Below are 280,241 nucleotides of genomic sequence, written 5' to 3'. Positions count from 1 at the left end.
AGCATTTTCTCAGGGCGAACCAGTGAAATCTCCAAATCCCACCACAGAGATTGAGGGAGGATAAGGGTTAGCAATGGCGTGTTCGAGCCTGGGTTTAGGTTCATGCCCAAAGGTGCTTGCTTTTTAAGACAATACTTTATTTGTATTTAATTTCATGAATTTCAGAGAAAATTGTTTTAATATTCTTCCATTGCAGACTCCAAAAATCCATGTTTATTGCAGAAAAAAGGAGAAAAACAGAGAGAATTTCCACCCTTATAAAGTAATCGAAATTACACCTCCCCCTAAACACCTTGGCGTCCGTTGCTTTCCTCCTGTAAGTCCCTCGCTTTTCCCCCCTTTTTCATATTTTATTTAAAGGCTTATTTTGCTGCCAATGTTCCCCATTTGTTGTTAAATATTTCCTTAAAAAAATTAAATAAAAAAGCTTCCTTCTTTTGTGTATTGGGATTTCTGCCTTTTTGTGATTGAAATGATGAAAATGAGTGCATATAATAAAATTGATGAAATGAGTAATGAGTGAGGCTATATCAGTGGATAATGGGTGGAGCTGTTTACAGCCTATTGTGTGGGACAACCAATGTACAAAAATAATGTGAGTTGTGACTATATAGCTTTTTAAGATCATGACATGCAAATGTAGATTGACTTCAAGTTAATAAAGTTTAGAACTTTATATAAATTTTTATAAGAATATGAATTGAAAAAGGAGAAATGAAAATGGGGTTGGTATCATAATCATACTCAATGATTTTGTTTTGCAAGCTCTTTGATTGGGTTTGATACTTCTCTCAGCTTTAAGGAAGATCATCTATGGTGAATGACTTCAAGATAATTTTTGACATGAATGGATTTCCTATTTTAGTAAATAAAAGATGCCATTGGCATAATTCAATTCACCCTAAACCTAAATCATGGAGAAGAGAAGATGATACTAGGACAAGTGTACATTTCAGATTGATGGCCGACCCTGAAAATATGAGCAAATCATTGTGACAATTCATGATTTTATCTTATATTTCCTTTATGATTATGTACTTTTTTATTTGATTGATTCAATACATGTGTGTGGATGTGGTGGCCTTGTATGAATACTTTGATTTTCCCTGCAAAAAGAATTATCATCCAGAGAAAAAAAAAAAATAAGTTAGTCCAAACACTTGATCATTTTCAATGATCTGTCAATGTTGTTAACATTATTCTGTTTGGTTCATTAATGGGGATTGGTAGGTCCAACTTAAGTTGTGAGTTTGGGAACATATAAACATGATATCTCTGCTAGGTTGTTTTTCATGTTTCATTGTATCTGATCTGTTGCTTTGTCTACAGAACTTGCAATGTGGGGAGAGTGTGACTATTGAAGGCCAAGCTTATACAATCTCAGCTGTAACTCACCGATACCAGCTCCGAAAAGGCAAGTATGAACCTAGTGAGAAGAGACTAGATGTTTTGTCTACAGGAAGATACATCTTAAATCTATATCTTGAAAATTTATTAGATCAATCTTGACATCTGCTTTTTACTATCAGCAACTTATGTTCTGATGCATATTTTTATCATATGCAATTCCATCATCTGTAGCATATATTTTATCTTTCTAATTAGTTACTATCTCCCATGTACAGAGGAAAATAAAACAGTAGTAAAATGCATATTGAGAAGTTTGTAATTTGAATAACTAAAGTTAGTGTACTAAAATATGGTTTGGTTTGGTGTAGTGTAGTGTACATGAAAGCATTTGTTTGTGTGGTAGTAGTGACCCCTTACCAAATAAATTGCTCCATTCATTCATGCATGTGATTGGGAACCTCACTCATTGTTTTGAGCATTTACATTTGCATCCCACCAAACCATCTAAACTTAACACCAATCCACTTGTTTGTAACCTCATCTTGGGCCAAAAAAGACACTTACCTTTAGAAAGGTACACACGTCTTTGGAGGAATTTCAAGTCCCAACAACAACTATAGGAAACCAACCCTTAATAATAATAATAATAATAATAATATAATATGCTTTTTTGGTATTAGAATATACCATTTAGTTAATAGCACATTATTACTTTCTTAACAGTTAACAGTCAGGGAATTAATCACATCTCCTATTGTGGTTGCCAAAGCTCCGAGTGAACCCGAAATAGGTCATGAACTTGGATCTACCAAATGATAAGAATGCCTTTGAGATTCAATTACCGATAAAATGTTAAAATAGCAAAGGTAATTACGTTACGCAAGGAGGGAGGATAATTAATCTTTTGGTTAGAAATTTTACCTAGTATTTAAAGAAAATTACTGGGTATAATTAACAATCATAGAGCAGGTTGGGGGATTGAATTGGATTGATTATGATTGTTATAAACATGTTTACTCTAAAGGGAACATTGCTCCCACTAGATGAGGAAGTAGGCCTGAATCCCATACAATCATTACACGTGTCAATAGCTTCATAAATATGCATTATTATGAACCTTCTCCTTCTCATGATACGGAGGACAGCGTAGTTTCCATGGGGAAGCATGTACGGGTTCACTATCTCTGTGGGCCCCCAATACAGCGAAAGATTTGGGCCTACTCGTAATTGAACTGGATAACTCAAAATTACGAATATGCCATCATTGGCCCATTGTCTTGAGATTATACCATTTATGATTTATTTAGTGAGAAAAAAACAAAAATGTTTTTAAGTAAATTTATTTTTAACTCAAGGAAGGCGTAAAATAGTATCATGCGCCGGGCATGACAGCCGGCCACGTGCTCCGAGCAATGTTCACGTGCGTGCATGTGAGCTCTCCTTGTGAAATGGAAGGAAGTTAATGAAATTGGTGCGGTTACTTTAGAATTTCCATGTGATTACTATTACTTATTATTAATATTTTATACAATTAGTAAATTAAATGAATAAATAATTTTAATAAAATATATTACACATGTCGTTTTCCCGAATTTTGGTTCCTAAAGAAAATAAAAACATGAGTAAATGAGTTGACAAGAGACTATTCAATTACCATGAACATGTTTGTAGGTGATCCAAGCTAAATTACATTACAATTATTTCCTCAATTTTCATAGATTCTTGAATCTAGTTTTGGTCTTCCTACTAAAGATATAATAAATATTCCCATTTTCAAACATATGTCTGTCAATTTTTAGAAATGGATAATTGAGTATAATATATTAAATAATTTAGTTTTTTTTGCCAAGCCATATTTTATTTAGACTTAATGTCATTATTTATACAAGTAAAATGACTCAACAACTTTATTTGCTTTAGTGTTTGTACCAAACAACTTAAACCATATTGGCAAAATAATAATAATTATTAATCAATATGAATTATGAAAAAGGACAATAATGAAATGTGTAATTTTTTTTATATTATAAAGTAGGGAAATAATAATAATAATCTTTAAAGTAGCTTTCTTTTTATTAATCTTAAGTAGATAGGGTAGCCCATGAATCATAAAGTAGGGGTGCCCTATAACATTCTCTTATTTTTCCACGTCCATCCACTAAAACAAACCTTTTAATTTCTATTGTTATTATTATCATTATTTTTTTTAAAACTCTATTATTAATTATTTTTATAATAAAAAACAAGAACAAGAAACCAGAATAAGGGGCTTTCTTAGAGGCAACCCTCCAAAGTTAAAGACGTTTTTTTTTTCCTTTGCTTTGCTTGTGAAGTTGGCCTTGGTTTCTCTTATAATCAATCTCATCTATATTTTTTCTAAGCCTACAAGAACACGAACGATAAAATATAACTGAAAACCATAAAAAAAAAAAAAAAAAAAAAAAAAAAGAAAAACCTTTTCTTTTTTTGTTTATTTTTTTAAAAAAAAAGATTGTTTTTTTTTTTTTAATTAATTTTCGTTTTTGTGGTTAAAGTCTTCTCATTTCTTTGCTTTCTTGTTGGGGATCGGATCTGAAACTCACCCAAGTGGAACCAAAAGACTCATTTACGTTCTTTCTTCCAAAGTCACTCCACTTTTTTTTTTCCTCTGTCAAACTTTCTGAGTTCTTTTATTTGTACCCATATCGTCAGCCATGAAAGTTTGCTGCTTTTTCTTCTTCTGCCACTAGAAGGTAACTATATATAAACCCTTTTACTTCTTTCTTTTATTTCTTTCAGCTTGGTTTGTAAAGAATCCAAAGTCGAATTTCGGGGTTTCAGGTTACTTGTATTGGGTTCTCTATGCGTGGAAGTTTTCAGTTTCTTGGGTTTTAAACAACAATTCATATATGAATAAATTCTTCTTCTTTTCTTCTTTTTGTTGTTGATGTTGTACATTTTCTCGGTGACCAATTGGGTTTCTGGGTTTTGAAGAAACTTATCTTTTGGCGGCTTTGAATTTGTAAAGCAATGCCATTTACTTAACGGGTATGATTTGATTAATGAAATAATTAAGACTTTTCTGACACATTAGATTGTTCTTAAAGGCTGGTATTGAATTACGTTTTCATCTAATTTATCCCATTTAATTTATGGGATTTGTTAGTTGTGTGAGTTCCTTCTTATGATTATTATTATTATTATCTGCATATGGGTCTCTGCCGATTCTGTAATCCATCTAATTAATGTCTTTTATTGCAACCAGACTAGTCGTTGAGCCAAGTTTCTAATACTTCTTACTGGCTTTTTAAACATTTTTAGGTAGGCATTAAAGTGGGAGATTATGTAAAAACCATGGTTTTGGCCATATTGTTAGAATCAACATCTGTATCTTTACAATCAATCACTTTGCCTAGTTGAAATTTGGTGTCAAGGTGGTGGTGCCTTCGCCTGAAAACTGTTCCATGGATTCAGTTCTTGTTGATGGGGTTCATTCATTATCACTAGGCAACAATCTGCCTACCACAAGTGGTACTCATCATCATCATCCTTCTCGGATTCCATCACCGAGCTTATCAAGTGATGGTGGAGCTTCATCAATATATTATTCACCAGCTCAAAGCTATGGCAAAAAACCGATGTACTATCCTAATGGTTCTGTGGTTATTCAAAGTGATTCATATAAAGCAATGCAGGACAATTTGAAGCATCAAGAGACACCCGTTATGGTAAAACACGGGGCTGCTGCGAATAAGGGGATTGATAAATCAGCAGGACCTTCTACTCAGAAGAATGTTTCTAAGGTGGAAGACAAATGCTGCACTAAGCATCTAACTGGTGAAGAAAATTGTGATTCAAGCTGTTTGGTGGAATCAGAAACTTTTGGTTTGATTCCATGTAAAGAAAGTGTTGGGCAAATGAACTGCCAATCAACACCCCAACCAACTGTTACTTCTTATGCAAGTCCCCAAAGTAGCTTGTACTCAGCCACTGTGTATTCAGAAGCCAAAGAAAGTTTCACCAATACTGAAGCCAGTGAATGTACAAGCAGTATTGAGAAAATTGGTGAGGGCTGTGAAATGAAGAATTCCTGTGAATTTAATGAAAGCAGGAAGACCAGCATCTGTAGAGGCAGCACAGGGAGTGATGTTAGTGATGAGAGCAGCACTAGTAGTTTGAGCACCTCTATGTTCAAACCCCATATGGCAAATGATACAAGATGGGATGCAATTCAAGCTATTCGATCTCGTCATGGGATGTTGGGTTTGAATCATTTCAAGTTGCATAGGAAACTTGGTTGCGGAGATATTGGCAGTGTTTATTTATCTGAGCTGAGTGGTACTAGAACGTTTTTCGCAATGAAAGTTATGGATAAAACTGATCTGGGAAGCCGGAAAAAGCTTCCAAGGGCTCAAACAGAAAGAGAGATATTGCAATCTTTGGATCATCCATTCCTCCCCACACTGTATACGCATTTCGAGACAGAAAAATTCTCTTGCTTGGTGATGGAGTTCTGCCCTGGTGGAGATCTACATAATCTCAGGCAAAGGCAACCTGGGAAATTCTTTTCTGAGCATGCTGCCAGGTTAGGAATTATCCTTTCCTTATTTTTCTACTTCTTTGTTATGCAAATTATAAATTGATCTACCATTATGTCATATAAGTCTCTGCAGCCCATAGTGAATAGATTAGGAAAACATGTATTGCATTCTTTGGTGGAGGCTTTAGTTGTAGAAACTTTTGTGATCTGGATGTGGGCATCTTTACTTCTCTCATTTTCATTTATCTGTATCATTTTTCCTCAGGTTTTATGTTGCAGAAGTTCTTCTTGCCTTAGAGTATTTGCATATGCTTGGAATCATTTACAGAGACCTTAAACCCGAAAATGTTTTAGTCAGAGAAGATGGACATATTATGCTTTCAGATTTTGACCTCTCTTTAAGGTGTGCTGTATCCCCTACTCTTGTAAAATCTTCAAACTCGACCATGGAGTCAAAGAGCTCGGGTTATTGTGCTCAGCCTTCATGTATCGAGCCAACTTGTGTTATGCAGCCTGATTGCATCCAACCCGCGTGTTTTGCTCCACGCTTCTTATCACGTAAGCCCAAGAAAGATAAGAAGACCAAACCAAAAACCGAAGTACATCACCAAGTGAGCCCTCTCCCTGAGCTCATCGCTGAACCAACAAGTGCTCGATCCATGTCCTTTGTTGGGACACACGAGTACTTAGCACCAGAGATCATCAAAGGCGAAGGCCATGGCAGTGCTGTAGATTGGTGGACATTTGGTATCTTTCTCTACGAGCTTTTGTTCGGGAAAACTCCATTTAAAGGAGCAGGGAACAGGGCTACATTGTTCAATGTTGTTGGCCAGCCCTTGAGATTTCCAGAGTCACCGAGTGTGAGCTTTGCTGCAAGGGACTTGATCAGAGGTTTACTAGTGAAAGAGCCACAGCATCGCCTCGCTTATAGGCGTGGTGCAACAGAAATCAAGCAACATCCTTTCTTTCAGAGTGTGAATTGGGCACTGATCCGCTGTACAAGTCCACCCGATGTCCCGAAACCATACACGATGGATGTTCCTAGAAATGAGGTCCCCAAAATTCCCACAAATGGGAAAGATCCGGGTGTTGATGTAAAGCCTTCTGGTAATTATTTTGAGATTGATTTCTTTTGATTCTTATCATTGATTTTCTTGTTTTCATTTAGTGCTTCAATGGTTCTTCCATTGCAAATGGATAAAAATCCGTATTCCCTTTTCTTCATTTGATAAAATATGTAAACTTGCTCCTTCAGACTGAGCTCCATAGCAGCACTGCGGGAATGCAAATGCATCTAAATGAGAAATTAATTTGTTTTATCTTTTTTTCTTTCTTTAATTTATTCCATTAATAACTCTAATAAGTAATAATTGCTTTGATTAAGTTGGCTTCTCTTTCTTTTTTGCAACAAAATGTCACACTCTTTCAACTTAATTTCATTTGGTTTCTTGGTGAGGTGAGTAATAACTTGGTAAGAAAAGTAATGAAGGTTTTGATTGTTTTGAAAACTATCAATTTTGTTTGTAATGTTCCTTTTATTATTACAGTGTTTCAATTGATTTAAAACCATTAACTTCATTTTTATAGGGGGTGTTTGGAAAAAGGAAAATTAAGAAGTTGGGTTGGCCTTCTTTTGAAGTTTTGATATCTTTTCTATAAGAGCATTGTTATTGGGTACTAGCGGTGTTCAATATTTTTTTATAGGTGACGTCCTACAATTAGTTAGTAATATTCTTTAAAAGTTATATTTTAAGTTATATAAAATATATTTAATTAGACTAAAAGTGATATCATTTAAGAGAATACTAGGCACCAATAATATTTTTTAGCAATTCTTTTTTTACAAGGTTGACATATATGATAGTTGATACTTGTCTTTTTGTCCACACTAGTATACCCTGATGGGAATGTTAAATTTATAATTTTCAAAAGAATACTATTTTACAAAATAGCATGAGCAAAATGTGTATTTTTGCCAATTATTCTTAGATCAATATTAAAAAAAAAAAAAACAATACATACATTTAATATAATAGTTTTGGAAAAATTTATATACACTCCTAGTATACATCTATGTATTTTGACATTTTTATAAGGTTTATTAGCTCAAATTTTGTAATGATAATGTATGTTATAGTTATTTAAAATTTTTTATTAATTTTTATAAAATTCTGAATAGTTTATATTACCGAAAATTAAAGTTTAAATATTTTATTGCATAAGTGACGTTTTATTTTATATATGTGGTAAGCCACTATTTGAGTAGTAATTTTAAATAATTAGGACCTATAATATTATGAAAAATAATTAGACTATTTAGGCTCTTCATATTGCCCAAACAAATAAAAATTTATTTCTTTTAAAATTTTAGGAATACTATAAAATTACCCAATAAAATATGAATATATATTCAATGTCTCTTTGAAAAATAACAATTTTCTTTTACTTTTTGTAAGCAAATGGAAATCATGGTAATTAGTCAACCTGAGTTGGCTTTGAACATTCCGCTTAGGATCCGATTCAATCCGCACTTTTTTGGTCAAACAACATCTGATCCGTACTAAATGTGGATTTTATTTTTTGGATCCAATCCAATCCGCACAATAGCTCAAATTCAATCCAATCCAATCCGCAAAACTGCGGATTTGGATCGGTTACTTTGATTGATTACTTTTTAATATTAAATTATTTAATATTTATAAAAGAAAATATTTTTTTTTCACATAACTAGCAACAAAATAAAGCAAATTATAGTTATTTTATGTTTCCAACAACACATTAAATAAATAAAATAATAAATAGCAAATTCAAAGGAAGAAAAAAAAAATTGTATATATAAAAAAATATTTAATTTTATTTTAAATTGTATGTAGAAAAAAAAAATAGATAAGAATAGAATATACACTTTATCTATAAAATTTTGCAATATAATTGTATTATATGTATTAGACTTTTAAATTATTATTTTCTTTACATTAAAATGTTATTTGTATATATAATTTTTTAATTTTGTTATAAATATGTGTGGATTGGATTGAATCGGTTACTTTTACATGTCAATCAACATCCAATCCGCACAAGTGCGGATTTTGAATTTTCCAATCTAATCCAATCTGCACAAGTGCAGATATCCGCACTTTGCAAATTGGATTAGATTGGATCGTGCGGATTGGATTGAATCGACTATGAACACCCTACTTACGACAGTGTTTTGAGAGATATGAGTTAGCCTAGATCTATGTTGGTATTTGTATTAGATCGAATGCTCAGGCCTACTAAAAAATCGGCTCAAGCCCGAAATCGAAGGCTAAATCCAAACACTTAAAGACTGGGCCAGGCCTAGTTAACCATTAAAATGGAATTTGGGCCAAGGCAAATCCGGTGTTACATCCAGCCCAATGCTAGTCATGGGCCTCATGGCCTGTTATGAAAACCTGGACCTGATGCTCATCGTGACCAGAACTAAGTAATCACACGAGGGCCTTTAATCATGCCATTTTTTGTTCACTTATTAAATCTATATCAAGATGTAACTTTTTTATCCACATGATCTGATCATGTTTTGTAGTTGACAAAAAAATGTGTTTTTAAAAATTGAAGACTACTAAAAAAACAAATAAAATGTATATTTTTAAAAGGGCATATGATTTGTCATTTTCAATTAAAAAATCTCATAAAATAATAATAAGGAAAAAAAAAAAAAGATAGTAAATAAATATCCAAAAAAATTCTTCATTCTTTCAAAAAAAAAAAAATAATAATAATCTTCTCCATTATTGGTCTTAAAAAATGGAAAGCATTAGTTCTTTCTTTCTTCTTTTAGCATATGAATATCAAATTATCAATCAATATGAACAAAACAATAATGTATAAATGATAAATACATATATGTAAGTACGTGGCTGTATATTTTTATGTCAATACATAATTGAATAAGAGATGAGAAAGACTGAACATTTATTTATATCTATACATCATTAATTCTCTTAAATAAGAGCATTGACAATTGTATTTTAAGAATCTGAAAAGAACTTGTAAAAAGAGTAAACTTAAGCTCATCTTTAAAAGTCTATTACCACCCTTATTTTAATTTTATTTTGGAATTATTAATTATAACCTTCTATTATAATTTTCTTTTCTCAACCTCCCTTCGTGTTTTTATTATATTTACAACATTATTTCAATAAATTTTTAATTTTTTTTAAATAATTCACAGTGTTCAAAATAAGTTTCAAATTTTTTGAATACGTATGGTAAATTAGAATATTAGAAATTCTGTTGATACTATAAATTATTTAAAATTTTTTGAAAATTTATAAATTTAATATTATAATTAAAATGAGATCACAGTGAACAAAAATAAAAAAAATATTCTAACATGTTTCTTAAATACAAAAATTAAAGAAGAGTTTGACGGTAGTATTTTTCTTTTATTTTTGTGATACGTTGTAATCATGATAAGGAGAAATATAAATCAAAGTTTGTAGTCTTTGCACTTGATTTATTTTATTTGGAAAATAATTTTCCTCACTAAAGAATCTATTGGAAATGTGTCATTCTCTATTTTATTTTTTTGGTTGGTGTAAATCCAAAATGTGGACATTTTATTTGGTCCAACAAATTAATTCTTTTTAAAATGATATATTATAAAATATTTTCAAAATTTAATTCAATTAAAGTCATAATTATCTAAGTAAAAAGAAAATGTAGAAATTTGAAAAAGGTGAATGCAGTTGTTGCATACTTATTTTTACGTGAAAAGTCTCAATCACAAAATAGCATAAGTAATAATAAGTACTCTAAAAAAGATGAAAGCGAAAATTTATTTAAAATTAGCATTCGCTATTAAAAGATTATGGGTACAACTAAAATTATTGACCATCAAATCACATTACTACTCGCCGATAAGGCAAATTTGGCCAACAAATGAACAACAACATTATAAGATCTCACATAATAGATAAAACTATCAATTTGAAACCTACTACAATTACTAATAATGTCATCCAACAGAAGCCCCCAAATAAGTAATAATAGATAGATTATATTGTTTTTAATTTTTCAAATAATTAGATTCAACGATAATGTTGTCATATCTAAAAAAGAAGGCATTAAACCAAAGCATTGTGAATAGCCAAACTTCCGCCACTTCAAGTTCAAAACGACTCTCCACCCTATAACTTGTCGAGGCACGAGCAACACTCAACTCGAATCACTATACTCAAGCCACTACAATTGCCTACCAAGTTAATAGCAGTATTAATCTTTAGACAACCTAGCAAAGAAAATATCCATTTATGCACCAACAGAATTGAGTGAGGCCTCAACGAAGGCCTAGAAGAAAGAGAAGCCACCGTCAGCCTTGAAGAAGATGGAACTTCTGTTATTTGTTTCTTGTTGTGAAAAGCTCTAAGGTAATCACAGGTCCAATGAACACTAAGAACTGGGCACAAATCAAAATTTTATCATAGTTTATGTTTGATGCATGAATAGAAAATAACACCATACCAAGATGAGTGGAGTAGCCCGCTAACTCTTTGATAGGTGTGGATTGAAAGCCCGCTAGGGATATGACTCTCATGCCATGTTGATAATAATGGGATTTTATTTCAAAACCAATTGGTGATGAGTGCAATAGCCCATGTTCTTATATATGGCTCAATACTTTTACATCTAATTCACGTGGGACAATATTGTCCAATACCCATTTAGGATAATAGTGTTTCCATTAATTGATTTATATATATGGTATGGATATGGTCATATACATACTTGATGCTTCATACCGGCAATAAGTTTGAAATTAGTCTTATACACCTTTAGCATCTTTCTTGCCAAATATATCAACCACCTTGTTGAGACAGAGTTGAAATTCTTTTCACATGCTTTTTTGAATATCCACTCCAAGAATTCTTTTACAATTCGTAAAATTTTCATGTCAAATTTAGATTTTTATTGGGCACTTCTTTATCTTCTTCAAACCCTTAAAACCTATGAGCATGTAATCCACGCAAGTGAGTAGATAAATAGTATTTTAGGTTAGCAAACTATGATGGGATCTTTCTTCATATATCATTTAAATTATGGCATATGTAGTTATGTACTACTATAATAACAATATTACATTAATATATTTACATTATGTATCACAAAAATAATGTAAGATAAAAAAATTATTTAGGAAAAAAAATTATTTAAGATTTTTTCAAAAGTATAAATAAAAAAGTGATATTTGTTGTTGTGTAAAATTTGTCTTATTCTATATTTGTCCTAAGCTATATTTTGTATTAAATTTGATACAATTTTTGGTATGTGTTAAATTTAGACCATGTAACACAATAACAAACACTAGCAACTAAGTGAACGCTCGCCCTTCTCACGCTCACTAACCCTAGACTAGTGTTCTAAATACAAGTTGGATTTCTTGACATGATACGAAACTGACACAAGCCCGAAAGGTATGAGCACGACTAAGCACGAAAAAAATTACAGGTTTGGACACAACACGATACGAACAATATATTCTTAAGCACGACACGACACGAGAAGCACGAAATGCACGACACGTAAGCATGAATAGACTAGCCCAAAAAATACGACACACGACAAGCCTGAAAAATACGACACGACATATTATAAAACTTTATAATTTATTATCATTAATAATAAGATATTAATTTATTAATTATAAATAAGTTAAAATAATAAAACTTAAATATAATACTAAATATTATAACTTTATAATTAAAATTAAAAAATATAAAAAATTAAAATTATAAATTAATTTATTTATAGGGTGTGATATAAAAATTTGAGTATTTATAATCAAATATTTAAATTCAATTTTTTTTTATACATGATTATAAAATTTATAATCATATTTGAGTATTTATAAATATTTATAATATTTAAATTTAAATTTTAATAATTTTTTGATATGATTATTTGTAAATTATTACTAAAAAATTATATAAATATAATTAAAATTTTAAAATATACAAATAATTTACTAATTGTAATATATATATGAAAAAATAAAATATGAATTTAAGTAAGATATGATAATAAATTTACATGTTTAAGAAATACGGACCGACACAAGCAAAATTTAACATGAAATTATTGGGCATAAACGTACTCTTTAAAGATATTTACACCATAAGAAACAACTATTTTTTTTTTTTAAAATACTAATAAATATAAATCGGGCCACCCACAAAGGGAAATTTGATTTTCTATACTTAGAAAATCAAAAAATTTGATTCCTAAACCAATAATTTAAACCCTAAAAAAACTATACCTTTTTTTTTCAAAACCCCAAAAATACCCCCAAACTCTCACAGCATCTCTCTTTCTCTCTCTATCTCGGCCGGTCCACGAATCCCACACCCCAGGTCCGATGGTCGGACCATGGGGTCCGATGGGGTCCGACCAATCGGACCCATCGGACCCCATGGTCCGACCATCGCACCCGATTTTTTTTTTTTTTTCATTCGATGATTTGAGAGAGACAAAAAAAAAGAAAAAAGACATATGGTCCGATGGTCGGACCACATGGTCCGATGGGTCCGATTGGTCGGACCCCATCGGACCATGTGGTCCGACCATCCGACCACATGCCTTTTTTTCATTTTTTTTTTGTTTCAGTCCGAGAGAGAGAGACGAAGAGAGTGAGTGGGGGCGGTTCGACTGGGGTTGCTCTTCGGGTGTGAGATAGAGGGAGAGAGAGATGATGCAGAGAGAGAGAGAGAGAATATTGTGAGGGCGGTTCGACTGGGGGGCGGTGGGTGTGGGGTTTCGGGTTGGGTCGGAGGGGTTGGGGTTCGGGTGTGAGATAGAGGGAGAGAGAGATGATGCAGAGAGAGAGAGAGAATATTGTGAGGGGGGTATTTTTGGGGTTTTGAAAAAAAAGGTATAGTTTTTTTAGGTTTTAAACTTTTGGTTTAGGGAAAAAATTTGTTGATTTTCTAAGTATAGAAAATCAAATTTCCCCCCACAAATTTACAAGACTACCCAAGACTCATGCTCCTCCTTTGGAGAGTAGCACGTTACGTCACACTTTAAGAAAATGAAATTAAAATGAAAAAAAATAAAAGAAAAAGTCCATAACCAAAAAAAAAAAAAAACAAACCTATGCGCATTGCGCACCTCTCTTCCTCTTCCTACCGTTCTTTCATATTATCAGTAAGAAGAACAACAACAAACTACCAATACCATTACCAATACGTTTCTTCTTCCATTTCAAACCTCTCTACCTCCAAACCCCTCCAACAACTACGACTACCACTCTCTCTCTCGTCTTTGCGATTGCAACGACGTGTCGTTTCTACCTCCATGGCATCAGATGACGTAACCACTTTACCTGCCGACGACGACAAGTACGGCTTCACTCGCTCCGAGATGTACCAGACAAACCTTGCTGGTACCGTTGACGCCTATGACCGCCACGTCTTTCTTTGTCATAAGAACCCCGAGGACTGGGCCTCTCGTGTCGAGGATTCTGCGTCCGATCCGCTTCCCAAGCTCCTATTCTCGGCTCTCAAAGCTAGGAAGAACGATATTGCTCTTAAGGTTGGTGTGGAGTGGAGCTCTGATTCGTGATTTTTTTTTTTTTTTGGATAGGATTGGGTTTGGTATGCGTTGAAATCTTACGTTTGGACTGTTTGTTCTTTTAATTTATAGACGAAGTTGACGATCTGTGAGGGACGCGATGGGACCGAGTTTTCAGATGGAGATGTGCTGATCTTTCCTGAAATGGTCAAATACAGGTATAGTTATGGATTGGTGGTGTTTTTTGATTACTATGTATCTCAGCTAATTTTGTTGCAGAGTATGGAAATGCTCCGGTTCTTTCTTTGAATCTAATAGCATCTTTGCTCTGATTGTACATGCTTGTATGTTAAGTTTTAGAATATTATTGTTAGGGTTTAGTGTATGTAACTACAGTAGTATCAGATTTTTCTAGTTGAGCTTATTAGTTAGAGCTGAGGTTTACCTTTATCAAAAAATTTCATGTTGACTATGGACCGATTTTCGTTGAAATGACTAGAATTAGGTATGAAGTAATTATGTACTTTTAATTTACACTGTTTATCATGACTCTGTTGATTTTCATTAAATGATAGGATACAACTGAAATTTCTGAAATTGTCTTTTATAGATTTCTGTAGTTGCAGTTAGTATAGTATTCGATATTCTTATATTATAACAATTTTGCCAATTTTTTTCTTTTCTTTCAAGAATAATCATTTGTATTTGGAAGATGTTAATGTACTGGTATTTAACATTTGGGCTAAATAAGAAAATTCATTGTTGAATCTAAAGTTGTTTCTGTTCCTTCATTTTAAAGGTCTTTGAAGGATTCAGATGTGGATAGCTTTGTGGAAGATGTCCTTGTTAATGGCCAGACGTGGACAACAGGAGTGCAGGAGGTCTTAAATGGATCATATGTGTTTGTTTGCGCTCATGGAAATCGAGATAAAAGATGTGGTGTATGTGGACCTGTTCTTATTGAAAAGTTCAAGGAGGAGGTTGAGTCGAGGGGGCTTACCGATCAGGTCATTGTTAGTGCATGCTCTCACATTGGAGGTCATAAATATGCTGGGAACTTGATCATCTACAGTCCAGGTGTTGATGCAAAGATAACTGGTCATTGGTAAGTTCCAATTTGCTAACATATTTTAGAACTACTTTGATCATAGTTGTTTTTGCTGTGTGATTGAAAACAGTTTTTGTTGTTGATGTAGGTATGGCTATGTCACTCCTGCGGATGTGCCTGAATTGCTTGATCAACATATTGCAAAAGGCGAGATTATAGAACGACTTTGGAGGTTTGTGAATTTGTGTTTTTTTTGATATTATGCTTTATTGGAAAGTTAAGTCGAATACATTGATCAATGCTGTTTAAGCCTAGTTGGGTTTTATAAGAAATGGCTTTGGGGATTTTTCTTACAGTATTTGTTCTTTTCTTTAAAATTACAGGGGTCAAATGGGGGTGTCTGCTGAGGAAGGTGAAAAAGCGAAAGACCAGAAGATTCCAAATGGAGTTGAAGTTGAGTCAGTTGACAAAATCAAGGAGAAAGAAAGTGAAACTCAAGACATAAGTACTTCAGGTTGTTGCCAGGGTGCTAATGGCGGGGTTACTTGTTGCAGAGATGTAAGTTTGGAACAGAGTGATAAAAGTGAAGAAAAGAAGGTAGGCGTTTGCAGCAAAGAGGGGTCTATCTGCAAACTGTCGGGCTGGTTTAGAAAATTGGATCAAGCGGACATGTATGCTGCCGCGGCTGTGGTCAGTGCAGTAGCAACAGTGGCGGTGGCCTATGTCTTTTACAAAAGATCGAACTGAAATATACTACTGTTATCCATGGCTTCCAGTGTGCTCGCAACACTGTATCCTGGTTTTTTTGTAGGGAGTTTGGTGGTTCGACATCAATAAAAGCATACTCTTTCATAACCTTATGTTAAAGGAGATAATTTTATAAGTTTCTTTGGTTAAAGGTGATTTTTTTTTTTTACTTTTAAAAAATGTATTCATTAGTCAGCTTGCTTAATAATGTGGCATTAGCAGTGACTTTTACTTTGTTATTATTGTCTCATAATGTGTAGATGCTACAAAATGACCCATATAAACTATAAAGTACTTTCTTTTAGTATGCGTGTGGCTCACATTTTTGTTTGGTGGATTGGTCCTTCTCTATTTTGCTAGGTTTGTTTTTGCTATTTCGGCTCACAATCTTCTGGGGACAATAGTTTGTTAGTTTAAATTTAAACCCAGTTATATTTACATTAAAAGAAAAATTACAGCTTCCAATACTTCAATGATTAACTCCCCATCAATATTCAGTCATACACTAAGCTTTGCTATCATCTCTTCTACGAGTCTCAGCGTAGTGGTCTCCAAAACCCTACCTTCTTCTGCATCAATTTCTTGCATGATCTGCTCTATAAGCTCACGCTTTGACTGTATATTCTTCGAATTGTAATTTGAGCAATCTCTCAAAAGCAACAATAACTCTCGAGCCAATTTTCTAGCCTTCCAAGTTCCATCAATGCTCAGCTGAAGAAGCCCCGGCATCACTCCTTCCTTCAAGATCAACCCTCTGTATTTCTCTCGGCAGCTCTTGCATACATACAGCAAGATGCTCACTGCGTGCTCTCGGCACTCAGGCGAGCCTTCTTCAATCGTCTCTACTAATGCTCGAATTGACCCCGACGTTCCTGCAGTTTCCTGCAGCGCATCATTTGACAAAGAAACAATGTCTTCAAGCAGCGCGATCCCTTTGAGGACAAACTCCGATGACTTTTCTGAGACGTGGATTAGTTGAAGCAAGGAAAAGACTAAACCGGAAGAAACAAACAATGGGATAATCTCATGACATGTTGAAAGGTTGTGGAGAGTGGCTATGGCATCAAGCTTGGTTTGAAGACTAATATAATCGTTTGATAAGTCTTCATTGAGAAATTCAACCAAAATTTGGATGACCCCAGATGAGGCAATTGGTAACTTATTTGATTTGCAAGATGATAGGATTAACATGAATGCTACAGTGAGCTCTATTAAAGACTTGTTTTGGCATTGAAAGAGGTTCAATAAAGCTGTTACAGCCCCAGATTTGACTATACGCCTCTTGGTCCTGTTACATTGGTTAAAAGATTAGATTTTACTCAAGTGACAGAATAAATCAATGGGGTGAAGTTTGGCCCCACCCTATTGATTGAACATCATTTTAAGAATATATTCCACAAACTAAATCCTAATAGAAAAACAAACAAAAATGAAAAGTTATTTCTGACCATGTTTTTCTGTTCTTCCTTGAATATTTGATAATTGGTATAAGGTTTCAAATCAATGTAGATTGATGACAGATAGTGTTTAAATATAAAAAGAAAAGACTAACCTTTCACTGCCATAGGCAAGACTAAGCAGAGCAAACAGAGCAGCTTCAATGGCTTCATAATTTTGGTAATGAAGCATAGAAATCAAAGGTGGGATTACACCTCTTTCTACTAATTTATGCCTTTGATTACTACCAAGATTAGCTATTTCATTAGCAGCCTCAGTTTGAGCCTCTATATCACCATTGAAAAGATTTTCCATAACAACTTGCTCCATTAAAATAACCAAAGTTGATATCTTTTTCTTCCTCTTGTTTCTTCAACTCACTCTTTTCTCTCTTATGAGTTTTGCTTCCTTTCTTTGAAACTGTTATTATTATTAGTAGTAGTGTGGATTGGTTGCTTGAAGAATTAGTCTTCTGCCCTTTTTAGGGTACCCAGCCAAATCCATTGTTTCAGTCAGAAGCAACTTACCATTCTTTTCATCTCTTTCTTTTGGTTTGTTTCTCTTTCTTTCTTTTTTTATTTTTTTCCGGAATATCTGATTTGGAAATACAATAACGATTCCAAAGATTGAATCTTTATTTTTCCTTTTATAGAAGCAAACATCTTCGGCTTTTGATAGGTTAGAATTGATTACATAAGGCACGATTTCATTGGTTTTTTTAAATTGGGTAACATAATCTTCATTATAAATATATATATATATGTATATATATATATATTTTTTATGTATCTAATATTAAGAAGTTACACATGTAAATAATTTGAGTGCTACTCATTATTAAGTTTCATTATTTAATATTGATTAAATATTATTTTTAGCTTAATTGTTTTTGTAAAAATTATCGATTTTATTTTTTATTTTATAAAATGATAAATTGGAATACGCATTTTTCTGTATAATTTTTTTTAATATAATTAACTTGAAAATAATTTTTAATACCAATAAAAAAAAATATATCTAATTTTATTATAACAACTTTAAATTGTGTTTTTATTAACTTTTAGAAAAAAAATAAATTAAAAAAAATTAAATAGTGTTGTCAATAGTGGTTAACTTTTTGTTTTGTCTTTCTTTTTTTAGTGTAGCGCAATGATATTTTACAATTAATTAATAACTGATTTTGAGTTCGAATCCATAACTTTTTTTTTTTTTTTTCATTTCTCAACTCTCTCTCACCACTAAACTAGCTTTAATTTAAAATAATATTTTTAACTTTAAATAGCCCCTATGATGAAATATATTTAGTTATGTCATTATTGATGCTCTTAGGAGTACCCTCTATTTGTATCATTTATATTGAAATTCCGTATTTTAATATTCCCAGTTTGATTATTTAATTAAATGATTAATTAAATGCGGAATAATAAAACTGGTACTGAAAACAGTTTTCTGTAGTTACAAAATGCAACTCTGTAACTCCAGAGAAACCCAGAAAAACAAACAGTGCATAAAAGTAAAAACACACAAGATTTTTGTACGTGGTTTCAACAATCCTTTCAGATTGTTACTAGTCCACGGGGCCACGCCCAGAGATAAGATTCATTAGATCGGTATCAAAAATACAAAGTAATTGACTTATGCATAAATAGACTCCCTCTTATTGTATGCCGCAAGCTTGATGTATTCCACCTACTAACCGAATCTTGATAAAACTCCAAGTGCTCGAACTCCCTTCGATCACCTTGAAGAGTGCTTGAATCCTCCCGATTCAAGGCTTAAAGGCTATCTCCCGAAAGCCTATACAACCATCTCCCGAAGGTTGTGTGCTTGTATCCTCCCGATGCAAGACTTCAAAAGCAATCTCCCGAAAGCTTGTAAATACCCTTCTCCCGAAGGTGCACTGATGTTCTTCTTCGTTGTAGACTTGAATACAGACTCAAGACAATACAAACAACAAATAAACAGAGTAAGAGTAGAACAACTCTTCTCTACAAATCAAAGACTCTCTTTTCTAAAGATATGAATGAAATTCAAAGATACAAGAGAGGTACCAAGAGAGGTACTAAACAAAGACACTCTTTCCTTAAGATATGAAAGCAATTCTAAGTGTATGAAAGAGATACAAAACCTAGCAGCTATAAGATGTATTTATAATGATTATACATCTCATAGACAGCTTACATTCGGTCTGAACAAGACCTCAACCCACTAGAAACTTCCCTAAAATAATTCTTCAATCAGTCCAGGAATTTCCGTTTCTGTACCTACAGAATCGTGGGTAGTTACTACAACTTTCCTTTTATAGAAAAGGAAAGTCTAGCTCCGGTTTTCTCTTCAAGAAACCTGATCTTAGAAAATGGGAAACTCAACACAAGATCAGAATAACAGCTGGTTAGATAAAAAATGAAATGGGTAACCAAACTTACCATTTTTACCTTTTTTCCAAAAATAGGAAAGCTAGACAACTTTCCTTTCAAGTTTGATTTACACAAATATGGAAACCAAATCAATATATGCCAGCCGAAATATACATTAAATAATAAAATATTTTTGTCAATTAAATATGCCAAAAATGGAATTAACAATCTCCCCCTTTGGCACTTTGATTGACAAAACATTTTATTATGAGAAAACCTGCATCAAGTGTTAGAAACCAAAGCAAATAGCTTTTTAAAGATACAAGAGTATAGAAAATACTCCCCCTGCATGAAAGCTCTCTAACACATAAAACAATTAACTTTTTTTGGACGGAAAAGCTTGCAAACCGAAGAACACAACTTTTTAAACGGAAAAGTGTTAAACCACAAACAAGACAACTCCCCCTAAAAACAAGGATCCAGAGTTGTAACACATAATCCACAAAAAATAAGTACTACTCCCCCTTTTTGTCTATCAAGGAGCCAAAGATAACAAAAACCATGAACAAGGACATAGTAGTTTAAGCATTCACAAATAAAAAGCAAGAGATAGAGAATTGAACCACTTATTCATCATCATTGGGTCGGAAGTATTTCATGATGTTGTCCATCTTCCTGAGAAGTAAGGCTTGACTTGTCTCCATTCTCCCCAAACACAAGTTGAATTCAGCCATTTCTGTAGAAGCAGAAGCAGCAGCAGGTTCAACAGTAAGACCAGGGGAAGCAGACCGAGCCTTTCTTTGAGCAGCTTTTCCTTGAGGAGGCTTCTCAGGAATTTTGAAAGTGGTTCCAACAGCAGGCATCTCAATTGATTCATTCTCAAGAATCAATTCCTCTTGATCAGATAAAATTTTATAGATTAAGTGAGGAAAAATGAGATTGAGCCTAGGTTTCTTACCCTTTCGAAGAGAGACAATTTGCTCCCAAATCATGTCAGCCAAATCAATTTTAGCACCAATTGAAACTTTATACAAAAAGAAAGCAAGTTCATTTGAAACATTTACCGGATTGGAGCAAGGAAACCAATTGGATAGGGCAAACCTCATGAGAGCAGCATGTTGATAGGTGAGTTGAGACATATGCATGGTGTCGGAGAGTTCAATTTCATTATCACCAGAGAGATAACCGAACACCTTTTGACGATCAAACTCCACATCAGTTGGCTCAATTCCCATAGGCAAATTGAGAGCCTCAGCAACATCCTTTACAGTGAAGGAATACCAGTGTCCTCTGACAAAAACTTTGCCAAACATGAAAGAGTCCTCATCGAGAAACTCATCAGTGATGTTAGCATAAAATTCCTTCACAATTCTATCCACATACCTATCAAAACCGATCAAGGTATCTACCCATTGTCTTTCTTTCAACATGTTATACACTCCAAAAGGCTTATGAGCAATAACATTAAAATTTTTCTCCACAGTAAAATTCCTATTCTCATAGAATTTCATATCTCTAGCATGATCATTATAACAAAAATAATGAGAGTGGGGCTTGAAGTTATCAAGAGAAATACCAGAGGGTCTCTTTCTTTTCTGTGGAAGAACAGGATTAGAGACAATGGGCCTTTTTCCTTTGTCCTTCTTTGGAACAGCAGGAGGGACTGGAGCGGTGCAGCGTAGTGATCGGTTCGGTTTACGGTTCTTCACTCTCGGATCCAGAATCATCAACAACAGGAAGATCTTTGGGCACAAATTCTTCACTTGAATCGGACAAGCCCTCTGAATCATGATCCTCCTCACTTTCTTCTGGTTCAGAATCCGAGGAAGAGACCGAAGGGAGATTCTCCTTGAGATTTTTGGCCTTTGAAGATGAAGAAACCACCTTTTTCCCTTTGGATGCAATTTTAGGTTTAACCACTTCAGGCTTAGAAGGAGTGGAAACCTTGGACCTTGTTCGAGAACTCACCGTGGGCAAAGTCACCAAAGCTTGGTCGACATTAGGAGCACCATTCGAAGAAGAGGACTTCGACAATGTGTGATCGGATGAATGGGATTCATCATGATCACCCAACCCAGGTGTTGGAGAAGCAATAGGAGAGGCACCAACAAGAGGAGATGAAAATTTTGCCACTGATTTTCGAGCTTGGGTCTTCGATTTCTTGGCAGACTTCGTCGGAGCAGAAGACGAACCAGAAGCTCCGGATTCTTTGGAGCAGGCGGCGCAGGCGGAGACACCGGTGAAGCAGAAGCAGATCCACGAGTGGGCTTCTTGGATGGTTGGGCATTCTTAGTTTTGGCCATTTTTTCTTTGAAACCCTAGAACACAAACCCTCATACACTTTGAACAATGTTAGTCCTTTGAGAGAAAAAAAATAAAAAGAGAAGAGAGAGTGGTGATCGTGGGATTATGGGAAGTTGAGAATATATAACTTTCAATTTTAAATGCCCAATTTAAAAAAAACTGAAAAAGGAAGGTAACTTCCTTACCTTTGACCCACGTGTGGAAAGAAAAAAGGAAACCAAAGAAAAGTTTTTCAAATGTGGTCAATGTTTCCTTAAATGAAAAAAGGAAACCATATCTTCCCACAAAATCCAAGAAATAATAACCCCACCAAATCCGAAAATGCCACCAACAAGGAAACCAAAAATAAAATTAATTATTTAAGAACAAGTTTCCTATATACACCAAAAAGACCAAATCTCCACAAATAAAGGAAACATTCTAAATAAATAAATACAATTAAAACATGTTTCCATAAAATAAAAAAAATAAAAGAAAAAATATATATAAGGATTCGAAAATGAATTCGAAAAAAAAACTATGCCCCCCTTTTTCTTTTATTTTTTCAACATATGCCCCCCAAAGAAAAAAAATGCAAATAATAAACAAGAGAACACACCAAGACACAAAAAACACTAATCACCACTTAAGAGCAAAAATTGTGTCTAAGAACATAATGAAACATAACAAAAGAAAATAACAAAAATTTTTAACAAAGCTCACTTGACAACTCGATCACGAACCTTTTTTTTTTTATTTTTTTATTTTTTTATTTTTTTATTTTTTGATTAAAAGACAGAAAAATAAAATAACCTTGATATTTTTGCAACTAGAATGCACAATGTCCATTTGTCTTTGTCCCTGATGAAAAAAATCAAACTCATAAGAATAATCAGAAATTATTTTATCAAACTAATGAAGTAATAGAATGAGGTCATACCGGTTCACAGGAAAATTGACTCCATCACAAAGAATATTAAAGCACATCAAACAGTATGTTATAGCTTTATAACACCATTTTCGAAAATAAACAAATTTTACCACAAACTGTGTCAAGCATTAGTGTGTGAAAGTGTAAGCAGGGAACATTGCCCAATTTGTCAAAAAGACTTTTTCTGATAAATTGTACCCATAGGAGACGCTGTCACACTACCTCAATGGTAGCCCTTTTCAATGGTAGCGTATCTTCTACATAACTCCTAATTACATAGTTCCAACTTACTCAGAGATGGCTTTCACACATTGAGATAGGTAGCTCTATTCATCCAATGGAGCTTGAACACACAGTTTTTGAACAACAACATTCGAAAATGGTAGCTTACATAACACTGTTTGATGAACCTGAATATTCCTGTGAGGAGTGGACAATTTTCCTGACAAACCTGTATGACATCATAATATTACAACATTAGCAATAAAATAATGACTGAAATTCTTATAAGGTTGAAATTTTTCTTCTAGGACAAGGACAAGACATTATGAACTCTAAGACAACTCAAATATCAAGGATTATGGAAAAAAATAAAAGCATTAAACAGTACAAACCCCTAAGGATTTCCTTAGAGAAATAAATCGGACCGAGTCAAGAGCTTTAGTAAAAATATCTGCAATTTGTTTGCTAGTTTCAACATATTCTAAGACAAGAATTTTATTTTCCACAAGCTCTCTAATAAAGTGATGACGAATGTCTATGTGCTTAGTGCGAGAGTGTTGAACAGGATTCTTAGAAATGTTTATAGCACTAGTGTTATCACAAAAAATGGTTAAAGTTTTCAAATCAAACCCATAATCTGCCATCATTTGTTTCATCCATAACAATTGGGTACAACAACTACCCGCAGCAATGTACTCAGCCTCTGCTGTGGACAGAGAGATTGAGTTTTGCTTCTTGCTATGCCATGAAACCAAATTGTTTCCAAGATAGAAACATCCACCACTAGTACTTTTTCTATCATCAGCATTACTCCTTGATCGGCATCACTAAAGCAAACAAGGTTAGAATTAGTGTCTTTTGAAAACCAAATCCCAAAATCAATAGTGCTATTTACATAGCGAATGATTCTTTTCACAGCAGAAAGATGGGATTCCATGGGATTAGCCTGATAACGTGCACAAACACCAACACTATAGCAAATATCAGGACGACTAGCAGTAAGATAAAGCAAACTTCCTATCATACTTCGATACAAAGTTTGATCTACCTTTACTCCTTTTTCATCTTTGCTTAATTTCAAAGTTGTGCTCATGGGAGTGTTGGTATGTTTGGCTTTTTCAAGGCCAAATTTTTTCACCAAATTCTTTGCATACTTGCTTTGAGTGACAAAAGTTCCCTCATCTGATTGCTTCACTTGAAGACCGAGAAAATAAGTGAGTTCACCTACCATACTCATTTCGAACTCCTTTTGCATTTGGGAAACAAAAACCTGCACTTCAGAGTTAGAAGTAGAGCCAAACACAATATCATCAACATATATTTGAGCAACAATCACATCAGAATTAATGTTTTTGATGAAAAGTGTTTTATCAACATTTCCTCTCTTGTAATCATGAGAAAGCAAGAATTCAGTTAGACGCTCATACCAAGCACGTGGTGCTTGTTTTAGACCATACAATGCCTTGTCTAACTTATAAACATGATCGGGAAAATGTGGATCCTCAAACCCTTTAGGTTGTTCCACATACACTTCTTCTTTTAACGACCCATTCAAAAAGCGGATTTGACATCCATTTGATACAATTTAATACCAAGAATGCAAGCTATGGAAAGAAGTAACCTGATCGATTCCAGTCTAGCTACTGGAGCAAATGTTTCATCAAAGTCAACACCCTCAACTTGAGTGTATCCTTGGGCAACCAACCTTGCCTTGTTTCGAATGATAGTGCCAAACTCATCACTCTTATTTTTGAAGATCCACTTGGTTCCAATGATGTTCACAAACGGTGGTCTTGGAATCATTTTCCAGACTTTGTTTCGAACAAACTGATGAAGCTCATCCTGCATAGCTAAAAACCAATCTTCATCCATTAAAGCTTCTTTTACAGATTTAGGTTCTAAAGAAGAAATAAAACATAAAAATTGAATTATATTGGCATATTTTCTTCTTGTAACCATGCTCTCATCCAAGTTTCCAAGGATGAGATCTGAAGGATGATTCTTTTTAACCCCGGAGGATGGTTCCCTCTCAGTATAGGATCGTTGATTGAATTTAAAGGATACTCGGATTCTTTTGTTGTTGGATTTTCCGTAGCAACAGCATTCTCGCACGGTAACCTCGACGACCGCACGAAGCTTCGTCGGGTTCCTTTTCCTCGGCGACGGAGTTTCTCAAGCAAATCTTCAATCTGTTCTTCGTGGAAAACTCGAAAAATCTTTTAGATCATCAACAACAACATTAGCGAGATTCCATAACGGTTTGGGTTCTCATGTTATACACACGATATGCCCTACTATTTGTGGAATATCCTAAGAAAACACCTTCATCACTTTTAGAATCAAATTTACCAATGTAATCACGATCTCGTAAAATATAACACTTACATCCGAACACATGAAAGTGACTTACATTTGGTTTCTTACCTTTCCAGATTTCATATGGTGTTTTGTGAGTACACGGGCGCAAGAATACTCTGTTGATGGTATAGCAAGCAGTGTTAATGGCTTCAGCCCAAAGACGCTTTGTGAGCTTCTTGCTATTCAACATTACTCTAGCCATTTCTGCTAGAGTACGATTCTTTCTTTCAACCACTCCATTTTGTGGAGGAGTTTTAGGAGCAGAAAATTCATGAGAAATACCGTTAGCTTTACAAAATTCATCATATACGGTATTTTCAAATTCCTTACCATGATCACTCCTAATCCTAACAATTTTGCCAATGTTACAATCTTTTTCAACTTGTAATTTCAAACACGTAGTTTGGAAAGCTTCAAAAGTATCGATTTTTCTCTCAAAAAATCCACCCATGAGAATCGAGAAAAATCATCAACACAAACAAAAATATATCTTTTACCATTTAAGCTTTCTACCCGGATTGGACCCATTAAGTCCATGTGCAAGAGTTCGAGAACTCGGAAGTATTCACATACGGGACACTCTTGTGAGAAATTTTCGGTTGCTTACCTAACCGGCATGGACCACATTTTCCCAATGACTCTTTACCTAATTTAGGTAATCCTCGAACAATCCCCGAAACAGATAATTTTTTCAGATTTTTAAAGTGAATGTGACCAAGTTTTTCATGCCATAGGTCAGTAACATTTTCAATGACAGAATGACAAGTGGCATGCGTAGTGAGAGTATAACAATTATCACTAGATCGCAGCCCTTGTAATACAATTTCATCAAGAATATTATATACATAGCAATGATTGCTATCAAAGCTCACAGTATAACCCTGATCACAGATCTGACTAATGCTAAGTAGATTAGCTTTTAGTCCTTCAACCAACATGACATTCTTTAGTTTAGGAAGCCCTTCGAACTTGAGAGTTCCCATTCCTATGACTTTACCAGTAAGACCGTTACCAAATGTAACTTCTCCACAAGGCATTGGTCTTATGTTCACAAGAAATTCTTTTTCACCTGTCATGTGTTTGGAACAACCACTATCAAAATACCACATGTTAGAAGCAACAGTTTTAAAACAAGTAGAACCTACCAAGCATTTGTTTTTGACAACCCATTTTTGTTTTTGTAAAACATGTTTATTTCCAATGTAATTAGATTTAAACATGTTATGCATGGTTATGCATTTAGGTCGAATGTGACCTTTTACTCCACAAAAATGGCAAATAGGAATGAAACGTCTTCCTTTCCCTTTGAAGTTGTCAAACTTACCGTGCTGCTTCTTTTCTGTAACAACAGAGTGCTTTCTTTGTCGAGACAGACTGCGAGGTAGAAACAGTTCTTCCGTAAACAAAACTATTAGTGGTATTAGACACGAGTTGATTTGGAACATAACCCTTGACCTAGATAATTGGTTTGGCCAGATTTTTGAATTTTTTCAAAGATGGTGGAACCTGGATTTAACATTTTAACATTCTTTTTAATGTTATCAATTTCCTTGGTTAAAGAAATAATTTTTGACTCTTTTAAAGACAATTCAGATTCACAACATTTGAGTTTATCTTCCAACTCATTAATGTTGTTACACAAAATTTTATTATCTTTAACCAGGGAGCGATTTTCAGCACTAGTTTCCAACCACTTACCAAACATTACCTTGTAGGATTCAATCATGGAATCCTCATCAATTTCTGACTCATCTGATTCGGATCTGGATTCTTCCTTGTTGTCATTGGTCAGGATATTGTTCAAGCAAATGCTTTTTCCTTTTCCCTGCAAATTTCTTGACAAAACACTTGTTAGGACAACTTTTTCTTTTTCATCCTCACTACTCTCAGAATCATCACTCCAAGTAACATTCAATCCCTTTTTATTTTTCTTTAAGGTATTAGCACATTCAGATTGAGTGTGACCAAAACCTTCACATTCTCTGCATTTAATACCTTTTTTATTGTTAGATGGAAAAGGTTTAGAGGGAATGTTACCAGAAATGTTACCTTTTGGGTTCTTTGAAAAGAACTTTTTATTTCCACCAGATTTCAAGAATTTTTGGAAATTTTTTGCCAATAGAGCCATTTCATCATCATTTTCATCATCAGAAACAATATTTTCAGAAGCATTAAAGGCAATACCTTTGCTTTTCTCATTCGAGAGATTTTGCTTACTCTTTTTCTTGATTTGTTGATTCAACTCAAAGGTTCTTAAAGATCCCATGAGTTCCTCAACCTTCATTTTGCCAAAATCTTTCGCCTCTTCCATTGCAAGCAATTTTGTATCAAACCTGTCAGGAAGAACTCGAACAATTTTTCGAACCAAGACAGATTCATCTAGTTTTTCTCCCAAGGCAAAAAACTCATTAGAGATGTCAGATAATCTTTCATAGAAATCATTTAAAGTTTCAGTATCTGACATTCTCAATTCATCAAATCTAGTTTGAAGCATGGTAAATCGTGATCTTTTTACATCAGCAGTACCTTTAAATTGAATTTGAAGGATTTCCCATGCTTCTTTTGCAGATTCACAAGATGATATTAATTTAATAAAACCTTCACCAACACCATTAAAAATAGCATGTAAAGCCTTATTATTATAACCAGACAGTTTTTCATCTTCAGTGGTCCAACTGAGTTCAGATTTTACCTGAGTATTACCTTTTTCATCATTTTCAGTAGGTTGAGACCAACCTGTAAGAATAGCTCTCCATGCTCTCTCATCTTGTGATTTGATGAAAGCTCTCATCCTGACCTTCCAATAAGGATAATTCGACTCATTCAATAGAGGAGGTCTAGAGATGGAACTTCCTTCTGCAAACAAAGACATCTCACACAAAACAAGTTAAACGGAATAACCTCAAGATCTCACTAAGAATTTAGTGACTTGCTCTGATACCAATTGAAATTCCGTATTTTAATATTCCCGGTTGATTATTTAATTAAATGATTAATTAAATGCGAATAATAAACCGGTATCGAAAACGCTTTGTAGTTACAAAATGCAACTCTGTAACTCCAGAGAAACCCAGAAAAACAAACAGTGCATAAAAGTAAAAACACACAAGATTTTTGTACGTGGTTTCAACAATCCTTTCAGATTGTTACTAGTCCACGGGGCCACGCCCAGAGATAAGATTCATTAGATCGGTATCAAAAATACAAAGTAATTGACTTATGCATAAATAGACTCCCTCTTATTGTATGCCGCAAGCTTGATGTATTCCACCTACTAACCGAATCTTGATAAAACTCCAAGTGCTCGAACTCCCTTCGATCACCTTGAAGAGTGCTTGAATCCTCCCGATTCAAGGCTTAAAGGCTATCTCCCGAAAGCCTATACAACCATCTCCCGAAGGTTGTGTGCTTGTATCCTCCCGATGCAAGACTTCAAAAGCAATCTCCCGAAAGCTTGTAAATACCCTTCTCCCGAAGGTGCACTGATGTTCTTCTTCGTTGTAGACTTGAATACAGACTCAAGACAATACAAACAACAAATAAACAGAGTAAGAGTAGAACAACTCTTCTCTACAAATCAAAGACTCTCTTTTCTAAAGATATGAATGAAATTCAAAGATACAAGAGAGGTACCAAGAGAGGTACTAAACAAAGACACTCTTTCCTTAAGATATGAAAGCAATTCTAAGTGTATGAAAGAGATACAAAACCTAGCAGCTATAAGATGTATTTATAATGATTATACATCTCATGACATACTTACATTCTATTCGAACAAGACCTCAACCCACTAGAAACTTCCCTAAAATAATTCTTCAATCGACAGAATTTCCGTTTCTGTACCTACAGAATCGTGGGTAGTTACTACAACTTTCCTTTTATAGAAAAGGAAAGTCTAGCTCCGGTTTTCTCTTCAAGAAACCTGATCTTAGAAAATGGGAAACTCAACACAAGATCAGAATAACAGCTGGTTAGATAAAAAATGAAATGGGTAACCAAACTTACCATTTTTACCTTTTTTCCAAAAATAGGAAAGCTAGACAACTTTCCTTTCAAGTTTGATTTACACAAATATGGAAACCAAATCAATATATGCCAGCCGAAATATACATTAAATAATAAAATATTTTTGTCAATTAAATATGCCAAAAATGGAATTAACATGTTTGTTATATTTTTTTTAATCAGATATGAAATTTGTTAATGTTGGCTAGTAGCCATTATTATGCTGCCACATCAGTTAAAAAATTTACTATAAGAAAAAGAATCCCACTTAATATAATTATTGTTGCACTCTATCCTACGCAAATAGTGATTGAATTTAAGAATAAAAAAGAGAGATGGATCAAAAACAATGTAAATTACTAAATCCAATTAGAAAAGTTCTTCTTAAAAAAGTAAATAAAATTTAAAGTTGAAGATGGAACAAAAACATAAATTTGTCAATAAAATATATAAATTATAATAGTGAAATTTAGGAAAAGCTTAGCCCTTATAACATGGTTTTTTTGCCGGGTAACATATATATGGCCGAGCCTTATTTTTCTCGGGAACCAACGTTGTTGACCAAACACACTAGTTCCCATCAAATAGATAGGAGAATATAAATTTTTATGAGTTATGTAAGGTATTTTATAAAATTTTAAAAAATTTAAAAATATTTAATACATTAATAATAAAAAATAAATTAAAAAATTCTCTTAAATGTCGAAATAAATAAAGATCATTAGTGTACCTTTCTTAAGAGGTGCATTGTTGTAGAATTTTTTATAATATTTATGTGATTCTTTTCTTTTTCCAAATTCCCACATTTTAATTATTAAAAATATATAGTGATATATGTTTATGTTAATCTATATATAAAAAAAAGTAAAAAGAGAAAAAGAGAAAGTGGTATGATAGATGTATATAAAGTAATAATTATATGATTTTCATTTTAACTTCTTTAAGGAATCACTGCTTTTACTTTAGTCGTTTTTCGGCGGCCATTTCTTTACGGCAATGTTTGTCGAATTTCATTGATGATCCTTAATTTCTTTCGAAGCTCTTTTTTTAAATAATTATTAATTTATTATTTTTCATTTAATAAAAATAGAGACAATTATATAAACCTTATTTTTATAAATTTTTTTACAGTTTTATGTTTAAAGTTTTTTTTTTTTAATTATTTTTATAGTATTCTATAAAAACACAACAAATTACTTGAAATAACAAAATAATAGTAAAATAATATCAAAAAAAAAAAATATAATAATATACGTACAACAAAAAATTAACAATAAAATATTTAGAGTACAATATAAAAATACATTAAAAGATCATATTTATTTAAATAAAATTTTAAAAATTGTAAAAATATTTAAATTTCCTTACAACCCTATTTTTGTAATTTTTTTTATTACTTTTGTGTTTCTTTTAAATAATAAGGAAATTGCACTGTATACCCATTATTTTATTTGTTTTGATTTTTACCTCCATTTTTATTTTCTTTAAAATATACTTATTTTTATAGATGATATTTCTATTAGACTCCTTAAGTTAATGTAAATTATATGCTAGACTTAAGTAGAAAGTGAGGGTATATTTGGCAACCTACTAAGTATATTTAAATAAAATATAATATAAAGGTATTTTTGATTAATGGATACAAAATTTTTCAACTTATCCCTTAAATAATCCCACAATACATTAGGGAAACTTACAAAAATACTGAAATTTGGGTTAACTTTTACAAAAATACTGTCACGCAGAATTTTTTTTAAAAATACTGTGTTTTTATAAAATACCAGTAAAACACAAAGCAATATAACTTAAAACAACAGTAGAACACTAGTAAAACACCAGTAGAACACTAGTGAAACTTAACACAGTATACTGCAGTATGAAACTTATAAAAAAAACACAGTAAAAAAGTAAAAAATACTGCCTGACAGTATTTTTGTAAAAAAATGACAAAAGTTAGTATACCATGTAAATTTCCCATACATTAAGCTGGGTTGGGTTGGGCTGGGCTTTAAAGTTATAGTATCAGGCTTAGGCCCACATAAGAACAGAATGAGGCCTAACCGAAAGCGAAGGATCTGAATCCACGTAATCACAGTAGAAAGGCAATGATCGACAAAGATTAGAGAGAGGTTCGGACCTTCGTCCTCCTCCATCCATCTTTCCCTTTTTCTGGTTTTTCAGACATGAAATCCAATCCAAAAAGCTTGTATCAAACCTCATATGAAATGGAACATTTTCGAAAATGTACGACTCCGCAGCCTCAACCTCAACCACCGTTGAAAATAATCCGAGACCGAAGCGAATTCGAATCCGGCGGAGGAAGCTCAACCATGGTCGCCACCAACACCAATCCCATTCTGATCATGAAATTCATTCGGAAGGAGAGAGTGATCACCCGTGGTCTGTTCCGAGAAGGAGATCGCCGATGCGAAGTGATCCGCACGTGCGGATCGCAATGTACGTGGCCATGGCGCATGCAGGGCTGGCGCTCTCCTTGGCTTTGCTCTACTTCGTTACGAAGCTTCTAGAAGGCTACTGGAGGCCAATTCAATGGGCGATTCTCTGTTCTATGCCTCTTCGGGAGCTCCGTACGGCTCTCGTCTCTTTCTGGTCTCGTTCCCTCAGAATCGGTCTTTTTGAGACCATAATCGCCGTCCCAGTCGCCGCCCTACGCGCTGCCACAGACTCCGTCGTCAATTCCCAAGCTGCGTTCTTTGGATTTCTTCGTCAGTCGGAGACTCGGAGTAGAGAAAAGGTTGGGTTTTTTAAGCTCGTTCAATGGCTAATCTCTTTTGCGTTATTCATAATTGTGTATGAGTATATAGGGCTGGTTTCGGTTCCAGTGTTCTGCATAGCTTGCTTGATTGTGTATTTAATGGGTTCTAGAACTATAACGAATGTTGGTGTAAGAACATCGCTTTCTGCACTCACGTCTTTTCGACGGGGTGGGAGAAAACTTCTCAAGAAAAGCTCTTTCGGTAGTAAGGTAGGTGGCTACATTACTTGCTGGATGCTCAATAGGTTAAAGACTATGGTTGGGATTGGTTTGATCATGTGTATGATTTTTGGTTCTATGTTTGGGCTTATTTTCTTTTCTTATAAGATTGCTATGGAAGGAAAAGATGCAGTGATATCTGTGAACACCCATTTGAAAGAAAGTAATTATGCAGAGAGGATTGGAGTTACACAGTGGGTGTATGATAATCATATTCCTGAATTGGTTGATAATTACACAATGAATTTTTACGAAGCTGTTTCACAGAACATTAATTCTTTGGCAGCACATTACAATGTGACAGAGATTGTTGATGGTCTTAGACATTACTTGAATAGTCCATCCCCTAGTCCAATAGTATCAAGTGCTAGTACTGTCTCTGCTCTGTCACTTACTGAAAAGTTGAACAAAATTATATCTAAGCTGCGTAATAGTGAGTGGAAAGTGATTTATAGAGACGTTGACAATGTGTTCAGGGATTTGGTATCTTTAATTAGTAGGGAGGAATTGATGGAGAAAATCAAATCACTTCTCCTCCAGAGTCTTGATAAGTCAAGGCGATTACTCGCCAGTGGTACAACGGTGTTGGCTGGAGGTGTGAATTTCTTGGTCTTTATGGCAGTGTCAATTGTCTCAGGAGCCGCAGGATTAATGAACTTCATTTCAGGGTTCATGGTGTTTTTGTGGCTACTCTATTATCTCATTACTACTGAGTCTGGTGGTGTCATGGACCATGTTCTTGAAATGCTGCCACTTTCTAGGTCCACTAGAGCTCGTTGTGCCCATGTTCTTGACCAAGCTGTTAGTAGTGTCTTATTGGCTGCTGCTAAGGTCACTTTCTTTCAAGGCTGTCTTACATATCTGTTGTTCAGATTCTATAAGATTCATTTCCTTTACATGTCTACCTTTTTGGCGCTTATGAGTGCTGTTTTCCCCATAACTCCTGCGTTTCTCTCATCAATTCCGGCTGCGGTGCAATTGGCCATGGAAGCAAGATATGTGGAGGCTGTTCTTTTGACAGTAGTTCATCAACTAATTTTGGAATATGGAACAATCGCCATACAGGATGAGATCCCAGGACAGAATGCCTATTTGACAGGGCTGAGCATGCTTGGTGGAATTGCACTATTTCCATCAATTTTGGAAGTAATATCTCTTTCATTTCAAACTAATTTGTTATTCTTATCATCAAGGTCATTTTATATGGTGTAAGAAATCTTCTATCTATAATAAATCTTTAATTGAACTGAAGGGAGCAATTATGGGTCCATTACTGATGACAGTGATGATCACATTAAAAAATCTGTATGCGGAATTCGTCCTCTCTTCTGCGGATGAAACTGATTTTGATCTAAGTTAAAGGTAAATTATTTTGTTCATTTTATATGTGTAATTCTTATTTATTTATTTTGGGTTAGATTTAATTCCATCCCTGAGATAGTGTTTTTGTCATTAAATGCAGTAAAAACTGGACCTACGTCGGAAGGTTCCCAAAACTACTTTGCATCAGATGGTACGTCTTCATGTTATATTGATTGGGAAAAGTCACATGTTTATGATGATCCTAACTGATAATATTTAGCGACAAACTATCTGTTTATCATAATAATTAGCTGGAGAGGAAGATGATTGTAGGACCTTTTATATCACTTTGTTCATTTTTGTTATTTATGATAACATAGGAAAGATAGAGCATTCAGCGATACCAATGGGAATTTTTTGTTATTATTCCTATTCCTTAATTTTGTGTTTGGTACAATAATGAACTGAATTTTCAGGCACATCTTCTCGAAACCCAAACTTTAAGACCATGTTTCATGTTAAGAGTGACAGTAATATTTGGAGAGACAGGATGCCCTTCCACCACTTGAAGTCTGAAATTGCTAAGGATGGTGGTTGCAAGTACTTTCATTTGGAGCAAAGCCATGTCTTTACCCAAACATGACCTAGGTCCAGCATTAAACACAGTGTATTTGTGAGATGGTACATACACAAATCCACCTTGCTCTGAAATCCATCTCTCGGGCTTGAACTCTAGACAGTCCGGACCCCATATTTTTTCCATCCTTCCCATAGCATAATACGACAGAAAAATTCTTGTCTTTCGTTCTGCCCGGTGACCACTAGGTAGAATGTCTGGTTCAGCAACAGTTTTGTGATTCAAGGGCACCGAGGGGTATAGTCTCAGTGTCTCATACAATACTGCCTGTAAATAAACCAACTTACTTAGCTCCTCTGCATCAAAAAACTGATACTTGTTATGGTTATTATCCTCATTAACGGTAGGAAGATTTTCCTTCATTTCTTCTAGAATTTTGGCTTCTATAGTTGGGTGAGTAGCTACAAGATAGAAAAACCAACTAAGACCCGCTGTTAAGGTATCCCTTGCCGCTGCTACAAAATTCAAAGCCACATCCTTTAAAAATTGGTCGGAGTAGGGTGTTTCTTTTTCTTCCATATAAAGTGTCATCAAGTCATTAGAGTTGGCAACTTGTTCTTTATTTTGGCTTTTACAACTTTGATATAACTCCTTCCGTTTTATTTGGATGCATTGATACATGAATTCATCGAAGACTCTTCTTGCTTTTGTTAGCTTTCTCTCATGCCCAACTTGAAGCCACCTCTCCAATTTCCACCAAACTTCTGGTAGAAAGTGTCGACGAAGTGTAGCCTCTTGAATGTCGTCGATTGCCTTTCTGTATTCCAATTTGGAGAATGTAAAGGAATAATTATCCGGATCAAGGCCGAAAATCAGCAAGATTGCACTTTCAAAGGTGACCATGGATTGGAATGCTTCTTGTAAGTCAATCTATTGATTGAAATAAATAAGTAAATCGTAAATAAAGAGAAATATATATATATATTTATATATTTGTAATGCAAGCTAAACATTGTTGTGTATATAACTAAAATTGTTATGTAAATAAATGACAACCTGAGTTCTTGTGTTGGAGACTTGATCAAGAAACGGGATCAGATCGTTTACCACCTTTTGTTGAATTGTTCTTGCAACAAAAGAGTCAAATTTTTTATGTTGTCTGCTCCACAACTGAAACATCTTTCTTTGAAGTCTCCATAAATCCGAGTCGACATTCAAAATCCCATCGCCTAGAGCTTCAAAAGCCTCCTTAAATTGTGGCCCCTTTGGATAATTGGCGAAGTTTGTGATTAGGATATGCTGAATATTTCGAGGATCACAAGTGATAATGAAATCTAAATTAGCAAACCAGGGGCCTTTGAACTCAATGGTGAGATCGCGTTGTCTTAGAAACTCAGTTGCAAAGTCATGTAGGCGGGGAATGTTTCGAAGAAGGTTTGGCCACATGCCGAAGACTGGCCGGCCAACCGCCCCGAGAAAGCAAATTATTAGTAGTAGCACCCCTCCAATGAGAATCTCTGGTAACCCTATTTCTAGATCCATGGAAGCTAGGTAGCTGTTTGTAGTTTAGGTTAAAGCATTAGGACGCTCATAATTAATTGTTGGTCTTTTATCTTATCATTACCATTACCATCATCATCATTATCTGTATGTAGTTGCCCCATCTATCCTTAATTGGTTTCATTTTATTAAGGAACATGCTAATTGCATGGTAACCGAGTAGTTGAGTTTTATTTTTGAACTAATTATGATCTATTGTAAATTATAAAAGAGTACAAAATTTATTTTAGCTTAACCTTCTACTTTTGTTTTGTTTATAGTTTTTTTTTTTGAAAGATTGTTTTGTTTATAGTTACAAGTATAAGATAATTATTATATAATTTTTTTTTCAATAAAAATCACTTTTTAAAGTGTTTGGATATCATTTTTTTTTTGAATAAAGGATAAACTTTATTAAACTAAATCATTCAAATCAAGGATGCAAAAACAAAAGGTAATGAGTCTCTACCAAAAGTACGGTCAGTCTCAAAAAGAGAAGATTGCGCCAAGGCATGCGCAACCTTATTAGCAGACCGCTTAGCAAAATTAAAAGAAACAACATCGAAATCAGCAGCCAAAGTCATACAATCATAAAGAATATAGCCATAAGGAGAAGCCATATGTTTGAACTTTTGCAAATCATTAATGACCCTTAAACAATCCGACTCAACAACAATCTGTGACCATCCATTCGCTTTACTCCAAGAGAGAGCTTCCTTGATACCAATGGCTTCGACAATATGTAAATTATTTTAATTTTAGAAATAACGGCTCATAAATCTTTTTGGGAGAAACTTTAGTATTTTTAAATTTAAAAAAGTTTTTATTTTTTATCCAAACACTTTTTAATTTTTTTTTTTAATCTAAAAGCTATAGAAGCTATCCGAAGGAGTTAAAATTAAATCTTACAAAGAATTTTTTAGGAATATTATCAAGGCTGATGTGATATTTGATTTTCCTGAGAGGGAGACATACCATTTAATGTATTTTACCTTGGGAGAGGTATGTATTTCTATTGATCCTATTGAGCCTATTGTATGATCCATGCCATAACTAATTATCAACTAATAGAAATTGCTGTTTACATATATATTTATAGGACTCTTTTATTATAGGAATTTTAAAAAATACTCTATAAAGTGGGGTTTATGGCCACTAAAATATAGTGTATTGTAGGAGATTGAAATTGACTTTTGACATAGGTCTCACTCATATAATGTTATGTTTGATTGATGAAAAAAACACTCATTTTTTTTTTTAAATTGCACTATTGGAGAATATTGTCCCACATGAATTAAATGTAAAAGTATTGAGCCATATATATGAACATGAGCTACTCTACTCATCACCAATTGGTTTTGAGATGGAATCCTATGATTCTTGTCATGGTATCAGAGCCATATATTTTTTTGGTTAGCTAGCCGCACGAGATCCAGATGGTGCAAAAACGCTTGAGATCTGAACAAAAATAAGTGAGTAAATGACATGGCTTGTGATAATGTGATTCAACATTGTCTCATATGGATTAAATGTAAAAGTATTGAGTCATATATAAGAACATGGACTACTCCACTCATCACCAATTGAGTTTGAGATGGAACCCCATGATTCTTGTCATACACAATAAATTAAAACACTCATTTTTTTTAAAAAAAAAAATTAAAAATTAATTAAAAAACTCTTTTGACAATGTCGTGAGTCTTAAATACTCGGTGTGTTTGAGTACACTTATTTTTTTTTTTAATATTAGCAATCATTAAATTCAATGAAGAGAAACCAAGATTTGGAACATTCCAACGAGTTAACCCATTGCCCTAAATCACTAATCATATTCAGATTAGAGTAAGAGCAGTTCAAGACCTAATTGAGATTTAAATTCTAACCCCAAATTTAACTTTTAACTTTTAGTGATACATACATCATGCTCCTAAAATATTGATTCAATATAATAAAAAATTAATTATATAAGGTCTTGATCAATTAATTTTAAAAATTTAGTTTGATTATCATTATTTTATATTGGGATATTTGCGGCAAAAGTCCCCAAAAAGTTCACGTTGATACAGATTAGTCCCCAAGGTCCAAAAATAGCGGCAATAGTCCTCAAGGTCACATTTTTTATTTGTCCGTCGATACCCAGTTTGACAGCCTCGTTAAGTACTGGCAAGAATGCCACGTGTTGAAGTATTATTGGTCCAAATTTTAATTTTAATTAAAAATAATTAAAAATAAAAAAAATAATTAAAAAATAAATAAATGAAAAAGTTTAATATTATTTTTATTTTCTTATTTAAAATTAATTTCTTTTTCTTTTTCTTTTTTCTTTTTTTTCTTTTTTTTTCTTTTTCTTTCTTTTCTTCTTCATCTTCTTCGTCTTCTTCTCCTTCTTCTCACTGCCATCACCATCAACCCCCAACCTTAATCTCAGCAAGCTTCAATCTCTCCAGTTTCTCCACATCGGGAATATACTCATCGTTCTGCAGTGTTCCGGCCGGTCCCAATGGGTCGAAGAATTTTCCACTGGGGTATCCTTGGTCTCCGGTGGCATTTGCGAAGTTCTCGGCAGTCCTCGACCATGGCGTCGCCCACTCCACCGATTGTGATTCAGGGTTGAAGAAGTCCACCCATCTCTTACTCTCTACCCAACGAGAATGGAGCTGAACGAGAATGGAGCTATGGCTGATGGGTCAGCTCCAGCCTCGAACCATGGCACAGCACTACATGCTTGACCGACGAAGATTCCAAGCACGGCAGGCATGGCCCACCTTCCGTGGATGAGCTCAGCTTCTTTGTACCACTTGAGAAAAGCTGGGTCCTTGCCTAATCCCAATGGGTCGAAACCATAGTCACCTGGAAGCCTGTAAGATTAAAAGAAAAGAGATAAAGCTAACAATTTATGGGTTTTGATTTGGGGTTTTTGATTGAGGGTTTGATTGAGGATTTGGGGTTTTGATTTGTTTTTTTGATTTAAATTATTTTTGGGGTTTTGGGATTTTTTATTTGTGCAGTAGAAATTTATTAATGCATTGGAAATTATTTGAAGGGGGTGGTGCAGCTGGTTTGGAGTTAAGGTTGGGGGTTGATGGTGATGGCAGTGAGAAGAAGGAGAAGAAGACGAAGAAGATGAAGAAGAAAAGAAAGAAAAAGAAAAAAAAAAAAGAAAAAGGAAAAAGAAAAAGAAAAAAAAAGAAAAAGAAAAAAGAAATTAATTTTAAATAAAAAAATAAAAATAATATTAAACTTTTTATTTATTTATTTTTTAATTATTTTTTTTATTTTTAATTATTTTTAATTAAAATTAAAATTTGGACCAATAATACTTCAACACGTGGCATTCTTGCCAGTACTTAACGAGGCTGTCAAACTGGGTATCGACGGACAAATAAAAAGTGTGACCTTGAGGACTATTGCCGCTATTTTTGAACCTTGGGGACTAATCTGCATCAACGTGAACTTTTTGGGGACTTTTGCCGCAAATTTCCCTTTTATATTCTTTAAAGTAAAAAAAACAAAAAATGTATAAATAATTTATTTATATATTATCCATATATATAACAATAATAATTATGGGCTCGTTTGAAACGTTGTATTATGTCGTATTGTATAAAATTAGATTATATATATATATATATCATATTTTTACAAAAAAATATTGCATAAAATAAAATTCAATATAATACTATACAATACAATACGGTGTAATACGACGTACCAAACGAATCCTAATAGTTTTAAGTCATATATTAAGTGACAAAATCGGCTTGCTTGTCCATTGTTAGGGTTGTTTCTTCCTTATTTTTGGGTATGAATAATAATTAATTAAGACATTAAAAATAGTTGACCAACAAAAACTTGTTTAAAGCCAAATTGATTGAGATTCAGATTCCAAACCAAAAAAAAAATTAAAATAAAAATTTAAGATCAATCAAATTCGAAAATTGAGATTTTTTGAATTTTGTAAACCCGCAAAAGAATCATATTCTTCTTCATCTAACTTTCAATTCAACACTTTGTCCTTATAATTTTCAGTTTATAAAGAGAAAAAAAAAAGAGCAACTACTAATAATTTTAGTATTTTTTTTTATGGGTTCAGCCTCATTTCGAAAAAAAAAATATATCTTCTTTTAAGTTTATGGAATTTGATTCTTATTTTAATATTCAATATCTGAATGTCTAATGTTAATTATATGATTAATTAATAAATTAGTATTGACAATTCACAACAGGTGAGGTTGAGAAGACAATGACTTATTCTTTGACTACATTTAATGATTGTTAATATTGAATTATTTTTTTGAATAACACGAGATTTTAATCAATCCTAATTTAAATATATTGCATACAAGATCACGGTATTACGATGCAATTGTCAAATTAGAACAAACTATTAAATGCCCTACAAATAAGGTATTTTTCAATTTCCTGGAGTTAGAAAATTTTTACATTTATAGATATATATAAAATATATAAGTAGTTTTTATTTTCCTTTTCAAAAATGTTGCTAAATATATAATACATGCAAGAGAATAATAAGTGGTACAAGCAACAAAAACATAGTGGATAATTATTTTTATTAATTATAAGTAGAGAACTTGATCTTAAATTCTAGTTAAATATTACATAGATTTGATTTCAAGAACATCTTTTCACAACCTTAGCCATGAGCCCACTTTTCATATTAAGAGAGATAGTTAAACTAAGAGATATAGGATCATGTCCTTCCACCACTTGAAAAGAATACTTAGAAAGTATAGAAATTGCAGCCACTTTCATTTGAATCAAAACCATGTCTTTACCAATACAAGTCCTTGGACCACCATTAAAAATTGGGTACTTATGAGATGGTACATACACAAAACCTTTTTCCTCTGTAATCCATCTTTCTGGTTTGAACTCTAAACAATCCTTACCCCATATCTCTTCCATCCTACCAGTGGAGTAAAATGACAACAATACCCTTTGTTTCTTCCTCACATGGTGACCACTTGGAAGAATGTCATCCTTATCTGCACTTCTGTGATTGAATGGTATAGGTGGATAGAGTCTGAATGTCTCATACAATACAGCTTGCAAATAGATAAACTTGTTCAGTTCCTCTGCACCAAGACAAGTAGTAGTGTTGATATTACAACGGTTAATTTCTTCAATGATTTTGGCCTCTACTAATGGATGAGTTGCAACAAGCCAAAAAAACCAAGTTAGACTTGAAGTCAAGGTGTCTCTTGCTGCAGACATAAAATTCAAGGCCATGTCCTTCAGAAACTTGGTTGAATAAGGCTTCTCTTTTTCCTCCAAATAAATTGACAACAGACCAAAATCAGCTTCATCATCATTATTCTCATTATTATTATTAGTGATCATGAGTTGTTGTTGTTGTTTTAGTGAGATGCATCTTAACATGAATTGGTCAAACATTTCTCGACCTTGAGCTAGCTTTCTCTCTGCTCCGATTTTGAGCCACCTTTGTAACTTCCAAAGAGTTTGGGGAAGTATGTGTCTTTGAAACACAGCCTTATGTATGTCTTCAAAAGCTTTCTGATACTCAAGTTGAGGTAGTTGAAACAAGTGTGAGTGTGAAGCTGGATTCAACCCCAAACTCAATAAAATTGCATTGTCAAAGGTGATCATCCTTTGAAATGATTCTTGCAAGTCAACCTATAATTTAAACAAAAAAATATGTTAGTGAAAAAAAAAAAAAAAAATAGGAAACAACCCTAAACAGTAAAAATAGTTTTCGAAAACAAATACCTATTTTAATTTGGTAAGCTTTCTTCGTATACAAGTTTACTTGTAGTTGTTTGATAAAAAAAAAAAAAAGTTTACTTTGTAGTTACGTAAAATGTAATTTTTGTTTTTAAAAGTTACTAAAAAAAAATATTGTTCGTGCAACTCAAAAATAAATATTGCATGGATATACTACATCTTCATTTTCTATACGATGGTCTACGTTTAATTTATTTAAGATTTTAGAATAAATTAGAATATAGAAAACAGAATTTAAAAAATTTATTTTATATGCATGTAAATAAAATTAAAAAGATATATGTGCAATAAATTATTTAATAAATATAATTTTTAATTAGTGGTTTAATTAAATTATTTTGAGTTTTTAAAAAATTCAGAGAATATCTTAATAATAATAATTATAATATACACTCTCACATAACAAAAATTAAAAAATTAAGATTAATTGAAAACACAAAAAAGTGCATCGGTTCATTATTTTTGGGGGTGCACCATTTGTTGAGAACAAACACAAACTTATTAATTAATTTATTTTTATTTAACTCTATATATATATAAAATTATACAACTAACAACTTGTAAGTAAATGATTATTGCACCCTATTAAATAATTTTATATATAATTATATAAGTGACCTGAAGTCGTGTTTGAGAGAGATGATGAAGAAATGGGATGAAGTGATCGACCATCTTATGGTGCATAGTGTTAGCAATAAATGACACAAAATTTTTGTGTCGTGTGCTCCACAGTTGAAACATTTTCCTTTGAAGTCTCCACAAGTCCGAATCAACATTCAAAATCCCATCTCCAAGAACATCAAACACTTGTCTAAACTCTTCTCCTTTTGGATAATTAGAGAAGTTGGAGTTTAAGATGTGTTGTAAATTAGATGGATCACAAGTTATAATGAAATCCAAATCAGTTGTAAACCAAGAAGGACCTTTGAACACAAAAGTGCCCCCACTTTTCCTCAAAATTTCAGTTGCGAAATCATGCACGTTCGAGGCATTTAGTAGAAGTTTGGGTAGCATTCCCACCACCGGCCAGGCCATCAGCACCGCGTTTCTGTCGCGCCACCAGTGGTGAATCGTCGCCAGAAAGTATACCATAACTGCCCCACCTAGGGCACCCTCCAAGTATCCAATATTCTCTAGAGCCATCATCATCATATTCCAATATTTTGTAAATTAAACAAAGCTATAGCTATATATATAGTATTGTAAACCGTAATAATTTTTGTCTTTTTGAATTATTATCTGTTTTTTCATATTTGAATTATTGTAATCTCAATTTTTTGTATAATATATTATGTAGCTATTTAAGATATTATGTAAAATTTTGAGAAATTTAAAATAATCTACATTATTAAAAACATAATTTAAATAATTTATTTTACACATGTATAAAATAAAAATAACACCTATAAAACAAACTGTTTGAACAATTATTTTCAACACGTTAAATTTTGTTAATTTTTTTTTTAAAAATTTACAAATATTTTAAATAATTATATTAAATATTACTATATATATACAAATAGATAAAATTATGATTATCTCGAAAACATAACTGTTTGGTTGACCCCTTTTAGAGGTGTAGAAGATTTTTCATATATATTATAAATGCTTAATTCATTAATTTTTTTTTTTTTGGCTGAATTGAATTACTCATGAAGTACGTACTCCATATTGTTTTATAGTAGGCTAATTAGCAATTTTTCCCCTCGAACTTTGACATATACTAAATTATACCCCCTGAATTTTTTTGGCCGTTAAAAATTTCCCCTGAATTATTGAGATTGTTAAATTTAAAAATTTGTCTAATTTCATTCAATTTTACTGTTTCAGATACTATTGACAAATCTATTAAATTTTTATTGCATTTTTCCAATTAAATTGGGTTATAATAATTAATTTCTGGAAACGTCCTGCACATATATTTGACACATAATCATCACAGTATTTCTGACAATATATATAACAACTCAAAAATAAAAATTGGGTAGTTGTAATTTTTTAATTCAAACACAATTTATACCATTTTGTCAAAAAAAAAAAAAACATTTATACTATGCATATCATATATATGTACTTAAAGAGAGATGGAGACAGCTCTATATGTTAGGTACTCAAAATTTATGTATTGGTGGCCACACTTAATTAAGATCAACTCTATGACAAGAAATATTAATTATATCTTTATATATTAAAAGTGCCTATTTAACGGCATTTTTTGGTTTAACAGAATATACCTTACAAATAAAAGAATATTCTGTTAAATTTAACGTAGGTTTGATCCTCCCGTTAACTTTCAAAAATATATAAATAAATAAACCCAATAATTAAACCCAAAAAATTAAACAATCTTTTTTTAAATAAAAAAAAAATCATCTTAGCCACATATCTCTCTAACAAACCGTATATTCCTAATTTTTGAAATTTTTTTGTTATTTTTTTAAAATTTACACGATTTATTTTATGGGTACAGGAACAAGTGAAAGAATTCCTCGTGTGAGCTGCTTGACTAATCCTCTGAAGACATGCGAGGTATGAATGCTCATCATTTAGGCCTATGTACTTTTTCTGCTCTTTCTGCAAGTTCAAACTGATTCCTTATATTTCTTACAAAATAAAACTTTGATGATTCAGACAATGTCATGATTTTTAATTTTACAGGTTTGCTCAAAAGCTGCAGAACCAGGTAATAAAAATAGGAGACTTAACACAAGCATCCTCATTCGATATGCCACAACATCTGGGAAAAGCAACATCCTTATAGATGCAGGAAAGTAAGTATCTATATTGGTTTTGTTTAGTCTGCATTGTTATGGGTCATGACAGTGTTTCACCAATTAGTTTCTGTAATGCAGATTCTTCTACCACAGTGCTCTTCGATGGTTTCTAGCCTATGGGTTAGTTATTATCTTGTTTAGTGATTATTTATTATTTCATTTTAATTTAGTAGTGTAATTTTCTGTTGGTCACATTGGCTATCTGAGGGTCACAATATATGTATATGTAGTGGTTACATTTATGAAATGTCAAATTCGCATTGTGCAAATAGCAAAACTATCATTGACTGTCCTTTTCATTTTTAGAGACCTCTGATCTCTTTGTGTTGTTACACCGTACAATTTCCCAGCACTTCTCCTGCAGACTCATTATTATGTTTTTAAAACATGTATATATAGTTTTTCTAGTATGTTATTTAACTTTTTATTCTGGTATTTGAAGTTTTATTACTTAATAATTAATTAGATAAAATTTATCTGTTATATGAAACTTTTTTATGAATCAATGTATATATATTTCAAATTATTAGTACATGCCATAGAGTAACTAATTAGACAATTAGTTACTGAATTCTTAAACAAAAATCACTAGTATATACATATAGTATATACATATATATATATATATATTGTAACGTAACTGATATATAGGTTAGATAAAAAAAAAATAAGAAAATGCGAAATGAAAAAACTTCTTCCATCCAAATAAAATTATTGTCTATTTTAAAAGTAGGCTATAAATTAATTTATGGCCATAATATTAATGTTACAATTACATAAAAAAAGAAATGCTTTTAGATAGTTAGACAATAAAATTTGAATATCAAAAAAGAAATCTATAAAAAGTGTTTTTATTCCCCAACATATCTAAAAAAAAAAAAGTAAAGTGAAAAATTTAAGAAAGAAAATTGTAATAAAATTTGTAATAATGGTGATTTTGAACCCTAAAAAACCCTTCATTGTTTATTTTGTCACACATTACTCATGTGTGATAGTGTTTTTGAGATTTATATTATTTATAACTATTAAGTTTACGATCGAATTTTGATAAATATTGGATATATATTAAAGGTGCATGTGACTGAAATCTGACAAAAATAAATAAAGTGTGGGATGAAAGAATTAATTGCGTGGGTGTACGTCGGTCGGTTTAGTCGGGTTATAGCATATTTTTATTAACCCAATATAAATATCGGGTTGCAAAATTTAATCGTAACCCGCCCAATGAAAATTTAGAAAAAGTTCAACCCGCCCAATGATTTTGTCGGTTTGGTCGGGTTAACCCGTCCAAACCGTTCTTCATTTTTTTTTTTATAATTATTATTGTTCGTTTCTAGAATTCAAGTAACAAAAAAGTTAAAAAAATAAAAATATATTATTTATATTTCAAGTTAAATAATGCTATAGTTTAAATTAATTTTAAGAACTTTAATATAAGATAAATATAATTGAGTAAACATAAAATAATTGAATAAAATAATAAAAAAAGTGATAATATAGTGCAGATTTTAAACTTTAACTTCAATATCCAAATACATTAAAAATTATTAACTATAAAATCTAAGTTTTAAGTTAAAAATTAAAATGTCCAAACTTTAAATACAAAATAATTTAACTAATAAATGTAATTTATATAATATAAGATATACACTTTTATTAAAAAAATATATAAATCGGTTTAATTCGGTTTATTCGGGTTAATTGGGCGGTTTAGAATAATTTGTAAACCACCCAATATATTCATTGGGCGGGTTGGATTTTCATTATATTATTTCGGGTTGTATTTTTTGTCGGTTTATTCGGTTTGGTTTGGACGGTTTATTCGGGTTGAGCGGTTTGTAAATTTTATTGAACACCCCTACTTTATTTGTTAATTAATGTTCCAGTTGGCAATCATCAATCACGATCTGTCTAATATTATTGTCAATAATATAATATGAATGCATATGTTCATGACTATATGATGCTTTTTGTTTTTTTTTATTCTTTTGAAAAAAGTATAGCGTTGTTTGTTGTTATACGAAAGGTGGAGATTTCTTATTCTAACAACACATATACTCGGGACCGCTCTTAAAGTATATGGGGCCTAAGGCGAAATTAAATTTTGAAGCCACTTTATATAGTTTAACTATTATAAAAATGATAGTTCTAGTATTTAGTGTAATGGTAAAAAAATTAAAAAGTAGAGATTGGGAATTGATCACATGTCCTTTTACTTAAAAGTAAGTCCATTTACTACCACGCTAAACAATTTTTGTTATATTTTCTTCTTATTTAATACTTTATTGTGACAGTCAGTAGTCCCGTGATCCGTAAGGGGAAATATCGGGTAAGCTGTGCAATACCACATCACCTGGGGAAGGTCAAGTGGGATGATTTTGAGACTGTGTAGGTATGGGACTGCACAGTTGAAGAGAGCTTAAATGGATTGATTGGTACTACCTATGTCAACAAGGTGCATCTTGTTTTTCGGTAGCCCATCTCGAAAGAACTCCACAGTTAAGCGTGCTTGGCCTGGAGCAATTTCAGGATGGGTGACCTCCTGTGAAGTTTTCCCAAGAAGCGTGCGAGTGAGGACAAAGCACGCTGGAAACACTCGTGTTGGTCTGTAGGGTCAGTCATCAATCCAGGAAGCAGCCAGAGTGGCGTACCCGTGTATAAGAGCCATTATTCCGAGGGGGGAAGGACCCAATGGAGGCTTGAAGCGGAAACATTGCATTTATCTATATATTAATATTTTTTTTCACAATTTCGGGACCTTGAGCGTTCAGGGGCCCGAAGCGTGCGCCTAGCCCGCCTACCCTCAGAGCCGGATATACTTAGTCAATTTCAACTACAAAAAGTAGCATATGCCATGAGAAAGAGATACCTCAAAAAATTTGACAAAAACTTTGGCCTCAAAGGGTCCATTAGATGTGTAGTGTTGATGATAATTATTAGAATAGTTATAAGTAAAGTTGTGGGCTTTTATGTAAGAGAAAGATATAGTACTACTATTACTGTTTTGTGATTGCGTGACAAAATATATATGTTTAAGAAATGATAGGATCAAATGAATTGTTGAATAAATTTCACTTATAACCAGTCCAGTATACTTACAAATATCCACATCAGCAAACACAAACAGAAACAGATAAATAGACTCGATCCTAGGTTACTTTGCATTTAGTGGATCAAGACTTAGTAGTTAGTTACAACTGAAATTGTAACTAACTCCTAAGCCTTGATCAACCGACTCTACTACACTATATAAACAGAAAACAAAAGCAAATAACCTAAGATCTAAGCCAGAAAAACAGATCAGAGAAAGAAAGAGAGAGAGAGAGAGAGAGAAGAAGTAAACCCTAGTTTTAGTCTTCTGCTCCAAGATCCAAACATGAGAAATCAGTTCTCATGGTGAGAAGCTCGAAAAAGGGGAAGTACATGGACAAGAAAATAAAGAAGGAGTTAGATCGAGAACAGATCAAGTGAAAAACAACAAAACATAAAGTGTAAAGAGAGAAATAGAGTTTACCTGGTCGATTTCTGTGACAGGAAGCTCCAAATCTTGTAAATCAACATTTTGATAGTGGATATCAAGCTTCTATCTCTGAGAAGAGCTTGACAGAGACGTAGCCCAAAATTTGGGTGAACTCTGAAACAAATCTATGGTGTTTTCTCTCCTTATTTTTCATTTTCACTCTTTTAAACTAATCTATGCTTGTGTGTGGATGTGAATCTGGGTTTTCTAGCTTGGATTCGAGCAAGTTCTTGAGCAGAACTTGCTCTGCTAGGGTTTCGAGTTTGGGAGGCTGAGTGTTGTGTTTGTGTGTCTAGGGTTTCTAGACTCTTCGATCAGAGTCTTTAAACCTAAAGTTCAATACGACATCAAGATTGGTGTCGTGGGGATTTAAACGGTGCCGTATTAGTCTAAGGTTAAATTAGACTAGGAAAGGTCAACTTTGACCTTTGATACTGATATTAATATTCTTGTTGGTGTAGGGCAAATTGGTAAAATCCTACATGAATAAATTCTTTTCTGCTAAAAAAAACAAATGAATAAATTCTTTTAATTATATGGTAAATGAATTCAGAAAATCATAATGTTACTATAAAAAATTTTAGTTTTAGTCATAATAAAATTTGTAACAAAAAATAAAAACGTTGTGATTAATTTTAAATATTCATTATTATGTGATGACTAAAAAATTCGTATAACTTTAAGTACTAATTATAAAAATTATAATTTTTTTGTGACTAAATATATGATTAGTTAATACTTGTTGTTGTGAATAAAAATAAATGAGTGACCACCTAAGCTAAGCTAAACATAACATTATATTCTTATCAAAAGCCAAAATTACACACAACAATAAAATAAATTCTCTTTAATTGATTGATTTGTTTAAGATATATCAAGATCTTTTGGAAACCCTAATTTTGAGTCCATATTTCATGCTAATGGTGGCTGAAATCCTAGGGCACACATGATGTCCTTCCACAACATGAAAACGATAATTTTTAAGAAGAGTTAGGGCCATGACTTTCATCTGAACCAAAGCCATGTCTTTACCTAAACAAGTCCTTGGTCCAACATGAAAGGCTGGAAACTTATGAGATGGCACAAACACAAACTCACCTTTCTCCGAAATCCATCTCTCTGGCTTAAACTCTAAACAATCTTTTCCCCAAACCTCTTCCATTCTCCCCGTTGCGTAAGCACAAGTCAACACCATTTGATTCGCCTTCACTCGTTGACCACTCGGAAAAACATCTTCTTTAGTTGAAGTTCTATGGTTGAAAGGCACCGATGGATAAAGTCTAAAGGTTTCATATATTGTTGCTTGTAAATACACCAACTTACTCATCACCTCTTCACTTTTATAATAATCATAATCTAAATTATTATAGTTAGTTCCCAACTTTTCTTTCATTTCATTGATAATTTTGGTCTCTATATTAGGATGAGTGGCCACAAACCAAAAGAACCAACACAACCCAACATTCAATGTGTCCCTAGCAGCTGCCAAGAAACTAAATGCAACATCTCTAAGAAACTTATCTGAATATGGCTTTTCTTTTTCTTTCATGTAAATTGATAACAAACCCAAATCATGGTTTTTGCTTTGGCTCATTATTTGTTCTCGTTTTAGTGAGATGCATTGGTATATGAATTCATCAAAGATTTGATTTGCAATTGAAACCCTTCTCTCGATTCCTATGTTTAACCATCTTTGTAATTTCCAAAGACATTTTGGTACTATGTGTCGGTGAATTGCTGCCTCTTGCATATCATTAAATGCCTTTTGATATTCGTGTTTGGGAGATTTAAATGAATAAGCAGTAAGATCTAACCCGAAAATGAATAGAATTGCATTATCGAATGTGATCATTCTTTGTAATGTGTCTTGTATATCAACCTGTTACACAATCATACAACTACAGTTAAAATAATGTGATATGGGAGAAAACTAATCATGATATATGTATACGGGCAAATTATACGTACATGCATGCACACAAAACTTTATACACATTTATGTGGTAAATATTTTAACTAATCTTTATTTAAGATATGTCTCACTTGCATGTTAAGAGTAATTAATTTGTAATATAAGTATGTGTTAATTGTGAAGACAAATCATCACTCCTACAATTGAATATTACACTACGGAAAAATAAAAATATAGATAAAAAAACACTATTTTTTTTTTTGGTAAATTAGGTAATTAAGTGGTAAATAAGGTAAATGTGAAAAATACTACTACATTAGAAGATATATATTAATTTTTTTTTTCAATACGATTTGGTTTGCTCATTTCATGAGTTGTGATGTGAATTTTGATAGCGATTTAAGTTGCTTCGTTGATTGTAATGTGGGTTACTAGCTAGCTATGTGAATTTTTGTAAAAATACAAAAATTAAAAAAAATTGTTTTAAAGTGTAAAAATAAAAAAATTCTTAAAAAATTGCAAAAATTTATCTCAATATAATTTTGTGTACAAAACTAATTTTTAGCCGAGAATCTTGAATTCATGATACTCTCCAAATTAACAAAATAAAACATGTCAAATACTAGTATTCTAATTAATTAAAATTTAATGAACTTATAGTTCCTTCAAAAAAAAAAAAAATTAATTAAAATTTCAAATTTTTATTTAAAATCTTACATTACAAATTTGAATGAAAAAAATTATTATATTAAACATATGTAGAAAAACATTAACAATATTAATTAATAACATACCTCAATTTTGGTATCACTAGCATGATTGAGAAATGGGATTAAGTAATCAACGACCTTTCGATGAAGAGTTGTTGCAACAAATGAATCAAAATTAGCATGTGTTCTTGTCCAAAGCTGAAACATTTTCCTTTGAAGTCTCCACAACTCAGAATCAACATTCAAAATTCCATCACCAATAAGATCAAGAACCTCTCTGAATTCTTCCCCTTTGGGATAGTTGGAGAATTTAGTTGTGTACATGTGTTGAAGATTCGAAGGATGAGATGTTAGGATGAAATCCATGCCACTAAACAATGGGCCTTTGAACTCAAATGCTCCCCCACTTTTGGTCATTAGCTCAGTCATAAACTCATGTAGCCTTGGAGTATTATACATCAGCCCAGGTAACATCCCCAACATTGGCCAATTTGTAAGTATTGCATTTCTATTTCTCCACCAATGGTGGAAAATTACAACAGTAACAAATACAAGGAGGAGTATTACCATAGCCATATTATTGCATATATGTATTTATTAATCCCAACTATATTATATTTATATATATATGTACTACACTACTGTGCTAGCTACAATATGTAAATATATGAACATGAATATGTGATCATGATAAGATGGATGCCAATATATTTATTGGAGGGAGCCCAGCAATTATTATTAGTCATTGTCCACATTTTTATCATTATTATTATTACTGGATACGTGGACTGAGATCGTTCGTTGAGTACATATGATTTATAAATATATATATATATATTTATATATATATATTGCAGGAGGGTATAGCAGGGTGTGTTTGGAGATGTTTAACTATATATATAGTGCCATGGATGAGGTGATAAGGATGACCAAATGTGTGGAGAGGGAGCATTGTACGTAGTAATAATGCAATATTTTGTACTTTATATATATCCACAATAATATTTTATATATTATAATTTATGTAGGAAATGAAGTGAGAAAAGGATTCTCTATATTGAATGAATCGAAATGTAAAGAAGCCACTAAGACTAGTTTAGCGGTAATGATGGGAAAAGGGAGAGGTCATTATTGTTCAGAATTATGAAGTTACATCTCAAAATTAATTAGTGATGAGTATAGTAGCTCATATTCTTATTCTTATATATGACTTAATATTTTTACATTTGATTCATGTGGGATAATATTAACTAATATTCAGTTCCATTTTGCTCGCTGCAGTTGACTTACTCTTTGATAGGTGTGGATCGAAAGTCCGATAGAGATATAGCTTTAATACCATGTTGAGACATGAGGTTCTATCTCAAAACCAATTGGTGATGAGTGGAGTAATCCATGTTCTTATATATGATTCAATATTTTTACATTTGATCGTGGGACAATATTGTCCAATAATCATGGATTCAAATCTAAGACTTCTAAAATATTAGTAAATTGTATTACCATTACGCTATACTTAAAAAATAAATAAATAAAATAATTGAAATGAAATGAAATGTAAAGGAAAGTTATTTATACAACTATATATGTCCATAACAGAGTAACAATTGGTTACAATATTGTAACTAAATTATAATAGACACTAACATCTGAATTAGCTCCCTCTAACCAACTCTAATTAACTAGTCTTTAATTACTAAAACACTTTATTCATCGGTGGTCGAAAGTGGCCCGTATGTGTCGGAAAGAAGATACAAAGGAAGAGAGAGAGAGGGCCTGGGGTTTTTAGGGTAGGCAATTCTCATGGTGGCCTCTGTTTTGTTTGTCATGGACTGGGTTCCTAGAGTTTTGGGGCGCGTTGGGAAGCCTATATATGGTGGTACTGGTTTCGATATTCGACAATTGGAGGGGGCTAGATTGGGTAATGAGCCACACAAGAAGGAAGAGAAAAATCGGGTGGGAAGGAGAAAATACCAAGAAATGTTTAAAACTAGGGTTTCAAATTATTTTGTTTATCATTAGTACCCTTTTTTCAAAATAATAATAATAATAAAAACTGCAACACTAATTAAAAATACAACTAGTTTCACCACTAACTGTCATTATCATTATCATGATAAGATGAATGCTCATTTATTGAAAGGGAGCCCAACAATTTAATTATTGTCCATACTTTATATATGAATATTTATATTAATTTATAGAACACTTGCAGGAAGGTAAAAGGTGGTCATGTCCTCCCCCAAATAAAAAAACAAAAATGAACTCATTTTTCATAGTACGTATATAGTTTTTTCTTATTTGTTAAAAATTTGTACTTTGGCCTCCTAATTTAATTTTTCTCTTTAAAGTTTAAGTCTAGCTCTTCCTCCATGTTTGGAGGTGTTTAATTAATAATCGTGCCATAGAGGAGGTAGCTATAGGTGATAAGGATGATCAAATGTGTGGAGAGAGAGCCTTGTACGTACGTAGTACAATAATGTAATTTGAACTATATATATAGTCATAATAATAATGTAAGGATGATGAAATGTGTGGAGAGAGACAGCCTTGTACGTAGTAAAATAATGCAATAATTTGTACTATATATAATAATGTTGATTGATTGATATCTACCTATGTGTACGTACTGTGGGTTCTTGTCACTTTGCTAACCAGAAAGTTAAATTAAGTTGGTAAAAATTATTTTGCTGATCCTCTATACTACGTAGATATAATAGGGTAAATATATAATATTAAATTCCTAAGTGGTATAAATTTAATAGTTTTTTTCAATGGAAGTATGCACGTTAGTATACGTGTAATTTTTTTTTCTACTTTTTTTTTTCAGTATAGACTCTATATTATAAATTATTAAGTCTGAACTAGAAATATATATAGTATGAGTTAGGTTAAACACTTCTTTCAAAATTTTTAAATTAAATCATTAAATTTATATATACCAATTACAAATATAAAATTTTAAGTATTTATATCATTATTTATCTTATATAATAATATTTATATGTATGCATTTATAGAAATTATGGTGCATGTGAACATATGCGAACAAATTTTGTCTCTCTACAAGTTAGATATGGATAACCATGAATTGCGAGTCTTTTATTAAAATAACTTTTATTAAAATTAATTTTATTAATTTTATTAATATGATATAAAAAAAATCGTACATGTAAATATAATAAAAACTCTATCTAAGTATATACTTGTAAGTAAATTATACTAGAGAAAATTACGAATTTTTATATTAGGCCAGTTTAATTCTACACACACTGATTTTTATTCTTATCAATAGAAATAATATCTTGCAATCCGTTAACAATCTTATACATTATGTTAATACATTAAATTATATAAAACTCGCACAATACATATAATTATATAAATATAATAAGAATAAAAAATATTGAACACCAATAGTAACTTTTATAATATGGTTTCTCTTTATCCAATGATGGATTAAAAATAGTTTATAAATTATCAAAATATTTTCAAATATAATTTTATAAAGATTAATAATAAAAAGATTCACATATCTTCATGTGCCTGTTATGAAAAATTGAAATTACGTATTTTAAAATAAAATAAATAATAATAATAAAAATGGTACTATTTCTTGGAAAATTTGATAGCCCTCCTAAAAACTAGGTACCAATAATAATTCAGCAAGCCTTTAATGCTATTGGTAAGTGTATTAAATTCATATTGAAAATTTCGTATGATGGGACTTTGCACATTTGGATTGAGTAGCTAGAATTGAATCAATTAATTGTGCTTGGATCAACACTAGCTAGAATCACTACATTTCTGATAACTAATAATAAAAACCAAACTTTTGGTAGTTGTGAGATGACATTTAAGAGCATCCCTTTCAGTTAATCTTTTATTTTTGATGCAATAATTCTAGCTAATATAATTTTTTTTTATAATTATTAATAAAAATTTAAAATTGTAAAATAATTTGATGAAATAAAATATTTATTTAATTAATTAAATATTTTTAAAAAGAAATTATTGAAAGATTTAAATTCAATATTGATTCTAATATATGCTACTATTTCAAAATGAGAAAATAATGATTATACAAAAAAGAGTTTACCAACAATATATCAAGTATCTAAAAAATATCAATTCTCAAAATACTTCAAGTCTTGCCAATATTTTGATATTCTTCAAGGTTAAGATCCTCGTGTAATCAATTTGATTATTAAATTACTATTGTTGGATTTAAATCCTTAATATGGACTCATATTGGTGTATTGCTATTTGAAGTTTAACATAAATAAAGTGATTATTTTAGTAATTGGGAATAAATTGAAAAATACATCTTTTTTGTATCCATTAATAAAAAATACCTTCATATTATATTTTTATTAAAATATACCCACTTTTTTTGACTGGATTGCCTAATATGCACTCACTCTCTACTTAAGTCTAGCATATAATTTACATAACCTAAGAGGTCTAATTGAGACATCATCCATAAAAGTGAGAATATCTAAAAAAAAATATGAAAAATGGAGGTAAAAATTAAAACAAGTAAAGTAAAGTGGGTATACAATGTAATTTCCTCCAGTAATTGTACATGGGTCATTGTGTCTGAAATGTCGTGGGCTAAATGTGTAGGTACCTCAAGGAATATTTCTAATTTATTGAGGGACAAATTAGAAATACGTAATATTAACCTAGCTATGAGGTTAAATATTAGTAGCGGTTCCCAAGAAATAAGAGCCAATCTAATCTCTTCTTCCCCATCAAGTAAGAAAATTAGAAAACCCTAATAAGTCTTACAACCTTAGAAGATCATCACCCAAAATTACTACAAAGATGATCTCTATAAAGTGAATTAAGATCATCACTATTTATGAATTAAGATACACTTTCGCTATTCATGTTATTCTTGTTTTTGAATCATCAAGAATTTTCTTTAGATATAAAAAACTCTTTGTTTATACACTTGTATTAACATGTGTGTTTATAGGTATGAATATTAGTGTTGAAGAATACTAACAAGTGGTACTAAAACCATCTTTTATTGATTTTTTAAGAATTTAAGATTTATGTTCAAAAAATAAATTAAGAAATTTAAAAATTAGGGTGACGATGTTTTATAATTGGCAACTTTAGTTCTTTCCTCTCTTCTCCTTGATGTATTGATAAAATTAATTGACCGCTAACATATAAATTTATCCATTTGTTATGGCCATTAAGGATTGAATATATGGTTTGGAATGAGTACTTATAGTAATAGTATAAATATGTCCTTTGTCTTCTAATGGCATTATGATACATAAATATTTTTTCTTTTAAATAGTATTTTGGATATTGTGTTGTGTTAGCTTTATAAAAATTATAGATTTGACATTTTGTTTTGTTAAATAATAAAATAGACCCTGTATTTTTTAAAATGATAAAAATAGGACCCTAAGCTTAATTTTCGACAACTTTTTTTTAGGGTAAATATTATTTTGGACCCTGTATTTTGCGAAAGTTATAGATTAGACTCTCTATTTTGTTAAATGATAAAATAGACCCTGTATTTTCCAAAATAGCAAAAATGAGACCATGGGCTTAATTTTCGACAACTTTTTTTAATATAACCAACTTGAAGACAAGTCCTAACACGAACAAATACAGAACATGTAAACAGTTTTGTCATAACACATTTAGATCAGATTATTATTAAATTTTATTTTGATAAAAAATCAGTTCAATGTTCTATTTGTATTATTTTAGAAAATACAGGGTCCATTTTATCATTTAACAAAACAGAGGGTCCAATTGATAACTTTTGCAAAACACAGAATCCAAAATAGTATTTACCTTTTTTTTAATATAACCAACTTTAAGACAATTCCTAATACGAACAAATACAGAAAATGTAAACAGTTTTGTCATAAACACATTAATTTAGATCGGATTATTATAAAATTTTATTTTGACAAAATGTTAGTTCATGGTCCTACATTTGTACTATTTTGAAAAATACAAGGTATATTTTATTATTTAACAAAATAAAGAATTCAATTGATAATTTTTGCAGAACACAAAGTCTAAAAAGACTAAAATGGTATTCATTTTTTTTAAGATATTCGTGATTATGGAATCGCTCCTTAGACTTTAGTTGATATGTATTTGGAATTAAGAAAGAATTGTCTTTTAGTAACACATATATGTTTAAAAGTTGATTATGAATACTATAAAAATATGTAAATACTTACAATGTTACTTACCTATTAAAGAAACCTTTATGTATAGTTAAAGTTATGTATGGATTTCTTTTGTTTTTCTGGTATAGATGATAAATCTTTTAAATTCCTTTTTTTGGTATATAATTAGCATTTCACCATATATGAAAGTTCAAGCAATTTATAATTTATATGATTAAATTTTAATTTTTAAGGTTGTGTTTTTCATAAAATTTTATCATCAACACTTTAATATCATATCTTCCCATTAAGTTACAAATTTGGATACATACACAATTTTTTTTTTTAATTTTTATTAAAAAAAGGTAAGCCCAATATATGATTTTATTTTGTTTAAATTTAACATGCTAAAATAATAAAGTTCTCATTCTAAATGGGTTGACTTAAACATGATGTTGTCAAAATAACTTCTCATGTGTAAATTGATCATAAAGAATGTTAGATATTTGTGTGAATGTTTCATGTAAATATTGATCGCGGGCCAAAAGAAAGTTATATTTATTTCGAGCGTACACATGTCTCTGGTGATATATGTGTAACAATTATAAAATTTCCATGTGAACAATATGTACAGTTCAAAGATTGACAAATTATTTAACAAGATTTATTGTCAATGTTTGACAATTATAAAATTTCTATGTGAACAATAATTATTTTTATTTTAAATGTAATATTTATTTTTATTAAATTTCCTTACCATACATTAAATTTGTGTAATTCAAAGTTTTTTTTGGTATTGACTAGCGAGTCTAGTTGTGTGAGTTAAAAGGGGTAAGTTGAAAAATACTTCTTTTATTAATTAATTAGCCAAATTTATCTTTAATTTTTTTTTAATTGAAACATATCTCTTTTTATATGTATTGTACTCAAAATGCTCTGACATAAGGGAGTCACATGGAAAGTATCTTGAAGTGACATAGGTAAAATTGGTAAAATATTTAAAAAAAAGAGGTAAAAATAATAAACTTTAAAAAAGAAGATAAAAATAAAAGAGGACAATATAAAAAAATATAGAGTCTAATTTTCTCGAAAATGAGGTGGCCCACTATATTAAATGAATCTGCCCCCACTAACCCCATTAAATGAAATGGGATGATTATCTTTATCAAAATGACCAAGCCAACCATTTATTTCTCCAAGTGAAAATTACACCCCATACGGATTTCTAAACAATGTTAAGAAAATACGACATATTTTTGTTTGTCTATTTTTTTTATTGTTTTTTGTATAGTATTGAGTTTGTCATATTTTTTTTATAATATTTTTTTATATATATATATTATTTATTTATATTTATATTCATATATATGAAATTTAATTAAAAAATTTCTACAAATTAATTTTAACAAAAAAAATTATTATTTATAATTTACTTTTTTAGATTTATACTGTTTGCAAAAAATATGATAACCATTATTAATTAAATTGGTCAAATCTCTCTAACAAAAAAGTTAAAAAAAAATATTTATGTCTATATATTTATATTTATATTTATGTATCATGAAATAAATTTATAATACTTATATAAAAAGTGATTATTTAACTTATTGTTTAATTTATTTTATGTGTAAAGTAAATTTATATTAAAAAAGATAGTAACAAGAATAATGACTCAATATATAATTATTATAAATGAAGTACAACAGTTAAAATATAAATTTTATTTTTATTTTTCATGAAAGAACAAATATATATATATATATATAATATATGTGCATATTACATTATTTTTTAAAATAATGATTTGATGATTAGTGTATAATTTATGATGTTAAAATTTTAATTTTTTTTAGTTTTAATAATTTTTTTATTGTTAAAATTTTATATAGATTAATTTTTAAATTTTTATTATACAATATTTGATAATGATAATAGTGTAAATCGCTACAACACTACACTAATTTTGATGACTATGCAGGTGGAGTTTGTTTATGGTTGTCCTGTTGAGTCCGATTGTTAGAGGGTGGTTCAAGTTTTACAGAGTAAAACTTTAATATATTTGCATTTGGCTTAATATTGCAATCTTTTTCTTTTGTTTCTCTTTCAGTTTCTTTTGTTAAACAATTTATAAATTAGGCGATTAATTAACTGATTTATTTTTCTGATTATTTTAGTTGATTGTTCTTAGTGAGTTATTAAAAAAAAAAATCATTACCCGTTCAATAAGTTACTAATTAATTAACAAATAAATAATTAATTACACGACATTAAATTATTTTGTTCAATTAATTCAGTAAATCTTATAATAAACTTTTGGATTAAGATCTAATAATAGTTTACATATGAAAAAAAAAAAAAAAGTGATCATTACATATAAATTTATTATGATCTTATTAAAAGATAAATACACATGGTAGCAAACCAATACAAATACAATAACAAGTAAGAGTCTTGATAAATCATTTGGATCAAAAACATCTTTTAGAAACCCTAATTTTGAGTCCATATTTCATGCTAAAAGTGAAAGTCAAATTAGGGCATACCGAATGTCCTTCCACAACATGAAAACAATAATTTTTAAGAACATTAACTGCCAAAACTTTCATTTGAATCAAAGCAATATCTTTACCCAAACAAGTCCTTGGACCAATGTAAAAAGATGGAAACTTGTGAGATGGTACAAAAACAAACTTATTATTACCTTGCTCACAATTAATCCATCTCTCTGGCTTGAACTCCAAGCAATCTTTTCCCCAAACTTGTTCCATTCTCCCCGATGAGTAAAAAGACATGAACACCATTTGATTTGGTTTTACATGGTGACCACTTGGAAGAACATCTTCTTTAATTGATGTTCTATGATTAAAAGGTACTGGTGGATATAGTCTAAATGTTTCGTATATTGTTGCTTGTAAATACACCAACTTACTCAACTCCTCAATTTTGTAATAACCATTGTTATTATTATTATTATTACATCCTAACTTTTCTTTCATTTCTCCAAGAATTTTGGCTTCGATATTAGGATGAGTTGCTACGATCCAAAAAAACCAACTCAGTCCAGTTGTTAAGGTATCCTTAGCCGCTGCTAATAAATTGATTGCAACATCTTTGAGAAACTCGTTAGAAAATGACTTTTCTTTCATATAAATTGCTAACAACCCCAAATTATTATTATTACCTTCTTCATCATTTTCATCATCATCTGTGAGACTCATTTGTTCTCGTTTTAGTGAGATGCATTGGAATAAGAATTCGTCGAATTTTCGACGTGCTATTCTTAGCCTTTTTTCAGTTCCAATTTGTAACAATTTTTGCAGCTTCCAATAGAGTTTTGGTAAAATATGTCGATGAATTGCAACCTCTTCCATCTCATTAAATGCATTTAGGTATTCAGCTTTAGAGTACTTAAATTTGTAAGAAGAAAGATCTAGCCCAAAAATTAATAGAATTGCATTATCGAATGTGACCATTTGTTGTAATGCTTCTTGTAGATCAACCTGAGTTATAAGAACAATTACATTATTACACAATAAAATATATATATATATATATATATAGATATATAAGTTTGGAAAGGCAAAGAAAAGTCTACACAACTTAATTAATTAGTAACATTTATACAATTTAGATAGTACTAATAGTACATACATGAATTGGAGAGAGTACTACTATTATGCATGTCGTGTAATAAAATAATTTGAGAAAAAAATATTATTGTATTTGACCCTATATATTTATAAGCAAATTACTTCAAAAATTAAATAATATATGGTCATGCATTTCTTACTTTTTTGGTATTTTGAAAAAAGTTTAGTTTTATTTTTTAAGTACCTTATGGTTATTTAAGAGATATTGTGAAATTTTAAAAAATTCAAAATAATTTAATTTCTTTTTAAGTTTTTTAAATTTATAACATACATGATTTTCATGAAAAAATAAAATAAATAATTTTTTTTAAATGCCGAAAAAATAAGAAATACAACGTTCATGTAATATAAAATTTTCCAATAATATATATGTATCATGAATACATTTCAAATTATGTTAGAATTTAGGATAAAATGAATAGGTTTTTATCTCAAAACTAATTGATAATGGAAAAAATAACTCATTTATCTTATATATTATAATTTACTAACTTTAATAAATTATATAAATTTAGTGTTAGGGACTAGCTAGTGCATGTATTATAAAATAAAAGAATTAAAAGTCTACAATAATCCTTACCAAAAAAAAAAAAAGACTAAAATTAATTATTAAGTAAAGTAATTAACACCATAATAGTAAAGTAATTAACACCATAATATTTATAGATACCTGAATTTGGGTTTGAGTGGCATGATGAAGAAATGGAAGAAAGTGATTGAGGAGATGTTGATGGAGAGATTTTGCAACAAAAGAGTGAAAATTAAAAGTATGTTGTCGAGTGGAGAGCTGAAACATTCTCCTTTGAAACTTCCAAAGATCAAAATCAGAATTGATAATTCCATCTCCAAGAACATCATGAAAGATATCCCTAGAGGCTTGTCCTTTTGGATAATTGGTGAAGTGAGTGGTTGTGATGTGTTGAAAATTCAAAGGATCAGATGTGGCAATGATATCCATGCCACTAAACAAAGGCCCTTTGAACTCAAATGTTCCTCCACTTTGGCCCAAAACATGGGTTGCATACTCATGAAGGCATGGGAATTTACACACCAGCCTCGGCAGCATCCCCAATATCGGCCACTTAGGAACTATTGCCTTTCTATTTCCCCACCAATATTCATGAATAATCACTATAACAATAATCATAAAAACACCAACTACAACCAAACCCATTATTAATTATTGGATGTATATTAAGATATATAGATGGTTTCTCTTGTGTTTCTAATTCCTTCTATATATAGTTGCATATGCATGTGTACGTACATGCAATATATGTAATTTAGTCACAATAAAATTTGTGATTAAAAGTGAAAATATCGTGACTAATTATAAATCATTATTTTGTGGTTAAAGGTATTAGTCACAAAAATCACAATTTATCGTGATTAAATGTGTTTGTAGTCGTAATTTATGACTAAAATAAAATTAGTGACAACTTGTGTCTAAATATTATGTTTTAGTCATAGGTAATTTTTTATTATGACAACATTTAGTCACAAAAAAAAAATTATGTTATGGCTAAAATATTGTCACAAAAAATAGACTTTTTTTTTTTTTTTTTTTTTGTAGTGAAGGAAAGCCCGAAAGTGGCCATGACCCTATTTTTTTTTTTAAAAAAAAAAAAGAATTATATACATATATTAATTATAATTTTTAAAAAATAATTTATTATTGAATTTATTTTTCGAATAAAAAAATATTAAATTGAAGTTATAATAAAAAGAATTATAATCTATTAGATATTTCAAAAAAATATGGACTGTCATGGCATATGTTATTTTGTCTATTAAAATGAGCCAAAACTTATTCGTTTTCTGTCTAAGCCTATTTGTCATCTCACTAATACTATTACACTAACTCACTTGACTAAACAAATAATCTCTTTTAGGCTTTTCTTTTTTTCTCCATTTCTAGATCGAGTCAAGGCTGTGAAAATAAAGAAAAGCAATTATGTATCATCTTAATGATAGGTACTCTTCTTGTGTCAATGAGAACTACAAAATGTGGATTCTCAATCATGAAAATTATAAAAGCTTAGAAACAAGATGGAAATCAACTTTCTGAATAATTGCTTAACTGTTTGTATTAAGAAAGATGTTGCTACAAAATTTAGTATTGATTCCATTATAGATGAGTTTGCATTTATGAAGGAACGTTAGGAAAAATTTACTTAAGGTGCATTTGGATGCAACTGTATAATTATTAATTAAAAATACAATGTGTGTTTACATGTCACTTATTTCATGTTTGGTAAATTAGTAAGTGATTGCATAATTTAATAATATTTATAATTATCTAAAAAAGGTAATATTGTGTATTTACACACTTTAATTATACTAAATTTTCATGGAAGTCAAAAGAATTAGAGTATAATTAATACTCTTTAATTATCTCTAATTACATAATTGCAGTATAATTATTTAAATAAATAAATCAAATCTCATAATTACTCTAAATTAAATTCAATTCTAGTGGGAAATTTGATTTTCTATGCTTAAAAAATCCTAAAATTATATCCCTAAACCTAAATGTTATACCATAGGCAATATATGACTACTTTTGCTTTATCCCCATAATACCCCTCACATTTGAACCACTTGAGTTTTTTTTTTTTTTTTTTTTTTTTTTTTTTTTTTTTTTTTTTCGGTTTGAGAGAGACGAAGAAAGAGGAGTTGGGTCCGATGGTCGGACCATGGGTCCGATTGGTCGGACCCCATGGTCCGACCATCGGACCACTAGAAATTTTTTTTTTTTTTTTTCAGTTTGACAGAGACAAAGAGAGAGAGGGGTTGGGTCCGAGGGTCGGACCATGGGGTCCGACCGGAGTTTTTCTTTTTTTTTTTTTTTTTTCAATTTGACAGAGACAAAGAGAGAGAGGGGCTGGTGCACGGAGAGAGGGGGGCTATGGGGGCCGGTGCGCCGTGCACCGTCACCGTCGGTTGAGGCTTCGGGGTTGAGGCTTCGCGACGGAGAGAGGGGGCTGGGTGGGTTAAGCCTTCGGGTCCGAGAGAGACGAAGAGAGAGAGGGGGCTGGGTGGGTTAAGGCTTCGGGTCCGACAGAGGGGGCTGGGTGGTCCTCGTCGTCGTCGTTGGAGGTGGTGCAGGAGGTGGTGGAGGTGTTTTGGCCGAGAGAGAGACAATTGCTTTGGTTCAAATGTGAGGGGTATTATAGGGATAAAGCAAAAGTAGTCATATATTGCCTATGTTATAACATTTAGGTTTAAGAATATAATTTTAGGATTTTTTAAGCATAGAAAATCAAATTTCCCATTCTAATTACATAATGTCTTTTCAATGTGCTCTTAAAAAATAAATTATTTTTTTAAGTTACATATGAATTTCATATTATTATTAATCACATGTTTTGTTAATACTATTATTATTATTATTTTAATGTATATTATATTTATTTACATAGTACTTACCTTCTTATTAATAAATATTATCAAATATAGTTTTATATATAATAATATATGAATTATAACAAAATTGCCCAAAAAAGTTAATATTAGGATAATTTCATAAATATTAAAAAATTAATCATAAATTATATATAAAAAAAAAGAGTACAAATTTATATTTTCAATAAAGTTATAATTTCCATATATAATTTTATTTTATATTGTATAAAGAATTTGATATTAGGATCTCCTTTTTGTGAGAAAAAAAATGTGGAACAGCTATACTATCTATGACTATGACCATCAATTGAAGGCCATACTCTAAAGCCAAATTTGCTTATATATAATAATTTATTGAATATTAGTAGTGTCCACACTTTTTATAAGTGGTGTCTACAATTAATTAGCGATATTGTTTAAAAGTTATTTTTTTTTTATAAATTATATAAGACTTGATATTTAATTATACTAACAGCAATATAACACCAAAAAAATATTAAGCACTAATAATACTTTTTAGCAATATAATAAACATGACCAGTAAACATAACTATCTAATACCAGTTCAAAGTTTCGTGTCAGACAATACAAGTATTATTGCAACTAGGCATTGGTGGAAAATCAAAATACGTGGTGGATTTTGAGTCTATATGTTTTCAATTAAATAATAATAATAATAATAATAATAATAAAACATGCCTATGTTATGTTTGATTTTGAGAGAATTAAGTATTAATTAAGAGAGAAAAATTCAATTTGTATTGACTAAGACCAATAGAGTATTAAATTTGTTGAGATTTTACATTAAATTTATTTCAAGCACCCTAATTCTATATATAATATTGTTTATAGCATTAATATTACTGTGACACACTGACACTACTATTTCAAATATTTTTGTGTTTTTTATAATTTTTAAAAAATAATATAATAATAAAATATAATAATTTTAGTATATTTAATGTTGTAATTTATTTTTTTTTTTTTTTGAAAAAAAACTTGTAACTTCTCATAAATATAAGCAATCCGGTACAAATTTACAAATAGAAACTTAGGTTAAGAAAACATTTTTTCTAACCCATTCCTTATCTAGGCTTAATGATTCTCTACCTACCTAGAATGTGAGTTATTACATTTCTATCTCTAGGAACATGAAAAAGAGATATATTAAGATAATAAAATTAGGAATTTACAATCTTTGAGATTAAATCTCATAAAGTCGAGCGATCTTTCCACTCATATTTAATTTTCAAAATAAGCTGAAGACAATCAATCTCAATAATGAAAAGAAGTAATTTTACTGCAAGGCACCAAATCAAGACCTCATTCAGGGCTTGAGCTTCAGCATACAATTAAGACGCTCCAACTCTTGGTACAAAAAAAAATAACAATATTGTTGTTACAATTCCTAACATACCGCCCCGATATACTAAACTTTATCCTCTTGTTGTTCACAAGAGCATCAACATTGATTTTATAACATCCTAGTAGTAGTATAGTGTATTGTGAATGGTCTTTGTCCCCATAGCTTGATGAATGATTAATTCATTGCATTTCCAGTACCATTAAGATTGTTACTTGTGCACTTATGCTGAGCTTTAGAATAATCCTGTAATGAGGTTTGCAACATAGGTTTCTATTCTACATTCAAATTAAAAGGTTTTTTCATTATTATTAAATATACATTCCAAATTAACCAAATAATTCCAACAAATAGACTAAAAGTTCTCTTTCAACAGGTTATTAAAACCCCTAATTAGGAGAAACTCCTTAATATCGCAATTTTTGTTAAGAAGATGAAACTGTATAAAAGAGGTCTCCTTTCACACAAGCTTTGCCCTACAACATTAATTCTAATAAGGCATGCATAATGGTCTCATCCTTCCTTGAACAGATGAAACAAATTGGAGTGCAAAGGATTTTCTTCTTATAGAGGTTAAGTCCACAAGGTAAAACATGACTAAAGGCCCTCTACACAAAATACTTTATTTTAGGACGGATTACTGTTTTACTTTTTGACTCTAAGTATGGCACAAAAATATCTGGTCTACAGGCTGTAACGAACCTATTCTTTAAAGATATTGGCACAACACAACACATCCTATATTTTTTTGTGGCACGACATGACACAACCAATTTTTCGAAAAACACGAATAAATATAAACCTGACCACCACAAACTTACAACACTAATAGTACTACTCTCTATATACGTATATCTTACCACAATTTTTTTTTTTTTTGAGTACATATCTTACCACATAATTAAACTAATCATGTTATTTTACAAAATTTAGTTTTGTCTAATACTGATATTGTGTTTTTTTTCCCTTAAAAACTTGAATTGCTCCATAATTAGTATCAGTTGCTCATTTCAGTACCTGTACTTGAGACTGGTTAGAACATGTGGTAAGTAATAGCTAAAACTTTTTTCCTCTTACAACTTCCTTTTTGGTTGCAATGAAACTAAGATATAATGCAACTTTTTCTTCTCTTTTGATTTTACATCAATATCCTCTTTTAGTAAAAGTTTCTACTATATTATGTAACTTGGTTACCTCTTGCTTCAAGATAAATTTACAATAATGTCACTTTTTTTTTTATTTGGCTATATATCACTTTCTAAAATACATACATCTACAAAAATTTCGGGTACACTAGTGTTAAATATTCTAAATATATAACACTAGTGTATATATTTGGAGTCAAATTTCAAATCAATATTACACATGATTATTCCTCAAACACTTAAGATTGAACAAAAGTTGGGCATTTGACATGTACCATCTCTGTTCTTGAACTTGTATGAAAACACATTCTCCAAGCCAAACATTTTTCTTTTTAGTGTTATTACAATTTACTAATAACTTACCAATATTAAGTTCGAACCATGCCCTCTTTCTTTTTCACATCCCTCTTTCACTCTGACTTAAATTTTTGGGAACATGAGTAGGACTAATCCAGTTTCTGGTTTCAGAAAGGAAAATAAAACAAATAATAATCATAATAGTTAGTTACATGTCCAAGCCTAAATTTTCTAACAAAATCCAATCATATGTGACAACAATGATCAGCACAAAATATTTTTGTACTGAATAATCCAAACACCAATTCTAAAAGCCCAGCCTTAGGTCTATCTGCTGAAGATTCAACATTTCTTTATATCTCGATAGACTAGATGAACATTCAACATTTCACCTCTGTTCTCTCTTACTCTCTTTTCTTCACTCTTTTCTTCACTGCATCATAATATATAATGAAATCGATGACAGTCGACAGATAGGAGGAACAACAGTTCTTAAATATTTTAAATATAACTTCAGGAATTACCGATTAGATGCACCTGGGCAGAAGCGGTGGACAACACACCGGCCACAATTTGGCGTAGAATGGACAACAACATTAGCTTGCCTGTACAGAGATTAACAGATACAGTGCCCCACATCGATTGGAAGAGAAGAAATTGCAAATTTTAGAGGGATAAAAATGAAAAGATTGTCCTATTAATTACTGTTATTTTCCATTCAACACCCCCTACTAAGAATCAGATACAACTCACATGTGTATCGGTGACGGTTTAAGCACAAATATTAATAGCTGCAAGTATCTATAATTTACTGAGTTTGACAATTTATTTGCAAAAATATTGAGAATAAAAATTAGAGCGAAAAATAATAAGCTTGCCACCAGTGATATCATCTACACAACTGGTTAGCATTAGCAGAGTGGCTAATAAGATCTCATTCATAAATAAAATAATCAAACAAAAACTCGACTAACTGTGAACTTCTACACAAAATCTAGCAGCAAAATTATGAAAACTTCTCTCACAAAGTTAAGAAAAAATGCAAAATCTTTTGAGTACACTATATCATATTTGGTACCCGATTTTAAATAAGAACCAAATGGAATGAACATCCGTATTCCAGTAAATTCATTTCCTATTTTCACTTCACTCATGATCATTGATCAACAAGAAACATATAAGTTATTTCACGAAAGCTATCACACCTGATTGTTGTCCTCGTTATTTTTGGGTTCATCGACACCATTTAGAGGATGCACCTTCTTGCCTTCTTCAGCTGAATCAACATTGGAGCAATGGTTCTTCAGAACCATTGAAATATCTGTCTCTGAAGCTCCAGCAAGTTTAAACCGCTCAACTGCAGCATCCAGGTTCTTCTTCCAACCACCCATTCCTAGTTTACACTCTACTTGGGATCGTTCAAAAAGCATATTTCCCCAGAATAAATGAATTTGTGATCTCATCACCGCTGCTTGTTCCGCTGCTTCCTCAGCTGAAATCTCAACCTGACCAACTACTCCAGAGGACTCACTTTCATTTCCACCTTGTTTTTTCCTTCTTTTCAGGAATTCTTCCCTCTTGACTGCATTTGGATCCTTGAGTTCTTTTTCTCTCTGCTCCTCCAACTTCTCCCACATCTCAGTGGCAACTTTCATCTTCTCTTCTGCACTGTCAAACAGTTTCAATGTTTCTGAAGAATCCCAACTTGCAAGATCTATTTTCTTAGCAACTGCAAAAGACCAATGAAGTTTAGCCATTTCAAAATGTTGTTGTCCCAGTGCCAATAATCCCTCGTAAAAGTCCGGCTTAATGGAGAGTGCTTCTTCATATTTCTCCCTGGCTAAAGAATATTTTTCCTTAACCCAGTCATAAGCTGTTTGAAGTTGGGTGGTCACTACTTCTTTTCCAGCAGCTTCATCTAAAGGAATTCGTTTCCTAGCTGCACACATATGAACATTTCCCCAATTGAAAAAAGCCAACGCAGCCACCTCCTGGAACTTTGAGGCTGCCTTATCAAAAAGACTTTGAGCCTCTTCACTAGTTACTGTCTCCTCAAGTGCCTCTGAACACAGCTCCATTCCAAGCTCATGCAAGTCAATATGAGCATCAGGGTCAATACCAACATGGGTGCGGAAAAGTTGAGCAAACTCAAACAGCCAATCATCCATTTCAAGTTCCTTTCCCTCGGGAATTTCTGAAGGTGCTGGTTTCTCTTTTGGAACTTCTTTATCTGTCTTATCAGCTACAGAATCAACAGCTTCCAACAAAGATTCACCAAGCGAGGAATGAGATCCACTTTCATCACCCTTAACCTCATTTTCGGAAGGTTTCTCCTCTTCTTCTTCCAGAAGAGGTGGCTCTTGTTCAGGACTTACCTCCACAATATGCAGCCTCAACATCCCAACTGAATCAATTTTGTCAGTTCCAGAATCTTTTAGAACATGGTTATCAGCACAAGACTCGGCCAACCTAAGTTCATCTGTAGAGGTTATAGTCACCAAGTCCCCATCACTATCCTTGTACTTGATCAAGACTGACTTTGACGAAGGAAAGCGTTTGGTCACTACTTCCCTCAATACTCTGAAACCACAATTAACAGGCATTTGGGCAAGCCTTATGTCATGATCATAAACAAGCTTCAATGGTCTACATTGGACTGCTGCATCCAAAAACTGCCCATGAGATGAAAATGACACAGAGGAAGAAGATGATGGTTCCTTTTGATTACCTAAACTGTGAGGTTTTGTTGAATTGCTTGACGGCTTCAATTGAAGTTTTGGTAACTGTGTTTTGGACTCAGCACCATTCTCAGCTGAAAGAATTGTCTGAGACTTGTCAGCTTTGTTGTTTGTAGAAGCAGCAGATAGCCCTGTCAAAGTAGTTGTCTTCTTTTGCACTGGTCGGGTTGGTAGACACGGTCCTAACCCAGCAATTGGAGCACCACGGACAGCAGATGCTCCAAGCGCGGCAGGGGAAGGGCGACTCTGAAGGTCTTGCTGTGCCTCTTGACGAGGCCCTAGTGCTGTCCGCAGCCGCTGAGCAATATCCAAGGCATCTCGATGATTCGGTTCAACCCCCAACAACAACTGCACATCCTGCATAGCCATTTCATGCTTCCCAATAGCCTCAAATGCCCTAGCCCTCCTAAGAAGGGCCCTGACATACCTTGGCTGAACCTGAAGCGCCATAGAACATTCAGCAATCACAATTTCATAATCTATAGGCTTCATTTGCATAAGACAAGCCGCTCTATTGCCATGAAAGACTGCCCTATCTGGGTGATTTTTCGGTGTGAGCTTAAGGGCATTATCATACTGCTCAAGAGCACCCACATAATCCTTATTCTGAAACCTCTTGTTCCCTTCCTCTTTAAGCTCATGGGCCCTCTTCAAAAATATGGAAGAATCCAAATCCACAGCACCATTAGCAATAGGGGTTGAAACGTTATCCCCAGAAACTTGGTTCGAACCACCCTTTTTCTTCCTTCCCCCAGATTTCCCCATATAAAAATAACACTCTCCCTCTTCTTACACAGGCAGCTAGGGTTTAATCACACTTGCACTTTGATAGTTCAACTGCACCGCACGGTTTGAGACGGCAACACCGAACAGGGAAAACCAATTTACTTTCTGTTTTGAACGATTTCCACACGTAATTGGAAATTTATCTAGTAAAAAAATAAAAAATAAAAAGTGTTACCATACATACATATATATATATTGTAAAGACTCATTTCTAGCCTTGAAACCTTCCAAATTTCTTCTAGTTGACCATTTTTAGATTTGTTTTCGTCTAAATGAGTAGAATGATTATGGTAAACATGATCTTATAATACCACAGTACACATTTAGAATTTCAGCTACGATATCTGGGTAATAAAATTCAAAAATTTCAAAGAAATTACCTGGGATACGACGGAGCCGGCGTAAGAGGTAGTTACCGTGCTATAGATAATCGGTGTGAGGGGAGAGAGTTGCCGAGCTACCCTGAGAGAGAGAGAGAGAGAGAGAGAGAGAGAGAGAGAGAGAGAGAGCTGTGAGAGAGGTGAGAAGGTTGTTGGGACTTGGGAGAGAGACAGTAGACAGAGAGAACGGAGAGAGAGAGAGAGAGGGGGGGTTAGGGTTTGACTATTGGGCTGTCTATAGTTTGGGCCTGGCCCAAAATGCAGCTGACATTATTAAAAATATTGAAATATACCAGCTTGGTTTAACAAAGACACTTTTATACAATGTATCATTTCTAGACCAATTTTTATATTTATAAGGTCAAAATCAAAAAATTTATAAAAAATTAAAAATATTACACGGTTAATTAGTTTTTTTGAACAATGAATAAACTTTCATTGAGAAAAAATAGTATTTAGTACATAGTAAAAATAAGGTGGAAAAACTTTCATCTAAACTAATTTACCATGCACAATTAATTTATGAGCAACCTTACCCAACCGAAAAACATGAATCAAAATTAACAGTAAACTATAAATATCATCTAAAAGAATCCAATACAGTCTAAAAGAAATTACCACATATAGTTTTACATAAAAATATTGCATAAAATATAATTTAATATAATATTATACAATACAGTATAATACAGCGTACCAAACGAATCTTATAATGTAGCTACCTTAGACCGAAGGGAAACATCCATTCGGTCCTGATCAAAGTTCAAATAATGAAAAAGGTAAATTAGACACATAGCTTTAATCCCATAAAAATTAGAAAACGTAATTAAATTTTCCACATTACTGTATATAATTGTCTTCAATTACTCACATGGCTTTCGAAACAAGCCTTAAAGGGCTCGTTTGGAACGCCGTATTAGGTCGTATTGTATTGTATTATATTGAATTGGATTATATATCATATTTTTATATAATACTATGTTAAAATTTAATTTATAATAAAATATTATATACTTAGGTGTCCATAAAAGTTAATACCACATATAGTTTTACATAAAAATATTGCATAAAATACAATTCAATATAATACAATACAATACAATACGACCTAATACGGCGTTCCAAACGAGCCCAAATATTTTGATACACTAAGCTCCCCTTGAATTAATACCTTATCATATTGTCCGTTTTAAGACCGAACCCGCACAATTTTATTTTTGAACACCTATCTATGTAGAACACTTATATTCAAGAATTCTTTTAATGTAAAACTTGAATTGATACCGAAACATAAATAAATAAAAATAATACCATTTTAACTAAATACTTTCACCACAAACATCTCTATGATTTGGTCACAAAATATTCATTTAATTGGATACTTTTTACCTTATACGTAAAAAAAATAAAAGACTTAAACAGTTTGAACAATAAGCTGGCACTAAAACACAAATGGAATGCACTTCACTCTAAAAATAACAAAAGTGCTTAAATACTAAGAACTTATATACCTCTGTCACAAATATCCCTACCGATAATGATAGTTGATAAAATAATCTTGAAGACTTAATAATGAAGTTTACAAACCAGTAACCCTACAGTTACAGAGATAACTTAATAATACGAATGTAAAAACCAACTCAGATATACAACCTATGTTACAGAGTTATAACTTAATATTGTGGATGTAAAAACCAACATGGGGTTCCTCCCTTCCTTTTTTTGGTTCATTTATAACCATAACCTAACATGTAGGTTCGTTTCCCACACTCTTTCGTCCCAAGGTAAGATGGCTAGTTATTAAAACGTACATATAAAATAAATTGACTCATTCGGCATTTGAATCCTCAACGGATTTCTTGTATTCTGGCTTAAGCTCATAAGTTCCTTGGTTAGTTCCCCTTTTATTGTACACACACAGCTCATTTAGTATCTCTTTCAAAAATTGCTGTACAAAACAAAAGGAAAACAATTGATTAGACTAACTTTTATTGGGTTGCATTAACAGCAAGTCCTGAACCCCTTTTGGATCAAAACTAAACTTTAATACTGCATTTGACATGATGAAGAAATAACCCCAAAATATTAAATACGCAAATCATTATCAACAAACATACCGCAGGTTGATCAGTCTCTTGAACAAGCTGCTTCAAAGCCCAGTTTGGTTGTCTTTCAAATAACTTGAACATTATATCCTCCAGTTCCCCACGATCTCTTCTAGTTCTTTTCATTTCTGATTGTTTCACTGGAGCTGTTCTCTTTTTATCCTGTAATACATGTTAAGTGAATTGAAAATATCATGCCCCTGTTCCTTGAAAGCGTGGGATATATTAAGCAATATAATTATCATCTTATATCTACGCCACACCAGCTCGTATAACCCTGAAACTAATAGAGCTGATTGGTTGGCCAATCTCAGCAAGGGTTGCCCAAGGAAACATTGAAAGGTTTATTCTATATCCAATACTAACTACAATGACAAATTAAGCAAATGCAGCATAGATGGAAAGCAACATTATCAGTTTGGGACATACCTTGGAATTAGATGTAATAAAGCCAATCATCCCAGGCATGGGTCTCATATGCACTCCACGATCATTGTCAATCACCTTTGTTGAAATAGAAGAAAACATAATTGTCACAAGCCATAGTGAAATATTAGTAGCAGCAAAACAAATTGAAAGTTAAGCGAAGTTACCTGTATTTGTCTATTTCTAATCATGGACTTATTCGTCCTCTCACGACATAATTTGCCATACTCTTCAAGGTTTTCGCCGTGAGGCTTCATGTCAAACTTGTGTTCCACTTTTCCAGCTACTGCAACCTTACCACCTAAAATTGAATATAAAAGTAGGTGACGGTTTAAAGAGGCACAAGAAAATGGTGGAATGGAGCAATAAAACTTTTAAATATAAACACAGCCTCAAAATGTTGTATCTAAGTTATATTAATATGCAGTGAAAAAGAGGATATGTTAGTTGCTGTAGATTGACTAAGGCATCAGATACAGTAGTATATAGCCACTAAAGTGGCATGTAATTCTACTCTCACACAAGAGAGAAAACGATCAAGAACTTGGTCATAATTACTCTTAGTAGAAACTAATTGCTTCTAACACCATTCTTTTCAGCGAATTACACACCTAATCAAAAATTCTAAACTTCCCTCCTTACCAAACCATCATCATCAACATCACACTAGAGAAAACAACTAATATCAATTGACGGTTCATCAAAAACAAATAAAAACTAGCGAAATACCTTGACTTGTCTCGGAGAAAACACACATAGGAACAAAGTCCTTAAACATATTCAAAGAATAACTTTTGGGCTTATTTCCAGACTCAGCACCAGCCATTTCCATTGTAAACTGAAAACAAATTACAAGCCTAAATTTTTAAAGTTTCGTTTTTTATTTACTATGTTTACTTAAAAAAGAAACTTTTAATAAGGGAGCATCAAAGCCCTAATTTTCTACCTGGAGAGAAGAAGGATCATCGGATTGAAGAGGATCGAGAGAGAGTACGACTTTGGCAAGAGGGTGAGGATCGGAGGGAGGGTGAGACTGCCATGTTTTGGCCACCACCACCGGACACTTCATCAGCCAAACCGCCCTCTCTGACTTGTTAGTGTCCAAGTTACTGCTACTTCCGCTGCTACCATCGTCTTCCATCTCTCTCTGTTGATACTTTCTTTTTTGAGCGAATTCCACGCGTAATTGGAAATTTATCTACAAAATTGAAAGAGAAAACATTACAACGAATCAGAGACCTTATGTTCCGGAACCAAACCTCATTAGAAGCGCCCCAAACTCATACCTTTGACTTTAAGTAAATTGACGATTGTTTATCCAACCAATGTTCACCGAGCCCGAAACAGAACGGAATTGCTCTTCTCCGATTAGGGTTGAGAATTAGAATCTAGGTTAGGGGTCAGATATTATTGTGTGATGAAACCCTAAAGTATTGGATAGAGAAGAGAAGAAAAGAGAAGTCAAAGAGAGACAGAGACTACTTGAGTAACGAAAACAGTGGTTGTTTGTTCGTAAAGGAACATATGAAACACTCACAAAATAGGTTTGGGCTTATCATTATGGGCTACCCGTGTTGGGCTTAAGCACAACGCAAATTTACAAAAAATTACTATTTGGTAGGGGTGTTCATCAAACCGCTCAAACCGCTCGCACCGCACCACACCGCAAAAAAATGCGGTTTGAAATTCTTTGCGGTGCGGTCGCGGTTTGAATTTTTCCTAAACCGTGCAGTACGGTGCGGTTTGCGGTTTTGAATTGTTAATATGCGGTTCAAACCGTACCGCACTGCATATTATAAAAATACCAATTTTTATATTTATTTAGTTCCAATATGTGAATATTCAACTTAAAGTCTACTATTCTTTCAAAAAAAAAACTTAAAGTCTACTAATTATTGTATTGTTGACACTTAATTTTTTTTTTTCATATTTATTTTCAAGTCTTATGGTATTTTGACAAGTTTTGCTCAAAGTTTGTTGTATTTGTGATAATTTAATTATTTAGTGATAGTCCAAACCGCATAAACTACAAAAATCGCACCGCACCGCACCGCACTATTTTTTGCAGTGCGGTTTTTGCGGGTTTTTAATTTCGCGGTGCGGGTGCAGTTTGGGAAATTTGAAAAACCGCATGTGCGGGTTGGTTTGAAAAAAATAGTCAAAAACCGCACCATCTGCAACGCGAACACCCCTACTATTTGGGATAAGTTCAAAAATACTTTTTTTATCCATCAATTAAAAATACCCTCTTATTATATTTCATTAAAATGTACTCACTTTTATTAGTGGGTTGCCCAATTTACCTTCACTCTCCACTTAAGTCTAGTACATAATTTTTATTAACTTAAAGGGTATAATGGAGATATCATCTATAAAAATGGGTATATCTCAAATATAGAAATAAAAGTAAAAATTAAAATATGTAAAGTAAAGTGGGTATACAATGTAACTTCTCCTTACTATTTTGGTAAAATTTTGTGGTTTTTACACCACATGCTGAAATTTTTAATTTTTTTACCTTTTTACTGTGGAGCGGAATGTTTTTTAAAAATATTGTATAAGTTTTATACTGTGTATTGTGTTAAGTTTTCAATATTGTTCCACGATTATTTTTTAGTTGTTTCATTGTTGTTTTAATTATTATGTTTTGTTTTTTACGGTTATTTTATAAAAAAGATAGTATTTTTGTAAAAAATTATGTATGATAGTAAAATTGTAAACTTTTATCTAAAATTCAGCATTTTTGTAAAATTTCCTGAAATTTTTAGAGTTTAAAGATTTTATTTTTTACATTCATAGGGTATTCATAAAAATAATACCCAGACAAAAAAAAATTCACATAAAAATAATAAGAAAACAACATTCAAATAATATCAAAATAACATAAAAATAATATACAAATAACAAAGAATTAATAATTAAATAACAAAAGTACAACATAAAAAAATATCAAAAAAAATATATTTTACGTAAATAAAATTTTAAAAATCGTAAAAATATTTAAATTTCTGTACAATCGTAATTTTGTATTTTTTTTTGTTGTTTTTAATTTTTAAATAATCCCAACAAAGAATCATGTAACTCAATAACACAAAATTAATGGGCAATTTACATGATATTTTTATACTTTATACGCTTATATTTATATTTATACTGTCTATTTTATATATTGTATACTGTATACAGTATGAAATTATTTATATTCCCTTTTTTGCTATTTGTCACCTTAAGAAGTTTTTGTTTTATTATAAAAAAATAATAATAAAATTTGATTTTAATTGGGCTTGTCATATGAGAAAAAACAAGACAAGATACAGAGTAATTTGCTCTGTTTTAGAGAGGAAAAATGTATATTAAACTGAAAATAAATGTTTATTACATTTGAGGCCTTATATATAGGCAATCTATTACCGTAGTCTCAGCTCAAGAGAGCAACCAATATAACAAACTTATAACAGAATTCCTAACAGACTAACCGACTAAACAACTAACTCTCTAAGGTCTAATAGCCCCCCTCAAGATGGAGTGTAAATGTTAAGGACACCCATCTTGGATACCAATGTAGAAAACTGATTTGGGAGTAGAGGTTTGGTGAGAATGTCGGCTAGATTCTGTTGAGAAGGAACATGGAGAAGCTTGAGAGAACCTTGCTGAACCTTTTCTCTAATGAAGTGACAATCTATTTCCACATGTTTTGTCCGTTCATGGTAGACCGGATTTTCACTAATGTGGATTGCAGCGGTGTTGTCGCAGTACATGTTGGCTGGTGTGGTATGAGAGACACCAAACTCTTTGAGTAAAGCAAGGAGCCATGTGAGTTCGGAGGTTGCATTTGCCATAGCGCGATATTCGGCTTCAGCGGAGGAGCGGGAGACTACCTGTTGTTTTTTTGATTTCCATGAAACAAGAGAGTTTCCAAGGAAAATACAGTATCCGGAGATGGATCGTCGGGTATCTTGGCAGCTGCCCCAATCGGCATCAGCAAAGAATGAAACTTGAACATTTGATGGGGACAAGCTTGTTTCAGCATAAGCAGTGAGTTGGGGAGCTGCATTAGAAGGGAAAAATAGGCCCTGCCCAGGGGTCTTTTTGAGATATTGCAAGATTCGATGAGTGGCATGTAGATGAGGAAGCCGAGGACAAGCCAAAAATTGGCTGAGATGATTTACGGCATAAGAAATGTCGGGTCTAGTAATGGTAAGGTAAATGAGCTTACCAATTAGACTACGGTAGACAGTGGGATCAGGTAAGGGAGTCCCTTTGTCTTTGCTAAGTTTTAAATTGACCTCCATGGGGGTAGAGGCGGGTTTGATGCCAGTGTACCCTGTGTCTTGTAATAATTGCAAGGTGAAATGTCTTTGAGAAACAAAGATTCCCTCTTTGGTGCGACCAACTTCAAGGCCAAGGAAAAAACGAAGTTTTCCAAGATCTTTTAACTTGAATTGTATGTCAAGGTTGTGTTTGAAGTTAGAGATTGCCGTGGCATTGTTGCTGGCAATTATCATGTCATCAACATAGACAAGAACAGCCATAAAAAAGGAAGAGGTGCGTTTGATAAAGAGGGAATTATCAGATTGAGATTGGTGAAAGCCATCCTTGATTAAAGTAGTACTAAGTTTGGCGTACCACTGTCGGGAGGCTTGTTTGAGGCCATAAATGCTCTTATTGAGCTTGCAGACAGTGTTGGGGGGAGCATTGTATCCAGGAGGTATCTTCATGTAAACTTCTTCATGAAGATCTCCATGGAGAAACGCATTGTTGATATCTAATTGGTGAATGGTCCAATTGTTGATGGCAGCCAAGGCTAAAAAAACTTTTAGAGTGTTGAACTTGGCAACGGGGGCATATGTTTGTGAGAAATCAATACCTTCTCTTTGGTTAAAGCCTTTGGCAACTAACCGGGCTTTAAATCTCACTACTTCACCCGCTTCATTGTATTTCACTTTGTAAACCCATTTGCATCCAATGGCTTTGTGGCCAGGTGGGAGCTTAGTGATGATCCAAGTTTTATTTCTCTCAAGGGCTTGGGTTTCACAATCCATGGCTTGAAGCCAATGTTTGAATTGAGAAGCCTCGGCATAGTTTTTGGGTTCACTGTGTGTGTAGGCTGCTAGGACAGCAGCACGGAAGTGAGGGTTTAATTTTATGTAGGATAAAAAAGGTTCAAGTGGATGTGCCGTAGAAGACACATGACACACATAGTCTTTTAAATGAGATGGCTGAGTGATGGTTCGGCCTTTTGAAGAGGTTTTATGATTGGTAATTGGAGTGGTGCTAACAGGATTGTTAGGAACAACTTGATGGGAGATATTGATGTTGGTTATAGCCATATTAGTGGCTTTTGGTGAGGCTGTAGCAGGAACCGTGGGGTTGTCTGCAGCTGGTTCATGGTTCAAACCAGTAGCCGTGGTGTTTGTGATTGTGTCCTCCTTTGGAGTGACACTTTTATTAATGATGTTGTTGAATGCAACATGTTGTGAATGTTGAGTGGTGGAGATATCAACATGTGTGATGGGTGCATCTGGTTTATGAGCCAAACCAGTAGCCGTGGGAGGAATATCAGGGGGTGTGATAGGTGCAGCAGTAGGCTGATTGTTAGTGATGGAAATCTGGTTTGGTAACACAGATTGGGAGAAAAAAGAATCAATTTCCTGAGATGATGTAGAGTTGAAGAAAGGGAAATTTTTTTCATAAAATACAACATCACGAGAAATGTATATTTGCTTGGATTCAATGTCCAAGAGAGTGTACGCTTTCATTCCCATAGGGTAGCCAATAAAGATGGATGCCCGACTTCTAGGTGAGAATTTATGGCGCTTTGAATCTAAAGTGGATCCATATGCCAAGCAACCAAATGATCGAAGATGATCATGTTGAGGAGGCTTATTATAGAGCCTTTCAAAGGATGTAAGGCCTTTGAAAAGTTTAGATGGAGTACGGTTAAGAAGGTAAGTGGCCGTGGAGACCAAATAAGGCCAATAGGCTAAAGGTAAATGGGATTGAAAACTTAATGCCCGAGCAATGTTTAATATGTGTTGATGTTTTCTTTCAACCACAGAGTTTTGTTGTGGTTTTTCCACACAAGAATGATAGTGAATGATGCCTTTAGAGGCATAAAAAGAGGTGAGATTTAACTCCTTGGCATTGTCGGATCTGACAGCCTTTATAGATTTGGAAAATTGAGTGCACACCATGGTAAAAAAATCTGGTATGACAGTTTTAACATCTGATTTTGCCTTTAACATATAAGTCCAAGTGAAACGAGAATGATCATCGACAATGGTTAAAAAATATCGATAACCCTCTATGCTTATTGTTTGAAATGGTCCCCATATATCCATATGGATTAAATCAAAGGTTGCCATTGCAAAGTTGTTGTTGGAAATGAAAGGAAGTCTCTTTTGTTTAGCTAAGTGACATATATGACAATGATTATTAGAATTGGGAATGAAAGAATTGTCAATCTTTTTATTGAACAAATTCGAAATATACATTGAAGGATGACCAAGGCGATTGTGCCATTGGTTTACATTGGATGTGTACAAATCGAAATGGGATTGACTAGTAGCTGCAGCAATGGGCTGATCTTGAGGTAAGAGATATAGTTTGTCATATTTCTTAGCTATCCCAATCACCACCTTCCGAGAAGGATCCTGTATAAGACAAGAATTAGTCTTAAAAAGAACATTGTAGGGTGTGGTGGAGACTAAGTCATTGATGGATAAAAGATTGATTTTAAAATGAGGCACATATAAAACATTATGCAGAAATAAAGAATCATTTATATGAACTGTACCAATGTTTTTAACTTGAACTAAACTACCAGTAGGCAAGATGACATGTTTAGGGAATGATGTATTAGTGAAAGATTTAAAGCATGAAATGTTTGAGCACATATGGTGGGTGGCACCACTATCAAGAATCCAATCAAATGAGGGTTGAGGAATGATATTACCAGCCATGTTTGAGGCGGCAGGGGTGTTTTCAGCAGTAGGAGTGGCTTGAGATAGCTGCTGACTAAGGAGGGAAATCAAATGTTGACATTGTGATGAGAGATCTGCAGAAATGGGTGCTGTAGTGTGTTCGGCAGAAGTGTTAGAAACAATGTGATTTGCTTGAGCCTTGCCTTTATCCACCTTCTTTTTGTCTCCATAACCAGGAGGGAAACCGTGTAAAAAGAAGCATTTGTCCACGAGATGGCCTGGTTTGCCGCAGTGAGAACAAGAAGGACGAGGTTTCTTTGTTCTTGGAGGATTGGTGGGAGGAGGACGAACGGAGGAGGCAAGAGGTGGGTTGTCCGATGATCCAAGGGTGCGTTGACGTTCTTCTTGAACGATCATAGCAAAAACCCGAGATAGATTCGGTATAGGTTCGTTTAACAAAATTTGAGCTCGAACTGAGGCATATGACTCGTTCAAACCAGTGAGGAATTGCAGAACTTGATTCTGATTGTAGTAATCAAGAAAGATCTTCATTGCACCACAAGAACATGTGGTGTTAGGTTGAAATTCTTTCAACTCATCCCAAAGGGATTTGAGTTTTGTGAAATAAGAGGTGACGGAATTGTCACCTTGTTGGAGGCGATTTAACTGATTTTGAAGCTGGAAAATACGAGTTCCATTACCTTCATTAAACCTTTCAGCCAAATCTTGCCACATATCAGTGGCTTGATCAAAGTACATGATACTATGAGCTATGTCGGGGGAAACCGAATTGACCAACCAGGACATCACCATACTATTGCAACGTAACCAAGATGGGAGAAGAGAATTACCAGAAACGGGCCGTGGAATTGAACCATCAATGAAGGAGACTTTGTTCTTCGCAGCAAGAGCCATAGTAATCCCACGCTTCCAAGATTGATAGTTAGGTCCGGTGAGAACGGTGGACACAAGAACTAATCCAGGGTGATCACCGGAGCTGAGGTAGAATGGGCTTGAAACATCATCGTTGATGGTGCGATCATGAGGCCGGCGATTGAGGACTGGTATCGACTCGTTTCTGGGAGATTGATCTTCAAGATTGTTGTCGGTGGTGTGATGAGATCTGGATCTAGGATTGGTCCTTCGAGTATCTGCAACAGGATCAGGTGCAGGTGCGGAAGTAATATCAGGAGTTTCTGATATCGGAGGGTCTGTTGTAGGTGGTGGAACACCATTCTGTGATCTTGTTGAAGGTCTGGCCATGGAGATAGGCAGATTCACGTCTGATACCATATGAGAAAAAACAAGACAAGATACAGAGTAATTTGCTCTGTTTTAGAGAGGAAAAATGTATATTAAACTGAAAATAAATGTTTATTACATTTGAGGCCTTATATATAGGCAATCTATTACCGTAGTCTCAGCTCAAGAGAGCAACCAATATAACAAACTTATAACAGAATTCCTAACAGACTAACCGACTAAACAACTAACTCTCTAAGGTCTAATATGTCATGTTTATGGCGGTTTCTTTAATTTTTTTTAATAACAAACAAACAAAAAAAGAAAGAGTGATAAATTACTCTCTTTACCGCCATTGTTCTTCCCTTCTTCTTCTTCATTTTATTTTCATTTTTATTTCTTTAGATTTTAAAAATTTCAGCCACGTTTATATGTAGATTGCAGTTGTAAGTTGGTTTTAGTTAGTTATTGATTTATTTTTATTTTTTTTTCAAAAATGATTTTCCCTCTAATGACCCTCCCCCCTCCCCAAGTATTGTTGCTTTATAAATATTCTTCTTATTTCATTTTTATAGTTGTAACCCATTCTAATTCTTCCTCCCCAGTAGTTAAATAAACTTAGAAAAAACCCCAAACAATCTTACCTCAATCATCAATTGGAAAAAAGAATTTTAAAGAGAATTTCATAGTCATACGTCTCCAGTTGCTCTTAAACGGAAGTCAGTTGTTGAATCTTCTTCCAAGAAGAAGTCTAAATGACCTCAACCTATTTTGGAAAATTCTAATTTTAATTTCGAGCTTGAAGATGACTTTTTCGAAATACCCAATATTTTCAAGGTAAGTCGTTTATAATTGTTATATTTTAGAGGAAATTTTTAACAAGTCCTAAATTTTAGGGGTAAAATCAAGTAGTGTTAAAATTTAAGGGAGTAAAAATGCTAATTATTCAAAAAAAAAAATATGTAGCGCTTATCTTATCTCTTGCTTACCAATTAGGTCGAGTCTTTCTATATTTATATAATATGATATTTGAAGAAAGTTTTTCAAGAGAAGTTCAAACTTCAAACACTAAAGTACTTTTCTGAATTTATATTTTAGGAAAATTTTATAATGCAAATTAAAAAAGGAGTGCATTGCACCTCGTACTCTTATTTGCTTTAGCATTCATGAGAATTTTTTAATTTATTTTTTTTATGGACGTGATGTTATAATTATGTAAGATAATTTGTAAAATTTTGAAAAATTTAAAAAAAATTAACACTCCAAAAATAAAGTTAAGATAATTTGTTGCAGGTGTGAGAAATAATTTGCTTAGAGTCTGTTTTTTATATTATAAACTATTTTGAATTTTTCAAAATTTACAAAATATTTTAATTAAATAATTATATATAATATAGAGACAATTATTAATAAAAATACACTAAATTTCTTTATAAATATCGAAACAAGTAATAGTGCATAAGTGCATTTTTGGTATTGTGCTACTTCCATACATAAGTATTAGAGTTAGTGAGTTAGTTAGGCTGTTATTTTTCCGTTATTTCTGTTATTTCTACAGTTAGTCAAAGTCGGTTGTATTGCTATATAAATAGCCTCCTGTTGTATTGATTTCATTCAACCAATTCATGTATTTTTACAGAAATAAAGAAACACTTTGTTCTTTTCTATTTTGCTCTGTTCTTCACTAATATGGTATCAGAAGATTTAATCCAAGAACTCTAGTCATCATCACCTTCCTCTGCATTCAACAATGGTGCGTACGAGAGCAAATTCCTCTGCTACTTCCACTGACAATCCAATGGACGATGCGATTCAGAATCCTGCCCCTCCAGCATCCCAGAACTCTGCAGATCTTCCCCCCCAAATTCCTGTTCCAGCTCCATCAAACCACCATAGCCATGGAGATCGACCGGCATATGAGGATATCCGTAGTCCTTACTACCTCAGTACCGCAGATCATCCAGGAATTGCACTTGTAACTCCGATTCTAACAGACAGGAATTTTCAACCATGGACTCGGGACTTCAAACTTTCAATCGGTGCTCGAAACAAAACACCTTTCATTGATGGTACGCTCCATAAACCCCCTCCTAATGATGCTTTATACAGTTCTTGGATTCGTTGTAATCAAATGGTCCAATCTTGGATCCTTCACTCGGTTTCACCCGAGATCAAAAGCAGTATCATGTATCTTGATACTGCTGCAGACATGTGGACTGAACTAAATAATAGGTTCAATCAAAGCAATGGTCCACGGATTTTCGAACTCAATGAAAACCTCACCTTCCTTCAACAAGGTGACGATTCTGTCAGTACATATTTCACCAAACTGACTGCTATTTGGGACGAAATCGCTCAACTTCGCCCAAAAATCCCATGTACCTGTGTAGCTGCTACACAAAATCAAGATTATCACAATCATGATCAAGTCCTACAATTTCTTAAAGGACTCAATGACTCCTATCATGCTGTACGAGATCAAGTTCTCCTTCTTGATCCTTGTCCTCCTTTAAACAAGGTTTTTTCAATGATCGTTCATCAAGAACGCCAAAGAACCATTGGCCATAGAAATACCAATCCCATTACTGCTGCTACTATCACAAACAACCCAAATCCCACCACTGATTCCAGCCCTGCAGCAAATTTTACCTCCAAAAACAAGAAAATGCGTCCCACTTGTTCCAATTGCCAAAAACCTGGCCACCTTCGAGATAAATGCTACTTTCTCATAGGTTTTCCCCCTGGTTATGGCAATCGAAGAACTACTGATAACAATACCAAAGGCAAAGCCAAATCTGATGCATCAAACACTACTCGCCACACTCCTCACACCATGCAAACATCTACCATGCCTACTGATTCAAACCCCCCTCAATTAACCCCTGAGCAGTGCCAACAGATCATCTCTATGCTTACTCAACAGTTGCAGCCATCAACATCTGCTCCACCAGAAACCAATGCTGCAATTACAAATTTCTCTGGTAATGTTAGCCCCTTTCCATTCAATTTTTGGATTATTGATAGTGGGGCAACCCACCATGTATGCTGTGATGTTAGATGTTTTTCTTTCTTTGTTAATAAACCTCATGCTGCAGCAGTCACCCTACCTAATGGTCAATCTGTAAAAATCGAAAAAATTGGTACTGTGATCATCAACTCCAAAGTTATATTGACCAATGTGTTATTTGTACCCCAATTTCATTTCAATTTGTTCTCAGTTAGTTCCTTTCTCACTGATAATACTCATCTCATGCAATTTACTTCTAACAATTGTATTATTCAGGAACTTTCTCAGACCTTGAAGATTGGGATAGCTAATAAACATGGCAATCTCTATTACATTCAGCAAGAAATCAGCAATAATCCCAGCTGCAATGCTGCAACTTTTACCAAACAGAGGCATCATAATCACTGGCACTCTCGTTTAGGCCACCCCTCTGTCATCATCACCAACAAAATCAATAAACTGTTACATTGTAACAATGATTTGTCTCATCCTTCTCATTGTAAAATTTGTCATTTTGCAAAACAAAAGAAGCTACCATTTAATTCTAATACCAGCTTTGCTAATGATACTTTTGATCTCATACACATGGATATTTGGGGCCCCTATCCCCTTGAATCAATAGAAGGATATCGATATTTTCTAACTATTGTTGATGATCATTCTCGCTATACTTGGATATATCTCCTTAAATCAAAAGCTGATGCTATACTACACATTCAAAATTTTTTTACTTATGTCACTGTCCATTACAATAAATCAATTAAATCTGTAAGGACTGATAATGCTAAGGAACTCACCTTAACATCCTTTTACAATAGTAAAGGAGTTTTACACAATACCTCTTGTGTCAATAGACCTCAACAAAATGCAATTGTTGAGAGAAAACACCAGCACATTCTTAATGTTGCTCGTGCTCTTACATTTCAATCCAATGTTCCACTCATCTATTGGAGCTATATAGTTCGAACTACAGTTAGTCAAAGTCGGTTGTATTGCTATATAAATAGCCTCCTGTTGTATTGATTTCATTCAACCAATTCATGTATTTTTACAGAAATAAAGAAACACTTTGTTCTTTTCTATTTTGCTCTGTTCTTCACTAATATGGTATCAGAAGATTTAATCCAAGAACTCTAGTCATCATCACCTTCCTCTGCATTCAACAATGGTGCGTACGAGAGCAAATTCCTCTGCTACTTCCACTGACAATCCAATGGACGATGCGATTCAGAATCCTGCCCCTCCAGCATCCCAGAACTCTGCAGATCTTCCCCCCCAAATTCCTGTTCCAGCTCCATCAAACCACCATAGCCATGGAGATCGACCGGCATATGAGGATATCCGTAGTCCTTACTACCTCAGTACCGCAGATCATCCAGGAATTGCACTTGTAACTCCGATTCTAACAGACAGGAATTTTCAACCATGGACTCGGGACTTCAAACTTTCAATCGGTGCTCGAAACAAAACACCTTTCATTGATGGTACGCTCCCTAAACCCCCTCCTAATGATGCTTTATACAGTTCTTGGATTCGTTGTAATCAAATGGTCCAATCTTGGATCCTTCACTCGGTTTCACCCGAGATCAAAAGCAGTATCATGTATCTTGATATCGTCGCACATGTGGACTGAACTAAATAATAGGTTCAATCAAAGCAATGGTCCACGGATTTTCGAACTCAATGAAAACCTCACCTTCCTTCAACAAGGTGACGATTCTGTCAGTACATATTTCACCAAACTGACTGCTATTTGGGACGAAATCGCTCAACTTCGCCCAAAAATCCCATGTACCTGTGTAGCTGCTACACAAAATCAAGATTATCACAATCATGATCAAGTCCTACAATTTCTTAAAGGACTCAATGACTCCTATCATGCTGTACGAGATCAAGTTCTCCTTCTTGATCCTTGTCCTCCTTTAAACAAGGTTTTTTCAATGATCGTTCATCAAGAACGCCAAAGAACCATTGGCCATAGAAATACCAATCCCATTACTGCTGCTACTATCACAAACAACCCAAATCCCACCACTGATTCCAAATTTCGCAAAGAAATTTTACCTCCAAAAACAAGAAAATGCGTCCCACTTGTTCCAATTGCCAAAAACCTGGCCACCTTCGAGATAAATGCTACTTTCTCATAGGTTTTCCCCCTGGTTATGGCAATCGAAGAACTACTGATAACAATACCAAAGGCAAAGCCAAATCTGATGCATCAAACACTACTCGCCACACTCCTCACACCATGCAAACATCTACCATGCCTACTGATTCAAACCCCCCTCAATTAACCCCTGAGCAGTGCCAACAGATCATCTCTATGCTTACTCAACAGTTGCAGCCATCAACATCTGCTCCACCAGAAACCAATGCTGCAATTACAAATTTCTCTGGTAATGTTAGCCCCTTTCCATTCAATTTTTGGATTATTGATAGTGGGGCAACCCACCATGTATGCTGTGATGTTAGATGTTTTTCTTTCTTTGTTAATAAACCTCATGCTGCAGCAGTCACCCTACCTAATGGTCAATCTGTAAAAATCGAAAAAATTGGTACTGTGATCATCAACTCCAAAGTTATATTGACCAATGTGTTATTTGTACCCCAATTTCATTTCAATTTGTTCTCAGTTAGTTCCTTTCTCACTGATAATACTCATCTCATGCAATTTACTTCTAACAATTGTATTATTCAGGAACTTTCTCAGACCTTGAAGATTGGGATAGCTAATAAACATGGCAATCTCTATTACATTCAGCAAGAAATCAGCAATAATCCCAGCTGCAATGCTGCAACTTTTACCAAACAGAGGCATCATAATCACTGGCACTCTCGTTTAGGCCACCCCTCTGTCATCATCACCAACAAAATCAATAAACTGTTACATTGTAACAATGATTTGTCTCATCCTTCTCATTGTAAAATTTGTCATTTTGCAAAACAAAAGAAGCTACCATTTAATTCTAATACCAGCTTTGCTAATGATACTTTTGATCTCATACACATGGATATTTGGGGCCCCTATCCCCTTGAATCAATAGAAGGATATCGATATTTTCTAACTATTGTTGATGATCATTCTCGCTATACTTGGATATATCTCCTTAAATCAAAAGCTGATGCTATACTACACATTCAAAATTTTTTTACTTATGTCACTGTCCATTACAATAAATCAATTAAATCTGTAAGGACTGATAATGCTAAGGAACTCACCTTAACATCCTTTTACAATAGTAAAGGAGTTTTACACAATACCTCTTGTGTCAATAGACCTCAACAAAATGCAATTGTTGAGAGAAAACACCAGCACATTCTTAATGTTGCTCGTGCTCTTACATTTCAATCCAATGTTCCACTCATCTATTGGAGCTATATAGTTCGAACTGCCATATATTTACTCAATCGAACACCATCCATCTTACTTAAAGATAAAACTTCATATGAAATTTTAAATAAAAAAATTCCATCATATGATCACTTACGAAACTATGGATGTTTAGCTTATGCATCCCCTCATCACACCAGCCATAAACTCTCTCCCCGAGCTAAAGCTTGCATTCTACTTGGCTATCCATCTCACATGAAAGCATACACTCTTTTAGATATCCAAACAAATCATATATTCAACTCAAGGGATGTCATTTTTTATGAGGATATATTTCCACTCATCACAGACCACCCAAATCCTCACATTGAATCTTTTTTTCCTCTTCCAATTTCATCTGAAAATTCGAATGATACTCCACCAAATCCCTCTTCACCTTCCCCAATTCTCTCCCCACAAAACCTCCCAGATACCATCAATAATCCCACTACTACTCCCCACATCACTAAATCTGGGAGAAATATCACCAAACCCCTTTACCTACAAGATTATCTCTGCAACAAAGTTGCAGCCTCTACAAATTATCCCATTGCCAATTTCATTTCCTATCATCGATTTTCCAATGCTTTCCAAACAGCCATACTAGCTGCTCAAGCTCTGTCCGAGCCTAAATCATACAAAGAAGCATCCAAATATGCTGCTTGGCTTAAAGCAATGGATCATGAAACCGATGCTCTAGAAAGAAACCATACTTGGATTGTCACTTCCTTACCCCATGACCAACACATCATTGGAAACAAATGGGTGTATCGAATAAAGTACAACCCAGATGGCTCGGTTAACAGATTAAAAGCACGCCTTGTAGCCAAAGGCTACACACAAAAACCAGGTATCGATTTCTTTGATACCTATGCTCCCGTAGCAAAATTTACCACATTAAAACTCCTTTTCTCCCTTGCTGCCATTCATAACTGGCACCTACACCACATGGACATTGACAATGCCTTTCTCCATGGTGACCTCCATGAGGATGTCTATATGAAATTACCTCAAGGATACAAACCCAAAGGAATCCTCCCTCCTAATGCCGTTTGTAAACTACAAAAGAGTTTATACGGCCTAAAGCAAGCATCCAGAAACTGGTATGCCAAACTAAGTTCAACTCTCATTTCACAAGGATTTACTCAATCCAAAAATGATCACTCATTATTCATCAAAACCTCCCAAGGTTTCTTCCTAGCCTTACTTATATATGTCGACGACATAATTGCAGCAACTAATAACACAGCTGCCCTCAATGAATTCATTGCCACACTTGACTCAAAATTCAAATTAAAGGACCTTGGTAGCTTGCATTTTTTTCTCGGTCTTGAAATAGCTCGCTGCAACAAAGGTATTTCCGTTTCTCAGCGACCTTTTACAATGCAACTTCTCCAGGATTCTGGCCATCTTGGTTCCAAACCATCTTCAACACCAATGGAACCCAACAACAAACTTAGTAATGAATCTGGAGACCTTCTCACAGATCCCAAACAATACCGGTCTCTCATTGGCAAGTTGATTTATCTCACAATTACCCGTCCTGACATCAGCTATGCTGTCAATAAATTGAGTCAATACCTTCAGGCACCTCGACAACCACACTTACAGGCTGCATACAGAGTTCTCGACTATCTCAAAAGTTCACCAGGTCAGGGGCTGTTCTATCACTCCACTACACCAGAACCTCTACAACTTCATGCGTTTGCTGATGCGGATTGGGCAGCTTGTCCTGATTCAAGGCGCTCCATATCTGGATATTGTGTCTTCCTAGGACATTCACTCCTCTCATGGAAGTCGAAGAAACAGCAGACCATTTCTCGCTCTTCTGCAGAAGCCGAGTACAGATCAATGGCTCATGCGACATGTGAACTCACATGGCTAACTTCAATACTCAAAGACTTCAACATTTCCATTAAACTTCCTTCCATTCTCTACTGTGACAATAGCGCTGCCATCCACATTGCTGAAAATCCAGTTTATCACGAACGCACAAAACACGTTGAGATAGACTGCCACACTGTCCGTGAAAAGATTGCCAATGGAACTCTTCAAACAAACCATGTCAAGTCTCAAAACAACCTGGCCGACATACTAACCAAACCACTCTTCCCAACTCATTTCAAAGATCTTGTATCCAAGTTGGGTGTAAAAGACTTTTACACTCCACCTTGAAGGGGACTATTAGAGTTAGTGAGTTAGTTAGGCTGTTATTTTTCCGTTATTTCTGTTATTTCTACAGTTAGTCAAAGTCGGTTGTATTGCTATATAAATAGCCTCCTGTTGTATTGATTTCATTCAACCAATTCATGTATTTTTACAGAAATAAAGAAACACTTTGTTCTTTTCTATTTTGCTCTGTTCTTCACTAATAATAAGAGTTCCTATCATGTGGATGCATCATGCATGCCCCATAAATACATTGATCTACATAATTATTATAATTTGTTGGATACACTCTTATATATATATATATATGTATTTATTTATTTTAAGTGGGGGTGGGGTCATAGTTTTGATTGAGTGGTTAAGAACTTGCATATACGTGTACGTTATAAGATCACCCAATTTATAAATATATGTCCTGGGCAAAATTTTTATAGATAAGTTTTATAATTATTGTACGTATTTTTTTAACTTTTAAAGAAATAATTCAATAATTTCCCTTGGTAATTTTAATTTATACGCATGAAAACACTAATAGGATGTGTACATTATGAAACTCTTTAGATACGCATTCTGGGTTTGGTCTAGTGATTGAAGAAGGTTTTGTTGAGGTCGACGCATAATGTTTCTTTACACTTTGTTAAATGATCTGTTAATCGTTCAATCTTTCAGTGCACTTGACAGTTCAAGTACTTAAGATGTCTTCTGAACTTGATGTTATCTTTTTTAAGTGATTTGCTCTTTTGATTAATGAGATTGAACGTTTCTTCTTTTTATTGAAAATAAGCATAATCATTCCATTAATTAAACATAGTTAGACCTTACGGTCATTACATAAAAGGTTCTCTGGAATCGAAGAAACTGAAATAATACCATACAACTTGTTAACAAATGCCCAATTAGTTACATTATGGGCAACAAAATTACAAGTTTTATGAGCATACACAAAATTACAGCAAATAAAAAAAAGGAGAGAACTTAGCACAAAAGGAAATATAGTTCTCAATTGCCCAATGAGAACTATATCCAACCATAGAATTTTTTATAAAAAATATGGCAACATTTATAATAATTGAGCAATGGCCATGCTGTGTAATAAATAAGCATATCATTTATAGTTTCTTCTAGCTATTTCTTTTTGTTATATGTTACCTATATACTATATAATAATCTCATATGATTTATATATATATAGAGAGAGAGGGAGGGACGAGATCTAAACAGAGATTAGGATAGAATATAAATATACATTCCAATAACAATAATAATAATATGGTGATAATTGGTGTGGTAGTATTATTTGGTGTAATTATTATTATTCATCATTGGTGGCGTAATAAAAATGCAATACTCACTAATTGGCCAATATTGGGGATGTTGCCGACCCTGGTATACAATTTGCCAAGGCTACATGAGTTTATAACTGAGGTAATGACCAAAAGTGGGGGAACATTTGAGTTCAAAGGCCCATTGTTTAGTGGCATGGATTTCATTCTAACATGTCATCCTTTGAATCTTCAACACATCTACACTACTAAATTCTCCAATTATCCCAAAGGGGAAGAATTTAGAGAGGTGCTTGATCCTCTTGGAGATGGAATTATTAATGTTGATTCTGATTTATGGAGGCTTCAAAGGAAAATGTTTCAACTTTGGACACGAACACATCATAACTTTGATTCATTTGTTGCAACCACTCTCCATAAGAAACTACTAAATGACTTGATTCCATTTCTTGATCAGGCTGCTGAAACCAGAATTCAGGTATGTTTATCAAACCATATATAGTGTGTATTACACTTTAAAGTCTTTATCTGAAGCATTGTTGGTTTAACTGTTAGCTTAATAGCATTATCAGTAATATATTTTTATTTTTTTTGTGAATAAGAAGAATAATTTATTGCACCATCAAAATATTACTCAGCTGCAAAAAAACCCAGCAGCTATTAGCTTATACCATATATTGCAATCCAAAAATAAATTATAATTTTTATTTGTGACTAATATTTTTATTCGTCAAGTTTTAAATAATATAGAAATGATGATTTATTTTTAGTTATAACTTTTTTACTTTTGATTACAAAATTTCATTGTGACTAAAAGTATAATTTTTTGTAATAACTAGTAAGTTCAATAACAATAATAGAATAATATTAAATGTCTCACTGATAAGATTTTTTCTAAATAACTCCATACTATATTTTTTCTATATATGTGTGTGTGTTTAGTAGGCAATATTAATATATAATATCTTATACACTATTTTTGTAATGTTCTCGCTTCAAGTTTTTATTGGGCCCTTATACCCACGGAATGATGGCTCTTATACACGAGTATGTCACTTTGGTTGCTTTATGGAGTAACGACTGACCCTATAAATCAACACGGGTGTTTTCAGTATACTTTGTCCTCACTCGCACACTTTTCCCAAGAGGTCACCCATCCTGAAATTACTTCAGGTGAAGCACGCTTAATCGTGGAGTTCTTTTGTGATGGGCTACCGAAAAATAAAATGCACCTTGACCTGAGGTAGTCTCATACCTACACAGTCTCAAAAACTCCACGGTTAAACGTACTTGACCTGAGGTAATTTCAAGATGGGAGACCTCTTGGGAAGTATTCACAGGAAGTGTGCGAGTGAGGACAAAGCACGCTGGAAACACTCGTGTTGTTTGTAGGGTCAGTCGTCATTCCATGAAGCAGCCAGAGTGACGTACTTGTGTATAAGAACCATATCATTCCGTGAGTGTAAGGGTCCAATAGAAGCTTGAAACAGGGACGTTACAATTTTACTTTAAAGTAAATTGTATATCATAACAAATAAGGCCAACCTTAAGATTGGATAGGTCTTAAGAAAAAAAAAATTAGTGAGCCTTTATTTAAAAAATATGTGGTATTTTCAAAAACTACTAAAATATATGTATAATTTTAAACAGATTTTTTTTTTTTAGCCCCTAAATTAAATGGGCTCTAAGTGTGAGTCTAACCTACCTTACCACACATCCCTAACAAATTAATACATGTTGAGCTATATATTAGTATATGAAAATATAAAAACTACACTAAATATATATTATTAATTAAGTCAAATATTGAATCAATTAATAAAAAGGATAGACAAAGTGTTTAACAAAAATATTCTAATTCTAGCATGTTAACAAATAGTCATTAACATTTGTGTAGAATTCTCTTCTATTATTGTTTGATATTTATTGTAATCTTAAATAATTATTTTATATGATCAGGTTGATCTACAAGAAACATTACAACGGTTAATCACATTCGACAATGCTATTCTATTCATTTTTGGGTTAGATTTGACTTCTTATTCATTTAAATCCTCGAAACTTGAATATCAAAAGGCATTTAATGAGATGCAACAGATAGTTTTTCACCGACATATTTTACCAAAAAGTTATTGGAAATTACAAAGATGGTTACAAATCGGAAATGAGAGAAACCTAAAATTAGCCAGAGAAAAATTCGATGAATTCATATACCAATGCATCTCACTAAAACGAGAACAAATGAGCCACACAATTAATAATAGTGATGAAGAAGCTAATTTAGGTATGTTAACAATTTATATGAAAGAAAAAGAGAAGCCATATTCAGATGAGTTTCTTAGAGATGTTGCATTTAGTTTCTTGGCAGCTGCTAGGGACACATTGAATGTTGGGTTGTGTTGGTTCTTTTGGTTATTGGCTACTCACCCTAATATAGAGACCAAAATTCTTGAAGAAATGAAAGATAAATTGGGAACTAATTATAACAATTTAGATTATTTTTACACAAGTACTGAGGAGTTGAGTAAGTTGGTGTATTTACAAGCAACAATATATGAAACATTTCGACTATATCCATCAATACCTTTTAACCATAGAACTCCAACTAAAGAAGATGTTTTTCCAAGTGGTGATCGAGTGAAGGCGAAGCAAATGGTGTTGACTTGTGCTTACACAACGGGGAGAATGGAAGAGGTTTGGGGAAAAGATTGTTTAGAGTTTAAGCCAGAGAGATGGATTTCGGAGCAAGGTGAGTTTGTGTTTGTGCCATCTCATAAGTTTCCAGCCTTTCATGTTGGACCAAGGACTTGTTTAGGTAAAGACATGGCTTTGGTTCAAATGAAAGTCATGGCCCTCACTATGCTTAAAAATTACCAATTTCATGTTGTGGAAGGACATCTAGTATGCCCTGTTGTGGGCATTGTCATCAACATGAAATATGGACTCAAGATTATGATTTCCAAAAGATCATGATCATGCATGAAAAATGATATTTTCTTAGAGAATTACTTGAATTATTTGTTGACTTTTGATGTAATATATATTTTTAAGGAATATAATGTTTGTTTGGTTGATTAAATAAAGTAGCACAAGTCTTATAAATATTTGGACACAACATTATTTAATATAGTGTGGGAATATTAGACCATCTTGCGTAAAATTATGTTAAATTTTGTTCAAAAAATGAACAAATATTATATTTAGTTTAAATTTTAAAATTATTTTTTATGAAAAAATACAAAACAGTCAACAAAAGTATTAATTTTTTATTAAAAATATATAAAAACCCTATCAAATATTATAAATAAATAAAATATAAAAATCTATTAATTACATTAATGACAAAAGATTAAATAAAAAAATAATATTATGGTCTAAAATTTAGCTCATTATTATAGTGTAAAATAATATATCCAATCCAATATTTAATAATAACAAATAATATATCTTATACATGTATATTGTTAAAAAAAAAACAAACCAAATAAACTTATAAAAAAAGTAATAATAAATATAATTAATTATCAACAATATAAATAAGATAAAAAAAAAAAAAAAAAACTAACAAAAATTAAACTTACAAAATTATATATAATACCGAAAAATAAAATTTATATATTTTGTTGCACGCACGATTATTTTTCTTACACGTGTGGTAAGTAACTGTTTAAATCTTATTATTTCTGACATTGTAACTATTTAGAGTTTTCTGAAAAATTTACAAATAATCTTAAATAACTATACATAACATATGTGATCATAAAAAAATAGATTAAAAAATTTTCTTAAATGCTAAAATAAATAAAAAAAAATCTAGCGAGACTTTAAAAGCCTAAATATCCTATAATATATGATCTACCATTCTTAAAAATTAGGGGTAAGTTGAAAAATATCACTCTTATTAATCAATTACTCAAATTTACCTCTAATTTTATATTTAATTGAAACATACCTCTTTTTATATGTATTGTACCCAAAATACCCTGACATAAGAGAGTCATATGGAGAGTATCTTAAAGTGACAGGGGCAAAATTGGTACAATGTTTAAAAAAAGAGATAAAAATGATAGACTTTAAAAAAGAAGAATGTAAAAATAAAAGAGAATAATATAAAAAGAGTATAGAGTAATTTCTTGAAAAAAAAAATTATCATCATCATATTGTAGAAGGACATGTATTATCAACATGAAATATGGACTCAAAATTAGGATTTCTCACATGGGCTATTTCTTAATTAAGAAGGTCCAAACCCAATTGATATTATCTACTCAGTTTTTATGAAAGAGTTTTCAAAAATACCACTTTTATTGTAGTGTGATATAATAATGGTTGATGGGAATCATGGTTTTGTTTTGACACTAATGAATGTTCCCAAAGAAGTAGTTATTAAATAATCCCCAGCAAAAGAGAGTAAGGTAAAAACCTAAAACACTACATTAATGGTTAGAACTTAGAAGATCTAGCTCAATCAAGGCTGATTTGATTATTTGATTCTCAATTACATCTTAATTATGCAATTGCATGAGATTCGAAGGGAAACTATACGTTCATATATGAGTTGTAAATTTCATACTACTAAATACTACTTAACATTTGAATTATATTTGTTAATTTAATTACAGTTACGGCAGAACATTAGAAAAGAAAGTATAATTATCAGGTTTTAGATTAGACCCTGAGAGTAAAATTGTCAAATTCGGAGATTTTTAAAAATATTTTTTCTTATGTTTTATTTACAATTTTACAATTTTTAAAAATTACAAAAATACACCTTGTCTAGCAAAAAGTAAGAAAACAACAAAAAATTAACTTCACCACTATAAATTAATTATAAAATAACTATAAATAAATTATTAAAAAACAGTATATTATTTTTACTAAGAATACATTTTTATAAATAAAAAACTTTAAAGAATAAAAATAAAAGAAAATCGTATTGCCATGTTTTTGTATTTTTTTTCTTCAAATTTAGTCTATTATATAAATTTTTCATATCTTAAAATGTTTAAAATTCGTGAAACTATTCCAAATGCATTGAAAATATATTAAAATTATTAAAGTTAGTTTTGCCTTTATATCTCAAGTCTAATAGCACTCCTGTTTAGTTTCATATCTTTCTATCTTCCAAAATACTACATTACACTATAATTCTTTTTCTTCTTTATATTGTTTAGATATTTTACTTTAACATTTTAAATTAGATAAAAAAGAGAAAAGATGAAAAGTATTATTATCTTCACAACATACCCGTTTTAGGTTTCACCCATTTAATCATCACAGGACAAGTTTATATTGGCAGACATGTAACTTTTGATAAAAAAGATATTATTCAACACATGAATCATTCTCCATCTTCAAATACTTTATAATTTTTTTCAACTTATTTAAATAAAGAGGTATATTTAAAAAAATCCAAAGGACGTATTTAGTAATATTTTTTTAATTAATTTTTTGTTTTCAAAATTAAAAAAAATTTCAAAATTATATTCTATAAATTTACTTTTTATTTTTTAATTTTTTCATTAAGAAACAATATTCTAAAATTTAAAAAAAAAAAAAAAAAGTCACTTTTGTACACCGTTTTCTTATTAATATTTTAGACTCTCACTCTAACTTAGACCTTGGAACCCGTACAAAGACTCCGACTCAAACACTAATCTAAACCCAGACTCGAACCTGGCCCTGACCCTAGAGACCCAACTTAAATAAAATCATAAAAATAAAAATAAAATTTACAAAGCATACTTTCATTTTTTATTTTTAAAATTGAAAAATAAAAGTGGTTATAGAATACATTTTTAATTTTTAAATAAAAATTTTACTTTTATTTTTGTGATTAAAAAATTTAAAAACAAAAATATTACCAAACGTCACACATATATATAAGAATCTTTTGAATTTCCATGAAGAAGCAATTGAACACGAAAAATGTATGAAAAACTAAATTTAATTAATTTTGTGGTCATTTTGATTTTGTATTTTTTCAAACATTATATGATGATTCAATATGTAGTAGGAGACTATATGATAGCCATGAAAATAAGGTCAATTTATGAAAACTCACCTCATCACCGCCCATTTCTTATCAATTCCAATAGTAATTAATAAAAAGTTTCATCATTCTTTTTATTCGAATCATTTTTCTTTAACAAGTTTTTTTTAAGAGACCAAACTTATTAGAAGGTAGGCCAAATAGATCACTCTATTATTATTTTCTTGGTATTATATATAATATATATAACGTACCAATGGATTTAATGGGCGTCAAAATAAAGCTATTTTTCTTTAGGCTTTAGTTACCTAATATATTATCTTTATTGCAATTCAAGAAATATATATATATATTTATATATTTATATATATACAAGTGTCTAACATTGGTGTAAGGCTTCTAACATTATATTGCTTTTGAGGGCTCATTTGTAGCTGGCAATGGCATATCGTTGACCACACTATTCTAACTCATCACCTACAAAATCCAACCAAAACATTACAACAACAAACAATCATCTATAATCTATAAAAAAAAAAACTATATTTTGTTATGTTTGGAATCCAAGAAAGTAAAAATATAATAAATTAATATATTTTTTAATTATCAAATTCGTGTGTATATGTTGATAGGGATCTCTGGTTTAGTAGATGTAAGACACTTTTGTCGTTATGGTTATATAGTATTTTGCAAAGAGAATGATGGCTGGCAGCATAGCAATAATCGTATTAAAAAGAAAAAAAGATTTCATTATAATTAAATCATTTTTATCATATAATTATATTTGTATATTTGTGATGTATATAATTAGTGTGAGGAAGTTTTTTTTATGACAAGTGGTGAATTATCGTTCATATATATAGGAAGTTTTTTATAGGTAGGTGTATTTTTTTTTTTTAGGGAATACAATGTTATTATAAATTAAAATATAAGTGATTTACAATAACAAAGTAAAAAGAAGGGGGTAAATACTCCAACCAAGAATAGGCGTCATCCAATTCTAGAGCATAATGAGCTAAATATTGTGCAGCCATGTTGGCCGATCGTTTGACATTTATAATGGTAACTTTAGGAAAAAAGAATAGAAAACTTAAAATATCTATAATTAAATCATGAAATGAGGATATAACTGGAGTAAGTATAATAAAGAGCATTTGCAACCATTAGAGCATCTGTTTTCAATTGTGAAAGTGAAAGTTGCAGTAGGTCCAATTAAGATTGTGAAAAATAATTTTTGCTTCCATTTCATGTGATGCCAAATTACCTACTAAAGGTTTAGATAATGCAGCAATAACACTTCCTGTTGCATCTCTAACGATGGCACCCACGCGCGCCTATTATATTTCTATTTTTATCACAAGCTGCATCAACATTTAACTTGAGCATACCGGCAGTAAGGGGTCTATGAAACACATGATTGCAATCGTTGTTGGAGAGTAGAAGTTGATCGAGGATTCCTGACATACTTACCCATGGATGTGCGAAAATTCTGCAAATAACTAGAGGCAAAGGAAGCTAAAACAATTGTTGGTTTGGCAGTTCCTCCATGTACTACCTTATTTCTTTCAAACCATATAGACCACGTAGTGCACAAAATTAGTTCCATATTTGTTTTTGAGTGGGAAGTCGACAGGTGCACTAGATGATCTCCATTTTTTGTAGTCTCGGCCTGTTTCTAATCAAAAGTGAATCCTGTAGTACACCAGATAGCATGGGCATATTTGCATCCAAACCATGCCCAATTATCTCCCACGCTCGTTTGCAGATGGAGCAAGTGGAATAAGTAATTACTTTTTGCTCCTCTAAAGAAACAGCTATCGGCAAAAAATTATTTTTGTTTTTTTTTTGGTAAAAGATTATATTCTATTTTTTTTATTTAACATTATATATTATAGTTGAAATAAATATTTTTTTCGAAAATTTTTGAATATTTTATGGTATCTAAAATAAAATTCAAAATAATTAATTATAAACACGTAAAATATAACAAATATAAAAAATATATATATATATATATTCAAAATCTCTTGAAAATAGATAAAATAGCTAGTATAACTATAATATACACAAAGTTAGTTTATAATTTCTCTATAAAATTCCCAACATTGGAGAAGAAAAAAATGATGCTCTCTAATTTTTTTTCCTATATTATATTTATGTCTTAATCAACTCCTATTCAATCTAAGTTTACCTTTCAAAAGATTAATAATCATGAATGAGGCCAAAGCCTCTCTATTTATAAGTTTTATAGTACACAAAGGAAGCTCTTTCACAAATAATAAATCTCAAATTGAGTGTTGTTAATTATTATGACCAATTAAAATCTCATATTTAGTGTTGTTAATTGACCCAACAAAAGGTAGTGGTCACCGTTCTTCTTCACTGATTTTGATAAAAGTGTCTGATTCCATAACACTTTTTTTCTTCCTTCATAATATATGTGGCCAGCAATTAAAAAAGAGTACACCATGGCACCAAGCTAACTAAATTCAAACATAGTATAATATTTTTCTCAAAAGAAATATAATATGATATAATGAAACTATAGATTAAAAAATATATAACATGTTAAGTGTTACAATGTGGTATGTTTTCATGCTTTCGGTTATGAATATGATCAATCAGTTTGAAAAGTATCGTTATGTTAGGTGTTAAATACTAAAAGAGATGTTATATTATTCTTATAGGTATATTTTAATATCGGGTTTTATATAAATTAATTTAATAATTATAAAAGGTTAATTAAAAAAAAAAAATTCCTGAACTTTGACATGTACTAAATTATGCCCCTTGAATTTAATTTTCTGGTCGTTAAAATTTTTCTCTAAACTATTGAAATTGTTAGATTTAAGACTTTTATCTCATTTTATTTTAATCAATTCAGTGATTGTTCATGTACTAAATCATAATTCCAAGACTTTAATATTTACTAAATTATGCCTCTCGAACTTTAACATGTGTTAAATCATACTTCCGAACTTTCATTCATGTTAGACTTTTCTTACTAAAATTAGACAAAAGTCTTTAAATTCAATCATCTCAACAGTTTAGGAAAAATTTTTAACACTCTTCAAAATTCAGAAGATATGATTAAGTATATGTCAAAGTTCTAGAGATAAAAATATTAATTAGTATAGTGTTAAACACCTTAACAATGTTGCTTTATTATATTATGATATTAATTAGATCTTTATAGTTGACACAGATCTTGATAATATAATAATGTTAATGGAAAAAGTATATAATCGACATAGTTTATGAATTTAGAATAATTAAATATAATATTTTATAAAATAGACCTTGTTTTTAAAGGGTATAACCATGCATGATTAGTTTTAAATTCTAATCACCAGACAAAATTTTCATTATTCAATATAAATTTAGTGGATGATAATCTATTGTGGAAGAAAAAAAAGCAAGTCAAATTGCACAAGAAAACTATAATTAAAAATAATGAAATAATAATAAAAAGCAATGTGTATGCAAAATATTAGGAGTCATACGTGGATTGAGAGAGATGTTACGTTAATATGTCGTATAATGTACAAGATAATATAATATTTGTTAAGCAAATCACAATTAATACCCTACCAAAAATATCAAAATTATTTAAAAAAAACTAGATTTTTTCTTTTCTCAATAGAATAGTAGTTAAAAACAAAATAATAATAATAATAAATAAATAAAGAGTTCATTAAATTAGGACCGCTGATATAAAAAGTGTGTCCCTTAAAAAATTGCATAAAAATTTGCAACATATTATGCGTCACCTTACAAAGTGATAATTATTATCACATACGGTAACGACCATTATCAAAACCATTAAACACTCCACAAATAGATTGCCACGTCATCAACTTTGTAAACGAACAAAAAATTAGAGCTTTAACCAATTCTGACATTTTCTAAAACAAAAACACTTTATTCCTTTCTCTTCTTAAAATAGTGTCGTTGTTAAAAATAAAATAAAATAAAAAGATTAAATAGTAGTATAAATATAATAATTTTTTATAGTAGTATAAGTATAAATATAAATATAATAATTTTTTATAAGTACTTAATATTTTAAAATTCTAATTTTTTTCAGTTCGGTCAGTAGAAGCTTTATTATTATCTTAAATAGACTCAAATTTTAAATTATTTGGTCTGAACGAAAATATATAAATAGTATTAGACACTATTAGTTACCTTTAAATATTCTTAATAAATTTAAAATAGAATCTATACTGATAAAATTAGAAATTTATAATTTTAAAAACATTAAATACTTATACCGCTAAAAAAAATTATTATATTTATGCACCTTCCAAACTTAAAATTTTAATACTTATACTACAATTTATTTAAATAAAAATAAAAAAAAAATACTATTATTATTAGATTGAGGAATCTCAGCCTTGGTCCAGAAAGCTGACGTGGCGAGATGATATTGGATAAGGTGCAGGTAATAGTATGTGGTGGAGAGTAGAGGATTATAGAAGTTAACTGAAAGGGACAACGACCAGAGCATCCGAGGACAAAAAGAAAGTATAGTTGGTTCTTTTTCCATGGATATCCATTCTTATTTTTCACTCACTCTTTCTCTCTCTCCTTATATATATACATATATATATATATGGTTGTATAAACATGGACTTTTCACGAAACCCAGAGTTGGTTTTTGTTTGGTGGCTATTGTAGCCTAGCTTCTTCTTCTTAATTATTATTATTAATATTAATTTTTCCTTACTCGAAACCGATAACATTTTTTAATAATATACAAAAACAATAAAAACAAACACCAACGTAAGCTTTATACGACCCATTTTTTCCTTTCGATCATAAAATTATGTTCTGTTTCTTTTCTTTTCTCTTTTGGTTAGGAGAGAAACGGGTTTTCATAAAAAACCAATCTTGATCATGATGAATATGTGTTTGTTTATTTATTATGTATGTGTGTGAGTGAGTCAAGTTTTGTGTTTTTGTTTGGTTGATGAGAAAATTTTTCTGGTGTTGTAGCTGGAGAAGAGAAAAGGGAAAGTGAACCCAATTGTGAGTAGTATTAAAGAGACTTTCCGTCTCAAAACGATTATGCCGTTAAATATAGTAAACGAAGCTGAAGGGTTTCCCAGAATCATATTAACAGAGCCAAGCGGGTCTTCTGCCGAGGTTAGTACTTTTGTGTTCCATTAATGGTTTTTTTTTGGTTTTGATTTTTCTCTTTTCTGTTTTAGTAAGAAATGGATATAAATTTGGGGGAATAATAATTGCCAATTTATATAGGGACAACACAGTCCTTTGTTGGGATTATGATATAATTGATTGTTGTAGGTTATTCAAAGCTAAGCTTTTCAAAAGGGTCAAGAATTATATGGTGGGGTATGAATAAAGTTTTGAACTTTGTTGAAAATTCTCCATAAGAATGTGGATTATAGTGGGACATGCAGAGCTATTATCATCACAATCACCTCTCATAATGAATTTTAGATAAATTTGTTTATATGGGTATTTTGTGTTTAATAGTGTAATGATTATTTTGACTTGCTTTGTAAATTTATATAAATGGGTTTTTTTTTAATTTGTGATTGTAATTAACCATTTAAACATTCTATGATTTAAGGTTCTTCTACATGGAGGGCAGGTTGTTTCTTGGAAGAATGATAGAAGAGAAGAACTTCTATTTATGAGCAGCAAGGTAAAAAATAACCAAAACCACGATTTGTGGCCAAACTTTCATTGTTGAGTATGAAATTTCTTTCCTTTAACTAAACACAAATTTTGTTCCATAGGCAATTCGGAAAACATCAAAAGCTATAAGGGGAGGTATACCAGTTTGCTTTCCACAGGTTCGTTTACAAGAAGCTTGTTCTGTTTTTGATCTTGTTGAGATGTGATTATTAGGCCTTAACTTCTGCTAAATTTTGCAGTTTGGGACTATGGGTTCGCTAGAGCAGCATGGATTTGCAAGGAACAGGTTATGGTCATTGGATAATGATCCCTCTCCTTTGGCTGCAGTTAACACTCAGTCATCAGTGGATTTGATCCTCAGACCCTCAGAAGAGGATTCTAAGACCTGGCCGCGCAGGTATTCTATGATATGCTATGCTATGCTCGAGAAGAATGTGATAACTAAAATCATTTTGCAGTATATGTGAAAGGACAGCTTTTACTTAACGTTTCAATGGTGCTTCTGAAGATTTGAACTGCGGCTTAGAGTCACTCTCGGTTCTGGAAAGCTCACACTCATACCCCGAGTGAGAAACTTGGATAACAAGCCGTTCTCTTTTACATTTGCTCTGCGTAACTACTTGTCTGTATCTGATATCAGGTAAGGTAGTTGACATAAATGTTATAATTTACCTCTGCTTTTAGGCTTCAATAGAATTTGCATGTGCCTCGAAATTGTGTAACTAAGCTAGAAAGTAGGCTGTAGGTAGCATGATGCTGTTTAATTTGCAGTGAAGTGCGTATAGAGGGCTTGGAAACGCTTGATTACTTCGATAATCTGATTCGCAAAGAAAGGTTTACAGAACAAGCTGATGCAATTACATTCGATGGAGAGGTAACAAAATGATCTTTCTGCTTTTTATGACTTTGAATGGTAATTTCTGAGGCCAATGTGTTATTATTTCTTATCAGATTGATAGAGTTTATTTGAGCTCTCCAACAAAGATTGCCATTATAGATCATGAGAAGAAAAGAACCTTTGTACTCAGGAAGGTTGGCATGCCAGATGCAGGTTCTTATAATGATGAAAACTATTATGGCAAAAAAAAATATATATTTGATGATTTTATTGTAATACTGAATTCTGTGACTAATGAAGCTTGAATTTCATGTGGTGGTTTTAGCTGTATGGAATCCTTGGGACAAAAGGGCCAAGGCTATTTCTGATTTGGGTGACGAAGACTACAAAACCATGTTGTGTGTGGATTCTGCAGCTGTGGAAAACTCGATTGTCTTGAAACCTTTTGAAGAATGGAAAGGCCATCAAGAGATTTCTACTGTTTCATCAAGCTACTGCAGTGGCCAGCTTGATCCTAGCAAGGTTCTTCGTGGCTTTCGCTGATTTGTAACAACAGCCTTAAAGATGGTGTCATACTATGCCAGGCCGGGGTTTTCAATAGATGAGGTTAGGATGAAAGAGCCTTGCTTTCACTAATATTTGAAATGAAAGGTTCATAGCCAGAAGTTTTACAACAGCATTTATATGAGTTGTTTTATTTAAATTATGTGCATACACTTTCTTGTTCATCATCATGTACTTGGGATTTTCTTGAAGTGAGGATAAATTAGATGCAAGGCTAGTTATATGTGATAGTGTTCTTTGCCAAAATCCAATCCACTGTAGAGGTTGAGCTACTGAAACATTTTTGCATGCTGCAACATTTGTAATGGTGTGGAACACCAGTCTTGTATCAAAATATTGTATAAAATAAATGACCTTCATAATTTTTATATATATTATTGCTCTTTTTGAGTATATAAACAAGAGAAATGTGGTTTTAGAAAAAACAGCCACAATGACATAAAGAATAAAAACTCATTCTGATTGAAACCATTTCTTCATTCACTTAGAACAGAGAAAGCATGGACTGCCCGAAAATCTCTTTCGCGACGAAATAGGCTCTGCAAAGAAGTTCACTCTCAATCCTGCTCAATTCACCCCATCTAATTACTTTGTTGTTTTTACAGTCTAAAACTCTATAAGAAAATCACAAAAGCACACAAGTTACTACTTTGATAGTCAGCCCAAAATCACCATTGATTGGTTTGCCAACTTCTGACAAGTATAAAATCCTGCAAGTCCAAACAATGGATCATGTAAAGTATTGGTGAAATTTCAGTCATGCTCTATATGATGATGATGATGATGATGGTATGTATTATGTGATTTAACATATAGAAGTTTTTGGAAGCCAACAAACTACTGTAACTGTCATTATAATTCTTTTTGTATACATATCTTTGTTGAATAATGCCAAAATTATTTGGCCTATAACCATTTTGAAAAGACTTTTTCATTTCATTACATCTTTAATTAAAAAAGAAAAAACGTATCACAATGTGTTTTCTTATTTGTATAAACATCTTAGTCACTAAAGTAAATACAAAATATTGATTATCATCAATCACTCTATAACATTATTCATCATGAACAGAGCTCCACAGATTTTTTAATTTTTTTAATTAATTGTAAATTTTATTTGACTAAATTTGTAGTTAAAAAAATACATGTTTAGTATTCATAAAAAATTTGTTATGTTTTATTAAATTAAAATTATTCCTTAGATCCTCTCTAGCACTCACAACAGTTTTTTTCTCTATCTTTTAAAATACATCATCAAAATTTTACTTTATCTATTTCACAAGAAACTTTTACACAACACCATCTATAAGCTTCTCTATTCCTTTCTTTATGTTTTAATTTTTAATATATCTTATTCATTTTAAATATATAATATTAACATACACATATAACATAATATTTATTTACAAACTTAAAAATTTAAGTACTTATTTCACTATTTACTCAACTAAAAAAATTAATAAAATAAATTTAAAGTAATAAATATTGTTGCTCCACATGTAGAGAAATACTATTCATTGCTCTAAAATTTATGTAAAATAGAGTATTTGTTGTATGCCATATTTTTAATAAATTTATATCTTTTCTTGCCTATTTTAAAGAAATACCAAGTTTAGAGTGCTCTTACATATCTGGTTTCCATTTGTTATTGTCAACAAAGTAATTAATATTTTTATACAAAGAGTGTAAAAATGTCAACTTGCATTTTGTATTTTGAGTAATGTATTACTAACAATGGTTATATTTTGTATGACAATTCATGTCTGTTTTATATGAATGTGTGAAGCATAAAACACACTTGGCATAGAATTTAATAAGAAAAACATTCTCATTGTTGTCTCCATTTTTATTGAACAAGTACTAAAATAACTTAATTAGTTCCAAAGTAATGTAGACTTTGTTGAACATCCTTATTGAATTGAAACCAGTTCTTTCATCTCATCACTCTCTTAGAAGAGAGAAAGCATGGATTGACCGAACATCTCTCTCGATTCCTTCTCACACTCCAATGTGTCTTCTCCGAGATAGTTTCGAAAATAGGCTCTGCAAAGAAGTTCACTCTCCACTCTGCTCACAAGCTCTCCATTCACTGCACCCATCAAAACTTGTAACATTAGTAAATTTTATGTTACATATACAATACAACCATAAAAAAATGGTAAAAATTTATTTAGTATCTTATATTTTATCGAAATATAAATTTGATATTATACTTTAAAATCATACATATTGTTTTTTGTAGTCTAACCTTTTGTTTCAAGAACATATCCTGGTAGTTTAGATACAATCATTTCTGAACCAAGTCTTAACTTAATTTTATCAGAAGTAGTACCGAAAACTCTACAAGAAAAATCACAAAAACACAACAAGTTTTTTATATATATAAGAATGTTTAAGTTAAATAATGTTTGGTTGTAGAAAGTAAAAAAGAATTTTTATTTTGTTTACTTGTTTGAAAGTTCCTCATTTTTTTGGCCAGTGAGTTTCTTCATAGATTCTCTCATAGCTTCAGTAAAACCCTTTTTGGCCATGCTCAATTTCACACCAGAAAAGGATACTACCATTTTGATAGTCATCCCAAAATCACCATCAATTGCTAACTGATACATCTCTTCTGTTGGTTTTGATGGGGCTTTTTCTATTTTTGACTTCAAAACATCTTTCAATTTATCACTATCTACATACAACCCTGCAATCAAAACTAGAAATTTAGTTGAGTGAGGGCTTGAATAAATATTAAGTCAAAACTAATAAAAATAATGATAAATGTATCTTTCAAATTTTCATCTTCAACAAAATAAAATAATACTATTGACAAAAATAAAATAAAATATTGTCAATGGTATTAATTTATTTTTTAATAAAGTATTATTTTTTTTATTATTTGTATTGGACTACTTTTAAAATGGGCTTGATTAGAATAAGAGTAGACTCATGAATCATGATTAAGATATTAAGTGAGGGCTTTTGTGAATTGGACTTTAATAAATTGAGCAAAGTGAATTAATATATGTATATATCTACATATAAAAAATTTGATGTTTATATTTGAGTGAGGGCTTTAGCCCACATATGGGCTAAAGTCCCTCCGTCCCTGCCTGCAATTCCAACAATATTGGATTATATGAGGTTATATGCAATTTAGTTAGTTACGACATATATTTATAATAAAAAATAATATTTATAGACATAATATTAATTTTAGTGTAATGGTTAAATTAAATTACATATAAGGTATGGGTAAATGATTCTATTCCCAGCTTAGTCACTGAGTTTCATGGGCTTAAGTCCCCAGCTTCAATGTTTAATTTCTTTCAACTTTAAAAAAGTATGTCCATCATAGTAAATTCTAAGTCTGTTTCTCATACTTATTATGTTGTTCAAATCTATGTTTCAACTAAACAATATTAACAATAAATAAGAAGGAATAAGGAAAAAGAATATATATACCAAAGCCATAAGCCTTAATGCTAAGCCCAAGCAAAGATTTCTTATTATAGCCAACACAATACAAGATTTTGCCATCATCCAATTTCATCGGAAAAGAAATGCCGGTCTTCGGCTCAACTTGAACCGCCTCTTCTTTGGTGGCCGCGTTGGAGCTTCCATCTGAAGTTGCCATTGTTTGAGAGTTTGTGTTAATAAGATGAAATGAAAGAGAAAGGGAGTTAGTTAGTATTTGTGAGTGGTGAATACAATATACATTGTGACTATGTATTTATATTGGTATGAAAATAATGTTTTTTTATGTAAATAGCTTCAATAGGTTCTTGATCATGGAAAATTATTGTTCATTCTAGTTGCTACATAGGTAGGAAAGAAAATGTTATGTTATAGAAGCGTTCCCATGGAAAAAATGATCATTTTTATTTATAGGTTTTTTTTTAATTAAAAAGAATTATGAAATATTTAAATTACAACAAACATTTCACTATATTTTCCATTAAACCATTAACAGGTAAGATTATCTTCAATGCAATATCTAAAATTTGTATTAAATTTGACATAAAAAATAAGTTTGTGATATATTTAGCCCACTATTTATCCAACATCTTATTTTTTGAAGAAGCCTGATACGCAAGGCGTTTTGGGATGGTCTTTTGAGTTCACTCGAAATTTTTGAGGTGCGAACGAGAAAGCCCCTCTGCTTTCTGGTTTTAGGGCCAGCAAAACGGGTCAGACACAATAACATGACTCGAAACTCATACGAGAGTTAGCAGATTTGGGTTTGCCTTAAATGGGTTTGGGTCGTGCTCGGGTTGACTTGTCTAACCCGTTTAATAAACGGGTCGCGTTTGGGTTGACACAGCTAACACAAAACTGACCCGTTAATGACCTATTTAAAGTTATTTTAGTACTTTAACATGTCATAAATGGGTTATAAACGTGTTGAATACTTCATAAACGTGTTATTGGTTGACATGTTTAAACAAAATATGCATATAAACTGGTTACACAGGTCGTGTCGTGTCAACCCGTTTATAAACAGGTCGTGTTCAGATTTCATTTTCTGACACGATTATTAAACGGGTCGTATTCAGGTCGAGCATATACCTGTTATACATGTGTCTTGACACAACACAAACACGACCCATGAACACGAATTGCCACCCCTAGCTGGTTTACCAGTCTCGGCGGGTGTTCCTACGGCTGCTGATCCGTGAGTGTCGCCTGCTAGGGACTGGAAAGTTGTTTGGCATTTGTTGCTACTCTGGTGTTGAATACGTTACATGTGCATGTTGCTCAAGCTATAGCGATTCTACAGGGATTGTTGCTTTGTTCCTGTCTTGGTTTTCAGAATGTGAAACTGATTGTCAACGTGTTACAAACATCCTGCAAAAAAATAAAAAAAAAAGAATTGTTGTTGGCTAACTTTAGTTCGATTCTCCAAGACATTTATGCTATTTGTGATCATGTCAAAGTGCTTAATTTTTTTTTATTATAATCCTTTTATAAATTCTATTGCTCATAATATTACTAAATTTGTTTTATCTTTTGATAAGGCGAGAGTGTGGTAATCGAGTTTACTAGATCTTTTGTGAGTCCTTGTGGCTTGGTTTTTTGGTCATCGCCTTATGAGAAATTCATTCTATTCGGAAATAAAAAACAAAAAAACTTATTTTTTGTAAAAATTCAATTTCTTCTATCATTTAGTCTACTAAAAAATTGTTAAAATCTAATAATTTGCATACTTAAAGCTTGTGAAATATTAGGTTTATGGTAGGCTATGGCTGGGTTAGGTTTACCGGACAAAAATCTTGATTGAGAAAACTAAAATTTTAACATTACATATACAAAGCAAATGTATATAATTATAGCACTATCCAAGTTATTATATTGTTAAAATTTTAACATTACACATACAAAGCAAATGTATTATAGTACTATAAACTCATTATATTGTTATTGGTGTATTTAAAATATTAAATTAATATAATTAAATAATTATTTTAAATATTACTAACAATGTACTACACTAATTGATTGAAGTATGATACGATAGGGTAGGTATTGGTCCTTAAATTAATTAGGCAAAACCTCTAGCTAATTATGGATGTAGAGAAGGTACATAAGTGTGAAAACTATTCATTTTAAGTGAAGTGTTTGCAATGGCATTAGTTATGGAGAAATTTGGCATGAACTTAATAAATGGTCTAAAATTTTGCACTTAAAACTTATCTAAGGTGTGGCTGGCTTAACTTTTAGAATGGAAAATTACATCACATTACATAATAATATAGAAATTAATTACTCATTTGTTGTTTAATATTCTTAAATTTTAGTAATAAATAACATATATTTTTTTTAGAGAAAATTAAAAATTTTCATTAATAAACAAATCAGCCGCCAATAATTAATTACATAATAATATATCGCTAGTAGAATCAACAAAATAGATAAACTATATCGTTTACAAATATAGGAAAGAAAATCCTAATAAAACAATCAACTAAAAAACTAATAAGCCGCCAATAGTGAAACATCAAAAAAGCGCGAAGTTTTCTTCTTCTACCTAATGTGATAACGGATTATAAAAAAAATATATTTTGATTAAGACATAAAGAATCTAATTCTAAACTATATGGCAATATCTTACATCTCTGTAGTATAATACACATATAATCAACAATATGCAATAATCCAAATACTACATGAGCCACACAAACACTTTTGTTTTGTATGGAAACTATGACTAATCAATTATAGCATAACTAGTATTCACTTTTAAAAATTATATATTGGAATCATAAATTATAAAAAAAAAAATGACTAATCACTTATATGCAATAAGCACAAATAAAATTAGTTCACACATTTAATTGAAGAAGAAAAATTAAAATTGCATTAATCATTGAAAGCGTCATATACTCTCCATTACAAACCCTAAATATGGGTTTAGCTCATAATCATCATTCTAAATAGTTGCATTAAACTAATTGAAAGCATAAAATCAAAGATGGAAGAAAAATAACTCTTTGAAAATCAATAGATGTAGTCTCCGAATCTCGTTTTCTCTCCAAATTCGTGCATCCAAAATTGTTTAATGAAAGTCCCTCTTCTAATTAGGTTAATTAAACCTAATCAGGCTAAATTTTTGTAAGCGGGTCACGGCATGGTAAAACCAATTTCATGGCTCCTGTCTTCTTCTTTTTTTTTATTTTTGAAAAAAAAAAGCTCATGGTACGTTTTGAGGAGGCGGGCCACGGCATGGTAAAACCAATGTCGATGCGCGCCTAAAATTTTTGGGACAAAAATTATGTCATGCCACAGGTTGCCTCTCAACCTTTAATTGCATGGCTCTCTACTATTTCTTTCTATTTTAGCGTCGTGATATTGAATTTTTATGTTATGACGCTAATCCAATCTTTTCAAATTCTTTATTTTTAGAGACTCAAGATTTGCCAAAACTTTACAAAACTTCCAAAGACTCTACTTTTGGTGAGCCAACAACTTAAATATATTTTTTTTTTCTTTAATTTGCAGCAATTTTCTCAAATCACTCATTTTTTTCCTTATTCACCAAAACATGAAAAATACAAACAAACTAAAGTGTGAAATAGAACTAAGTAAAATAAAACTATTTAAAAACACTAAAAAACATCACCAGAATATGACGTAAAATAATACCTAACAATAATAGTTATTTTTTTTTTTTAAATGAACAATAATAGTTATTAATCTATGTTAAAATGACTTTTTGTTGGTTCACAAAAAAAAAATGATTTTTTGTAACAGGATTATATGGTATTAAATATTGGGTTTCTCTTAAATATTTTTTGGATCTTAAATATTTAATTAATCAATGTTTGAACATAAATGAGATAGAGTTATATTTTGTATTTTAGTAGAATTTATTTGATTAATTAACTTATGTCATTAGTATCATGTTATCATATTTTGAATTGGATGTAATTTTTTTTTTTTTTTTGGTATATTATAAAATCTCATAATTTAGCTAAACAAATTATCAATATATTATTTTCTATCAAATAATATATTAATTGATATTATATTATTTTCAAATAAGTTTATATAATTTCATTTTTTGTGAAGCATTAGTTAAATTAACTTGAATATGATGATTATAATTTTTTTTATTATATTTATTAACTAAATCAATAATTACACTTATATCCACATGTCTCTATATATATATAGTTTCTACACCTATAAAAATGATAATAAAATATAATAGTGAGGCTCTAATATTAATATAATGTTGTTATATATTAATTTATATAAAAATTATATTAATAAAAGACATGAGGTAAAAACTAAATAGCACCATATACCTATCCACCTATAGTATATTTACATATTTAAATAATAACAACTATGGTTAACATTTTACAAAATTTCATAATTTCATCTAACTTCTTATTTTTGATCAAAATTCAATTTCTTCTCTAATTTAGTCTACTAAAAAAGGCTTGTGAAATGTTAGGTTTATGCTAAGCTATATGTGGGGGTTAGGTTTATCAGGACAAAAATATTGAGTTAGAAAACCAAAATTTTTAAATTACATATACAAAGCAAATATGTTATAGGTATTGATTGAATTGAACTATGGTATGATGGCATAGTAGAGTGGGTATTTACCATTCAAATTAAGGGGGAATTTTCATTTTTATAGTTTTTAAAGTATAAATTTATAAAAATATAATATTTTTTCAAAAAAGTTATTTTATGAACTTTTTTAGAACAAAGATAAAAAAATATAGAAAAAAAAAAAACAGAATGGTACCTGGTTACCTCCTTATGTTAAATGATTACCTTTTTGGTTACCATAAAAGTACTTGGTTACCCTTCTTTGACTTTCCCATATTTTTTAATTTTTCCATAAAATAATTTTTTTGAAAAAAAAATAATCAAATTTGTAAATTTTCCAAATTAATTAGGATCGATTTTGGACAGACTGACCAATCTTGTGCCTAAGACCGTATAGACCCCCCAAAAAAAATCTTTTGCAGAAATATGCATATTTTATGGTATTTTTCAAAATTGGCCTACTTTCTTTGAATAAATCTTTTTTTTTTCCTTGAGGGTCCAAACAATGTGAGGCCAACCTTGAAAATACAATATAGAGATGATAAGTAAGAATAGGAAACAACTCATTTTAGGTGGTGTGACTGCAATTGCATTAATTATAGGGAAATTTAGGATGAAAATTAATTAATATTGTGTGGTCTAAAAATATGCATTTAAAGTTATTTAGGGTGTACCCCAAAACAAAGGGTGTGGTTGGCGTATTTTGGTGTTGGTTGTTATTTTTATATAATTTTTATAAAATATATAATAAATAAAAATATTTGAATGTGTGAAAATTTTACTAAAAATAATAATTTGTCTAAATTCACTAAATTTCATTGGGGATTGATTTAGATTAGATGTGCCTCACTTTAGAAAGTAAGTGTATTTGTGAAGTTAGTGTGGGCTTAAGCTCGTATCAAAGTCAGCTCATGTAAATTTGATTTTTTTTTTTTTTTTTTTGAAGAAAAGCGTACTTATATTAGATTAGAAACGGTTAGACCTCGCGGTCATTACAAAATATAATATCAGGCATAGAGGAAATTGGCACAGAGCCAAACATCTGATGGGAAAATGCCCAATTAGCCACATTATGGGCCATAAAATTACACTGTCTACGAACAAATTGAAAAGTACAACCAATAAAAGAGGTGGAGGTATTTTTACAAAAAGAGACATAGTTATCAAGCTCCCAACAGGACTCCTTCCCATTGAGAGCGTTGATCACCACCCACGAATCACTCTCCACAATAAGGAACTCAATACCACGAGCTTTAGCCTCCTCTATAGCCAAACAGCAAGTCGCCGCTTCCCCACAGAGAGCATTAGAAAAATCCAGTCTTTTTGTAGAAACCCAGATCACCTTGCCGACGTGATCCCTTGCAACCACTGCAGCGCACATGCTATCCATCCCCACTCTAACGTCGCAGTTGAGCTTCAACCAATCTTGTGGGGGTGGACACCAAGATTCCGTCAAGCACCGGGTTGGACAAGGGAGCAAGTAAGCATGATGATCTGCAAAAGAAAAACGAACAGAGTCTATACATTTAAAGATATCCACCGGACTATTATTATGTACCTTTTCATTCCGAGTCCGCCAGATTGTGTCAATGATGATCGAAGCATATAAAAAGGTCTCCTGCTCATTAATTCCTTTGTTTTTGAGATCCCATAAGAACTTAACCCAATCCCACATTCTTATACCAGCGTCACATATAGGGAAAATACCCCAAGGAGATGACTGCCATAGGTGAAAGGCAACATTACAAGAGAGAAATAAATGCTCCATAGTTTCACTTTCTGTTCCGCACAGGGGGCAACTCTCATCCTCAATAGGAAACCTTCTACCTAGCACGGATCGAACTGGGAGAGCCTTGGACAGAATACACCACCAAAGGACCTTGAGTCTCTCTGGAATTTTACTATTCCAAAGCTTGTTAGCTCATGTAAATTTGATGATTACACTATATATCTCTTTTAATTTAATGTTTTTAATTTTTACTTTTTTTTTAAAATCTATTATATTTACTTTTTTTTAATCATTCTACTAATTTTACCTATATTACTTCATGATAATTTTCATTTTTCTCTAATTAAAATTTTACCAAAACTTTCCCACAAACCTACACATCCATTTACAAAGAATACAAATATATTATGTTTGAAATTATGTATTAGTTATATAAATGTGTAAGGATAATTTGGATACAATACTCATAAAAAAAATGAGGAAATTACATAGTTTTTTTGATTAATGAATACAAAAAAATATTATTTTTCAACTTATACCCATCTTATGTATATTTGAATTCAATTTTATTTAAAAGTAAATTTAGTTAATATGTATAAAAAAGAGGTATTCTTCAACTTCTCCTAAATTTGCTAATTGGGCCTGAAGCTTGTCCAATGGCCGGGCCCATTGTAACCATAGAATACTGAACAAAGCCCTAGACTTTGAATATACCATCTGAAACTTGTATGTCGGAGGAAGAAGATGAAGAGAGAGTCAGTAATGGAGGACAGAGAAGGAAGTAGAAAGCGGAAGAGGGCGGGGCGTTGCAGACGTAAAACTGATAATAACCCTTCTCATCTAAATAAACAAATTTCTGAAGCTCACCCAGCCAATGTTCCTCAACCAAAACAGGATTCTTCTAAACTCAAAACATCACACAAAGCCTCTAAAACCTTGAGTTTTCTCGACAAAGTCTGTACTTTTCTTCATTGAACACAATATTACTTAATTAAATTGATTTTTTAATTATTATTTTGATATTAATTATTTTTGTTATTACTACTTTTTCAATGACTTACAGATGAAAGCGCGATTGGCAGGTGGTCATTTCAGAATGCTTAACGAAAAGCTCTATACTTGCACGTAATTAATTACTTACTCACTCTTTCATATCTAATTTCTATGCCTTTTGAATTATACAAAAAAAAAAATATTGGCCTTTTGTGCTGAGATTGGGTTAGCTTCAAAATTTTGCTTGGATGAACCTAATAGTTGCTGAATTATCATATCCTTGTTGGCAACAAACTGACTATGATTAAAATATATATATATATATTTTATATATATATATATATATATATATACTTTTTTGTTACAATAGTGGAAAGGAGGCACTTGAATACTTCAAAGAAGAACCAGAATTGTTTGATATGGTAAGACTAAAATGATTCAAGAAAAAAAATAAGAGCTTTATCTTTTTTGTATGCTAATTCATGTTTGTTTGTATGAAGCACTAAGCTAAGGATTTTAAACTGTAAAACTATGTGGGAAGTTAACACTAGTGTTTATAAAGTAATTATTGAGCTTTTTTCTCTTACCCCAACATGTGCTTTATTCCTTTGTTTTGTATAATTTCTCTTCAGTATCACTATATTATTGTTTGATTCTTTTAGGAAAATTTCCATAAACAACAACTGGGGTGATAAAGTTTTTGTTTGATGATTGACATATCTTACTTACTTACCTGTCCAGTATCATGCAGGATACCAAGAGCAAATGTCACATTGGCCTGAGCTACCTGTTAATATAATTATAAAGTGGTTAAAAGATCACGGTTCTTCTCTGGTTGTCGCCGATTTTGGGTGTGGTGAGTAACTTTATTTTTCATTTCATTTTCATTGCACAGCACTACTTTTGAATATTATATTAGCTTTCTGGTTTGCTCCTTTGATTAGTTTTGGTGATAAGTTTTTCCACATTACCATAATCTTAGGGGATGCTCGCCTTGCGAAAAATGTGAAAAACAAAGTCTTCTCCTTTGATCTTGTCTCTAATGATCCATCAGTCGTTGCCTGTGATATGTCAAATGTATGTACTTTTGTCAGTTATTGCTTATATAGCTTGTGAATGTAGTAGGTTCCATTCTGTGATTGAAACCTTTAAATTGTTAGATAATTTCCATTAAATTGCTTGTATCTACTCGCAGACATCACTTGATTCTGAATCCATAGATGTTGCTGTCTTCTGTCTTTCGCTTATGGGAACCAACTTCTCAAGTTACCTACAGGAGGCATACAGAGTTCTGAAGCCAGGGTGTGCACCTTATACCTTCGAAAAACTTTCGATGATCTTTTATGTTCAATTTTCATGTTCTGTAACTTACAAATGTTGGTTATCCACAGCGGGTGGCTTTTAATAGCAGAAGTAAAAAGTCGGTTTGATCCAACTAGCGGAGGAGCTGATCCCAACAACTTTACCAAAGCCATTTGCGAGCTGGGATTTTCATTGGTTTCAAAGGTATTTTCATTTTACTACCATAATCATGTTTTGCACAAATTGATAATACTAGCCTCGATATGCTGACAGATTCTTATCTCATTCAGGACTTTGCTAACAAGATGTTCATTTTATTCTACTTCAAGAAAAAAGTGAGCTTTTTCGAAGGCTGTTCACTCGATTCATACATTGATTTTGTTTGCCGTTGATAAGGGCATTGTTAGTAATTACTCACATGTTTTCTGCAGGAAGAGCAAAATTCAATGACAAAGAAGAAGAAGAAGAAGAAAGATATTGAATGGCCTGAGCTAAAACCTTGTTTGTACAAGCGCCGGTAAGACAACATTAAAAGGGTTTAAATGTTCTTACTCTTTGGTTGTTACTTTGATAGTTATGTAACATAAATACTCAACTCAAGTGCTGAGATTTTTTCTATAACAATATAGTTTGGTATGAAAATTCATTATCTTTTATGATTCTTTTATTTATAGCTGTGAAAATTCAAGATACCTTTACTCTAGTAAAGTTATTATCTCTAGATTTCATTCTATGTACTTGTGTGGATTGTTTTGTCGCAAACTATTTATAGATGGAAGACAAACTAAGTATTAAAGTAATAATTTAATGAATTCTCCAACTTATTTTTACTTGAATGTTTAAAAGTTAATTAATGACAAAGGATTATGAAACTAGTGTTGATAGGTATCAAAGTGTTTTTTCTTTTTTTTTAAAAAAAAAAGAAAAAGAAATATAAAGAGGTTCATTGGGCACATGATTTATATACATGTATACACTAGTTGATGTAATGGCTTGTGCTAGATCATACTAATAACAAAGAAAAATCCCATTTATAATTATGATTAAATCAATCATTTTTTTGGGGGGGGTTTATTATACTAGTTGTAGTTGGTCTAATGGCTTGTGTTTTGCATAATTTTCTGTTTGAATTATGTGTTAAACCTTGTGTTTGGTAAAGAAAAATAAAACATTAATCTTGGGACTTATTTTCTCTCAAAACATTTGAGCATAGTATGACTAGAATATTTAGTCAGATTTGGAACTCCTCAAGTTTTTCTTTGAGAGGCAAAATTATCAACGAATCGTGCCTAAAAGTTTTTCTTTATTTATTTTTAAAAACAAAAAAGAAAACACTAACAAGTCCTTTTGAATTTCCCTTATGTAAAAAAAAAAAAAAGAAGGAAAAAAAATAGAGAGTATTTATATCATTGCTTGATACTGTGTCTGTAAGGGTTTGGAACAAAAATTAGAAGGAATTTAAGGGTGTTTTTTGTGTATAGTATTTAATAAACAAGATTTTGATCAAGGGTTGGTTCTATGGTGTAGTGGTTAGCACTCTGGACTTTGAATCCAGCGACCTGGGTTCGACTCCCGGTAGGACCTTCTTTCATTTTTTTTTTGTTTTGATCAGAACACTTGAGAATTAAAAAGAAAGAAGTAGAGAAAGGTGTGTAAGGAGAGGTATAAATTATAATGTAATATGTACAGTCAATCATAGTCATATCAATATACTTATATGTATGTGTATAAATGTAATGTAACGTCCCCGCTTTAAGCTTCCATTGGGCCCTTACACCCACGGAATGAATGGCTCTTATACACGAGTACGTCACTCTGGCTGCTTCCTGGATCGATGACTGACCCTACAGACCAACACGAGTGTTTCCAGCGTGCTTTGTCCTCACTCGCACGCTTCCTGGGAAAACTTCCCAGGAGGTCACCCATCCTGAAATTGCTCCCAGGTCAAGCACGCTTAACTGTGGAGTTCTTTCGTGATGGGCTACCGAAAAACAAGATGCACCTTGTTGACATAGGTAGTACCAATCAATCCATTTAAGCCCTCTTCAACTGTGTAGTCCCATACCTACACAGTCTCAGAATCATCCCACTTGACCTTCCCCAGGCGGTGTGGGATTGCACAGCTTACCCGGTATTTCCCCTTACGGATCACGGGACTACTGACTGTCACATGTAATTTGGTTTAGAATACTTAAAAGATAAAAGTATGGTATTTTAATATATCACTCAACTAAAAATATAATATTTATATTTTTAACATCTTTTTCTTCTAAAAATATTATTATATTTTAAAAAATTCTCTCGCTCTAACTCTCTCACTTTAATTAGGTCTTGTTGTTTTTATTCCGAAGCCCTAAAATTTATGAGCTCAACCATCCCGAAACTATTGAAATCCCTACATATTGTTGGAGTTCTCAAATCACTCATTTTTTGCATTTTGGTTTTTAACAAACATCACTAAATATCTCTAATTCACAACATCACTAAACACATCGTTAAATGTCACGAAATCGTACTCAAATTTTCACAATGATTAGCGATGTTTAACAATATGATGTGCATTTTTTAGTCTCAGATTTAGTTGAAGGTAAAACAATAATAATAGTAACAGTAATAATAATAATGAAAATTTATTAGAAAATTTATAATAACATTTATAATTTATTAGATTTTGTTAAATCATTTGCCTTATGTTTCATTATGTTTTGTTAAATGATTTGCTAATAAAGCCCCTTATTATATTGGGGAGTGTGAGGTTTTTATTTTTCTTCATATCATACTATCTCAGAAAATCTTTTTTCTCTTAAGTTAGTTATCATTCTTATTTCTTATGGCTATAATTTTAAGTTTGATGAAAGTTGATTGTTTTTATTTAAAAAAAGGTATTTTGGTACCTCTAATCTACTTTGGCATCAAAATGAGTCTTTATTTTTTTTTTTTATTGTTCATGATTTATATGGCATTAAAAATTTTATATCACTTAAAAATATAATATTTTATTTTTATCTTAGATTATTTTCGACACTTTTTGTTCTAAAATATTCTAATAATAAGCAATTCTAAAAATTGTTAAAATTATATTATATTATACTTTTATGATATAATAATAATAAAAAAAATGCAAGAATGTTATTTTTAAGCATTATTACTTGTCATTCTATCTACATGTCATCAAGTATTTTTAAAATACTCATTAGAGATGTTTTAAGGCATAATAAATCTTGTTCATCGTCTTACTTTTTATTATAATTTGAGTATGAATAAAAAGAATATTAAGAAAAAATAAATTATTTTTCTTTAAAACATATTTTTTTTTAAAAAAAAAAACAATATTTTCTGAATACATTACTTTCTTCTTTAAATGATTTTTTTTTAGAAATTCAATATTGTCTAATATTCTATGATGTATTGTAGTTTTTAGTTAAGAATGATAGGTATTGAAGTGTCATCCAAAATATTTAAAGATGAGTTGTTTTATTACAATATATGCCCTAATTATAATAATAATAAAAATAATATTAATAAACAACATGAAGCATGTGAGAATCAATAGAAGAAGGGTACAAGATGTTATGGCTCTTTTTACTTTCCTTATCTTCTTCTTAATTTTTTATATTTGATATATTTATAATTTAATTATAGTTTGTCTTTTTTCTCCATTATCATTTATTTCATTATTTATAATAATTTAAAATTAGGACCCTCTTCTCCTTGTCTAGTCTACTACTAAACAAACAAACAATTGTATTGTGTTATATTTTTCTTCTTAACTTACCACCAATTATTGAATATAAGACAAAGTCAATAATTTGATTGGACTTTTTTTTTTTGCTCTGACATTTCCCCAAAAAAAGAAATAAAATAAAATGAAATCTTTTATTCTTTTTTTATAATATGATTTGTTTACAGCCGTTGGATCACGTGGGGGTGTAGTGTATAGATAGTCAAAACTTGAAGCCAACCCACCGACTCAGCTCATTTCGCAAATTCCAAATTCCATAATGCCAATTTTCCATTTTTCACTTTTCTCAACAAACTCAATCTTATTTACTCTTCCCAAACAAAAATATAAAGAGAAATTTACAAAAGTATTTAAAATTGTATATTTTTTTTTTACAGATTTTTACTTATATATTTTATAAAAAATAGGGTTATTTCCATATTGATTTTATGTAATAATAATGTTTAAATAATATTATTTTAAAAACAACTGAAAAAATAAATTTTCTATATTTTTACAAAAAAAAAAAAAAATCTTTAAAGATTAGAAAAAAAAAAAAGGAATCACTCCTATACCTTTTTTTATTATTTTTTTTTTAATTTTTATGGTTTGAATTGCTTTAATGATTGTTGTGTGGGTTGAAATTGAAGAGCTCGAAAACTAGAAAGAAGCAATTTTAAGTGAAAATAAGTCAAAATGGCTTCAGGCCATGGATGAGGAGATAGATTCACTTTGGAAGAACAAGACTTGGGTAGTTGTATCGAAGTCGAAGAACAAAAAGATTGTGGAGTGCAAGTGGATTGTCAAGGTGAAAGAGGGAATCAATGAGAATAAACTAGTACGGTTCAAAGCCAGGTTACTGGCGAAGGGTTTTACTCAGGTGGAAGGAATTGACTACACTGAAAATCTTCTCACCTGTGGTAAAGTACAAGACGATAAGATTGATGTTGTCTTTGGCAGCTCAAATGGAGTTTGAAGTTGAACAACTTGATGTTAAAATTGTCTTTCTAAATGGATTCTTAGATGAAGAGATCTACATGAAGTAACCACCTGGGTTTAAGGTGGAAGACAAAGGAGTTGAATTAGTATGCAAGCTCATTAGGTCCTTACATGGTTTGAAACAGTCCCCAAGACAATAGAATAAAAGATTTGATACTTATATGCAACAAATTGGGTTCAAATGATACGCATATGATCACTGTTTGTATTTCAAGAATCTAGAGCAATCTACAACTATGTTTTTATTTCTCTATGTGGACGATATGCTCATAATGAGCAAAGACAAATCCGCGATCAAATGTATCAAAGCCAAGCTAAAGAGAGAATTTGAGATGAAGGAGCTTGAACCAATTCAAAAGATAGTTGGTATTGAAGTTTCAAGGAATATAAAGGAAGGGACAATCAACTTAAAGCAGTCTGGGTTCATCAAGAAAGTTATTCAGAAGTTCAACATGGAACATGCAAAGAGTACATTTATTCCGTTAGGCAGAAAATTTTTGTTGTCGAAGGAGCAGTGTCCGAATAATGCGAAAGAGAAAGATGAAATGAAAGATGTACCCTACGCAATGGTTTTACGATGTTTAATGTATGTGATGATGAGCACCAGACAGGACATAGCTCATGCTCTAAGCATCCTAAGCCAATTCATGTCTAATTCGAGCATTGAACATTGGAAGGTCCTCAAAGGGTTATTAAGGTATTTAAAGGCCATTTGAGATTATGGTATGACCTATGAGAAAGCAAAAGGAAAACTGGAGTTTAAAGGGTTCATGAACGTTAATTATGCTTCGAATAGAGATACGAGAAAATTAACCACTTCTTATATTTTCATGACAAACTGGAACTGTATATGCTGGGAGGTCCAATTACAATTTGTGGTTGCCATTTCCACCATAGAAGCAAAATTTATGGCTACTACGAAAATATTCAAGGAAGCATTATGGCTTCAGGGAATTCTAGTTGAATTGAAACAAATAAAAGGTAGAGTGGTGTGTACTCGGATAGCCAGTCATCCATCAATCTTTACAATCATGATGAAAAGAGCAAACATATAGACACAAAACTCTACTGGATTAGAAAGAAGATAGAGGAAGGTTTGGTTGAATTAGAGAAGGTCAGATCAGGAAATAATATTGTTGATGTTAGGACCAAGGTCTTAAAAGCAAACAAGTTCAAGCATTGGTTAGACCTTATCAATCTCTGAAGTTAGTATACTGAGATATCTGAAACACCAACCATGACGACTGCATTCTTCTTCATCAACGTCATATTTTAATTTAAAAAAATTAGGTAGAATTGTGGTATAATTCCTCTAAATGTAAGGGTTTCTAAAAGTTATTTTTTTTCAAGAAAGCTAGTCTTCCTCCAGAAGGGAGTTTTGGATGGCTGTTTGTTCCTCCAGGAAGGGAGTCTCGGATAATCGACTTCAGCTGTCGCTATTCCTATCCAGGAAGACCCGTCAGCGTACGCTTTGATTTTTCTTCTAAGAATCGTACATCTCATCTGAAAGCACTTCAATTTAAGCTGACATGGAGATACTATCATGAAAAGTTTGTTAAATTTATTAAGTCGTAACTAACTTAACAAGTTAGCATTTGCAGCCATTGACTTTGGAATCCATATTCCTTATCTATAAATACCACCAATACTTATCTTTTAGAGAGAGTCACTGACGAGTTTTCGAGAGGGTGATTTTGAAGAAAGAGATTGAGAGGTAGAGAGAGATACAGAGAAAAGAGAGAGATTGGATTTTAGTTTTGTATGAAGAATTTTCTGTAGATAAAGAAAATCTTTGGGTAAGTGTATGAAAGATAAATACTTTGAGAGAATCGATCTCGATTGTATTGTACAATGTTCTTGCTCAGTCAATAAATAAAATTTGGTAGTGTTTTAGAATTAGAGTATAACCATAAATCATATGAATCTATAGGACTTGAACCAATATATATCATGGTGTTGATTTTATTGCTTATATCTTTAATCATTTTTGGTTTGAGTACTCTTTTCATCCTTTTTTTTATCTTCGTTTATATTATTGTGAATTGTTAATGTTATTATTGTTAGTTGTTTATTAATTAAGTTTTAATTAATTTGATTATAATTTTCCTCCAATATATATAAAATAAAAAAATATATACGTAATAAATTATTTAAAATTTATTTTCAACATTATAATATTTAAAATTTATAAAAGAAAATAATAACGTCAAGATATACACTGTTATATACAAAAGTTAAAATTATAAGTATCTCAAAGTGGAAAAATATATAGAAAAAAGTGCATGGATCTACTACCATTTTGAGAATATATTCTAAAAATTTTCAATATTATATTCTCTGTTCTCGTAATATTTTACCTAATATAGTAAAATGATATTTTACTGTCTAAATTGAAAAAAACTTCAACATTTTTTTTTTAAGATTTAACTATAAAAAACATAAATGGGTATTTATGTGAGAAGAATTCAAATATAGCTAATTATTTTTTCTTGCGCGTGGAATTAGAGTTCAAAAATAAAATCTGTACTTAATTCATATTTATTTTTATTTAGACAGTACAAGACTAAGGGTCAAATCTTTGATGAATGAATATTTTTTTTTTCAATATAAAAAATTTTTAATTGAAAAAAAATATAATGAAACTTTTTATATACATATATTCACATTGTATATTCTTTTACACCTACCAATTAGGTCCCCATTAAAACAAAAAGTATACAATTAGGTAATAAAGAGTACTTACCTTGTAAAAAGAGTGGTGGTCTAATCTAATCTAATGTCAAAAAATTATTTTGCTTATCTTGAAAATATTTGACACAATTTTTTTATTATATAGGTATTTTGAAAATTATTATCATTAGTGGTACTATAATTATACTCATTGTAGTGAAATGGAAATTTAAAAATATATAATAATGGATAATTTTATAGTACACATTTTAAAAGAATTGTTGGTTTAGTATACTTCACATTTAGAGACGTATTTTAATCTATTTTTTTTTTTAATTATAATCTTGTACGATGTAATTATTTAAGATTATTCGTAAATTTTTTTAAAAAATCAAATAATTTACAGTAAAAAAATAAATTTATTCAAATATTAGTTGCACGAGTGGAATTTAAAAATTTACAAATAATCAAAAGAATACTATACATGCCATTATATATATTAGGTGATTGTTACGTGCCAAGCCACGTAGTGTTAGTTTTATTTAATATTTTAGTTTTTTATTTTAATTAATAATTAAAATAGTATAATTATTTGAACGATTTGTTTTATAAAAATAAAATATGTGTCAGTATATTTAGTAAGTAAAACATAATTGTGTTATAATAATGTATGTTATTAATAGTAAAATGTACATTAATCTTCTAATTGAAAAAAGTTCTATTATCTCATTTCATATCTAATAATAGCTACACAACTATATATTTATAGACTTTCACATTCTTTGCAAATTACTAATAAGCACCAATAATATTTTCATATTCTAATATATTTCAACCTTCTCCTCTTGGTGGTAAAATTAAAAATAAAACTAAAAATAAGCACAAACATATAAGGTAAATACTAATTACAGCCCATTTCATTTTTTTTATTATTATTTTTTTAAGCCCAAGCCCAAAAATCTCTAACCCAACACAATCAATCTTCTTTTATATTATCTTTTCTAGATATTTTATCTATATTTTTCTTTTTTAAAAAATAAATAAAAAAATTATTAATATTCTCCCAAGATAGGTTTGTTAGAAGATAGGTTTGTTAGAGTGATATGTGGCTAACATGATTTTTTTTAATTTAAAAAGAGATTATTAATATTTAAAAGATTGTTTATTTAAAAGATTGTTTAGTTTTTTGGGTTTAATTATTGGGTTTATTTTTTAACGGGAGATCAAACCTAATCGTTAAATTTAACAGAATATTCTTTTATTTTTAAGTATATTCTGTTAAACCAAGAATGTTAAACCAAGAAATGCCGTTAGATATGCACTTTTAATATATAAAGATATATATAAAAAAAATATGTCTTAGTGAAAATCAAAACAAATAGAAGGTGTACATTGTACTCTATAATCTTTTCTTACAATAATAATGATGATAATAATAATAGAGGGTAGAAAAAGAAGGGTGAAAGAGAAATCAACTTAAAATTCTTTGGGACATGAAACTTAAAAAAGAAAAAAGTGTAGCATTGAAATTTGAAGGGCACTTGTTGTTGTATGCATATATTTATTTGACTAGTAGGACTCACTGTAACTTACGATGGGGATGGGGAATGGGGTCCATTCAAATTTCATATTACTTTACACCGACACAATATTATATTGACTATATAATATTGAATTGTTGGCTCAATTAAAAATTATATAAAAAAGGAGAGAGAATATATTGTTAATTTCATTCTACGTCTCCTTAAACATTCATGCTCATCAACACAATAGTAGTATAGTACTACATTTAGTACTTAGCTAATTCTCATTGGTTGATGAATTGATGACTCTATTTGGAAATGAGAATAATATATACATATATATAATGTAATTTAGATATAGTGTCAATTATTTACAAGATACTATGATACAATGATAAAGATTGTACACTATATACTATAATCTTCACTATTCATTATTCACTATAATAATTAAGTGTGTAATTTAGATAAATGGTCAAAATTGTATTCTAGTGTAAAATATCTTCTTATTAATTTTAGGTGTAAAGTTCACTTATGAGAATGTCTCAATACTAATTTATTATTATTTGAAATGGACCATGGGTTTATTTTTTTTTTTGAAAAAGGGAAATTTTTATTAATCAACTTGAAAAACTATCATCCCTTACAATCGAAAGTAAATCAGAAGGAGCAGAAAGCTCATCATAAATACAATCTGACATAAAACAAGACCGCCTCGCAATACAGTGGGCCGCCCTATTTGCAGATCGTTTGACAAAAAAAACAAAAACATTATTTAATTCTGAGATCAAGCTTTGACAATCTTGTATAAGAAGGCCAAACTGAGATGGCATTTGAACTGAGCCATTAATAGCCTGAACAACTACTAAAGAATCAGTTTCAATTTCCACGTCAGATAAGTCCTTTTGCTTTATCCAGCTCAAAGCCTCCTTCACACCAATCACCTCAGCAACCTCAGGAGAGACCTTCCCTATTTTGCTTTTCGAAAAAGCTTCAACCATTTTGGCTTCTCCATCTCGGATTATAACACCAATTCCAAATCGATTTTCAGCATCAAAAAGAGCCCCGTCAACATTGATCTTAATTTGGTTGTGATTGTGTTTCAACAACTACTTAATTTTTTTAAAATATAAATTATAATTATATTTTGTTGTCCGAGGTTTTTGGTAACCGATTAAATAATATGTAGAAAAAGCTATAAGAAGTTTAATGAATGAGATTTTTACGTGGTTGGGGTATTAATGAGTCTTAGTCCACGAGTCTTTGTTATTAATGAGAGTATTTATTACAGAGAATGTTCTTAGTGAACTTTTTTCCTATTTTCTCCCTTTGATTTTTCTTAGTGTGTTTGTAGGGTATTTATAGTGTGGTTCGGGGGTGATCCCTAGGAATGAATCACTTGTCTTTCTGTGCAGGCTTCATAGCGGCACATATTCCCAGCATATACAAAATAGGAAATACATGACCTATACCGTAGATATTTTAGGGGTTAGGTGGATATAATATTTTATCCCTTCTGGATTGATGTGATTTCTCATAAAGTAGCCATCACTAGCCTCATTAATCATAGCATAATAGCTGAGAAAGGGGGGTTACGCCATCTGTCATATCGTTTATGGTAGTTTCAATACGTCTTCCCCCATGCGACATTAAATGCGAGGTGATTGTTCAATAGAGTCCAGTACCTCCCGGAACTGCCTTAATATGTCCTTGGCCTCCGGGAGCGTGAAAGTCCTTCTCATGCCTCCTCCGGGAGACACCTTCCCAGAGGTCCTCCTCTGTTGTCTAAGACTTAGATAATTTCTTTAAAAGTTGGTCCTCTCAGTTCCACGTGTCGTCTTTATCCAGACCCACGTATTTTAGGCAAAATGAAAGGGCAATATATTTAAAAAGAGTAATTTTATGTAGTTGAAATGTTAATAGTTCACGAGTCACTTAATTTATATTGAACAAAGTTACAATTACAATTATATATTTTTCCTTATGCAGAGATTGTTTGGGGGAGTTTTTCTCTCTTAATCCTCAAATTGGATACAATCAAATTCCCTTTTACAATGAACTTATCCCTTTATTTATAGGGAAAAAGGATGTGCTTTTTAGAAAAGAGCTAAACTCATTCCTCCATTCAACTGTAATTTATACAATTACTTTCCCTAAATAAGGGATGTCTTTCTTTCATGGCTTGTCGGCTAGGCCCCAAGTAAGTATTATGTGAGGCAAGATCCAACATGTTTGCAATGGATGAGACTAGTAGTTGACCCAAAATTTAAAGTGAAGGGGGTGTAATTTTTTTTTTAAATTTTGTAAAGCACGAGGCAAAAATAGATTTAAAAAGAAAATATAAAGTGTTATTAGTGAGATTTAAACCTTTGACATCTAACATATATGTAATCTACCTTAACCATTACACCAAGCTTACTATTATATTTATAAATATCATCTTTTAATACAAATATATGCTGTAATTAACTAAAATACATATATATTTTTTTCTCAATTTTTTTCTCGCTACAATGTGGGTTTGCCCTTGGATGGGACTGTAAAGGGCGCGAGCCAGAAAGGGTGGGAAAATCCCAAAGATTATATATTGGTAAAAATTGGTAGCAATATATTGTAGTATATATTAGTAAACAAATTAAAGAGATCATTTTGGGGATTTTATTATATATAATATTAGCAATCTATTTAAATTTGGAAAATTACTCTATATATTGTTTTTTTAATTTTTTTTTAAATTTATGATTTGGGTTTCTAAAATGGTTACAGCGCTAGTTGCAATAGGAGTTTATATACGATTTTTTATTGCAATTTAGGTTGCAGCATTAGTTGCAATAAGGGTTTCTATGTAGAATTCCGTAAAAATGAAAAAAAAAAACTGTTATGAAGTGTAAAAATAAAAAAATTGTTATGAAGTGTAAAAATAAAAAAATTCTTTTAAATTTATATATAACTTAAATACTATTAATTTACTTTTTTAATAAATAATTATTTCTTTGCCTATCTATATGAAACTTAGGGCCGGTTGCTTGCAATTTGTCTTGTGGGGAAAAGCAATGTCGTATCTTGTGAGAAAAAACATTTATGAAGCATGGAAAAAAAAAGCTGAGCTGAGTGTTTGGTAAATTATAATTTTTAAAGTGCTGTGAGTTGTTAAGATTCTATTACAATAATAATAATATTTTAATCTAGTTCATTATAATTACAAATATATATAAAAAAATATGTTATATAATTTTTTTATTTTTTTATATATTTTTAATTATTTTTTTCTATAGTATAAATTTATATGCATTTGATAAAAATAATTTTTAATATTTTTAAATTATATTTTTATCACTTGCAAAAGATAAAATTGTAGTTTATAAGAAACATAAATTGATATTATTTGTTAATAATAAAAATATAAATATAAAATATTTTTTAAAATAAAATAAAAAATTAGAAATTTAAATATTATTTATTTTTTAAATATTTTTTCATTTAAAAAATATTTTAATTTTTTATAATATATAATAAATAATTAAATAAATTTTTAGTAAAAATAATTTATTATAAAGTCTTTTAATCAAAACAGCTTTTTCTAAAAGTTGGGTTGTACCAGCTTTAGCTTTTAGCTGTAGCTTTTCCATAATTTCTTCAATAAGCTATTTTTTAACTGCTTACCAAACACCTTTTTGTCACAGCTTTTTTGAAAAGCAGCTTTTAGCTTTTCCAAAAGCTGTGCCAAACGGGCCCTTAAACGTGTTCAAAATATTTGAAACATTAATTTTTTAAAGTTTTTTTTATAGCAATAATTTTTTTTAAAGTTAATATATTAATTATGTTTTGTTTGAATATTTTTTTTTATAAAATATAATTTAATATGCATTCAGATTTAGAATTCTAAAATTAATATCCTCAAAATATTATAAAATTAGGTAAAAATACTACTTTTGAAACAAAATCAATATAAGTTAAAATATATTGTCATATTCTGCAAATATAATTTTAATAAATTATCACTTCAATAAAAGGTTGTCTACTTTATTTATTTATTTTCTTAATTAATCAATCCAACCCGCCAAAAAAACTGTAATAAACTGTCATTCAAAAGGAGCGCAAACCGTTTACTTATCAGGCAGTTATTGCCATTGTATTCCAAACCCGCCAAATAAAAAAACGGCACAAACCGCTCAAAACCCGCGCAAATCCACTCGCCATGCGCTCCTACTTCACTATAGCTTCCAAGTAAGTTTCTATTTTTGTAATTAGACAATTAGAAAACATATTAGTCATGTTTCCAAAACTAAAGTGTAAATTTGGTTTTGTAGTGAAAAACGTAAATTTGGTTTTGTAGTGAAAACCCAATAATTGTGAGAAACTATTTTAACCAAGTTTGCATGTATTTGGCTCTATAAAATTTGACACTTTTTGGGATTATTAAAGGTTCACATGATACTTTTTCATTTCATTCATAGAAAGTTCCTTAACTAAAATAAATTATTTCTTTTGGCACCAATTTGGTTGGAGCAGGTAGCTTTCAGGTCAAAAGATAATCTCAAATATTTTAATTAACAACTTGTTTATAATTTGGAAGGAGTAGAAGAAGCAACATATAACTTTTTTTTTTTCTTTCTTTTTTCCAAATTAATTGAACCCTTAAATTCAACCAAGATGATCAATGAGGAAAGAAACTCAACACAAATATTTGATTCCTTTTCTTAGACATACAAATCCAAGGATCATCATCATCATCATCATCACCCTACATACTAATGAGTAATGACTTTGTTGATTAAAGAAGTGTTTCTTTTTATGTAATGAGACAAAATAGACCATTTAAGAAAAAGACTACTCACTTTAGACAAAATCAACCATAAATGCTTGAGAAACCTCCTATGACTCTAAGCTCTCCTAACCCATAGCTAATTCATTGAATTGAATCCATTAAACATGAATGTCTTTTTTTTTTTTTTTTTATATATATATATATTCAATAATAATAATAATAGTAATGAAAATGTGGTGTTTATATCAATGGTTATGTTTCCCAATTTGTTTTAATCAAAATATTAGTTAGTCTTAATTTGATATCTAACAAACTAAAATAAATCACACAGTTAATACTACCAAAGAGATGTTTTAATGCAAATACACTTACTAATATCCCATTTTTTTAAACTCCACCTTTTCTAATCTAATCAAAAAGATTTATTAGAGGCTTAGTCAATTATCAGTGCTTTCTGATTTGATTAGTATACCTTTATGCAAACCAAAAAAAAAAGACATTTATTTGTTACTCTATCACTCATATTGATAAGACATCAATAACTCATTCTTAAAAGATTATTAAAATTAATTTTTGTTATTAAGTTTTTTTTCTTCTTCTTTTAAAGACAAGAATGATAGAATAACAAGTTAGTCATTTTGATTCAATTGGTAATCCATAATCATGTGGTGCTAAGTCCTATTACATTTTAGTTCACATAATATTGTTTAAGTAATTAAATTAAATTAATCACAACACAAGTACACACAAAATAAATAAACCACTCAATTATCCAATTATATGATAAGCACCAAAAGCTCTCTCTCTCTCTCTCTCACAAGATTTTCTTCAACTCACATTCTGTCTCTCTAGGCTCTAATACCTATTTTATTATTATTTTTTATATATATAAATAATAAAATTAAATAATTATTAAAAATTTGTAAGAGAGCACACTGTTTCTGACAAGGACAATTCCCTCACCGCGGCTTTATCTACAGATCGAGAACAGAGCAGTTCATTCCTTCCAACGCGTGAAAAATAAACCAAAAAGATCATTTTTTTTTTCATTTTCAACACAAACCCACCTCTCATTACACCACCATCTTCTCAAATCTTCATCTGGGTCATCGAGTTTCGGCCACCATTGATTGATTTTCAGAGCTTCTTCCCCCTCTGGTTTTTGTTTTTTTTCTTTTCTTCCCCCATAAATTAGCTTCACTACTCTGCTCTTTCTGACAGAGCTTTATTTTTTGTTTGAGTTGGTTTTGATTTTGGTTTTTTTAATAAATTTTCTGGCTTTTGTTGGTGGGTGGCCTCCGAGTGATGTTCTCTGCCTCCGAATGAAGGCACATGGCAGATATTTTATAGCTTTTTTTATAGCGTGATTTTGGGGATGGGTCTGTGTTGTAAGTCTTGCCATGTGTACAAACCTCACAACATATATATTTTCTTTCTCTACATCTAGCTCAAATCTCTCTCTCTCTCTCTCTCTCTCTCTCTCTCTCTCTCTCTTCTGTCCTAAAACATAGTAGTGTTTGTTTTATTTTTTGAATAAAAATTGGAACTTGGGTAAGAATTTGAGTTTACTTGAAAAAGGGTATGGTTTGTTAAGTACTGGTTGGCTTGGTTTGGTTTGGGTTTAGCACAGAGAAAAGTATGGGATCTGGTAATGGGGTTTACTCGGTTGACGAGTTTAGTTTAGATGCCAAGTGGTTGATCGATCCAAAACATCTTTTTGTTGGACCGAGGATTGGGGAAGGTGCACACGCCAAAGTGTACGAAGGAAAGTAAGTCAACAAGCCAAACTTCACTTCTCTCTGTTTTTTCTGTCCTTTGTTTTGGATCTTTGAACAAATCTCAAACCTTTTTACACATTTACTTTGTACTTGAGGATTTTCTCCTCTCTGTCTGGCCTACTACTGTGGGATTTTCCAGATTTGTTCTCACTCACCTCTGATCTTTCATTTAATTAGATTTTGTTTTTCCATAGTTAACACTACTGCCCCCACACAGTCTCTCCTCTCCCAGTCCCAGCTTCTAAAGGGCCCATCTTTCTTAATCTCACTGACCCAATTAGTTTCAGAACTCCTTTATGTTATAAAGCCTTGCTTTTTGTTTTCTTGGTCAATTGGGGTTTTCCAATAGAAATGACAATCACAAATTTTGCATATGATCTCTTTCTGGGTTTTGATTATAACATTGATTTTTTTAAGTATCTTCTTCTCTTTCCAGATATAAGAATCAGACTGTTGCTGTTAAAATTGTTCATAGAGGAGATACACCAGAAGAAATTGCCAAGAGAGAAGGGAGGTTTGCAAGAGAGGTTGCAATGTTGTCTAAAGTTCAGCACAAAAATTTAGTGAAGGTTTGTTTTATCAACAAACTTACTGTGTGATTATGTTTAAATGATAGTTATAATGTTGGATATGTGTAATGTGTAAGAGGGTTTTTGATTTGTGTTTTGCCTGTTATCAATCAGTTTATTGGAGCTTGCAAGGAACCTGTCATGGTCATAGTGACAGAGCTTCTGTTAGGTGGGACATTGCGGAAATACTTGTTTAATATGCGGCCAAGATGCTTGGATACGCGTGTGGCAGTCGGGTTTGCGCTTGATATTGCTCGTGCAATGGAATGCTTGCACTCTCATGGGATCATTCACCGTGACCTCAAACCCGGTGTGTTCTTATTTCCTTTTCGGTTGAATGATGACATTATTTAAAAGCTTTTTACAAACTGTGTGTTGTCTCAGTTTATGAGTCACTTTGCATTTGATTTCTAAGGCCTTGTCTTTTGAGTATTTTAGCTTAATCCATGAGATGGATTGTATAAAAGTCACCAGAATTGATTGTTATAGGTTCTTCTAGTAAGTGGATAGACAATGTGCCTCTTTTGGCTCTTGGCATTTCTAGTAAGGATCAGTGATTGAGTTTACTTTAGAATCTCATAATTTTGCACCCCTTTTCATTGAATTCTACTAAAATTCTAATGATTTTGTTTTCTTTTTCCTATCCAGAGAACTTGATTTTGACTGCAGACCATAAAACGGTTAAACTCGCCGACTTTGGCTTAGCTAGAGAAGAGACACTCACAGAGATGATGACTGCTGAAACTGGGACTTATCGGTGGATGGCACCAGAGGTAAAAATGAAATTCGATTCAACCTTTGTGATTCTCTCACTCTCTCTGTCTTAATCTGTCATCTGAAGGCTGTTTACATATGATCCGATGGCAGCTTTACAGCACGGTCACATTAAGGCATGGCGAGAAGAAGCATTACAATCACAAGGTGGATGCATACAGCTTTGCCATTGTTTTATGGGAGCTCGTCCATAATAAGTTGCCTTTTGAAGGCATGTCGAATCTACAAGCTGCATATGCTGCAGCCTTCAAGGTAATGAGCTGTTCCTGAAAATTTAACTGTATTGGAATGACTAGACCTTGCATATTCATTCATGGTAGCACCATAGTTAAATACTAGCAAGTGAATTTACTTGAGGAAACATGAACAGCCAAACATGAATCAAATCGCTATTGAAGTAGGAATGCAGAAACAAAAAACCATTAGGACAATTTTGAAACTGTTCATCTGGTGTTACTAATTTGCTTTTTGCCAAAGGCTACAGTATAAAATGACAAACTCTACGGATTACTTGACATTGTACTTCTTCTGGTGTTGTTTCAGAATGTGAGGCCAAGTGCTGAGAACCTCCCTGAGGATTTAGCATTGATTGTAACTTCATGTTGGAAAGAAGATCCAAATGACAGACCCAACTTCAGCCAAATTATACAAATGCTCCTGCACTATCTCTCGACGATATCACCTGCAGAGCCGGTAATTCCATTGCGGATTTTCAGATCAGAGAATGCTGTACTGCCACCAGAGTCACCGGGTACCAGTTCGTTAATGGCGGTTAGAGAAGAAGCAGGAGACACACCGAAAACCAACACAGAAGAAGAAAAGCCTAAAGGCCTCTTCTTCTGCTTTAACCAGTGTTACTAAATCCTCAAAAAGGGCCACAATTACAACCTCCTGAGACATTTAAAAAAGAAAAGCAAAAAAGGAAAAAAAAAAACTATTAGGAAAACATAATAAACAAACAATACCCTCTGTAAAAATTGAACAAGATGTTACTTTGAATTAGTCATTTGAGAAACCACAAGAAGAAAAAAGCTGCCTTTTGTCTGATTTTACTGTCAAAATTTATGTAGCTCTCTCACTCTCTCATTCTCTTTTAATCACATTAGCCTATAGTTTTAAAAGTCATGGAGTTGGGTTTGCTGTGATGTAATTAAATTGTAAAATAAAGGTTCATCCAAAAGCCTTTACTCTATTAACAACTTACAACTTCTTTACTTGAATGAAAGAAAAAAAAAGGAAAAACATTTGGGGTTTGGTTTAATCATTCAAATGGCATTTGCTTTACTATTAGACATCTAATCAAAACTCTAAAAAGCTTACTTTTGATGTAATACAGTGACCAATCACAAATAAACAAAAAGTTCATTAATTGTCTTTAAAGATTTTCACTTTTTTTTTTTTTTGTGTCTTTGAGTAGATGTGTTTGAAATATTGGAAAAGAGGGGTTTAATTTTTCATTATTGTAGTTGAACAAGAACTGAGAGAAGCCATGGAAGAAAAGAAAATGGCTTCTCTAATTTCTTAAATTGAGTCAGGTCATTTATTAAAGCTTCAGCTTTATGATGATTCTCTGCCATTATTGATAATTGTACTCTTCAAAGTACCAGGAGAAATAGACCAAATTATATTTGAAGCATTTAAAAAGAGATAATGTTACCCAGTTTTGATGATTCTGTCATGATTGTACGTACGTACTCCTTCAAGTTGCAGGAGAAATCTACCCAAAATTTGTCTGAAAAAATAAAAATGGAAACGCCGTTGCCGGGGATCGAACCCGGGTCACCCGCGTGACAGGCGGGAATACTTACCACTATACTACAACGACTTGTTGATTTTGTTATCAAGTTTAGGAATATAAACCAAGTTAAGAAGTGTTGAAGATAAACAACACACCTATTTTTATATAGTCGGTCAATATTGTTATCATAGGAAGCTTGTATGAAGCCTTGGCCTTATACGATATGGCCACTAATCAAACCCAAATTCCAAACACCAATCATCCCACAAAGCCTTTAATATACTCTCATTCAAATTCGAAACTCCATCAAACTTACACCAAACCAACTACATTGCCTACAAAACACAAATTCAAGCCTCTCTCTTAGGCTAGGCTATGTTATATCATGAATACGGCTACTTAAAACAAATCAAACATCATCTCTTTGGTATCTCCAATAGTTATTCTTTGCCTGAGTAATGCCCTCATAACCAATAGTTAGTTCTCTTTTGTAATTGTTTTTAATTGGTTTGTTTATTTGTTAGTTAGTTTTATCAACTTGTATTTTTTTGTTTTAAAACTGATACTTCAGCTTCTTTTCTCTTTGTATCAAACTCTCTATAAATATAAATTTCTCTCAAGACTTAATTAACTTTTACAAAATCTTTAAGAGTTTTTTTTTTCTTTTTTTAAATTTGTCTTGTTAAGATTTTGTATAGATAAGTTCTAATTTTTTTTGTTTTATAAATTGATTTATGTATTGGTTACATTCATATATTTCTTAATGCTTTATAAAAATAGATTATTTCAAGTTTTTCAATGGAAAATTATATTTAATATATAATAAATAGTTAATTTAGGTTAATGTGTGAATGAAAAAATTGATACCTTAAATGTGGTCTATTGATAGTTGTTAATAAATGCAGATTTGATTAATAATTTAATTACTGTAATAGTAGTGAATATTGTGATTGATATCAAAATTATAGTAAAGATTGTGATAGATCAATATCACTAATTTAGTAAGATTTTTTATATTAATTTTATTGTGTTCACACTTAGGTGGCGTTTGTTTTGAGGTAATGAAATGGAATGGAATGAAAATGAAACAATTTTCATTCCATTCCTTTGTTTGGTTGCATTTTAAAGTATTGGAATGACATTCCAATGGAATGCTCTTTCCACTATTTTGGTGGAATGGTTATTTCATTTTAAAAAGAAAGGAATGACCATTCCAATGTAACAAGAAAAAAATTAATTATTTTTTTATCAATTTTTTTTATGCATTTTAAATTTTATTCCATTTCATTCCTATTCCTATATTTTCATTCCTCCCAACTAAACGACTCCAAGTATTCTACTCCATACAAAATCCTATAAAAGTAGGTTTCAAAATACACCAACAAATAAAGACTCATTAAAAAGCTCTCTTATCTTCTTATTCTTTGTCTTTTTGGTAAGTCTTAAGGTGATAGAATAAAAGTATTGATTCAAAATTACTATAGTAATAAAAGTAATATATTTATTTACTCGATAATCATTATATCCTGAGAAGAAGTAGTTGCTAACTAATCTTCAAACATCTTTTAAGTAGAGGGAAATCTCATTTTACATCTAATAATTTGTATTTATATTTTTATTCTTCAATTAATTAATAATATATTGTTATATTCTTTATTATTTTTTCTTAAAATTTGATTAATGTACCCATAAAGGGGCAATGGGCATATGAATTTTCTTGGACCATGGCATTTCGCTTTGGAATATGCCTCCATCAATATCATCCTATAGTAATTCATTTTAATAAATTTCTCTCAAACAAAAAATTAAATCAAAATCAAAACAAATTTGATATACAATGATGAACTGAATTCTTTATATTTGTGCTTAAAAAAGAAACTCTTTACCTAGTTCAATCTCTGAATTTGCTACAAAAAGGTCTTAAAAACAAAACTTCGCCGTTGCCGGGGATCGAACCCGGGTCACCCGCGTGACAGGCGGGAATACTTACCACTATACTACAACGACATTGTTGTCTTGAAACAAACATTTTAAGTAAATAAAACAAACGAAAAAGAACACGTAAACGACAATTTGATTAACTAAATGTCACTTTAGAGCCGACAGAGATATCCACTGCCACGTCAGCTGTGCACGAACGTAATTAACAACATCAAACAAGGACAAAAATGGTAATTCAAGTAGTCTCCACAACAAGTTCCATATATAGCTTGGAGGGCAAGATTGAAGAGAGTGTAATGTCCCCACCATTAATTTACCATTATGCCACTCTGTTTCCGAAGTTTCTCTGAACAAAAATTTAAGGCTCGGAGTCAGGTTTGGTCAACGGTTTGGACTAATGTTTTCACTTGTTAATGTCCTCGTTTCTTTGAAGATTCTTTTATCCTAAGCTTAGGTTCGGTTTCCAAGCCTATCAAACGGCCTCCTAAGCCTAATTTTCCCGCTTACACACACACATATAGTACATACGTTGTCACTTCACTTGGGTTTAACTTAATCAAGAGGAGAAACGGAAACAGTGAGAGTAGAGAGTGTGCTCAACACAAATATATTCATAAATAAAACCAAAGCTGAGCTGAGCTAAAAGCCAGACAAATATTCTCTGTGTTTGACTTGGTGTTCTCGGGTTTTAAGATAAACATATCCTTTTGTCTTGTTGTTGTTGAAGAAAATGGAAAGGTAAGATTTTTGATGATGGGTAATGAAAATGATGATGATAGTTATCAATGGATTGGATTGGAAGACCAAAGTTTCTTTCTTTTTGTATGGTTTTGAATCTGGGTTTAGGTTTTCGATTGATTTTCATGGGGTTTTTCTTAAACCCTGGTTGGATTTTCTTTTGGGTGAAACCAACTTTTGGTGGGGTTTTTTTTTTCTTTTTTTTTTTTTGGATTGAGGTGGGATATTAACTGAGATTAAGCTTATTTAACTTATAAAAAAAGAATCTTGGGAAAAAAAAATTGGGAAATGCTGACATAGAGTGTTTGCTTACTGGGTTTTATTCAGTTCAGTCTTTATCCTTGGACTTGGACTGTGTATAATGATAAAAAAAGATTAAATGAGGGATTTTGGGTTTGGGGTTTTGGGTTTAGTTTGTTCATAGTGGGGACCTATTAAGTATTATGATGGAGGACCATTTAATACTCAACCCCCAAAAAGGGAACCTGAACTAAAAAAAGGGGGGAAATGGTTTATTGAGGTGATGCTTTTATTATCCAAAAATGGGTACTTTTTACTGACTTATAAGGTGCTTTTTTCGTTTTCAGTTTTATACCTCTTTTGATTGATTTCTGTAAGCATTGTGATAACTTTCTTCTTAGGTAAACAGTCAAGTATCAACTTTTTGTTCTGTTCTGGTTTATAGTGGACTCAAACTAGAAGATAGTTTGTAGGCTTTAACTATTAGTATCAGCAGATAATGTGATTTAGTCACTTTAGTTTCTTCTCCAAACTAGCACAAACCTAAGTTTCATTTGCAATATAGGATTTAACTAGTGAATTGCATTGAGCACATACTGCCATATATTATATCCTGTTGTTGTGTTCTGTCTATAAACTCATAATTTTGGCTTATATTCTATCATGGATACAGGAGCTGGCTCATGAACAGCAGAGGAATTGCAAAAAAAGTAAAGAGTGCTTCTCGTTCTTCTGCTTATCAAATAAAAGACTGTGGAGCAAATCGTGAATGCCCAAATTGCCATTATGATATTGACAACAGTGATGTAAGATTTCACTGTCTATTCAATTGTATTCTTTGTTCTTAATGAAACAATTAGTTAGCTATCCATTTGGTAAATTAGCCCAGCTGGGGTTTGTAATTCAAATCTCTTACACACCCAACCAATTGAGCTAAGTCTTAGGTAGCTTTGGTGTGTTTATGAACTGACCTGATCGTATGAATTTATTATCCAATCGTCGTTTATGTGGTGTTTACCGAACTGCTTTGTGTGTCTTTGTGGACATTTCTTTTGCAGGTTTCTTCAGAGTGGCCTGGGCTGCCAGCTGGTGTAAAATTTGAACCATCTGATGAAGATCTCATATATCATTTGTCTGGAAAATGTGGTGTTGGAAACATAATTCCTCATGTGTTTATTGATGAATTTATCCCCACACTTGAGGGAGAAGGAATTTACTGTGACCATCCTGAAAATCTTCCTGGTAAGTTGTTCTAATTCCAATCTAATACAACATAGCAAATTATTGAGTATTCAACACATTTTCTAAACTCAAATTAGACATAATTCTACCAATAATGATTAGTATTACAGATCTCACCGTATTTGGTTTTCTTTTTAGGTGCTAAGAAAGATGGAAGAAGCATTCATTTCTTTCATAAGATATGTAATGCATATTCCACTGGTCAAAGGAAGCGTCGCAAGGTCCAATGTCAGCAGGGTTCGACGGCTGAGCATGTGCGCTGGCACAAGACAGGTAAAACTAAACCTGTGATTGAAAATGGAGTTCAAAAGGGGTGGAAGAAGATTATGGTTCTTTATAAAAGCACTAAGAAGGGCTCTAAGCCAGATAGAACTAATTGGACTATGCACCAATACCATTTGGGAACTGGAGAAGAGGAAAATGAAGGAGACTATGTTGTCTCAAAGATCTTCTACAAGCAATCTGAAAACAGTGATAACATTACTCTGATTGAAGAATCTGATATGAAAGCAGCAGCAGCACATGAAGCCAGTCCCAAAACTCCGAATTCAAATCCACCAATCCCACCTCGACATGATATGACTGACACTACTACTCCATTACAGTCATCTGCCAAGGTAGTTACTTTAAAGGCTAATGTAATGTTACATGATATCATGAATGTTTGGTGAAGCTTTTTATTGTCTTTTTTCCCCTCAAGACTGGTTCTTTATTACAGGAGGAAGGAGATCATATTGAAATGTCACCTCTTATCCCTCAAACAGACGGTCAGGGTGAGAACAATATGGAGGAGTTCCCGTGGCTGGCGGGTGAATCACAGGCTGCCGAAACCTATGACTTATTGAACATTGATGATTCTTTGTTGTGCAAGGAAACTTTTGATTGCATACCTAACACTAACACTAACTTGACTGGAAAAAACATTCCACCTTGTGGTATTTCTGACCTTGAAAACCTTGACTTTGACTCTCCACCAGATTTCCAGCTTTCTGTAAGCTTTCATCATTACCTTCCCTACTATTTGTTCTGCTGAGAGATTCTACATACAGTGTTACTAATATAATTATCTTTTTGTGTTAATGTAGGATTTGCAGTTTTGTTCACAAGAAAGTAGTGTGCTTGATTGGTTAGATTGGTTAAGAGACAGCATATAGAGGCAACTACTTAAAGATGATAATCCTAAAGGGTGTTCTAAACTACCATCACCAGAGACATTTACTATGTTTTCTCAATTGAAATTGATGGAGAAAATGCAAGAAACAGCCTTGATATGGAGGGAATCTACCTAACTATGTTTAAAGCTAATTTGTATTATTGTGTATTTAAGGGTGTTGTTAAATGGTATGTAAGTTGTGTTGAGATTAAAGAAAGATGATAATGTAGTTTGAGAGGGATTCAGTCTTTGCTTCTAAGTGCTAAGATTGCTTAAAGATCTCATTTTTATGAATGAAAGCCAATGAAAGCAGTGGTTGAATCTTCAATTGCTTGCTTGTATCTTCTGCAATTAATATTATGTAGACAATGGAAGAATGTTTTATAATTTTAATTAAGAAATATGTGTGTTTCTTTCTCTCTTTTCCAAAGAAACGAACATACCAAAGTGAAATAACTAATGCAAACGACAGAAAAACACAGTAAACGACAAGAAAATTCTTTTTATATAAGAATGGTGTTGAATTTCGTAATATATTCTTAATTTATGTCAATTTTTTTTTTTAATATTAAGAGTTAGTCCTATATTGCTAATGCGTGGAAATAAATTGTGATGTATAAAATGAATGAGCTATTCTATTGCCAATTGAATTTAAAATGGAATTCGATTCATCTTATCTGTAAAAAAAAATTAGTATGATTATTTTGTTATGATAAAAAGGAGAGGAGGAGATACGAGTTGTGACTCCTCTCTTTGGGTGTAATTATGACAACTTTAATTTTGCTCACGAATGTTCGTCAAAACCTTTTAAAGTGTATTGTCTGCACCTACTACGATGAAGTGTGTCACGTGAATTTCAACAAAGCACCAACGGATGCCCTTAAAATATTATCTCATATTTAAGATTCTTAAAAGGAACCAAATTTGAATTCATGATCTCTATTTTAAAAAAAAAGGAAATCATTCCATTTACTATTATTATTTTTTTCTTTTTCATTTTTATATTTTAGATTGTTTTGGTAGTTGTTATATGAGTTATTATGTGAATTTGAATTGTAATTTAAATTGCTCTCTTAATTATTATTAGTTGTACATGCTAATTTATCTAAATAAAAGTTGATTCTTTTTCCTTTAATAAATTTATTCATTCCCATTAAAAAATATATATTATTGATATATAGAAAACGACAATAAAACTCAAAAACGACATACTGTTAATAAAATCTGTTTCCAGTCTTAACCCTGATCAGTCCCAAAATGTTTGGCCCCAAAAACCTAAAACTAAAACCCTGAAAATCTAAAACCCAACGACAACGAGGGAGGTCTTACTCTGTTGCAGAAGAGGCATTAATGGAAGATTAAGGAGAAACCACTAATTCACTGCCAATCCCTTTTCGCTTAACGATATCAATGTTGGCTGCCAGGAATCTCCATAGGCATACCTTCAAAAACCTTTGCCCTCTTCTCCATTCCGCTTCTTCAAAGTAAGTTCTCTCTCTTTTTTCCATTTTCCTCTCTTTGTCTGAGAACTTGAAGGAAATCGACTCTTTCTTTTCCAATTTTGCATTGTTTGGATTAACCCAACGAAAAATTGTACATTTAGAAATGGAATTTTAAACAAAGTATTGGGTTTTCATTTCAAAAGTAAAAAAAGTACACTTTTTTTTCCTTCACTTGTTTCCTACTTTTTCTCAGCATCCAAACAGGTTTGGGGAGCTTGTTTTTGAGCTGTAATAGCTTAACTTTATCAAATTTCAAATTTGGTTTTTCTTTCTTACTAATGAAATTTGTATATTATATGTTAGAAGTGATTTGCTGTGTAGAGAAGTTGCTACCAAATTAGTTTCAAGTAATTTCGTTCAACCAAGTAAAGCTAGAGAAGATGGGTTATTCTCTTCTCCTTGTACAATGCTGGATCCTTTCCACACATGGTGCCGGTCCATATCGACCCCTAGAGGAAGAAGCATGCGAAGCAAGGTGGAGCAGAGGATGAAAAAGGAGAGCGGTAAAACTTTGAGGGAGGTTAGAAGAGCCAAAAAAATTCAAAAGAAGCTCATGACTGAAAGTGAGAGGCACGTTTACAACCTTAAAAGGGTATGGTTTTTGGCCTTTAATTATTGCTGATACATGATTGTTTGGAGCTTTTTCTTACTCTAGTTGCAATGACAATACTGTGTTCTTTGCTAACTTACTTTTGTTTCTATTAAACTGGGTTGTTAAGATAGTAATTGCTGTATAATAATAATAATAATAATAATAATAATAATATCTGGAAGGATATCAAATCTCACCACAAGCTTGATCGTTTGAGCTACCTCTCTCTTGGTTGATTGACTTGATATTTTAGATCTGTTTTATGGTAATAGAATACTGCACCAGATGGTGCAATTTATTATGTTCAGAAGAAAAGGCAATGATTCAAAAGTTGGAGATCTTTGGCATATAGATGCTGTTTCATGCCAAAAACTATGCTTAGCTAATAATCTGAATTTTCTTATATAAAGTCAAAAGGAGATGTGAAAAAAATTATGATGGTTGGCATTTTTCTTTTCCATGTGCTTAAAATCCTACCACTTACCAAGGAGGTGGCCAGTTTGTTGAATATGTTTACTTTTCTGATCATAAACATATTTTATTCCTTGCTTATTGTTATTGTTGTTAAACTGTTTTTATATAGAAATTTACAACTTTTATTGGTCTTAATAAAGTGTGTTGATCCTGTTTTCTTGACTTCCAATCCAATCTCATTAACTTTTACAACGATCAAATACGCACTTATACTATTGAACTGATGCAGGCCAAGAGGAAAGTAGCATTGCTCTTACAAAAGTTAAAGAAATATGAGCTTCCAGACCTGCCACCCCCTCGACATGATCCTGAGCTATTTACACCTGAACAACTTCAGGCATTCAAAAAGATTGGGTTCAAAAATAAAAATTATGTTCCTGTTGGTGTTCGTGGAGTCTTTGGAGGAGTTGTTCAAAATATGCATTTACACTGGAAGTTTCATGAGACCGTACAAGTTTGTTGTGATAACTTTCCCAAAGAAAGAATCAAGGAAATGGCAACAATGCTTGCCCGACTAAGTGGTGGAATTGTGATAAACATACATAATGTCAAAACAATTATCATGTTCCGTGGTAGGAATTATCGTCAACCGAAGAATTTGATACCTATCAATACCCTCACAAAGAGAAAGGTTGGTGGAATAGGCATACATTTAATAGATTCTATAATTCATATTCAAATAATTTGCTGGTATAGTCTGATATTTATGTATTTTTACCATTGGGGAAAACTATTGAGAATATTTTTATGTCTGTGGCTTTCTGTTACCAAGATTAGGGATACAAACACCTGGAGTATGTTCTTCTAGTCCCCAGACTGAAATGTTCCCACAGTCCAATGTTGTATTTGACTGACACTCTTCCTTCCTCTTAAAAAATTAAAAACAGGATCTTAGGCTAGAAACTATTGGATTGGATTCTCTATATTGTAAGTTGAAGTTTAGTTGCTCCAGGATCTTAGGCTAGAAACTGTCAAAATAATTTATAATGTGCTATTTGGAAGAGTGATTAATATAATGATATGCAGGCAGTTAGGAAAGAACATTGAACTCTTTGGTATTTTATGCAGGCATTATTCAAGGCCAGATTTGAGCAGGCTCTTGAATCTCAGAAGCTAAACATAAAGAAGATTGAGCAACAACTTCGCCGGAGTGGTATAAATCCCGAGGATCCTGTTGCAACTGCCAGCATCCAGAGAGTAGCTTCTTCATTTTTTAATGCAATTGATAAGAAGGAAGGAACCCCATATGTTTTCCAAGAGGATAAATTATCACTAGAAGATAGTAATAATTTTGAATCGTCGGAACCTTCTGATGAAAAGGAACAGGAGGAGTTAGATAAATTCATAGCTGAGATAGAAGATGCAGCAGAACGAGAGTGGGCTGCTGAGGAAGCAGCAGAAAAAGAAGACTTTGGTAGACTTAAATATTGGAACAGAGAGGAATTTGGTGGGAGATTCAGAAGAGCTGAAACATTTAGAGGCGATAGCTCTTATGATGAGAACAGAGGGGATAGGAATTGGAAGGATACACGTGGCAAACACAGGACTTCTGAAAGTGATGATGAAGATGATGATGCTTCTGATGCTGATAATAAATGGCGATCTCGGAATTCTAGAGGTGCTAGTCCTACTCCTGTTGATAGTGACATTGACGAGTCCGATGAAAGTGAAGAGAGTTTCAAACCACATAGAGGTGACGGAAGAAGGCAGGAAAGGATTAGCAGGCCCAGAAATAATGAAGGGTACAAAAGAAATGCTCCCATGAACTTTAGAAAGAGTATGCCTGAAGAGGATTCAGATGAAGAGAACGTGCTTAGCGATCTTGAAACTGCAATGCAGCAATCAGATGCTGATGAAAAACATGGCTCGAGCACAGCAAGAGCAACGAATTATAATTATAGGAGTGACAGCGATGAAGAAGAGAACTCCTATAACCGAAAGGAAGAGAATGGTAGAAGAATGACTTACAGGAGAAGTAGTGATGATTCTGATGAATGTAATAGACTTGAGGCACCAAGAGTAGTAAAGGGTACTCGAAGAATGACTTACGAAAGCAGTGCTGATGATTCTGATGAATGTAATAGGCTTGAGGCACCGAAAGTAGCAAAGGGTAGAAGAAGAATGAATTATGAGAGCAGTGATGATGATTCTGATGAATGCAATAGACTTGAGGCACCCAAAGTAGTAAAGGGTAGACGAATAACTTATGAGAGCAGTGCCGACGAGTCTGATGAAAATGGTAGTAGGTTCAAGGTACCAAGAGCAGTGAAAGGTAGGCAAAACAGAGCTGGCAGCACTGGTAATAATGAAGATCCACTAACAAGTACCGCAGCAGCATCTAGTCATTCAGAAATTGCTTGGCTAGAAGAAGACGACACAGAAGCATTAGGGGGCGGAAAATTAAATTACTGGAGCAGTGGTGATGAAGAGGAGTACCAAGTCAAAAGTGATTACAAGGAAAAGACTGATACAAGGAAATCAAAATCAGCAAAAGAGATGGATGAAACTTGGGATAGTGATTAATTAAGTAGGCTATCATTATCATAAGATACTTGAGGTTGAGGAAGCCCTTCATAGGACTTTGCCTTTGGACGTTCATGAACATGTGATTATTACTAATAGTAAGATTCAGCACATTAACTTGGATGAAAAGTTGGTGGTACATTCATGGATGTGGAAGATTGAAGAGAGTTTATAAACTGAGCTGGTTTTCATATTTTTGAGAAGCTTATAAACTACATTTCTCTAATAGAATGAACACAAATTTTGTACTTTATCGATTTTTTTGGTGTATTGGAAAAATGAATGAAGATGAACAGATGTGATAACTATTGCCAATTATCAAATTTACGAGTATAATTTAATAATTATATGCTTTTAGTTTTAGCATATGAATGGCCACTGATTTTGTTGTGGATTAGTGTCATACTGAACTTTATATATTCTGTAATTTATTCTTGGAATTTAAAAAGACCAGTAATTAATTTAAATATTTTCTTAACTTATTTTATTTTCATAATTTTCTAAATAAAAATTATATTATTTCTGACATTCTTTTTTCACAGATAAATAGTATTTTTGTCTTAAAATTATTTATATAAACATCACGTGTTGAATTAGATTTAGTGGCCTTTCAAGAAAAAAAGAAAAAAGAAATAGATTTAGTGGGAGGCGGTTAGGAGAGTTAGGCCACTAAAACATTGTGAGAGCGAGTGGGACTGAAATGGCGCGTGGGTTGAAATTATATAAGTGTGATGTGGCAGTCAGAATCTATGCCGAATGGAAACAATAGAGTCCACATCATGATATAGAAAGGTGTGGGCCCCACAGACACACCACAACACAACGCGTATTTATTCATGAAAATTGAAACTCTTTTTTATTCTTATTCTTATTCTCCTTAAAAACCGTTGAATGAAAAAACGGTAAATAGAATTTAGAAAACTTATTTAATTTCCCATCAAATAAATGATGCACACCCAAATATATATGCACCTTATTACCAAGATATAGGATTTAGGAGTTAGGTATGTTAAATTTTTTTTTGAATTTTTCACAATTTTACATCATAACATATATAATTATACAAAAAAAAATTTACAACAAAATTCTCTTAGATATCAACAGTGTATAGAATTTTTATTTAATATATAAGTATGTGATAAATATGTGTAATTTGAATGTGTGTTATTCTTAAGAAAATAAGAATGTTTGCTAGATATTAGTAGTATTAAATATTACTACAAAATAATATTTTATGAATTATTAAATTAAAATATACATATCTACCTACTAATTACATCAATAAATTAAAATAACTTGAATTAAAACACGACTAATGATCTCCAGTGGTAGTGAATCAATTTGCCTACTTACTGTGCAGGCAATTTACAACAGTTTTTCTATGCTTTCTCCTTTTAATATTATTATTTACCACTATAAAAAACTATTGGTTTTTGTTTATTGTTCTATTAAAATAGGGTAACTCATAATATTGTTAAATTTTCTTATTATTTTTTAAAAAGTTGTTTCGAAGAATGATGTTCGCGCAGAATTTTTATTTATTATTGCTTAAGTCTTAATTTCTTTTGAATAAATATTATAATAGTATGATTGTATATATAAATTTTAAAAAAAAAATTGTGATGAATTGTAAATAAATAAATAATAATAATAATAATAATAATAATAATAAATAGAGGTTGCTAGAATAGGCAATTAGAAAGTCAGCTTTTAACGTGGAGGGAAGGAAGATGTCACAGGTCAACTCCTACTTCATCCTTACACGTTGTTGCATTTTACCAATCAATTATCAAAAATACCACTTTTTTATTTTCTTTTATTTTATTTCGTGTGTGAGATTATCACGCCAACAACTTAAGTTCAATTAAACTTTTGTTTTGTTGTTACTTTATAGTTGGAAATAAAATAAAACAACATCTGAATTCAATATTCTTTTTGAGACTTTTTTCTTACAATCCTAATTGATTATTACTTCCCCAAGTGAAGTTGAACAAGTAATTAAAAGCAAAAGAGTTTTATAGGTTTGATTTGAGTTAATAATAGCTTTAGAATCCCCACACAATGAGTTGAACAACCATCATGATGTGTTCACCTAAAAATGAGTTTATAGGTTTGAGTTATTGGTTAATTAGATTCATTAATGTGTTTAATTAGTCAAATAAAACACAATCCTATACATATATACACACACTACACTACACTACACTGGTTGGTTGTTGAATTAATAGAGTTAGCTTGGGTTAAGGGGTTTTATCTGAAATTAAATATTACTTATTGGCTTTTTCATTTATTAATAATTTCAAGTCAATAAGTAGATTGTGATTGGAGAGGATTTTTCTTCTTCTTCTTTTTTCAACGGTTATAAATATTGAGTAGTGTTTGACTTAGTCAATAACTATAAAATATGGAAAGAAATTAGTGTGAAAATTATGGATTGTCAATGTCACTTGGAGCAATACTTAATGAAATGTTTATTTACCATGATGTAATTCTTAACATGAGGATGAGGCTCATCAAATTACACACTGATATATAATTAGTCTTAGTTGTAAATATTTTTAAGTGAATCACTTCCTATATAATTGTATGATTGAAATTAAGCAAATTAATTCAAAAAATAGTATATAACTACTAAAAAATACACACGTATTTCTAATCTTATTAGTATACAATTAGGCTTAGTATTATTTTGTAAGAATAAATTTTCATGTTTACATATTTGAATCCAAAAATCTCAAACTTCTAATTATAGTTTGTAATTGGAAATGTTCTAAGAACATTACCAAAATATACCAAGTCAAATTCTTGACTTCATATCAATTATGAGAGTGAGCAATAAGTGGTAGACTCCAATCATAGAAGACTTCAATGACTCTTAGTCATGACACCCCCCATAACTTTCAACAATCCCAATTGAGTGTTCTTATTTTCTTGTTCTACAATGACCTAGTCCATTTTTTTCTTCTTTGATAGTCTAAAAACAAAGTAATGCAAGAATTTTACACTCTTGCCCAAAAAAGGTTCTCAACCATTTTTGTCTCAACAGTTGAATTGAGAACCCTAAATTGATTGAGCATGGGGCTACTTACACTAGACAACAATTTCAAGAATCATCATCAATTAACTTAAACCAAGTACAGCCTAACATGGTACTTGGTTGGGAAATTTCATAGAAAGATATAACACCCCAAAAGACAATTCAAAATTGATCCATGGATATTGATTGAGTAGACCAATAGACTATGAACTATGAAATTTCAAACCAGATAATGTACCAACTAATTTTATCAAATATTATTCACATAAACAATTGTGGAGAATCTTATCCCCTTTTTTTCAAAACAATGGGGATTAATTGGTGGAGGGTCTGACTAAATCCTAAAGTGCACATTGAGGCACTATCTAATTTAGACAAAAAAAAAATAAAAAATTACATGATCAACATGTTATTGCTTTCCATGCTTGAAAGCTACTCAAAATCAACATACAATTCTTAGAAATGGTTTATATAAGAATTGCATATTGACTAAGTCTACTTCCACTAAAAGAATACAAAAAATTAAGAGATCTCCAATTCTTATGAAATAGTCTTAGTGCATGACCATAATCAGTAATGATAATGATACAAAATATCTAAGGTAATTATAATGGTAATTTAATTTAATTTAGTACATAATCAACAACAAAGTTGTAAAAAGAATATATTAATAATAATACTTACTAACAAATAAGTCTGAAAAACAAAATTCCCATTATAGAAAATCTTGGGAAAGGTCATTCTAGTCATGCATATTGGGGATTTATGTCACATACCAACAAGAAGTGGGTACATTAGCTTGATAAAGCAGTGAAAAGCTAAGCTATCTTACTCACTCAAAAAAACACCACCACCCTCAAATATGAAGATTTTGATTATTGCCCCATCCGAGCTGGAAGAAAGAAATCTCAAGCCAAGGAAAAAGGAGTAATATATAATAAATCTTCCTAAAAATTCCAAGACCCCATCAAGTTCTTTTTCCAGCTTCTCACTATGCACTAAAGATGACCTAAGATTCTGTTGGAATGTAAGGTATATATTTGTACGGTTATACATCATCATCATCATCATTGTGAACCCTTCAAATATAGTCCTCTTCATTGTCAATCTACATTTTCCATTTAACAGCTTCAGCCAATCTACAAATGCAACTCAACTCAGCCACTCTCTCTTCTGCAGTTACCAGGCAAAAGGTATCTGTAACTATCAGCATTGTTCAACAAGAAAGCTGGAAGATGAACCCCAGAATAGGATCTAGGAATAGGCCCTAACTTGCCAATAATATCTTTAAATGTATATTCCTCAGGTAACATGTCAAACAAATCAGCACCTTTGCATATCACTTCTTGAATCCTTTTGGGGTCTAAGTAATGAGAGAATCTCACTCTATCATAATGGCTGTATGCTTTCATCTTAAATATGAATTCACTAATACGACGGAAGCAGAAACTACAATGCCAACCTGCATCAGACAAGAGAATATCTGTCTGTCGGTAGTGTGCATATTTGGTTTTGCTTTTATACCTGTGAACTGAAGCTCGCCAGCTCTTGTTATCCAAGAAAAACTCGAACGAATACAAGTAGTTTTTCAGCTGCAGATGAAGAACAGGCGGTATATCATCACACCACCTCAATAGGTTGATTGTGTGAGCACTAGGAATCTCATCAACATCAGACATTATAAGTAAATCATCCTCTTCTATGCCTGCTATTCTGAGAAGCTGATCCAATGCTACTCTCTGATATGCCTCCTCCACAAAAGGGTTTTCGCCTCTATGAAACCTTCCCCCCAACATACCATAAGTAAGCCGAGGCTCAATAAACTTAAATTTGTCCCTGTTTCCAGAGAAAATTAAAGGCTTTGGCAAACCAGTGAAAGTTGAGTTTGACTCAAGAAGCACAAACTGTGTCACATATGGATACAATTCATTCCATCTGATTGTAAGGATGTCCACTTCATTACTGAATAAAACCGCATCATAGACTCGCCTTGGAGATTCCCGAATTCCCCATCCATGAAGTCTGCAAAGAGACTCCATTGACATGTTTTCATGGTAGTAGTGTGGGATTTCATGGAAAGGCCTAGGAGGAGATTCCCATAGTGGTCTTAGAAAATAAGATATTTTCTGCCCATGTAAATATATACCAAAAACACATGTTGGGATAAGCACAAGTATGAAAATAGATGTCTTCAAATCAAATCCATTAAAAATGCACCGGAGTCTGGACATATTTAGTGCCGCTCGAGGTCCCTGCTGCACAGAAAACACCATAACTTAAATTAAATATCTGGTTATCTCAATATACAACTTTCTAATATTAAAAACTAAAAAGTTAATTTGATTTGGGGAAGGGAGAGAACAACAGCAATATAATTGAATACAACAAGAACTACACAAGGGAGTTTCAAAACCATATGACTCGTGGAAATGAGACACTCAATAATCATTTTCATGGTACAAAACAAATTAGGACAACGAGAACTAAGATGTGTGAATACCATAATGGTCAAATAAAAACCATAATATTCTAAAGAGCAGAATCCACTTTTCCGGATATTGTTTTTTTTTTAACCACAGCAGAAGAAAACTAAGAAAAAATACTTAGGATTGGAAAACAAAGATCCATACCTTAACTTAGTAATAACCAAATTCCCAGATTTTAATACCACCTTTTTAACACATTGTCCCTTCAAACAAAATTTAAGTAAGGATATGAAGAAAACCTTAATTTGTTTCTGAAAATGATAAGAATTTGAATCTGGGAAAAGTTGAGTAAAAATATACATAACCGTATATATCAAAACTTACAAAGCTAAAAACTTTGAGCATCAAAAACTTTAAGTATTGATGCGTTTTTTTTTTCAATTAAAATAAAAAGAGAATAATAATAATAAAAAAAAAAAGTATCGTAAACTCCATTAAAACTCAATTGAATAAAATCCCAAAACCATAACTGAAATGAAAAAACTTCCCATGACCCCAAAAATGATATCTATATCAACAATGAAAGTACCTGGCCACAAACATCCTCGCAAATATCGTCCGTCTTCTTCGAACTATAATAACCATCAGACATGATGAACACCAATCTCACTAATTCTAATATATGTGTATTTATTTATTGTAATGCCCAATTAATAAACCTTCGTTTCGAACTCTCTTTCTTCTTTGAAACTGGGTTAATGTTGAGATCATAGGAACCAGATCAACCGCTCAAAAAACCAACCAGAGCCCTAAAACTCCAGTAAGGCAAAAACCGAATAAACAGCGATCTTAAGGGGATTACACACAAACCCTTTCTGGGTTTTAGGTCTCAGTGTCTCGTTCTCCCTCTATCTCGCTCTCTCTCTCTCTGCGCAGAAACTCTGTAACGCCATTTATAGCCGTTTGGTGGTTTTTCGCTCTTTCATCAGATTTCTCTCTCTCCTCTCTCTTAACTATATGACAATACAGAGAGAATTATTTCTTTCTTTTTTTTTTAATAACAAAATTAATAAATAAACAAATAATCCTAAACCTCTAATTTCCTTTTTCTTTATTTTTTTTAATTATCCAAAAATAAATAACCCTAAAATCCAAAACATTGGGAAAAAAATTACTAATTCCACTCCCGTTGGATGAATAAGAAAATGTTTGAGTTTGATCCAACGGTCCAGTTTCAATAAGCATGGTAGGGGCAAATTGGTAAATTTGCATGAGATTATAAGTGTATGGGATTTATTAATGGTCTGTAAAAATCAATGGCTTTTGGAACAGAATTAGAATAAGCCATTGATTTGGTATATTCTTTCTATGAGATTGTCCCTTCCTTTTTGATTTTCCAATTATAGCCCTCAACTTATGTAACAGAGGTTTTTTAATTAAGGTTATAATAGTCATTTTGTCTAAGAATCTAACGTGGTTTTAACGGCGGAGCTTGTCCCCACGCGCCGATTGACCCGGTCAATACGTCCGTTAACTATATCTATATATATTTCCTTTGCTCCTGCCTTCACATAAACGGTGAGATAGATAAAGGGATTTTTTTAATTTATTTAATTAAAGTCTAAAGTAATTCAATTTTTATTAAAATAATTTAAGTAATTAAAAATTGGGGAGTATGTGCAAAAAAGCTGAATTCTCTTTTCTAAAAAAAATTGGAAGAACAAAAGCCACTTTTCAATTTGGTATTTGACCTCCTTCACTCATAAAAGGTCACTATGAAGTAGTAGGAATTGCAATGAATAGGAAGATGGTATTATTAGAGATTCATTAGATATTTTGACCACCAAACTGTACTAGTTGTGTTAGAATGAGAAAGTGTATGATTGAAGAAATAGAAATAAGTAAGTGTATGGTAAGATGTATGTGGTTCCATATTTTATACTCACTTTACTTTATTAGTGAGGGTATATTAGGCAATCTACTCAAAAAAGTGAGTACATTTTAATTAAAAAACAATATGATGGTATTTTTGATTAATTGATACAAAAAAGAGGTATTTTTTAACTTATCCCTAAAATTAGTTAGTAATGAGATGATTAGCACATATATCTTAGGTATGGTATTTAGTTTTAACATATTATCAATGTGGGACTCTCTAATATTCCTCTTAATGTGTGTGCCGACTCTACGTACTGTAGATGTCAGAGTAGTGGTCGTCAGACAAAAAGTATATTTCCTTTGGTGGTGTGCGCACTCTTGTAGACTGAAGCAAGGGACAAACCCCTGATATTGTGGGATTCGGTATCATAGGATCGCCACATCAACTTTGGCTTCCAGGACGTCTCTTAGAGTGCCCCATGGCAGTATCCCAATAACTCATCCAGAGGGTTTTGATTATGTCTTCTTTCTTGGCCGTGATGCCTTCCCAAAATTAGAGAGGTTTTGATTGGGATGTAAGCGATCTGTATTCCAGATGGACTTGCAATCCATCTCTTCGCGTGGATCCAGCTCGTTACCTCAATTTGGCTCGTATTTGGGCTTTAGTTGACTATCTTTGACTTGGATGTACCACATGTCCTCTTTTCGAAAACATGAATAATAATTTTATTTATAATTTTAGCATCCGGATAATTTTTATTTTAATTTTTTTATATGAAAATATTTATCATAGTTTTTTAAAATATATTACAAAAATTAAAAAAAAAATTGTCTAATATTTTATTTATCTAAATTAATTCACTTTAAACAATCTATTTCATATACGTATAAAATAAAACATATTGGCATATAAATAATTGTTTGAACTATATTTTTTATACTACAAATTATTTTGAGTTGAAAGAAGCTAAATAACTTTAAAGTTACAAAATTTTGCTTCATTGTAATTTGATTAATATATTAACATTGCTTAATTTAAGGTTATGGGAAAGATTAAGGTTAATGTCGATGGTGCAATCTTTGCAAGTGATGGTCGATTTGGAGCGGCAGGGGTGGCCCGGGATTCTCAGGGTCGATTCATTGAAGGCTTCACAGTTTTACGAGTGGGGTGTGTGGATTCGGCTATGGCTGAATTGGTAGGGGTTAAGGAGGCCTTGAGTTGGATAAAGAGGAAACATTGGGGACCGGTTGAGATTGAAACCGATTCTTTGGTTGTTGTCCAGGCAATCCAAAGCACGGTGGAGATACCTTCTCCTTTTGGCCTTCAAGTGGCGGTTTGTCGTTCTCTTTTGGCCGATTTGCCGTAGTCTCAATTAATTTTATTAAACGTTCTGTAAACAAAGCTGCACATTGTCTTGCTCGTAGCTCTTGTTTGTATCCAGATCGTATTTTTAGTGAGGATGATATTCCTGCTGATTTTCTTTCTATTGTAATGGTTGAATCTTCTTATTAATAAAGTTACCATTTTCTTTCATAAAAAAAAACATTGCTTAATTTAAATTTATTAAAATTTGTATCATATGCTACATGCCACATTACCTAAGAATTAATAGGCACTTTTATACTACTTTTTACTTCATTATTATTATTATTATCATTATTATTATTTTAAAGTCAGTGCATGACTTCATTGTAAGCATGCTTTCAGCTCTTGTTTGTATCCAGATCGTATTTTTAGTGAGGATGATATTCCTGCTGATTTTCTTTCTATTGTAATGGTTGAATCTTCTTATTAATAAAGTTACCATTTTCTTTCAAAAAAAAAAAAACATTGCTTAATTTAAATTTATTAAAATTTGTATCATATGCTACATGCCACATTACCTAAGAATTAATAGGCACTTTTATACTACTTTTTACTTCATTATTATTATTATTATCATTATTATTATTTTAAAGTCAGTGCATGACTTCATTGTAAGCATGCTTTCAGCTTTTGTGTTTTAAAACTTGGACTAATTTGATAAGTAAATTTGAACATAATTAAATTGAGAAAAATAAAATAAAAAAGAATAATTACATAAAATACTACATTTTTATAAAAAAATTACAGGCTTAAAGATTTTTTATATATATTTTTATAGTGTTTAATAAAAATAACATGAATATAACAAACAAATTACATAAAAATAACATCCAATAATCTCAAAACAACAACAAAAAAATGAAACAATATAAAAATAAAAAGATTATATTTTCTGTAAATAAAATCGTAAAAAATATTTAAAATTTTATATAATCGTATTTTTGTAATTTTTTATTATTTTTTGTTTATTTTTAAAATAATCTCAAAATAAAATAAGAATAAGACACAGAATCTTAGATGATATACATTCACTAAATTGTTATTAGATATAATTTAATTTTTAATAGTAAATCTTTTTTTTTTAATGGAGTAAATCCATTTTTATTTTCTTTTCAAATGATTGTAAATTGAGTATCTGTATGTAACTAAGTATTATATTTGTTTTAAATTGCATGCTAAACTTTTACACCAACCAAATAGATAAAAATTGTTTGTTTTTTTTAGTTTTTTTTAGTTTTTTTTTTTTTTTTTTTTTTTGAAATGATATCAAATAGCTTATATATATATATATATATATATACGGTATTACTAACATGTAATTATTAATTTAAATAATCAGAATAAAAATTAAATTTAATACAACTTAATTATATTTTTAATATATATAAAATTTAATCTAATTTCTAATTTATTTATAAGAAAATATATTTAACTAGCTTTATTATACAATAAAATAAGAAAAAAAGTATATATATTTTAAACAATATAACTATTAAATTTGTTATAAAATATGATTGATTAATTGAATTAACATTCAATTTACATTTAAATTAAGATTTATATAAAAAAAACTAATATATGATTTTGTTGATACTTTTAAATAATTATCTAAGTTATATTTAAATAAATAAATTATTAAATTTAAATACTTAAAAATGTTTTTTTTCATAAAAAATAATCAATTGATTGATTTAAAAGTGTTAAATATTTTAATGGAAAAAATGTTAAACTAACAATTTTCGTTAATTAGATAGTTATATTTAATATAAGAAAGATACATGTATGTATTGATTAGTATTGTGTTTACAAGAAAATGTATTGATTTGTTTTTTCTTTTTGGAATAAGTATAGATTAGTATTTGCCTATTTGGTATTGTGAAAAAAAAATAATTAATTAATGAGAATAAAAACATAATAATTTACTTTCTATTATTTATTTATTTATTATTATGTTTTTTTTTTAAAGATCAACATTCTATTTTTTAAAGAGGATAAAATTTCTATATTTTTATGGATAAACTTACAAAGATCTCAACCTACTTAATTAGGCTAGATTATGTCAAAGTGTGAACCAATACTAATTTAAATAAAAGTATACGATTTTCTCAATTAAGAGAAAAAAAGACAAAAAGATATTGACTTTGTAATTATAAATACAATGTGGATAAATGAATAATAAATAAATAAAAAGGTGATGAGAATATTATGTGGAACCTAATTATTTAAGGTTTTGGCAAATTAGAACAGACTGTCAATCACCAAGCAATCGATATATACTACACAATGCATGTGTGTAATACCCATTTGTAATGTGCCTATCATCTATATTTATATATAAATATTTATATTTATATTGTCAAATAATTTGGTATTATGGAATTATTCTAAAGATTCCTTTCAAAGAATCACAAGAGACCATAATATAATCATTTGTAAACTATTTTTTCCTAAAACAAAAAAGGTCCACATATGATATTGCCAAGTGTATTTTCTTTTTTAAAAAAAAACACTCTAACAATGTTTAATTATCTAGTAAATTACTAATAATATTGAATATTAACGATAATAATGATAATGGAGACCACTTATTATTATTTATTGGATTCTCCACTGAATTTTTGACCTCATATGTTTCCAACTAATTCCTAGTAAAATTTACATATACAATATACAAACTTTTGGATGTACTCTCACCAATAATAATAATAAAAGCTTGTTATTACCAATGCTAACAAGGAAACAAAAGATGACAACTATATAGTTAGTTTGCATGATTCAATGCATATAAATAATAATAATAACGATCACTTATGTGGCTTAAAAAATATTGCACACAATGGATGATGTTCTTTTAGAAGAATTTTATAATTTAAAAGTCATTTTTAGTTGAAGTTAGAATTCATAGTTTCTCCAAAAAGAATTGTTTAAAAATTATTTTCTAAATTCAATATTTATAATTTATTCATAAAATATCTTCTCTTAACTTATATCAAAATATTTTTAAAATAACTTTTTATTAGAAAAAAATCTTTAAATAATTGCTAAAGAAAAAAAAATAAGCTACAACTTATACTTATTTTATGCTTTTAGCTAGTTTATTAGCTAAATAGAGCTATTGACACGATTTTTCGTTAACTGATCTAAGAAGATCGTAAACGAGCAAGATGAACACAAGTATTCGTCAATCAAAGTAAACAGGTTTATTAAAAAAAATTTAACAAGGATGAACATGATGATTTTTAGTGGTTCACCACCTTTCATCGGTAATAAGCTAATCCACTTAGGTTGTTATTGGTTTCAATACTTAAGGAGAGTTCTCCAGTGTTATGTTCTTTAAGAATTCATTCCTCAAATATTTTTTTTTGAATGAAAGAGTGAAAGTCTGTGAGAATAAGTTGTAAGGATCAAAATTGGGATCTCTTTACAAGACACTTCACTCCTTTTATATAAGTTTTCATATAGGTCTCTCTTAGAGTTTAAAATCTCTTAACTCAAGATACACCTTCCCCTAACTATAGTCAAGTGAAGTTTAAAATACAAAATGAAATATTTCAAAATAAATATCTAAAAAAATGATAATTGCTGAAGATATCTTCAATCCACACGTGCTAGCTTATTTTCGTCACGAGGAGCATATGCATATTGATGAAGAGCACATGCTGAGATCATAATGCTAATGAGTCGTGAGAAGCATGTGTTGAGGTAAGGAGCATCTTGGCTACAACCAAGATGATGACTTTGTGTTGTGATTTTGGCTAAGGCCCGAGATGATGACTTGAAGTGGTGATCTCGGCTAGGACCGAGATGAGGTACTAATGGTGTGTATCTCGGCTAGGGCCGAGATGATAAGCTTTGTTACGAAGTGATGAACTTTGGTACGAGTTGATGAGCTTTGGTACGAGGTGATGAACTTTGGTACGAGGTGATGGTGTTTGAGCCAAGGAGGTGGTGTTTTCAACCTTGGTCGGATGTGATGATCTTGGCCTTTGTCTGAGGTGATGATCCCTGCCTTGGTCTGAGGTGATGATCTCGGCCTTGGTCCGAGATGATGATCTCGGTATCAACCCGAGGTGATGATCTCGGCCTTAGTCTGAGAAGATGATACTTTAGCCTTGAGCCAAAATGAAGAATTCGGTGTGCTGAGATGAACAAGGCTTGGAGCTAGCTAAGGTGATAAGCTTCTTTTGGAGCCGAAGTGAGGATGTTTGAGGATGTCGAGATGATGTCCTTATGAGGATGTGCATCTTGGCTACGACCGAGATGATGCCCTGATGAAGAGTACCTCGACCTTGAGGAAGGTGAGCTGACGTCGTGCCACCACCTAGGTGTAGGTTAAGGTGATGAGGCATGGTGGTTTCACCACCTAGGTACCTAAGTGAAATGTTATGATTGTGATTGCTATTTTTGTAAAATTAGGGTATAACAAGAGCCATACAACTTAGGGTAATGATGCTTAAAATCTTGTATTGTTTTTATTTAAATAAATATAGTAATCATTGCAAAATAGTATAATCACTCGAGACCTAATAATTTTGGTTTTTGGTGCAGGTTGTAACAACTAAAGATCCCTCCCAAAGTAAAAAACTTTCTTTGGGGCGAACTACTTCCGATTGTTTACTAACGTGTTTTCAGCTTGTGACAAAGCATGTGAAACTTTCTTCAAAATGACTTATTTATAATTCTCAAGCTTACATGCCCATTTGCACACTCATGTTGGATCACGTTGGGTTCAGGTATTGAATCGGCATCATTGTCAATATTTGAAAGTTGGTTGGATAAGCTATTTACTACTCTTTATGAAGAGCAAGTTTTTTGTGCTGCCATGTTATGTTGGGTATTATGAAAGGCCCAAAATGTCACTGTTTGGAAGAAGAAAAAATTCCTCAAAAAATGAGGTTCTCACATCGACTTTTGTAATTCTTGATCATTTGCGTAAGGTTCAAGATAACACATGTTTATTATTTATGTTTTTTGAAAATAAAGGAGATGGTGCTAAGCTTTGGGCTAAACTAGAAATTAACTACATTAAGATTAGTGGTCGATGCCGCCTTATTTGCACAAGAAAGCTATAATTTTGGGAATGTAGCTCGTGATAGTTCTGACAATCTTATAAAAGCTAAAAAGGTATTTATGATGCTGAGGTTATTGAAGCTATATGTATTAAAGAGGCTCTTGGTTTGGTAAAAAGCAAGCAATGGCAAAATGTAGAGATTGAAACTGATAACATGATCTCAGTTCAAGACATTCATAATAAACAACTGATGACTTCTATTTTCAATTTGAACATTCATGATTGTCAACTTTTGCTCTCATCTTTACAAAATGTTAGTTATGTTTTATTAGGCGATCAATAAATCGAGTTGCTCATGCTGTGGCAAGACATTCTTGATTTTTCTTTGATTGCAGCATTTTTGAACACGATGTTTGGGCTGATTTAAAAGCTCTTTTGTACTCTCAATGTTAATATTTCAATGAAATTTGTTATTTTATTTTCATTTTTTTTAATAAATATAGTATTTTCTTAAAAAAAAAAATAGTGTTTATATATAGAATCATATCACTTTAATTTGAATTATATGTAAAATTTATTATTTAATTACATTAATAAATTAATGATAGATAAAATTTTAGGGGAATTACTTCATATACTATTTTTTTTAATTTTTTTTTTTTTTCAAATTTACTGTTTGGGTTTCTAAAGTGGTTGCAGCGCTAATTGCAATAGGGGTTTTTGTACGATTTTTTGTTGCAATTTAGATTGCAACGCTAGCTACAATAGGGATTTCTATGCCTAATTCTATATAAATACAAAAAAAAAAAAAAAAAAAAAAAACACTGTTTTGAAGTGTAAAAATGAAAAAATCCCAAAATTTTATATGTAAATATTTATGGTAAAAGAGCAATGTTATTACGCACCAGTAGTGTCTAGCACATATGTCCTTTTGTGATTAGCTAGCGATACTTCCTAAAAATTATTATATTAGATTATATGGAACTCGATACTTAACTGGACTAATAATGATATATTAACATGTAAGAGAATACTAAACACCACTAGTATCTTTTAGCATTTGTCAAGCTAAAAATATACAGAAAATATTTGGTGCCGCTTAACGAACCAAAATATAAACAAGAGACTCTTTTATTGTCAAAAATATACATATATTTAAGTGCACAAATATATTAAATTAATTATTTTCCACATAATATTCCTATAATTATATATCCAAAATTTAGTTAATCGAGCATAATGATTCTACTTTATCAGTTGTTTTAATTTTATTAAATCAAGACAATAAATTTACAGCACAGATTATAATATACAGTTTTTTTTTTTTCGCATGGTGATTATAATATAAAGTTAAAGTAATATTTTAGACAATACACGTGTGTTATCATTATTTGCTAATACGTACAAATAAAATATCAAAAACATTTGATTTATGAAACTTATAAAAATTTACTTACTCAAATATGAATAATTATTTATAAACCTTTCTCTTTTAAAATAATAATAATAATTACACACTTAAATAAAATTATATTTTAATCTAGAAGTTAAAAAAAAAACTTAAAGAAGTTGTATATAGCTTGAATACTTAATAATTGCTACATTAATAATTTTAATATATATTTTTTTTGAAAGAGTGAAATAATTTTAATATTTTGATCACAAATATGTAATAAGAAATTAATATCTCAAAATTAAGAGGAAAAATGTAAAGGGAAGAAAGTAATACTAATAGAGTTAATTAATTAATAGTAAGTTTATGATGTTTTAGCTTCAGTTTCTACTACTTTTGATTATTGGCGAAAAGTTCACAATACTCTTGCTTTATCATTATCTCTTTATAATAGTGATGATGGGGCCGAGATTTGGACTAAACCAATTGCAAATCACATCAAAATTAATGTGGACACTGCATTTTTTCATCATGAAAATTCCTATGGTTTCGAAATTATTGCAAGAGATAATATGGACAAACTTATTGAAGCTAAGACATGCTACAAAGCAATTAAGTTCCTACTCACTACTCAGTTGAAGTCGTAGAAGCTCTGGGAATCAAGGAAGTTCTTAGTTGGATTAAGGGTACCAACTGGCATAATGTAGAGCTTGAGATTGATAGCCTTCTCACTGTCCAAGCAATCTGAAGTAGGCAGAGAATGTAATCTATTTTCGGCTTAATTATTCAGGATTGTTGTCATTTATTGTCTTCTCTATTTGATATCAAAATACGTTGTATTAAATTAATGATCAGCTAATCGAGTTGCTTATGCTGTTGCTAGACATGCTCGATTTTCCTCTAGTTATAGCATTTTCGAACATAATGTTTGAGTTAATTTAAAGGCCCTCTTGTATTAGAATGCTTTTAATTCAATAAAATTGATATTTCATTAAAAAAAATTAATAATAAATTTAATATTGGTTTGATCACGTGGTGTGGTATTAAACTTGGAGTTATATTGTCGTGGATCATGCAATTCGATGAGAATATATTTACTTTAATACTTTACCAAACAACTAATAATCATTAAATTATAAAAGCCTTTCTTAATTTTCTTTTTTCTCTTTCAAATTTTTATTCTCTCACTAAATGTAAATATTAAATACTATTACTTAATATATCACACGTACATTTATTATTAAATTCATTCATTCCTCTCTTTCTCTTCCCAAAATTACATGTGCAAAGACCTAATTCATAGAGTGTCCTTTATTAGTAAGTATGTTACTCTTACTGCCTAGATTAGGGATGAAAATTAGATTAAAAAAATAATAATCAGTGCCTAACATCTTCTAACATATTATATGTCTTTATATTGATATAATTAAATATAGAATTCTCATTTAATTTAATTTAATTTAATAATTTTTATGAAATATCCTTTTATTATAATATTCATTTATATATCCATATGCACGACTTAATTAATATAGAGTATAATAGTATATGATCATCATTAAATGTCTTCCATGAAATTATTTGGGAATATTGAGCTATTAATTTATAAATAATATATGGCTAAACAATAAATTTAGTGATGAGTATAATCACCAATACAATTTGTGTTGTGTGTACTATCTTAAATTAAATCTCTTTGTTTTAAAATTAAAAAATATTGTGAATGAGAATATATTTTATATATATTTTTTTCTTAAGGCTAGTAATCGTCCCGTGTAGTAGGTAGGTTTTCTCTTCTATGTGATTTTTTTGTGAATAATTTTTCACATAAATTTGTGTATTATTATTATTATTTATTTTTCTTGTTATTTTAATATGATGACTAGGCCATTTGAAAGAGTTTAGTAGCTCCTTAAAAATAAACTTAAGAACAATTTAGTTGAAAGTAATAAAAACAGAAATAAATTAAATGATGATAAAAATAATAAGAATGAAATAGAAATCGAAATCGATTTAAAGAAGAAAAATTATTCCACCACATGCTAAAAGAGAAAAAGAAAAGGTTTTGTTGCATTAAAAATCTTAAATATAACAAAATATTTTTTTTATATAATCATTATTTATAAAATTTCATTGTTTTTCTCAACCAAACACGGCATAACATAACATAATATATAATATATAGTAAATTTTAGTGGGACGAAAGGGACATGGAAAATTGGGGAACATTGGCAAAGACAAACGAATGAAATTCCTATTTTTAGACCAATTTGTAGATTATATGCATAAAACCAATATTAATTTTTGGGGTAATATATTGTAGGAGGTCTCGCTATAATTTCTACGAAACTTCTTACAAATTCTCTCACAAACTATTATTCTTTTTGGATTTTTTTAAATTTTTTTATAATGGGACAACTTGATACACATGAATGTAAAAAATAGAGTGACTAATATAAAATTTAATTAGTATAAATTTAATGTTTATTTTTAACGGTATAAGTAGTTTGTAAAATTGTAATTTTTTTTCTAATTACTTTGTTTTTTATTTTCTTAAACATGACAAAATTTTAGATTATTGAGTTTAAACAGAAACATGTAGTATCAATTATTTTCAAGTATTTTTTTAATGAATTCAAAACAGAATTTATACGGATGAAACTGGAACAAAACTATAAATTTATAAATATATATTGATTATTTATGTTGCTTACAAACTTAAAAATTTTGTTACTTATATGGTTATTTATCTTATAATTATAAAATAAATATTATATATAAAATATTTGTATGAGATATAAATAGTAATGATTTTAAATTAATTTCTCCTTTTTCTTTAAGGGAAGTCATTTATTAACCAAAGAGAAACTACAACGAAATTGGCAAGTCCAACAAAACAATTAGGATGAACAACTAGGGTTATCCCATTCCAACCAGCCAAAGCTTTCTTTGACAAAGCATAAGTATGCTTTTTTTTTTCTTCCATATATTATGTTACTATAAAAAGTATCATTTCAAATTATTGTGCACAAATTTCAAAAAAAGAAAAAATTATTGTGCACAAATTTCAAAAAAAGAAAAAATTATTGTGCACATTGTATTTTTACTATACATAGTTCATATACATATCATATGTGTATTTTAGAAGTTGGATTATACATACAAAACAAAACATAGTCATAAAATAACTAGCCGCTATTAATACTTTTGTGGCAAATAATTAATTTTTGAAATAATGCTATTTATATACACACTTTTGTATTTTTATACACATTAATTTTTTCAAAAACCTTCCCTAAACAAATAAAAAATAAATAAAGGAAATTATTATATATATATTATTTTTTTTTAACTTATTTTAATTTACAGTTTGAATTATTTCGATAGTTAGTTTGGTAGTTTTTATATAAATTGCTATATAAATTTTAGTTGTTCTATTAGTTACTATATAAATTACAATACACATTTTAGTAAAAGTAAAAAAAAACTAATTTAAAGTATAAATATAAAAAAACTCGAATAAATATTTCCAAAACAATTTGTTTACTTGTTTATACATTACACATTTATTAATAAATACAAAATAATTTGGATGATTACATTACACATTTACGAAATAAATTCATTTAATTGGTTCAATTATTGTGAATTATTATTTTTTATTTTTTAATAATATTTCGAATAAAACATTATTAAATTTAAGAACATGGATCAACAACATGAGAATATGAGACCAACTTTAACTTAATAAGAGTATACTTAAGATATATCGAAGATGCTCAACAAAAAAGTATATATGTGTTAGACTTTCTTGAATCTTGTGTGTATAGTTTTTTTTTTTTTTTGTCGTTGCATATTTGATTGTTATGAATTTGTCAAAATAATTAAGTTTAATTAGTAATTACTCAATCATTAAATAATTTTAAAATAAAAATGGATTAATTTTTTTTTTTATTTATTTAAAGGAAAAGGCTCAACAAACTGATTTAAGTTTGTTCATCAAAACTATATAGATAGGCACCCAACCAAGGACTTTTCCTATTGAGGATTTAATTTCCCAAATTAACCCTAACTTTTGTTGCTTTTCATGCCACGTAATTGCCTTTTAGCACCCACCAAATTGGAAGGGCTTATTTGTCCTTTTCACTTATTTCATACCTATTTATAGATAAATAAGAAAAGGTAAATATGATAACTTAAAATATTACGAAAAAAAAATTAGCATGCCCATCATGTACTTTTTATCATTGTGATCATTATATTAGAACCTACATAGTGATAAATTTCACAATGTTTTCACCCAAAAAAAATAAAATATAAATGGAATATTATTATACTAAAAAAATTGATAATGAAAATTTGTCAAAACAAATATCAACAAAATTTTAACTAAACAAATAGTTTAATTTCAAAAAAAAAAAAAAAAAAAAAATTAACTAAACAAATACCGTTCTTCATCGCATTTTACTCAGCATCAAAATTATAAAGTATATTATTGTAAGGTCATTATTATATTTACACCTCAAAAATCTATATAGGTAGCTCAATATGCAATCTACCTTAAAGTAATTTTTAAAATTTATACTTAATATATTTTTATATCAAATTTTTCTCATATTTCTTTTAAATAATGTACATTTATTGATATTTTTGGTACACTAATGAAATTAAATATATTTTAATTTTTTTATCTAAAATATTTAATATATCTATTTTTTGTAGAATGTGAGAAATAAGAAAAAGAAAAAGTAGATATAAAATAAATAATATATAGGTCATATAAAAAATAATAATAAGAGTATTACTTTTATATTTTATAATGGTATGGGATGCAAATGAAACTATCATTATTTATGCTTTTATATTTAGAAACTAAATAACAAACCACATTGTTACTAATACTAATAATTTTTGTTTTTTCAGATACATATATATGTAACATTATTTATTGATGGTTACTATAAATATTAATTTTGAAAATATTAAATCATTAAATTTTGTTTCAATAGCAAAAATAAAAAAAAAAAAGATTTAAAACAAATTCCTTCTATGCCATATTTTTTTTCTTTTCCAATTTCACAAAATATATATACATAATATATATGAGTATTTTTTTTTTCCAGTTTGACAAAATTTATTGAACAGGAAAAACTAATTTAAAAAGATCACTTTGCCGGCTATATTTGAGACAAAACTGTCCAAAGTTTATGATACCTAAGACAATCTATCCAATTTTTCTCTCTATAGAAAAACTACCATGTTTACTAATAAGTAATAAAAATTAATAGTAAATTAACTATTTTTTTTTTTACATTTATTTACTTACTTTATTAAAATTAAAATATAGAGAACTTGATTAAATAAAGAATTAAAAAAAAAAATACTTTTCCACCAATTTTTTAAGGAATGCCATATGTAATAACTTTTATTTATTTTTATTTTATTTTTTAATATTAAGTATATAATGAAAATTTTGTTCTTATAAAATTACTACCATATATTATAGTTTAACTCAAAAAGATAATTTTTAATCAATTTAAACGATTACGTTTCCTCATAAAGTAAATAAGATAAATCATTATTATTTTATTTCCAAACAATTTTAATAAACAACATATTACAAATATTGATTCTGATTATTCTTCACTTATTCCGTTACATTTCTCTTTTAGTTTATTCCAATTTTAAATATTGTGTAGTAAATAGATAAGAGAAATTTTGTTTACACTCCACAAAATGATAAGTACACCCTAATATCTAAAAAAAAGTAAACTTAAAATAATTTTAAAAATCACTTAATATATTTTCTTAATTTTTTTTCTCAGTATATTGTATTAATTTCAATACTTATTTTATTTTTATTTTCATAATTTTTTTCTAATAAAATTTTACATTATTTTTTTATTTGAATTATTTTGTTATAATATTCGAACTATAATTTACTTTTGTTTGATAGGTATATAGTTTAAGAATATGAATTGGAAAAAATAATTAAAAAAATTAAGGGAAATTATCCCATATACTATTTTTTAACTTTTTTTTAAAAAAAATTTACGGTTTAGGTTGATCCGGTGGTTTCTCCAATAGATTTCATGTGGGTTGCTATACGGATTTTGGTTGCTCCGTTAGTTGCTATAAGAATTTCTATGTGGAATTCTGTAAAAATATAAAAAAAATGATTTGAAGTGTAAAAATAAAAAAAAAATCCAAAAATTAATATAATTAATATATTTTATGTACAATAAAATTATTAAAATAAGATTCACTTATAAATTTTGAGAATTTTGAGAGCGCAAATAAAACTCCAAATTAAGAGGTTTGTAGTGGATGGATAACATCTAATCCAAATCCAAGCATGTGCATGGCCTCATCTTTTGGGCTTTGGCTCTTCGTTTGGTTCTTATGTATCACAAAAACACCAAAAATCGCCAACTTTTGAGGACAGCCATGCCCAACTCCCACAAAGAGTAAATTAGGTAAAAATCGATTTTATTTGCTTGTTTAATATTGACCAGATACATATATTTTTGTTATATTAAACAAAAAAAAAAATTGATTCATATGAACTTTGTCCATTTCCACAATACTTAAATTTATGATAATAATGAAAAGATTATCTTAAGATGTAGTCATTAAATAATTAACATTACATAAACCTTACCAAAAAAAAAAAAGTCTTTTACTACATTTTTTAGTTTTAATAAATAGGTAACATGCTAGTCTTTTTATGCTCTTTTCTTAGTCCCACATCTATTAGATGAGTTATTTTGAGTGTTCAACATGATATAAACCAAGCATGTTTTAATTTAGCTAAATATCTATAATATTTTGATAATAATACATAATTTCTTATAATAATGACTACTATTGATAGGTTTTTTTGTTAAGAAAGTTTATTGTAATGACTGTAAGGATGATAGTTGGAACTTTACAAGGAATCATGAGGATTTTACTTTGTATACCTATTTTAATTTTTACTTCTATTTATATTTTAATAAAATATAATATAAGGGTATTTTTTATTAATGGATATAATATAAGGGTATTTTTTCTCGAAGCCTAATTGGGTATCAATTCAAGGGATAACAAAGTAGCTATTTTTTGGACTAAAAATGGAAATTGGGATCTTCAGAAATTAGTCTATCTTTTTGACCAAGAAATAATTGTTGCTATCTTAAAAGGGGTAAACTCTCGGGCCAAGGTCGTGTCGTGACTATTGGGTCTGGACTAAGGAGCCCAATGGTCGATTTTCCAATAAGTCGACGTATTTAGTCCAAGCTCTTCAAAGAGTCCCTCCGTGTGATCTCCTTTTTTTTTGGAATAGGCTATGGGATAGTAGAATTCTTGAACGTCATAAGATGCTTTGGTGGAGTATCCTTTCTAATGCTTTCCTCGTTTGTTCAGTGTTGAGCAAGAGAATGTGTATCAATGACACTCACTGCCATGTTTGCAGTGGTGATGAAGAATTAATGGAACATCTCTTTCTACACTGCAATGTTAGAGTAGGGATGAAAGACATGTGTATAATGGTAGTTGCTAGAAACCATTTCGGTGTGGTAGTTTGGGCAACTTCTAAGAGATTGTGTTTTCCTAACCTACTTTGTGGCGAGACTACGACTTGTTTCTTGGCTCTAACACTCTAGTGCGGCCACCAACACTCTCAAAAGAGTGAGCTCTTGATGAGAAATTGATTATTACACTAGTCATTGTGAAAGACTTTCTTCCTCTTTTGTCAGTTGTTTGTTTTCTAATATTGCATGGACTATGAAATCTAATTTTAATTTTAATTTTAATTTATGAACACTTATTTAAAATTCTTATTTTAATTTCACATACACATACATAGAATTGTTTACGTGCCAATAATTACTTTAATCTACCTGTGGGGATCAGAACCACTTTTATGTCTCACATGTTTACTTAATTTATTCATAGGCCAAAAATAATAAAATTGAATCTAAAACATATTCGTATGGTTCACTCAAAGTTCCTATAAACATCATCAGACAATAGAGTACAGCATTGCTGAGTGTACCCAAAACTGGCAAGCATGCCCACTAAACTCAACCATTCGATACAAAGTTTTATTACATTTAAGGCAAAAAAGTTTCAGCAAAACAAAAAAGAAACACATATAGATTATGATAATGCTAAATGGTATCTCTATTCCAGAAACTGAACTTCATTCCTAAGAAGACTAATAACAAAAGACACTCTAGTATTGATTAGTAAAAAGTGCCCACACAACAACAACAACAACAACAAAAAAACCTTCGAAAAAGCCCTAGTCGGCTTTGGAAGCAGCGGCGGCAGCTTGTCCTCGGAGACGACCAGTCCTCCTGGCAGCAATGAGACCGACCTTTTGCCCAGGTGCAGCGTCTCTTGCAATTGTACTGGCATGACCAATGTGCTGGTGGTTACCACCACCATGAGGATGCTCCACAGGGTTCATAGCAACACCACGAACCTTAGGCCAGCTATTCCTCTTCACTCTGAACTTGTGGTATGCATTTCCGGCCTTCAACATTGGCTTCTCGGTCCTGCCTCCACCGGCAACCTGACCAATCATAGCTCTGCATCCACTTGGCAAAATCTTCTTAGCTCCGGATGGAAGCTTAACTCTGTACAAAATGAAAGCAATTTAAGGTCTAACCAGAAGCCACAGAATCAGAAAATCAGTAACGAAACCCAATTGGGAATTTAGATTGTCAATCCAAATGGCAATAATACCTTTCAAAACTATGGTTAAATGCAAATTCATATCAAGATAAGCATCAAAATAACACACATTAAGTATGTACAAACTGAAAACAATGTAAGGTCTAAACAGAAACCACAGACTCAGAAAATCAGTAACAAAACCCAATTGGGAATTTCGATTGTCAATCCAAATAGCGATTATACCTTTCAAAACTATGGTTAAATGCAAATTCATATCAAGATTATAACAATACATAACACACATTACTGACATAATTATACATCAAAATGGACTAAATTTTCTCCATTTCCTCATTTGAGCTTAAGCATCATATAAATAAGAGCAAGCTTTCTATTGATAATGGAATTGAACCAAACAGAAACATCCAATAACATTCATTTTTCTTCTTAAATACTTGAAATTAAACAATGATTATGTTGATAATAAACAAAACCCCAAAAAAAGAATATCATTAAAAATCAAATCTTGAGCCATACCTGCTAGTTCCATTATCCGGGTTGTGACTGATAACAACGGCGTAATCACCAGATGCCCTAGCGAGAACACCACGGTCACCAACGTGGTGCTCAACGTTGCAAATAACAGTACCTTCAGGAAGAGATCTAAGAGGAAGGACATTACCAACGACGAGATTAGCCTTCTTCCCACAGTAGATGAACTGACCGGAGTACAAGCCCTCTGCGGCGATGAAAAGCTCCTTCTGGTGCTTGTACCTGAATGGATGACGGAACGTGACTCGGGCAAGTGGGGCACCTCGCCCCGGGTCGTGGATGATATCGGTGACCACTCCTTTCAGGTAACCATTGCGCTCGCCGAAGTCCAGAGACCTGAACCGGGCCGGACCCTTACGGTGGTGGGTGTGGGACTTGAACACAGATCCGGCACCCTTACGCTGTGCCCTAATGACTCGTCCCATTGCTACGGTTAGGGTTAGGATTAGGGTTTTGACTGGCGACGGCGAAGAAGAAGAAATGCTTAAGAGTATTTACATAAGAGTCAAAATTTTGGTTATTTTTTAAATGCCCTTTATTTTTTCATTGAATTTGCAAACTAGTCCCTATAAAAAAATATTTGTTATTTGGGGGACAACAAATTCGGATTGACTATGTTAGTGAATACTATTAATTTTCACATCCAAAGCTCTAACATAAGAATTGTTCACAAGCCAACTTCAATTCCAACTTGAAATGTTGGTATAGAATAATAAGGATAAACATTTTAGCATACTAATAAGAAAATAAGAAAATAAATAGAAATCGGTGTCCAAACTCTAGAGTTTTTTATTCATTCAATTAAAACCAAAAAAAATCCAAAAGAGAACTAGAAATAAAAGTCTAAAATGAAACTAAACACTCCTAAACATAAACATCTAAACAAAAATACCCTAAAACAAAAAACTAAGAAACTAATATTGCTCAATCTAAATTAGTTCATTGACTGAGGTCGTCTCATACTCCATGCTTGAAGATTTTCCACAGTCACAACCTCACTTCCATTATTGAACACAAACAAATGTGCATTATTATCAATAGCCAAACTTGGATAAACTCTAGAAGTGATGCATGTTTTTCCTTTCTCTCCAAAACTTTCGATCACAGAATGATCAATCTACACACAATAATACAATAATTAAAGTGAGTAATTAAGTTAATTAAACAAAAAAATGATCTCACTAACTAAAAATATTAGTTTCAATTTAACATACCAAACTTCTTAGAGAAAGCTTATTATCTTTCAAATCCACATCAACAAATCCAGCAAATGATGGCTTATACAAGTTTGGTGATAATGAAGACCTAAGCAAAAATTAGATAGAAAACAAATTATTACAATATCATATTATATAGTATAATTTTTTAAAAAAAACATAAAAATAAATATAATAAACTTACTTTGAGGCATCAGAACACATGAGAACAACATTCTTTTCTGGACCATTAAATATTCTAAAGAATACAGGAGTATATTCTTCTAACTTTTCTGAAGCTAATGTCAATAGTCCAAATGGCCCAATACCACCTTCAACATGAGATCCCTTTTGACCACAAAGATTTTCTGCATTATCCCAACTTGGGTCAAATTTCTCAGCTTTCTCCAAACTTGGGAATGAGAAGACAACATCTACATCAGCCTGAAAAAGAAAAAAAAATCAATAAATAAAAAGCTCTATCAAAGTACTGATAAAAAAAATAGAAATAATGACAATGTTAGACATAATACTTGTGCAGCTGTAACTCCTTTAACTTCAGAAAAATCTCCCTTTTCAAGTTTCAAATTGCTCATTTCAACCTTTTCATCTCTTAAAGATTCAATTTCCTCAATAGGCCATTGTAATAATTGTTTTCCATTAGGATCAAGCCAAACAGTCCTTGGAATCAACTATAAAGAAAAGAAAACAAAAGTTAACAATGGTGTCATATAATAATAATAATAATAATAAACAAAATTTAAACATAACAAATATTTTATACATACCTGAACTCCAGACCATCCTTTAGCTACATCATCATCCTCAGTATCAGACTCATTAGCCCAACCCCACATGACCCTTCTCAGTTTAACAGGATCATAAAATGACTTTGAAGCATAAAAATTTCCATAATCATATCTTAATCCAGCCCATCCATCAATGGAGGTATTATCAGGTACATACTTATCTTTATGAGTAAGATAAGTACCAAGAGTATAGTACTCATACCTAGTAATATCAAGACTAACTTTATGAACATGTTTAACATTTTCACCAAGTGAAGAAGTGTCCAAACCATTTTTGGCACCAGAAGTTGAAACAGGGTAAAAATCAGGACATTCCCACATACCAGTATTTGGTACAGAATGCAAAGGGTGTTTTGCTTTAATCCAATTCTTGAAATCTTTACTCCTATACAAATGTGTCATACCTCTCATATTTCTTTTACCACCCACAACCATTCTCCAATGACCATCTCTGCCTTTCCAAGCAGTTGTTGGGTCTCGAAATGCACTAGCGTTTTCACTCTTGTCTGGTACTGCTATTGGGTTGTTCTTTGGTTTGATCCATTCTCTAAGATATGGATCAGAAAGATTTTTGGGTACGGCATAGTTTTGGAGTTGTCTTATGGTTTTGTCAATACCTGTGTACATGATTACAGGTTTATTAGTTGGAAGAACAGTAGCTGATCCAGACCAACAACCATTTATGTCGTAATCTTCAGATGGGAATATTGCTGGTTCGATAGATTCCCAGTTAACCATGTCTTTTGATACTGAATGTGCCCAAACTATGTTACCCCATACTGCTCCCCATGGATTGTATTGGTAAAATAAGTGATAAACTCCATTGAAATACATTGGGCCTGTTTGGAAAAAATAAAAAGAAAGTTAATTAATTGTGTGTTAAATCAATAATTAAATTAAATGTTCAAATAACAAAAAGAAAAATGTCCTTACCATTTGGGTCTGGATGATAATTTTTGTGGACAATTTTGGTGAAGATTGCAAACAAAAAATGAAACAGTTGTTAGATTTCATTATATAATAGCTATTCATATACAGAAAAGGCATCTTATAATAGAAGAACAAACATTTTTTAAAAAATAAAATAAATAAATAATACAATTATTTTCACTATTTAATCTGAGCTGTTTTATAATAATAGAACATTTCATAGTAATCAGATTTAAAATCAAAGGAAACAAATCTGTATTTTTTTTTAAAAAAAAGTTAATAATAATTAAACAATTAAACTCATAAATACAGTGAGACTTGGTAGATCGATATATACATTTTCATATGATATATTTTCTCTCTTTAATAAAAAAAAAATTAAACATTTCACCACTACATAAAGGCAGCACTATATATAAATATAAACCACATATTATAATTACATTGTTTCATCAACATTCACCAGGTAAAACAAAAATGCAGCATTTATATAATTGTGTATTGTACACAAATAAATATATAAATATACATATGTATACAACACTAATTTTATTAAACAAAAACTAAAAATAAAAATCAGACGTAAGATTATTATTATATAAATGTGCATCAATGCATGCACGGTATTAATTAAAAACAGGAACTGACCATTAATCCAATGTTTTTGAGGCTGAAAATGGTAAGCCGTTTTAAAAGTTGGATCCACATGTTCGATGTCGAGTGACTGATATTCTGGGAATATCTTATGTGAAGCATGGAGACCACCAATATTTATGAGCAATACATAAATGAAAATAGATAACATCTTGAACGAAGCCATCAGAGGAAATTAAACTGCAACTTAAAATGAGCAGGCTTTATTTATTTATAGATAAGAATAAAATTTAAAAATTATCATTATAGGTAAAGTTTGAGATATTCTTGCTTTAGTTATTAAATATCTCATTCAAATTTTAAATTTAGGTAGTTATTAGCATTTTTTTTAATTTTTATTGGGAAATAAGTTTTATAAATTTTGGTTGTAACCGATCAGTTAATTAAGATCATATTTTTTTTCTTATATTTTAACTAAATTAATGAAAAAAATCACAACCCCATACAAAGGGATAAAAGTTACTTAGTTTTAATATTTACAAAACTACTGTGCGTTTCTTTCAAAAAAAAAAAAAAACTAAATTAATGAAAAAAAAAAACAAATATCTACCTAAATTAAATTAACACCTATTCTACTATTAATATATTTTCTCTCTCTTTTTTATTAAATATTTTTAATAAAAAATAAAAAAAATCATTTAAACATTTCTTTATAATCCTAAATTATTTTTCTCTAATGTATAATTTATATATGTAATATCTTCTTTATATTTTCTTTATATAAAATGTGGTACAAATTTTTGGTTGAAGGATTATTTTTTAAAACGTTTTCTTTTTTTTTTTTTTTTTTAATAAAAATTAACGGGATCGGTTAACTTTCCTTTCCTCCATCTCTAAAATCCACCGTATATATATATATATATATATATATTATTTATAATTAAAAAAAAATCACAACCCCATACAAAGGGATAAAAGTTACGTTTTAATATTTACAAAACTACTGTGCGTTTCTTTCAAAAAAAAAAAAATTTACTGTGCGTTAATGAGGGTCAAAACATGGATTCTCTTTCTTCTCCCTCAATCTAGAATCTGGGGAAGTTATATTCACACCCCTTAAAATTATAACTACAGTTCAAAAATTTAATTATATGTTTGACTTATTATAAAATGTCCAAAATAAATATCTTTAATTTTTTTTCTTTGATTTATAAAAATTTATTCTTTAAATTTTTATTGGGAAATGAATTTTATAAATTTTTGGTTGTAACTAATCAGTTAAAAAAGATGTTCTTATATTTTAACTAAATTAATGAAAAAAAAAAAACAAATATCTACCTAAATTAAATTAATTAAAAAAAAACATAAAAAACCCTATACTGCGATTTATATATTTTCTCTCTCTTTTCTTAAATATTTTTAATAAAAAATAAAATAAAAAAAATCGGTTTAAACATTTCTCCATATATTATATATTATATATTGTGTTTCTCACTCTAATACTCTACATTTTTTAATCCTCTTATGCTTTCACTTTCACAATTATAGTCGAATAAATAGATGTAGAAAGTAATACAAGTAAAGATGATATTGGATCAATTTCACAATGTCAATACTCAGTTATTATAAGCTAATTTATATATTACATTATTAACTAATTTAAACATTAGCTAGGAGTATAGATCCGAGTAGTGTAAATTTTTAATGATATTTACTAACAAAATTAATTTATATATAACTAAATAATAGAACTTCCAAATATATACTTTTTTCATAAATGTAAGAAATTAAAATAAAAACAGACATCTCATCTTGGAGTAGTATTTTACACAATTCAAGATGTCAAATAGCTATGGATATAATTAAGTATCATGTTAATTTAATATAATATTTTTTTTATAAAATATATTCTTAAGATATCAATAGTGTTATGTACCACTAATGCTTAATAAAAAATGCCCCACAGATTTTGATCTCCCAAAGTTCATTCATTTATGAACTATTGTTCATTATTGCCCAGCCCAACTTGAGTTGTGATGAAATATATTTTCCTATAAACATAAATACAAGGATATTATATATATATATATATGTATAAATATAATTATAACTACCTTTACAAAATGAGATGAAAAAAGAATTTGAGAGTTTAGTTGTGACTCATTATACTTGTGAACTCAATCAAGCTCCATATCGATGTAGTAGTGAGTCAAAAGTCACAAAATAAGGTTGGATCCCTCAAACGAGAGACAAAATAATAATCTAATATTATTGGTGTTTGTATTGTATATCACTTTCTAACTAATAATATGAGACTATATATAATTATTTTTGTTGTTGCATGGGACTAAATTTGCAATATATTAAGATATGAGAAAGTGTCCTCGATAACTCCAAAGTATTTGAGTTGTCACTTACATGCATGACATGTTACATTTACTTACAATAATATATTATGTCATTATGTCCACAAGTTTGCTTGCATGCCTCTTTAAGAATTCTTGTTGTTTTATTTTAAATGGAGAGCAGTAAAGCCTTTCACTTTGGTTTGTTTTATGAAGTTTATTCATATAAAAAAAAAACAACAAAAATTGAATAAACTTCTATATAAGCCACTAAAGTTAACTTAGTGGCGAGGGAGGGATGAGAAAAAGGGAGACGTCATGGGTTCGAACCCAAGACTTTAAGCTATTAAGCTAATATATGATTGTAAAATACCATTTACATTTCTGTTCAAAAAAAAAAAAAAAAAAAAAAAAACTTTTATATGTTTCCTCATCATTAACCAAACTTTGTATTCGTAAATTTCCATATATAATATGATATTTTTTTTAGATAAAATACTCAGCTATCATAAATTAATTACAAGAATAGAAGAAAATTCTCAAACCAAAAGTAAGCTTCATCCAAATTTAAAGCATATTTAACCAACATATAAACAACCATATTAATTGTAAGCTTGACATCTTGACATGTACAACAACAACTCTAGCTAGGGAGAAAAGATAAAAGGCTATAAATATCTATTATTAAGTCTTTAAAAAAAAATTGTAGAATAATTATTATTTAAAGCATTCGAACCCATCGAAGCGTCAGTCTTTATTTGTGTGATTGGTAACTCCATTTGTAGAATCCAATTTAAGCTATGGAACATAGCCTTCACTTCCATCTCGTGTGAAGTAAAGTTACTAACAATTGGTTTCGAAAGAGCAGCTACAATACCACCATGGGCATCCCGGATAATGGCACCAACACCAATTTTATTTCTGGTTTCATTTAAGGCAGTGTCCACATTCAATTTTAACTCACCCGGAGCAAGGGTAGCCACGACACTGGTAAGGCGGGGAGCAGGGTAGCCACATTCAATAAAATTTTACATAACTTTTTATTTTAATATTTTTGTTATAAGTTTTTAAATATAATTTATTTTGTTTGAAAGGTATAGTTTTTAAGAATATGTATTGAAAGGAAAAATAATGAAAAAAACCAATATAATTAAATATATTTATTTTATGTAAAATAAAAATTATTAAAATAACTTATTTATAAATTTTTGAAGCGCAATGAATAAGTTTAATCCAAATCCAAGGCCTCATATTTTTGGGCTTTGGATCTTATGAGTCACAAAAACACCAAAAATTGACAAACTTTTGAGTACAGCCATGCCCAACTCCCACAATGATTAAATTAAGTAAAAATTCATACTTAAAAAAGATTACATTTTTATTTGCTTGTTTCATATTTGACAAGATAGAAATGATTTTATTATATTAAACAACAAAAATGATTTGATTCATATTAACTTTGTCTATTCGCACAATGCTTAAATTTATGATAATAATGAAAAGATTACTTTAAGGCGATACGGGTCCATTTAGTAATATTTTTTTAATTAGTTTTTTATTTTTAAAATTAATTATGTTCTTTTTACTTTTTTAATTTTTTAATTAAGAATCTAAATTTTAAAAACAAAAAAAAAAAAAATTACTTTCAAAATTTTTTAATTAATATTTTAGACTTCGATCTCAACTTAAACCTTAGAAACTGAACCGGACCTGACTCTAGACTTGAACCCACCCTCGGCCCTATCTCGAACTCGACTTTAGACTCGACTTACATAAAATTAACATATAAAAATAAAAATAAAATTTACAGATCATACTTTTATTTTTTTAAATTAAAAAATAAAATTAATTATAAAACACATTATTATTTTTATAATTAAAAAATTTAAAAATAAAAATATTACGGTAATTATTGAAAAATTAACATTACATAAACCTTACCCAAAAAAAAAAATCTTTTACTACATTTTTTTAGTCTTTTTATTCTGTTTTCCTTAGTCCAACTCCAAACGAAAGATTATGGTTCAACAATTCAGACCATGAAATCTATAACCTCTTCACCCATATCACTTCACTTCCAACCTTTCCCGCCAAACCCTCCTATAACGTCGTCGTTTCGGAGAGTTCCAGGCCAACAGCAGCAACAACCGCAGAAGCGCCAAAGGAAACCCAAAACGCCGCCGTTTTTCACTGAGAAGGACGCTTTTCCAGAGTCTTTACCACTTCACAACAAAAACCCAGTTTTCGTTTACAAGGACATTCAGAATTTCGCTAGGCAAAACAAGCTCACCCAGGCTATCACCATCTTGGACTATCTCAACCACGAAGGCATTCCCGTCAACCCCACCACATTCGCCGCCCTTATCACCGCTTGTGTCCGTACGAAGTCTCTCGACCACGGTAAACAAATCCATACGTTTATTCGGATCAATGGGCTCGAGAAAAACGAGTTCTTGCGTACGAAATTGATTAATATGTATACGGCCTGTGGTTCGGCCGAAGATGCTCACAAACTGTTCGACGAAAGTCCTAGCCGGAGCGTTTACCCTTGGAATGCGTTACTCCGAGGCGCTGTGGTCTCGGGTGGGAGGAGATATAGAGATGCTCTGCATACTTATTTTGAAATGCGGGAATTGGGGGTTGAGTTGAATGTTTATACTTTCTCTAATGCCATCAAGAGCTTTGCGGGTTCAAAGGCTCTATTGCAAGGTTTGAAAACTCATAGCCTTTTGATTAAGAACGGTTTTATTGGTAGTGAAATGCTGCGGACGAGTTTGATTGATATGTACTTTAAATGTGGCAAGATTAAGCTTGCAACCAAAGTGTTTGAAGAAATTATTGAAAGAGATATTGTTGTTTGGGGAACCATGATTTCTGGTTTTACACACAATAGGCTGCAATGGCAAGCGTTGTATTATTTGAGATGGATGGTGGAGGAAGGTTTATGGCCAAATTCAGTCATATTGACCATCATTCTTCCTGCAATAGGTGATATTTCAGCCTTGAAACTTGGCAGGGAAGCTCATGCTTATGTTCTGAAGACAAAGAGTTATTCAAAGCAGATATTCATTCAGTCTGCCTTGATTGATATGTACTGCAAGTGTGGGGACATGGAAAATGGTAGACGAGTTTTCTACCTCTCAAAGGAGAGGAATGCTATTTGTTGGACTGCTTTGATGTCGGGTTATGTCGCAAATGGGAGGCTCGAGCAGGCATTGAGATCAGTTATTTGGATGCAACAGGAAGGAAGCAAGCCTGATGTTGTAACGGTTTCCACTATAGTTCCGGTTTGCACAGAGTTGAGAGCTTTGAACCAAGGTAAAGAGATTCATGCTTATGCTGTCAAAAATTGTTTCATGCCTAATATATCTATAGTTTCATCGTTGATGATGATGTATTCGCGGTGTGGTGTCTTGGACTATTCTGCAAGATTGTTTGATGGTATGGAGCAGAGAAATGTGATCTTATGGACAGCTATGATCGATTCATATGTTGAAAACCATTGTCTAGATGAGGCACTTGGTGTGATTAGATCAATGCTGTTATCCAAGCACAGACCGGATTCAGTAGCAATACAAAGGATGCTAAGTATTTGTGGTGAACTGAAAAACTTGAAGCTTGGAAAGGAGATTCATGCCCAAGTTTTGAAGAAAAATTTCGAGTCAGTCCATTTTGTTTCTGCAGAAATTGTGAGAACATATGGGATTTGTGGATCAATACATTATGCTGATTTGGTTTTCGACACAATCCAGGTAAAGGGTTCAATGACTTGGACTGCAGTTATAGAGGCCTATAGATATAATGGTTTGTATAGAGAAGCTATTGGTCTGTTTGATTTGATGATAGCCAAAGGTTTTACTCCAAACCATTTTACTTTCCAAGTGGTTCTTTCTATATGTGAAGATGGTGGATTTGTTGATGATGCTTGCCGGATTTTCAACTTAATGACTCACAAGTATGAAGTCAAGGCTTCTGAAGAGCATTACTCTTTAATGATTGGACTTCTTACCCGTTTTGGTCGCACTGAAGAGGCTCAAAGATTCATTCAATTCACTTCTTCTTTATCTGCTTAGAAGCCATTGGAAGACCCTTCTTTCTTTACATGCATACTGATTTGGTGCTCATAATTTCTTTTCTCATAATTGTATTTATACAGTCTTACTAATTTTTTAACCTTCATTTGGCATGATAAATGAAATTTGCCTCAAAAAAAAAAAAATATAATTTAAATATCATGATCATAACTGAGGTTGAGATATTCTTCATTATTAGTTTTATTTCAGTTACTAGTATTAAATATCTTATTTTTTAAAAGAAAAAATTTGTTGGGAAATCAACGGAAAAAACTAATTAAGCATTAATTAACTGATCATATTTTTATAAATTTTGGTTGATAACTGATGATATAATTAGCATTAATTAACTTGATCATTTTTTTTTTCTTATATTTTACCTAAATTAATGAAGAAAAAAAACAAATATCTACTTATTAATGAAAAGAAAAACATCATTAAAAAAAACCTATTCCATATTCTAAAATTTCTCCAATAGGATTTATATATTTTCTCTTTTTTTTCTTAAACATTTTTAATAAAAAATAAAATAAAAAAATCATTTAAACATTTCTCTAATTATAAATTATTTTTCTCTAATGTATCATTTTTAATGAAGTTTATAATCTTCTTTTATAAATTTATATAAAGTGTGGTTATGTAACAAAATTATTAGTTTAAAGATTATTTTTTTTAACATTTTTTTTCTTTTAATAAAAACTAACGGAAGATTAATGTCTCCATTAACTTTCATCTACCTCTAAAATCCATCATATATATTATTAATAATTAAAAAAAATCACAACCCCATTAAAATAGTTTTGAAAAATAGTTAAACATGCTAGTCTTTATTCTCTTTTTCTAAATCCCTCATTGATTGGATGAGTAATTTTGAGTGTTCAACCTGCTATAAATTAAAGCATGTTTTATTTTGAGTAATTTTGAATGAGCAATTTTCCTACTTTATTTCTTTGGCCCATGTATATGATCAAATTGTGAAGAATTATTGCATCTATAAGGGCAATGCAATTGGCTATTGGCGAAGAGTAGGATTAAGAATTATTTCTTCCCCTATATTCTTTTATACCAACTTTTTAATTCTCTAAGAAACTGAGAATTAGTTTAAAATTATTACTATCTACAATTTTATTTGTTGAAAGCCATTTCGGTTAATTAGTTCAATACATGTCTTATTTAGATCATGGGCTTTCAACTTAAAAATCATTCGGCAATAAGTGGAAAATGGCAACAATTAGAGTGGAATAACTCATAGTCAATGAGTGGTCTTTTGACTCATTATCATTTTGAATCAACTTTTGAACCTATCTAATAATTCGATAAGAGCTTCTTATCTAATTATACATTTTTTATTCGATAAGAGCTTCTTATCTAATCAACTTTTAAAGACTTCTCATCCCAAATGTTAAAATAGCAAAATGTAGAAAATAAAAAATGTATAAGTCTTTAAAATATTATTTCTGGTTTGGTTTTCATTATTAGGAAGATTAGCTCCTACAATATTCTTAAGCTCAGCTTTTGTGACAGCAAATAATCTTGTGCCTTTAATTATTTGTTACTAAGTTTGATTATGGCAGTTACATGATACTTGTTTAGGAAAAAGCTACCGGTATTACAAGTGTTACTTTTTCATTTTTAAAGCTTAAAACTTTCTCTAAAATAATAGCTTATTTTATTTAGATATGATATTGCTTGCATTAATTATATATATGTCACTTTTATATATAATTTTTTCTCAAGTATTTTGATTCAACATAAATAATTATGTCATTTTGTTTTTACTATTTTCAAACATTTTCTCTTATTTCCTTATGGTGGTACTTAAGAAACAGTGATCATGTTACCTTAAAATGAATGTATCTTCAAGGACTAACTCATACATGTAGGAACATTTAATTTTACATTTAAAAAATTAGTTAAACTAATATAAAACTAATTATACGTGCATGCTGCAAGTAACAATAATCTAGTATAAAAATATATATCCAACTTTTAAATTAAATATCACTTAGAACATTTGAAAATAATAAATTTATAAATATATTAAAATTTTTGACAATTTCACCCCGAATAAGACTAATTTAATTGAAAAATATTTTTACATGAATTATTATTTGCTAAACATGTGTCTTCTTACGATGTGGATGTCTCTTTATTGTATCCAATTTGATTTGTTATAGGGCAGGTGAACCAATTTCGCACTGTTTAGTTGTCTGTGATTTTGCGCAGAATTATTAGCTAGTAGCAGGTTTAACTATGATTCCAATTAATTCAAAATCGTTTATGGACTGATTTCTTCATTTGTCCAACGACAGGGTGAAAAACAATGTTCTAGAGACTCATGATCTCCCAAAGTTCATTCATTTATGAACTAGTCCATTATTGCCCAACTTGTATTGATTAATAATTCCCTAAAATATAAACATGAATATAAGGACATTATGTATATACAACTACCTTCACAAAATGAGGTAATGAAGAAAAAAGAATTTGAGTTTTGTTGCAACTCATTACTTGTGAACTCAATCAAGCTCCATATCAATATAATAGTGGTCAAAAGTCACAAAATAAGGTTGGATCCCTCAAAAGAGATTACAACTTGAATAACTAAATTAGTAGCAACTGGAAGGACATCATGAACTACTCCCCAAGAAATTTTTTTTACTTTTTGTTGAAACTTTAAAGACCAGAAATATTTCCACCATGTAACTGATGAGGTGGAAGAAGAAGAGTTCCCAACATCTTCAAGTGAAGCAGCCAAATGATAACTAAATAGCAAAATGTGGTTTCTGTAGCCAATGTATATTTGAAAGATGGTGGTGTAAAAATAGAGACAAGATGTAACTAAATCAGCCATGAAGAGTAGCTAATACAGACGACACGATATGCAAAGATCCTGTAACCACAACAATGCCTGATCCATTACCCGTCCTACCTCTCAGAATATGATTTGCAATTTGCAATGAAGACAAACATGAAGGTTCGGATACCAAAACGATTTTAGTTTCCTGATCGCTTACACTGCCATAAAATTGATCTTTAAGTAGTTCTCTCGGTTCTTCCATTTCAACTTGAAGAGTAGCTAATCCCAACTCATTGGAAGCTTGGATCCAGCAATCTCTTAAGAAAGAAGTTGAAGTTGTCCGAGATTTCCCCCCAGCAATGCTAGCTTCAGTCAAAAGGACAGCCTCTATTTTTCCACCTGATAAGATGTGATTATCTAGCATGTTAGATCTTTCATTTTGGGCCAAAACACAGTAACACATTGCAATGACCACAATGCCATTCACAAGGTTTAATACATTTTTCTACAGATAAGTTGAAAAAACTAACTAGTGAGGCGAAGAGTAGAGTTCAAATTTTACCATAATTAACCACCATAAAAGTTTAAGAGATAAAGCCTATCTATAAATATCCAAATTGGATCATAAAATGTGTTGGTCTTTGTAACATCCCACCAGAAAACGCAAAGGATAGAATTACTAAGTAAAAGCCTGATTATTTCAACAAAAAAGAAAAAGTACAATACCTGATACTGAGAGGAGCTCTCGCGCAAAACCTACATGATCTTTATCACTGGCCATTGCAACTACAAGAGCCAAATGTGCACCAGGAAAAGTCCTTTGTATAGTATCCACCAATGCTTTAGCAGAGTCTTTAGTGTGGGCTGAAAACATTACATACCGAAACCATAAGAGACACAGCAATGCAATGACATCGATAAGAAAAGAAAAAAAGCAAAAAATTTAATACGGGAACTAAAGAAAGAAGTACCTCCATCCAACATTAGTATTGCATTCGACAGTCCCAATGCCTCAGCTTCCTCAGATGTTAGGAATTGACTCCTTCCGAGCAAGCATGTATTCTCTAAACCAGCTCTAATAGATTCATCAGAAATATTCCATCCTGAAATATCGAAAACATTATTATGTTATTCAGTAGATTTAGTCTTTGCAAGTGCAATGGTGTAATAAGCATGTTAGAGACTAGAATGTTTTCATAAACTTGGGAAGTCATTTGAAAATGTACTAGTCTAGTTTTCATAGAAACACTAGAATTGATACAAGCAATTATGTATGAATCAGCAGAAACAATATAAAGGGGAATTAGGTGTTTCAACCTTGGTCGCGCAGGCAGAGTGCTGTGCAAGTGGCAGTGACTGCATTTTGAAGCTGGTGACTTCCAAGCATGTACAACTTCACATCAAGTAACTCGAAGGGCTGCATGATCGGAGCTCTTTGTAAATAATCAATATTCAAAATACAGAAATATTGCATGAGTTACCACGAGCAAGTCAAACATATATATAAATACAAGGGCGTACCAGGCTTAAATCCCTGTCAGCTTGTATCACTATATCACAGGATTGGTAGGGTCTACCATCAATCAAGCTAATGTCGTTAATTTTACTGCAATTACCACTATCAGAAGCAGATGCTACAGGTGATGACATCAAAGAAGCTTTGTCTCGAAGAATTTTTTCAATATGCGGGAGAAACGGTCCACCCAAAACCACCTGAAAGTTTAAACCATTAAACATAATCAATACAATAAATAACCAACTTAAAAAATAATACAAATGCACATAAAAAAGAACCAAAAATCAGTGAACAATTGCACAATAAAACAAAAGAATGAAGCCTGCAAAAAACTAAACTATATTAAAATAATACTGTAAAAATCTAACCTCGAAAGGATACTTCTCTATTCTCATTTCTACCAAAAATTATACAAAAAATTCAATGGTAGAAAATCTTATAAGAAAATTAAAGTATATCAATTAAAATCTGTAACAATTTCAGAGATAGAATCAACTAACTGGGCAACCGTGCTTAATGATTCCAGACTTTGCAACTGCAATGCTTTCCAAAGAGCCCCCAAGTGCAGCCAAATGTTCCTCACCTATTGTAGTAATAACTGATACAGCAAGTCCAGTGCTACAGATAACATTGGTCGCATCTCGTGCACCCCCCAACCCAGCCTATTACATACGATTATAAACAAACTTAGCAACATCATTTTTCTTAGCAATTTCTTTCTGGTGACACAAAACCAAAAGTGAAGTTGATTCCAAAACTAAAACAATGCAAAGATAGAAATGACCGAGGGAGAACAAATAACCTCAATAACTGCAACATCAACATTCTCTTCTGCAAATAGTTTGAATGCCATAGCTGTCAGAACCTACAATGAACTAATAAACCGTCAGAACTAAAAGCAGCAAAACATCATACATTATTTAAACCATTATTAGATCATTTTAGAGCACATGCTTTTAAAAAACTCAGCTAAAAGAATTTAGTGGTTGCCAATTTTCTTAATTCAACATTTTGAATAAATCAAGTGGAACAGCCATGAGCCTTTTGTCCTTCTACTTATGGTAAAAATTGTGAATCAAAGTTGCTAAAGTCAAGTTAACAGGAAAAGCAACAACTTTAAATCTTGATCAACTTCAAGCTTCAGCCTGAACTTTCAGGACATAGGAACATCAAAGTTCAAACAATATGAATTTCAAAGCAATAACACTATATTACATCAAACAGAGGCAATGTTGTGCAAGTGATACCTCAAAATGACTTATATGCCCATTTTCAAGTTTCCTCGCCTGGTTAATAATCTCCTTCATCCGAAGAAAAAGAGAGTTTAAAGCTTTAGTTGACACAGGCTCACCAAACTTTCCTAACGATATTCGTTCTCTAATAGTGTGGATATGTGGGCTGCATTGGAAAAAGAAGCCTGTCTCAAATAATTATGGAGGAAAGACAATAGCAATTAGGGAAAGAGTTGAACATAAATGAAAATGTGAAGACGATAATGAAGCCAATAAACACTACCTTGTATAACTACCAACTGAATAGCCTTGTGCCCTCAAAATATTGGAGATAAAGGCTGCAGTAGAACCTTTTCCTTTGGTCCCGGCAATATGAATGGCCTAAAAGTGTTGTCATGCTCGTCAATAGCATATTGCTCAAGTTCCACAAATAATGAAGGATCATGACAAAAGAGCTATCTATAGCAGAATTTTCACACAAGAAAGAGTATAAAGTGAACCATATCATATTGTAGCTTACTTCGTCTCTAACAAGATACATTTTTGGCAATGATCTCTGTGAGGCTACAACAAACATAAATTATCGGCTTAGTTGGAAAATTGAAAAAAAAAAGAAGGATGTTAGCTTAATAATTCTAATAAATTCAGCTACATGCATACCCAAATTTCAAATATTTTCAAGCTGCCAAAGTCAAACAAGTAATTCCCAAATTATACTATAATACAAAATTTTTCAATTGCCAACTCTGTGTGTGCCTTTTTTAATTACTCAACCAAACAGAGCATAGATATTTAAGAATAATACAAAAATAAATAAAATTGATAAAAAAAAGTGGAAAATGTTGGAACCTTGAAGTCGGAGTGAGGATTATCAAGTAGCTTCATTAACGTTCTCATCCGACTCAAATCGAACCCATCTTCAGAATCAGTCCCTGCACCTTTGGGGACCCCTAATTTCTCATAGTTCTTAAGAGAATCCAGGTACTCCATGAAGTCCTTGAGCTGTAGCTCCTCTGTAGAATCCGTACACAAGCCCCGAAACGACACTCGCAATGATGAACCCCTCCAGTGTTTACTGCAACTGAGAATGGGGTATTGTCCTAGAAGCTTTAGACTAGCTTTCATAGCCATAGCCATAGCCATTCTCTATGTTCTTCCTCTCTGTAACTCCACTATACCTTTCACTTAATTTATTTCTTTCTACTTGTTCTTAAAATGCATCAAGTCCATCGAACAAGCAAAAAACACCTGCAGTCTTACAAATTGAGCTCAAAAGTTAGAACAACCCTCCTCTTTGTCTCTATCATTCTCACTTTTGTACGGAAAGAGAGGCAAAACCTAGAAAACACATAATAAGAGAGGGAATTGGCTTGTGATTAGTCCCAAGGAAAAAGCTTTCTTCACATAGTTATGTAAATCATGATTGATGTTGCAGAGAAGTATACACACATAATTACTCTAGAGCTATAGAATCTAAACACAAAGTTGGAACTCTTATGCCATTTCAACAAAGATTAAGTAGTAATGAGCAAAACACCAGAAGTTTCTCTCCTTGTATATTTGGCTACTTGAGGTCATTAATTTATGAGAGAAATTTTTTGGACAATCTAGAAAGAAAAACTCTTAATAATTAATAAAAAGTTCCCTCTGTGAACAAAGTATAATATTTTCTGTTAAAAGTGTGATCCGCGTGCCCAAGGAATAAAAAATAATTTCGTCCCCGCCCCGTTTTTTATTTAGATGGGAAATTTCCACTCCATTAGTAGCATGTCCATGTGGCTCTATCTCTATAGAAGAAATGTGCATTTCAGATTATTACCTTCAAAAATTAAATTTAAGTATGGGTGTATACACATTTGGTACTTTATATTTTATCTAAATACAAGTTTGGTATTTTGTATTTTCAATGATACTTATTTAGTATTTTGTGTTCTAAAATTATACATATTTAGTACTCAAACTAAAAATATTTTGATAAAATTTTATCAATACAATTAAAATACAATTAAACGGTCTTTAATTTTATAAATTTTAAATTTAAATTTAATTATTTAATTACATATAATTGTAAACTGTTTTGTCAAATTAATAAAATTATATTGATTATATTTTAGTTTAAAATACTAAATACAATTTTAAAATATAAAGTAACAAATAAATATTATTGAAAATATATGTATCAAATGTATTTTTCGAGATAACATAAGGTACTAAATAAATATATGCTTTTAAGTGTTATTTGCAACTAATAATTAAACTTATTTTTTTAGGCCGTAAATTATTGTTAATATATTTAATTAATTAGTGGGATCCACGTACGAATTTATTTAAAACAGATAGGTCGAAAACTATCAAAAAAGCCAAATACACCTAATAATTATTTATTTATTTTCTTCTAAAAAAATATTTATTTATTTATTGGAAAGGAAAGGAAATGGAAGAAAGAAGAAGAAGTTATTTTGCCTAAAATCTCAACAGAGGAAAATAAATAAAATTTCAGTTGTGAATTGTTGAAGAAAAAAGTCCACCATTGCTGAGCTTTCGAAACCTACTCTCAGATCGATTTCTTCCTATTCTGACACGTTCTTAAGTTTCGTGGAAAAACTAATTCGCTTTCCAGGTTAGGGCTTTCGATTGGGGTGATTCGATCATCTAGTGTTTCTCTTGCGATTGATTTCCAGAATTCTAGAGTTTCTTTCTGGAGTGTTGGTGATTCAATCCTGACATGGATTTGGTATCTGGATATAAGGTGATCGACATTTTAATATAAATTAATTAATTAATTAAATTCAGCAGCTGAATTTAGATTGGATAATGGTTAATCTTAAAGGGTCATTGTGCTGTTTTTAGCTACTTGGGGTTTTTTTATTAAGCTATTCATTTTCTTTCAGGGTGTTGTTGGTCTGGTTTTCGGTAATGAGAACTCTGGTTCAAGTGAAGATAGGTAAATCATTTGGTTTTGTTATATCTTTTTTATGTATATATATATGGGTGCACTACAAGGTTTTCACCATTTTGAGTTAATGGAGTTTATGGGGATCAGAAAGTGAAGACAGAGCGTGTTTATTATCTTAAACTGGAAAAAATAGTGTTTGTATGTCTTGAAAAAATGAAAACTTATACTTATGTATGTCAATATTGGACTTACATTTTTATGTTTGCATCAAAAGCTATGTTGAACGATTGCTTGATCGTATAAGCAATGGTAAGCTGGCAGAGGATAGGAGGAACGCTTTGATTGAGCTTCAGTCTGTTGTGGCAGAAAATCGTGCTGCACAATTGGCATTTGGTGCAATGGGTGAGTACTTGCTTTAATGGTTTTTTTTTAAAAAAAATCATTATGTGGGTGCTGTTTCTGATATTTTTAGCTCACTTTGCAGGCTTCCCTGTTCTGATGGGTGTGTTAAAGGAAGAACGTGATGATGTAGAAATGGTTGCTAATCCTTCTCTCTTTCTGTACTGTATGGTTTCTTTGATTTCTATCAGACATTTGAAACCGTTTTCCAGTCATCTTAATAGCAAATCACTAGGCTTTTGTTGTATATTATGATTTATGGAATCTTACTTTATTGCTGTTATATGCTTCATTCAACTATGATGTTTACCTCTCTTTGCTGAAGTCTTCTGATTTGAATGTGAATTTATCGCTTATGTTGTATCTTATGTGGGAAAGTTAGTTGTTCATCACTTTGATTCATGTAGATCCGAGGTGCTCTAGAAACTCTTGTAAGTGCCTTGACTCCTATTGGCCATGTGAAAGCACAAAAGAATGAGGTTCAACCTGAGTTAATGAATGCTGATTTGCTTTCTAGAGAGGCAGACGGCATTTCACTTCTTCTGAGTTTGTTGGTGAGCCTTCTTTGCTGGAATGTGAAACAACTAGTCCATTTTCACCTTACTTTGTATTTGATTTGGTCACACTTTTAACTTTCCTGCTGGTATTCCTTGGAGTTTTTGGCAGGCAGAGGATGATTTTTATATTCGATATTATACTCTTCAAATCTTGACAGCTCTTCTCACGAACTCTCCAAACAGGTATTAGACTTTAGAGCCAATCATAGAGTGTTCACCTTTCAAAAATTCTCTCTAAATTTCTGGAAAGACAATTTGCTGAGATCATCTTCAGATTGCAGGAAGCCATTCTCACAATTCCTCGTGGTATAACACGGTTGATGGATATGCTTATGGATCGTGAGGTAATATATGCTCAATGAATGAAATAAATCCTTTCTTATAGTTCTCTAATTTTATTTTCTTAGCTCTCATAATTTTAAATATGTATTGACTTAAAAAGTTTATACTGGATATGCTTCTCTAACTTTTACGAATTAGCCTTCACATGGTAATATTTTATGTACTACTTGCGACCTTTACATAAGAAAATTTAATAGTGTCTTAAAAAATTTACTCTTGGAACCCTGTGGCCTTACATTGAAAGAGCCTTCTATTTGTACTGTCAATCCATTGCTTTCTTTTAATACTACTTAATTTCTGTGATTTTCCTTCTAGGTTATACGAAATGAGGCTTTACTACTTCTTACTTACTTGACTCGGGAAGCTGAGGTAAGCTTTCCGTCTCATGTTCATTGTTATTTCTTTCTTTATCTGTTGGTTTTGGCTGTTCCACTGATTGAAGGATTTTATGCTAATTGGTGAACTTATTACATCTCCAGGAAATTCAAAAAATTGTTGTCTTTGAAGGTGCATTTGAGAAACTTTTTAGTATTATTAAAGAGGAAGGGGGTTCAGACGGGGGTGTTGTTGTGCAGGTAATTCATTGAGTTTCTTTTTACTATTGCTTTACTTAAATTAATCGTGATGTGTAGAACTATTGCTGATTTGTTTATTTTGATAAATCATACTACTACTTGCATGTTTGAAGTTTGATGATATAATTGGTACTCATGTGCTTTAGATTGGTAGATGGTTTAAGTTACAGTTCTTTTCTTTTATGTTTTTTGTTTCATATTATGAAATTGTGCTGAAGCACTGAACATACTTGTTCGTCATGGTAGAACATAGAGATAGAAGCATTTTTTGCTCTGGCCTTAGATTTGTCAAAGGGCATTTTCTATCCTATAATTTTTTTTTAGTGAAACTCATCTGTGGTTATGCTGTTATGCCTACAGTATAAGCAACTACTAATTCATAAGTTTTGTGCTAGAAAAATTGCCTGTCTAAATTTGTACTGATTAATGATTTTTTTGAGCAAAAATAGCTATGGATTTAACTTCTTATTCTTTGCACAGGATTGTCTTGAGTTATTAAACAATCTTCTTCGTAGCAATACATCCAATCAGGTTTGTAGCCTTCATCTGTTCCATTGATATGCATTGGATTTTTTTCTTTCGATTTTGTGATACATTACTATATATGTTCAGATTCTGTTGAGGGAGACATTGGGCTTTGATTCCTTATTGTCAATTTTGAAGCTACGAGGAATTAGTTACAGTTTCACCCAACAAAAGGTTAGGTTCTCAAGGATATGTAATTTTTGGTGATTGTACATCTGTTGCACAAATCTTACTGGAATTGTTTTGTTGTCATGAAACAAACACCATGCCAGTAGACAATTAATCTACTCAGCGTGTTAGAAACCATTAATTTATTAATTATGGGAGGTTCAGAGGCTGATCCCGGGAAAGAAGCGAACAGGTTGACAAATAAGACGACCCTTGTTCAGGTTTGTTATGAAGCTTTTATTTGTTATCATTAGTGCCACAAAAACTCTCAATATGATCATATTCAATGCTATAAATTGTTTGGTTGATGCAGAAAAAGGTGCTGGACTATCTTCTAATGTTGGGTGTTGAAAGCCAGTGGGCACCTGTTGCTGTTAGATGTTCGGTAAGATAATTATTTTGGTACTTATGCTGAAATGCCATGTATAACCTGCATCCACTGCCTGATTAAAGCTCAAAGTGTATAATATTTGTATCTATAATATTTAAAGCTGTATTCACTTTCAGGCATTAAAATGCATTGGTGATCTTATACGCGGACATCCCAAAAATCTTGATGCTCTTGCAAGCAAAACTCTTGGTGAAGGACTGCAAGAGCCTGCTATTAATTCGATTCTTCGGATAATCTTGAGGACTTCCAGTACACAAGAGTTTGTTGCAGCTGATTATGTTTTTAAAAGCTTTTGCGAGGTTGATAATGCATTTCATTTTGCTTTACAAGTGTTTGTTGCACTTGTCGCTAGTTGCATATCACTGAATATCTTTCTGAATTTGGTTGTGTTTACACTCAATTTATTTGAATCAGGAAAATACAGAAGGACAAGCAATGTTGGCATCCACATTAATCCCTCAACCATACCCCGTGGCTCATGCTCCTATTGAGGAGGATGTAAACATGTCATTTGGAAGGTTTTTTTTTTTAATGAAAGTAGTCTTATTGGGTCTCGCTTTATTAGTTTCAGGCATTGAAATTGTCAAGTTATTGCCCCTTCACAACATATATAAATATGTAAACAAGTTTTGATGTTGAATCTCATTTAAGTGTAAATTCCACTGCAGCATGCTATTACGGGGTTTTACTTTGAGCGAAAGTGATGGAGATCTTGAGGTAAACCAAATATTTTACTGGCATCACAGACTTTGTAAGACTGAAACGTCTGTGCATTTAACTCTGATATATTGAAGTACAGACTTGCTGCAGAGCTGCTAGTGTTCTTTCTCATGTACTCAAGGACAATATCCCATGCAAGGAAAGGGTACGTTATTGCATTCACCTCTGTACTAACATATTCTTCCAACTTTTTCTTCAACTGGGCTTATTTTCTTTTTCTTTTTTTGACAACTCATTTGGGCTTACTTGAATAGCCAGTAAAGTATCAAATAACTTAGCAATCTGGTATTCACCTTCCAGATTATTGTGAGCTTAAGAAATTCAAGACGAATGGAGTTTTAGCTTTACTTTAATTGGATTTAATATTAAACGCCTCTCCGAATTGTCTATTAAATTAGAGCTGATACATAACTAGCATTTGTTTGCGCTTTAAATATTACCTGTAATTTGATGCAAAGAACCCAAGAGAAATTCCTTTTTTCTTTTGCCCCAGTATTTGCTCTGAAAAATCTTATTTTATAAAAAGTTGCAAGAAGATGACGACCCCCCACATGTAATATTATATGATATTTTGAGATGTTTTCCAGGTTTTAAAAATTGAACTCGAGGCACCCATGCAGTCTCTAGGTTCTTCTGAGCCTCTAATGCACCGCATGGTAAAGTACTTGGCTCTTGCCTCTTCCATGAAAAACAGAGATGGAAAGTCTAATGTGGCCAGAAATGCATATGTTCAACCTATTATTTTGAAATTGCTAGTCATCTGGCTTGTTGATTGCCCTAGTGCAGTAAACTGTTTTCTAGATTCACGAGCCCACCTTACATATTTGCTTGAGTTGTTGGCAAATGAATCTGAACCCGTGTCCACAAGGGGGTTGGCTGCTGTTATTTTAGGAGAATGTGTGATTTACAATAAATCAATTGAGAGTGGTAAAGATGCTTTCTCACTAGTTGACACAGTAAGCCAGAAAGTTGGACTTACATCGTACTTTCTGAAGTTCGAAGAAATGCAAAAAAGCTACCATTTTGCTACCGCAAGCTCCACCCAGCCCCGTAGAACACTGAGTAGATCTACTGCTGCTAGTATGGCAGATATTGAAGATGCTGATGAGAGCTACTTGGCTGATGAGAAAAATGAAGCTCATCCCATTCTGTCATCAGTCTTTGATGACATTTTCGTAACCCTGGCAAAGAGGTTGGAGGCAGATATTAGGGAAGCAATTATAGATGTTTACAGTAATCCTAAGAGCAAGGTGGCTGTAGTGCCTGCTGAACTGGAACAGAAGAGTAGCGAAAGCGATGCTGAGTACATTAAACGGCTGAAAGCGTTTGTGGAGAAGCAATGCAGTGAGATACAGGTGTGTTTTTTTTGTAAGATTTTGGGCTTAATAATTCTCCTGAAATTAAGTCATGTATGACACTGTATTGATGTTGGTCTGTCTTTTCTTGCAGGATCTTCTTAGCCGGAATTCTGTTTTGGCGGAGGACCTGGCAAAGTCTGGAGGGGGAAGTCAATCCCAATCTGAGCCTAGAGCGAGTGGAGCCTTAGACAGGGCCCAAGTAGAGAAACTTAGACGGGATCTTCATGAAGCATCCCAAAGATTGGAGATGCTAAAATCGGAAAAAGCCAATACTGAATCAGAGGCATCAATGTACCAGAATTTAGCTGCCAAGATGGAATCTGATTTGAAGAGCCTATCGGATGCTTACAACAGTCTTGAGCAGGCCAATTTCCAATTGGAAAAAGAGGTGAAAGCACTAAGAAATGGAGGAGGAGGAGGAGGAGGGTCTTCAGCAATTCCAGATATCGAGGCAATAAAGGCCGAAGCAAAGGAAGAAGCTCAGAAAGAGAGTGAAGCAGAGCTCAGCGATTTACTGGTGTGCCTTGGACAAGAACAGAGCAGAGTGGAAAAACTAAGTGCAAGGCTATTGGAGTTGGGAGAGGACGTGGATCAACTGCTAGAAGGTATCGGCGATGATGCTGGTCTTGCAGAAGATGATGACGATGAAGATGAGGAAGAAGAATGATAATGGTTTCTCCATGAATTTTACTTCCATTGCATTGTTTTCCCTACCTGCTCTCGGTTTCACCCTTGTACATTTTCTGGATGAACTGTACAGTTTGTTTTACAAAATTTGCTATGCTTGAATTCTAGAACTAACTTTATTTATAATCCCTTTAAGTCATGACTTTAAATTATGATTAATTCAGTTCAGACCCTTGTCAGATTTTCTTGCAAACTCATCTCCAGTATCTGTTTTTCGAGTATTGCAACTTAGAGAAGATGACACAGTGTTGACAACATTGGAGAGATGTTTTAGCTTTGCACATGGTTATTATTTGATGTTTAATGCGCGTTGTTTATTTGGTTGTTGAAATAATTATTAGTTTTAATGACAAGATATTAAAATTCATAAATAATTAAAAAGGATAAGGTATCTAAAATATTTTACGGATTCCTTACCTAGTGTAGATCAGAATGGTTTTTATAATATATATTTGTCTTTTTTGAAAGAAGCTTGTTCAATGTTAAAGGCACTAAAGCCAAAGATATCTACGGGCCATTCAAATAAAACTCATCACTTCAAAGTGAGTGCGGTTTTTAACTATTTTTTTAAATTAATCTGTACATGTAATGTTTTTTAATTTTCTAAATCGCATCTGCACTCTGCACTGTAAAATTAAAAAATCACAGAAACGATACTGCAAAAATTAGTACGGTGTGGTTTTTGCAATTTTTGTGATTTAGACTATGATTAAATAATTAAACTATCATTAATACAATAAAACTTGAGCAATACTTATCAAATATACCACTTGAAATAAATATGAAAAAAAAAAATAAATTTCAATAATGTAATAATTAATGGGTTTTGGTTGGACATTCACATATTAGACCTAGATAAATATAAAAATTCAAATTACGACCGTACCATAATTTTTTTTTTTCTTTTATAATGCAGTATTGAACGGTTTGATAAATACCACACGGCCCATATTTTAAAAAACTCGAAAAGATACGGTCGGGTTGAAGTCAGGGACGGAGGGACTTTAGCCCATATGTGGGCTAAAGCCCTCACTCAAATATATACATCAAATTTTTTATATATAGATATATACATATTAATTCACTTTGCTCAATTTATTAAAGTCCAATTCACAAAAGCCCTCACTCAATATCTTAATCATGATTCATTAGCCTACTCTTATTCTAATCAAGCCCATTTTAAAAGTAGTCCAATACAAATAATAAAAAAAATAATACTTTATTAAAAAATAAAATAATACCATTGATAATATTTTATTTTATTTTTGTCAATAATATTATTTTATTTTGTTGAAGATGAAAATTTAAAAGATACATTTATCATTATTTTTATTAATTTTGACTTAATATTTATTTAAGCCCTCACTCAACTAAATTTCTTACTTCGTCACTGGTTGAAGTGCGACGGCCTCACCGACAGACTACTAGATTTAGATTAGCAAGCAAGTACCATCCAACAATGAAGTGTAATGGTCACGTGCTTATGCTGACGTGGCGATAACAATAAATATAGACCTGAAACGCATTACGTTGTCTTCTCTCTATTTTGTTTTTGATGATAAATTCTTTCTATCTATTTATAACCTCGACTCGGAAACTCCACGACTCACTGAGTTAATATCTCTCTTAACTCGGAAGAAACCAAACCAATAACAAAGCCATAAACTTACTCTTTACATTACAATATTCAATATTCAGTATAGATTTGAGCGGCAATTCAAAATGGGTTCTCAGTCAACGATCGAGCACAAGGCCTTCGCCAGAGTTGGTTTTCTGGGGAACCCCAGCGATGTCTACTACGGTAAAGCTATCTCTTTCTCTCTCGGAAATTTCTGGGCTTCGGTCAGATTGGAATCTTCTGATGAATTGATCATCTCACCTCACCCGATTCACGATCTCGTCAACTTTAGATCTCTCGACCACTTGGTATTATTATACTCTGTTTTGTGATGCTACGTAAGTGTTCGATCATATTCCTATGTTAAGCTTTTTGTTATATTATTTTATAGGTTGATCGGCTGGAGAATGAAGGTTACTATGGTGGTGTGAGACTTCTTATGGCGATTTGTAAAGTTTTTCGTAATTATTGTAAAGAAGAGAAAATTGATCTTCATGCCGAAAAATTCACTCTTTCATATGAAACTAATATCCCTCGACAGGTAATTAACACCCACTTCTTTCCTTAGAAGCTGCATTTTTTGATGAACTTGCCACTATGTATTGGAATCTTATATATATAGAGAGAGAAAAATTTATAATTTGCACATTTTCAGACAGGACTTTCAGGTTCAAGTGCTATTGTATGTGCTGCCTTAAGCTGTCTTCTTGATTTCTACAATGTTAGGCAGTTAATCAGAGTGGAAATTAGGCCTCAGCTTATTCTCAATGCTGAGAAAGAGCTTGGAATTGTTGCTGGTCTTCAAGATAGGGTTGCCCAGGTTTATGGAGGACTTGTTTACATGGTATATATTTATCTTATTAGAAATTTCAAAAAATTAAAATGATTTCTGAGTTTAATGACTTTGTATTCTACGTATAATTTTCCTTGGTTTTGTTTTTGTTAGGATTTTAGTAAGGAACATTTGGATAAGTTGGGTCATGGTATTTATACACCCATGGACACCAGTCTCCTCCCACCTCTATATCTCATCTATGCTGAAAATCCAAGTGATTCTGGCAAGGTTAGGAGATATTTTTTGTGGTTTTCATTTGGGCAAATTAGATTAAAAGTGAGTGTGGAACTGTAACTGTAGAATTAACATACATGTCAGGTACACAGCACAGTTCGGCAAAGGTGGCTTGATGGTGATGAGTTTATAATATCAACAATGAAAGAAGTTGCAAATGTAGCTGAGGAGGGAAGGACGGCATTGCTTAAAAAGGACTACACCAAACTTAAAACTCTGATGAACCGCAATTTTGATCTTAGAAGGTAAGGGATATCTGGTTTTGAATGACTTAGATGTACTTCTGCACGGCGCCTTAAGTTTCCCAACATCAAGTAGATGTCATGTTATGTGTGGTTTGAGATGTTTTTATAATAAGTGGAGCATTGTTATTGGGTACCTTTTATAAGTGGCGTCCTATAATTAGTTAACAATATTTCTTAAAAGTTATTTTTTAAAATTATATGAGACCCGATACTTAATTCTATCAATAGCGATATGATACCGAGAAAGGTACTAAACATGAATATACTTTTTAACATTTCTCTAGTAAGTGGGGTCTATTTTTAAATTCAACCAACAATGACATATTGATAAATGGTGTTCAACACTATTAATCGATACACCAACACCAATTAGTGTATTTTAATATGTTATCTCTAATTAAATTTTAAACTAAATTTTGTAGGACTCTTGGTCTTCCATAGCAATATTCCATATGTATCCAACTGTTATAAAACACTAGATTTAGGCACCTTATAGAAAGAAGCTATTAATGGATTATACTCTCTATTTAAGTTCAACCACATATGAAATGTCAGCTAGTGTCGTCTCAGGCATCTATAGAGGCTATTAATGGATTATACTCTACTTCAATTCAAGATTATCCAACTGTCATTTACAATAGGTACTAGGTAGGCATCTTACCAATATTTTTATCAGAAGTACATGCCCTGTAAACAAGTCAATAGGGATAAAGAACATTCTGTGAATCTTCAAATTAAAGTCCTTGTGCATTTTATTAACTTTATACTAAATCATGATAAATGGATTATGTACAGGAGCATGTTTGGCGATGATGTTCTTGGTGCTATGAACTTAGAAATGGTGCAAGTAGCCCGAGGGGTAGAAGCTGCATCGAAATTTACAGGTAGCGGTGGAGCTGTGGTTGTGTTTTGCCCTGATGGTCCTTTGCAAGTGAAGCAATTAGAGGATGCATGCCACAAAGCTGGTTTCAGAATTGTGCCAATTGAAGTAGTTCCTTCTCTACTAAATGAAGTTGATCTCACAACCCTTGGAAATTAGGAAATCGTACCAGAGAAAAATTGGAATCATTTGAGTAACCACCATTCGTATTCTTTTCAAGCTTACTTTGGATTCTTTTATTTTGCGACATTTTAGTTTTAAGTTGTGTTCTTAGATGGAAACCTTAGAAATCACAGTTATTTTTTTGGCTCTCGTCAAAGAATGGCATTCAGTAGAAACCAAACAAAAAAGAAAAGTTCTTTTATAATACAAATTAATTGCATATTTTATTAGTACACAAATACAAATTATAACATTGACTGATCACTCAAATTCGAGTATAGAAATAAGTAAGTTTCTTCTAAGTTAATAACCTTTCAAAACAGTTATAGAAGCCTAGGATTTCACTAGTTTTTCAATCATAATGAGATTATGTCAAGATATTGTTAGGCATAATAACCTGCCTTTGGAAAAGCATAGGATTGTACTATTCTCTGGCCTCAATCATTCACTTCTAAATAAGCCCGATAGCAATAATCGAAGTAATTTCTAATAAGCATAAGAAAATATAAGACAATCCAAACAACTACAACATTCAACACATGATGAGTAAATTTCATGACAAAATATACAGGCTATAGAGAACTTACAGCATGGTACAATGCTTACTCCTAAACAACACTCAGTTTTAAGTTGCACATATTTCTTATCCTCATTATAGGAAGATTACTTACAAACTTTCCACTAATAAAATGACTACAAAAGGTAAAAAAAGAAAAAGAAATTCTACACGACAAATTACAGTAAAATTTAAACAGTGAGATTACTTTTGAAGGTAGGGATCACCAATAGCAGTGGAAGACCCTCCTGTTTGTTTCCTTACTAATAAAAACCCAACCAAATAATCATCAACAAAAGAAGAAAAAGAAAATACTCACTAATCACAAAGTGATGCTAAAAGCTCTCGCGGTGAAGCTGGTACAGCCCATATCGGGAGATCGATTAAAGACTGATTTGTCTCTTCCTCATGAGCATTGCAAATTGCTTCTGCTATATCACAAAGATTTGAAGCATCTCTAATAATTGCTTCCTGAGTTTCCACCTGCATAATGAAAGACAGTAATTGGAGAGTGTGTTCAATACTATATACTAAATGAAAGGTTTTACTTTCACAACATGAAAAAAGTTATTCCTGTTTTCACTTCTCTCACTCATAATCAAAAAGTTAAGTGCAACCAAAACAAGGAGTTTGCACTTTGCATAGGAAGCTTACTTTTTATTTTTGGATGTAATGAACAGGTTGGATAAGTCAAAGTCAAAGTCAAACCACAGCTTAGTTAGTTTTTAGGTTCCTTTTTCTATCTTCAAGAAACCATATGCATAACCTAATAATACTATCTTTCAAGAATTTGATTCCATTTTCAAATACAAGTCTACTGATCAAAGTGAATTATTTGGTCATACCAACATACAAAATACTCTGTCTTATAATTGGTAAGAAATTCTTATTAACATGTCATGAAATTCTAGAGTTAACCTATTCATGTAATATAACCTTAAAAACATCTATTTCAAAACTTCACCCTAGAATAAAAGTTCAAAACTTTCCTCTTCCATTTTCTAAAACAAACAAAAATTAAGCTCAATTGAGTCCCAAATAGTTGAATTTGTCCAATTCAGCTAACATTTTACGTTCTAATAATACCCAAATAACGAATACCTAAATTCCCCAATTCCAATTTCATTATAGTAACAGACAAACCCCAAGAAGAAGGAAGTAGAAAAATCCCCAATTTACCTGCAACACAAGTTCTTGAACCAGTGACCCACAAACGGAAACCGTTCGCGGAACCACCGGTAACGGAGAAGAGTCCGAAACCACCGTTTGACGCCGTTGTTGTTGGAGCTGAAGCGTAGTTTCCTCCATTGCACACAAGGTATTCGATAAATACTCCCACTGGTCAATTTCCCTCTGGTACTGAGCTTTGAGCTTCAACAGCGTCTTCCTCTTCCGCTCTCTCCGAACCATCTCCTCCGCCTCGGGATCCGGACCGGAATCCGGCGGAGGTGGGACGGCATCGGTTAATGGGTCAAGTTGGGACTTCCTCCAGCGCTTATAGACAAAGCCATTGTCGTTGCAGAGATTCCATTCATCTTCTTCCCAAGATGGTGTGGTTGTGGACTCCATTGCCCACAAGAGAAAAAAAGCCCCAAATGGTAAAATCGTGAAAATAAATTGAAAGAGAAGAGAGTGGGGTTGGGGTGTGAAGTTCAAAATCTGGTTAGGGTGTTCAGTTGGGTAATCAAACGGGCAAAGTCTCAGATGAGAATGAGATTGTGTTCTTGGCTTCTTGGTTCGGTTGTGTGGAAGTGGAAGAGAGAAAACTTTTATAAGCTTAATTTATATTATTAAGAACAGTTCATGCAACAAAAGTTTTGGGAGTAGCTTTTATGAGAAGACATATATGTTTATTATTTTTGGCCCCAAATCAATAAATAAATATATTTATTATTTTTTTAAGAGAATATTTAATATTTATTTGAAAAGAAACTATAATTGGTTCTTTTTTGAAAAAAAAAATGGAATTTTATAAATAACATTTAGATAAGGGTGGCAATTTGGTTTAGACACGATAACACCACGTTTATTATATGTAAATTATATTTTTTAATTAAATAAGGTATAAACATGTTAAATTACTCGTAAAAAAAATTTAATATAAGATTGTAAATATGTTAAGCTTATTATAAACATGTTAATAAGTTGATAAGTTGATCAAAATTAAGAATAGTTCTTTATATAAATAGATTAAACGCGCCGGGTCAGGTTAATCCATTTATAAGCGGTTTAAGTTTGAGTTTTAGTTTTCGATAAGATTAATAAATGAGTCCATATTGAATTTGACATTTGCTTCTAATACCTAAGCCTCAACACAACACAAACACGACTCACAAACATGAATTGCTACACTTACATTTAGCTAAAATAATTGCTTGCAATCTAGAATTAGAAAAACAAACCAAATAATCAATCACCTAATTAACATCACAGTTAAGTTTAAGAACGCTTATATTTTATTACATCTATCACTTAAAAGACACAATAATTTACTTAACACTTAACAGCTATGTACTTACAGAAGTTTTAAAATTATTACCGTTAAAAATTAAACTTAAGTATTTATTTATAAATGGAAATGAAACTTAAATATTTATAATGCAAAATTGCTTTTTTGAAAATGAAAATTTTTTCAATAAATAATTGCTTAATCAATAATTGATTTTTTTTTTTTTTTAAAAAAAAGGTATAAATACTTATGCAACAAACGATATAAAACGCCCAAAGACCAGAAAAAAAATAAAAAACCAATCTTTTCATAAACACCAGAAACAACAAACGAGTTTACTGATAAAACCATGCTTAAACCCAGATTTTAGAGAGAGAGAGAGAGAGAGAGAGAGAGAGACCACCATTCACCATTCTCATTTCGGCAATGGCGAAATCAATCTTCCTTTCCAATTATCTATCTTTGGTCTTAGCTCGGCCAACAACATTCATGGCCACCTCTTCCTCCTCAACCCTCAAACTTGTAAATAGAACAACCACTTTTCTTCTCTCAATCTCAACTTCTTCTTCACTACCCTTTTCCACTTCTACGAAATACCCACTTCAATACGATTTGATCATTAACCGACCGACTCAGTCCTCACTCGACCAGACTCACAACCGCCGCCCACCCCTTCGATGCACCACACCCAATTCCGAGTACTCGCCGGAGGAGAAGGAGGTGGAGGAGAATTCAAAGCCCATTTCGGAATTGGGTTTTGAAGGGTGGGTCGATCAGAAACTAGCTTCGGAGAAGAAGAATAATGAAACGGAGGGACCCAGCTCTGAGATTATGGAGATGGATAAAGCTAAGAGAAAGTACTATAACAAGAGGAGGCAGAGGATGTACGGAACAGATTCTGATGAAGAAGATTGGAGGAGGAGAAATGAAGATGGGTTTGTAGAGTTGAAGCCTGATGTGGTTGAGTTTTCGAGATTGCATAAGCGAGAAGAAGAGTTGTACTTTTACGATACTTTTTGTTATCCATGGGAGAAAGATAAGCATTATAAGATGGTTTATAAGTTGGAGAAGAAGTATTTTCCTGATCAGTGTTTGGACAAGGCATTTCTTGAAGCTGGAGAGTCAAATTCGAATGTTGTTATTGCTGAGAATCGAAAGGGGAAAGTTGTGGCAAAAATGAGTAAGGTTGATGGTGAGAAAGTTGAGGGTGGTGATGGTGTTGATAGTAATAAGGGGCTTGTTTTCTTTGATGAAGGTGAGGAAGAAAAAAGGAGTAGAGAATTGGGGAAGGATGCCATTATTAGTAATGATGTTACTGAGAAGAAGGTGGAGGAGTTCTTTAAGTGTTTGAAGAAAGTTCCCAGTAAGGATGATGCTGTGGGAGTTGATAATGGGGAACCTTACCTTGTGACTAGGAGTACTGAGCTTCCTCCAAGATGGGATTCTCCCAATGGAACAGTGGTCTTAATCAACAAACCAAAAGGTAATTCATTGATGCCTTCTTGGTGTAGTAGAGTATGGGTGGCAATTCGTGTTTGCTTGTAGTTTTTGTGTGGTGTTGAGGTCTTACATTTACTGAAAAACTACCGACATGAACACAACCCGTGACACGAAAAAATTATAAAGTACGGACACTAACACTACTTGCATAAATTTTGTATTGTGGCGAACGTGCAAAATCTTGTTTCATGTTTTGTCAAACCCGCGTCCTGGCCCAAATTGCCACCCCTAAGTCGAGTAGTAGATATGATTCCAATTTTTAAGCCTTCTCTGTCATTGAACCATGTGGGCAAATGGATTAGAACATCCACAATGTATAAATATTGGTTTTGATCAAATTCAACTTATTATAGTGTTTGATCAGAATCAGCTTTAGCTGGCAAATGGACGTAGTTTAGTTGTTGTGACTTTCATGGTCAAATACTCTTCATTCCATGACATGGTTAAATGTCTTCATGATTTTACATGCTTGTTATTCACATTTCCTGGAAGTAAGAAGTACCCTAAATTATGAATTTGCAACACAGGATGGACTTCGTTTACAGTTTGTGGAAAGCTGCGTCGCCTTGTCAAAGTGAAAAAGGTTTCTTTTTTGCCTATTGCGCCCGATTTTATATAACTCCCACTATAGTCTCCTCTAACTTAATTGTTTGGTGGTGTTACAGGTAGGACACGCTGGGACTCTTGATCCTATGGCAACTGGTTTATTAATTGTTTGTGTTGGTAAAGCAACTAAGTTGGCAGATAGGTATATCTTGAATCTAGTCTTGTGTGTTAAGTGTAGCAAATTACATCTTATCTAGCAACTAGTTAAAATCTTTGTTGATATACATCAATTGTAATGTAACATTGAATACTTGTTGTGACTAGCTATTATGCTATGATTGAGGGTTTTATTTGATTTTTTTTTTACTACAGCTATCAAGCTATGGTTAAGGGTTACAGTGGGGTTTTCCGTTTAGGTGAAGCTACTTCTACTTGGGATGCTGATTCACCAGTATGTTTGCTTTTTCTATTTAAATAACAACAATTTGTACTCATGATTTTGCATGGTCTTAGATTTCACTCGAGCATTGTTTTCCTATATAGGTCATTCAGCGTGAACCTTGGGAGCACATCAAAGATGAGGACATAAAAAAAGCAGCAGCAACCTTTCGTGGCGAGATCTGGCAAGTACCTCCAATGTTTTCCGCCATCAAGGTAAAAGTGTCTGTGCTATTTATCTGTTCAGTAGCAGATGATATGCAACGGTGTTGATATATCGTTGGCCTTTCATTTTCATAGCATGGGACTTATAATTATTGGTTTTCTTTTATGTATTTACTTTTATAGCTGAATACCTATATTAGTGCATTTTGAGAGAGAACAAAAAAGGAGTTTGTGTTTGCCTCTTCACAGTGAGATAGTTTGCACAAATGGCCTCTTTTATTATAGGCATACTTATTTCCTTACCACTTTGCCTACTTTTTTGACAGGTTGGAGGTGAGAAATTGTATGAGAAAGCTAGAAGAGGAGAAAGCATTGAGCTTTCGCCACGACTCATTTCAATCTTCAAATTTGACATTGAACGTAGTTTAGATGACAGGTGCTTTCACACGAACACACAATGATTCCTTGATCTCAATTATACCTAATAATTTTAGCAAGATCTAATGTGGAACAACCCACCTTCATTTATGCTAAAAAATAGGTGATTTTGTTTATTAGTGCAACACTATATCATGCAAAATCACTTGATCAGTCATGTAGCTGAATGTGCTATTCAAATTTCCAATAATCAATGTCATTATATTCAACAATCTAATTATTATTTCCTGGTGTGCATCTCTGCAGACAAAATCTAATTTTTCGGGTTACATGCTCCAAAGGGACCTACATTAGGTCTCTATGTGCCGATTTTGGGAAGGCTCTTGGAAGGTATTTACTCATAATTAACTCGATTTTTGTAAAAGCTTTCTCTTTTTTTTGTTCCACCTTATGCACAGTTGTGTTTTTTTCTTTTTTTTTTGGAATGAAGAAACTCTACAACAAAGTTCATAGCTCTTTATCCATGTTTTATACAATTAATTAATTTTACTCTTCTTCACTTTCAGCTGTGCTCATTTAACTGCTCTTCGTAGAGATTCAATTGGTATGAACCCTTCTATCTTTATCTTTATCTTGCTTAATAAAAAATGCAACTTCTTCTTCTTCTGTTCTACATGACTAATTATAAATTTTGTTCATTTATTTCTTTCAAACTTTTACAGGAGAATATTCCGCCGATGATGCTTGGGAATTCAAAGATTTGAAAGAAGCAATTACCAAAAACTATTTCTAGTTGCTTATTGAAGTCATTATATGCAAGTCTCTGCAATTTTTCACCCTATATAACAAACCACAGAAAAGGTTCCACCTTTTTTTTCATCTTAAATTTTGTTATTATAATGTAAATTTATTTATTTTTATACCAGGTTAAATTATTCTTTCTGAAAATTCGTTAATTTTTCCAATGAATGACACTAAACTTCATGAACTACAAACAAAATTTTCGAGAAAGAGGTGTTTTTTTAGATGATAGGAATGGTGAGAGAGGATAGCATGATTGAGGAGATTGTGCAACAAAAATTGCTGAAAGTCCATTGAAACAAAACTTTCATCGAAAATGAAGATTCTGGTGATCGAGCTTTTGCTTCGACGGACATGACAGCGTTGAAGACCATTTGAGGATGTTTGATGCAAAATTTTGAATGTGTGCTTTTTACTTGTCATAAATTTAGGAATTTGTGAATAATTGTGTTATGAATTTAACACAATGCCCTAAAGAGCTTTTTGAGGTGTTTTGAAACAAAATTATTTCGTGATATTAGAGGTGGGAATTAGTAAAAAAAAGCCAATTTTTATACTTTCTATTATTGAGTAATTTACGATATAAATATTTTAGTTTAATTTGTTACTATAATAATACTTAAGTTATATTTTTGAAACTTCAATAGACACTTGACTGTTTAGTGTTAAGTCAGTGAGACCATATAACACTACTTGATTAGTCTATTTCATTAAATTTTTATTTTTTATTTAAAAATTAATTTAAATATATCATTAAAAAGATGATACATGAATAATATCTTAACACTTATCTTAACAAAAATTTCAAAAATATAACTTAACTATTATTACTATAAAAAATTAAATTTAAATATTTATCTGCAATCGTGAAATAAACTTAAATGTTTACGCTGTAAATTATTTTTTATTATTTAAAAATAAAAATTGTTAGATTCAGATAATTTGGTGCCATCCCTTCACCTCTAAAATGGCTTGAATAGCATATATGAACTTCCAATAATAGCATAACGACACAAGGAGGTGAGTGGTGAGTGTAGTTCTGATGAAGCATGTGAAAGAAATGGGCATTACTTTTCTTTTTTAGTTCTATGCCATTGTCAACAATATTAACCCAGCTAAACAATATAATGGAATTTCATCAAGAGAAAGAAAAAATTTAATAAAATAATACAGACTGGATTTTCTGGCGAAAAATAAAAATCCAGGAAGAGGAGCACAATGTTACAGCTAAAACATTTCTGGGTATACATGACTAGATTTAAGTACAATAGGCCTGGTAAGTATCAACTCTCTCTCTCTCTCTCTCTCTCTCTCTCTCTCTCTCTCTCTCTCTCTCTCTCTCTCTCTCTCTCTCTCTCTCTCTCTCTCTCTCTCTCTCTCATGATACAAATCCATCTCACCCCAACAAATCTAACGAACTGTTGAGTTTGGTGGATCAATTCCCACTGAATCAAAATATGCTTTCTCGGCGTTGGATATCCGATCTTGAAACATTCTCCATTCCTTTCTGCACCTCTCCCTCACCTGATACACAATACACAAGTTTATATAACTTTCTAACTTGTTCATTTTGTTACTTTCTTTTGAGCTCAAGTTTGTCTACTTCATATTTTCACAAACTAATCTAATGATACATAATCGATAAAATAGTTGTTACATACCCCTTCCCATGGTTGTTTCCCAGCTTCTGATTTCCCCTGCAGATGAAGGAGAGAGAGAGAGATTCATATTTTATTCGACATAAACCGAACAAATCAATAGTAAAATAAGCTAGGAATAAGACTCACTTGGGAACCAAGTGAAGGAACACTTTGATGAACAATCCACTGTGAATCTACAACTCCTATCTTCTCATGAGCAGGCTTGTTTATGCAAAAAAGGTATGAAGTTGAAAAAATAATCCGGTTTTATAATCACAAACAAGGAACAAATAATTTCAAGTTTTTGCCTACCTCGACACATTTTCGAAGGGCAAAGTCCAGACCCCATCCATGTACCAGATCATTCTGCAAGAAGAGGAACAAAGTATTTGACATGTTAGATTTAGGGGATAAGATGCAATCGGTTTCATCAGACTAGTACAAATTATAAACCTGAATCATATGCCAAACGCATCGCCATGCATCACGCGAGAACACAGTTGCCATAATCTCAACAAATCTGCACAATACATGTAACTTATTAGCAACTATTTTTACAGCTTTCACAAGGCCATGGAAGAAATAGAGTGCACTTCCTAAGTAACTAAATATGTAATCTAATATTTTTGCATACGCTGCACATGGTGGCAAATGTGGATCAGTACACCAACCAGGCTTCTCCTCTGTATCCCTGTACAAAGGATAGAAGAGAAATGATAAAAGAGCAACTCAAATGAAACTATCAAAATTGAATATGCATGGTCAAGCTAAATTGAGTGGAAAATGTTGTCACTCTTACTTGTGAACTTCACTATAACCTCTCCTTTTAGTCATCTGCCATGTTAATCCCTTATTTGGTTCCAATCCCGGCTGCGAAATCTCCAAACCATGTTTCTTCACTAATTTTATGTATCTGAATCAAAGCAGATTTTAAAGGCATATGATAACAGATAGTACACACAAGTGTTTTACTAAATGCAACACATTCAATAGATAAAACTCACTCCTCTGCATTAAAGTGCTCCACACCGAGATCCTCGTCCCACAAAAAGATGTAATCATAAGCTGCAACGATGTCAGGATGCAAAAAGCGTTTTGCATACCACCTAAAACCGAAATTCAGGAATTTTATATGAGCATAACTCTTACAGGACTTGACGAAAAATCTGTAACGGGCAACCATTTAAATGCTAACCATTTAGTTTGCTTCGGGACGCTCACATGGATTGCCCTTTTTGACCACTCAAACTCTTCCCATTCACTTGTTCGACCATCATAGTGAAACAACAGAATGGTGAAATTCTCTGAAAACTGTACATGTATGTCAGTTTGAGAAATGAAGAGAGAGAAAACAAACAGCAGTTGAACACTGACCTTTTTAACAGCAGCATCGATATTTTTTTTCTGGCTATAACCAACTGTAAAAGTGACAAGATATTTTGGTGTGACGGTTAAATCCTGCAAATTCCATCACCACAGTAAAAGTTTAGATAGTATACAACTGATCATCATTTCACTTATGTAAATCACTAAGTAATTACTAATCATAAAAGTCCTGCAATTTATTTCTAAATATAGAATACATATTAAATTTTATATTTTGCTAGGGCATTTAAAGCTTACTATTTTATAGTAAGTCTATTGGCAAATGAAAACCAGAAGCAATCAGATTCAATAAATGCTTTAAAAAGCTTTATTAGTAAGTTCTGCATTCATTCTTAATGATACTTGGCCATCTATTAATTTCTAATCTGGTAGAATTTACTACTAATAAAATCTTCTTCAGAACTCAATTTTTCTGTCTTCTCTATTTAGTTTTCAATAAGCAATCAATGAATCAATTTACATTTGATGAATATTTACTCATAGCTTCTTTAAATACTGTCATAAAGCACAATTCTTACAATTTTGCATGCATAATAGTTGCTGACATTATAAGGGAGCAAAACTTAATCAGAGGATGACAGATGCACACCTCACTGGGCAGACCCCACAATCGGCGAAGATAGAAATCTGATTCGGAAGCAATTATGCCAGGCGGTAGTCTTTCAGCCCCGCGAGGATTTGTTGGAACCCAGATCTGCAGTATAAGTAGAGGTTTATTAGCTATCCTAACACATTAGAGAAGAAGGATACTCCTGCAAATTTACAATTAAAGAATACAATACACTAGGAGCAGATCACTGTAAAATCTCATTCATGGGCACAATACAATACACTTATTATCTCACTGTACTCAGCCCATGCAACAAGGATTCTGTGCAACACTTAAACCGAAGGAGAATAACGACATAAACACAACAAAAGTGCATTTTAGCTCTCCCCACGTAAAAAGACGATGAAAATGTGAACTTTAAAAAGAAAAAACATCTATAATCACTATAATTAACCAGCAAGTAATTTCTGCTCACTCCTTTATTTGTTGAAACTGAGCTCCTCACCTAGTCCTACAATATTTGAGGAATAGAAAGCTATAACATTTGTTTTGTAAGATACTTAGGGAGACTTGAATCTCAAACTTTATGGGAGCACCGTTTTAGCTATCCTCTTGCCACCAAAAGTAGTCGTATGTTTAATTGAACCATCCACGTACCTTTGTATCGTTGAAAGAGTAAACTTGATTGAAATCGCCTCTGTTACCCCTCAAAGATGAGAAAGCTTTGAAAAAAGCTCGAGTTGACAGGCCCGAGTACTTGTCCTCAATATATGTAAGATCAATTGAAGGAAAGAGGCCGGAAGGGAGGTTCATCTGACAAATTCAAACATAGAAAAAAAAATCCAAATTTCAATTACTTCTATACAATAAGACTGGAGTGGAACCATCTGAATGAGAAAGAGAACCATACAAAGAAAGAATGGTCATCACACACCTTAGTTAATGAAAGTGTTGGAAATGATACTCCTAAAAAGAAACCAAATACAATTCCAATGAAAGTTGTCACAACTAGCCTCATTGTTTCATTTGGTTTTCTTATAACCCCCCTGCAACCAAAGGAAACTCCACCATTAAACAAACTCATTTCAACACTAAATAATTTCCACACTGAAACAAAAAGATAAACTTTTATCTCACAAGAGAAATTGGTCCATACCCTCGTAATGATGGATTTACCATATTGGTCAGTTTATTCCAACTCTACAATCACAAATGTATAGTTCAGATTGGCCCAGCAAGTAAAAGCTGCTCAAGCACTCAATACACTCATCAAAACTATATATCTTTCCAGTGTTTGGAAATTGAGCAAATGGCTTTCATCACAATTGACAAACCAACCCTGAAAATGTAATCATCAGATTTTTAGCTTAAAACCCATAACTAGATTCACTGTTGTCATAACAATAAATACCCACAAACGAAAATCGCTATAAAGGCACGTTAAAGCAAAATCAAACCAACCCAATGAAAGAGCATTCTGAATTTGGGTTCACAAGATTCGAAAAGCTATCTAGAATAAAGAAAAATTAGAAAGGAAATAAATTCGCAATCAAAGCTACTACGCTAAACCATTATAATTGGAGAAGAGATCAATGCAGTTACATATCAAATAAAACAAAATTAAAGTTGCCATTTTGAATCCAACATAAAAGGAATGAAATTAAACCCAGTGTTGGGTTTAAAGAAATTTGAAATTGGAAAGCAAAACTTACGTTAGTTGATGAGGATGTCAAAATAAAAACCAGTTTGAATCTGAGAATATTAATAAGAAGAAGAAGAAAAAAAGTGAAACCTAGCTGTGTTTAGATTTGAATATGTTGGAAATGATTAAGAGTTTGAAATGAAATGAAAGAAGAGTGTTGTTGTTGGTGGTGATGGTGATTTTGAGTTTGGGGAAAGCATTATCAGGTGTTTATGTTTCCACAGAAAACAACCAAATTGGGATGTGTTTCATCCAATCATATTCATATTCTCAAGCTCCATGGGAGGACCATGTGTGAACCCACCCACCCACTTTTTTATTTTATTTTATTTTTACAAAAGATTTTACCTTTTATTAATTTGGCAGTTTATTACTAAATGAGAATTGGTTAAGAGTTCATTTTTATTTGAACAAGGTTAACAGTTCAGTTAGTTTCAGTTTTTCTTAATTAAATTAAATTAAATATTTTTTAATTTTTTATTAGTCGTTTTTCTTAAAAGTAATTTTTTTTATTAATTGTTAATTGGAAAAGAATTTCTTAAAATTTAAACTAATTTTTTGTTTAAATTATACATGTTCATCTAAAATTTAATAAAATTCTTGTATATTGTGAATAATACAAGAGGAATAATTAATGAAAATTGCTAAAAATTATTGTCTAGCATTTTTCTTGATATAATATCGTTATTAGTGTAATTATGTAGAGAATACCATATAATTAAAGATTTTTTTAATAAATATCGCTAATAAGGTACTACTAATAGAAAGTGGCGAATACCAATAATTAATAATAATAGTCATATTTAGTAAATAAAAATAATTTAGGGATACTATTTGATAATGGTAAATAGTTCAAAATAGAAAAAAAAAATCCTAAATAATTTATTATTATTAATATTGAGAGAGTTTGTAAATTATATATGTTTTATAATATGTTTAAAAATTTCATTAAAAAAAAAAACCAAACCTTTTGAACAACAATAACAATTGAATTAGCGTATCACCATATCTTCCTCAATGATAACAAAAGTGTTGTGAGGACTTCTTTAAAAATGTGAAAGAGTGATTACTTTCTCTCTTTATAGATATTAGCAATGCTTTTACCAACAACAAGTTTATTTTTAAATTTAATGATTTAAATTACAATAAGACTTTTAAAATACTATACTCCTATCTCATTAAAATGAAGATTTAGTTTTTTTATTTTAATTTTTTTAATTCATTATTCATGTTTTATATTTTTAGAATATTATTTATTATTTTAAATGTTTTTTATTAATTGTTAAGATTTAATTTTTTAAACTAAACATTCCGAAGACAATATGAAAAAATATCCAACAAACATAAATTAAGTATACTCTTAGATATATAAATTACAAGCTTGTTATAACATCATAAAATGATCGAGATCATCAATAAAATAAAAGTCTCTTACTAAAAGCAATAACCACTTTTTTTTTCTTCGAAACCATGCAGACAACCACTTGAGTGTGTGTTATTCAACTTTTTTTCTTCTTCTTTTCATGTATTTAATTATTCATTATCCTAATTAAAACTTTTAATGGGGCATATAAAAACAAGAATTAAATTACAAAAAAAAAAGATAATTAAAATAAATATTAAATAAGATAAATGTGTTATTGGGCCAGGCCCAATAATAAATCAGGTGAATTTACAACCACGTTAGTTGTGGTTATTTTCTCTTTAATCAATTATTTATGGTCATGAAGTTCCAACCTTTCCAAAAAAAAAAATCAAATCGTGAAGTTCCACCAGATCTCCTTGATCGAATGTTTCTAAATCCAGACACATGAACTCAATTCCAGAAATTCAACAGGTTTGCTTTTTAACCTAACCCTAATTTTTGTTTATTTTATTCTATTTAAAATTCTGATCTTCCACCCTCATCGAATCTTGGGTTAATTTTCTTTCTCACAATGAATTTGGGGTTCAGTTTTCGGTTTTGTTCATAATTTTCTTTTTTAAAAAAAAACCTCTTAACGGAAAATTTTGGTTTGAATTTTGTTCCATTTAAATTGAAATTTAATTATTTTTTAGTCACTCAAAAATAAAAATAAATAAATAAATAAATACATGCATGTATAGTGTTCGAGTGTCTGTTAAGTAAGTGACAGTTAATTAATTAGCTTGAAAATAATTTTAAATTACTATTAAAATTGAAATTTAAAAAGAAAAAAAAAAGGATTACTTACTATTGGCACGTGCGAACTGTTCATCATCGTCGTTTCTCCACGTGGCATAATTTTCCATGTGATCTACGATCATAAATTTATAATGGATTACAAACCAAAAACGACGTCGTTTTTAGGGCACCTCCTCATATACATGTTTTTTGGTCTTTGAAAACTAATTGCGTTATTTGTTTCGGTCTAAGATAGAAATTTGTGATTATTACTATTATTAACAATAATAATTTGTGAGTAATTACAGTGAGATATTTTGACGAGGAATGATTAATCAAAGTAGAAGAACTGTAATCGTAGCTTGAATCGAATTTTGGGACAAGGATAACGATGGCTTCGCCGGACATTGCTGGAATATTGGACAACTCGAAGGAGCTTGATCGGTTAAGGAAGGAGCAGGAAGAGGTTCTCAGCGAGATCAATAAGATGCACAAGAAGCTTTTAACAAGTCAGTCTATCTATTCAATATTCTCTCTCTCTATATATATATTTATATATATGTATTATATGTACATGTCTATTTTTATACCTGATTATCCTTCCATTTATAAATTTTCTTTCCTTTATTGTTGTGTGGGTAATTTTATGATTTTTTATTTTTATATCAAAAAGGTATTTGGGTTAATTAGATGATTGGGTTTTTGTTAATTTGTTCGTTGGAATAGTAAATTGTTTGATTCTTGAATAATATACAGTTATGAATTTTTTTTTGTTTATATCTTTCTATGTGGATATATTTGGTGAGTTTTGTTAATTATTTTATTACATACGTATATATGTATATTTTTTAATCATGGATTTCTTTATGAAATAAGAGCTATGTTGTTTGATTTTGATGGAGAGTTAAAAATCATGATTTATTATTTCTGGTAATTATTAATCCGAGTGATACATCTCAGATGATTGGTGTAGAAATATAAATGAAATACCACCATAATTTGTAGTTTAATAATATGATTATTTACTTATTTTGAGTTGCGGGTTTATTTTTTGTTTTCCCCAATTTCTCATTATTCGTATCATTGCAGCTCCTGAGGTGGTTGAAAAGCCAGGAGATAATTCCTTAGCAAAACTGAAGCATCTATATACCCATGCTAAAGATCTTTCTGAAAGTGAAGTAAGGTATGTTAGTTTATAACTTCCTAATTTTAGGTGAAATCTTAAATGCATAATTTTTTCATGGGCATTGGAGTTAGCTTCTTGTAAGATTATGTTTATTGGTTTATCAGCATTTGTTGTCATTATTTTGCACCACTTAATTTCAATGTCATGTTTGGTTTCAGTGTTTCCAATATGTTGATGAATCAACTTGATGCCCTGCTTCCTTCTGGAACTCAAGGGCAGCAACGTCGAAGAGTTGGTATGCACTCTCAGCTTGGAGCCATTAGATTTCTCTTTCGAAAGATTACTATTTGCAAGTGCTTTAACTGTTTTCCATTTTTGGAAGAGACTAATAGGCATGAATTAATATTCTAAGCGTTCTCGTTGGTGTTATTTATGTACAGAGGATAGTAAAAAGATACCATTTTTCATATAAAAATTGCTCATCCTTGCTTGTATCTCATAAGCTAAAATGACTTGATAAACTTCTTTTTTAGTATTACATGTGAGCCATGACCCTTGAGAGCATTTCTCTGTAATATTTTGTATCTATTTGCGCATAGGAGTCAACTCACAAATAGTAAATCTTTTTGAGATTTAACAGCATATCACAATGTTTGTGTTTTCCTGTAACATTTTAAATGTCGTGGAAATTTAATGGAGTTGTAGTACTAGGTATGACGTCTACTTGTTCTGATTAACTGATATATATCTTATCGCGTTTCATAAAATGTAAAGTCTTGCATAGATATAGAGATGACAATTATGCATACTGGGTGAAGTGCATTTGTGGATTGATTCACAGGTTGTAAGAGTTACTACGAACTAACACAAACAAAACCTAACATGTTTGAATATTTTTAATCTAGTCAATGATAAAAAAAAACAAAAAATTCCCACTCACTACTGATACTTCCATATGTTGCAGAAGGCAGTGAACAGAAGAGGAAGAGAATGAAATCTGATTCCGATATTTCAAGACACTCTCCCTCCATGCGAACCCACATAGAAGCTTATGCTACTATAAAAGGCGAACAGGTATGCATGCAACTATTTTAGAGTTGTGTGAAACATGATTGTGTATTCTTCCATTTCGATGATATGTTCATGACATCCTGTATAATTTGTATTGTTTTTAGGTAGCAGCTAAGGTAAATGCAGGAGATGGTGACAAGGATGAGTGGTTTGTTGTAAAGGTGACACACTTTGATAAAGAAACGAAAGAGTAAGTTCAGTTTCATTAGATGCAATATATGGGTTTTCGTGTTTACCTATAAGTTTAGCCTCACGTTATGTTTGTATGCCAGATAGGAGTTCATAGTTGGACTCTACTGCGTCAATGTTAACATTCGGATCCCACTTTTTCCTTACTTGTTGAGATACTTTGTGTAGATTTGAAGTGCTAGATGAGGAGCCTGGGGACGATGAAGAGAGTACTGGTCAAAGGTAACTTTTATCAAGCAAATATATACTTATGAAACCTTGTGAATTTATGTGGATGGCTATATAATATATATTTGGTGGTGCGCCGTTGCCTGCTGTGAATTTTCTTATGTCTCGCTAATTTTAGATTTGACGAGTTATATTTTGTGTTAGTAATATTTCCCACTAAATCACAACGAATATATGTGTGTTTTAATCACTGATAAAGGATTTTGAAATTATGTTTATAAAATTATAACATTGAATTGATTCTAAGTTGCAACTTGCACTTTAATGATAAAGTGATATCTTATCATATTATATGTACCTTATTTCTATTCAAAGGATGTTTTGAAGCTAAGTTCACTCACCTAGCTCAGAGGCTTTAAATTCCATCCTGACAGTTGTATACATTATTCTATCATCTATGGCCAATTTAGTAACTTGATCAGCTCTAGAAAAGTACTTCATCTGAACAACCTTTGTCTGCTTCATTGTTCTCAGAAGGTACAAAGTGCCGCTATCAGCTATTATTCCTTTCCCCAAGAAAAATGATCCTTCTAGTGCCCCAGATTTTCCTCATGGAAGACATGTTTTAGCGGTTTATCCAGGAACTACTGCACTGTACAAGGCGACTGTGGTAAATGGCCCTCGTAAGGTGATAATTCCAACTATTTTACTTTCATTGTGTGATTAGCATTCTTCTGGATTCTGTTTCCCCTCCTCACCATGAAACTAACAATTTGTTATACTTTGCATGTTGCGGAACTCACCCTCCAACCATTCAATCGTTTTCAGAGAAAGATTGATGAGTAAGTCACATCTATATGCTTTGTGTACAGTCAAATAACATATGATCAATATGAAATGTTTCCTCAGAAAATTTCATTTATAAAAAGAATAATTTAAACGGTCTGAGGTTCGAGTCTGTTGGTACTTACACAATAACTTTTAGTATTAGTCAAAGAGTTTGGTTTACAAAACATGATATATTTCTCTGTTTTTCGGGTGCAGCTATGTACTCGAATTTGATGACGACGAAGAAGAAGATGGATCCTTACCGAAGAGGGAAGTGCCCTTCCATAAGGTGGTTGCCTTGCCAGAAGGACATCGACAGTGATTACTGTTGTGAATAATGAAAATGGCTTATGATTTTGTATAGCTTAAGCCTTATTGAAAACTATGTACTTGGGTAGCATTATGGGACAAGATGGCCTTTAGCTGTTTTACTTTCATATTTAATTTCAGCAATAATACTCTAAAGGCTAAAGGCTGGTAATTTATTTAGTTAGGGATAAAACTACACAATTTTTTAAGTACAAGAACTGTCTTCAATCTAAGTACATATATTTTTTATATTGTATAACTGGTATCTATCTATCTATCTACCTGCTTAATAACACAAATGTTAAGCAATAAGTTAATTTTGAATGAATTATAATAATTTAATTTGTTTATAATTATACATATAATGTGAATAATAATTTTTATTTTTATTTACATTAGAAACCCCAGATCATTCAGTCTCAGTTTGATAGTAGAAGATCAGTAAACCTACATATAAGATTAAGCAAATCCAATCTTAATTAGTCATTAATAATATATATGTATTTATACATACTAGCGAAAAAAAAGATAATAGGTAAATGTAATATTACTAAATTTTATTTCTATAAAAAAGAAAAGTTCTCTATACTAATTTTGTATCAGTAATTTAATAATGACTTTACAATTTTTTATTTTTTTTTTTTAAAAAAACAATTCAACGCTTTGTAAAAATAGAAGAGTACTAGATTCTCCTAATACCTTTTTCTCTCTTATATAAGGGTAATTCTAGGCAAATTATTTATTAAAGTTTTTTAAAATAAAATTTTAAAAGCAAGAGATGAATTAAGTATTATGTTCCTTGTGGCAAGATTTGCTCTCAGTGTAGCAACTATACTATTTGGTTGTCCGATTTTCTGAAATATATTTGTTCACTTGTTCATAAGAACTCTTTCAATAATATTTATTTGTCTTAGTTAAGATTTTTTTTTTTAAATAATATATATATACTAAGAGTAAAAATCAAATCAAACCGGCCACATCGCACAAATTAAATTGTATGTATGTTTTTTCTTTAAGTGACTCTAATATTTTCTAAATATGGTACTTTGATTGTTTTATACCTTTTTAGAGTATCTCCAATGGAGATATTATGAAGGATGGTTGATGACATGAATATATTTTTAGTATTTTTTAAATGATGCTTAATATTGGAATTAAAAAGAATGCCACAAAAGAATATCATACCATAACATCTTTTACATTTTTTTTTCTTATTTTTTTTTATCATTTTATTATAAAGTAAGAAATTTTTTTTATTTAATATAATATTATTTTAATAATTTTTAGAGATGCTTACTATTAGATCATTTTAGAACAAAAAATATTAAAAAATGGTACCATTGAAAATGCTCTTAGTTAAGTGTGTTTTTGTAGGGATTCGATCCCATGATCCCTTCACTCACACAAACATAAAAAAAAAAAACCTCTACATGTGATTTGAATCATGGCTAAAAACCCTATGTGCGATTTGATTAGGCATCTTCGCTTTGATTAATGGGTAAATGCTAAAGAAACAGGAAATATTCATCCGTCACATCCTTTGTGCAAAAGGGACGGGAATGTGCCATGGGCCGAACCAGAAGTTAAGTAAATGTCGATGCAACAACCTTTGTTGATGAAGGAAGATTTAGGACGAGGTTTGTAGTTTGAGATGTTAATGTTTTCATAAAGACGGCAGAAGTGACTGAGGCAATGAGAATTAAGAAAGTTTTAAGCTGGTTGAAGCTATATTATTATTTTCATGTCACGATTGAAATAGATAGTTTATTAATATTGGAAGCACTCCATAGTAAGCTAAGAATGTGTTTCGATTTTGGTCATTTGATTGATAATTGTATATATCTTTTGGCATTTTTTTAATAATGTTGATTTGTTATTTCTTAAGCAATATGTGCACTTTGGTGAGCAATTGCTCTATTGAATGAAGTTGCATTTTTTATTCAAAAAGAAAAAGAAAAAAAAAAGAAAACATTAAAACGATATCGTATTCAAAACGAAAAAAAAAACCTTAAAACGATGTCGTATTCAAAAAAAGCGCTTAGGTTTAGTTGAGAAAACGACTGGTTTATTATTCAAAAACAGTTGGATCCAAGAAATGGCCGTTTTCTGAAACGATCTTTGGTTCTGACCAGTGACCACCTTCCTCTCCCAAAAGTCTTTACTCTCTTTCCGCCATGGCTTCCATTCTTGGACCTCCTTCTTCCTCCTCTTCTTCCTTATTCCCATTCAAACACCTCCATATACAGCAATCTCAATCACCCCTTCTTCTCTCTCACCACCTAAAACCCTATTTCTCAACTACCTCTTCTTCCAACCCATTTCGCTACTCTCCCTTGTTCTCTCCGTCTACCGCTAATTCCATTTCCCCACGGAGATCGTTTTCCGTCAGGGCTGCCAGGGGGAAATTCGAGCGCAAGAAGCCGCACCTCAATATCGGAACGATCGGCCATGTCGACCATGGAAAGACCACTCTTACCGCTGCTTTAACCATGGCTTTAGCTTCCATGGGAAATAGCGCTCCCAAGAAGTACGACGAAATCGACGCCGCTCCGGAGGAGCGAGCTCGAGGGATCACGATCAATACCGCTACTGTTGAGTATGAGACTGAGAGTCGTCACTACGCTCACGTGGATTGCCCTGGTCATGCTGATTACGTCAAGAATATGATCACCGGCGCTGCACAAATGGATGGTGCGATTCTGGTGGTCTCCGGTGCCGATGGACCTATGCCTCAGACGAAAGAACACGTCTTGTTGGCTAAACAAGTTGGGGTTCCTAACATGGTTGTGTTCTTGAATAAACAGGATCAGGTTGATGACGAGGAGCTTCTTGAGTTGGTGGAATTAGAGGTTCGTGAGCTTCTTTCTGCTTATGAGTTTCCCGGTGATGATGTGCCAATCGTTTCAGGTTCGGCTTTATTAGCTTTGGAAGCTTTAATGGCAAACCCTAAGCTTAATAGAGGAGATAATGAATGGGTTGATAAGATTTACACGTTAATGGATGCTGTTGATAGTTACATTCCAATTCCCAAAAGACAGACAGAATTGCCATTCCTATTGGCTATTGAAGACGTTTTTACGATCACTGGTCGTGGAACTGTGGCTACCGGGCGTGTTGAGAGGGGAAAAGTCAAGGTTGGTGATAGTGTTGAAGTAGTTGGTCTTAGAGAGACTAGAGCCACAACAGTTACTGGTGTTGAAATGTTTCAGAAGACCCTTGATGAGGCTATTGCAGGTGACAATGTGGGGATTTTGCTTAGAGGGATTCAAAAGATTGATATTCAAAGAGGAATGGTTATTGCCAAGCCTGGTACCATTACACCTCATACCAAGTTTGAGGCCATTGTTTATGTGCTAAAGAAAGAAGAAGGTGGGCGGCATTCGCCCTTTTTTGCTGGATACAGACCCCAGTTTTACATGAGAACTACTGATGTTACTGGGAAAGTTACTGGTATTAAGAATGACAAAGATGAAGAGTCCAAGATGGTCATGCCGGGTGACCGGATTAAGATGGTTGTGGAACTCATAATGCCGGTTGCTTGTGAGCAAGGTATGAGATTTGCTATTAGAGAAGGTGGGAAGACTGTTGGGGCTGGTGTTATTCAGTCAATTATTGAGTGATAGGAACAAGTTTGTCATATTGTTTGTTTGTCTTGTCTGTTGGTTGAATCAGCTTTTGTGCACTTATAGTATGGTTTAGTTGAGTCAAGTTTTCACAGAATTAGATGCTACATTTTTGTTGATATGTTATCTCTTTTGGATGTTGTTACTGTAATAGTTTTGGCCTTGTAGTATTAGACATGTATTCCTTTTTCATTTCTGTATGTTGGTAATGAGGAAGCTTTTTTACCAAGTTGTAGGCTTTTTCTTTTTGCATGAACTTCAGCTACAAATATAAGTTCTTGTCTTACGAGTTTTTAGTTTTCTCAACTTTCGGTTACTCACTTGACATATACCAAATTGTATTTCTGATATTTTCTGTTAAAAATTCCTCGAAATTGTTGAATTCAAGAATTTTTGTTCAATTTTACTTATGGACATATAACGTGGAAATTGTTTATGTACCAAATCGTGCCCCTCAAACTTCTGTCCACGTTAGGCGTCGTTAGTTTAAGTGAACGGAAATCTTAAATTACATTCTCAATAGCTTAAGGGGACGATTTAGTACATGTCATGGTTTAGCGGCAAAATTCTAATTAGTCTTATTGAAATTACACAATGATTATCTTGCTAAGCACTTTCTTAGTACTGATATTTGAAAACATGATCATGAGACTGGTAGTTTCTCATAGCTAGTATTCCACACGGGAGTTCAGTTATTACCTTTTCCTCCATGTAACACAGGACATGACATGATGATGAGCCTCTGACCATGAGAATATATCATCTTTTGTTTAAATTTATAAACCAAACATGGTAATCCATATGGAAAGTAAGCAAAGAGTAATCTCAAAGAAATCAGGTCCCTACTCATGGTCTAAAATGTAGTAAGTAAACTGAATCAAAATTCTGGTTTCAATCTAGTTGAAATTTGCAGACTGCATTTTCTGATACAAATTATAGAACTAATCTATTATTTTGTTTCTCCTCTGAATCGATTACATAGGGCCGGTATTGCTAATTTTAATGTCTCTTACATGCTTGAGTAACTGGAATTGGTGGATCAGTTAACGAACCGTTGAGTATGCGGCTAGCAACCCACTGATTCGCAGCCTGAGAGTAGTGTACGCCGTCCCAACTGATAGCTGTAGAAGGGTTTTCACAAGCAGAACCGAACACTGCACTTCCATTCACCAGTGATTTCGTTCCACACCAGACATGGTCGTATTTGACATGATAACCACAGCACACCTTTAGTGGATCAGTAAATCCTGCAATAACATGTTTATGAAATAATTAAGTTTCTAATAATCAATTTTCCATTTTTGATTACACTAAAACTATTAGAACTAATGAAGTATTTATTTATTAACCTTGAGCTTTTGCATTGCCAATCATTCCAGTCTTAGCAGCATAGACATCTACATATGTTATGGCAGCCTCAGGTAGCTCTGTTCTTAGCTTGATTACTCTTTCCTTAAGCTTCTTGTTGAACTCAACAGCCATTTCGTTTTGGGTCTTGACACAGCCATATTGGTCAACAAAATCAGGAGGTGGATTAAGATTGTAGAAAAAGTTGACTGGTAAGCACCCAATTGGACCTGTGTTGTGAATCCAAAATGACCTTCCTCCTTGTTGATATATATTCTAACAGTAATCATTGACTCAGTCAGTGAATCACAGTCATCAAAAGATGTTCATTTTTCTTTAAACAACATTACAGTTCAAAACTACTCACTTGGACTGCTTTGGCTAACTGGTTGACGATATCCGGTAAGGCTGCCAGAAGTTGTTCCGAACTCAGTTTTCGAAACCCAACAGAAAGATCATTCTGCCCAATATCAAATGTGTAAAGTGCCTTAGAAAACTCATCTGGATTTGGTAATTTGCTTCTTTCAGAAGGTGTTTTGGCAGCTGTATATGTTCAAAGCAAATCTTAGCAAAACATACAAAAATGTTCTTTCCTTAATTTTCTTTTGCAATAGTTTACTACCTCGTTCATAGAGCTCCTTAGTTCGAGCTTTGAACTGATTAAACTGCACAATCTGCATATCAAGAGAAAATGGGCTAATCCCATACTCATAAATGGTTTCATTAGGCCTTCTAATGGTGGATCCTCCGGTGGCAAAGTTAGCTCCATGACGATAATTTGTTCCTAATGAGTTTAAGTAAGCACTCAAGTATGGTAATCCTATGCGCTCAGCTGCATAATTATACAACACCAACTCTGCTGTTAATACACAAAATCTTATATAGTTAGTTCTTATTCACTTAAATCTTACCTATAAAATCTACAATAAGACGGCCATCACAGTCTCTTCCGGATGGTTTATGAAAGAAGCCTTCCCCATACGGCGCAGGAATCGGTTCAAAAGCAGCTGAAATGCCACCGGTATCGGAGTTTGAGTCACCAAAGTTGTACAGCGCCGGAAAGGAGCAAGGTGGTGAGGCTGCTGCTGCTGCTGTTGGTGGTTCTTCTTCTACTTCTCCTCCCACTCCCAAAACGCATAAAACCAAAAACCCACCAAGGAATTTCCTCCAAAATCCCATTTTTAGAGTTGCCAATCGAGTTTGGCTCATGTGATCAGAAGCCCATTTTAAGGATAATGAGTATTGTACGAGTGAGAGAGTGAGAACAAGTTTGAAGACAAAGACAATGTTACTGTTACAGGTGGGGACAAAAGGGGGGTCATGTAAATAGGCATTAATAATGACTATTCCATGTGCTCATGTAATCTTTTACCACTGTTTTTCTACTCTACTTTTGACCCTTTTGCACCTATTAACATCACCATTGATGTGTGTGTAAAATATGCATATTCATAAAGCTAATTCCAATCCTTGAACTTTGATTTATATTAAATCATCTCTCTGAACTTTTAAGGTCGTTAAAAATATTCTCTTAATTATTGAGATTATTGGATTTAAAAACTTTTATCCAATTTTAATAAAAAAAAGTCTAACATGGATGAAAATTCAAGGGACATAATTTAGTACACGTCAAAGTTCGAGAAGCATGATTTGGTAGATATAAAAGTCTGGGAATCATGGTTTAGTACATAAACAATCACTGAAATAGTAAAATTGAATGAAATTAGATAAAAATCCTAAAATCTAACAATCTCAATAGTTTAAGGAAAATTTTTAACAACTAAAAAAGTTGGAGGGACATAATTTTGTAATTGTTAAAGTTTAGAGAAAAAAAATTCTAATTAGCCAATAATAATGTATATTTTGCACCCACCTATAATGAATAAATAAATTAATATTTAAATATTATTACAGACCACTGCACTGCACTGAGCAGTGGTATGATAGGCAAACAATTATCTGTTTGCAATCTTCTAAAATCTACCACTGCCCATAAAAATAAAGTGTTACACTTTCCAAGGTCCTCAAATTATGATGCTTCTCATGGTATATTTTATTAATTAGCTTCTTGTTCATATGGGATTGTTGTTTGCTATGGGGTGTAAAACTAAACTGAAATAAAATAAATGTGAGACCAACCACTAAATCATACTAAGATGATAGATATTATATGTGTGATATTTTATGGAATGAGGGACCATGAAATCATGAATTTAAATGAGAAGCAAATCCTTGTCAAAATGTAAAAATGGATATGGACTAAGAAACTAATTATGTTTGATTTTCATTGATTTATATATATATATATATATATCATATGATTGATTGTGATGGTTAGGTTAAAAGAAGTCGGTGATGTATATATAATTGCTTATTAATATTATTATTATGTCGTTTTCTGCTATAAATAATATGTGGACAAAACAAAGATGGGTGGGATTTGCTTTTGCCTTATCACCGGGCCAAATTTCACGTTATCTTTCTTTCATAATTCACAGCCCAAAACACAAGAAATAAGAATACTAGAATACCCCATTGACTCTCATAATATCCAACATTTCATTCATTGCAAAATGTTTTTTGATATTCACTAGTAACCATGAACAAATTCTGAGATTTTGAAACATCAAACATATGCCACTTGTTTAGTGCACTATTATTATTATGGTTAATACTAAGCAATATTGGCCAATTAACAACATTAGCCACTTTGAACTTTTGATCAAGTTAAAGGAACACATTAATCAATAAATGGATTATGTTTATAGTATAATCACATAGATTAGTTAGTGCCTAATACATGCTTGTGAGATGGGAAACTTTGGATCAGAGAAAGAACCCTTTATTATTTGGTTAGTAATCCATCGATTTGCAGCCTCAGTGTAGTGTATACCATCCCAACTGATATGCAAGGAAGGATCTTTACATGGATTAACAAAATACTGAGTACCATTCTTTAGAATATTATTCCCACAATATTTACGAACCCCATCTTTAAAGGAACCACAACAGATATTCAAGTTTTCATAAAATCCTGCATTTATTGAAACAGAAGTGTTAGATTCTTTCTTTAACTCTATAAATACATATTTTCTGATCACATTTGTATGTTATGATAATCAGTTTCAGACTTAATAGTTAGTATTGTTCCACCAAACTCACGAATCAATCAGATATGCTTTCTTTATCAGTTACTATAATGTTCTAAGTTATATGCAAAATACTGATTGAAGTTATTAAGAATTTCTAACAGCAATACCAATCACTAATCTTACCTTAATGGTATCAGAAGTTGAGAAATTTAGGCTCCAAAGTGAATCAAATGGGTGTTATTGTTAGTGGGGTGGCTACCATTATAACTATAAAGAATTCAAAATGCTTGGGATGTATGTATGTATGTATTAGTATTGTTACCTAGTTTCTTTGCATTGCTGATCAAACTGTACTTTGCAGCATACATATCTACATATGTTAATGCAGCAAAAGGAAGCTGTGCCTTTAGTTCACTAACTTTTCTCTTCAGCTGCCTATTGAACTCTTTTGCCATGTCGTTTTGAGACTTGATACAGCCGTTTCCATCGAGAAAACCAGGGACTGGATTTCGAACATCGAACAAGGTCGATGGCAGGCAACCAATGGGGCCTGTGTTGTGTATCCAAAATGTCCTTGCTCCTTGTTGATACAGAAACTGTAAGACATATTGTTAATCTCAATATAAACACTCATATTTATTAATGTGAACAGATTAAACTATATATCAATGCAGATACTAACTTGGATGCCTAAAGAGAACAAATTCATCATATCAGGGATTTCTGCAACAAGTTTTTCTTTAGTCATCATCATGTTCCGGAAACCTGCAGCAAGGTCGTTTTGGCCAATATCAACTATGAAAAGAGACTTTGAGAAGTCTTTTGGTCTTGGAAAGTTCTTTCTTATATCTGAGTTTCTCTTGGCTGCAGATCACAACATTGAAACATGAAAACATTGTGAACAGATTATGTCTAAATATCTAAACTTGGAATAGCAGTAATCGTCTCATCCAAACTTTGACATGTACCAAATCGTGCTCCTCAAAACTCCGTCAACATCAAGTGCCCGTTAGTAAAATTGAAAGGAGTTGAACATAAATCCTTGAATTCAACAATTTTCTCAATAATTGGGGTGAAATTTTTAACGGATTGAGAAGTTCAGGAGGTACGATTTGTCATATGTCAAAGTTAGAGTAGTAATCTATCTATATAACGAGGTCAAATTCAGAAGTCAACCTTGGGTGTAAAGCATAGTGGTCCTGTTCTTGAGGTTGGAATATTGCACAGTTTGGATATCAAATGGAAATGGGCTAATACCACTTATAAACAAAGAATCATTAGAACGCCTGATAGTGGCTCCACCAGTGGCAAAGTTGGCACCATGTCTGAATTTGGTACCAAATGAATCCAAATATGGACTCAAGTAAGGCAATCCAAAGTACTTAGCTACATAAATACATAACACAAATACCAATTACGGATTAAGTAAATCAATAAAACTCTTACAGAAAAATCAAAAACCAAAAAAAAAAAGCAAGTCTTTGAGACAAAACAACAAACAGGTGAAATTCACAAATGGGTTACCAATGAAATCAACGATTAAACGGCCATCACCAACTCTTCCAGCTGGGCTGTGAAAGAAAGTTACACCATTGGGAGCTGGTCTTGGAAAAAATGCAGCTGATATAGAGCCAGTATCTGAATTTGAGTCCCCAAAATTGAAAATTGCTGGATATTTACAATGAACTGAATCACCATTCACTTCTTCAACTCCAAGAACCCAAGTAGCTAAAAAGCTTACAAAAATGAATCTCACACTGTTAATAGTAATACCCATTTTTCTAAGCTCAAAATATGTATTGTACAGATCCATAAAACCTTACTATATACATTTATATACAAGAAAAATGCATGTATAGGAATCATCATATTGAAAAAGAAAAACCCACTTGCTTTTGATTTAATACTTGGGTTTCCTTGATTTGTTAAAGTTTATATTTTTCAATCAATTTGTAACTGAACAACAAGTTATCTAGCTGTTCAAGTATTTTTCTTTGCTGCTCATATTAAATTTTGTTCATTTCTTCATTCTCATTTATAGTTATATTTAATCTTGTTTGCATTGATGAAGATGATCAAAAAAACTTTACTTACTAAAATCCCATTTTCATCAAGATTATATAATAAATAGATAATCTACTACATTTCAAAAAGTCAACATTTTAAGTACCTGGAATTGAGTTGACCTTTAGCTTTGGATGTTATGTACTACATTTCTACGTGGCTTCAATTCCTGCTATATTTTAGGCTTACATTAAAAACTTTTTTCTTACACTTAGTAAGTGACTGTTTTAAGTAATGTCTTTTTGAGAAAAATAAATAAATACATAAATAAAAATTTTGATTAAGACTTTACTCTAAACTTGTTTTTTTTTTCACTAGAAAGAGTTGAGAAGCAATGGTATAAAAAGTGGTGCTTGTTTTGCTATTATTAAGAGTAAAGGAAGAGAAAAGGATAAGAAGTTTTGTTTAAAAAGGGATAAAGAATAAGAAGTGGTTTAAAATTTAATTGTAAAGATTATTATATTATATTGTATTTTTTTCGGGCACAAAAGATAAAATAATTTGACGAAATTGTAAAATTTTACTATTTTATAATAGGTAACAAATTACATAATATAGCTTATATAGGGACGGATGTAGTGTCGCTTCGATATCAGTGTACTATAGTAATATATAACATTATTAATATAATTTTATTTTTAAAATTATTTCATTTATACAAGAAAAAATACTTTAATTTTCTTTAAAAAAAAATAGAATGGTATTAGTATCAGAGTCCAAAATTAATAAATTAATTTTAAATATTGATTTTAAAATTAAAATAAAAAATTTGAGGGAAATAATTTTATTGAAATAAGTGCAAAATCTTGTATTTATACTAAGAGATAATTTGTGCTAGGCTATAACAAATTATCCATAAAAGAAGTTGAAAAAATATGTGGTGAGTATTAATATATTTTTCATATTTGTCTAAATTTTATAACTTTTTCACATATTTTTTAAATTATTTTGGATGTATATTTACTATTTAGTTGCTAAGGCCAATTTTGAGTTTATTATTACCATGTTTTAATGAATAGTTGGTTAATATCTAGATTTTTTTTTAGGAAAAGTAATGTATTTTTATAATTAAAAACTATTGAAACTTTTTTTTTTCTCTCAGAAAAATATATTTATGAAGAAAAAATTTAGTACGTATAATTTATTTTTAGAAAAATTATTTCATATATTATTTTTTTAATCATTTTTTTTCAATTTACGGTTTAGGTTGCTCCGTTAGTTACTATGAGAGTTTTTATGTGAAATTTCAGAAAAATACAAAAAAAAAAAACTATTTTAATGTGTAAAAATAAAAAAACCCCTTATTTTTATTACGTTAATCTCTTAATAATTAATTTCTTTCATTTTTTGACTTATTTTTTTATACTTACATCATTTAAGTACCGGCTTTTATAGGTTTATTTTGTTTATAATTTAATTGTTTAATGTTATATTATTAGAGAAATTTACATGGTATACTAAATTTTATCATTTTTTTACAAAAATACTGCCATGCGGTATTTTTTTTACTTTTTTACTGTATTTTGTTATAAGTTTCATACTGCAGTATACTGTGTTAAGTTTTCACTGGTGTTCTACTGGTGTTTTTTAGTTGTTCTACTAGTGTTTTGAGTTGTTCTATTTTGTGTTCTACTGATCTTTTATAAAAACACAGTATTTTTATAAACATTTCTGTGTGACAATATTTTTGTAAAAGTTACTCCAAATTACTATATTTTTGTAAGTTTCCCTAATCATAATAATGTTTAATTAAGTACATATTTTTGTATGATTGTGTTAAATTAAGGGCTTTTTTCATAAATGTACAACAAAAACAAAATAATTACAAAAAATGTGCAAAAAAAAATTATTTTAAAAATTTATACATTTTGAAAACTTATTACATGAAACCATACATTTTTAATATGTTTATTAAACCTCAAAATAAACAATTTCGTAAAATTAATTAAACAGTTTTATAAAAATAAACAAGTTAAATATTTTTTTATTAAAAGATAAATGTTTATTATCTATTTTAGTATGAATTATTATAATTTAATAAGATTTTTTTAATAAAATACAATATCAAAATTATAAACATTAATGTATATAAATATAAATCAATACTTAAAATTACTAAAAATAAACATGACACGTAGAGTGATATAATAAACATATGTGAATATTATTATTTTGTTTATTAAAGTAGTATGTTTAATAAATAGAAAACAAAATAAACATATGTATACAAAGTATTTTATATTATTAGTATATTTATTATAATTGTAAACATAAAAATAGACATAGTCAATTTATACTATACTAAAATAAGTATATTTTCTTTCTATTGTTTCTATATATTGATTATTTTCTAATGAGTTAGTGAACGAGTTTTTTATTGAAGTATAATTCTTACATTAAAAAATAAATAAACAAACATAACTTTATAAATACCAAAAATTATTTAATTAAAAAAAATAAACACGACACAATTAATAAACAAAAAAAAAATAAAGATAAACAATTTTTTTTTATATATATATTATTTATTTTCTAAAAAATTACTAAAAAAATAAACATAACACACGCAGAGTGATATAATAAACTTATGTGAATATTATTATTTTGTTTATTAAATTAGTATGTTTAATTAATAGAAAATAAAATAAATACATATATAAAATATTTTATATTATTAGTATGTTTATTATAATTCTAAACATAAAAATAAACATAACCAATATTACCATATATATACTAATCAATAATTATTACCATATATATATTATAATAAAATTGAAAAAAAGTTTTTAATTATATATAAAAGTGTATGAGAAAATGATAATAAGTTTTTTTGCACATATTTTGTAATTAATTAAAATAATGTATACAAAATTGTAAAATGCCCTTAAATTAAAGACGGCCCAAATCCTATTTCTCGGCCTATCGTGGCCATCTCTGGCTGTCCTAAATGGGCTTGAGACTTAGTATCGTCAGGCCCATTTCAGGCCCAAAAGTTGCAGATGTCGTTATTGTCAATATCCATCGTTTAACAACAAAAACGAAGTTAAGCGTTTAGAGTGCCTTGGCAAAGACGCAAAGTAAGTCAACATATTTTGCTTGTATAGACAGTAAATTGGTTTATAGATATAAAAAATAAGAGTAACATTTTACTGAGAAAGATTAATAGTGCACACTTTTTCCTTGTTTGAAAAACAATCATCAATTTACACCCACATAAATAGAGATGTGTAAAAAATTTACTTTATTGCTATTGGTTTTTGTATGTGAAAAAGAAAAAAGTGTCTTATAATAAAAATCATAAATTAAATAGATGATGATGTTGTTGACAAAGTCAAGAGTCAATATCATTTGTTGTAACAAGCATGTGTAATGGGAATGTTAGGATCAGAAAATGAACCATTTAAAATATGATTAGCAAGCCAATTATTTGCAGCCTCAGTATAATGCACACCATCCCAACTTATATACAAAGAAGGGTCTTCACATGAATCAGCATAAACTTCACTACCATTAAATTTTCCCTTATTTCCACACCACACATGATCATTATCTTTATGATATCCACAGCAAATTGAGGCCTTGTCTAAGAACCCTGCAAACAAAAACACTTATTAAGTGTTATGTAAAAACAATCAAAAAAATTAAGTTGGTAAAAAAATGATCATGACCTTTTTTCTTTTTTCAATTACCTAACTTGTTTGCATTAGCTATGAGTTGATACTTGGCTGCAAATAGATCAACATAAGTTAATGCAGCATCATAAAGTGTTTGCCTTAATTCAATGACTTTGTGCTTGAGTTTTGTGTTGAACTCTTTTGACATGTCATTTTGAGCCTTGTCACAACCAATGGGGTCATAAGTGTTTGGGTCTGGACTAGGACTGTAATTAAGGCTCACTGCCAAACAACCAAGAGGACCTGTGTTGTGTATCCAGAATGATCTGGCCCCTTGTTCGTATAGATTCTGCCAAGTTAATTTATTAACATACAATAATAAAATATGAATTTTACACCCTAAACTATAAGACCTATAGAATTTTGTTCATTGAATTATTATTATTTTTTTTTTTTTGTAAAAATTTCCCTAGAACTATGGAAATAATTGTAAATTTTTCCCGGTTGAATTTTACTTATATTTTGAGATAGTTTATTAATATAGTTATAGTAGCTACACAGTTTTCGTAGATTACAATTACTATCTATGTAATTATTTTTCATCTCAACTCTCGATAAATTAACTCTTGATTGGTTTACATCTGGAAAATATTTATAAAAATGAATGAGCAATAGAAGGCAGAACCCAATAAATGTCACAGGTAGGGAGTAAAGATCCTATATGTATTCAAATTCAATTATACAATCCAACCAAACATGGCCTGAGAAAATTACTAAAACAATCATGAGAACATTACTGAAAATGGGTTAAAAACAATATGTTACTTACTTTGACAGCTTCACCAAACTGGTTTATTATATCAGGAATTTGTAGTTTGAACTGTTCAACAGTCATTGACCTGAACCCAGCAGCAATATCATTTTGGCCAATATCAAATGTGTAAAGAGCCTTTGAGAACTCCTCTGGTCTTGGCAGATTTCTTCTATGTGAGCTTTTGTTGTCTATAAACACACATAAATATCAAAAGGGTATCATAAAAAAACAATCTTTTTCACTACCCTTCAATTTTTTTTTCCTTACCATTCTTGAAAAACCAACCAGTACGTGACTTGAACTGAGTGAACTGCACAACTTGAATATCAAGAGAAAAAGGGCTGACCCCATTAAGGAAAACTGACTCATTTAAACGCCTAATGGTTGATCCTCCAGTGGCAAAGTTAGCACCATGCTTGAAATTTGCACCAATTGAGTTTAAGTATGCACTCAAGTAAGGCAATCCAAGCTCTTTTGCTGCATAAAAATAACATCTTTTTTTCATTCCTGATTAGTTTTTTGTTACCTTATTAAACTTACATAAAAGTGGTAACTTTTGAAGAGGAGTTAGTAGTTGTAATGGTAGTGAGTTTTTTTACCAATAAAATCAATGATTAAACGACCATCACAGCCTCTTCCAGATGGTCTATGGAAGAAAGTTTCACCACATTGAGGAGCCATTTGGTAAAAAGCAGCTGCTATACCACCAGTATCTGAATTTGAATCACCAAAGTTGTAAATTGCAGGAAATTTACAGTACCCCATTGAATCATCTCCTTCAACACTCAAAAAATTAACCCATGTAAGTAAAAAGCTAGTGAACAACAACAACAATATACTTGCTCTAAACTCCATTCTCTTCATATATTAGTTTTGGCTTCTCATTTATTATATATTACATTAAATTAAAGACCATGTTTGCTCTTTTCAAAAACCAACAAAAAATCTCAACATTTAAAATAAAAATAAAAAATCCCATTTGACTATAATAATTAATTAATTGTTTGTTTAACTTACATTTGTCGGTGTACAACTTAGCTGTCTTTATTTGCTAAATACAACCTAGCTAGTTTGCAGTTACTTGGTTCTTTTCACTTATCTGTTTTTGTATTTGTAACCATCCACACTACCTACTAGATAAGGCAAATCATAATCTTCAAAATTAACAAGCTATTTAGTGCAGATTGAATCATTATACCTATAAATATAGTTCACTTTTTTTTTTTATGTATTGATTCCTGTGATGGTGCCTAACTTTATGGCTTAGAAAAAATTGGTCCTATATCTCATGGTTTTCTTAATAATATATCTCTTATGAGACAAACACTATTTAGTGGGAAATGCAATTAATAAAGCTAATTAAGCATTATTTAATTGAATCTATTTGACTTTAATGATCTCATTTTAGTCCCCTAAAAGATGGAGCCTTTTTTTCTAGTGATTGAGAAGAACATAATTATGTGTAATGTACACTAAAATGAGGATACAAGAACTTGAGTTGTCCACCATGTACATAAAAGTATATAAATGCCCATAGTTTTAGGAGAGATTCTTTTAATTATTGTTAAAAGGAAGAAAATTGTGGTATGGTTCCTCTAAATGAAAAGGTGTCCAAAAGTTATTTGTTTATAGAAAGTTAGATGTCATTCGGTAAAGCGTTTTCGGAAATCTAACTTGTCTATCCGGAAGGAGTCTCCGGAAAAAACTAATCTTTCTCTGAAAAGGAGTTCCAGATGGCTAAATGTTCTTTCCTAGAAGGAAGTCCCAAATAGTCGACTCTAACTATCGTTTTTCCCATCTAAGAAGTCCCTTCAGCATACGTTTCAGTGTATCTTTCAGGAAGCGTTTGTCTCATTCAAATGTACTTTATCTTAAGTTGTCATGGAGATCACATTATGAGGAGTATGTTAAGTTTGTTAAGTAGTAACTGACTTAACAAGTTAAATTATTGTAGCCATTGACCTTGGGATCTATATCTCATATCTATACAGGGTCAGCCCAAGCTTTGGGCAGCTTGGGCCGTTACACAAGGCCCCCCATTTTTAAAGACCCATTTTTTATAGAAAAAGTTTTTTTTAATTATTATTATAAATACATTAAAAAATTTATATTTAAAAATTTAGAAATATATATTTGAAAAAGAAAAGAAGTAAAAAACTAGCAATGAAGGTCTTGATGTACACAATTTTTTTTTATATAAAAAGTCCAATTTTAATCTTTTACTCAAGGCCCCTAAAATGTTTGGGTCGGCCCTGTATCTATAAATACCACTAACATTTATCAATTTGAATAGACGAGTTTTGAGAAGTAACTTTGAGGGTGAAGGTTGCGATCGAAGAGAAAGATTGAGAGGTAGAGAGAGAGAGAGAGAGAGGTACAGAGATTGGGTTTAGAATTTGTATGAAGAATCTTCTGTAGATGAAGAAGATTCTTGTGTAAGAGTGTGAGAGATAAACACTTTAAAAGAATCTAAACAGAGAATCGATATCGACTATAATTGTACCATGTTCTTGCTCAATCAATAAAGAAAGTTTCGGTACTGTTCCAAAATTGTAGTAGAGCCCTAGATCACATCGATCTAGAGGACTTGAACCAGTATATTTTTTAGTGTTGATTTTATTGTTTTATTGCTTGAATCGTTTCTAGTTTGATTGTGTTCATTTATGCTTTATCTTTGATTATTTTTTGTGAATTATTAATTTTGTTATTGCTAATTATTTGTTGATTAAATTTAAATTGATTTGATTTTACCCATTAATTGTAAATTTCCCAATGAAATTAGATAACATGTCCATTTCAAACAAAAAAAAAAATAGATAGATATATTGTGATAAGTGCTTTTATATTAAACAATATTAAGGTATAATGTAAACTTTTTTTTATTAGTCAATACATTGTAGTATGGAATCAAGAGAAAGGTTTTCTTGGTATAATAAAGTATATTGCATTTATAGAATCAACCAAAACCATAATATTGCTATAAATATATTATATTATTATTAGTGAATTATGTGATGATTCTTCTGTTCTTGTTTTAACTCATGTTAATTAATCTCGTGATTATCAGTGTCTGAATCACGTGTGTGAGAATTTTTTTCGGTCTTTAAAAAATAAATATATTTAGTAATTTAATGGAGTCTATTTTACAATTTTATTGGATGAAACTTTCATTTTTTTTTTTTTCTTTTTGTAAAAATATATAAATAAAATAGTGTTGGGCGTGACATTTAAAAGTTATAAAAAGTATTATTGGTACTTATTATTATTTTCGCTATTATATATATATTATTATTGTTATAATTAAATATCATATTTTATATAATTTAAGTAAATAATTTTTAAAAAAATATCACTAACTAATCATAAAGTACCACTTATAAAAAATGTTGAACACCACTAATATCAAATAATAATACTCTTTTTAAAAAGATAAATTAAGTAAAATTTCATTAATATTTTGAACTATTCAACAGATCAAATGATGATTAGATCTATAAAAAAGCTAAGGGTAATGGTATATAACTTGCAATCGGTTGAAATTTCTTTTTTATTTTTTTTTAAATGTTGAAATTTCTTTCAATTACACTATATATATATATTTTTTTTTTTTTTGCTAAATTTTATTGTACTATATTTACATTAAATTGATCTTGTTTTAAGCAAAGATATTTCTCTTTCCTATATACCTCATCTTTCTTTCTTTTTTTCTCCTTTTAACTTTCATTTGCCTTGGGGAGGAATTTTTTTTTGGCTAAATGTACTTTTGATTCTCCACTAATTTAATTTCAATTTTTTTCTTTAAGAAAATTATTTTCTTTTTTGTTAGAACCATCAATTTCCATCAAAAGCAAGGAAACTATATAAATACTATAATTTTCTTTTTAATTTCTTTTTATTTAACTAAACCATAAAAATTAATCAAAATTATTAAATAAAAAATAACAATGTTAATTTAGTACATATTTTATTTTTTACAGCTAAAATATTCAAACACATACTTTTGTTTGTATTAATTAGTATTAGGATTAATAAGTGTTGAAAAAAAAATCACACTAAAAATATCTAATATTAATTTTAAGTTTATGTTGATATGTAAAAAAAGTATTTAGTACTATTTTTTTCCTAATTTATAACATAATTACAAGTCACAATATCACTATCTTCCTATGTATTTTAAAAATAATAAATTATATTTTTAATTTTAATACTATTATTTTATTTATAATACACATATTAAAATATTATATTTTAAATTATATCACTTAATATATTTTTTTGACGTAGTGATTAGAATCATTCATGAATTTACGATGTAAACATCCGTAAACAGCACATGAACTACCTTGAACCTGGATAGCTCATCGTCTAACCGAAGGGCATGCTTTATTAAACTATAAACTGCTAAAGTCAACAAACAACATGAGACAAAACTGCTCCCAAAAATTTAGACAATAAAGCTATAACTGAAACAACCCACTCAAAGAGTTAGAGCTTTAGCTTATATCACTTCATACTACACGCCAACTTATTAACATATCAAGAATGATCCCAAAACATCTACAAAACAAAGTAAGAAAAAAAATGAATTAGTCCCCTAACAATAATATTAAAAACTAATAAAAGAAATTCTCAATAGTTAGAAAAAAAAAAAACACAACTCTCAAACAAATTGAATTTAAAATAAACTTATCGGCAAAATCTCTGTAGCAGTTGGTCCTCCTTAAAATTGACCTACAGATTAACAATAAATAAAACTCTATTATCATACAATTTAATGAAAAAAAAAATATAGTTAATGAGAATATGGTAAAACAATTCATATTATAATGTCAAGATTTAAAACACTAATTTGTCAAATCTAAAAAGTCGGTTGAAGAAGGCATGAGTACAACATGAAACATTTCTCATACCCATTGTCCATACTACAAATCTACCTTAAACAATTAGAGGCAAACTATAAAAAAAAAAAAAAAGTACAATAGCATAAAAGGCATGAAAACCATCAAAAATATAGTACAAAAATAAATCAGATAGTCATCAAATCTAAATCTTATATCACTTAATATTTGAAATGTGTAAAACCTCAAATAAAAGGTGAGGGATTGTATGTCCCCTTTAAAAAATTATATTATTATTATTATCTGAAAATATTATTAGTACTGAAAAAAAAAAAAAAAAAAAGGCAACATTTGTTGTTTGTTTGTTTGTTGGATGAATTTTGGGGAGAGAAATATTATTTGGAAGAAGATAGGAATAAATTAAGGGTTGGATAATGTTAGGACTCCCACTACTTATTTATTTTATATAATTTTAGCCCTATGTGAAAATTATGTCAGATCTCACAAGAGATGATGGCAGTATAATAATTTGGGCATAAATTATCTTATTATTATTATTAATTTATACCCAAATTATTTATAATTGTGGCTCTTTCTCCATACCCTGCTACTCCATAACAGATTTTAACCCTATATTTGGTTGATACTGAGGAAAATAGAATGAAAATATATATATTTCTTTCCATAATTTTTAGTATGTAATGTAGGAACTAGGAAGCAAATTCCTTAAAAAAAAAGGAACTAGGAAGCAAATAAAATTTTTATATTGCAAAATTACTATATTATTCTTAAAATTATAAATATTTTTTATAAATATAATTTAGTCTTTTTTTTTTGTGTGTGTGAAACTTCTCACTTCAATTTTCTTTCCAAAAAGAAAATTTGTTTCTTCTCTAGTAAAATTTTAGTGTAATTAATGAAAGTAGACTATTTTATATCTAAATTTTTAAAGGAGATTATTTAGATTTTTTTTTCTTCTAATTAATAATAGATAAATATTATTTTGGATTTTATATTTTGTAAAAATTTTTAGATGTCAACCTGAGCGCTAGAAAATCAACCTTGTTGACCATTTTATTGAAGGTTGTTTTTGGCTCAGCGTCCAGGTTGACATCCAGCGCCCAGGTCAACATATGATGTCAATCTAGACACTGGGTGAGTGGAAAAACGTCATGGAGATGTATTTTTTAATACCTAAGTGATATTTTGACATCACTTAATCTATTTTTGTGTTTTGGCAAAATTAGTCACCAATTCTCGGAGATGTTGTTGTTCTGCGAAATGGGAGACTCGAAACTACCCATTTCCGAGTAATTTTACCATGTTGGAAATGAGAAATGAGAAGTTGTGACTTCAACTTTTCTAACTTCATGGTTCTCAGTTATTGTTGAAAACTAGACGAACGGTTGAGACAAGAATCCGAATCGGATAAATAGAACCCAGCGCACCAGGCCTTATGTTAACCTGGGCGTTGGGGCTTGTTTCGGAGCTTCTGGGATGTCATTTTGATAATTCTAAGGTTCTAGAGCTTGAGGACGAGGTCTCTTACTCTATTTTTTACCATTCCAGAGATAATGCTCAAAGAAGAAATGGCATTTGAATGATCGAAGATAGCACACCAGGTTCATTGTGATCAACCTAGGTGCTAGGCCCAGCACCTGGTCAACCTGGGCGTTAGGCTCAAGTTTGATGCCCCTGTGGTTGTTGTTTTTCCCTGAGTTTGCTTGTATCTTCGTTATTTTTTATGACGAAAAAAATGCCCGAAACATTTTTTTGAGAAACTGATTAGAAATGGCTCAGGTTGACAATATGTCAACCTGGGCACTGGGCCCAGTGTCAGGTGTCAACTTCAGTGCTAGGTCCCAATTTTGCCCTCCCAAAAGTTTTGTTTGGTCCTCAAAAATAGTTAAATTTTATTCTTTGCTGAAAACAAAGAATATTCCTAAAAGAGTTCTCGGAAAACATCATCAGCAATGGCCCAGGTTGACAAAATATCAACCTGGGCGCTAAGACTGCCCCAAGTTTCAACCTGGGTGCTAGGCCTTGATTTTGGCACCGAGGAAGTGTTGCTTTTTTCGTGAAGGCGCTTGTTTCCTTATTTTTGATGAAGATGAATAAAATGCACGAGTTAGGTTGTTAATCTGATACTTGGAAGTCACCTAAATTGAAAAATTGTCAACCTGGGCGCTGGGTGCCCAGGCACCGGCAGCTTCGGGTCCTCAAAAATGAACTTTCTTTGAATTTGATTCTCATGCCTCAAATATGTTCGTGGTAGGTCTAGTTCATGTACCAATCCAAATTTTGACCTACTTTCACTAAGACGGTCCAAAAAATTGAAACCCTAGTTGAGGATGTGAACTTGAGCGCTCGGTGAAACCCTAGGTGCCCAGGTTAACTTCTGGGGTGCAGGTACATGTAATTTCAGCTCCCAAGACTTGGATTTGATTGCTCCATGTCTTCATGGTACAAAATACTTAAATATAGTGAGTTGGAAATGATTTATCGAAGTTCGAACTTCCATTCAGGAGTTCCCGAAGTCAACTTGGGCGTAGGACTAGGGACCTTTCCCATGCCAACTTGCTATGACTCAGGACTACTCAACTTTGAGATGTCATCTTTCTTGCTACATGTCAAACATTGTTGTCCACGTCATCAAGACTACTTTTGGTGTAAACAAATAGTATACCCCTTTTAAGTAAGGGTCTCTCATTTTTACCTGCTATTTTAAATTCTTTCATTTATACCCTCTTTTTGAGTTTCTACTCCCATTATACCCCTCCCATTTCACCATCTCTATTTGCCCTAATTTTCTCTAAAGCTTTGCAACCATCTCCACCTATTTGAGGCTCCATGAGCTTCAACTCTATCCTTCGTAGGCTTCGCATTCATTTCCCCACCAGTTAAAGTCGCTGTAAGCTTCATAGCTTTGCAGCCACGATATCTATACATTGATTTCCCTCATTCCGAAGCATATACACTCTATTGACGCCTAATAGTATCTCAAAATTGATAATATTAATATCCACATTTCATTGACGCATCATAATCCACTTCGACAAGGGTGCGACTGGTTTCCACCACTCACATGTCACAAGCCACTACTGCCATTAAAACAGCAATTGGAGTTGAGCTACCTTCTAAATCCTTGTAGAGAAATTTTGAAACTTCTTTTAATGTTGTGAGCATAGTACTTGGAGTTCATCATTTAGTGGTAATCATCTACCTTGTTCAATTTTTGTACAATTGAGAGGGATTTCATAAGCAAGCATGATTCAATTAATATATGTGTCCATTTTATCTCAATGTATTTTATTTTAGCAGAAAATTTAGCTTAATTACTAACCATGTACAGATGTACTTAACTCTCCTTTTATGAGTTTATAAAATTGAGAATAATATACGGAAGTAATTATAAGACTATATTTTAAAACGGGTCGTTGTGAACTTAGCCTTCGATTCAAGGCCCTAACCCATCTGCTCCTTTTGACAATTCAAGTAAAAACAGACATGGCTGAAGAGAAAGAAGGAACCAACCTACTGGGTTCTCTAACTTTCAAAGTTCTTGATAATGGCTGCTTCAAGTGTGTTGAGACATGTCATTAAGTTTTGGACAAAGATAAGAACTCCTACTCCTACTGTGTGCACAATCAGAAGACAAGTACGAATATTGGGAAAATTATGTACCTATGCCATACCTCAAATCATCCTAAGATAATTCTTTTAACATCGTCAATTTGAAAATGAAACTCTTGCTTGATCATCATGCAATTTTTAGATCTACAATATAAAGACTTAATTAGAGAACCATTGTTTCCAATGTGACGCAATTATATGAATAGTATAAGGTGTTAATATGCACATATTAAACAAATGATAAATCACAAAGAAAAGTAGAATAAATTATAAATTAAGCATTACAAGACAAAAAATTACAATACTAACCATTTCTTTATGCATATATTTCCCAATAAATTAAGCATTAAAAGACAAGAAATTACAAGATTAACCATAACTTTATGCATACATTTCCCAATAACTTGTGATTTATATTAGTTAAAAAATAATGCAACTAGTACATATACAAAACCACAAAAGAATCCCTACAAGTTATGCAATAGCTTATAGCTATAATTCACTTCTTGTTTTGATGTATACACAGCTGCATCTCTATTAAGTCTCACATACCATAAGCATTTCCATCTCTGAGCCTCTATAAGTTGTATATTCTCGTCTACCAGCTAAAAACATAACATGCCGAACCTAAGCGAAGACTCCTACCGGGGCACACCAGATACCTTAGAACACAAGTAACATCAGCAAACACCATCAACTACAGTAGAAAAAATCTCTAGGAAAAAAGGTGAAATTTTGATGTACCACATATTGATGGGGAATATGTTTTACCTTATCACATTAGCATCAGGTCCTCATCCCACAACTTTTTTCTAGCAATCAAAACTCTTTCTTCACTCGAGGACAGAGCATCAATCCTTGGTTCTACTTCGGATATCCAACCATCCCACCTTAGTGCAGTGACAAATTTCCGGATATAATTTATAATAGAAGGATTATCTCTTATGATTACAAACCCATTTGGTCGTAGAATCCGATCCATTTCTATCAATAAATCCTCCATACTACATCCACGCTCACTAATCTCTGAAAATACTGCCCACGCGTGTAGAAGATCGTATGTACGTGGGTATGTCGAAAATGATTCACACCTGTTATGAGTTGGAGCACAATCAACACTCAGAACCAGGAAATATATGAGAACATAATAAAAATGAACAAAACGTATTCCCATATAGAGTAGCACTTACATATATGACTAATTTCAACTTGGAAGAAAAATTGAAGCTGAAACTAACTTAACAGAAATTAGTGGATAGTTTATTGCCTAAGATCACTCTATTTTTTGCACATGGCTAACATTCTTTTTTGGGTACTGGTCTTCATAATGAATGTAACACTATCTATGAAAAAACCAAAGGGGTGTGACTATCTGAGTAACCCATCAAGTTTAGAATAAAAGAAAGGATGCACAAAGGAATAGCTATAGCAAGTTATTTTCGTAGTTCAAAGATGTGAATAGAACATAGCCTAAATGTGTTAGCAAGTTTAGACTTGATTCTTACATCACTTGGTGTAAATAAAATGCATACCAGTCATGTACAGTTCCAATTAATCCTCGGTCATATATAATCTTCAACCTTGTAGACGAATGGACAGGGGCAACATTCATCACCCAGACATCTCTATCACTTAAGCCAGCAGCAAACCCACCAAGGTTTGAGTTCATATCCATGACATTTCTGATGGAGTTCCTCTGCATCACTGATTTCATTTGCTTCCAGTACTCAACGACTCGAAAATGCCATATGCTCTGCACCAAAAAAGTTCTTAAGCAGTTAGAAACAAAAATATAAAGATTGTAACTTTACCATCATAGTTTGATAATTGTGCAGATTAAAAACCGTACAGTGTCTTCTGAGAATTCTTCAGGACTGACACCTAACTCTTCCAGGCGAGGAGGTGCTGCAGTAAGCCTTTGAGGCCAAGGAACTAATCCACTCCCTTTTACCTTGTGCATTTCTAATTTATAGTGAAAACAGCAGAAAAGTTTAGAACGACAGACCTAGCAGCATTAAATACTATAACAAACGAAGAGAGACCAGCAATACTAATTAGCCTTTCCCAAATATAATAAGGATAGCAACACGCTCATAACCTTGCTTTATAGTATCTCATCAAAAATTATAAATGCATACTTCAAAAGGAATAGCTTCAGAGCAATATTTCTCTTTTAAGGAATTAACAAAAAATTCTAAAAAAAAATGCATGATAAGTGAGAATAATACTTACTTGAGGAGTATCGAGAAATACAAGGCTTCATGCTCACATTCCAGGTTACATCTGGATCATCATCCGTACCACATAATGGGGGATATGTTCCAGGATCTCTCTTCGAATAACAACTATTTGAAAGTGGCTTAGCCCATATAACACTCTGCTCTTTCTTTGTAACAACTCTCCAACACATTTTCTTCAAAAGATCATACATTGCATTCCAAATCCTTCTATTTTCAGGATCCATTGCGTATGCTTCAGGAGAAGAATACACAAAATATCCTCCTGGTCTTAGTAACCTATCAAGTTCTAATAAAAGGATTCCCCCTCTTTGCAGCCAATCAATACGGCATCGGGAACAATGAGCCAGTTCAAATGACCTGCTTGGATACGGAAGCCTTTTTGTAGCCAAGATACCTAGAGTAGCAGGAATCCCCCTCTCTAGTGCAAACTGAATTTGATTCTCATGCACATCATTAGGCGCTAGGGACATAGCTATGATGTTGTGAGAAAGTAAATAGGCCCCAAAACTTGCAACTCCACAACCCACATCAAAAACATTTCTGATATTTCCGGCATTGTTGAGTTTATCATCAGGAAATTTTAGCATCTAAACCAATAAAAAAAATAACGATTTTAGAAATAATAAACTAGTAATGGCATGATATGATGAACTGTTTATCAGACAGGTGGGAATAAAAAAACAGTAGGGAAAGAAACATTTACACTGACAAATAAAAGGTCATATTCAACTGTTTACTCATATGATCATTATTAATCTTTTCCATTAAATTTTTCCAGAAAAGAAAAGTAGACAAGGAAATAAAGAGAATCGAGTAAACGCAACATACTCTAGCTAGAGAAACAATGTATTTATCAGCTCCATTGTGGAAATGAGTCCCCCCACCCGGAAAATTAATCTTGTCTCCATTGACAACCATCCAATTCTGATCTGACTTCTCCTGTGCAAGATGTGTGTGGGGGATGTTTGCCTTCCACACTTCATCTCTACTTGCTGGCCACCTTATAGGTATCTGAAGTTCTAGCATTAATTTTGTCAGAATCAAAACTAAATGAAAAGCGAAACTACACTAAACTTTCAGGTAAGCAGTAACTGCTACCAACCTTATAACCCAGTGGGGGTGGTATTAAGCAATTATAACGACGTTCCGGAGGCGGACAATGCCGTTCATAGTGCTCCATTAAAGCCAAATTGGGCTTCAATTTCAACTGGTATATAAGGTTTCTGTCTAAACAAGGTATCAATTCCGAAAACTTCATATCACATATCTGTAAATTACCAAAATCCAATGCCACCAGTTTAGTGAAAGAACATACGCAAACAAGCAAAATCTTCATAAACATACAATAATTAAATTTCAAAAGGCACCAAAAATCAAATTACTCATTTCATTAACATTAATAAGAACACGCATTCGTTAATCGTTTAGCTTAATTATACTTCAACCGAAATCAACGTATGAAATTAAATACATAATAGCTAAGGCAATGCGTCACCAACCGGTATACTTTTGGGAATTTCAGGATTATGCTCTTGATCTTCATGCAACTCATCGAAATCCCGATTCCGAGCGAATCCCCCATAAACCGGGTCAGTTCCATCGGAAGCGGAGGATTCTTCGTCGGACCTCCGAGATCCCGGAGCAAAAGACGAACCGTAGTATAAACACACCAATCCCAAGCACGCAATCAAAGCAATCAAGAAATACTTCACTTGCTTAGCCGAGGGATTGAGCTCGCTCCTGCGCTTCATCTCTCGCTACCGCTCCCTGAATCGGATACTGTAAGACCCGACCCGAATATATTTGAATACGGAGCATAAAACCCTAAAACCCTAATCGAAGCTGAGCCATGGTTGAACTTGAAGTAGTATTAGCATTTGCACGGACAGTCACGGCTATATTCTCTTGTCCTTACGCGGGAGGAAGAGAAAGAGAGAGCATGGGTTATCACGTGTGGCCCAGCGTAGATATTTATGCTGACTTTGACTGATTTCCTCCTATTATATTTTGCCACGTGTTATAAGGTGATTACCAGTATTGTTGGGATTTGGAGATAATTTAAAACTGAGAAGTGTAATAGTTGATTTAACGCGCATATGGGGGAAATGTGAAGCACGCGCCACTGGAATGATGACAAATGTTGTTGATGGCGCGTCACGCTAGCAGGTTTTGGTGTGCCTTTGTTCGAAAGTTGTCGATTCCAAAATTCGAGGGTGTACGTGTGGCGGTGGGAACTTTCTTATTTTGGATGATTTTGTTACGGGAATTGAACTGGGCTTGTGGCCCACGGGCCCGGCCCAGGTGACTGTGTCCTAACTTTTCTTTTTAAATGAGTATAAATGCTTCATATACTGAGATGGGAATTTAGTTCATACCTATATTTGATACATTTTTTATGTTTGTGTGATTGGACAAACATATTCCAAAATACAATTTAATCACTTTTGTTTTTTTCTAAAGAAATGAATAATTCAGTAGAGGAAACTATGTAAAGTTGAGCATTAAAGCTCATACAACTTTCTATCTTAAAAAAAAAAAAAAAAAAAAAAAAAAAAAATCATTTTTACACTTTAAAATAATTTTTTTTACATTTTTTTGAAATTTTATATAGAAACTTCTATTGCAATTAGCGCTGCAACCTAAATTGCAACAAAAAATTATATAGAATTCCTTATTGCAACTAACACTGCAACCACTTTAGAAACTCAAACCGTAAATTTAAAAAAAAAAATAATATATGAAGTAATTCTTCTAAAAAAACTCATACAACTTGAAAGTTGTATGAAAGACCTCACCACCACAGCATAGCACAATCTAAATGAACTAATTTATAAGAAAATCATGACCGATTATAATAATTGAAACCAAAAACAATAAACTATTACAAATAAATAAAATATGAATTAGAACAAACCCAAACTCAGCCAATAGAGTATGCTTAGAAGCCAAAGCAGTGCAAACTTTTTCTTTTTTTTTGAGAAAGATATATGTATTTATTATTGGGTAAATTAAATTAAATTCATTACTAATTAACAAAATTAAGTTAACCAAGCCCTCTACAAAAATAAAAAACCAAATACTAATAAGTCTTATGTTGAATACATGAGAAAATTTATGGGAAATCTTTAGAGTTTAATATATCAACTTTTGGGTTTAAAAAAATGTTAATTAGAATTTTTGTCTTTTGAATTGTGATATGTATTAAATTATGTTTTTTTAATTTTAGACTGTTGAAAATTTTCTTCAAATTACTGAGATTATTAGATTTAAGAGCTTTCGTCCAAATTTAATAACATGTGTCTAACGTTGATGAAAATTCAGGTAGCACGATTTTGTACATAATAAAGTTTGGGGACACAATTTAGTACGTATCAAAGTTTGTCAAACAAGATTTAGTACATGGACAATTATCATACTAGTTAAATTAAACAAAATTAGACAAAAATCTTTGAATCTAAAAATCTCAATATAGAACCACAACATATAGAATTGCAAAAATAAATCAGAAAACCCTGACATGCATTGAAAGAATTTGTATCAATGTTAAGCATTGTTCATATTGATAAACTCAATTATCATCATCATAATACACTATATTGATAAATTCAGTGTTATCATTTTCACTAATATACATTTTAAGATAACTTAAATCGTTAACTTTAATAGAGAGAAGAATTAAAAAAATGTTCAACCCAAAATTGTGATTAGATAGTTATTTTTATATAATATATTAACTTTGTGGGGTATATTCTTGTATTTTGTAGATGGAGCAATTAGAGCATCTTCAATGACGTAATATAAATGTGGTATATATCTATTTTTTAGTTTATATTTATAAAATTGAACTCCAATAATTATGTATAATGTAATTTAAATTTAGCACATATATAAAAGTTATGCCAAATTTTGAAAATAAGTATGAGTAAAATTTTACACCACAATAAATATTTTTTTTTTTATTTACTCTATTATCACTCGTTAATATAATTAATGAATTTTATATTTTCGGTTATATATTTAAGATGATTTATATATATTTTCAATAAAAATTTATGTTTTTGTTGACTTTTTTTTCACATTTTTATTAAAATAAAATCTACTTTACTCTTAATATGTTAGAGTATAAGTATAAAATTTGAAACAAATATAATATTCACTTATGTTTTTTTGAATCAATTTAACACAAAATTTACACATCATCAGTACAGATTAGTCATACCTTGAAATTAGGGATAAAATTGAGTAGAAATAAGCGGGTAATGCACCTCCCAATCCCATTCTCGTTTTCCATTTATGCCTCCTATCCTTTCTCCCATCCCACTTAATACCCGATAGGTTCGGGGTAAGAGAATATCCATTGGGTAAGGAGCTCACTGGGTACCCATTAAGATTAAAACAACAATAATAATAATAGTGCAAAAATAATGTAATATAATTCAAAATAAAAAAATATATATATTGATTTTAAAATAAATAAACATTCTACCTATTCAAAAGTCTTTACTACATAGTACTTAGGGAAGATTAATAGTCAATTTTTTAAATATAATTAATAACTTTAATATGTAATAATTTGAAAATTATATAAAAAATTTAAAAATTATATATCTAGATTGAATATAGGATGGATAGTATCACTCTCACTCCGAACCGGCTTCGGGTATATAAAATTGCATCCCATTTTTGCTTCATAATCCATTAAAGCGGGTATTTCGCGCCCCATTGGAAGTGGATACTTATGGGTTCCCGTCCCTGCAGGTGAAATTTCAATTTTCCACCATTACTTGAAATAAATAAATCATTTGACTATTTGTGCAATCTCACAATAATACAATAACAATTAATATTGGTCATGGTCACTCACGTGAAGTCATAATCATAAATATAAGGTATAAAAACTGACCCAACCACGTACGTACATGAGAAGCTCATATATATCACTATATATATATAATTAAAGATAATAATTGATGATAATATTTTGTTTTGTTACCATCAATTCAATACAATCAAAGTCTTTGACACATTCAAAATATATATATATGCAAGCACGTACATTTTATTCTTTTTTTGTCATTGTCAATTCTAGATTGTTAGAGAGAAATTATACTTACATATACTTAATATTTTATCCCTAAATTAATATATATCACCATTAAAAATATATGACCACTTTATTTAAAATTCAAAAATACTCCTCTCAAATTTTCCATACTGTTTTTTAGTGCAAAAACAAAAAAAAAAAAAAAAAATTGGTAGTCCGATGGTTCACCTGATGCTACTTTTTTTATGTACAAAAACATAAAAAAGAAAAAAATGATAGCAGATCTGGTCCGATGGTCACCTGATGCTATTTTTTTTTATATATATAAAAACATTAAAAAAAATTGGTAGCAGATATGGTCTGATGGAGTCCGATGGTGGTCCGATTGGTGATACCTAATGCTATTTTTTTTATGTATAAAAACATAAAAAAAAAAAAATTAGTAGCAGATATGGTCTGATGGGTCTGATGGGGGGTCCGATTGTGTCCAATGTGGGGTCTGATTGTGTAAATAGGAAGTATTTTAGGGATATCATAAAAGTTGTCATATCCTACAAATATTAGTTATTATTTGTTTAAGAAATTTTTTTTAACCAAATGTAAGCATAAAAAATCAAATTTCACCTGTTAAATCCACTATATCCCAATATATTAACCAAGTTATATATTGTAACAATAATTCGTGAACAGTAATTTTTGTTTCACAATATATCACAAATAATCTCACCAAATTTATCAATCAAGTAATAATAATCTAATTTATCTAAAATAATAATAATAATCACCTAAACATAATATATAAAAATATTATAAAAAATACAATTTAATAAAATATTATATAATACAATAAAATATTATATATAATATATTAATTAGTTGATTTATAAAGCAAGGTCGTTTATTTAATAATTGATAAAATCTCTTAATTACAGTAATCATTTAATTAGTTACTTAATTTTATTTTTCATTAATTGTTAAAATATTATGACAATTAATTGTATTTGACAATAGGAGGAGTAACTCATTCATCTTATGTATGGTAATTTATTTCTATACATTAGCAATATGTGACTAACTTTAATACATCCTCTTCAGAAAGTGTGGGTATAACAAACGATCTTTAAGAGACCATAAGGTCGAACGTGACATTTGAAAGAATCCCACAAGGTCAAATATCGAGAAATTTGTGGGTGTACATGTCGGGAAATTTGTGAATTTTGAAATAGGTCAAAGACCCCAACACTGTAAATTGGCACACATTAGCCAAAAAGGTCCCAATTAAATGTTAAAAGGGAGACAACAGAAGTATCTTTTTGGACTGGCAGCACTTTGGCTCACAACAGATCACAAACGACTTTTTGGATCGGTGGCAATTTGGGCCACAACGAATCATAAGTAGCTCTGATACCATGTTAGAATCTGGGATAAGATGAATGTGGTTCCATCTCAAAACTAATTAGCAATGGGAGGAGTAGCCCATTCATCTTATATATGGTAATTTGTTTCCACATATTAGCAATGTGGGAATAACTTTAATAGCATTGCTATTAAGCAGTGGTGTCCAATACCCTCTATAGATGGCGTCACACGATTAGTTAGCGATATTTCTTAAAAGTTATTTTATTAACTTATATGAGATCCAATATTTAATTATACCAATAACAATATGATACTGAGAAATATGTTAAGTACTAGTAGTTTGTGATCATAAAAAGATCATCCAAAAATGTTATAATGCTCCAAAGGGATCTAGTTATTTTTGGAGAATTAATAATTATGTTGGATTAAAAATCTTTTGTGGGCACATATGTATAATGTATATGCTATTATAAAGTGTGATACAAAATTAAGTGACCAATTATGTTATGGGTATCAAAAGGGTATTAAAGTGTCATGGAATTAATGAGTAGATACCATAAGTTAATTTATAATTTGTTGAGGGGCCAAATTATAAATACCCAAGAGTTATTCTAAGATGACTCTATAAATAGGTAGTGGTCCCCAAGAAACACTAGGGTTTCTGTATTCTCTCCTTCCCCATCAGAGAAAATACCTAAGAAAATAGTGTATTCTTGGAAGATCAAAACCTTCTCTGCAATCTCCAACAATGGCTTCAGGTTAGTGCTTCCGCTGATCTTTTATCATCATCTTCTTCTTTAATTTAGCAAAGGCTTTATAGATTTATATGACTTAGGGTTTTCTATATTAAAGCACTTTAGGAATATGTTTAGATCTGTGATTTATATATTTCTTTGAGTGTTTTATAAACCCTAACAAATTATACTCATAATTGTGTTAGACTTCTTAGTTTGGTTCGTGTTGTAATTTTTTATTTTATTTTCTTAACTAGGTTTTTGTTCAAAATATCTATGATTGAGATATTTTTAATACCAATAAACATTATTATTTGTAATGATTATAAAATCTAATTTTATCTGCAATGAATATAAATATAGGAGATTGGTCTCAAGCTTACTATTCATTTTCATTCAACCACAAACATTATCAAGGAGAATAAATGAGAGATTAATTTCTCTTTTTTATTTTACAAACTAAAATATATTAGTTGAAATTTGCATGCATCAATTGTATGTATACATACTTGATTCTCTCTTTTTCTGTATGTACTATTTATGTAGTTGTTTTATATTTATATAGAATTATTCATATGTCTATAAATTCGTTTCATCTAACAATGAAATATATTACAATGTACTAAAAGGATCTTTTAGCACCAAAAAAAAAAACACAAATGGAGTGGAGCCCTTTTCCAAAAATTTTACAAGAATGATTAACATTTGTGTTTGATCCAACCAAAACATGACTACACATTATTGTTATGAATTTAATTTGAATGAGAGAATTTGTTTGGCATGCTCCTCCTAAATTCTACTAACAAGTCGTTGCTTTGCGAAGAGATTGTTTATCGTGAAATTTATCAAACTAATAATGTGAAATCACTACTAGAAAAAATAGCTTTAGCAACACTTTTTTTTAACTAAAGAAAATTAAAAGGTAACACTTTTAAAAGTGTTGCCTCCTAGAGTGTTGCCAAAAGTATAACTATAAAGCAACACTTGTAAAAGTGTTACTAATGATTGTAAGTTAATGAAGAGAAATAGCAACCCTTCTACAAAAAACGTTGCTATACATTTATAATTATAAAAAATATTTAAAATTAAAAAAAAAATATTACCATTAATTAAATTTGAGTTACTACACAATTCTAATACTAAAAGTTGCAACAAAAACAAATTTATTCTTATTCTGTAAAAATACACAATATTCATTACAGTACTTGATAAAAGTTCTATAAAAAACCTTGTAATAACTATATACAAAGTTATGAGAGAAATAAGAAAAACTAAATACAAAGTTAATATCTATTCCTCTAAAATTTCATTAACTCTTTCAAATACTAGTAATCCAAGCAATTTGTCATCTCCTTCCAACGAAGATTAGTTACTACCCGATGCATCCATATAAGCATCTCGTATTGTTTATTTGGAGAAGAAACATGCACTACAAGTTAAACAAAAATAAAAATTACAATCATTAGAATATATCATTGTGAACACATTATTGTTATTACATAGATAAAAGTTATACTAATAATTACACATTAATAATATATGTATAAAATTAGCATTACTTTAAAAATTTAACCAGCCAATGAACGAATAATTTCCAAAAGAATTAACATAAATTTGCTATATACAAAATGAATAATTAATAAAGAAATAAATTTGGAATCATGATCCGTGATTTAATATTGTGAATCAAGTAATTCTATTATAATTATCTTATATTAATTTTGTGTTCATATATAAACACACATTTATGGAGAGATGATCGAGTATTGATCAAAGAAAAAAAATCAAATAACAATAAAAATAAGCAGCTCACTTAGCTATTTTGGCACAAAGAAAATTAAAGTTTACCTATAATAATAGACTCAAAAATATAATTTCTACATAAAATTGATGAATAATTTTGATACCTGAAAGTGTAAGTAACCTGAAAAACATCAAGAAAACATATTATTTAATGTAGAACTTCAATAATGGAATCGAAGAATTTTCAAACGCAAAAATTTGTACACTAATTAATGTTTTATATATCTATATTATATATATATAAGAAATTGTAGTGTTGAGCTTACTGCATAATTTCTTTGAAAGATTTTTTAATATCAATGGTGATTTAAAAAAAGAAAATGACAGTTTTGCTTTTTTATTATGGGTAGCTCATCTTTGAAAGTACACATGATAAAAAGGAGGTTACACTCCACTAATTAAAAATCAGTTTAAATTTATATTATGTGTGGCGACATTTATGTAGAAAGTGTTGCCTTTTATTTTTTTTCTTTATCAATCAACACACTTTTTTTAGAAGTGTTGCTATTAGTAATTATTATTTAGCTTAAAATATAAATTATTTAAAAATATATGTTTTTTAGCAACACTTTATATTTAAGTGTGTCTGATTAAAAAAAATAAAAATTCAGCCACACTTTTTTATTAAGTGTTGCTAAATAACTGTTGTTAAATAGCATTTTTGTAGTAGTGAATACTAAAATTTACAAAATAATATCACTTAATTTACTCTATATGACTATAATAGTTGCATAATGTAAATCAGTAATTGTTTATGGTTAATTCTGCGATCGCACAAAATTATTTTGCTAATAATTTTTTTTATAAAATTATTTTGCTAATAAAAATTTTCGTAAAGACTATTTTTATAAAACAATCATGCTTGGTTTAATGTGTTTATATCTTCGTGCTACCTTAGTGTTTTTCAACTTTTGTTTTTAGTTATAGGCCTTGTTGTTTGCTACGAACCTTTTTAATTTTATCCTAATTTGTTGTGTTCCAGTTGGAGACATCCCCTAAAAAAATAACATTCATAGTCAAGAACAATTTAGTAATAGGCTATTTAGGATTTTTACTCTAGAACTATGACCTGTGTATTATTGTGCTTCTCGAATTTTTCAGCTTGTTAAAAATAGTTTCCAAACTATTCACTGTATTGTAAATTAATTTCTGGTCAAGTTTTGTGATACGTTACAAACAGAATAATGATTGTTGACTCAAAAATCTGTACTAGACTCTTTTAAGCCGCACCCACTTGCTAGATTGCGAGAATAAAAAGATAGTTAATTAGTAATTATAAGTGAGACACAACAAATTTATAGTAGTTCACTCCATGTATTGCGATAGTAATTATAAGAGAGACACAACAAATTTATAGTAGTTCACTCCATGTATTGCGATAGTAATTGAGCTACGTCCACTTTGAGTTTTTATTTTTCAGGAGATAGCTATTACAAAAAAGACTAAGTATCATAAGCTCAAATTTCTACAAAGATAAGCTATGACCTTGTGGGGTAGTTTAGTGAAAGTGAAAAACGAGCTAAGGGAGCTCTCTTTCTATAGGTGAAAGAGGCCCATAAAAATAAGAAAAAAATACAAATTGAATGTTTTTCATTATTAATGATGATCTAACGGTGAAAATTAACTCTTAGTGGTAATAGCCATATTTTGGAGCTCGGAGGTCCCGCAGTGGGTAACCCGAAGCTTATTTTTGTAACTCCCTTAGGTGAATTTTACATTTACAATTACATCACTTATTTGCATGTCCATTGAAGATGTTCTCGTTGGCTTACAACTAGGTCCGACCATGAGAATATATGGGCTTAAGGTAAATTAGATTTTGGGACCTTCAAAACTATATACAAAAAAAATTAAAAGAAAAAGTGTTATGTGATTTGAATCATGACCTTGTATAATATATCATAAACCTCAACCAACTAAGCTATGAATATTTATTGTTTATAATACAATAAATTTTTTTATTTTTTTATTTTGAACTTCCAAAGAGTATAGACTTTAAATACGATCTTAACCTGCCTATACCTAAAGTCAGCCCTACTTACAACCCTCTACCATTAATATTAAACAGTTAAATCACGAGAGTCTTTAACATTTTTCAGAAAAAAAAAAAAAAAACACACACCCACAAAGCATATCACTTTATCTATCCAATGAGTAGATGTCACATAATGATATGTACATGTACATGTATACCATCCACCAAAATTGTTGAGCATATCCAAAGTGCTCACTCCACCAAGTAACAACGTCAACCCTACCCAATCAATCCTAATCATTTTCCTTCATTTTTTTTTTTTAAATTTATTCATCAAAACTTCTATTACTTTTTCAAATCTTAGTGGGTAAGTTGATAGAAATTTATACTAGGGGAATAGATAATTGTAGGAACTAGCTCTTAATAGTGTAGGGATTCCTTGATTTAATAGCTAATGGGATGGTAGTTAGAAACAATTTTAATACATGAAATACAAGAGCAGAAGTGGGAATATAAATATATATAATTTTATTTTATTTTTAATATATAGTATAATAAATATTTGTGAGAATATTAATTTTTTTTAATTATTTCAAATTATTATATATATATATCGGTTTGAATTCGCTGATTATTGGGGGGCGGAGATTGTATAACTGTACAGTCCAATTTCTTAGTAAGTTCCTTTTCAAAATTCAATTTAAGTTTTAAATAATAATAATAATAATATAATAATAATAAAAATAGAAACAGTGAAGAACATGTGATTCGTGAAGTGAAGCATGATTCTCATTTGGTCCCATGTGATGTGCCTGCCTCATCAACAACAAGAACAATAGCCATTTAAGTCAAGCCAAAACGTACACTCAAAGTCTTTGCTCTTTTAACACTAATTTATACCTTTTTTCCATAATCACAGATCCAAAAATCAAGAAACCAAAAAAAAAAAAAGTGAAGCTTGCCGGAGAAATGTTTCAGGTACTATCATCATCGTCGACGTTCAAAGGTCCGATCTTTTGCCTACCCAATTACGTTATCTTTTCAACAATAATAAAAAAAATATTAATTTCGTTTACTTTTGAATGAATGGCTTAGAGTCCTTATTTGACTTTTTCTCTGGTTAGAAAGTTCTATCCAATTAGTTTTTGTATTTGAAAGTTCGAGTCTTTGTTTCATTTTCTAGTAGGGCCTACAAGGTTTGATCTTTCTAGTTTTTGATTTTGTTTGCCGCCAAAATTATCCGTTGCAGGTGTAATCTGTTGTAATTTTTTAATTCTAGGGTTTTTGATTGAGTTCTGCATTTATCCCCTTTTTCTTATTTGTGAAGTTTTTGATAAAAAACAAGAATTGGGTTCTTCTTGTTTTTCTCACTTTTTCCAATTTTCACATCTTTGGTATATATGTTTGAAATAAATTTGGTAATTAGAGTCCGCTTTCTGTAGAAGAAAAGTACGTATTTTTATATGGGGAAGGTTAACCGAGCAAGTAAACTTTTGAGGCGGTTACGGAAAACAGTCGTGTTTGAAGCTATCTCTTTGGTCTTTGTTTGTATAGAAAGAAAATATTTTTGCTTTCATTCATGTAAATAACAGAGGAAAACACCTATATATCTTTACAGAAAGTAATCTCTTTTTTCTTCGTTACCGCCATTGAACAAAATATATTAAAGATTTATTTTCTGGGTTTATTGGCATTTTTGTTGTAGGTTTCGATTTGCATAGGTTTGGTTGATTTTTGTGAATTGCTAATTGTGATCAAGAGAGATTTGGTTTGATGGGTGGCAAGAGTTCAAAAGAAGATAGTAGTTATAGGACGAGGTCATTAGGTTCAAGGGCTAGTTCTTCTTCTTGGAATGAGTATCCTGAATCTACTTATGAACAAGGGATTCCAAACTATGCATCTCAACAATACTATGCACCTCAACACCAACCCCAACAATCTTATGCGCCGCCAGAATCCTTTGTGCAACCGGAGTATTATGCTTCCCCGCCGCCGCCCCCACCTCAGGCCGCCCCTTCTGGTGTAAGGAGATTGGACAGGAGGTATTCAAGAATTGCTGATAACTACAATTCTTTGGATGAAGTGAGTATAATAATATGCATTATGTATGCTCTTTTTTTTATATATAACAATTCTCTGGATGTGTGTTAAATATTTAAAAATTGCTGATAGTTTGCTTTAGTAGGTAACATTTTGATATCTTTTGTTTTGATAAGAAATAGAATTACCTTATTTTTAGTTTATTTTCAAGTGGTAATGGATTGGGTGGAGTAGGAAAGTATGAATTTTTTCTACTAAAAAAATGTAATGGGGTCTTAGTGATTGGTTGATAATATGCACATGGGCATATATGTAAGTATTTTCTAATGGGCTGAATGCTGATGCTTGCTCAATGATTTGACGCGAAAGCGAGTCTTCTTGTCTTGATGTAACAGTTGCTATAAACTGAAGTTTATTTCTTTTTTGCAGGTGACTGCGGCTCTTGCCAATGCTGGCCTCGAGTCTTCCAATCTTATTGTTGGTATTGATTTTACGAAGAGCAATGAGTGGACAGGTTAGTCTGGAACTTATTAAATACATTAAGTATGTTTTATGATGCCTTGTACTTGTTAGGGGACATGCTGAGTTTTGTTTTGTGGATAATAGGTGCGAAGTCGTTCAACAGAAAAAGCTTGCATCACATTGGAGATACTTTGAATCCCTATGAACAAGCAATATCCATTATTGGGAAAACCTTGGCTGCATTTGATGAAGATAACATGATTCCTTGTTTTGGGTTTGGAGATGGTAATTTTAAACCACTTCTTTGCTCTGTTGTGTCCTTTAAGACTTCTTTTTTTGAAATTTCTTTAGAGTTATAACCTTGTTTTGTTTGGCAGCATCTACGCATGATCGGGATGTGTTTAGCTTTTATCCTGATGAGAGGTTTTGCAACGGCTTTGAGGAAGTCTTGAGTCGATACAGAGAAGTTGTTCCCCATCTAAAACTTGCAGGTTCGATCATTACTCTTTTACTTCAGTATCAGGCTGTCATTTATTTAAATACCTTTAACATTTTACCAAACCTCTGTAACACGCTTTTCCTATCATTTTACGACAGGCCCTACTTCATTTGCACCAGTAGTTGAGATGGCCATGACCATTGTAGAGCAGAGTGGTGGCCAATACCATGTTCTAGTGATAATCGCAGATGGCCAGGTAATCTTTCTCCATGTGGATATGTTAGTTTGGTTGTACAAATATGACATTGACAAGACATGTTTAGAAAACAGTCTGATGCTAACAGTGTCTTTTAACATTGGTTTGTTAGGTGACTAGAAGTGTTAATACTGAGCACGGCCAGCTAAGTCCCCAGGAGCGGAAGACTGTTGAAGCCATTGTTGAAGCTAGGTGTGTATGGTTGATTTGATGTTGCATCATGATTATTGATTGCATCGGTTTTCTGATTGGCTTTCTCATTGCAGCAAATTCCCTCTTTCAATAATTTTAGTCGGTGTTGGAGATGGTCCATGGGACATGATGAAGGAATTCGATGATAATATCCCTGCTCGGGCCTTTGATAATTTTCAGGTGTGTGCTCTGAATTCTTCATTTTATGTTTGCAACTTCTGCATATAATCAAAAGGCGCATTATAACGACACTATTTCCTTTTTCTTTTATGTTTTTTCAGTTTGTGAATTTCACAGAAATAATGTCGAAGAAAGTTCCCCCATTACGAAAAGAGACTGAATTTGCTCTGTCAGCATTAATGGAAATTCCTGCTCAGTATAAAGCAACAATGGATCTCAACTTATTGGGGTAACTGTTTTCTCTCTGTTTTACTTCATATTCTTTCATCATACAATTTTAATAGATTTTGATTCATCACTATTTCGTCTTCCAGGAATCTACAGGGTAGATCACCCCAAAGGGTTCCTCTCCCTCCTCCTGTATATGGCGCGTCATCTTTTCCTAGCTCTAAACCCTCTTATGCTAGCTTCAGCAAGCCTACTGTGCCTAGCGTTCCATCTTATCCCGTAGAAAGCACCTCCTCCGTCAGCTCGGCTCCCCCTGCTCCCAGTACAACTTATGATAACCAGGTGCGTTGAATCTTGAAACTTTCTATAAGGATCATATGAACTCTTAATCTTAACAAGTAAACTATAAATAATATTCAAAGCCAAACCTTATGATGATTTGATATGTTTAAGCTGTTTTAATTCTGTTGAAAGAACCAACCTTTGGTTAGTCTTGAGTTTTCTTTACATGTTTTTCTCGAACAGGTTTGCCCCATCTGCTTAACTGATCCAAAGGACATGGCCTTCGGTTGTGGGCATCAGGTACACACACACTATGGTTTATTTTCATTTGTATAAACTCGAAAAAGATGAGTGAAAATACTAACTTTGTTATGTAAACATTCAGACGTGTTGTGAATGTGGAAAAGATCTTGAGACATGCCCAATATGTCGAAGCACGATCAGTACAAGAATAAAACTCTACTAAGCAGCTGCTGCTTCTGTCTGACCTGAGTCGAGCTTCTTTTCCTTGCCCAACTGGATTGGTGTTTTAGTCTATTTTCTAGTACCAACATTCTTTTAATTCTTTACTTAAATTTTGTTCAGAATGTTATGTTAGTATTAGGTAAGGTTGTCATTGTACAAAGGTGTTTGCTCTGTGTTCAATTGGTTTTTTCACACTACAAGTTTTTTATTGTTGATATGATATGTGACTTGATCATGGAAAGAAGAAGAAGAAGGGTACATACAAGCTAATGCTAAAATTCCATTTATGTTAAAACGAGTCTTGTTGATAATGTCACTTTTGAATTACTACAATTTAACATCTTCTTTATTCTAAGTATGAATGAATGAACTCACAAGTGACAACTTAGTCTAATGGTTGGTTGGGATACTCATACTTTACTTGCATATTTGCCAATGTGGAATGTGAATTAATAGATTTTTGACATGATTACATTACCAATGTAAAGGACACCATGTTGGGTACTGCAACTGCAAGATTGGCCTCTATTTGCTTCTGATCATGATCATGAAAAATTCAATGCCATTGAATTAAAAATGGGTGAATATTATCTTGAAGTTTTGCATAAGTTACTGATTAGATTTTTTGTCTTGATAAATGATAATTTAAATTTTATATTTTTTAAAATGGTATAAAATAATACTTTGTATTAAACTATTTATATATTTTTTTTGCAACTGTTCATGTTAAAAACTGTCTTTAAATTGTTTATATTAAAAAAAATGATTAAAATTGAACTCAAGGTATTATTTTTGAATTTTTTTAACAAAGGAGAGTTAACTTTAATAAAATATAAGATCTAAAACACATTAAAAATAGAATGGTAGTTAATAGTTATAATCAAGATTTACTCTTTGCTCAATTGCTCTTCTATTAATGTTACTGTACACAAGTATAAAACCATATGATTGATCATTCATATTGAGACTTTTATAGAGTAGGATAGGATTTTGGTACTAATCTTGTTTTGCTTATTCAGAATCAGAACAACTTTGATCAATCTATTTCTCATTTATGGTGTAGGTTTGGCCACTTATGGTTGGGTTGGGACTTTAATTAGGATTTATTAATAATAATCTCAGCTTCCTTTGTAGACTACAGACAAAATAAATAACCTTAATGCACTAAATCTTTTGGTATTATGAATAAATCTAAAAGAAAAATAGGTGTAACTGTAATTGTGGGCAGAAAGAGTTATTGTCTAATAGAGTTGGTTGTGTATATTTATGTATATAATCACACAAGGACAGTACGTACGTAGCTCTATTTATTTTGACTTGAGGTAGTTTTCTTACTAATTTAGAACATTATAATATAAACACCATTATTGGTCCTTTGAAGAGGCTAGACTAGATCAAATGAAAACTGGTTGGTAGTAGTACACTTGGGTTTATTTTTATATATAAATATAAGGGGGTCAAACACAAATCAATATATCATCTATTTTTTCACTTCACAAGCAAAAGTTTTTGAGAGAGACCCAACACAACACTATAATATTTTGATGGGTTTATTAGGGATATTTTATGGTAGTTCTAAAATTCTAAAATTCTAAAAGCACTTATGTTGTTGGTTGAGTAATCAATGAATTTTTATTTATAAGTTTAAAAAGTTCTTTTAAGAGAAGTTAGTTTTAGTAGTTTTCTAAGAAGTTATAAACAGAAAGTGGAAGTTCAGCCAAACAGGACCATTATTTTAAAATGTAGAAAATGAGACTTATATTGATTTACATGAATAATAATACAAGAACATTTATAATGGAGTACTATAAGAGGTAACTAGATACCTTACGTTATTCTTTTTCTTCATATTTCTTTTAACTATTTTTTAAATTTTTTTATAAAATAACATTTTTGAGAAGAAAACATATATTTTTTAAACTTAATACTTTAAAAATCATAAAAATATATAAAAAAAAAATCATTTATATTTGAGTAAATATAATATTATCTTATTTTTTAAATACTAAATTATACCAATACTTTCATTCCATATTTACCTCAAACAACTCAAATTTATCTCTTATCTTCACTTTTCTTTCCTTACATTTCTCTTCTCTACCACAATGCTAGCATCATTTAACAATATACTTTCGAAACCTACAAAAGAAGAGAGGTGAGAGCATTTAATAGGTATGGGTGGGTGTAGGAGTCGATGAGATATAGTAGTTAGTTGACACTTGGACATGGGTAATGAATGAGGCTTTTCAATGCCACACGCGTAGACAGTTATACTACTTTGTGTTCATTATATGGGTCACTCTTTCACACTTGACTCATTTTCACATCACTTTCTCCTTTACCAAACAACAACACTACTAATTAACTTATTTTATAAAATTCTCTCTATCTATATTATATACATGTTATTTTATGAGGTTCTAGATTTTGACCCATCACAATTCTTCAATTGGTAATTAGTAAAGATTTTTAGAGTACAAGTTTTTTTTTTTGGGCAAATCAATACATTGATAAGAAATTGTAATGTCAACAATAACAATTAACTCCTTGATGCAAAAGGCTTAGGTGGCAATTTTTTAAAACATGTGTACCATATTATATACATCAAATCTAAATATAAACTAATCAAAAATTAAATGGACATTCCTAACAAGAGTGTGTATTGATTCATTTTTATTTATTTTGGTTATTTATATTGTAGTTATTTAAGATATTTTATAAAAATTTTCAAAATTTTATTAACACATAGAAAATATGATTCAAACAGTCTACTTCACACATATATAAAATAAAAAAATAAACCACGTATGCAATAATCTATTTAGACCCTATTTTCGACATGTTAAATTTTTTTTAAGAACGCATCAATATAAACTTCTTTTTAATAAGTACATATTAGAAGCACACTAAACTAAACTAAATTACATTAAAAGAAAAATTAAATTACATAAAGGGTTTGTTCTCAAATATATAAATATAAAACTTGAGTACTAAATAACATTGATTGTTTATTATTATTATTACTTTGCTTTTTAGCAATGGCCATGACCCAACTTCACTTGTTTCATTTAATGCAGTTGACAGCTCTTTGAAACTGACTCTCATTCATTTTTCTTATAACAATAAAACCAACCACCTTTCTATCTATGAAATGAGACCATTCATCAATATCTCTTTAAATCTTTCATTATAATATATAAATAAATATCAATTCCATTTTTTTCTTTTTATTATTATTATTATTCAACAAGTTCACCATTGATTTGAAATGGCCTTTTCTTCAGCCAAGTTTTCCTACCAGAGACTTAAAAATGAAGGTCAAGGAGGTGATGATTATGATTCTGAAGATTATCAAATTCAACAAATAGTAAATAATAGTGAATATCAGATCAAGGGTTTGGGAAGACCAAGGAGTTGGTATAGAAGGTCCAAAAGGGTACCTATTAGAAGAAAATTCAAGCTCAAAATCCCAAGCTTGAGAAGGTTATTAAGAAGAAAATCTAAGTTGGTTTCTTCTGTTAGAGTTTCAATTTCAAATGTTGTAAAGAGATTGAAGGAAAGTCAATCTCATTTGAGTGATCTATTTGCTGGAAACTACATGTTCTTACAGGTCTCTCCTACTTCTTTGAAGTGTCTTAATAAGGCTAGTACCAACAATGTTTATAACCTTAATAATGGCTTTTCTTCAAGGTACCCTCCCAAAATTGCTAACTGAATAATGGGTTTACTTATTATGTTAATATGAGATTTAGTCTATAATAAAAATCTTTTCTTTCTTTATATCTATCTATATATATACTTGTTGTATTTACTGTGTTATTTTTCTTTCACAAAAATGTTGCAGGGTCTTAGATCTACAACTTGGTAGATATAAGCAAAACATATATATTGTATTAGATATAATGTTTCAAAATCATTTATGTAAATTTGATTTGGATTAAGATTTTAGTGATGTTGTATATTGAGTGAGCGTTTTGGATAAGCATAATCACCAATTTTGTTTGCTAAACCAATTATGTTCTTTTTAATTTTATGGCAAAACATTGGATCACTCAACAACGACGTCGTTTTATTTAGGGTAACTACTATTTTCATTTTATATTTTGTAAAAATTATAAAATGAATTCTCTGATTTGTTAAATAATAAAATAGATTTTATATTTTTTAAAATTATACAAATAAGAACTTGATCAACTAATTTTTTATCAAAATAAAATTTAATAATAATCCGACTTAGCGTTGTTATGATAAAATTGGTTAAATTATTTGCATTTGTTCGTGTTAAAATTATTTTCAAGTTGATTATATTAAAAAAAATTGTCAAAATTGAATTCAAGGTTTTATTTATACTATTTTAAAAAATACAGGGTGTACTTTGTTATTTAATAAAATACAATATCTAATCTACATATTCTACAAAACACATGTCCAAAATAGTATTTACACTTTTATTTAATAAATTTTAATTAAATTTGTCTTGTGATTTCTACTAATAATTATGAGGTTTACTAATAAATTCAAAGTAAATATTTATACAAATGAAAAAAGAAATAAAAAATTGTTGTGTAATGATTTTTTAAATCAATATTTTATAGTTTTTGGGGTTAAGTAAATCTTATTAGTCCTTTCCTGTGATCAATTGCTGAATGAAATTTATTAAAATCATACATCATTCTTGTTGAGTTGCTAATTCAACACAATTAATGATGAGCTCTTGATATAGGAACTTCTTATATCATCAATACAATAATAATTATATATAAAAAAACAAAATAAACATATTAATTCATTTTTATAAATATTATGTTATTGTTTTGTCTCGTTGTAATAAAGGTTAATACTATATTTTCTAAAATTTATTGATTGGATAATCTCTTTTGTAAAATAATAAATTAGATCTTGTATTTTTTAAAATAGTACAAAATAGTATTTTGAGTTTAATTTTTGATGATTTTCTTTCTAATATAACAAACTTAAAGACAATTTCTAACACGAACAGATATATAAAATGTACTCAATTTTGTCATAACAATTCTAGATTGAGTTATTATTAATTTTTATTTTGACAAAAAAATTAGTTTATGGTACTATTTTGTATGTTTAATTTGTCATTTAATAAAATAGATGATCCAATTAATAACTTTTACAAAACACAAGATTCAAAATGTATTTACCCTTGTAATAATAGAACATACAATGCCACAACTTATCAATAATATTTTTGATTATCGACCTCTTTGAGTGTATGGTGGTGGTGGTGTTTTCTGAAGCTATTTTAATTTCATAATTTTTATTCAAGAAAGATATAATAATACTTTAGCCAAAATTGTCTCTTGAATCTTACATTGAGCAGGAACACTAAAATTAGTCTTTGCTATTGATTCATCATCACGGGTGGGAGTTTAATCAGCCATTAAGCAGAGAGAATACCACTGGTGTATACGGTAGCTCTGATACTAAGTTTGAAAAGAAGAAAACTGAGAAAATAATAATAAAAAAGAGTAAAACTACAAAGAATAAAATGCTAACTTTGTATTTATAGAGTGTGAAATACAAAAAGAATATTCTAGATGTGTACAACACATACAAAATCGTTTACAATAGATAATATCAAGTATATTCGAACGATACAAAAAGAATTTGTTATGATTTAGGGACCATAAAATCACACAACAATCATTTGCTAACATGGCACTTAAACTTTTGGAGGAGATAAGGATTGGTGACTCAATTTTCGTTTTCTAACACATCCCCCTAAACCTATCTCCAATTGACATGAATGTCCTTAAAGCAGAACGACGACATTTGCAGGAGAAGAACAATCCATGAAAGAGGAGAAAGTAGATCCAAAGATCCATTTCCATTGTCCCACACCAAATCTCACCGAAGCTCGACCAACTTGCACCACTAGAGAAACACAATATGTCCATTGTCCCCACACGAAGACTCACTGAAGTATGACAACCCACTCCACCAACACACCTAAGAACACAACTCTCTATGCCAAGAAATGGTTGGCGACGCCTAGAGAAAGAGAAGAAACCCTAATGAGAATTGAGAGAATTCAATTAGGGTAAATTGTCTATATCTTTCTTTGTAATCAACCGGTTGTATAGGACATCATAAGTCTAAAATGCTACTTTTGAAGACCCATGATAATGAGAAATCAAAATTTCTAGATTAATATTTTTTTAATATTATTTTATTTTATTCTTAAAAATTATGTACTTTTTGATGATTGTGAATATATTTTTTGTAAGTAAGATTCATAAGATATTCTTGTAATTATGTTGTATTTTAAGTACGATGAGTGCTAATTATAATGAGGAAATTACATTATATATCTACTTTACTTCATTTATTTTAATTTTTACCTTTGTTTCTAGATTATTTAAGATATACCCACTTTATAGATGGTGCCCCTATTATATTCCTTAGGCTAATGTAAATTATGTATTAGACTTAAGTAGAAGATGAGAGTATATAGGGGAACTCACTCACAAAAGTGAGTACATTTTAATGAAATATAACACGAGAGTATTTTTATTAAAGGATACAAAAAAGAGGTATTCCTCAACTTATCCCAATTATAATCTCACATTACAATTTTTTCTTTCAACCTCTAGTAGGTCCGAAAATATATTTTGGAATATTATTTTTCAAAGTTCTTTAATAGATGTGTTCATTATGGTTAAAAGGGAATTTTGTTTGGGAAATTTACGAAGATACTGTAATTTTGGTTAACTTTTATAAAAATACTGTCACATGGAAATCTTTTCAAAAATACTGTGTTTTTATAAAACACCAGTAAAACACAAAGCAGAACAACTCAAAACAACAGTAGAATACCTACAAAACACCAGTAAAAACTTAACACAGTATACTGCAGTATGAAACTTATAAAAAATCACAGTAAAAAAGTTAGTATACCATGTAAATTTCCCTTTTGTTTTGGCATATTTGAAAACTATAGGGCTGCAATGAAAACCCAGTCTAAGCGGGTTCAGGCCCAATTAGGCCCAACAGGGAGACTGACTTGCAGAGAAGGGAGGAATAAGGGGTTTGGGAGAGGTTTTCTGGGTTTTGTACGAAGTTGTTCGTACAGATCAGAGAAACAGAGCAACGCCATTGCCATGAGCCTCCTCAAGCTCCTTACTGGTACTCTCTCTTCACCATTTTCAATCTTCTTCGACTCCTTCAATCTCCTAACAACCTGATAATGGTTACGTTTCTCTTTCAGGGCACCACAGGTCACTGGCCCAACACTTTGGCCGCCGATACTTCTCCTCCGCCGCCGCCGCCGCTTCCACGGAGGAATACGCAAAGAGGAATTACGCCAACAATGTTTCCGAGTACAATACCGTTATCGATTCCATCACTGCTCAGAGAAGGTTCTTCTTTTTCTTCTATTTGATCTTTGTTTGGTGAATCTGTGTTGGTTAGAATTAAGAGGAAAATAAGTGATTGGGTTCTTTTTTGGTTTAGGCACTTCTTGTTGAGGGATGTGTATGAGGATATGGTGCTGGACGGTGTACAGCCTACAAGGGACACGTTTCATTCGCTCATTGCTGGAACAATGAAAGGAGCTCGGTTGCAGGATGCTTTCTTCTTCACTGATGAAATGAAGTCTATGGGTTTGGTTCCTGATGTATGTTTACTCAATTCATAAACTCAATTATTCATTTAACAAATGTCAAAATCATTTTTGTTTAAAAGGGATTTTTTCTCCTAAGATTGGAGTTTTCGGTTTGTATATCTTTTTTAAACAAGGACCAGTATACATATCTATGGTTATTCCCCATTTTGGATTTTGTTATATTGTTAGTTCGTTCTGCTATTTTGATAGTAATTGTTATAAGTTTTTGGTTCCCAAATACTGTTGTAGTTTCAAAATATATTTACTTAATGAGCAAAATAAGATTTTTCTATTGAACTTATTGATATCCTGAAAAGGGCAAGAATTGATCATTTTAAATCATATTCTCCTAACTCACTTGCTTGGATGGGCTGCACCTGCACCTGCATATGATTTATATTTTCATGTAATATACGTAAGTTTGGGGATTATACTTCAGTTTTTTTATAGGCAAGGGTTTACACCATGTAATTGCATTCTCTTTACTAGGTGAATTTTTAGATTTCATTAACCAATTTGATGTACATGTATCCATTACTACGAACTCTCCCTGCCCTGGTTTCCATCATTTGTGTTCCTTTGGTTATTGGATTAGGATCAGTTGTAATATAATTTCTTTCGTGTAACAACTTTTGATTAGTGGTCCTTTACATTATAGGTTACATTGTACAACATTTTGATCTCACTTTGTGGAAAGTGCCATAACTCTGATCAGGCAATTCGGGTATGCATCACATATCTTTATTATTTCATTAGTAATTACAGTAATATATTTATGTATCCTCCCGAAACATTGTTTTAGTTGTACCTTTAAATTTACCACTGGCATATAGGTTTTGGAGGATATGAAGATATTCGAAGTTAAGCCAATGGTGCAGTCCTACGTCTGTCTGCTTAATGCATGTGCTGCTGCTGGCCGCTTAGATAGAGTGTATGTTACTTTTTTGCTGACCGAATTTGTAATTACCTGTTATGCTGGTTCATTCTTGCAATTTTAACATGGGAACTCCTGATAGAGGGGATATTTTTTATAATTCATAACTGTATGTTTTATATATGCTTTGTCTGCATTCTGCAACTATCCTTATTAAATGAAGTTCATCAGCCCTCACAGACATTTTCCATTTAAGAGTGAAATGTTTACTTTGATGTGACAGGTATGCCATTATTCGAGATATGACTGCTGCTGGCCTTGGGCTAAATAAGTATTGCTATGCAGGACTTATAACAGCATATAAAAACAAAACACCTGTACCAGAAGATTTTGCATCCAAAGTAAACATTCATCGTCAATTTTCCTTCTAGCTCCATCACTTTCCCCCCTATTTTTAAGAGGTTTTATCTAATATCCAATTCTTTTCCTTCGTTAAGATCATTGAGTTTGTCGAGCGATCAAAAGAGTGGACATCGGTTGAATCATCCAGTGTCTCTGCTGATAATATGATGATGGGTGTCTCTTTAGAGGAGTTATATAATATGCCTACGGCTGATTATGCTCATCGGAGAGGGGGATTTATTAGTAATCAACTGACTATATATCACGTTGCATTTCATGCTTGTGCAGACCTCAAAAATGTCAAGGTGATATTCCTGCTAAATTTAAGCAAAACCACCTATCTTGAGAGCGTCTGTCTCTCTAGTTATGCATAAATTTCTTGTATAAATATCTCTAAGTTTTTCTGATGCATTTTGGCATTATTTGAATGTATTGTCTTTCACAGTTGATGGAGACTCTTTCAGAGATGTTACAGAAGGATGGAAAAGTTCCTGATACATTTATTACGATGCAAATTATGAGGTGAGCGGTATTATTACTATTGGATATTAAACCCTTATGCATATCTTTTTCTCATATCACACAATGTGATTGCATCTGCTTGTTCTTACAGGTCAGTTTTAGTTATGTCAGTGTTATGTTCTGCGTGCCTATCATGCTGTTTCCTATTTATGTTTTATGACTTCTGTTAATTCATTTTGCTTGTTCACTTGTAAATCAACTGTGTTTGCTGCCACCATCTTTTTTACAGGTGCTATTTACACTCTGGGGACCTTGACAATGGTCTAAAAACTTTTGAAGATTACATGAATTCAGGGAGATCTGCTCCAGCTGCGGAGCTATTCGTAGTGAGTTTGACAACAAAATATATTTTTTTGTTATGTTAAAACTTAAGATTACTCTTGTTGTTAAGTTTTTTTTTTCTTAGATTCTACTTGTTTTTAATACATACCCGGGAATAGAACCCCTCGCCCCTCTCTCACACACACCCAACCATTTCAAACAACTGACAAGTAGGGGCGTTGATTCACTGTATGGAAACACTAATTTATTGTATTTTATGTGACTCTAGACTCTTGTGGAGGGAGCCATGCTCGGGTATACTCCCAAGGGAATGCAGATTGCACAAGACACATTGGTATGTTGACTAATTGCATCTTGCTAATCCAGCACAAAAAGAAAATTGCTTCCTTAATTATTACTTTTCTTTGTCAACGGACTTGGTTTGAACTTATTTGTATGGCTTCGTTCTTCAATGTAGGTAAATATGAATTCCAGGGGATTTTTCTTGAGCCCAAAGATGGGAAGTGATCTTCTTCTTCAAGCTGCTGGCGAAAAGGTGTGCCAATAGTAACAGTCTTTATTTCCTGTGTATATACTATATTCTAGTGTCCCTAAAAAAAGCTACACTGATGTAACAACCTCTCCTTTCTATTTTCGCAGACCGGTGGCTATACTATTGCCAACCTTATATGGGACATGATGCAGACCCGCAGAATGACTCCTACATTTCCAGCAGTGCAAGCATATTACAATGGCTTAAAAGTAAGTCTTTTCTGTTGATCAGATCAGTTTGGTTTTCGTTTCATCTTCTAGCAAAATGTTGTATGTAAATCTTATACCACTAGCTGGACTGAGAATTCTTCCACTGTCAATTAGGAAATTATTACCACTAATACCAAACAGGTTGTGGTAAATCTTGATGATTGAGTAGCCGAATTGATGTTGTTTTGAGTTGTGTCATCTAAATCCATGTGTTTCACTTGAACTACCAGACTAATTTGTAACTGTGAATTGCAGACACGTGAGATTCCTGCAGATGATCCTCGCCTTCTTCAGGTTACTCGAATTTATCAGAATCTTCGCGAAAGATTTGGACCCGGACGATCTTAGCTAAGTGATTTATGAAAAGGTGTTTTTTTTTTCTCTTCTTTTTTACTATGCATCTAGTTTGTTGCAGAGAAACATTATCTTTTCATCCTTTAGCAGCAAAGAGAGAAATTTCTTCCCAATTGTAACCTTTAAAAAGGGAAGGCAAAAAGTTGGAAGTTATGGGATAAATATATTTATTGAATTTCAGTTTTGTTGCATTCCATGTTCCAATTTTTGGTCTTTTAATTGGAAAAAGTTGAATAAAATAATTCTCAAGTATATCACTCAACTACTTGTTTGAATTTGTTTGACATTGTTTTTACTTTTATTTTAATCTTTTAACACTTTTCTTTTTAAGACTTATTTTATTTTTATAAAGTGGTAAAATCACCATTGGAAGTTATTTGTGAAAATATAAGAGATCGAAATAGGGATTTCTTTCTTTCACCACAGAAGCTCCTATCTTAAGGGTATGTTAAGTCACACCATAAACCATAGGCACCCAATTTAAATATATAATCTTATTTTTTTTATTGTTATTGTAAAATTAATTTAGTAAAAATTATATTAGTAATTATTAGCTATATAAAGTTCTCGACTAGATTTTTTTTTTTCTTTTTTGGGATCCATATTTTCTTTCTCCCCACCCACTTTACTTTTTCTCTTACCAAACATACATTTTCTTTTTTTTTTTATCTCCATACTTTTCTCTCAAAAAATTTCACTAAATGCAAGTATTTACATAATTTTATAATTATTATTTAAAAAAAAACAAAAAATAAGTTTAGTAATCTATATTGTCGACATCAGACAAACAAATTCCCTCTAAGTTAATTTATTAATTTGAAATTTTGCTTCCTAAACATTAACATGTACTAAATCATGACTTAATTATTGAATTTAAGAATTTTTGTTCAATTTCATTTCAATGATTGTTTATGTACTTAGTTATGCTTTCTAGATTTTAGAAGGAAAAATTTTAATGATTAAAATTAACCAAAAATTAATACAAAACAATATCTATAATAGTGAAATGAAGTTTAGTATGAATTTTGAAATTACAATATAGGAATTACTAATAAGTAACACGTACACCTTGGTATCTAAGAATCTCACCAATAAGCTCTCCTTTACCAGACCCAACATATCTCCCACAAATCTCACCATCTCTTATAAACAAAAAAGTAGGAACTTCAACCACATCCATATCCTTCAAAAAATCCATACAGCTTTCGTTTTCATCCCCATTCATTCTTGCAAAAACCACACTATCAGCCATTTGCTTAGACAGCTTAACAACCGTCGGATACACCTTAACGCACGGTCCACAATGCTTCAAACCCACATCAAGCACGATTAACTTGTGATCGATTTTATGACCGTCGATTAACTTCTCCACGTCATCACGGCAGTGCAGTTGCACCACAGCTGAGTGGTTATCACCGTAGTATAACACGTCTCCCATCAACATGTCTGGACCGATTGCTTCTTCTTCGTGAATCTTCTCCATGCTTTTGTAGAATGTAAAGTGAGGAACTTTATCGATCTTTTCTCTCTCGCAAAGCTCTTTCGTTTTATCTGATTCGTCTCCCATTACCAGTATGAAAACGACGTCGCTACAGCTCCTGCTTAGATCCACCATGAATGGGTAGATTTGGCTGCTTTGTGAGCTGTCTTTTTTCGCGAATTCCACCACCACTAATTTGTTCTTGGCTGCCTTTAGGGCATCGTCGAATTCCTCTGCGCTGTGGACTTTCTGTACCTTTTCGTCGTTTAAGGGCTTTTTCTTAGCTCCGGAAGCGGTTGTGGCTTTTGAAACGACGAAATTGGAACGGTGGGTTTGTTTTAGGGTTTGGGGTTTGGGTTTTGGGGAGGAAGAGGGTAGAATGGGAAATAACAAGGAGTTTGATGAAGTTGTTGTTTTGGGTTTGTGGAGTGTGGAAAGTGATGAAGGTGTTACTCTAGGTAACAAGTTTGTTATGGTTGCCATTGATGATGGAGTGAAGAAGGTTACTTAGTAATGGATATTTGGATTTTGGATTGAAAGAAGAAGTGAGATTTATTACAAACTGTTTCAAAAAGAAATCTAAGTGATGAAACACCACAACCACTCGTTCGGATTGTGGCTCATATTTTCCAACAAGATTGGATTTTTATAGTTAAGGTAAGATTTTTCATTTTTCAAGGAAAAAGACAATAAAATATCCAAATCCATTCCCCTTTCCCTTCTTTATTTATTTTAATTTTGTAAGGAAAAACATTAATTTTTATAAAAATGTATCTTTGGTAAGAGAAAAAATTATGTATTAAAAAATAAAATATCCAAATCCATTCCCCTTTCCCTTCTTTATTTATTTTTTTTTAACGATATTTTATAAAAAAAAAAATAATAAAATAACAAAAAAAAAAAACAACATCGACTTATTATAAAAAAATAATATACAAATAACAAAAAATTAGCATCAAAATAACGATATAAATGTATGTTTTTATTTTATATTAGTTTTTTTTTATCATTCTTATAGGGAAATTTGAATTATTATGCATTTTTTAATACATAATTGGTTTGGAGAATACTTAGTGTAGGTAATTTTTAAAATAAGACAAATTTTTAAAAACCTCCCAAAATAGCCTTGTCAAAATCCCAATCCCTTTCTCTCTCTTCCAGTCAAACTCTCTCTCGGTCCCTCTTCGCTCGATCCCAGCCGCCTCACACAACCACGCCCGACTCCGACTTCGCCCGATCCCAGCCACCTCACACAACCACCGTGCCGTCACCGCCTCACCACCGCCTACGACCCGACCACCGCGAAAGACAGAATTAAAAAAAAAAAAAAAAACACCTCTCGGGTCCGATGGGTCCGATTGGCCCAATATGGTAGCCATCGGACCCTATCGGTCCAATCGGACCTCAACGAATCGGACCATCGAACCCAACCCAACCCATCCCATCGGACCCTATGCATCGGGACCATCGGACCCATCGGACCCAACCCGTCGGACCCATCGGATCTCCTTCTTCCCCAATGGTTTCTCAGATCCGAATCCATGAAATTTTAAAAGAGAAATTTAAAAAATTACCTTAGACATATGCTGTTCTCGGGTCTCCTCCACCGTGCGGCGGTGATGACGGTCGGATAGTGGGTGGGTCTCGGTCGGAGTCGACTAGGCGTGGTGGTTGTGTGAGGTGGCTGGGATCGGGCGAAGTCGGAGTCGGGCGTGGTTGTGTGAGACGGCTGTGATCGGGCGAAGATGGACCGAGAGAGAGTTTGAGTGGAAGAGAGAGAAAGGGATTGGAATTTTGACAAGGCTATTTTGGGGGTTTTTAAAAATTAGTCCTATTTTAAAAATTACCTACACTAAGTGTTCTCCAAACCAATTATGTACTAAAAAAAGCATAATAATTTAAATTTCCCTTCTTATATTCCCAAAGAAACATATTTTTAAAATAAAAATAAAATATCTTTTAAATATCAAAAAGGAGAAAAAGTAGAAAAATTATTGTAAATTGCCTGTATAATAAGAAGGCAATCTTATTCGAGCACTACCAAAAGTCATGACCATGATTTGATCCGGTTTAACACTTCTCATATACAGGGCGGGTGCGGTGATTGCTCCCCCACTCTCATACCTGCTTTGTAAATTTACCCTCATATCCACTTTAATATCCGTTCAAATTAAAGCGGGAGCGGAACAGGAATTACTCGACGGGGGAAGGATTCCTATCAATTACCCATTATATATATATTTTTTTTTAAAAAAAATGATGTCTCAAAGAGAATTTTTTTTTTAAAAAAAATAATCATATAAACTCGGTAAAACAATAAACATAAGTGGAGTATGTATAGTAAATGAAGCTAGTAATACAAAATTGGTAATAAAAAATAATTGGTTAAGTGTCATTTTTTTAAAAGCAATTAAGTGTAATTATTAATATGCATCACCGTAGGTATTTTCATGAAAATTAAAATGTCTCATTACTATAATCAATAAAAAGTCTAAAACATGAAATTATTTTAATTGTAGTAATTATGATTTTAAAACTTAAATATATACATATATCATATTGGTGCAGGTATTTATTCTCCCGCTCTCACCCCGTTTCTGACTCGGGTATAAACATTTAAATTCATACCCGCCCAGCCCCCGAAAGTCGACCCCTGCCCCGCCCCATTAGGGGTGAGTACCCGAACCCACAGGTATAATTGCCATTAGCTTTAGCTACACCTGAATCAACCACTTCCTCAAACCTAAAACCCTACTAACAATAGGTAAAAGAATGTAGTTGTTATTGCTAACTTGAGCTTTCTTTCATTGAGTAAGATACAACAACGCATACGATACAATACAATTCTTTGTATCTATGTTCGAACTATTGTTGGTCATATTTCTCTTTATCACGAAATCGAAGAAGCTATACAAGGGTTTTGTCGGGTCTGCTCATACGGTACCTAATCATATGGTATCCAAGCTAAGTAGTTCTCTGAATTCAGTATGAATTCGAGATCCTCCGGTTCAACAAAGAACATAATTCCTGAATTTCTACTCTAATCAAGATCGAGAAAAAGAAGTTTTACGCGTGTATTTAATATTATTTTTGGTCATGTAAACTATTTAAAAATTCTAAAGTGACTTTTGATACCAACATGTACGATCATATATAACAATAAAAATTAAACTAAAAAATTATGTTACTTATAATATGTCAGTTGAAAAAAAAATTATGTGATCCATGTATCCTTAATATGTCACTTGACAAAAATTAAGAAAAGGATATATATATTTGATATTTTAATTAATTACAACATATATTAAAATAATAAATATAAACATAATACTAGTTTTAATAATTAAATTAGTTAAAATCCCATTAGTGTAATTATGATTGTAGCTAGTAATTAAAAGTTAAAATACTATAATAAAAAAAAGACTAATTCTTCAAAATAAAAAACTGAAAATCAAATTAAATAGAGTAATTTGTGGTATAAATGCTTAAGTTTAACTTTTAGTTGCAAATAAATATCTAAGTTTAATTTTTGGCGGTAATAAAATCTAAGCTAATTAAGATTCCCCTGAACTTTGACATGTACCAAATCATGCCCCCTGAACTTTTTTGGCCGTTAAAAACTCCTCTTGAACTATTGAGATTGTTAGATTTAAGTACTTTTGTCTAATTTCATTTAATTTTACTGTTTCAGTGATTGTTTAAGTTTTTACTGTTATTTAACTGTTGTTTTTAGTTGTTTTGTTTTGTGTTCTACTGTTGTTTTATAAAAACACAATATTTTTGAAAAAAATTCCGTGTACCAGTATTTTTTGTAAAAGTTAACTAAAATTCGAGTATTTTTTTTTTCATGTAAGTTTTCCTTAAATTAATGCAAATCCTATTAAAAAAAAGGTTAATTAAGATTTTTGCTCCCTGAATTTTAACATATACCAAATCATGCCCTTTGAACTTTTAAGGTCGTTAAAAATGCCCCTGAACTATTGAGATTGTTAGATTTAAAGACTTTTGTCTAATTTTAGTAAAACAATCTAACATGGATGAAAGTTTAGGGGCATGATTTAGTACATGTCAAAGTTCGAGGGACATAATTTGGTAGATATCAAAATCTGAGGAGCATAATTTTTTTTTTGAGAGATGAGGAGCATGATTTAATATATAACAATCACTAAAATAATAAAATTAAATGAAATTAGAGAAAAATGCTTAAATCCAACATTCTCAATAGTTCAGGAGCATTTCAACAACCTTTAAAATTCAGGATAGATGTCAAAGTTCAGTGCGAAAATCCTAAAAAAAAAATAAATAAACCAAAGCCCTAAAACCGAACTCTCATCGTTTTTATTCTTCTTCCTTGTTTTCTTCTCAGGTAACAGCGTCTTCTCAGGCGACGGGGTTGAGGTCTTCTCTTCACTGGTGCTCGGATCCAAAAGCCCTTAAAACGAAAATCAATTTCAGTTTAAATTCGTAATTTTCACTTTCTCCACCGTTCGCCGCCCTTCCTTCTCACCTCCGAATACCATCTCCGTTGACTCGCGCACCTCCTTCCCAGCTGCCCAGTCCACTCTTAACTCCGGATCTCCCTCTCCTCTTGTGTTCGTTGCCATATAAGGTATTACTCTACTGAGCTTTGGGTTTGAATCTGCTCTAGTCTGTTTGTTGAATATAAATCATTTCGATAGTAAACACTGAATTTGATTACATGAAGGACGTCAAGACATATCTTCTAGATATTTTTTTTTTTTTTGTAAGAAGGTAGTTAAGTTTTGATCTTGTGCTCAATGAAAATATTACAAATGCCTTTGAAAATATGCATTTGCATTGAAGAACACTTGTGCTGTCAAATGCACATTAATCTTGGTGATTAGCTTAGCTTAGAATTTTTGAGTGAACAACTCTATATTGTGGTGCATTGTAGACCACTACTAAGGAAAAGAAGAGGTTAAGAAAAAGGGATGCAAATCAGAGTATGGGAATTGTAAACATGTCTAATTGTGTATGGAGCATTGCTCTCTCTTTATTCTATGTTTGGTAAGGAGGAAAAATGAGAGGAAAGAAATCAGATGATGGGAAAGTGAAAAGAAAAGATAAGATGAGGTTGTTTGTTAAGAATGAAAAATGGAAGGAGAATTTTGGTGTGAAACCCACCAAAGTTTTTCTCCTAGAGAAAACTCTCCAACAATTTAGTATAAGCAAAGTGACAAAAATATTTTTACAAAGAAAATATTAATACTTTTTTTTTAAAAAAAAAAACAACAAGGAAAGAGATATGTTTTAATTTCTTTCTTTCTAATTTTCTATCCCTTGTAGATTTTCTTTCTTTCCTATTTTCTTTCATTGCTACCAAACATATGCTTAAAGTATGTTCCTTTGCTCTATTTGTTGCTTCAAAATTGCCTAAAGGAGTGAAATTGATATTACCAAATCCCTCCAGAAAGACAGTATTACCAAGATATGTACCACTGACTTGTTTTAGATGTATTCTGAAAAATCCTTGTCCTATATTGGATATTGGTGTATGATAGTGCTAAACATCATAAATTACTTGATATATTATCTGCAAATAATTTTACTTTCATGTCTTTTACAGCTGTGTTTTCAATTGAGAAGTGGTGTTATCTAGCTGTTAATGAATCAGTGAAAAAAGGAGCGAAAATGGTGGTAGTTCGATCTCAAAAATGGGGCTATGTTCGAATCATTGCGGGCACTATTTTTGGTGGCATTCTTGGCTTCTATGTCATGGACCGGCTAGAGAAGAACTACAAGGAGAAGATGAATGAGAGACTAAGAAAGTACGAGCAAGAAATGAAGAAGAAAGAGGAGAAGATGGAAGAGTCTCTGTAATTGTTTCTGGTAGTTGCTGAGCAATTGTCAGAAGAAAGACAACTCAATATTGAATTTTGTTTGTCTTTCATTTATAGACTATTGTTGAAGAAATGCCTAATAATCAAGTTTTCAAAATCTCCACAAATTCAGCACTGTCGAATCGATGGTTCATTATCGGGTAAAAGGGGCTCATTTGGTTTGTTTCTATGCTACAAGCTCGTCGTTTTAGAACCATTTGAGTTAAGAATTCTGAAGTCAAACTTATAACATGTAAAGTTATCAAAACGTCTGAATTTGATGCCAGAAACTTGGTCTCTATTTTTGGGGAAATTTTCTCATGAATTCCTCCAGAACTGCTGTGTTCGCCACTTTTGGCCTGATTCTGTTAGGAATTATGATGCTGCTTTGTTAAGTCGGTTTTTTGTGGCATTTTTGGCTCAGTTAAAGCTTCGATTCATCTATGTCATCTTGAAATATATTTTTCCTTGTTTTGTTTTTGGTTTATATTTTAGGCTAGAGTTACTTATTAATCTTGCCTTCTGTAATTACTTTGTCCCCAAATGATAAACCGGGTGGAGACGAAATCACACTCCCTGTTTTGACGGGATCCGTTTAGTATTTTATTTTATTTTTCTAGTAATATTTTATATTTTATAATTTATGTTTATATTTTTTTTTAGTATATTAGTATCATTTTTATGAAATTTAAATTGTGTTTTGAATAATAATTATGTTATTGAATAATAAATAATTTTTAATAATTAAATTTTTATATAGTTTAATATTTTTATATATTTAAATTTTTATTATAAATTTTATTTTTTTATTATGAGATTTCCCGTTCCGTCTAAGCTCCTATTAAGGGATTTCTCACCCTATCTCGATGGAAAATAAACGGATATGAGGATTAAAATTCTCAATGAGGATGGGGATTTCTCGCCCGTCTCCACTCCTATTAAGGGATTTCTTGCCTCATCATCTATTGGATAGAAACGATCAAATCCAATAGTTTATTGGATCGGTTCGGTTGAGCCTACGATATTGGATTGGATCGGTTGGAAAAATCTAATATCTAATGTGTAATTGGATTGAATCTGGATGGGTCTAAAAATATTGGATGTGATCTAATGAACAACCCTAGTTTGATTTATATTAAATTTAGGGATTATTTCACAAATATACAAAACAACAAAAAAATTACAAAAATACGGTTCACAGAATTTTAAATATTTTTACGATTTTTTTAATTTTGTTTACAGAAAATACAGTCTTTTTATGTTATAGTCTTATTAATTTATTGTTAATTTTTGCAATTTATAGTTATTTTTTGTTGTTATTTTGATATTATTTTCATATTACTTTTATGTAGTTTTCGTGTTATTTTTATTAAAAATTGTAAAATTGTAAAAAAAAAATCATAAAAATATAATTTTTTTTTTTAAAAAATGTTATCTCATATAATTATCCCAATTAATAATAGGAAATTTTGATGCCAAATGCCAATATCCCATAATTTACAAATATATATATATAATAAATAAATAAATTTCTTATATTTAAAAATAAAAACAAATTAAAGTGAAAAACCCTAACTAAACCCTTTCTCAATCTCACGTCTCTCCCTCGTCTCTCTCGGCTACGGCAAGCCACAACAGCACGCAGCGGCTGCGACAGGACCACCGGTTACATACGCCGACAATAGTGCAGCTTAGACCAAAAGGTCAGTTCTTACATTATGTTTCTAATGTAAACGAAACAGAACTGTCCGTACCCGAATATCTCTTAGTTGCAATAAGTTTTGATCTATTGTTTGGCATTTAGAGACTGGTTTTTATGAATGATAGTTTATGTATTGATTTCAAATTTGAAAATTGGTTTGCTTTCCTCAACTCGTAGTCATAACCGAGTGAAAAATCGTATTTTAAGGGATGATTGGATTAGAAGGGAAACAATGCAATTATACATGTTTAATTGAGATTTGAAGTTTGTAATGAACTGAAATTTACGTTGGCCAATTAGTTTCCCGTTATTAATGGAGGTCTTGGTGGCCTCGTCTTCTGTTGACGCCGGCATCAGCTGCTGGGACATTCAAACCGGCGCAGAGCAGCTCCGTTACAAGTCATGCGTGTCCCCATCTCATGGCCTTGTCTGTGTTGGTCGAAGCTTCCTAGCGTCCTCTCAGCTCCGCGAGGCCAAAACCGCATCTGGTTCTATTTTCTACTGGTCTTGGACAAAGGTTTCTTCCTCTTTTACTCGTTCTGTGTGGATAAGCTCTTTGATTAATTGTCTTTGAATTTTCACTCTAAAGTAGTATTGGGTGGCTGTTCCTTTTTTATTTTGCAGCCTCAAGTCGAAGTTAAGAGTTTTCCAGCAGAACAGATAGGGCCGCTTGCTGCTAACACCGAAGGGACTTATATTGTCGGGGGAGGTTTGTCTGGAGATATTTATTTGTGGGAGGTAAATGTTCTTGTTCTTTGTTTGAGTATGAATTCGTAACATGATTTTAACTGGGTTTTACATGTATATTGATGTATAATTAAAATGTATTATTTTCCAGGTTGCTAGTGGTAAACTGCTTAGGAAATGGAATGCTCATTATCTGGGTGTTAGTTGCTTGGTGTTTTCTGACGATGACTCACTACTTATATCCGGGTCTATGGATGGGAATATTAGAGTTTGGTCTCTTTTAATGTATGATGTTTTGTCTAGTGGCTCTAATTTTGTTTACGTTGTTTGGACTTAGACCCTGCTTAAAACAAAGTTCATGTCTCTTGACAAATTAATTAGGATTTTTGATGATTACCGAAGACAACAAGCACCTTTTGCATATGAATACAACTTTATGGAGCACTCATCTCGTGTAACAGATATCAAAGTGGGATATGGAGGCGCCAACGCAGATATGGTGTCCGCTTCAAAGGATAAAACATGTAAGGTACGACATGATCTTCAACAAATTGTAAATAGTGTGCTAATTTATTTCGTATGGTATGATCGATTTATGTTGTCAAATGGGTTTGTGTTGATGTTGGATATGGTACACATTTTTTATGCTGTCTTTTTTTCTATAAAGATGTGAATGCAAAACAAGTTAGTTGGTTGCTGAAATTAATTTGGGATGGGTGACTATAGTCTGTACTCTATGCTTTCTAAATTATTAAATATAATAGTGCTCAATTTTAAGCTCTAATGATAATTTGTAATTTATGCTGTGTACAGTATGTCCATTTGGCTAATCTTATTTTATGGTTTTGTCAATGGCATTTTCATACATTCGATTGTTCTCAACCTTTTAAGTTTGTGTTTATCTTTGGCTGTACATTTTATTAGGTCTGGAGCTTATCAAAAGGGAAATTACTAAGAAGTATTGTGTTTCCATCAGAGATTGAAGCAATTGTAATAGATCCTGCTGAACGTGTTTTTTATGCTGGCAGTAGCGATGGCAACATATATGTTGCTGCACTTCATACTGAGATCCCATCTAGCAAAAATCATGGGCTATATATCATAGGCTCATTTCCTAATCAAAGGTTTGTCTCAAAAAGATTAAATCTTTATGTTTACATACTTTTCTTTTCTTAAATAGTCATTTGTTTACGTACTTTTCTTTTCTTAAATAGTCATTTGTACTAGAGCCTATTATTTCATTCAGCTGACAACATTATGTTCTAAACATTCAAACAGCAAGGTGAATTGCTTGGAATACAGCACAAGTAGAAATATATTGATTTCTGGATCAGATGATGGCTGGGTTCGGCTTTGGAATGTTAGTTCTCGTAAAACCATTGGCAAGTTCAGACATGAAAAAGGTAGATTTGTTTTGTACTTTCTTTTTTTGAAGGTGTAACACGATATTTATTTATTTTTCCAGTGCTTACGTATCTTTGTGTATGGTTGTTTCATATTTTTGCAGTTTAAGCTTTAAGTTTCTTTTATTTGACTTGGAACAGGATGTTCATTGTGCTAAATGAATGCACCATTTAGATAACTGCCAATCATTATAGGCACGTAGGAGTTCATTCCACATGGTTTACAGAATATTTTATTAGAGCATGTTTACATTTTCTACTGTGAACTAAAATCTCTAACCTTTTCTACTGTGAAGTAGTATCTGAGCTTTTTCATGGACTTCTTCTCTGTTTAGAATTTGTTAATTAATCTCATAGTTATTGGTGTTTTACATCGAGTAATAATACTTTTTCCCCCTCTGTTATTAAATTGTTGGGATTACCTGTATTAGGCCTTAACCTGTATTGCATTTATTATGTTAATCTTTTTTAGATCTAGATGAAGATTATACAATTCTAAAGTTTCAATGTATGCTATGCTGCAGGTCCTGTTAATAATATTGTTATTGTTAGACAGCCATATACATGTTCACAAACATCCAATCGAAAGCGCGGATCATTATTACCGCCTTTGGAAAAATATGTAAATTCAACTGACGACGAAGATACAGATACTAAAACTGTCATTAATTTCCAGAAGACAATCGGGGATTCTATGGATGCCACATACCTCAGCTCTTTTGTGGTTAATAATCAAATCAAAGAACTTCAGGTTTTATTTCTTGGCTTAAACATTGATTTACTGATACTGATCAATAATGTTATTCTCCCGTGCCCTTTCAAACCGCTTCTCTTGACTTGTTCCTTTTGTTTAATCATCTTAGCAACAAGGTTCCGCCAGTTCTGAAATGGAGATGGAGAGACTAAAGCATGACAACAAAAAATCGGTGCAAACTATTCAGCAGTGGAAGAAAATGTATGGAAATTTGCATCAGTTTTGTGTAAATGAGCTCTTGGAGGAAGGTGCAGAACCTTGCAAACTTGTGGGTTGCTCGAACAAGGGCTGAGGTTTGAGACCTCGGTTTCCTAATCCCAAAATATTGTGGGGTTAGGCGGGAGCTGTGCATAAGTTGGAAAGTTCCCGGCTTAGGCGCAGCTCTTAAATTTTGCTTGAGTTATTTTTTAACAATGTTAGTTATAAGAAGTACATGGTTGTAGAATGAATGTTCCTTATTTATAATTGTTTTAAAACTTTAACAATGGCATGTTTTACCACCCAATTGAGAAGGGTCTTTTTTTGTATTTTTTCCACTTTGGCCTCGTTAATTATGGGAGACATTTTTATGATAATATAGTAATTTTTATTGTTTATAATAATATGTTTGCTAAATTTGAAGTTTTATTTGATGGTGGAGAAAGATTATTACTTTATTTGATTCAGCGTTTTAGTTTAGAGCATGAGCATTGTTCAATCTCATATATTAGCAAATTAAGCTTGACACTAACCAAATAACTTGTATGTATGAGATCCAAATTGAAGTGTAGTTACTGAACTTTGATATGTAATAGTTCTTGTCTCCCAAGAGCATTAACTATAGTGTAGCTTAAAATATTGCTAATCAAAAAGTAGGATTAATTAAAATTAAAAAAAAAAATATTAGTTTTAGTAAATTGACAAGATTTGTTACCTCATGTAAACACTGTATTTGTCTTATTTTTTTAATCCATTTATTTATTTTAATTGGTTGGAGTAGTTTATAAATTAATTTTAAAAAATAATAGAGTTTCAAGTAGAGTTGTGCAAAAATGATCTAATCTAATAATAAACCGACATCCAATAAACTCGACCGACCGATCCAATCCAATAACCATCTATTAACATTCAACATTAAAATTAAAA

At 31.5% G+C, this 280,241-nt stretch overlaps 42 protein-coding genes, 3 non-coding genes and 1 pseudogene across 69 annotated transcripts in view; 23 read left to right on the top strand and 23 right to left on the bottom strand.

Annotated features, from left to right (window-relative positions):
• The window catches only part of LOC115698897 (uncharacterized), a 1,798-nt gene extending 81 nt beyond the window's left edge, over positions 1-1,717 (top strand). Inside the window, exons 1-3 of the mRNA XM_030626099.2 lie at positions 1-112; positions 197-316; positions 1,330-1,717. The exon at positions 1-112 is cut by the window's left edge and continues 81 nt beyond it. Of these exons, the coding sequence (XP_030481959.1) occupies positions 74-112; positions 197-316; positions 1,330-1,509 (339 nt within the window). The 5' untranslated portion in view covers positions 1-73 and the 3' untranslated portion in view covers positions 1,510-1,717. The remainder of the gene's footprint in view (positions 113-196; positions 317-1,329) is intronic.
• A 1,915-nt stretch (positions 1,718-3,632) lies between these two features.
• Positions 3,633-7,188, top strand: LOC115699437 (protein kinase PVPK-1). 2 transcript variants are annotated; one of them, XM_030626850.2, is made up of 3 exons: positions 3,633-4,082; positions 4,651-5,914; positions 6,135-7,188. In XM_030626850.2, exons 2-3 carry the CDS (start codon positions 4,794-4,796, stop codon positions 7,003-7,005), a joined length of 1,992 nt encoding a protein of 663 aa, XP_030482710.2. In that variant the 5' UTR covers positions 3,633-4,082; positions 4,651-4,793; the 3' UTR covers positions 7,006-7,188. The 2 variants fall into 2 exon arrangements, with proteins under 2 accessions (XP_030482710.2, XP_030482709.2); XM_030626849.2 differs by lacking the exon at positions 3,633-4,082 and adding an exon at positions 4,138-4,377.
• A 6,722-nt stretch (positions 7,189-13,910) lies between these two features.
• On the top strand, positions 13,911-16,521 carry LOC115700333 (uncharacterized). Its single transcript, XM_061102132.1, has 5 exons — positions 13,911-14,440; positions 14,552-14,637; positions 15,219-15,524; positions 15,616-15,699; positions 15,851-16,521. The coding sequence occupies exons 1-5, from the start codon at positions 14,003-14,005 to the stop codon at positions 16,212-16,214; spliced, it is 1,278 nt and encodes a 425-aa protein (XP_060958115.1). The 5' UTR covers positions 13,911-14,002; the 3' UTR covers positions 16,215-16,521.
• On the bottom strand, positions 15,980-18,330 carry LOC133029997 (U-box domain-containing protein 7). The gene is made up of 2 exons (XM_061102133.1): positions 17,767-18,330; positions 15,980-17,502 (listed from the first exon to the last, which is right to left on the bottom strand). Exons 1-2 carry the CDS (start codon positions 17,979-17,981, stop codon positions 16,713-16,715), a joined length of 1,005 nt encoding a protein of 334 aa, XP_060958116.1. The 5' UTR covers positions 17,982-18,330; the 3' UTR covers positions 15,980-16,712.
• A 13,559-nt stretch (positions 18,331-31,889) lies between these two features.
• LOC133029993 (uncharacterized) lies at positions 31,890-35,755 on the top strand. 8 transcript variants are annotated; one of them, XR_009683917.1, is made up of 4 exons: positions 31,890-33,948; positions 34,055-34,164; positions 34,265-34,315; positions 35,396-35,755. XR_009683917.1 is itself a non-coding variant. In XM_061102128.1 (3 exons), the coding sequence occupies exons 1-2, from the start codon at positions 32,050-32,052 to the stop codon at positions 34,160-34,162; spliced, it is 2,007 nt and encodes a 668-aa protein (XP_060958111.1). In that variant the 5' UTR covers positions 31,890-32,049; the 3' UTR covers positions 34,163-34,164; positions 34,265-35,755. The 8 variants fall into 8 exon arrangements, 2 of the variants coding, with proteins under 2 accessions (XP_060958111.1, XP_060958112.1); XR_009683920.1 differs by having other exon boundaries at positions 35,376-35,755; XR_009683918.1 differs by having other exon boundaries at positions 34,581-35,755.
• Positions 34,504-36,321, bottom strand: LOC133029996 (alkane hydroxylase MAH1-like). Its single transcript, XM_061102131.1, has 2 exons — positions 35,738-36,321; positions 34,504-35,611 (listed from the first exon to the last, which is right to left on the bottom strand). Exons 1-2 carry the CDS (start codon positions 36,221-36,223, stop codon positions 34,577-34,579), a joined length of 1,521 nt encoding a protein of 506 aa, XP_060958114.1. The 5' UTR covers positions 36,224-36,321; the 3' UTR covers positions 34,504-34,576.
• A 1,812-nt stretch (positions 36,322-38,133) lies between these two features.
• Positions 38,134-39,664, bottom strand: LOC133030653 (chlorophyll a-b binding protein CP24 10A, chloroplastic-like; annotated as a pseudogene).
• Positions 39,665-40,768: 1,104 nt separating this feature from the next.
• Positions 40,769-43,234, bottom strand: LOC133029995 (alkane hydroxylase MAH1-like). Its single transcript, XM_061102130.1, has 2 exons — positions 42,602-43,234; positions 40,769-41,875 (listed from the first exon to the last, which is right to left on the bottom strand). The coding sequence occupies exons 1-2, from the start codon at positions 43,133-43,135 to the stop codon at positions 40,853-40,855; spliced, it is 1,557 nt and encodes a 518-aa protein (XP_060958113.1). The 5' UTR covers positions 43,136-43,234; the 3' UTR covers positions 40,769-40,852.
• Positions 43,235-44,420: 1,186 nt separating this feature from the next.
• LOC115694906 (putative hydrolase C777.06c) lies at positions 44,421-45,054 on the top strand. The gene is made up of 3 exons (XM_061102127.1): positions 44,421-44,512; positions 44,642-44,754; positions 44,836-45,054. The coding sequence occupies exons 1-3, from the start codon at positions 44,444-44,446 to the stop codon at positions 44,933-44,935; spliced, it is 282 nt and encodes a 93-aa protein (XP_060958110.1). The 5' UTR covers positions 44,421-44,443; the 3' UTR covers positions 44,936-45,054.
• A 3,997-nt stretch (positions 45,055-49,051) lies between these two features.
• Positions 49,052-51,712, bottom strand: LOC133029992 (alkane hydroxylase MAH1-like). Its single transcript, XM_061102126.1, has 2 exons — positions 50,984-51,712; positions 49,052-50,156 (listed from the first exon to the last, which is right to left on the bottom strand). Exons 1-2 carry the CDS (start codon positions 51,473-51,475, stop codon positions 49,152-49,154), a joined length of 1,497 nt encoding a protein of 498 aa, XP_060958109.1. The 5' UTR covers positions 51,476-51,712; the 3' UTR covers positions 49,052-49,151.
• Positions 51,713-59,409: 7,697 nt separating this feature from the next.
• Positions 59,410-61,922, bottom strand: LOC115700837 (alkane hydroxylase MAH1). Its single transcript, XM_061102125.1, has 2 exons — positions 61,369-61,922; positions 59,410-60,548 (listed from the first exon to the last, which is right to left on the bottom strand). Exons 1-2 carry the CDS (start codon positions 61,870-61,872, stop codon positions 59,517-59,519), a joined length of 1,536 nt encoding a protein of 511 aa, XP_060958108.1. The 5' UTR covers positions 61,873-61,922; the 3' UTR covers positions 59,410-59,516.
• Positions 61,923-67,083: 5,161 nt separating this feature from the next.
• Positions 67,084-70,988, bottom strand: LOC133029991 (protein CLMP1). 3 transcript variants are annotated; one of them, XR_009683915.1, is made up of 4 exons: positions 70,813-70,988; positions 68,114-70,575; positions 67,433-67,513; positions 67,084-67,329 (listed from the first exon to the last, which is right to left on the bottom strand). XR_009683915.1 is itself a non-coding variant. In XM_061102123.1 (3 exons), the coding sequence occupies exons 2-3, from the start codon at positions 70,409-70,411 to the stop codon at positions 67,505-67,507; spliced, it is 2,307 nt and encodes a 768-aa protein (XP_060958106.1). In that variant the 5' UTR covers positions 70,412-70,575; positions 70,813-70,987; the 3' UTR covers positions 67,084-67,504. The 3 variants fall into 3 exon arrangements, 1 of the variants encoding a protein (XP_060958106.1); XR_009683916.1 differs by having other exon boundaries at positions 67,084-67,341; positions 70,813-70,987; XM_061102123.1 differs by having other exon boundaries at positions 67,084-67,513; positions 70,813-70,987.
• Positions 70,989-72,282: 1,294 nt separating this feature from the next.
• LOC115700343 (transcription initiation factor IIF subunit beta) lies at positions 72,283-74,864 on the bottom strand. Its single transcript, XM_061102124.1, has 7 exons — positions 74,630-74,864; positions 74,290-74,541; positions 74,073-74,181; positions 73,511-73,644; positions 73,347-73,421; positions 72,930-73,079; positions 72,283-72,760 (listed from the first exon to the last, which is right to left on the bottom strand). Exons 2-7 carry the CDS (start codon positions 74,482-74,484, stop codon positions 72,641-72,643), a joined length of 783 nt encoding a protein of 260 aa, XP_060958107.1. The 5' UTR covers positions 74,485-74,541; positions 74,630-74,864; the 3' UTR covers positions 72,283-72,640.
• A 16,196-nt stretch (positions 74,865-91,060) lies between these two features.
• Positions 91,061-94,439, top strand: LOC133029990 (alkane hydroxylase MAH1-like). Its single transcript, XM_061102122.1, has 2 exons — positions 91,061-91,815; positions 93,297-94,439. The coding sequence occupies exons 1-2, from the start codon at positions 91,324-91,326 to the stop codon at positions 94,308-94,310; spliced, it is 1,506 nt and encodes a 501-aa protein (XP_060958105.1). The 5' UTR covers positions 91,061-91,323; the 3' UTR covers positions 94,311-94,439.
• Positions 94,440-101,829: 7,390 nt separating this feature from the next.
• Positions 101,830-104,770, top strand: LOC115700902 (putative glucose-6-phosphate 1-epimerase). Of its 2 annotated transcripts, XM_030628570.2 has the most exons (9): positions 102,110-102,114; positions 102,328-102,477; positions 102,929-103,003; positions 103,098-103,154; positions 103,236-103,393; positions 103,505-103,636; positions 103,768-103,870; positions 103,948-104,047; positions 104,160-104,770. In XM_030628570.2, exons 2-9 carry the CDS (start codon positions 102,400-102,402, stop codon positions 104,375-104,377), a joined length of 921 nt encoding a protein of 306 aa, XP_030484430.1. In that variant the 5' UTR covers positions 102,110-102,114; positions 102,328-102,399; the 3' UTR covers positions 104,378-104,770. The 2 variants fall into 2 exon arrangements, with proteins under 2 accessions (XP_030484429.1, XP_030484430.1); XM_030628569.2 differs by having other exon boundaries at positions 101,830-102,477.
• Positions 104,771-106,202: 1,432 nt separating this feature from the next.
• On the bottom strand, positions 106,203-108,243 carry LOC115700917 (chalcone isomerase-like protein 1). Its single transcript, XM_030628591.2, has 4 exons — positions 107,849-108,243; positions 106,847-107,087; positions 106,647-106,738; positions 106,203-106,487 (listed from the first exon to the last, which is right to left on the bottom strand). Exons 1-4 carry the CDS (start codon positions 108,018-108,020, stop codon positions 106,348-106,350), a joined length of 645 nt encoding a protein of 214 aa, XP_030484451.2. The 5' UTR covers positions 108,021-108,243; the 3' UTR covers positions 106,203-106,347.
• A 5,133-nt stretch (positions 108,244-113,376) lies between these two features.
• Positions 113,377-117,130, top strand: LOC115701540 (ribosomal RNA-processing protein 8). Its single transcript, XM_030629357.2, has 9 exons — positions 113,377-115,130; positions 115,240-115,301; positions 115,540-115,591; positions 115,911-116,025; positions 116,152-116,246; positions 116,365-116,471; positions 116,561-116,675; positions 116,762-116,806; positions 116,903-117,130. Exons 1-9 carry the CDS (start codon positions 114,921-114,923, stop codon positions 116,990-116,992), a joined length of 891 nt encoding a protein of 296 aa, XP_030485217.2. The 5' UTR covers positions 113,377-114,920; the 3' UTR covers positions 116,993-117,130.
• LOC133030652 (uncharacterized) lies at positions 113,424-114,215 on the bottom strand. The gene has a single exon (XM_061103463.1). The coding sequence runs from the start codon at positions 114,213-114,215 to the stop codon at positions 113,424-113,426; it is 792 nt and encodes a 263-aa protein (XP_060959446.1).
• Positions 117,131-117,983: 853 nt separating the features above from the next.
• On the top strand, positions 117,984-118,055 carry TRNAQ-UUG (transfer RNA glutamine (anticodon UUG)). The gene has a single exon. It is a non-coding gene; the product is annotated as a tRNA-Gln (tRNA).
• A 12,867-nt stretch (positions 118,056-130,922) lies between these two features.
• Positions 130,923-134,537, top strand: LOC115699359 (serine/threonine-protein kinase STY13). Its single transcript, XM_030626716.2, has 6 exons — positions 130,923-131,921; positions 132,367-132,499; positions 132,614-132,809; positions 133,148-133,272; positions 133,367-133,525; positions 133,817-134,537. The coding sequence occupies exons 1-6, from the start codon at positions 131,791-131,793 to the stop codon at positions 134,132-134,134; spliced, it is 1,062 nt and encodes a 353-aa protein (XP_030482576.1). The 5' UTR covers positions 130,923-131,790; the 3' UTR covers positions 134,135-134,537.
• A 489-nt stretch (positions 134,538-135,026) lies between these two features.
• On the bottom strand, positions 135,027-135,098 carry TRNAD-GUC (transfer RNA aspartic acid (anticodon GUC)). Its single transcript has one exon. It is a non-coding gene; the product is annotated as a tRNA-Asp (tRNA).
• A 1,848-nt stretch (positions 135,099-136,946) lies between these two features.
• TRNAD-GUC (transfer RNA aspartic acid (anticodon GUC)) lies at positions 136,947-137,018 on the bottom strand. Its single transcript has one exon. It is a non-coding gene; the product is annotated as a tRNA-Asp (tRNA).
• A 99-nt stretch (positions 137,019-137,117) lies between these two features.
• Positions 137,118-140,726, top strand: LOC115698866 (SUPPRESSOR OF GAMMA RESPONSE 1). The gene is made up of 6 exons (XM_030626073.2): positions 137,118-137,690; positions 138,604-138,736; positions 138,989-139,172; positions 139,311-139,789; positions 139,891-140,163; positions 140,258-140,726. The coding sequence occupies exons 1-6, from the start codon at positions 137,683-137,685 to the stop codon at positions 140,324-140,326; spliced, it is 1,146 nt and encodes a 381-aa protein (XP_030481933.2). The 5' UTR covers positions 137,118-137,682; the 3' UTR covers positions 140,327-140,726.
• Positions 140,727-141,587: 861 nt separating this feature from the next.
• Positions 141,588-145,715, top strand: LOC115700501 (CRM-domain containing factor CFM9, mitochondrial). 3 transcript variants are annotated; one of them, XM_061102121.1, is made up of 4 exons: positions 141,588-141,809; positions 142,149-142,419; positions 143,123-143,524; positions 143,962-145,715. In XM_061102121.1, exons 1-4 carry the CDS (start codon positions 141,736-141,738, stop codon positions 145,414-145,416), a joined length of 2,202 nt encoding a protein of 733 aa, XP_060958104.1. In that variant the 5' UTR covers positions 141,588-141,735; the 3' UTR covers positions 145,417-145,715. The 3 variants fall into 3 exon arrangements, with proteins under 3 accessions (XP_060958104.1, XP_030483905.2, XP_030483904.2); XM_030628045.2 differs by having other exon boundaries at positions 142,134-142,419; XM_030628044.2 differs by having other exon boundaries at positions 142,131-142,419.
• A 3,389-nt stretch (positions 145,716-149,104) lies between these two features.
• On the bottom strand, positions 149,105-151,940 carry LOC115701115 (uncharacterized). 2 transcript variants are annotated; one of them, XM_030628811.2, is made up of 2 exons: positions 151,469-151,940; positions 149,105-150,705 (listed from the first exon to the last, which is right to left on the bottom strand). In XM_030628811.2, the coding sequence occupies exons 1-2, from the start codon at positions 151,529-151,531 to the stop codon at positions 149,611-149,613; spliced, it is 1,158 nt and encodes a 385-aa protein (XP_030484671.1). In that variant the 5' UTR covers positions 151,532-151,940; the 3' UTR covers positions 149,105-149,610. The 2 variants fall into 2 exon arrangements, with proteins under 2 accessions (XP_030484671.1, XP_030484670.1); XM_030628810.2 differs by having other exon boundaries at positions 149,105-150,708; positions 151,469-151,922.
• A 16,617-nt stretch (positions 151,941-168,557) lies between these two features.
• Positions 168,558-170,477, bottom strand: LOC115699487 (large ribosomal subunit protein uL2z). Its single transcript, XM_030626928.2, has 2 exons — positions 169,726-170,477; positions 168,558-169,148 (listed from the first exon to the last, which is right to left on the bottom strand). Exons 1-2 carry the CDS (start codon positions 170,163-170,165, stop codon positions 168,812-168,814), a joined length of 777 nt encoding a protein of 258 aa, XP_030482788.1. The 5' UTR covers positions 170,166-170,477; the 3' UTR covers positions 168,558-168,811.
• Positions 170,478-170,507: 30 nt separating this feature from the next.
• LOC115699486 (beta-fructofuranosidase, insoluble isoenzyme 1) lies at positions 170,508-175,565 on the bottom strand. Of its 2 annotated transcripts, XM_061102120.1 has the most exons (8): positions 175,384-175,565; positions 173,324-173,509; positions 172,679-172,687; positions 171,725-172,584; positions 171,470-171,628; positions 171,142-171,380; positions 170,955-171,045; positions 170,508-170,857 (listed from the first exon to the last, which is right to left on the bottom strand). In XM_061102120.1, the coding sequence occupies exons 2-8, from the start codon at positions 173,493-173,495 to the stop codon at positions 170,675-170,677; spliced, it is 1,713 nt and encodes a 570-aa protein (XP_060958103.1). In that variant the 5' UTR covers positions 173,496-173,509; positions 175,384-175,565; the 3' UTR covers positions 170,508-170,674. The 2 variants fall into 2 exon arrangements, with proteins under 2 accessions (XP_060958103.1, XP_060958102.1); XM_061102119.1 differs by lacking the exons at positions 173,324-173,509; positions 175,384-175,565 and having other exon boundaries at positions 172,679-172,746.
• Positions 175,566-177,579: 2,014 nt separating this feature from the next.
• Positions 177,580-179,911, top strand: LOC115698570 (pentatricopeptide repeat-containing protein At1g71460, chloroplastic). The gene has a single exon (XM_030625666.2). The coding sequence runs from the start codon at positions 177,654-177,656 to the stop codon at positions 179,685-179,687; it is 2,034 nt and encodes a 677-aa protein (XP_030481526.1). The 5' UTR covers positions 177,580-177,653; the 3' UTR covers positions 179,688-179,911.
• Positions 179,912-182,161: 2,250 nt separating this feature from the next.
• LOC115701019 (dihydrofolate synthetase) lies at positions 182,162-186,879 on the bottom strand. 2 transcript variants are annotated; one of them, XM_030628705.2, is made up of 11 exons: positions 186,085-186,208; positions 185,756-185,799; positions 185,519-185,616; positions 185,251-185,401; positions 184,806-184,868; positions 184,504-184,665; positions 184,009-184,200; positions 183,805-183,904; positions 183,459-183,590; positions 183,214-183,351; positions 182,162-182,886 (listed from the first exon to the last, which is right to left on the bottom strand). In XM_030628705.2, exons 2-11 carry the CDS (start codon positions 185,774-185,776, stop codon positions 182,534-182,536), a joined length of 1,410 nt encoding a protein of 469 aa, XP_030484565.2. In that variant the 5' UTR covers positions 185,777-185,799; positions 186,085-186,208; the 3' UTR covers positions 182,162-182,533. The 2 variants fall into 2 exon arrangements, with proteins under 2 accessions (XP_030484565.2, XP_030484564.2); XM_030628704.2 differs by lacking the exon at positions 185,756-185,799 and having other exon boundaries at positions 186,085-186,879.
• A 725-nt stretch (positions 186,880-187,604) lies between these two features.
• Positions 187,605-194,032, top strand: LOC115698795 (golgin candidate 6). The gene is made up of 19 exons (XM_030625977.2): positions 187,605-187,984; positions 188,127-188,179; positions 188,406-188,533; positions 188,616-188,668; positions 188,938-189,084; positions 189,197-189,270; positions 189,362-189,431; positions 189,745-189,798; positions 189,909-190,004; positions 190,485-190,535; positions 190,617-190,703; positions 190,805-190,918; positions 191,011-191,082; positions 191,205-191,387; positions 191,503-191,606; positions 191,757-191,805; positions 191,888-191,953; positions 192,396-193,163; positions 193,258-194,032. Exons 1-19 carry the CDS (start codon positions 187,961-187,963, stop codon positions 193,831-193,833), a joined length of 2,769 nt encoding a protein of 922 aa, XP_030481837.2. The 5' UTR covers positions 187,605-187,960; the 3' UTR covers positions 193,834-194,032.
• Positions 194,033-195,314: 1,282 nt separating this feature from the next.
• On the top strand, positions 195,315-198,049 carry LOC115699491 (glucuronokinase 1). Its single transcript, XM_030626938.2, has 6 exons — positions 195,315-195,779; positions 195,863-196,012; positions 196,127-196,315; positions 196,418-196,534; positions 196,625-196,785; positions 197,581-198,049. The coding sequence occupies exons 1-6, from the start codon at positions 195,576-195,578 to the stop codon at positions 197,822-197,824; spliced, it is 1,065 nt and encodes a 354-aa protein (XP_030482798.2). The 5' UTR covers positions 195,315-195,575; the 3' UTR covers positions 197,825-198,049.
• Positions 198,050-198,351: 302 nt separating this feature from the next.
• On the bottom strand, positions 198,352-200,230 carry LOC115699493 (uncharacterized). The gene is made up of 2 exons (XM_030626939.2): positions 199,563-200,230; positions 198,352-198,866 (listed from the first exon to the last, which is right to left on the bottom strand). Exons 1-2 carry the CDS (start codon positions 199,950-199,952, stop codon positions 198,702-198,704), a joined length of 555 nt encoding a protein of 184 aa, XP_030482799.2. The 5' UTR covers positions 199,953-200,230; the 3' UTR covers positions 198,352-198,701.
• Positions 200,231-201,107: 877 nt separating this feature from the next.
• On the top strand, positions 201,108-204,859 carry LOC115700901 (uncharacterized). Its single transcript, XM_030628568.2, has 9 exons — positions 201,108-202,315; positions 202,860-202,915; positions 202,998-203,080; positions 203,251-203,329; positions 203,422-203,532; positions 203,808-203,917; positions 204,166-204,249; positions 204,426-204,463; positions 204,582-204,859. Exons 1-9 carry the CDS (start codon positions 201,259-201,261, stop codon positions 204,650-204,652), a joined length of 1,689 nt encoding a protein of 562 aa, XP_030484428.2. The 5' UTR covers positions 201,108-201,258; the 3' UTR covers positions 204,653-204,859.
• A 907-nt stretch (positions 204,860-205,766) lies between these two features.
• Positions 205,767-210,235, bottom strand: LOC115700567 (uncharacterized). 2 transcript variants are annotated; one of them, XM_061102118.1, is made up of 16 exons: positions 209,949-210,218; positions 209,393-209,575; positions 209,171-209,282; positions 208,894-209,049; positions 208,276-208,380; positions 207,675-207,758; positions 207,496-207,611; positions 207,305-207,406; positions 207,100-207,213; positions 206,935-206,991; positions 206,754-206,820; positions 206,613-206,666; positions 206,448-206,522; positions 206,322-206,357; positions 206,041-206,184; positions 205,767-205,974 (listed from the first exon to the last, which is right to left on the bottom strand). In XM_061102118.1, the coding sequence occupies exons 2-15, from the start codon at positions 209,413-209,415 to the stop codon at positions 206,071-206,073; spliced, it is 1,215 nt and encodes a 404-aa protein (XP_060958101.1). In that variant the 5' UTR covers positions 209,416-209,575; positions 209,949-210,218; the 3' UTR covers positions 205,767-205,974; positions 206,041-206,070. The 2 variants fall into 2 exon arrangements, with proteins under 2 accessions (XP_060958101.1, XP_030484003.2); XM_030628143.2 differs by having other exon boundaries at positions 205,767-206,184; positions 209,949-210,235.
• A 1,387-nt stretch (positions 210,236-211,622) lies between these two features.
• LOC115700819 (SAGA-associated factor 29 homolog A) lies at positions 211,623-216,031 on the top strand. 2 transcript variants are annotated; one of them, XM_030628480.2, is made up of 10 exons: positions 211,623-211,775; positions 212,390-212,590; positions 213,171-213,264; positions 213,426-213,502; positions 214,175-214,281; positions 214,383-214,468; positions 214,636-214,689; positions 215,170-215,323; positions 215,464-215,477; positions 215,680-216,031. In XM_030628480.2, the coding sequence occupies exons 2-10, from the start codon at positions 212,473-212,475 to the stop codon at positions 215,783-215,785; spliced, it is 810 nt and encodes a 269-aa protein (XP_030484340.1). In that variant the 5' UTR covers positions 211,623-211,775; positions 212,390-212,472; the 3' UTR covers positions 215,786-216,031. The 2 variants fall into 2 exon arrangements, with proteins under 2 accessions (XP_030484340.1, XP_030484338.1); XM_030628478.2 differs by having other exon boundaries at positions 214,172-214,281.
• Positions 216,032-217,726: 1,695 nt separating this feature from the next.
• LOC115699420 (elongation factor Tu, chloroplastic) lies at positions 217,727-219,684 on the top strand. Its single transcript, XM_030626815.2, has one exon. The coding sequence runs from the start codon at positions 217,947-217,949 to the stop codon at positions 219,390-219,392; it is 1,446 nt and encodes a 481-aa protein (XP_030482675.2). The 5' UTR covers positions 217,727-217,946; the 3' UTR covers positions 219,393-219,684.
• Positions 219,685-220,138: 454 nt separating this feature from the next.
• On the bottom strand, positions 220,139-222,049 carry LOC115701323 (GDSL esterase/lipase At5g14450). Its single transcript, XM_030629081.2, has 5 exons — positions 221,654-222,049; positions 221,365-221,574; positions 221,110-221,285; positions 220,745-221,018; positions 220,139-220,642 (listed from the first exon to the last, which is right to left on the bottom strand). Exons 1-5 carry the CDS (start codon positions 221,949-221,951, stop codon positions 220,395-220,397), a joined length of 1,206 nt encoding a protein of 401 aa, XP_030484941.2. The 5' UTR covers positions 221,952-222,049; the 3' UTR covers positions 220,139-220,394.
• A 1,240-nt stretch (positions 222,050-223,289) lies between these two features.
• LOC115699040 (GDSL esterase/lipase At5g14450) lies at positions 223,290-225,870 on the bottom strand. The gene is made up of 5 exons (XM_030626246.2): positions 225,359-225,870; positions 225,011-225,220; positions 224,517-224,698; positions 224,157-224,430; positions 223,290-223,776 (listed from the first exon to the last, which is right to left on the bottom strand). The coding sequence occupies exons 1-5, from the start codon at positions 225,645-225,647 to the stop codon at positions 223,529-223,531; spliced, it is 1,203 nt and encodes a 400-aa protein (XP_030482106.2). The 5' UTR covers positions 225,648-225,870; the 3' UTR covers positions 223,290-223,528.
• Positions 225,871-229,125: 3,255 nt separating this feature from the next.
• LOC115698707 (GDSL esterase/lipase At5g14450) lies at positions 229,126-231,470 on the bottom strand. Of its 3 annotated transcripts, XM_061102117.1 has the most exons (6): positions 231,347-231,470; positions 230,929-231,105; positions 230,597-230,806; positions 230,345-230,517; positions 229,591-229,864; positions 229,126-229,493 (listed from the first exon to the last, which is right to left on the bottom strand). In XM_061102117.1, the coding sequence occupies exons 2-6, from the start codon at positions 231,092-231,094 to the stop codon at positions 229,246-229,248; spliced, it is 1,071 nt and encodes a 356-aa protein (XP_060958100.1). In that variant the 5' UTR covers positions 231,095-231,105; positions 231,347-231,470; the 3' UTR covers positions 229,126-229,245. The 3 variants fall into 3 exon arrangements, with proteins under 3 accessions (XP_060958100.1, XP_030481712.2, XP_030481713.2); XM_030625852.2 differs by lacking the exon at positions 231,347-231,470 and having other exon boundaries at positions 230,929-231,308; XM_030625853.2 differs by lacking the exon at positions 231,347-231,470 and having other exon boundaries at positions 229,596-229,864; positions 230,929-231,308.
• A 7,588-nt stretch (positions 231,471-239,058) lies between these two features.
• Positions 239,059-242,976, bottom strand: LOC115699618 (probable methyltransferase PMT9). Of its 2 annotated transcripts, XM_030627112.2 has the most exons (8): positions 242,540-242,976; positions 242,143-242,307; positions 241,869-242,051; positions 241,033-241,627; positions 240,650-240,762; positions 240,333-240,553; positions 239,572-239,891; positions 239,059-239,462 (listed from the first exon to the last, which is right to left on the bottom strand). In XM_030627112.2, exons 1-7 carry the CDS (start codon positions 242,789-242,791, stop codon positions 239,576-239,578), a joined length of 1,845 nt encoding a protein of 614 aa, XP_030482972.1. In that variant the 5' UTR covers positions 242,792-242,976; the 3' UTR covers positions 239,059-239,462; positions 239,572-239,575. The 2 variants fall into 2 exon arrangements, with proteins under 2 accessions (XP_030482972.1, XP_060958099.1); XM_061102116.1 differs by having other exon boundaries at positions 239,059-239,891; positions 242,540-242,974.
• A 9,339-nt stretch (positions 242,977-252,315) lies between these two features.
• On the top strand, positions 252,316-256,818 carry LOC115699480 (E3 ubiquitin-protein ligase RGLG2). 4 transcript variants are annotated; one of them, XM_030626918.2, is made up of 13 exons: positions 252,316-252,631; positions 252,875-252,961; positions 253,661-254,037; positions 254,425-254,509; positions 254,602-254,742; positions 254,835-254,948; positions 255,055-255,152; positions 255,265-255,344; positions 255,419-255,524; positions 255,626-255,753; positions 255,839-256,034; positions 256,218-256,274; positions 256,360-256,818. In XM_030626918.2, exons 3-13 carry the CDS (start codon positions 253,729-253,731, stop codon positions 256,438-256,440), a joined length of 1,395 nt encoding a protein of 464 aa, XP_030482778.1. In that variant the 5' UTR covers positions 252,316-252,631; positions 252,875-252,961; positions 253,661-253,728; the 3' UTR covers positions 256,441-256,818. The 4 variants fall into 4 exon arrangements, with proteins under 4 accessions (XP_030482778.1, XP_060958098.1, XP_060958096.1 ...); XM_061102115.1 differs by having other exon boundaries at positions 252,334-252,631; positions 252,875-252,933; XM_061102113.1 differs by having other exon boundaries at positions 252,334-252,961.
• Positions 256,819-259,486: 2,668 nt separating this feature from the next.
• LOC133030342 (uncharacterized) lies at positions 259,487-260,398 on the top strand. Its single transcript, XM_061103021.1, has one exon. It carries the CDS (start codon positions 259,708-259,710, stop codon positions 260,152-260,154), a length of 447 nt encoding a protein of 148 aa, XP_060959004.1. The 5' UTR covers positions 259,487-259,707; the 3' UTR covers positions 260,155-260,398.
• A 3,006-nt stretch (positions 260,399-263,404) lies between these two features.
• Positions 263,405-269,253, top strand: LOC115700824 (pentatricopeptide repeat-containing protein At4g35850, mitochondrial). The gene is made up of 13 exons (XM_030628486.2): positions 263,405-263,597; positions 263,680-263,830; positions 263,925-264,087; positions 264,734-264,799; positions 264,909-265,006; positions 265,233-265,350; positions 265,447-265,656; positions 265,797-265,873; positions 266,103-266,199; positions 266,424-266,489; positions 266,613-266,690; positions 266,795-266,896; positions 267,152-269,253. The coding sequence occupies exons 1-13, from the start codon at positions 263,420-263,422 to the stop codon at positions 267,242-267,244; spliced, it is 1,497 nt and encodes a 498-aa protein (XP_030484346.2). The 5' UTR covers positions 263,405-263,419; the 3' UTR covers positions 267,245-269,253.
• On the bottom strand, positions 268,227-269,213 carry LOC115700030 (thioredoxin-like protein CDSP32, chloroplastic). The gene has a single exon (XM_030627582.2). It carries the CDS (start codon positions 269,211-269,213, stop codon positions 268,299-268,301), a length of 915 nt encoding a protein of 304 aa, XP_030483442.2. The 3' UTR covers positions 268,227-268,298.
• A 3,750-nt stretch (positions 269,254-273,003) lies between the features above and the next one.
• LOC115701447 (uncharacterized) lies at positions 273,004-274,965 on the top strand. Its single transcript, XM_030629248.2, has 2 exons — positions 273,004-273,339; positions 274,318-274,965. Exon 2 carries the CDS (start codon positions 274,383-274,385, stop codon positions 274,569-274,571), a length of 189 nt encoding a protein of 62 aa, XP_030485108.1. The 5' UTR covers positions 273,004-273,339; positions 274,318-274,382; the 3' UTR covers positions 274,572-274,965.
• Positions 274,966-276,112: 1,147 nt separating this feature from the next.
• LOC115701308 (protein ROOT INITIATION DEFECTIVE 3) lies at positions 276,113-279,743 on the top strand. Its single transcript, XM_030629063.2, has 9 exons — positions 276,113-276,273; positions 276,573-276,789; positions 276,897-277,010; positions 277,111-277,244; positions 277,341-277,488; positions 277,884-278,083; positions 278,238-278,362; positions 278,887-279,113; positions 279,226-279,743. Exons 2-9 carry the CDS (start codon positions 276,586-276,588, stop codon positions 279,406-279,408), a joined length of 1,335 nt encoding a protein of 444 aa, XP_030484923.1. The 5' UTR covers positions 276,113-276,273; positions 276,573-276,585; the 3' UTR covers positions 279,409-279,743.
• Positions 279,744-280,241: the final 498 nt, after the last annotated feature.

The sequence above is a fragment of the Cannabis sativa genome, chromosome 8 (genome assembly GCF_029168945.1).
Source record: "Cannabis sativa cultivar Pink pepper isolate KNU-18-1 chromosome 8, ASM2916894v1, whole genome shotgun sequence".
NCBI classification, from domain to species: Eukaryota; Viridiplantae; Streptophyta; class Magnoliopsida; order Rosales; family Cannabaceae; genus Cannabis; species Cannabis sativa.
This window is presented reverse-complemented; position numbering and strand designations above follow the sequence as displayed.

Bases quoted from the DNA above. Each gene is read 5' to 3' on its own strand.
- LOC115700819 (XM_030628478.2), top strand. From the start codon at position 212,473: ATGGCTTCGCCGGACATTGCTGGAATATTGGACAACTCGAAGGAGCTT. The intron at 214,282-214,382 runs GTATGCATGCAA...TATTGTTTTTAG, and splicing joins CTACTATAAAAGGCGAACAG to GTAGCAGCTAAGGTAAATGC. The intron at 214,690-215,169 runs GTAACTTTTATC...CATTGTTCTCAG, and splicing joins GAAGAGAGTACTGGTCAAAG to AAGGTACAAAGTGCCGCTAT.
- LOC115700902 (XM_030628569.2), top strand. From the start codon at position 102,400: ATGCCGTTAAATATAGTAAACGAAGCTGAAGGGTTTCCCAGAATCATA. The intron at 102,478-102,928 runs GTTAGTACTTTT...CTATGATTTAAG, and splicing joins CAAGCGGGTCTTCTGCCGAG to GTTCTTCTACATGGAGGGCA. The intron at 103,871-103,947 runs GTAACAAAATGA...ATTTCTTATCAG, and splicing joins CAATTACATTCGATGGAGAG to ATTGATAGAGTTTATTTGAG.
- LOC115700030 (XM_030627582.2), bottom strand. From the start codon at position 269,213: ATGGCAACCATAACAAACTTGTTACCTAGAGTAACACCTTCATCACTT.
- LOC115700824 (XM_030628486.2), top strand. From the start codon at position 263,420: ATGAAAACCCAGTCTAAGCGGGTTCAGGCCCAATTAGGCCCAACAGGG. The intron at 265,007-265,232 runs GTATGTTACTTT...TTGATGTGACAG, and splicing joins GCTGGCCGCTTAGATAGAGT to GTATGCCATTATTCGAGATA. The intron at 266,691-266,794 runs GTGTGCCAATAG...CTATTTTCGCAG, and splicing joins TTCAAGCTGCTGGCGAAAAG to ACCGGTGGCTATACTATTGC.
- LOC133029997 (XM_061102133.1), bottom strand. From the start codon at position 17,981: ATGGAGCAAGTTGTTATGGAAAATCTTTTCAATGGTGATATAGAGGCT. The intron at 17,503-17,766 runs GTTAGTCTTTTC...CCAATGTAACAG, and splicing joins CTTGCCTATGGCAGTGAAAG to GACCAAGAGGCGTATAGTCA.
- LOC115699491 (XM_030626938.2), top strand. From the start codon at position 195,576: ATGGGTTCTCAGTCAACGATCGAGCACAAGGCCTTCGCCAGAGTTGGT. The intron at 196,316-196,417 runs GTATATATTTAT...TGTTTTTGTTAG, and splicing joins ATGGAGGACTTGTTTACATG to GATTTTAGTAAGGAACATTT. The intron at 196,786-197,580 runs GTAAGGGATATC...GATTATGTACAG, and splicing joins CGCAATTTTGATCTTAGAAG to GAGCATGTTTGGCGATGATG.
- LOC133029992 (XM_061102126.1), bottom strand. From the start codon at position 51,475: ATGGCTATGGTAATACTCCTCCTTGTATTTGTTACTGTTGTAATTTTC. The intron at 50,157-50,983 runs GTATGTTATTAA...ATTGTGTAACAG, and splicing joins CTAGTGATACCAAAATTGAG to GTTGATATACAAGACACATT.
- LOC115701323 (XM_030629081.2), bottom strand. From the start codon at position 221,951: ATGAGCCAAACTCGATTGGCAACTCTAAAAATGGGATTTTGGAGGAAA. The intron at 221,575-221,653 runs GTAAGATTTAAG...ATAATTATGCAG, and splicing joins TCTTATTGTAGATTTTATAG to CTGAGCGCATAGGATTACCA. The intron at 220,643-220,744 runs GTTAATAAATAA...ATGTTATTGCAG, and splicing joins TGGCAATGCAAAAGCTCAAG to GATTTACTGATCCACTAAAG.
- LOC115700901 (XM_030628568.2), top strand. From the start codon at position 201,259: ATGGCGAAATCAATCTTCCTTTCCAATTATCTATCTTTGGTCTTAGCT. The intron at 202,916-202,997 runs GTTTCTTTTTTG...GTGGTGTTACAG, and splicing joins GCCTTGTCAAAGTGAAAAAG to GTAGGACACGCTGGGACTCT. The intron at 203,330-203,421 runs GTATGTTTGCTT...TTTCCTATATAG, and splicing joins CTTGGGATGCTGATTCACCA to GTCATTCAGCGTGAACCTTG.
- LOC115699618 (XM_030627112.2), bottom strand. From the start codon at position 242,791: ATGAAGCGCAGGAGCGAGCTCAATCCCTCGGCTAAGCAAGTGAAGTAT. The intron at 241,628-241,868 runs GTATGTTGCGTT...TTATTGGTTTAG, and splicing joins ACATTGTTTCTCTAGCTAGA to ATGCTAAAATTTCCTGATGA. The intron at 240,763-241,032 runs GTAAGTATTATT...ACTATAAATTAG, and splicing joins TATTTCTCGATACTCCTCAA to AAATGCACAAGGTAAAAGGG.
- LOC115700333 (XM_061102132.1), top strand. From the start codon at position 14,003: ATGCGCATTGCGCACCTCTCTTCCTCTTCCTACCGTTCTTTCATATTA. The intron at 15,525-15,615 runs GTAAGTTCCAAT...TTGTTGATGTAG, and splicing joins GCAAAGATAACTGGTCATTG to GTATGGCTATGTCACTCCTG. The intron at 15,700-15,850 runs GTTTGTGAATTT...TTAAAATTACAG, and splicing joins ATTATAGAACGACTTTGGAG to GGGTCAAATGGGGGTGTCTG.
- LOC133029993 (XM_061102128.1), top strand. From the start codon at position 32,050: ATGTACGACTCCGCAGCCTCAACCTCAACCACCGTTGAAAATAATCCG. The intron at 33,949-34,054 runs GTAATATCTCTT...ATTGAACTGAAG, and splicing joins TATTTCCATCAATTTTGGAA to GGAGCAATTATGGGTCCATT.
- LOC115700501 (XM_030628044.2), top strand. From the start codon at position 141,736: ATGTTGGCTGCCAGGAATCTCCATAGGCATACCTTCAAAAACCTTTGC. The intron at 141,810-142,130 runs GTAAGTTCTCTC...ATTATATGTTAG, and splicing joins CTCCATTCCGCTTCTTCAAA to AAGTGATTTGCTGTGTAGAG. The intron at 143,525-143,961 runs GTTGGTGGAATA...TATTTTATGCAG, and splicing joins ATACCCTCACAAAGAGAAAG to GCATTATTCAAGGCCAGATT.
- LOC115698707 (XM_030625852.2), bottom strand. From the start codon at position 231,193: ATGAAGAGAATGGAGTTTAGAGCAAGTATATTGTTGTTGTTGTTCACT. The intron at 230,518-230,596 runs GTAAGGAAAAAA...GTGTGTTTATAG, and splicing joins TGGTTGGTTTTTCAAGAATG to ACAACAAAAGCTCACATAGA. The intron at 229,865-230,344 runs GTAAGTAACATA...TTAACTTGGCAG, and splicing joins AGTTTGGTGAAGCTGTCAAA to AATCTATACGAACAAGGGGC.
- LOC133029991 (XM_061102123.1), bottom strand. From the start codon at position 70,411: ATGGGGAAATCTGGGGGAAGGAAGAAAAAGGGTGGTTCGAACCAAGTT.
- LOC115698795 (XM_030625977.2), top strand. From the start codon at position 187,961: ATGGATTTGGTATCTGGATATAAG. The intron at 187,985-188,126 runs GTGATCGACATT...ATTTTCTTTCAG, and splicing joins ATTTGGTATCTGGATATAAG to GGTGTTGTTGGTCTGGTTTT. The intron at 191,388-191,502 runs GTTGATAATGCA...TATTTGAATCAG, and splicing joins TTTTTAAAAGCTTTTGCGAG to GAAAATACAGAAGGACAAGC.
- LOC115701115 (XM_030628810.2), bottom strand. From the start codon at position 151,531: ATGTCTGATGGTTATTATAGTTCGAAGAAGACGGACGATATTTGCGAG. The intron at 150,709-151,468 runs GTACTTTCATTG...TTTTCTGTGCAG, and splicing joins GCGAGGATGTTTGTGGCCAG to CAGGGACCTCGAGCGGCACT.
- LOC115699486 (XM_061102120.1), bottom strand. From the start codon at position 173,495: ATGGCTTCGTTCAAGATGTTATCTATTTTCATTTATGTATTGCTCATA. The intron at 171,381-171,469 runs GTATTATGTCTA...TTTCTTTTTCAG, and splicing joins AAGGAGTTACAGCTGCACAA to GCTGATGTAGATGTTGTCTT. The intron at 170,858-170,954 runs GTATGTTAAATT...TATTGTGTGTAG, and splicing joins AGCTTTCTCTAAGAAGTTTG to ATTGATCATTCTGTGATCGA.
- LOC115699487 (XM_030626928.2), bottom strand. From the start codon at position 170,165: ATGGGACGAGTCATTAGGGCACAGCGTAAGGGTGCCGGATCTGTGTTC. The intron at 169,149-169,725 runs GTATGGCTCAAG...CATTTTGTACAG, and splicing joins CCGGATAATGGAACTAGCAG to AGTTAAGCTTCCATCCGGAG.
- LOC115701308 (XM_030629063.2), top strand. From the start codon at position 276,586: ATGGAGGTCTTGGTGGCCTCGTCTTCTGTTGACGCCGGCATCAGCTGC. The intron at 278,363-278,886 runs GTAGATTTGTTT...GCTATGCTGCAG, and splicing joins CAAGTTCAGACATGAAAAAG to GTCCTGTTAATAATATTGTT. The intron at 279,114-279,225 runs GTTTTATTTCTT...TAATCATCTTAG, and splicing joins ATCAAATCAAAGAACTTCAG to CAACAAGGTTCCGCCAGTTC.
- LOC115698570 (XM_030625666.2), top strand. From the start codon at position 177,654: ATGAAATCTATAACCTCTTCACCCATATCACTTCACTTCCAACCTTTC.
- LOC133029996 (XM_061102131.1), bottom strand. From the start codon at position 36,223: ATGGATCTAGAAATAGGGTTACCAGAGATTCTCATTGGAGGGGTGCTA. The intron at 35,612-35,737 runs GTTGTCATTTAT...TTCAATCAATAG, and splicing joins TCTCCAACACAAGAACTCAG to ATTGACTTACAAGAAGCATT.
- LOC115701447 (XM_030629248.2), top strand. From the start codon at position 274,383: ATGGTGGTAGTTCGATCTCAAAAATGGGGCTATGTTCGAATCATTGCG.
- LOC115698866 (XM_030626073.2), top strand. The intron at 139,173-139,310 runs GTAAGTTGTTCT...TTTTCTTTTTAG, and splicing joins CCATCCTGAAAATCTTCCTG to GTGCTAAGAAAGATGGAAGA. The intron at 140,164-140,257 runs GTAAGCTTTCAT...GTGTTAATGTAG, and splicing joins CACCAGATTTCCAGCTTTCT to GATTTGCAGTTTTGTTCACA.
- LOC115701540 (XM_030629357.2), top strand. From the start codon at position 114,921: ATGAAGAGAGAGTCAGTAATGGAGGACAGAGAAGGAAGTAGAAAGCGG. The intron at 116,472-116,560 runs GTGTGCACCTTA...GGTTATCCACAG, and splicing joins TACAGAGTTCTGAAGCCAGG to CGGGTGGCTTTTAATAGCAG. The intron at 116,807-116,902 runs GTGAGCTTTTTC...TGTTTTCTGCAG, and splicing joins TATTCTACTTCAAGAAAAAA to GAAGAGCAAAATTCAATGAC.
- LOC115700837 (XM_061102125.1), bottom strand. From the start codon at position 61,872: ATGGGTTTGGTTGTAGTTGGTGTTTTTATGATTATTGTTATAGTGATT. The intron at 60,549-61,368 runs GTATCTATAAAT...CTTATAACTCAG, and splicing joins CCACTCAAACCCAAATTCAG to GTTGATCTACAAGAAGCATT.
- LOC115700917 (XM_030628591.2), bottom strand. From the start codon at position 108,020: ATGGCAACTTCAGATGGAAGCTCCAACGCGGCCACCAAAGAAGAGGCG. The intron at 107,088-107,848 runs GTATATATATTC...TTTTGATTGCAG, and splicing joins CATTAAGGCTTATGGCTTTG to GGTTGTATGTAGATAGTGAT. The intron at 106,739-106,846 runs GTAAACAAAATA...TTTTTCTTGTAG, and splicing joins AATGAGGAACTTTCAAACAA to AGTTTTCGGTACTACTTCTG.
- LOC115699493 (XM_030626939.2), bottom strand. From the start codon at position 199,952: ATGGAGTCCACAACCACACCATCTTGGGAAGAAGATGAATGGAATCTC. The intron at 198,867-199,562 runs GTAAATTGGGGA...TTCATTATGCAG, and splicing joins TTCAAGAACTTGTGTTGCAG to GTGGAAACTCAGGAAGCAAT.
- LOC115700567 (XM_030628143.2), bottom strand. From the start codon at position 209,415: ATGGTAAATCCATCATTACGAGG. The intron at 206,992-207,099 runs GTAAGAGTGACA...TCCTTTGTACAG, and splicing joins GGTTATAGTGAAGTTCACAA to GGATACAGAGGAGAAGCCTG. The intron at 206,667-206,753 runs GTTTATAATTTG...CTCTTCTTGCAG, and splicing joins GCGTTTGGCATATGATTCAG to AATGATCTGGTACATGGATG.
- LOC133029995 (XM_061102130.1), bottom strand. From the start codon at position 43,135: ATGATGATGATGGCTCTAGAGAATATTGGATACTTGGAGGGTGCCCTA. The intron at 41,876-42,601 runs GTCACTTATATA...TTTAAATTATAG, and splicing joins TCTCTCAAACACGACTTCAG to GTTGACTTGCAAGAATCATT.
- LOC115694906 (XM_061102127.1), top strand. From the start codon at position 44,444: ATGGGTACAGGAACAAGTGAAAGAATTCCTCGTGTGAGCTGCTTGACT. The intron at 44,513-44,641 runs GTATGAATGCTC...TTAATTTTACAG, and splicing joins ATCCTCTGAAGACATGCGAG to GTTTGCTCAAAAGCTGCAGA. The intron at 44,755-44,835 runs GTAAGTATCTAT...TCTGTAATGCAG, and splicing joins ATCCTTATAGATGCAGGAAA to ATTCTTCTACCACAGTGCTC.
- LOC115699040 (XM_030626246.2), bottom strand. From the start codon at position 225,647: ATGGATCTGTACAATACATATTTTGAGCTTAGAAAAATGGGTATTACT. The intron at 224,699-225,010 runs GTTGACTTCTGA...TGTGATCTGCAG, and splicing joins CACTATGCTTTACACCCAAG to CCAAGAGAAACTCAGATATA. The intron at 223,777-224,156 runs GTAACAATACTA...CAATAAATGCAG, and splicing joins CAGCAATGCAAAGAAACTAG to GATTTTATGAAAACTTGAAT.
- LOC115699480 (XM_030626918.2), top strand. From the start codon at position 253,729: ATGGGTGGCAAGAGTTCAAAAGAAGATAGTAGTTATAGGACGAGGTCA. The intron at 254,743-254,834 runs GTAATTTTAAAC...TTTGTTTGGCAG, and splicing joins TTGTTTTGGGTTTGGAGATG to CATCTACGCATGATCGGGAT. The intron at 254,949-255,054 runs GTTCGATCATTA...ATTTTACGACAG, and splicing joins TCCCCATCTAAAACTTGCAG to GCCCTACTTCATTTGCACCA.
- LOC115700343 (XM_061102124.1), bottom strand. From the start codon at position 74,484: ATGGAAGACGATGGTAGCAGCGGAAGTAGCAGTAACTTGGACACTAAC. The intron at 74,182-74,289 runs GTAGAAAATTAG...ATTTGTTTTCAG, and splicing joins ATGATCCTTCTTCTCTCCAG to TTTACAATGGAAATGGCTGG. The intron at 72,761-72,929 runs GTATGTTTGTTG...TGTTTTGTACAG, and splicing joins AAGAGACTGATCAACCTGCG to CAATTTTTGAAAGAGATACT.
- LOC133030652 (XM_061103463.1), bottom strand. From the start codon at position 114,215: ATGGAGCATTTATTTCTCTCTTGTAATGTTGCCTTTCACCTATGGCAG.
- LOC133030342 (XM_061103021.1), top strand. From the start codon at position 259,708: ATGGCCTTTTCTTCAGCCAAGTTTTCCTACCAGAGACTTAAAAATGAA.
- LOC133029990 (XM_061102122.1), top strand. From the start codon at position 91,324: ATGGTGATAATTGGTGTGGTAGTATTATTTGGTGTAATTATTATTATT. The intron at 91,816-93,296 runs GTATGTTTATCA...TTATATGATCAG, and splicing joins CTGCTGAAACCAGAATTCAG to GTTGATCTACAAGAAACATT.
- LOC115699420 (XM_030626815.2), top strand. From the start codon at position 217,947: ATGGCTTCCATTCTTGGACCTCCTTCTTCCTCCTCTTCTTCCTTATTC.
- LOC115699359 (XM_030626716.2), top strand. From the start codon at position 131,791: ATGGGATCTGGTAATGGGGTTTACTCGGTTGACGAGTTTAGTTTAGAT. The intron at 132,500-132,613 runs GTTTGTTTTATC...GTTATCAATCAG, and splicing joins AGCACAAAAATTTAGTGAAG to TTTATTGGAGCTTGCAAGGA. The intron at 133,526-133,816 runs GTAATGAGCTGT...GTGTTGTTTCAG, and splicing joins CATATGCTGCAGCCTTCAAG to AATGTGAGGCCAAGTGCTGA.
- LOC115699437 (XM_030626850.2), top strand. From the start codon at position 4,794: ATGGATTCAGTTCTTGTTGATGGGGTTCATTCATTATCACTAGGCAAC. The intron at 5,915-6,134 runs GTTAGGAATTAT...ATTTTTCCTCAG, and splicing joins TTTTCTGAGCATGCTGCCAG to GTTTTATGTTGCAGAAGTTC.
- LOC115701019 (XM_030628704.2), bottom strand. From the start codon at position 186,378: ATGGCTATGGCTATGGCTATGAAAGCTAGTCTAAAGCTTCTAGGACAA. The intron at 184,666-184,805 runs GTTATTTGTTCT...CGTATGTAATAG, and splicing joins TTGATGTTGCAGTTATTGAG to GCTGGGTTGGGGGGTGCACG. The intron at 183,905-184,008 runs GTACGCCCTTGT...CCGATCATGCAG, and splicing joins CTGACAGGGATTTAAGCCTG to CCCTTCGAGTTACTTGATGT.